The sequence below is a fragment of the Armigeres subalbatus genome, chromosome 2, assembly GCF_024139115.2.
Source record: "Armigeres subalbatus isolate Guangzhou_Male chromosome 2, GZ_Asu_2, whole genome shotgun sequence".
Lineage (NCBI taxonomy): Eukaryota > Metazoa > Arthropoda > Insecta > Diptera > Culicidae > Armigeres > Armigeres subalbatus.
In genome coordinates this window covers 56,465,328-56,753,685 of record NC_085140.1, presented here as the reverse complement: position 1 = coordinate 56,753,685, position 288,358 = coordinate 56,465,328, and the positions used below count along the sequence as shown (strand labels likewise).

The window sequence follows — 288,358 nt, the reverse complement described above, 5'->3', positions numbered from 1 at the left end:
TGGTCAAAATACTGGAAGGCCAAAATGAAAATAGTTGACGACGAAAATTGCGAAATTTGCGACGAACCCGAAAACGGTTGCCACATTGTGTTGCACTGTAATAGATTTGGACGAACGCGAGCAAAATATTCCTTCGACTGTAAATTCCGCACATTAATAGAATTGTTTAATACTAGAAATTTGAATTATTTCACGGAAATTTGCGACTTTTTAGCAGAAATTGAAATGGACATCTAAACATAAAAAAAAATGTTTACTTTTTAACAAAAATATACACTCAGTAAAATTATGCTTTGATTCGATCTTGAATTAAGTGAATCCCAGTGGGTGGATGCTTGATGGTTTGGGATTAATTGGGGAACCCCAGCATCAGAGTCACCTAGTATCTGGACAATCAACTAACGCACCACCAAGAGAACCACAGGGCTTTATAGTCACCGTCACTTTGCCCTTTCCCCGAGCTGTCAGGAGGCAGCTCAAACAGAGACGAAGAAGAAGAAGAACATTAATGGCGCTTTGATGTTGCATGAAGAGAAGAAGCAGAAAGATGATACAGTGAACGTTCGCTAATTGGGTTTTTTCTAGTTGGGGCGCTTTTTAGTTGGGGGTTCGCTAATTGGGGCGAAACCCAATTAAAAAGCAGCTAAACGTCAGAATGTGATATCAAAAACGCGTTGACGTTTTGTTTGGCGGGATCGATATTTACTGGCGCGTGAAATTTTCCTTTGTTCAACGCAAAATTAAAAAATATTGATGTTTGTCAAAACGCCCCAATTAGCGAACGGCATTCGCTAGTTGGGGTGAGGTCGTGCCCCAATTAGCGAACGATCACTGTAATCGAAAAAATCTCCACGGGAAACCTGGGTGGTGCGAATAGAATCGATTTGGTTGTCAAACTGAAGCCAAACTTTTCTATTGTGCCGGAGCCAAACATTGATGATTGTGGTTATGTTCGTTTCAGATCCTATATTGAGAAGTATTGTTATTATTCGGGAAAAAAATAAAAACAAATTTAGTTTGAGTTTTATATTCTTTGTAACAAATATGTTTATATTATATTTCGAGTGGAAAATTATTAAGAATGCAATTAAAAAGCACTCGTTACGAAATTTCACGAGATTCAACAGCTGATTGGAGCAGGAAAGTATGTAAACCATCGTAAAGTCATGCAGAGTCTCGCGCATTTGTGCGCCCTCATGCAGCATGGAGAGAGAAAATCGAAGAGCGGGAAATGCTTGACAGCCAAGTAACTGCAAAATAATTTTGCTTATGGGATTGATTTCAAAATATCCCTCTACTCGCTTGAGAGCAGAAAAGCGACTCTATCCGCAGCACCCAGCGGGAAACCATACGAAGAAGTTTTTAAAACTCTTCTCAAAAATTCTAGACGCAATTTAATTAAAAACGGTAAGCAGTACGGGGTTGGACTTTTCTTATACTGTATATTAAGTGTAATATCACAAAATAAATTTTGAATAGAAATATTGTGTTGTGAAAACTCATATGTGAATATGTACGTTATGTGGAAGATATTGATTTGGAAAATGTATTGGAGGTAACCACTTTCCCTTCGATGGGACTCGAACCCATGATATCTCACATGGAAAATGCTGGATAAATGTTTTATGATTTATGAATTTATTCACCTATATGTTCACCTAAAAGATACTTTTTAAATAAGTTTCTTGAATGCGAAAAACTTTCGTCTAGTTATTTACAGAGTTCTCATGTTACGTTTTCAGTGCTTTCTCGCCCATGTTATAGAGGCAGATAAAATCCTTCTGCTTTTTATTCCTTCCCAGCAATAAATTCATTCAAATCCGTGATGGATCAAATGCTGGGTAAAGCGTACCCTCGAGCGTACCATTGGTACTTCGCGTACCTGAAGGATTAAAATAACCCCACCTCGCGGTCCTTAGCCTCTTACCCAGTAACTCCTATCCCTATCTTCTCATGGTGCTGGCCGGGATACGAGCAACCTTAGGGAAGATCGAGTAACCAACCCCGTTGGGAACTATGGTCGTATGCTGACATCAGAGTCTCTTAATTCTCATGTATACACGGATGAGACAGTGTGCCAGCTCACGTAGCATCGATTCAGTGCGACGAGAGAAGCTAGCGCGCGCATAAAATAACTGAGTGAGCGTGTCTCAATGTACGTCTCATGAGACTCATCTCATGCGCTAGGAATGCATAGCTGGCGTTACTTAGGCGACGATATTATTGAATGAAAATTTCCCGCCCAAGCTGTTTTACACACCTCCGCTGTTGTTTGCAAAGGTTTGCCATGGTAAGCAGCGCATGAGCTGATCGCATTGAGATGTCTCAATGCGACTCACCAACGGTAATATGAGGTACACAAGTTTTGTGAGACTCGCGTGCGCCAAATTTTTTTGTGCGCGTAGCAGTCGTTGCTCAATCTCATCCTTTTATGTACGCGTACATGATGTCTGGCTGACTTAGAAGAGGGTTTGCTCCTCTCCGGAGGTGCAAATCTTACTGAGCGTCTGTTCTCCATGTTAGGGGCGACTGATCATCGTCCGAGTGCCAGCAAGGGACTCTAAGTGAAACTGTGCACCATGGTCCACCGGGAATAAGGAGGAATGGTCCTCCGGAAATTTAGGAGGCTTGGTGTCAGGCCCTGCAAGCCAGCCTTTAAAAAACATACGCAACGAACAACCAACAAGAGAGTACGGACCGGAACCAGGAACTAATAACATAATGGATGATGCAACAGAATGTGCCACATGCCACATAATGAATGATCCAATGCCACATAATGAATGATCCCATATCAAAAAGCTAATAACATTCATAAATTAATATATTTTCTGTCAAATTTGCCGGTTCCGTCGCCGTTCCGTTGTATTGCGTTTGGGGCTTAAGTTTCCGAATGTATGTGACTAATGCGATGTATAAGTTTTTTCTTATACATGTCATTAAGCGCCTGCTTTGGCAAAAAAGTATTAGAAATATTAATAATAAACAACATTAAATTTTTTTACGTGTACAAAAAATTGAATCCACGCAGTTTAAAAGATCAACGATGGAACATGTAGAGTGAGACGTCTGTTTCTCTGTGTCAAAGTGTTTTCAAATTCAGATACACTACAAAAATTCCACACATTTTTATTGGCAAAAATCCATTAATTTAATTCATGATTCTAATTAGTGCACACATAACCACTCTCCACGCGAAGTACAAATATAATCTATAATCAAATAAAATGTATGTGTGGTCTCTAATATGCAGTTATTGAATTTATGTGTGGGTACAAATTGCATATACAGTATCCCCCCGCTTATCCGGACCTCGCTAATCCGACGACTCTTTAGTCCGGATCTCGCTATTTCGGAATTTTCCGGATTAAAAAGTATCAACACCCATTTAAACACATTATGCTGTCAGTTTTCAAATTTGTGCTGTGATTTTGTTTTGGTTCATTTGTATGGATTTGACAGTCGGATTAACGAGAGAAACCCCGATAGTCCGGCCATACATTTGTCGGATCAGCGGGGGTATACTGTATTTGGGTCGCCAAATTGCAAAAATTTATGTGTGCGACAAATATATTCAATATAAAGAATTTTTTCGGTGTATGATTACCTGTATGGTATTCCTAAAATTAGTTTTTTTCTGTGTACTTCCTTCTAACTGTGTAGTGCACTAACACCAACATAAATCACCATCAAACGGACCTTCAGAATTAATGACATTGCGAACTAAAGACAATGTTTCTATCTCGTTCTTGTTTGTGAACCTCTCTTTCTTGAAAATGCATTCCGCCATCAACAAACAAAACTGTCATTACGCTACACATACAACCAAACCAAAACTTCATGCGAAGGAAAAACGTCGATGATGAGGATGATTGATCGTGCTCGCGAAAAGAAAAGTATCCCGTTTATTGTTCGAGTTGTTTGCCCAAAATAGTGCGATTGAAAACAGTGCAAGCTTGGCAAATTTATCGCTAGAGGTACGTTTGGGATGTAGTGTTGGCGTAAAATGTGAAGTTTTATCAATTCGGTCGATATTTGGTATTGTATTTTGAAAATGAAAATTCTTTTCACCGTGGCGAAAAAAAAGAGCACAAAAGATATTGGAACGGACTGGCAATGATTCTTCTCAATAGATTGATTGCTCGAGTGGGCGGGGGGTGGCAGAACGGGCAGAACCCGAACGGGATCGATACTGTTTGTTGTTTTTCTGTTCCGTCGGTTTCTGGGTGGGATGCAGCAGTATGTGATTCTTATGAACAGGGGCAGATTATACAATTCGTCAGTAGCTGAGCTGGGTTTATTTTCCGTAATTTCACCCTGAGAATTTCACCAGCGGCTCACTGGACTGAACGCAATTTGAATCGGCGATTTTTGCGTAGTTTGGTAGTCGAATGTTTTCTGACAGGGGGCAGTATATCGATTATTATAATCTATAATAGGTAGCAAATAATATTCTTAATTTACGTAATGCAAACAGTACGTTGCGTATCTGTATATTATAATGTAGATTCCTTCAAATGATTATAACTTGATGAAGTGACAACAGATATTGATTAAAATCTTTAATGGATTTTACTTTAATTTTTGAAATGGTGAATATTGTTCTGGGACATTTTATTTATTGTTTTGTATGTAGTATAGTTAAGGAAGCATTATTAGGGCTGAAAATGTTTTTCTTAGTAGGTACAACATCAAATTATTATAATACTTTTTATCGAGTCAAGGAAAAGGAAAGTATGAACACGGAAAACCAGAAAACATGATTAAATAAAAGGTTTGATCCAAGGATGTTATCGATCATTTAGTAAAATGCGTTCAATACCTCATTCCAGAGGCTAAATTTCAAAATGTGTTGTTTGGTGGACTCCTAGTGCGAAGGTTTTGCTACAACTATGCCTAACAGGTCGATGTTTGAATTCAACTTATAACGGAGCTATAGCGCTAGTAGCAGTAACTTATACTAAATGATAACAAAATTTCAATCATTTAGTATAAGATACTGCTGCTGGAGCTATAGCTCCGTTATAAGTGAAAAACATACAACGAACTGTTAGGTAGAGGTGTAGATAAAACTTTGCACTCGAAGTCCACCATACACCACATATTGAAATTTAGCCTCTGGAATGAGTTATTGACAAGCTACTAAATGATCGATAACATCCTTGGTTTGATCTAATAGCCTATATAGGTATTCAGATAAACAAGCTTTACTGCTGCTAACCGCAAGTCGTGAACATGTGTCTGGGATTCCTTTGTACATTTACACCTTATAAAGCATATATCACGACAGTCAGGAGTTTGTAGGAGTGAAGTTTTCTGCCGTGCCAAGCATTGTTGTCCCATGTCGTTTTTTTTACGATGCCATTCTCAGTTATTTATCTATCAGACATCATGGCTAGGCTTGCCAGTAATCTTTTCTAGTTCTTATATCCATTGATGGTCACCAGGACAGCAAGAAGGCCAACAACTAAAAACAAAATTTGTACAAGTACAAAAAAGGTGCTTCTCAACAGCCATAAATTTTGGCCTATGTTAGAGGAAGTTCTGAACGCACTTGTGGATGTCGTGTACACCATAAGCTTACAATACCCCGGTCAGCACATCTGGGCTCGAGGCTCTAAAACTTTAGAAAATATTGTGTTTAACATTTATTTTAAAATTTTCAATAATTCAAAATTATTTCTCTTATTTTTTCCAATTTCAGATTTTATCAACAAAAATGTGAAACCTTCGTGGTTTATTCTTTAAGAACGTATTTTGAACAATATATAAAACTGAAAAAAATCTCATCTCAATGATCTTGCAGTTGGTTACTCAATTAGAGATATCAACTAGTCTAAACTTATAAAACATAAGATGGAAAATGTCTCTATTACTGGTTTTAACAATGAATCCTCAACAACGACAGTCGTATTTACAAGTTCTGAGCTAAATGCGAACCCAGCAAAAGCGGACGATAATCTCAGCATCAAATCATCTGACTCGGTCACAACTAGTGGCGAGTACGAAATCGTCCCTGAAGCGCCTTCTCCCTTGGATACCGTGGACGGCGCATGTCCAACGCTTCCTTCACCGATAATGAACATTGTCAGAACGAGCAGCCGCTCAAAGGCCACGTCCAAAACGGCCAAGCAGGAAGGGGAAGCGATTTGCGATGCTCCAAACCAGACCGCAACTGGCGCCGAATCTCTGTTGAATCTAAGTGAATGTCTGGACGATGACGAGGAAGTGATGGTTGGGTTGGTGGCCCCGAAAAAACTGGATGCCATTTCACCGATACTGAACATAGAAGGCAACGGTAATGTAATGGATCTGGAGAAAAATATGGATGAGGTCATACACGAACTGGACGAGGAGCGGACGCTCAGTGCTAGTGATGGCGAACCGCAAGGCAGTGCGAACAAAAGTAAGGTTTGCTTCATTGGAGTGGTGGGATTGGATTGTGTTGTCTGCTTGATGCAATGCAAATATTGATGCTTGTTATTTGTTGTGTGGTACAGTTTTATCTATTTTGCCAGGCCTAATCTGCACAGCTGGTTTGATGAAGTGCATTTAAATGATGATCGTTTTTTGCCTTCTACGCATGTCTTGTTTTATATTCTGTCCAAAACTCAAGTAAAAGTATTCCACTTGAAGGCTAAATTGAAAACTTATCGAAACTGAGGAATACGACGTAATTGCGAGCTTCATTCTAATAATTTCTTCTATTAAGTTTCCAAAAATATATTTGTCGGTATTTTGGATGAAAATAACTTTATTTTTGAACAACATTTGGACAGTTTTGCCGAGCTCTAAACAGATAATCTGCAATTCTAATTTTGATTTTCTTCGGATGTGATTACATAAAAAAGCAACCTAATGGTTGTTTGGCATAATGGTCATTTGGCCTAATGTGATCAAAACGTTTATTAATTAATATTATTTCCTACCTGCCTGGTTACAGCATTGATACAACTAAGCCTAGCGTATACAGTAATATCCCCATTTTAATTTATTTCACAAATGACGCATTTCGCGGCAACTCATAAATGGAGTTGGCAGTACCCACTCAGATTTCAATTGAACTTTCTGGATATGTAAACTTTGTCATCAAAAGCCACTTTGCCTACTTTTTCTCACCGATTTTTTTTTCTAAATGGTATGATCGAAAAACGACGCATCCTACAAGAAAGTGTTGTGTCGGTGACTATTGCAAAATCAGTCAAACTTTCGAATAAAAATATTGGAAAAACCCTAATTGAGCCCGACAATGAAAAGAAATATTTAGAATTAATCGATTTGCAAAAAAAACACCTTCTTTGATATGGGCGGAATTTTGTCTCAAGATCACTACTGCAAAGGGTCGTGATCGTCATAAGACAGAGCGAAGGGCCTTTTTCTATCTCGGGCGAGCAAATAAAAGTATCGTGGGTTCTTTGTTCAATTTCGCATTAAAAGCAGTCATGAAAAGATGTTGTGCTTTGTTTTCAAATTAAAATTTCTAAAATAACGCCTGCATCTAAGGCATGAGAAGCAATGGTTAGAGCAGACTACAAGAAATCAGTAGTAAACACTGCATTGCTCATAGTTGTTTGTAGTACATATGTTCAAAATGTGTAGTGTAGCAAAGTCTCTTATTTTTTCAAACATGTACAACCTACAAGTGACGTTTACTACTCAAAGTGTTGTAAACTAGAACTTGCTTTTTTTTATTCGACCCATTTACTTACCAAAGCACACTCGCCGATCAATCCAGGTCTGATCATCTCAGACAAGGAGAAGTTTGGAGAAACTTCTGTCCATACTTACTGACTTACTTTAACTTATGGGTCATCCTGAGCCATGTCTAGCTTAACATGTCGCCAAGATGTATTTCACTCGACTTTTTTTTATTTCTATATGGAGGCCACATCGCCATTAATCTCTCTCCGCCTCTGCTGTCCAGCTGAGTTCCAGTTTCCATGCTTGTTCACAAATTTCGATTCCTCTCTAATGTAAGCTGTAGCCGACCCAGCCCTACTTTCGGTCCTGATTTTGAATTGCTATCGGCCTCGACTGACGGAACTGAGCTGGGACACGTGACTCGCCGATTTTTAGATAACGCCAAAATCGTTCCGAAAAAAATCCGCTTGTTCATAATCTTTGAAGAACTCTCTCAAAAGATGAAAATGATCCATAGCTTTGAAAAAATGTATCAATCAAATCATACAATTGAAAATGTGTTGAACATTTATGGATCGTTTATCCAATCTATGGGCAAAAAAACGTTTTGCCATCTTCAAAGGAATTTCTGGAGAATTCCCAAAGCAATACCTAGAGAAATCTAAGAATTTATTCGGGAAATCAATTAGGGGTTGTATTGTAATTTTTTTTTTGAGATTTTCCTGGAAAAATCTTCAGGAATGTATTGAAAAACACTAATTTACTAAGCAGAAGAGCCAACTTCAGAAAATTATGGGGGGTGGGGTTTTGGCAAAACTTTTCTTCAAAATAATGCAAAAATAAAAACATGAATAATTCAAAGGGCAATAGTCTATGAATCATATTCCATCAAGTAAAAAACGAAAACAAACATTTTTTCATTTGTTTATTACAGGTAAGCTTCGATATAACGTACATATCGATTTCAAAGTTGTACGTTATATCGAAGCATGAGTAACCATCCTTATTTTACACTACTTAAGGACATAGTTGGAAGAGTACCACGATGGCAGTCAATATGGCACCGAACCTCCCACGGGTCAACCCCACACCTCCCGCACTCCTCTCCCACCAACATTCGAATGCATCGAACAAAAGTTTAATATTCAAATTACTAACCTGTTCACAGCATATTTATTCACTTACCGTGATAATGAACATGTTTATCCAAAGTGTCTTATGCATTTCAGCTCGAATAATATCATAAATCAGCACTTTCGTGCCGATTTATTAGCCGTTCGCGATTTCGTGGGTTCATCACTGCACTTCACTTCTTCTTAAAGGGCACTGAAAAAATCAAGTTTTTATCCACTTCTCCTCACATGAGCAGCTCGAAATGTTGATGGAATGCAAATTAAACATCACTTTTCGAAATCAATCACTTGTTTAATCCGAAAACTTAATATAAACTGCTATTTTTGCCCGAAAAAAATGATTAAAAACTGATCGCGAAGCGAATGTAAACAACGGCACCGGCAGCAGCAAACTAATAACTAGGGTGGTTCAAAAAATAATTTTGCTCCGCCACGCTCAGTCGATTATGATTTATAATTTGGGTGTCATCCGATGGTTTGGGTTGGTTTGAATAGAGGCTTACCGTGCTCAGGTCGTTTCAGGTTTGTATGACAGTTGATATGGCGAGGTTGAATTTTACATTATTCTGATTGTGGCGCTCCGTCATTGGGCGCTGGCGAGGGGGGAGACCATATGAATGGATGAAATATTCAAGAACTTTAACTCTGTAGACAATGCATATTGAATGGTCGTTCCAATAGTTAGAAGTCGATTTCAATCGAGGTTGCGTGTCTTTAGCATGATAATTAGGCTTCGCAGAAGTCATCAGTGTGGCATCAGAAACGTGTGCTTCAACTAAATAGACAAAATTTGTCTGTGATATCTATTGCACCAGGGGCAGATACTTCATACAAAAAGTGTGACATGGGGGCGAGCGGGGTATTAAATGCTATTTTTTGCGTTACGTAATCAATAGATCTCTCCTGCGGTGCGATTTTCGTTCAGTGAAGTCTTTAGAATGTTGCTTTCAGCTATGTGGGTTCTCTTTTCGCCAGCGTTTGGAGGGGAGGCGCTGTAGCCAGTGTAACGAAAGGTTTTGTTTCCCATACTAGTTTTCATACAAACTTGAATCGGCTTCTGCTCAACCTGTTTTTGTTCAATTCGGTTTTTGGAGGACAGTCGGAGCATGGGACGGAATCGATTGAGCGTGTTGGAGCTGGGTCGTTTTTTGAACCACCCTACTAATATTCTGTGTTTTTTTATAAATATATATATATGGTCTCACGAAAAACAAAGCAATGAAAAGGTATTTGGTTTGTTTTGTGATTTTTTTAGCAGTAAGCACGAATTGGTGCCGAATTTCTTTGTTTAGCGATGAGATGAATATATGTTCAGTGAGATGGAAAATGGAACAGTTCCCCTACGCTAATATTATTCTGAAAAAAATCTGATATCACGCTAATTTTGATCAATTTTATTCGAAATTTCCGATGAAATTTCTAGAGAAGTTCGTGATAATACTTTAATACTTTCTCAAGGGTATTTTTAACAGAATATTTAAAAGAATTTTTGATGGAATTTTCAACGAAAAAGTCAAAGATTTATTAAAAAGAATTTGTCAAGAAATTCTAAATGATATTTCCAAACTATTTCCCAAAGGAATGCCTAAAAAATCTAAAGAATGCTCTGAAGGATTTCCCGCTGGTATCACCGAAAAACATTCTAAAGGAATTTCCTTAGAAATGTTTAAATAAATTCTGGAAATTTTGAAGAAAATTCCAGAGGAATTTCCAAAGAAATTTCTTAAAAAGTTGCTAAAAAAACTGAGGAATATCCTAAGTAATTTCCTGCAGAAAGATCTGAAAGATTTGCTGGAGAAAGTTCTAAATGAATTTCTGGAGTACTTTTTAAAAAATCCTGATTTTTTTTATTTTTATTAAAGTCTTTTTTTTTAAATTTAGAATTCAAGTTCAACGCTGAAAGAATTTCTGAAGAAATTTCTTAAGGTATTTGTGAAAGAATCTCCAAAAGGATTTCCGGTGGAATTTCTGAAGGAACTCTTGAATTAATTTCTAAAAAAAAATAAAAAAAAATTCTAAAGAGACTTTCTAAGAAATTCCTACGCGAATTTTCAAAACCTTAATAATTTTCCGAAGGAATTCGTAAAGGAATAACAGAACAAAGCCAAAGGAATATCCAAAAGAAATTTCCGGATTTCTGGAGAAATATTTCAGAAGTTGTTTCCGGAGGAATTTTCAAAGAAATTCCTGGAGGAAATTCTTAATGAAATCTTGCAATGCTATTTTGCAATGCAATGCAATTTCCTTCCTCTTCTTCCACCCTTCCTTCTGTGGTCGACGACCCCAACAAACAATGACAAACTACAAATAAGCATCTAGGTTGAATTATTGTTTATTTGTGATATTCGTAGCTGAATAAAATGGATGCTGAATAATTCGATAGACAGATTTCATTTCAGCATTTGATCCAACTAATATTCGACTTGGCTTATTTATTTGTTTACTACCTTTATTTGAAGTCGAACTAACGTTTTCGTTTTATCACACTTCAGCACATCAAGGAAGTTCAACAATGTGCTGAACTAATGATTTTTAAAGTTCTCTGTTCGACTATGATGTGATGCTCTAAAAGGGTGGTCGAATTGAGTTTGAATAGTAAGTTAATAAGCAAGCATTGGACATCCTTCTTAACCTTTGTCCTTCTTAACCATTGGATTTCACATTTATCTGATCTGAGGACAGTGCAGTGGAAGAAAACATTATGATTTTTCTGTTTGAGAGAAAATGTAGGTTGTAGAACTGGAAAATTTGATTTTTAGGAAAATAATGATTTATTTTCAAGACATGCTTTTTATATTCGTGATTTATAAACCTGGGCCCTCCTTAGCCGTGCGGTAAGACGGCTACAAAGCAAGACCATGCTGAGGGTGGCTGGGTTCGATTCCCGATGCCGGTCTAGGCAATTTTCGGATTGGAAATTGTCTCGACTTCCCTGGGCATAAAAGTATCATCGTGGTAGCCTCATGATATACGAATGCAAAAATGGTAACTTGGCTTAGAAACCTCGCAGTTAATAACTGTGGAAGTGCTTAATGAACACTAAGCTGCGAGGCGGCTCTGTTCCAGTGTGGGGATGTAATTCCAATAAGAAGAAGAAGAAGATTTATAAAGCTGTTGTAGATTATAATGAATAAAATTGCTGAAGCATGAGAAGTATAAAGAAAAAGAAGAAAATTCATGCATTCATGCGGAACGCATTGACCGGTATGGAACCTATTTGTAGCGTCTGGGTGTAGTTATGAAGTTGTTTACATTTATTAAAAGTCGGACAAACTTCTTGAATAATGTCGGAAAATTGTTGAATCTTTAATGTGTGGAATCCCAATATTATCGCATGAATGTTGATCTTTATCTTTATTGAATGGTATCTTAATTGCACTAATTTCAGCATTTGACAATCATATCACATTTGGAGCACTTCAGTGCGCCTCTAACGATTCACAGTGGATCGGCTGCATTCTTGCATAAACTTTGTATTGGTTCTGATGATAAGTCTTAACATCATAGGAAACCAGAAATCAGCCAAGAAAAAACGTAGGATTAAAAAAAAAATAGATTGATCATAAAATGAAATAATAATATTGAACATATTAGATTCAGTTATTAAAAAGATTGTTTTTAAATTTTTTGTTTGAGAAATTGTTTAGACTAGCCAAGGTAGAAGTTTACTGTACTATTGGATAAAAAAATATTAAAATTGAAAATCTGAGATAGAAGAGAGACAGAAGAAAAAAGTAGAGATTGAGATATAAAAGAGAAAAAGAGATTGATAAAAGGAGAAAGCAGATATTGATAGATAGAGGAAGGACATAGGATTTGTAATGCAATACTCAACAATTCTTTTGTAGTTTTATACATACTGTATCTAACAATGACTAAAACACCAATAAGACAAAGTTATATAAGACCTTTATGTTGAAACATAACAGACAGACAACCGACAACAACACAATGACAATAACAGATCTAAAATATAGAAGACAAGTAGTGTTTTACATTAATTATACAACTCACAATAATAGAAATGACTCAATAAATAATCAACGCCTAACGTACATACAAACAATACTGACATATTCAAATTTACATTTTGACTAGACTTTGTCCTATGTGACTGACTTGACTAACCAAACCACATTCCTGAAAGTTTTCAAGAGGATTATGTTAGCTGATTCCCACTGTCCGGTGTTCATTTGGTCAAAGTAGACTAGTTCTTCCGGCATAATCACTTGTCAATTTTCACAAACCCACCCCGATCATAGCAATCCAAAGGGGAAAAAAATAAAATAAAATAAGTTCATAAATAGCATTGCGGACGAATTTTAGTTTATTGTTTTGACATTATTTTAAATATTTTCCCAGTGTGCGACGGTTATGACTGGACGAACAATGGTTGGAATAAAACTTGTACAGTTATTAACAAACTGTAGTTTGACAGATTGACTTATTGAATAAGAGGCCAATGGATCAATCAATAAGCAAAAACTGCCGCTATGAAACAAACAGATCGAGCCACCGTAGACATGTTCTGTCAAAACAACACGAATAGAAATATGCGTGCACAGTGTCGCCGTTGTTTCGATGCGGTGAGTGCAAAATGAGTTACCTTGATTGATCCATTATGATTCATATTCAGCAATAAGATGATTTATGCAGGGGGGTAATATGCGGTGCATCGCGCCTCCTCTGCATGTAGTATGAAGCAAATGTAAATAAACAATCCCACAATTTTTTCGTTAGTCAGCACTAGTGTAGGTTAACCAATATCCTACAAGATTCCAGTTCGAAAAATGTTACACTTGCCAAGCGGGGTGGCCCAGGGTGACCCGCCTTTCCCAAGCGGCGAGGCCCGGATAATACATCTTAGGTATAGATAGTAGAATCTATAGATGAGCGAAAGCATGGCTGAGTCGATTTTTTTGCCCGTGCACACGCGCATATGACGTCACAGCCCTTAACGTTTCCATTGAAATCGTGACGTCATGCTCGTTTGGAGACACGTTTGACAGTTCGTTTGGAGACAGAGGATTTATCTTCGCTCATCTATATATTCCACTATCTATAATCTTAGGTAGACTTGATTTGTTCGTGGATGACAGGCTTACTCCCCCCCCTGGATTTATGTTATGCATTGAGTGAGCCATGTCTAACAACTCAGCAGCAGTTCGAGACACCTCTGCTAAACTAGCAGGAAAAATCGAGCAGGAAAAAAGCTCTTTCAGTGCGCCACCTGTGCCTGAATGCATGAACTATGAGCAGGTAAAAATATTTTTCCTGCTAACTTCACATTTTGAGCTTTTTTCCTGCTAACTTCACAATATTGAGCTTTTTCCCGGCTGATTTCACAGGTCGAGCTTTTTTCCTGCTGAGTTCGAATTCGTGCATTACGTAGTGATGTTTTTATTTTAAAATGTTTTTAATTAAATAATTGAATATTTGTTTTCAAATATAATAAATGGAATAACTTCTAGAATGGTGAGTCAAGATTAAAAAATAATTGTTTTATTGATGCCGGCAATTTTCAATGGGTTTAGGTGGGTTAGGTACAATTACATATCATAATCATACAGCAATACATAACGATTTTTGGAAATCTAAAATTAAAATTAGACATGTTGAGTAATAGTAAAATAAGATAGGTAATGCTAAATTTCAGATTTGTCTAACTAAGAAAATTTTTCAATTATGCTAACTAATACTAATATGAAATCAATTTCAAAGTTTTCCTGAAACAATTTATCAAATATTGAGTGAATATTTTGGAAACGCTGATATTGCTTTTGGAATTGGTAATTGGTGCTTTATAAAAAACGATAGCCTGCTAGTATAAGACTTTTATTCAGTACAATGTTGGTACTAAAATTAGAAGCATGGTTATTTCAAAATGTCTTGAAAATAGCTAGGGTACCTACTGATGAACTTAGATATAAGATGTTCTGCTGGAAAGTAGTATGCTGAAGTCTTGAAGCAAGTCCGTATGAGTAGTTGTGATACATAATATGAAAACAATGTTGTAAAATGCTCTTTTTAGCAAAGAAGAATGAAGAATTAAAACATGATGAGTTGATGCTTATTAGGAGAAACTTTTTAAACGCGTCAACGTTTTTATCCTGTTCGTATACCTTTTGATCAATGTTGAAAAACGCTGTTCTTAGTAAAAAGATGAATGAAGAATTAAGACATAATGAGTTGATGCTTATTAAGTGGACGTTTTCAAACGCGTCAACGTTTTTATTCTGACCTTTTAAGCAATTTTGTAAAATGCTGTTTTTAATAAAGATGAATGATGAAATGAGACATGAGTTTTCGCTTTTTAGGTGGAGCTTTTAGAACGCGTCAACGTTTTTTGCGGCTCGTAGATTTGTTGAGCATTTCTGCAAAATATTGTTTTGGGTAAAGATGAATGAAGAATTAAGACTAGATGATTTGATACTTATTAGGTGCAACTTCTTAAACGCATTAAGGTTTTTATCCTGCTCGTAAAAACCTTTTGAGTAATTTTGAAAAAAAAATGTTTTTGGTAAAGATAAATGAACAATCGAAACATGACGTGTTGTTGCTTATTAGGTGGAACTTTTTAAACGCGTCAACGTGTTTATCCTGCTATTGGATAATGTTGAAAAAAGGTGTTTTTAGTAAAAACATGAATGAAGAATTGAGACATAATGAGTTGATGCATATTAGATGGAATTTTTTAAATGCGTCAACGTTTTTATCCTGCTCCTATTGAGCAACTTTGTAAAATGCTGTTTTTAGTAAAAATAAATGAAGAAAAAAGACATGACGAGTTGTTGCTTTTTAGGTGGAGCTTTTAGAACGCGTCAAGGTTTTTTCCGGCTCGTAGATCTGTTGAGCAGTTCTGCAAAATATTGTTTTGGGTAGATGAATGAAGAATTAAAACATGATGAGTTGATGCTTATTACGCGGAACTTTTTAAACACGTCAACGTTTTTATCCTGGTCGTATACTGCCGTGAATCGCATAATTGTCCCATATGAATAGGAAACCCAGCAAAGATGGGACAGATATGCGATTCACGGCAGTATACCTTTTGAGCAATGTTGAAAAACGCTTTTTTTAGAAAAAAGATGAATGAAGAATTGAGACATAATGAGTTGATGCTTATTAAGTTGAAGTTTTCAAACGCGTCAACGTTTTTATTCTGACCTTTTAAGCAATTTTGTAAAATGCTGTTTTTAATAAAGATGAATGATGAAATGAGACATGACGAGTTTTCGCTTTTTAGGTGGAGCTTTTAGAACTCGTCAACGTTTTTTGCGGCTCGTAGATTTGTTGAGCATTTCTGCAAAATATTGTTTTGGGTAAAGATGAATGAAGAATTAAGACAAGATGATTTGATACTTATTAGATGCAACTTCTTAAACGCATAAAGGTTTTTATCCTGTAAGACCTTTCGAGTAATTTTGAAAATTTTTGTTTTTGGTGAAGATAAATAAACAATCGAAACATGACGTGTAGTTGCTTATTAGGTGGAACTTTTTAAACGCGTCAACGTTTTTATCCTGCTCCTATTGAGCAATTTTGTAAAATGCTGTTTTTAGTAAAGATAAATGAAGAAATAAGACATGACGAGTTGTTGCTTTTTAGGTGGAGCTTTTAGAACGCGTCAAGGTTTTTTCCGGCTCGTAGATCTGTTGAGCAGTTCTGCAAAATATTGTTTTGGGTAGATGAATGAAGAATTAAAACATGATGAGTTGATGCTTATTACGCGGAACTTTTTAAACGCGTCAACGTTTTTATCCTGCTCGTAGACAATGTTGAAAAAATCTGTTTTTAGTAAAAACATGAATGAAGAATTGAGACATAATGAGTTGATGATTATTAAGTGGAAGTTTTCAAACGCGTCAACGTTTTTTTCTGACCTTTCAAACAATTTTGAAAAATGCTGTTTTTAATAAAGATGAATGATGAAATTAGACATGACGAGTTTTCGCTTTTTAGGTGGAGCTTTTAGAACTCGTCAACGTTTTTTGCGGCTCGTAGATTTGTTGAGCATTTCTGCAAAATATTGTTTTGGGTAAAGATGAATGAAGAATTAAGACAAGATGATTTGATACTTATTAGATGCAACTTCTTAAACGCATAAAGGTTTTTATGCTGTGAGACCTTTCGAGTAATTTTGAAATTTTTTGTTTTGGTGAAGATAAATAAACAATCGAAACATGACGTGTAGTTGCTTATTAGGTGGAACTTTTTAAACGCGTCAACGTTTTTACCCTGCTCCTATTGAGCAATTTTGTAAAATGCTGTTTTAGTAAAGATAAATGAAGAAATAAGACATGACGAGTTGTTGCTTTTAGGTGGAGCTTTTAGAACGCGTCAAGATTTTTCTGGCTCGTAGATCTGTTGAGCAGTTCTGCAAAATATCGTTTTGGGTAGATGAATGAAGAATTAAAACATGATGAGTTGATGCTTATTACGCGGAACTTTTTAAACGCGTCAACGTTTTTATCCTGCTCGTATACCTTTTGAGCAATGTTGAAAAAAGCTGTTTTTAGTAAAAACATGAATGAAGAATTGAGACATAATGAGTTGATGCTTATTAAGTGGAAGTTTTCAAATGCGTCAACGTTTTTATTCTGACCTTTCAAGCAAGTTTGAAAAATGCTGTTTTTATTAAAGATGAATGATGAAATTAGACATGACGAGTTTTCGCTTATTAGGTGGAGCGTCAACGTTTTTATTCTGCTCATAGACCTTTAGAGCAGTTTTGAGAACTTTTGTTTTTGCTAAAGATGAATGAAGAATTGAGACATGATGATGGCCGTGGATGGCCGACAGGGTATCCGTGTTCCCGTAAATTGATATTCTTATAACTTCAACAATTTTCAACCGATTTGGATAATTTTGACAGTTTTGGAAACAGAAACTCATATACTTTTTGCCAATTGTCAAGGTTTACAGCTGATGTCCATGGATATACAAGAAATCTTTGAAGTAAGGCTAAAGAGTCTACAGGCGTAACAAAAGGCCATTCAACCAATTTCAAATACAGTCGCGATTCGCTGGTTGGGCCACGACCTCGGCCCAACTAACGAATTCGTTTTTTTTTAGTTGGGTCAACTGACAGCCATTTGAACACGTGTATTTCGACTTGAACATCACAAATGATGTTCAGTGACGCTCAATCCCGTTTTCCGTGTTTACATTGAATTTTGACGTTCGGTTGCTTTTTAGTTGGGAAGTGGCCCAACCAGCGGAGGCCCAACTAAAAAGTGACCCAATTATTAAGATCCCAACCAGCGAATTCCGACTGTATGCTACAAGCTCTTTGCACTTCTTAGAATTGAAGGTGTTCGCAGTATATGCTTCGCGTAATGCAAAAAATCCCTGAAGAGGAATTCCTGGAGGAATTTCCGGAGGAATTCCTGGAGGAATTTCCGGACGAATTCCTGGAGGAATTTCCGGACGAATTCCTGGAGGAATTTCCGGAGGAATTCCTGGAGGAATTTCCGGAGGAATTTCCGGAGGAATTCCTGGAGGAATTTCCGGAGGAATTTCCGGAGGAATTCCTGGAGGAATTTCCGGAGGAATCCCTGGGGGAATTTCCGGAGGAATTCCTGTGGGAATTTCCGGAGGAATTCCTGGAAGAATTTCTGGAGGAATTCCTGGAGGAACTTCCGGAGGAATTCCTGGAGGAACTTCCGGAGGAATTCCTGGAGGAACTTCCGGAGGAATTCCTGGAGGAACTTCCGGAGGAATTCCTGGAGGAACTTCCGGAGGAATTCCTGGAGGAACTTCTGGAGGAACTTCCGGAGGAATTCCTAGAGGAACTTCAGGAGGAACTTCCGGAGGAATTCCTGGAGGAGCTTCCGGAGGAATTCCTGGAGAAATTCCTGGAGGAACTTCCGGAGGAATTCCTGGAGGAATTCCTGGAGGAACTTCCGGAGGAATTCCTGGAAGAACTTCCGGAGGAATTCCTAGAAGAACTTCCGGAGGAATTGCTGGGGGAGCTTCCGGAGGAATTCCTGGGGGAGCTTCCGGAGGAATTCCTGGAGGAACTTCCGGAGGAATTCCTGGAGGAACTTCCGGAGGAATTCCTGGAGGAACTTCCGGAGGAATTCCTGGAGGAACTTCCGGAGGAATACCTGGAGGAACTTCCGGAGGAATTCCTGGAAGAACTTCCGGAGGAATTTCTTGAGGAACTTCCGGAAGAATTCCTGGAGAAACTCCCGGAGGAATTCCTGGAGAAACTTCCGGAGGAATTCCTGGAGGAACTTCCGGAGGAATACCTGGAAGAACTTCCGGAGGAATTCCTGGAGGAACTCCCGGAGGAATTTCTGGAGGAACTTCCGTAGGAATTCCTGGCGGAACTTTCGTAGGAATTCCTGGAGGAACTCCCGGAGGAATTTCTGGAGTAACTGTCGGAGGAATTGGTGAAAGAACTTCTGAAGGAATTCCTGGAGGATCTTCAAAAGGAATTCCTGGAGTATCTTCCGAAGGAATTCCTGGAGGATCTTCCGAAGGTATTCCTAGAGGAGAAATCCTACGGCGATACACCGCATCCACCGGTCGCCAACGGTGTGACGCTACCACAGAATTCCTGGAAGAACTTTCGGAGGAATTCCTGGAGGAACTTCCAGAATAATTCCTGGAGGAACTTCCAGAGGAATTCCTGGAGGAACTTCCAGAAGAATTCCTGGAGGAACTTCCGGGGAAATTCCTGGAGGAACTTTCGGAGGAATTGATGGAAGAACTTCCGAAGGAATTCCTGGAGGATCTTCCGAAGGTATTCCTAGAGGAACTTCCGGAGAAATTCTCGGTGGAACTTCCAAAGGAATTCTTGGTGAATCTTCCGAAGAAATTCTCGGTGGAACTTCCGGAGCAATACCTATGGGAACTTCCGGAGAAATTTCTACGGCGATACACCGCATCCACCGGTCGCCAACGGTGTTACGCTACCACAGAATTCCTGGAAGAACTTTCGGAGGAATTCCTGGAGGAACTTCCGGAGGAATTCCTGGAGGAACTTCCGGAGGAATTCATGGAGAATCTTCCGGAGGAACTTCCGGAGGAATTCCTAGAGGACAGGGTTTCAATCCAAATGAGAATGAGCAAATCTCTCACTTATCATGTCTGTATATACTCTCGATAGGTGGCATACCGCGAGAGACGTTTTTCGGTAGCTGTTGCGATAATGAACTGATTCGGGGTGCTACAACTTATGATTCATATGTTTTTTTTTCAAGAAACCCCAATTTCGGGGGGCACCGGTTCTGATGATGCATTTCAACTTGTTCTACACATCTGTGCGAAAATATATGGTCCCCAACTTGAAATGAGCGAGAACAAAGCGTTTTATCTAACCCCATCGGTGGGGGCCGTCTATGCGAATAAGTTTTTTTTTTCAACTTGTATACAAGAGGTTTTTGCCTCTCTTTTATCGTTGTTCGTTATCTTTCGAGAGCGATTTCTGCTAGAGGAACTTCCGGAGGAATACCTGGGGGAACTTCCGGAGAAATTTCTACGGCGATACACCGCCAACGGTGTGACGCCACCACCACTGGCTATTTTTTTATCACGCCGCCGCCGATTAAATTTCATTCGGCGCACAGGTCTACCCCGGAACCGGTGCTGGCGCACAGGTCTACCCCGGAACTGGCCAGAAGTAAAATCAAGATCTAAAAAATGTTATCCTACATTTTTGTCATGGTGAATCATGAAGTTTGATATGTCGCATGCTGTTTTTCCCAAAAACCGGATTCAAGTCTTCCACAGGGTCTTCGGGATTGGTTCCAGGTGTCCCGGGATGTTTGGATCAACTGGATCTAAAGGATCAAAATTGATAGTAGAAATCTAAATCTAATTTCAAAACAACTTTCACCAAAAAATGCCGATGATTGATATGCCTCATGATATATTTCGAAGCAATCTGATATATGTCCCCAGTTAGAGCCCCGGAACCGGTTCCAGTGTGGCCATCGTGCTTCCAAATTCGTTCAGAAGCATCGCAAACAAATTTTCTTCACGATACGGGTATAGAAAGACGATATTGGTACGAATAACAAACAAAAAAGTCAAAAATGTCCAAAATGGCCTCCCGACAGACCCCACTGGAATTCCGTATAAATCCGGAATCGTTGCACCGATATATCCAATCGATTGACCCTCTAAAACTATGATATTTTTCGGTTCATGTCTGAAAATTTCAAACAAATCGGTCAAAAATTGAATGAATTAGAGCAAAAACATCCCCAAAATTTTGATGCACAAAAGAGGTTGGGGATGCAAAGGTTAAGAAGCAACAACTCATTGAGTTTTGGGACTGCATTCAACTTCACTAAACCCAGAGTTCTCGAGATCAACCAAAAAACTACCAGCAGGAAAAATATACTCGTTGGCGCAATCATCAAGTTTCACTTAAGAAGCAACAACTCATTGAAGTTTGGTTCTGCATTCAACTTCACAAGTTCTCGAAATCAATCAAAAAACTACCAGCACGAAAAATATACTCGTTGGCGCAATCATCATGTTTCACTTTAGAAGCAACAACTCATTGAAATTTGGTTCTGCATTCAACTTCACTGGGCTGCGAAATGGTGAGTTGACATCCGGGAAGGGGCGCCTAACATAGCTCTGGTCCTCACAAGTTCCAATACTCACGCTTCCACGGGTCCACTATAGGATTTCGGGCGGTCATTAATCGAAAATGTCATGTCTTCCGAATTATTTTAAAATATTTTCTCTCCATTGTCAATACTCTAATTAAGAGAAATTCTGAATTTGAAGTCTCTAGGTGCACTAGTTCCAAAAGATATAAGGTGGCAAAGTCAGAAATGGGTAAAAAGTTAGCAAATTTTCTGAAAAATATTTTATTTTCAACTATTTATTGAAATATTTTTTAAATGTTTTTCTTCAATGTTAATACATCATTACAAAGGTTATTGTATAAGCTTTTAAATGGTGTGCAAAAACTAATGGTTACACTGTGAAAAAAATTGAAAAATGCGGAAGCAATATTTTTTCAAAAACGACGCTATTTTCAACTTTGATAGTGAAGAACTTTTTTCCTCAGGAATCCCCAGGTTCTTTTATGATACACATCAAGGACAAAGCTTCGACTAAAATGTCCCGAAAGAATTTCTTGCCAGTATTTGCAATTAACATAGTTAAGTCACTCTGATTTTTTTTCATTTGTTTTTTACCGTGTTTTGCCTCTCTCGTACTCCAAGGTTAATGCTCATTCCAAAAACGAATGTTTGATAGAAGGCCCGGAGACCCCTAGTGGTATATATCAACTAACTCAGCGCGAAGAATTGAGGTGATGTCTGTATGTGTGTGCATGCGCGTCTGTATGTATGTGCGCAAAAGAACGCAATCGCCATTTAGACACTTATTTGTGTCCGATTTTCTCGCAACAAGTTTCATTCGACGGGAAATCTAGTCCCATCGTTTCCTATTGAAAATGGGTCAGACTGAACTATGCGCTCAAAGGGTATGGTCAAAATACATTTATTGGTAATAACTTCGACTTTATTTATAACCATTTGAGCTCATTTAATTAACTTTTCAAAGGAGTAAATGAATAAAACCCCCAATGCAATGCAGCACAACGGTAACGGAAGGATTTAACAGTTCGCTCATATATTTCCTGTCAAATTTTACTGTTTCCGTCGCCATTCCGCTGAAATGCGTTTGGGGCTTGAGTGGTTTGAGTCATTCTCTAAACCTAATTTTCTGAGCTATTCATTAGCTACTGATGGAGAACTAAATATGAGATTTCATAATATGTAAATATTTATAAATCTCCTGGAATCAATAATTCCCGACATGTTTATTGCAAAAGTAAAGACGAACAATATCTTAGTTAGAACGGAGCGTATGAAATTCCTGCTAGTGTTCATGAATGTCTGGCTAATGGTAGGGAAATATTTATTCACTCATCTACACTTTGAGGTTCACTGGCTGAACAACCAGCGGAAAGTCAATATAAACAGTTGAAGAAATTTAGAACTCATAATGCAAGAAAATGATCAAGAGAGGCAAATGTTGACATTTTCCTTCGTGCCTTACATGAATCAGATCCATTTTAAGCTCGATTTGGATAACGAGGAGACGTTGGAAAAAATTTTCACTTAGTTATTCTTATGCCATGCGTAATTTTGTAATATTTGAAGATTTTCAAAAGTTCTTTATCTTCTAATACTTTAGATGAATTTATCTCATCTTCCATCGTTGATGGAATTGAAGAAAATATCATTGAAGACTTAAACCTTGACACAGAAAAGAATGATGCTGTATATAACTTGTAGAAATCATGAAAACAAATCAAAAGTAATTCAAATAGTGTTGTTATTTAAATTAAAAGAATTTTGCTTTTCGGAAGAATGGAGCATTCTTACATTCCACAATGAATGTCCACATTTTTGAGAATATATTAATCTCATTTTTGAATAACTTGTACACGTAAAAATGTCATGGGATTGCGATTTCTAATTTGCTAATACCCTTTTTCAAAAGGTATTTTCAATTCTGATTATTTGATTAACATTGAATGCTTTATGATCCTTCAGATCCTAGTACTTTTTCAAACAAATTGTTCTAAATACAAATTGTGAGGCATGAAAGTGAGAACAAAAAATATCACGGAATGTCATGAAATTAATGTCATTTAACATGATCGCCGCCATAATGTCCATAAATTGCTGAACTTAGTTTTGTACAGCCCCTTCCTTCTCCTTAAGAAAACGCACGAAATTTCAACTTCCCAAATAGGTTTGCTTTGTCACGTTAATCGAACCTATGAAAAAATAATTACGTAATTCATAGACGATCCCCAAAGGGGGTTGGAAATTGTATATTCATGCTATTTCGACCATACACAGCTAAAACTAAGTGGAAAATCACTTTAAAAGTCCAATTTTATTTTTGACCGCTCGCTTGTATGGGGATCCCCCATAGTGGGGTCTGCCGATGACAATAGACCGCCAATTAAGGGTTGCGTACTTAGCTGGTAGTGCAGCCTGGGCACTGTTGTCCTTCTGACATCAGCTAGAGTGAGAGGGTGCGTATTATGGGGTCTGCCTAGGATGTGGTGGGGTTCGACAGTGGGCTCTGTTGAACTTCTATAAAAAGCTGCATGTGTCCCCAAGCAGGCCCTATCAAAGCGACCGTGTGCCGCTCAAAGCGCACTAGCCTAGTCCTGGTGTTGGGTGGGACTTTAAACAAATTTGACCCGACTGATCGAGCGTCTATCCACCAAGGAGGTGCGGCTCCAACAGCGTCTGTTCTGGCATCCAGCGGCTGAGTATGAAATGCTATTACCCGGTAGCTATACCTAAGATGGCAGCCCCATCCCGGTGGATAGGGAACCTTGGGCCAACAACCTACTGTTCCCGAAACATCAATTTGTTCGAGAATCCGATAATGAAAGAATACGGACTGATTTTACGGCGACGACTCTTAGCGCGAAACAACGGACACGAATAGGAACATGGAACGTTTTAACCCTAGCCCAGCAGGGTTAATTGGCACAACTTGCCAATGAGGCACGCCGCATGAAGCTTGAGATCCTGGGACTGAGAGAAGTCCGTTGGCCAAACTTTGGAGAACACAGAACGCCGTCGGGACAAGTTCTGGTATACTCTGGTTTACGAGGTGAACACGCTCCCCGGCATCACGGAGCTGGCTTCCTACTAAGCGGGCACCAGGCACACTCTGCGCTTATGAAGTGGGAACCTATAAGTGAAAGGATAATCGTTGCCAGATTTAGAACACGGATCCGAGACCTTACTATAATTCAAAGTTATGCGCCAACCGATACTGCCGATTTGCAAGACAAAGAGAACTTCTACAGTCAACTCAATGCCGACGTAGATAGAGTTCCGAAGGGTGATATCAAGATCTGTTTGGGCGACTTCAATGCGAAGATCTGATCTGACAACTCGAACCATCGCATCATGGGACGCCATTGTCTTGGAGAGATAAGCGAAAACGGTGAACTGTTCGCAGAATTCTTTGGTAATAACGACATGGTGATCGGTGGATCGCTCTTCCCAAATCGACCAGTTTACAAGGTCACGTGGGTCTCCCGTGACGGCTTTACAGAAAATCAAATCGACCACATCTGCATCAGCCGAAAATGGAAACGGAGCCTTCTTGATGTACGGAATAAACGTAGTGCCGATATCGCGTCTGATCATCACCTCCTCATCGGCGAAATACGCCTGCGCATTGCGCGGATTCGTCGGCAGGAGGAAAGAGTTGGACGACGATTCAACACACGCCGACTGGAAGATGCCACGGTGAAACGGTCCTTCGTTGAAGAACTGGAGACGCGTGCTGCAGATATTCCGGAAGGTGGCAGCGTGGAAGACCAATGGACCGCCATCAAGAATGCCTTCATCGCCACCAGCGAGAACAATCTGGGTGAACTACGCACCCAGAGAAAACAATGGATCACCGATGAGACCTGGAGGAAGATAGAGGAGCGAAGAGAAGCCAAAGCCGCGATAGAGCGATCGAAAACCAGAGGAGCAAAGTCTTAGCCCGTCAACGATACACGGCTCTTGAGAAGGAAGTAAAACGCTCATGTCGACGGGACAAGCGAGCGTGGGCAGACTCTCTGGCCGACGAAGGAGAGAGAGCCGCCGCAACCGGGGACATTCGCCTCCTCTACGATATCTCACGACGCTTAAGCGGGGCGAAGATGAATGCAACGATGCCTGTGAAAGACGCGAATGATCAGTTATTGACCGACCCAACTGACCAGCTGAAACGCTGGTTCGAGCACTTCGAACAACTTTTCAAGTGCCAACCAGGCCATCACCACCTCGGCATGATCTGCCTAGGATCCGACGTATAACACGTGTCAATACCGAAGCTCCATCACTGCTAGAGATTCAAACAGCCATCCAAAGCATGAAATCGAATAAAGCCCCAGGGGTCGACCGCATATCAGCCGAGATGCTCAAAGCTGACCCCATGACATCCGCTCAACTACTGCATCGTTTATTTCGTAATATCTGGGACACCGCAACTTTCCCGGTCGACTGGATGCAAGGTATCTTAGTGAACTGGCCATATGCGATAACTGGCGGGGCATTATGTTGCTGTGTACCGTTCTCAAAGTTCTGTGCAAAATTATCCTATCCCGGATTCAGGAGAAGATCGATGCGACTCTCCGGCGGCAGCAAGCCGGATTCCGTGCCGGAAGATCCTGTGTGGACCATATTGTCACGCTCCGCATCATTTTGGAGCAGGTCAACGAATTCCAAGAGTCCCTTTACTTGGTATTCATCGACTATGAAAAAGCTTTCGACAGTCTCAATCACGAGAATATGGGGCGCCCTGAGACGCAAGGGGTTCCTGAGAAAATCATCGGCCTCATCGAAGCACAGTACGAGGCCTTTTCGTGTAGAGTGCTGCACAATGGGGTCCTGTCCGACCCTATCCGGGTCGTAGCTGGTGTGAGGCAAGGATGTATTCTATCACCGTTACTGTTCCTCATCGTAATCGACGAAATTCTGGTAGGTGCGATTGATCGTGAACCAAACCGCGGCCTGTTATGGCAGCCTATAACCATGGAGCACCTAAACGACTTCGAATTGGCTGATGACGTTACACTCCTCGCGCAACGGCGATTTGATATGCAGAGTAAACACAACGACCTTACCGAGCGCTCCTCCTCGGCAGGTTTAGTCATCAACGTCAACAAAACCAAATCGTTGGATGTAAACACGGTGACTCCTTCCAGTTTCACAGTAGCCGGGCAACCAGTGGAGAATGTTGAAAGCTTCCAATATCTTGGTAGCCAAATGGCGTCAGACGGCGGTACCAAGATCGACATAGGCGCACGGATCAAGAAAGCAAGGGCTGCCTTTGTGAGTTTAAGAAATATCTGGAAAACAGGCAGATAAGTGAACGCACCAAAATACGAATTTTCAACTCTAACGTGAAATCTGTGCTGTTATACGCTAGCGAAACATGGTGTGTATCAGTGGAGAACACTCAACGGCTGCAGGTGTTCATTAACAGATGCCTGCGGTATATAATTCGGGCCTGGTGGCCTCACAACTGGATCTCAAACAACGAGCTCCATCGTCGTTGTCACCAGAGGCCGATAGCAACAGAAATTCGGGATCGGAAGTGGGGCTGGGTCGGCCACACTCTACGTAGGGCGGAAACGAAATCTGTAAGCAAGCATTAGACTGGAACCCAGCGGGACATCGCAGCAGAGGCAGACCCAGAGGCTCATGGCGGCGAAGCCTCAATAAAGAAATAAAAGATATCGGCCGAAATCTAACCTGGCAACAGGTTAAAGCGATAGCCGGGCATCGCTCAGGATGGAGATCTTTCAAGTCGGTCCTTTGCACCACCGGAGGTGTACAGGATCCATAAGTAAAATTCAACTTCACTTAACCCAGAATTCTCGAAATCAATCAAAAAACTACCAGCAGGAAAAATATACTCGTTTGCGCAATCATCATGTTTCACTTTAGAAGCGACAACTAACTGAGGTTTGGTTCTGTATTCATCTTCACTAAACCCAGAGTTCTCGAAATCAATCAAAAAATTACCAGCAGGAAAAATATACTCGTTGGCGCAATCATCAAGTTTCACTTAAGAAGCGACAACTCATTGAAGTTTGGGACTGAATTCAACTTCACTAAACCCAGAGTTCTCGAAATCAATCAAAAAATTACCAGCAGGAAAAATATACTCGTTGGCGCAATCATCAAGTTTCACTTAAGAAGCAACAACTCATTGAAGTTTGGTCCTGCATTCAACTTCATTTAACCCAGAATTCTCGAAATCAATCAAAAAACTACCAGCAGGAAAAATATACTCGTTGGCGCAATCATCAAGTTTCACTTTAGAAGCAACAACTAATTGAGGTTTGGTTCTGCATTCAACTTCACTAAACCCAGAGTTCTCGAAATCAATCAAAAAACTACCAGCAGGAAAAATATACTCGTTGGCGCAATCATCATGTTTCACTTTAGAAGCAACAACTCATTGAAATTTGGTTCTGCATTCAACTTCACTTAACCCAGAATTCTCGAAATCAATCAAAAAACTACCAGCAGGAAAAATATACTCGTTGGCGCAATCATCAAGTTTCACTTTAGAAGCAACAACTAACTGAGGTTTGGTTCTGCATTCAACTTCACTAAACCCAGAGTTCTCGAAATCAATCAAAAAACTACCAGCAGGAAAAATATACTCGTTGGCGCAATCATCAAGTTTCACTTTAGAAGCAACAACTAACTGAGGTTTGGTTCTGCATTCAACTTCACTAAACCCAGAGTTCTCGAAATCAATCAAAAAACTACCAGCAGGAAAAATATACTCGTTGGCGCAATCATCATGTTTCACTTTAGAAGCAACAACTCATTGAAATTTGGTTCTGCATTCAACTTCACTAAACCCAGAGTTCTCGAAATCAATCAAAAAACTACCAGCAGGAAAAATATACTCGTTGGCGCAATCATCAAGTTTCACTTAAGAAGCAACAACTCATTGAAGTTTGGTTCTGCATTCAACTTCACTAAACCCAGAGTTCTCGAAATCAATCAAAAAACTACCAGCAGGAAAAATATACTCGTTGGCGCAATCATCAAATTTCACTTTAGAAGCAACAACTAACTGAGGTTTGGTTCTGCATTCAACTTCACTAAACCCAGAGTTCTCGAAATCAATAAAAAAAAACTACCAGCAGGAAAAATATACTCGTTGGCGCAATCATCAAGTTTCACTTAAGAAGCAACAACTCATTGAAGTTTGGTTCTGCATTCAACTTCACTAAACCCAGAGTTCTCGAAATCAATCAAAAAACTACCAGCAGGAAAAATATACTCGTTGGCGCAATCATCAAGTTTCACTTAAGAAGCAACAACTCATTGAAGTTTGGTTCTGCATTCAACTTCACTAAACCCAGAGTTCTCGAAATCAATCAAAAAACTACCAGCAGGAAAAATATACTCGTTGTCGCAAACATCAAGTTTCACTTAAGAAGCAACAACTCATTGAAGTTTGGTTCTGCATTCAACTTCACTAAACCCAGAGTTCTCGAAATCAATCAAAAAACTACCAGCAGGAAAAATATACTCGTTGGCGCAATCATCAAGTTTCACTTAAGAAGCAACAACTCATTGAAGTTTGGTTCTGCATTCAACTTCACTTAACCCAGAATTCTCGAAATCAATCAAAAAACTACCAGCAGGAAAAATATACTCGTTGGCGCAATCATCAAGTTTCACTTTAGAAGCAACAACTAACTGAGGTTTGGTTCTGCATTCAACTTCACTTAACCCAGAATTCTCGAAATCAATCAAAAAACTACCAGCAGGAAAAATATACTCGTTGGCGCAATCATCATGTTTCACTTTAGAAGCAACAACTCATTGAAATTTGGTTCTGCATTCAACTTCACTTAACCCAGAATTCTCGAAATCAATCAAAAAACTACCAGCAGGAAAAATATACTCGTTGGCGCAATCATCATGTTTCACTTTAGAAGCAACAACTCATTGAGGTTTGGTTCTGCATTCAACCTCACTTAACCCAGGGTTCTCGAAATCAATCAAAAAACTACCAGCAGGAAAAATATACTCGTTGGCGCAATCATCATGTTTCACTTTAGAAGCAACAACTCATTGAAATTTGGTTCTGCATTCAACTTCACTAAACCCAGAGTTCTCGAAATCAATCAAAAAACTACCAGCAGGAAAAATATACTCGTTGGCGCAATCATCAAGTTTCACTTTAAAAGCAACAACTAACTGAGGTTTGGTTCTGCATTCAACTTCACTAAACCCAGAGTTCTCGAAATCAATCAAAAAACTACCAGCAGGAAAAATATACTCGTTGGCGCAATCATCAAGTTTCACTTAAGAAGCAACAACTCATTGAAGTTTGGTTCTGCATTCAACTTCACTTAACCCAGAGTTCTCGAAATCAATCGAAAAACTACCAGCAGGAAAAATATACTCGTTGGCGCAATCATCAAGTTTCACTTAAGAAGCAACAACTCATTGAAGTTTGGTTCTGCATTCAACTTCACTTAACTCAGAATTCTCGAAATCAATCAAAAAACTACCAGCAGGAAAAATATACTCGTTGGCGCAATCATCAAGTTTCACTTTAGAAGCAACAACTAACTGAGGTTTGGTTCTGCATTCAACTTCACTAAACCCAGAGTTCTCGAAATCGATCAAAAAACTACAAGCAGGAAAAATATACTCGTTGGCGCAATCATCATGTTTCACTTTAGAAGGAACTATTCATTGAAGTTTGGTTCTGCATTCAACTTCACTAAACCCAGAGTTCTCGAAATCAATCAAAAAACTACCAGCAGGAAAAATATACTTGTTGGCGCAAATCATCAGTTTCACTTAAGAAAGCAAACAACTCATTGAAGTTTGGTTCTGCATTCAACTTCACTTAACCATGAATTCTCGAAATCAACAAAAAACTACCAGCAGGAAAAATATACTCGTTGGCGCAATCATCAAATTTCACTTTAGAAGCAACAACTAACTGAGGTTGGGTTCTGCATTCAACTTCACTAAACCCAGAGTTCTCAAAATCAATAAAAAAAACTACCAGCAGGAAAAATATACTCGTTGGCGCAATCATCATGTTTCACTTTAGAAGCAACAACTCATTGAAATTTGGTTCTGCATTCAACTTCACTAAACCCAGAGATCTGGAAATCAATCAAAAAACTACCAGCAGGAAAAATATACTCGTTGGCGCAATCATCAAGTTTCACTTAAGAAGCAACAACTCATTGAAGTTTGGTTCTGCATTCAACTTCACAAGTTTTCGAAATCAATAAAAAAACTACCAGCAGGAAAAATATACTCGTTGGCGCAATCATCAAGTTTCACTTAAGAAGCAACAACTTATTGAGGATTGGTTCTGCATTCAACTTCACTTAACCCAGAATTCTCGAAATCAATCAAAAAACTACCAGCAGGAAAAATATACTCGTTGGCGCAATCATCATGTTTCACTTTAGAAGCAACAACTCATTGAAATTTGGTTCTGCATTCAACTTCACTTAACCCAGAATTCTCGAAATCAATCAAAAAACTACCAGCAGGAAAAATATACTCGTTGGCGCAATCATCAAGTTAAGTAGATACAGTTATCGTGAAGTTATTAATAAATATGAATTTATTCATAAATATGTACATTTATTACATTTGTTATAAAAAAAGTACTCAGTCCAGTGAGTTTAAATCGTTGATTAGAACGCAATGATATGAACGTATTAACAAGTTAGTAGCATAGCCTACATATTTAATTTATCACTATTGTCAATTTTGTTTTATAAAATTCTCTTAAATTTATTGGATATTGCTTAATTTGATTTCAATATTTCAATGCATGACTGTGATCTCAGCAGGAAAAATTTGAATTTTGTGAACCCAGCAGGAAAAAAATTAAGCTTCCGAAAGCTCTCGAGCTTCAAATGTCACATATAGATGGCGCCACCATGGAAGTCGAAAAATTTTACCCACTCGATTTTTTTTCCTGCTCGTTTAACACCAGCGTTCGAGACCCGATTTAGGAAAATTTTAAAATGGTTATATGAAAATAGCAATTGCTTCAACATTACGTTCGTTGGAGATCTTGATGATGTTTTCAATGCGTTATTATTTTCGAAGAATTCACATGTAGCTGAATTAAGGCTTAGTAAAATGCTTATCAAAGGTTTTAAGAATCAGTTAATAAACAACTTTATCAATATGAGATGCTGTAGTTGTATAACTTTGCCAAAGCTTGAACAGATGTTGCGATAAGAAATAGTACAGACATAATTCAACACAGCGCTGAATTGAATTCTTACACTGATGTTAGTTCAACTAGTCAATGTTTGTTGGGCATTTTCTTCGTATGAAAACTATGCGCTTACCTTCGATCACAGCCAACTTCGCTCAAGTATATACCTATTCTGCCGCTAACCGCAAGTCAGACTTATCTGGATATGGCGTCCATATACAGATAAGTCTGACTTGCAGTTAGCGGCAGTATTGGGGTGTAATGAAAATCAAGGCTCTTATTTCTTTTTCTGGTGATTTGGTCTTTTACAAATTGATTTTTTTTAAATCCATGATTTTCTGAGTGATTCTGCTTTTTACAACGGTCTGGTCCAATGTACATTCCAGGAAACAACAAGTTGTCGAATTCCATGGGGCACCCCCCCCCCCCTCGTTGTGTCTTTGGGAGAGAAAATCAATCTCTCCAAATTTCAGCTCAATCGCTTGTTGCGTAAACTGGCGCACTTGATGTTTGTTTGTACGTTCTACGCATAATTGTCCCATGTTACCTTTGATGAAAAATCTCAAACTCAAGTCAATTTGTCCCACTGAAAAAATGAAGTTGTTGCTTGATGATAATAGAGACTGAAAACCGTTTGAATAAGTAGTGATGCGTGTCCTGGAAAAGTGCTGCCTACGCTCATAACATCCCAAAAATGTTTGTTAAATTTTAAGATCCAATCGATTCTGAAACTAGTAGGACAAATTGACTCGAGTTTGGTTTTTTTCATCAAAGAAAACATGGGACAATTATGCGTAGAACGGCAGTATATACTCATTCGATCTGGAAATTGGTTCTGATTGCTCGATTGAGCTCTGAATTGCAAATGCGCCAGCTTATGCAACCAGCGATTGAGCTGAAATTTTGAGAGTTTGATATTCTCACTCAAAGTCACATTTCTGGGGGTGCCCCGTGGAATTCGACAACATTTTTTCTCCCCGTACTAATCTGGGCCAGTCTAATGTACATAATGAAAATTTGGTGATTAGATCTTCTAAATGATTCTGCTTCTTCATAGCAAGAACTTTACCGGCATTTTCGTATTCTAATTTGGTGCGGTCTTGTACTAACAAAACTAGCAATTTGCATATTGCAGCCCCTATAAAATCTGTCGCTCCAGCGTACATCAGTGGCAGCAACAGAGCCTTGGTCCCACAATTGTCTTTGCAAGGCTTGAAAGCTCGTACAGCTCCGACAATTGTCAACAACACCCAGCTAGGAGACAGCACACCCAACGTACAGTCACCGGAAAACCGTGTCGGACAGTCGGTGTTCTACGATTGTCTAGATGCCAGCCCCATGGTGGAGAAGAGAATGACATCGGAAACTGACGAAGATCTGTCCGATATCGATCAGGAGTGCACCATTTTTAGCGGGGTAACCTATTTGGGCGCTACCCGAATCAATGCTCCCAAGTCGGAGAAGGAAATTTTGCAGAAGGTCGCAGAAATGAACGCCAGCTCGAGTCTATCGCCACTCGGAATGAAAGTGTCCGTCAGCATACCGACCCGATCGGAGGGATTGGTTGTGTAAGTAGTTAGAAGAAAATAAAAGCTGAGTATAACGATGCTCATACTCTCATCGTCATCCACAGACTCTACGATGGTGAGACGAACACTGTTGTAGCGACTTACGAGGTTCAGCGGATTCTGTTTTTTGCTCGTGGTCCGGTTAAGACGGCCAACCAGGCGTGCTTTGCGTTCACCTGGTCCCACGGAGAATCGCAGGAAACTGCCACGCACCAGTGCCATGTCTTCAGATGTAACATCCCGGAAGCGGTCACCCAAGTTAGCGGTTGGTAGTTTGGTTGAACTGTATTTTCAATTTATTTCATGCTGTTGTTGCTTCAAACGCTTTTGGCATTCTCAACTAGGTTTGCATTGAATACAAATTATCTTTCTCATTTATTTAAACAGCTTGCTTCGCAAAAGCTTTCCAGCGCGTGCTACCGCCAAGTATTCCGGCCAGTTTGACGACTTCATTGGCGGACAGTACCGCTAACGTCATGTTGTCCTCCATTACGGCAGATAGCGCTGGCAATCCTATCCAGTCGGCCATGTATGAGTTTAGCATTTCACTGGAGATCAAAGAAAAGGACAAAAATAGCTACACGACTGTACCACGGGATGCGAAGTCAAGCTTCCGGCTACGGTGCAACACCGATAAGGAAGTCTGCATAGTCGTGAAGCAAATTCCTTCAGATCAGTATCCTCCCTTGTATATTGAGCGCTGCTTTGGAGTTCTTTTAAGTCCTGGAAAGATTGTACGGCAAGCCGATATGCAGCTATTGGATATGGTAAATTTCAAAATAGTATTTTTTGTGGTTGAATAAACAACGATTACCATCTTCTAGGTTACAATGGGTTACATCAACACAGATGCAGTCGCAGTGCCACCGGCAGCGAACCCGATGACCGCATCGATAACATCATTAGCAGCCGCAGTAAATTACTCTCAGTTACCGTACCAGATCCGTGCAGAGTGGAAGGCCAACGATAAGGCATTTGAACAACTCAATACGGAGACGCAAAAAAAGTCCCTGACCGTTGCGGTCGATCTAGTCATTAAGGGTATCCAGGAACCCGTACGGTTCGTAATCGAAACGTCCGTTATGATTCTGTCGCAAAGCGAACTAAGGATCATGCATAATCTCTTCACCAACAAACGGCTTCTTGTAATGCATTATTATTTGACGTTGAGAGAAAGCGGCGAAGGCAATTGGAAGGTGGAATCTATCGATCATTCAGATGAAATCGTCGAACCAACGCCTCCGGCGTCGCTGTCGTTGAATTTGAATTTCAAAACATGGACGTTCAAAACGTCCGCCAGTGTGCAATCGATGGAGTTCGACGACTCCAGTCCGGATTACAGCTCGGATGGCGATGAACCGCTCCTGAGCGGAACGGGTGAAGTTTCCAAGGAATGTTCCACGGCACTGCTGGAAGATTGGAACGAAATCTTGATCGAATGGGACCGTGACAACTTAGATAGACGGCCGAAAAATCTAGCGAACTTGGTTCGCAGCGGTATACCGGACATACTGCGTGGGACAATTTGGCAAAAGCTGGCCAATGTGGAAAACAAAGTCGATATGGCCGATTCCTATCGTATATTGATTACCAAAGAAACGAGCTGCGAAAATGTGATTCAGCGGGACATCAATAGGACATTTCCGGCACATAGGTACTTTAAGGATACCGGTGGAATGGGGCAGGACAGTCTGTATAAAGTGTCAAAAGCGTATGCGGTATACGATACGGAGGTTGGCTACTGCCAAGGACTGAGCTACATAGCGGCCAGCTTGTTGCTTCATGTGAGTATGACTTTTTTTCTCGTTCCATTCTTTTATAAGACTCCCAAACTGATGTATAACTCGAGTTTCGACTTTTGGAATAGTTTTTTTTCTAATTCCCTCTTAATATTACGTTATATATTAAACGAATGGGGCGGTAAGACGGCGCGGCCACAAAGCAAGACCATGCTGAGGGTGGCTGGACTCGATTCCCGGTGCCGGTCTAGCCAATTTTCGGATTGGAAATTGACTCGATTTCCCTGGGCATCGTGTTAACCTCATGATATACGCATGCAAAAATGGTAATTTGGCTTAGAAACCTCGCAGTGAATAACTGTGTAAGTGCTTAATGAACACTAAGCTGTGAGGCGGCTCTGTCCCAGTGTGGGTATGTAATGCCAATAAGAAGATGAAGATTAAACGTTAATGAATGACATCGAATAGTATTATGTTGCAGTTTTTAAATACGAGCTGTAGGGTTAGGCGGGGCAAATGAGGTAAGATGAGTTAGGGCATCGTATACATTAAGTGGAGATTATGACTTTCTAGGAGAAATAATTTGGTTCTAGTAGTCACTCAATTTGATCATAAAATTTTATTTTGGTGGAGCATAAGGTAAAATATTTTTCAGCATTGTTTCTTATGCGAAACACACTTTCTTTAAAACGTGTAATCTCGTCGAACAATCTAAAATTTTAACATTTTTAGTAATATAGTGAAAGTAATAAAGTATTATAAGTAATGTAGGCAATGTTGTACTAACTGCATTGAAATAGATAAATTTGATCGAAAATTAGACATTCTAACACGAACTTACAAATGGGGCAAGATGGGGCACATAATTCGTATTCAAAACATATTTTTCATTGCTGATGTAATCATTTGAGGTTACTTTTGAGCATAATGATGTTATATTTGTTAATTAAAAATGCATATTTTTGTCTTTAAAAAGCAATACTCGGACGGTTTGTTTTCATAAGAAATTACAGACATTTTTAAATGTAGTGCCATTTCCTAATCCGAGGCTTTAAAATCCTTTTTTATTCAATAAGGTACCCCGAGGCAAGTGGGACCTAAAAAACGTTAGTTTAGCAAAATTGTTAATGCATACTTAGAAAACAGGGCACTTCCGGACATTCACCAAGGATACATCATTATTTGCTTCCATTGGTGAAGTGTAGACGTGTTAAAGCCATTTATTCAGTTACAAAAAATATTGGTAGTGACAGAAATAAATTTAGCTGTGGGACCCACTTACCCCTTAAAACGGGGCAAGTGGGACCTATTCTGCTCTATATTGCCGAACGAAACTAATTTGAAGAATGTAGATATAATGTTCATGTCATTCCTGAGTCGTAGTGTTGCAGATCAAGGATGGAGGTTTATTGCTTGTTAGACTTTTGTTTTTGCAACAAGAAAGGGATTACAATTAGCAGATATAAAAACAAGACAACAGCCGGTTTACTGTTTAATTGCGGCTGTTGCCTGGCTTTCCATTAGCTTCCTTTCTTACCAAATGTGTTAGATGGGAAGGATAAGCACATCTTTGTTCACTTTCCGAATGAATGTTTCTCTGTATAGAACACAAATTATTAAATAAATTAGAACTTCAAAAGGTAAGTTTTTATTCAGGCGATGTGCAGTGTTGTAAATTTAGAACGAAATGGCCAATTCATGTGTTGAGCACTTTATTTATCTGAAAACCTGTAAATCTGATACGAAGTTAGAAAATAACAAAACAGAAGACCAAACCTGTTGATCTATTGTAGAATAAATAGTTTATTTATAGGTTAACATCGAAACCAACGATATCATCTGCATTTGATTCAGTCCATATGATATATGAGTGTCGATGTTATTTTTCACTAGACAACAATCTAAAAACAGGTAAAATGTCTCAATCGAAAATGTTGTTCAAATATGTCCCACTTTCCCCATGTATGTTAAAACTTAAAGGCAAGTGATAATTGCAGATTTTGTCTTAAATCAAAACTTTTAAATAATTTACAATGTCACAAAATTATTTAATTGCTCAAAATATTCACTTTCTACATCAATGATGAATTTAGAAACGAATATTTCGTTGGAAATCAATCAAATTAAAATAAAGGGAATAGCTTTTCGCGGTAGTTTAAAGTCATGATTAAGCAATACCATTAGTATGGTTCCGCAAATGGTTTTGATTTCAAATATTTTTGTGTCAGGTGAATTCGTTGATAGTTCTGCTTCATCTTTCTAGAACATTGTTACCATTAAAAACGTTCACCGATTAATTGGCAGCCAAAGTACCCACTTACCCCGTATTTTCACTTGCCCCGGGGTACCTTAACATGATTGACATTAAACTCATCTATCTGTGTGTAATTTATTATTGTGAATAAAAACAATAATAATTGCAGAATTTAAAGGTGACCCATCTTGCCCCGCTGTTTGACCCATCTTGCCCCGGCATTTTTGATTGACAGTAGACTTCTACTTTAATGACTCAAAATGAAATAAAAAGTAGAATTTTTGTTATTTCATACCGCTGGCTTACAGATTATGAGCTATTCTTATAGATCCACGTTGAAAGATACATTGAAATGTTTCTATTTTGAGGCATTGAGGATTCGCCTTAGGTGACCCATCTTGCCCCATCCTACCATACTATCTATAGCGGCGATAGCGGCAAAGCAGAACGTAGAGTTTAATTATAATGAACGGGAAGTAGATGCAGCAAGATTTTCCATGGAAGCCGAAAAGTAGCCGAAGCTGCGTGTTAATGATGCGTTTTACAATAGCCCTACAAAGAGCGTTCAATACAAGATGAAGATAGTCACCGGAAGAGACGAGCCAGCCGGCTGAAATTCTTTTTCATAAAGAAATAAAAATACCTAGTATTCGGAGAGGAGAAAGTTTCTCGTCCTGTCTTGGTCCAGAAAATTCTCATTCGGTTACCAATAGTAACGCTTTGTTACTTTTTGTTACTTTGTTACTTTGTCAAGCAGTTTGACCAACATTGACTCCACCTCTCGTTTATTCCAACATCCATCAAGTTTCATTAACAGCGACACGAACAATCAATTTATTCGACCAACAATATCACACACGAACGACCGAAGCGCCAACTTGAGCACCAACCATTAACAAATATATGGGGGTTTGTGCAACTTTACTACAAATGCTCAAACATGTTCGGCGAACCTTGACTCCACCCCCGACAACTCAATCCAAAATCAAAGCGTTTTAATTTTGTCCAACCGAGCCGCCATCTGTCAAATGGTTGTTCGAATAACTTCACACACGTTCCAACAAAGCAGCAACCGAAGCGTTTTCATGGGGGTGGTGCCAATGTTCGTTAAACTGCTTGACTGGTGTGTACGTTGCATAATACACCTTCGCTGCGCGACTATCCCCCGTGATGAATTTACGAAACAACCAAAACCCTCGTCGGTTGCCGGATTCGCAGCCTATGCGGTGGCGTATTGGGGTGCGCGCTTTACTGTCACGGCTGCCTGATGACGATTGACAACATGTTCTTCTCGGAGTCATTCCTTCAACGTTACACGGATAAATGGCAACTGAACAATGTAACGATCATTAGATAAACATGACATGGACTAAACAGACACAATGGACTCACGACGAGATGGACCAGCAACGATCGTGAATTCAAATGGTAAGGCACGGTAATGTCTGCAAGTTGAACAAGGCTAATACGGACTGAATTAATGAAGCCGAGTATGAAATGCGACGGACGACGGAATGGAGGAGAAAAGCTTCCCTGGGAAGCTTACCAGACTGATTAAAGCAACGGTGGGTGGTGTGCAAAACTGTGTGAAGATTTCGGGCGAACGCGAACGTTCGAATCGCGCCGGGGACTAATACAAGGTGATGGACTTTCGTGCCTGTTGTTCAACATTGCGCTAGAAGGTGTCATGCGGAGAGCCGGGTGTAACAGCCGGGGTACGATTTTCAACAGATCCAGTCAATTTATTTGTTTCGCGGATGACATGGACATTATCGGCCAAACATTTGCAAAGGTGGCAAACTGTACACCCGTCTGAAACGTGAAGCAACAAAAGTTGGACTGGTGGTGAATGCATCGAAAACAAAGTACATGCTTGTGGGCGGAACCGAGCGTGACAGGGCCCGCCTGGGAAGCAGTTTACGATAGACGGGGATATTCAAGGTGGTTGAGGAATTCGTCTACCTTGGATCCTTGATAACGGCTGATAACAATGTTAGTCGTGAAATACGAAGGCTGTGGAAGTCGGGCCTACTGTGGGCTCCAGAAGAATATGCGGTCAAAAAAGATTCGCCACCGCACCAAATGTGTCATGTACAAGACGCTTATAAGACCGGTTGTCCTCTACGGACATGGAACATGGACAATGCTCGAGGAGGACTTGCAAGCACTCGGAGTATTCGAGAGACGGGAGCTTAGGACCATCTTTGATGGTGTGCAAGAAGACGGTGGGCGGCGGCGAAGAATGAACCACAAGCTCGCCCAGCTCTACGGCGAACCCAGTATCCAGAAGGTAGCTAAAGCCGGAAGTGTACGATGGGCAGGACATGTTGCAAGAATGCCGGACAACAACCCTGCAAGGATGGTGTTCGCTTCCAATCCGGCAGGTACCAGACGGCGTGGAGCACAGCGAGCAAGGTGGGCAGACCAGAGGCAAAACGACTTGGCGAACGTGGGGCGCATTCGAGGATGGAGAGTTGCGGCCTCGAACCGTGTATTGTGGCGTCAAATTGTTGATTCTGTGTTATCTGTTTAGATGTTAACTAAATAAATGAAAATAAATGAAATGCGATGATAGACGATTTGCGATCGCGGGTTGACACTTGTCTGTCTGGATGCTGGATGAAAATATACTCTTCTTGGCGATATTTCGTTTATTACCTGTTGATTTTGACAAACGACCAGCGATTGAAGAGGAAACTTCGGTAAGGCCACACACTGCCTCGGCTTCCGGATCCAGCGGGATCGACGTAGTGGCAAGCATTCATTGAGATTGATAGTTTGACATTTTGGTATGACGAATGCGAATACAGTAGTAGCTCCAGCGGATGAATAAAAAAAAGTAGTAAGCCAATTTTCAATGAACTCTGGGAGACCGCACTAGTAAGCTGTCAAGCGTATCGTCCTAAATGTATGGAACGGCAATCCAGAAAGTGGGATACACACGGAAGTAGAATAGAGAACTGACCGAATACAGCAATAACGATTGGGAAACCGAACCCGTAGTTTTTATTTCGATAGACTCTCCAAATCGCGTGTAACGGATCAAACAGTAATATTATATTTATTTGAATTTTATTTTCCAGATGCCTGAGGAGGAGGCTTTTTGCGTCCTGGTAGCTTTGATGTACAACTACGGGCTCCGAGACATGTATAAAATGGGCTTCGAGTCACTACATCTGCGTCTTTATCAGTTGAATCGATTAATGAAAGACCATCTGCCGGATTTGTACGAGCACTTTCTTAACACAGGCGTTGAAACGCATATGTTTGCCCAGCAATGGTTCCTGAGCCTGTTCACGGCACGCTTTCCGTTGTATTTTGCGTTCTCCATTTTGGATGCGTTCTTTCTGGATGGGGTTCCAGTGCTATTCCAGGTTGCATTAACGTTGCTCTCGGTGTGCAAGAAAGATCTCCTGGAACTAGATTTCGAAGGAATATTGAAGTACTTCCGCGTAACACTACCCAAGAAATGCCGAAGCGAGAATCAAGCCAAAAAGTTGATGAAGCTCGCGTTTGACTGCAAGGTGAAGAAGTTGAAGAAATACGAACTGGAGTACCTCGCCAAGAAGGAGGAAAATGAGCGCAAAGAACGAGAGATGAAGCAGTACGAACAACGCTTCCACGAGGAGAGGGCCAAGCTGCAGCTGGAGATTGTAACGCTGAATGAGAAATTGGAGGCCCAGGCAAAGGTGGACAAGAAGAACAATGGAATTATTGGTGACTATAAGCAGATTATCCAACGGCAAGAGCACGAGAACAATGAACTTCATCAAATGTTGGAGGATTTGACGGTAAGTGACTTTATAATCACGTCAGGCGATGAACAACTAGGTACAATGAAACACGTTCGTATTTCAGAAAACCGTATCTGGCTGTTCAAAGTGTTCGTCCAATATTCCGAAGTCATCACCATTGCATAAATCGTACGGTAAGAACTTGCAGCACGCCAACAACGAGAATAACAATGATCAAACCGTGCAGCAGACGGAAAGTAATCTCGGTCCGTTGGATCCGTTGCTGATAGCGAAACAACGGATATTAGAACTGGAGCAAGAGCTGGCCCAAACGAAGCTGGCCCAAGTGGAAGCGGAATGTAAAAATCAGGTTAGTTGTTTTGCGAGTTAAGAACTTTTGAGTTATTGCGAGATAAGGTTTTTTGTGTTTAATTAAATTGCAACCAGTATCCTGTACCACATATGTTATAATGTTAACCGGCGGGGACTCGCACTGCTGTAAAAAGTATAACACGCTCGAAAAAAGCACGCTTGTTAAATTCAATACGAGCGAGACTGCGTGCCACGACCATGCGAGCTCCAGAAGTTTAAGGTTAAATGAAAGGTTGTTGACATATGATTCACAAAAGGCTAGAATCATAAAATTCCATCGAGTCATGCAAATATCTAAATTAGGAACTTAACATCTTTGATCATTTGTTTGATGTATCATATGAATCCAAAAAGTACACCAATTTCAAAATTGAGTTCTATCAAGACCATGCAAGTCCTAATGTTTGTATCATTTATATGTAAATCATTCTTCTAGGATCTTCATCATCAACTAACCGCCACTTTGACAGAGCTTCAAACCAATCGCAGCAGTTGGCAGCCATGGTTTTCGAAAACATTGAACTCCATTCAGGAGAAAGTAGTAACAAAGCGTGATGTCAACGCTCCCATGCCTACATTTCAGTCTTACACTGATTCAAGTGTGAGTATTCCCGCTATTTTTCCATTGATAGGAACATTTTAATCGAACTTGTGTTTCACTGAAACAGGTAAAACACCGTGAACATTCCCATACCCTGCCGACGCAAACACAGCTACGAAACAAAATGAACCAACGCCATAGCCTAGGTTTTGAAGCGGCATGTGGCGACGATCTCGTTCGTCCGGTTAATACCGGAAGCAGCAGCGGCGGTGGTGATAGCAGAGGATCAGGTAATAAAGAGCACCACATATTAAGGGATTCTGCACAAAGGTGTAACAGCCTTAAGTAAATTTAAAAACATAAAAATCCAGCCAGCAGGTAGTCGAGGACCAGACACTGCATCACTCTCACAAAAGTTATTATTCTCCACTGAAGAAAACCATATTTAAAAACACCCATGACTATTTTAAAAGCAACCAAAATATACCCATAGTCAGCAGAGCAGAACGTTGGAGAAAAGCATGATATATAGGCAATTTATTAGCCTGTTCAAAGTGATATCCGAATTTTTCACAGACCTTTTTTTGGTGCTTGATTATACCTGCGGTTTATGCTTAACTTAAACACGCGATGCTTAGCGACATAAGATCAACCTTAATCAATAGGTTTTTTTCCGTACTGTGTTATTATTCTCTATAGGTACCTATCTTAGATTTTACTCACATTTATTTGGTTATCTCTCTGTTCCCAAAAGAACAGAATACCTGTGTTATTGGATAAATTGACCTGGAAATAGCAATTTTTTGTATTGCATGGGCTTAGAATCGATCATTTATATTCTTTAAAATTCGAGCCAGTTTGCGACAAAAGCAAAGAGAAAGTCATGCTTCATTACAAAAAAAAACAATGCATTTTTCACACCAATCAACTACTGTAACAGACGATTAATACATTTTTATTAGAAACACTAGATCAAGAATTCATAAATCAAGTACCGTTTGGACTTATTACATAAGCCATATTAAATATTTAATAACCGGTAATCATTTTGTTTTCTATCCTTGTCACTGCAATATGAATGCATCCCAGCCTTTCAACTTATGTAGAATGAATCAAAAATAGTAGTAAAATCGTGAGTCCGCCTTGCTCGGGCGATGTTGTAATGATCGCATTAGCTGTTGCGGTTCCAACAGAATTGTAATTGCCCGGAGTTATCTTTGTTTGTCATATAACCCTACCAATGTATGCAGAACTTATCGAAAAACAGCTGAAATATAAATTATGGTCAAAATTCGATTCTCAATACTTTTAATTCATAGGGTAGTTTGCTTGTGAAAGAAATGTCCTTGAATATTAATTTACTTGTGTCACAAAATGGCGCACAAATTAAGCGTCACATCTGTAGTAGTGCAGAAATTTATTACTTGTAACACGATGTTAAATTTTAATAAATTTAAAACAAAATAACGTCATTAGATTACTATTTGAAACCAAATAGGGTCACAAGATTCTACTCCACTTCCCTCCACGGCCTTACTGTTGAAGTCAAAATACGTATCTGTTAAAGGTTAAAGGTAAAATAAAGTGGTAGAATTAAATGAAATTGTACAAACTCGTCTCGTCTCATGGCAAGAAAACTCAAAATCTCAAAACTTATGGACGATTCAAATCAAGCGTGAGTTGAAACGCATCAAATCAGTACCTGTGAAGTGTACAAAAAATGTGTGTGTGAACAAAAAATTGCCCCCAAATTGGTTTTAAACTCATTTCGGACCAAAATGATTTTTTGGAAAATGTGTGAAACGAAACGATTTGGCATGAAAAACTCATCATGCATTCCTTTTAGTTTGAAAACGAGGTTGCTCGCTCAGGAGCACTCTATGATTGAGATTTGTGATTGATTTTACCAACACTGATGACAAGATCGGGTAACCAACGCCAGTGGGAATTTTGGTCGTATGGTGCAAATCTGATCGAACGTCTTTCCTCCAAGGAGGTGCAGCTCTCAGCAGCAACTGGCCCATTTAGGGGCTGCTGATCTTCGAACGAGTGCCAGCGAGGGTCTAGGGTCCTCCGGGAGTACAAGGGGGTATGGTGTCAGGCTCTACAAGCCAGCTTAAAAAAACTAAGCAATGAAAAGTTAGCATTATATTCACATTATTATTACGATGAATGATTAATAATAAGGGGTGTTTCAAATATGACGTCCACTACATTTTGGGATTTCTAGAACCCCCCCACCTCCACTCTCTGTCACGCTTTTTTGTATTGAAATTCTCACGTCCGAATGTGTGAGTGGCGATAAAAGGAAAACAAACACTTCTAGATGGTGCAACTCAGCATAGATTGGGTAAAATTGAGTATATTTCCATATATTTTTTGGCTCTTTTGAAATCATTGTGATGGCCTGATCATTTTTGAGGTTATGAGCAGAAGGAAAACAAACATGTTTTTACACATGACGAATTGCACATTAGTGTGCGAGCGCTAAACGTCACTCATCTCTATACCTAGTACATGTAGTGTCACAACATCTTAGACCCCCTCCCCCCTAAAACCTGTGACATCATTTTGTACGACCCCTAATGTAAAGAGCTATACAACTTAGAGGGCGAATATAACTCTTTGCGCGCGCAATGCTTTAGCTGCTACATTCGTCGAACCGAGGAGAACATCAAGGACAATCCAAACACTTTTTGGTCATTTGTTAGAAGTCGGAAGCAGATGAATGGAATTTCTCAGCGTGTCTGCTTACAATGGAGTTACAGCTGAAACGTCACTCGATTTGGCAAATTTGTTCTCGTCCTTCTTTCGGAGCGTGTTAAGTCAAAACTGATAACCTCCGTCTGAAGCGTATTTAGACACTTTCCCGCGATATGACTTCAACGTTACGCTAAATGGGACTGGGTCGGCCACACTCAACGTAGGGGCGGAAACGAAATCTGTAAACAACCATTAGACTGGAACCTAGTGAGACATCGCAGCAGAGGCAGATACAGAGGCTCATGGCGGCGAAGCCTCAATAAAGAAATAAAGGAAGTCGACCGAAATCTAACCTGGCAACAGGTTAAAGCGATAGCTTGACATCGCTCAGGATAGAGATCTTTCAAGTCGGCCCTTTGCACCACCGAAGGTGTACAGGATCCATAAGTAAGTTACGCTATTCAGTTTTTAACAGATGATGGGCTGAGAAAGCTTCAACAGGTGGACAATTCTAAAAGCATCGGACCTGATCGACTTTCACCGTTTTTTACTCTAAACTGTGCTGCCTAGCTGAGCGGTTCCAGCATGGAAATCATGCTCTACAATCTTTCAATGTAGCATTCACAATGTGGAAAACTATCGAAGTATATCAATCCTAAATTGCCTTTCAAAAGTTTTCGAGAGCCTGGTCTACGACGCGCTTTACCCGAAGATACATCATATTATTGCTGAACATCAACATGGCTTTGTGAAAAAAGATCTACTACGACCAATCTCCTGACATTCCTTTGGTCAATCCCTCGAGAATCGGGAGCAAGACGACGCCATCTATATTGACTTCACTAAATCGTTTGATCGAGTGCCGCATTTATTGACCGTTGATAAATTGGACAGAATGGGCCTTCCCACCTGCTCGGACTCTTTCGCTATCTCTTCCGGCGTTCCACAAGGAAGTCACTTAGGTCCACTCATATTTGTGCTTTTTGTGAATGATCTCTGCACCACAATTAAATCCCCGAAAGCGATGTTCGCTGATGACTTGAAATTCTTTCGAGTGGTGTCATCTTTGGTAGAATGCTGTGCCCTCCAAGCTGACATCGACGCATTGGTAAAATGGTGCACGCTAAATTTAATGGAAATCAACGTCAAAAAATGCAATGTAATATCGTTCAGTAGATCGAGAAGTCCATCTGTCTTCGATTATAATATGTCTGCCGCCAGTATCACAAGAGTCAGCACCGTCAAGGACCTTGGCGTCCAGCTAGATTCCAGGCTCAACTTCAATTTGGCACATAACTACACCAACCGCTAAAGCGTATGCAACACTTGGATTTATAAAACGAAACGCTCAAGAGTTTGAAGATATATACTGCTTGAAAACTCTCTACTGTGCCCTGGTCCGCAGTACACTGGAATACCCTGTCCTCGTGTGGGCTCCATATCATGTAGTGCAGAGTAATCGGATCGAGCGAATTCAACAAAATTTCATTCGATTTGCGCTTCGTCGACTACCGTTCAATGACCCCGTCTGCCTTCCCCAATATGAGCATCGCTATGGATTAATTCATTTGTCATCTCTGGCCAGAAGGAAAATCCTTCTTCAACTGTTGTTGGTGTTCGATATCCTGTCCCACAACATTGACTGTCCGGCGCTGCTGAGTAATGTCAACATCAACGTTCCTGCGAGATAAACCCGCCATACAGATTTTCTACATCTTCCAGCTCACCGTACCGTTTTTGGACAGAATAACCTGTTTGATATTTGTTGTCGACGTTTTAATGAAGTGTATGTTTATTCTGATTATAATATGACCAAGTGTGTGTTTAGAAGTAGTATAATTAGCTAGTAGTATCTGTCTGTACGATTAGTTCAAATACAAATAAATAAATAAGTAAATAAATTAATTAATTAATAATTTGAGGAGATTTACAACAATTATGATTAATAGGATATAAATCTTTGGATATATATCGACTTGGGGCGGTTTTGCCAGCTTTATTAGGAATAAGATCATCTCCAGGATTAAGAGTCGCCTAACCATTAAATGCCTTTCAAAAATAATCAAAATAGTTTCTGACTGAATCAGAGATAATTCAAAACAACGGATATGGTTTGGTCTTTGCTCGTCTTGCCCCGAGGGGGTGGCCATATCATTCATTTTTTAAAGATTGTGCTAACGTAAGAATATACATAAAACGCGACGTGATACTGGACACAACACTTATGATTCTTACAAACGAAAAAAGGTTGGGGCCCATATCTTCAAACATCTGCACCCCAACGAAAAAAAATGGCAGCCTGATGGTTGATAGACGAAATGAGGAAGTATCCGGTTATCCACGGTTTAATCGTCAAAAATTCCGTAGAGCCTGTGGACAAACTTAAGAATGTCAAGATGCGACGAGGAGAAATAATGGTTTCGTTTGATGTAACTGCACTGTTTCCAAATGTACCCGTGGCTGAAGCTATTATAAGTATGCGCAGGCACCTAGAGAGAAAACGAGCACCCCCCAATTACATCGCCGCTTACCTAACTGTGGCAGAAGTATGTATGAAGCAAAATTTCTTCATATTCAGGGTTAAGTTTTACAAACAAACGTTTGGTCTCAGCATGGGCAGCAAACTATCACCACTTTTGGCGGATGTGTTCTTGAGTGATTTTGAAGTAGATCTCACAAAAGAAAAACTCTCCGCTCGAATCTGGAGGCGTTACGTGGACGACGTCTTTGCGATAATTAAAGAGCGCTACTTCTCACAAACACTTGATCTGCTAAACTCTAAACATGAAACAATAAAGTTTACGGTTGAGAAGGAACAGAACAACACCCTCCTTTTCTTGGATCTTCTGATCACCAGAAAAGAGAACAACACGCTGAAGTTTGGTATCTATCGTAAACCAACGTCCACCGATCGATACATTATATCAGAATCTAACCATTTTGGTGCCCAAAAGCAAGCTGCCTTTCGTTCGATGGCGCACCGATTATTCAATATTCCAATGGAGGAGATGGAGTTCGAAGCGGAAAAAATGAAGATCCATGAAGCAGTGAAATTGAACGGTTATGATGAAAATTTTGTTCGAAAAATTCTTAGAAAACATGAAAGAAAAAAACACCGTCAAAACGCTACTACACTGCAACCGGAGAAGGAGAAGGTTCGAAGGATAAGCCTATAAACGCCGTTCAGCATATCCTCAAGGAACATGGATTTCAAGCAGTCTATAAAAGTGGGAATACCCTAAAATATTGTTTATGTGCTTTGAAAGATAAAATTTCGAAAGAAGATATTGCGCTTTTTGCACTTTATAAGAGTTTTGCGAGATTTTTTTCTCACAGTCATCTTTTTCTCACACTCAATACACTCATAAAAGTTTGATTTTCCGTGTATAATATTTGTGTGTGAGTGCTCAATCTGAAAACAAATAGACGTCAAATCATGGCGGGAATCGATTTAGTGTACACGCTTACATGTGACTAACGAGTAATGGGTTATAATTGGGTAAATTTCAGCAACAAAAATCGATCAACCCGAAATGAGAGTGAGTGTGAGAAAAAGAAGCGGGCAAATCACAATCTACACATAACTCTTCAAATTGGTGAAATCGGCAATATGTCAGGCATTTATAAAATTCCCTGTAAAAATTGCCCTGCAGTGTACATTGGCCAAACGCGCCGGAAATTCAAGGTCCGCCTAAGGGAGCATAGAAATGCAGCGGAGAATGGCCGTTTCCACGACTCGAGTGTGGCAGCGCACACTGTCGAACTTGACCACACTATAGATTGGGAGCAGGCAAAGTTAAAAAAGTGCGTAAGGAAGTATTCCCAATTAAACGCTTAGGAATCTCTATACATTGCCAGTACCGAACAGCAGCTAATGAATGAAGATGAAGCCCCAATATCATCTTCCCTCTTCCACTTGACGAAACAAAAAATAATGTGAAGCTATTTATTTTCGACGTGTACTGTGCCAAGTACAAAAATGTAATCGTTCCTCTTTGTAACTAGTTGGACCACGTCCTGTAGATGGGCAGCATCGAGCCCCAAACCGGTCGACAAAAAGGTAATTTAAAAAAAATCCTTGTTTTGTTTGTAAGAACCAGAAGTGTTGTATCCAGTCTCGCGTCGCGTTTTATGTATGGCGGCCATATCGCCCCATATGGTAAATATCTTCTTCTTCTTCTTCTATGGCTCCACATTTCAACTGGAACTTCGCCTGCGATGGGCCCGGAAAAGCTGGCCACTTGTCTTCACAGACTGATAGTTAAAATCTGGATTGGATGGTAGGATTTGAAGGAAGGGGTCATATGCCCCATCTACAAGCTAGAATGTAACAACTTTCATCCTTAATGCCCTTTACAAAATTATATTCCAGGACATCAACATGTCATCGTGAGTGAATGAGTTCGTGGGATGTTATCAAGCCGGCTTCGTAGATAATAATGTTTGTCGTGAAATACGAAGGCGCATCATCAGTGGAAGTCGGGCCTACTACGGGCTCCAGAAGAAACTACGGTCAAAAAGCTTCAGCATCAAATGTGTCATGAACAAAACGTCCATAAGACGGTAGTACTCTCCCGAGCAACAAAAATGTCATAGAAGAGATATTGTGACTAATGTGCGACCGTATCTAGTCATATTTGAGTAGCTGTAACCAAATATACCAAAATTGTGCGGCTCGGGCTACGGACATGAGATTTTGGCCATGCTCGAGGAGGACTTGCAAGAATTCAGGGTATTCGAGAGATGCGTGTTTAGTTTATGAGTAAGGACTACAGTAGCCGTTCGATAACTGCAAAATGTTTACTTTTCAGTTAACGAATGCCGTTCGATAACTGCAACGCAATCTAGACGTCAAACGGTTGACAATCAACGTTAGATGCAATGTGCAGCGCAATGCAGCTGTCATTGAGTTTGACATCAGTTTGAAATTTAGCGGTCCGATAACTGCAAAAATGTTGCAACTATCGAATTGCAGTTAAAAAGCATTGCAGTTAAATGACTTGCAGTTATCGAACGTCTACTGTATCTTTGGCAAGAGAACCGCGTGCGGCGGTGAAGGATAAACCACCCAAGTAACATTTTAAGTTTTATAACGCTCTTGAAGAGCATAATTTACACTACAAGAGTAACATAAAACCAGTATAAAACCAAAATGTTACTAGGGCAGATTGTGGCAAAAGTCGGAAGGATACAATGGGTAGGTCATGTTGTAAGAATGCCGGGCAGCAAGATGGGGTGTGAAGATGGTGTTCGCTTCTGATCCGGCAGGTACAAGAAGGTGGAGAGTGCAGCGAGAATGGGAGATGCGCTTCGAACCGTGTTTTGTGGCATCAAATTCAGTGTTATCTTTTCTGCCTTCTTTTATGTGATGAACTTATTTAGTATAAGAAATCACAATAATAAAGAAACAAAAAAAATCTGCCTACTCTATGTCATGGGCTGTTCTTTGAGGCATTTTATGCCTAACGTCGTTATGCCTAGGGATCCTACATTCAGAGATATGCGAAAGTGGTCATCTTGAGAACTGCTAAAATCTGAGCCAAATGAACAATGGAAAAGATTTTTCTAAAAGTTTGATCGAATTTTTGGTTTTTCTTTCGCAACTAGAAGTAGTCTAGTTTATGCATTGTATTTTGTTCTTCCCTAGCAGCACACAAATTCCACATAGGTTACTGCAACTCATATGGGACCAGATTTAGTCACAATCAATCTGCTGCAACCAGTTTTGTCTGACTTGTGCTGCTCGGGTTTTGTACTGCACTTTTATTTGAGTGATAATGCACGGTTGAATGATGGACAGCATAATCGAAAAGTGTCATCAATTGCAAAGTCATGTACAAGCTATAACATTTAATGCTGCGGTAAGTGCTGGCAGCGTTTGTTTTTCGAACAGCGTTGCTAAATTGCCTGGAAAAGTATTCGTTCATCTCTTAATATAGGATCCCTAGTTATGCCTAACTGTTTAGATATAAACCAAATAAATAAAATTTAATGACTGAGTTTTTCTATGTTCCCTGATTGGACTGTTTTGCTTTTATGCCAATACTTAACATAAACACATATCCACTTTGATAAGAAAATTATTTTGAGCTTTTTAGTGGACTTAGACTTAGTCGAGTCAAGTACGAGACACTGAAGACGGCCTTACATTTGAGGTCGAAATACGTATCTGTCAAGATACAATTAAGTGGTGGAATTCAATGGGATTGTACTAACTCGTCTTATGACAAGTGACATATCCACTATTCTAGCCTCTGAGCAGTGGAAAGAAAGAGAAGATTTTACACCGTAGAAAGTGGTCCACAGTATTTTCTTCTGATTGTAGTCTAAAGGTAAGTATTGTGATCTTGGTATTTTTTAATAAAGTTGTAACCAAGATGAATACACCACTAGGTGTTCCAATCTGCCAAATTCACGATTCAGCCATCTTGGATTTCAGTATGGGAGAGCCAGCCGGTTTGTTTTCGTTTTGCACTGAAAATGAATTTTTCACCCCCGCCTTCTTCTCTTCCACAAACTTGGCAGATTGGAGCACCTAGTACTGTATTCATCTTGGTTGTAACCGTTTGAGTTTTTTCTGCAACATCGTGGGAGTTTAGCCCCACTCTCGCTTGTGTGAGACCACTCGTTTATTAATTTGCCTGACTTTATTGAGATGATTTTTCAGAGGAATTTTTTTACCGATTGCTGGCTAGTAGTGGCTACCTGTTCAAAATTACATCCCAAGTCTATGGAAAACTAAACTCTATCACTTTATTAGTCCTTGTTACCCCTTGCACTCGCTCGCTAAGTTCCAAACGTTATTATTATCCGAGCATTGCAAGGAAATTTTCGCTGTTTGTACATAATGCAAACACTATCGCATAACATAACATAATGCAAACACTATCGCATAATATAACATAATGCAAACACTAAACTAGTTTCAGCAGCTGCGGAAAGTAAATTTAGTCTCTAATAAACTATTTAGTGTTAATTTAGTCTTCAATAGCCTATTCAGTGAATTTAGTCCTTACTTCTCTACTGATTTGAATATGTGATTGAAATCTTAAATTATTTTTATATTCTTCTGTTAGATTGCATTTTATTTCATTTCTCTCGCTCTTCTCTCGATGCCAACAAATTCAAGCAGGCTTTCAAAACTGCATAAGCTTATCAAACTTTTAGAGTGCTTTGAGAATAGGTCGTATGTGCAAAAGAGAGACTCTTTTTGCTTAGGCTAAAATAGGTCAACGTTCAGGAACACCAAATTCTACGAAATAGAAAATGTCAAGAAGTTCCAGACCTTCACATTGCGTTAAAAAGTTAATACTACAATTTGAAACTGCTGTTCGGGTGATATTGACCCGAACACGTCAGGAAGGTTAAAGCAACCTAAATATTGAATAACGAAAATAATGTCGTCATTCGCAATCTGTAATTCCTTAATGCAAGCTAGACTGGTGTGTATTTTCAATTCATTTCTTTTTTCACCTAATATTTTGTCAAATTTATGCGTCAGTTCACCCCACTGTGTCTCGAGTTACAATAATATTTTGCTAAAAATAGCACCATTCAAAGTCCCGTTTGTTCCTCCTCGCTTCCGGTTCAACACAATAGAGAAGGTGCATTTTCCCGTTGCTCATTGTTCCATTCATGTACAGGATGACATCGGCTCGGTGCCTCTGCAAATGTGGTGGTGCACGAGAGATACGCTACGGTGTTGCGAGCGGAGCGACGCCTCTTCGGCTTTGGGACTGTGTGCGTCCAAGTACTATATCGTCATTCGCAATCGTAATTCGTAATCGTAGTAAAAATTCGTCATCGCTCTGCTGCGACGGAGAAACACTTGGCGAAATAATTTCATTGATTAGACGATGGTTATACTTGGTTCGCGTTGTGCGCGTTTACTTGTTCCTCCTCGATCAGTGGAAAATTTCATTTCAATCAATTGCTGCTGGCTGCCAAAAGGAAATATTTATTGCCCGTAAATAGGAAGAGTGCGATCGGTCGGCCCTAGGGTTTGATTGTGGCAAAGCGTTTTGGATTACTGGTGGTGCGGTCATAAACAAAGGTGAAACTGGTGCGATGTGCGTTTTTGGCTATTGATATGCTTATTTGATGATGGTTCAAAAGTTGTAGAAAAGCAAGTGCATTCAGAAAGACGGCGTTTCTTCCAAAGCAAACACGCGGTTTCTGTATTATCCATTGTGGTTAGATAGATAGGAAAAAGGTTAACAAGTCCGCGGCATAGTTCTATTCAACAGACACAATACAGCAGAAAGAGTGCTTGATTATTACAAAAATACAAGAATTCGCAATGATACGTAATAAAATCTAAACAAACTGCGCTTCAATGTTAATCTGATTAATCACCAAAAGGACGTTATCGTGATGTAGTAATGGTGAATATTTAACTGGTGAATATTATTGATTTTGAATTCTATTTCGAAGAATAATAAACTGAATAAAAAACAATTAGCGATTTAAGGAGAACTTTGATAATACATTTATCTTATCATTTCTTTGACTGATTTTTAATCTGGGCCAGAATTTAGTACCAACCCCACCGCAATTCGTTTTAACGTCTTCGGAGAGTGTGATGTCGTCTAGATGATCGGTGGTAGAATAATAATAAAGAGATTGTAAAACATGTGGTGTCATTGCAAAAGATTCCAACATTATTCGCTTTTGTAAATTTAGTGTATCAAATCCCACAAACTATCGGTCTGATTTTAACGTATATACTAAGTCAAGATGAAAACTGGTTTCCTTTTTGAATAAGCCGCTAAAAACCAGCTGAAATTTGGAAAGGTCGACATCCAAAATTAGATTTAACGGAATGGGAAAAAGTTAACTTCGTTTGTTGTTTTTTTTTTTCTGAATTTCAAGTCAGTTTAATTTTTGTGAAGATACCTATATAAATTAGTTTTTGTTATACTAGACACACTGTGTACGAAAATTCCCGAATGCGTAAGCTCGCTTGTATGGGTTCACCGTGCAATGTGATCGATGTATCGCTCTCTTTTTTTGCCATGTACTTTTCTAAACACACAGCTACAATGCTGCCCTACTCCCGCTTCCTTTTTCTTTTCACGAGCACTGTGGGTGCTTGTGTGCGTGTGTTTGCGCGATCACTCCGCAAGCAGACGAGCGACGTCGGCTGGCTGACAGAAGACAGAACGTTTTTGACAAACAACGCAGGAAGAACGAAAACAGGACGACGAATTTCACCACAAACAAACCGCGCCATTATTAAAAACAGGACGTTTTTGTGCTTTTTCGTTTAGTTATCCCTATTTGGATTGAAATTGTTGTTACAATTTGAGTTAGGAGCAGTAGTATTACAGGTGTGCACTAACGGCATTTATTTTGATATCAATCTGCAGGATATTCCCGTGAGAGGTGTTTATGTGCAAAATAGCCGAGAAAAAATTTATCAGTAAAACTTGTTTTCATTGGCTGCTGGAAAACCCCGCAGAGCTCCTAGTGTTGTGTGAATTCCGGGTATTTTCCCTTTGTCGCAAGGGTCGCAAGTGCTTCGAAGCAGGTATTGCCGAAGGAATGTGAAACTGCGAAGCGATTAATGGAAGTTAAGTGTTGAGTTATTTTTTTGGTTCTACATTTTGAAACGCATATACGTCGTGCAGATTCACGAAAACAAGTGTGAAAGCGAAATCAGTGGACGGAAAGAATAAAGTGGCAAGAAATAGAAATAAAATACGCCTTCAGGAATCAATTGAGGCAAGAAATACGGAATAAATCCTGCGTACGGACGGAAGCAAATAGAACAACACAAAAACCTACGCCAAAATGGCTGGTGTATTCGATTTGGAGCTGCACGATGAGGACAATATTCGTGACTCAGACGATGATGTGATCGAGGTCGATGATGTAAGTACTAACACTTTGGGTGGCATATCTCTCGAAAAACATTAAGAATTGGTTCATCGTTTCGGGTGCTAGCTATTAAATAAATTAAATAATTTTACCTACCAGCTTTTTACACTTCAAGCTTGGTTTTGCATCGCCATTGATAATGCAGAAAAACAATAACTTCCATGTTGTGCGTTGCATAGTGTTGCCTCTTGTTCTGCGAAACCTGCTTGAAATGGAAACAAATTACAAAAGACGTGTCAAATAGACTTGAACTAGATTTGACATAATAATTTGCTATACCGAACAAGAAATTTTCTATTTTGATAAATCGTAGAAAACCTTACAATAATAGAACAAAACAAGCTAGTATTCCCCACGTATTTTTTCATGTTTGGTGAGGTGCCCTCAGTGAAGGTAACATGATTGCAAAATGGAGATGTTTCATTCATGCTCAAAGTCTCGATTCATATTTGCTACAATCGTAATTTGGTCTTCTAGCTCAAAATGACTTGAATTTTTTTATCAATGATAGAAATATATTGTTTACGATTACTCAATTCAATGTTTACGACTATGCTCAATTCAGCTGGAAATAATTATAATAACATATTTTCAAATATAAACAACATTCTAATTTTTGACGTATCGTATAGGACTACGTCTGTGTTTTCTATATTGAGGTACATTTTGCGATTGCAAAAATCGAAGAGCTTCACTAAAATATGGTAGACTTTGCACGTTAATACCTCAGCCGGTTTTCGACAAATTTTCTTTTTTCTTGGTCATTGTGACTTCTTTAATGTGACTACATATGTCGCTATGTCGTAAAACCAATCTATTTATTGTATTTATCGATTAGGTAGTTTTGGAAACATTAAATTTTGGCAACAACACCATTCGATATTGGCAAAACAGTTATTTCTCGGGTACTTATTCAAAAGGACGTAAATGATTTTGTACGATGATTAAAAATTTCCACCTAAGTGATAGCACTTCCATGCAAACCATCACCACAGCTAGATAGGGCGAGGCTTCGACTACCAGTTCGTGGTGTTGGTTTGCGTGAAAGTATCATCAGATTGGACACATCGACGTATGAATCTTTGTCACATACGTCAAAGAGTCACATACGTCCTTTCCAATAAGTACCCGATATTTGTTGAATTTTAATTCAATCGCGTAAATCTCATCCGTGTAAAAAAATGTTTAGATTACAAAAACATTGTTACAAAAAAATTCTTAAAAAATCGCGTGAAAAATATTTTTTAAGAAAAACGCCTAAATTTAAAAATTAGTAACTGTCACAGCGTGTCCACTGTATCATAATAAATGAAGAAAAGTGATATATGAGAAAATAAAAACCATTTCAAGCATAATTTTTCATAACGACGTATGTAACAAATATGAGGATTCGAGAAATCCTTTGCTGAAAGTTGGCAAAACTTTTTCTAAAACTGTTTTAAAACTAAATCTTTTTTCAATACTTTTTTCCACTGGCATGCATCATTACAAGACACGTAATAAGCGTGCTTCACAGTAAAGCTCAGTTCATTCAAATTCATTGTGAAAAACGATAAAATTATACATACACCGGTATGCTACACGTACGTCGGTGTACATTGGTCGGTTTTCCATAGTGCACGATTGACGCAACTGCAGTTTTGTTTTGTTTTGATTTTTTTTGTTACATAGGTCGCTCTTAGTTCCCATATGTTAAAGCGACGTATGTAACAGTGAGACTTCAAAAATAGAAATTTTTACATACGTCGATTCGCAAAAAGATTAAATTAAAGAATTTCAAGATCTGAAATCAGTAAAATCGATGCGTATTATATAAAGCCGCGTGTGATTGTCACGTTGTATTAAAAACCCCGTTTTGTTTACTTTTGTTACATACGTCGTTATGAAAAATTATGCTTGATTTGATTTGAGCAATATTCGATTTTGGCAACGAAAACATTCCGAACGTGTTGCCAAAATCGAATGATTGTGTATATTCAAGTTCAAAGCGAAATTCATTTTGATGTTTGATAGAGTACGTCTTTATTGACGAAATTTTCAGCCCAAGGCTGGTTCATCTCGATTTCCATAATATAGAAATTATGAAATTTCTAATTTTACATTCAACAGCTTCTCTGTTTGTGGTAGGCTTGGTTGCTGAAGTTTCTTTTCTAGTTCTATCTGTAGATAGCAGAATCTATAGATGAACGAAAGCATAGTTGAATTTTTTTTTGACCGTGTACCAAGCGCATATGACATCACATCCCTTAATATTTCATTGAAATCGTAACGCCATGATAGTTTGGAGAAAGCTCATCTATAGATACCACTATCTATAGTTCTATCCATTATTTTTTCAACTGCCAGTAACCAACGTAAGGAAAATAAAATATTTTTTTTTTAATAAGCGTTAGTGATGCCTTTTTAATGATTTATAAAAAATATGTATTTTGCCCGTAACTTTTGAACTTATGATCGGATTTAACCAATATTCAATATAAAACAATGGGAAAGGATTCTCTGTCGAATGCAAATTTTGTGAGCAAATCGGTTAAGGATAAGTGCCTAAAAAATAGTGTTTTTTTTGGCACTCACCTACCCTACACTATCTAAAATCCGTTTTTGGAGTGAATATATTTTCCTTGGTTCTATGACACTAACCCGAATGTCACTGCCCCGAATGTCACTACCCCGAATGCCAGTACCCCAAAAGTTCGCTATCCCGAATTTTCCACTACCCCGAATGACCACAACCGCGAATACCCCACTACCCAGAAAGGCCATTACCCAGAAAATCATATAAATATATCACGCAATAATTTTAATTATTACTTTGGGATATGCAAACAATTATCCTAATATTTGAGCGGGGAGCGCTCAGGATAATGCGAATGCCAAAGACCTTGCCAGAGACGGTGCTTATATAGAGTCCAGCGGAAAGAATGAAAGCAAATCTGGTTTCACGACCTTCACGAGAAATGTGTGAAGACATGATGTGACTTTCAGTATAAGCAATTATATCTTTTACTTTAATACGTGTTCTGTATATGGAACGGATATAAATATCTTCAGCATAACAAATAATGTTAATGCGCTAAATACAATACACGCACTTACCCGGGACACGGCGAGAGAGTAAATTACTTTTTTCTTTCAAATTATGCACTTGCCCGGAATAATATGGGAGAGTAAATGCCACCTTCTTGTAAAGCGTGCTTGCTCAGAATAATCCGAGGGATTGAATGCCTCCTAAAAGCACGCATCTGCCCGGAAAAACGAGGGAGAATGAATGACACCTTCTTTGAAAGCACGCGCTTGCCTGGAATAATGCGAAAGAATGATTTTCTCCTTCTTTTGAAGCACGCATCTGTCCGGAATAAGGCGGGAGAGTAAATGACACCCTTTAAAACACGTACTAGCCCAGAATAAAGAGGCCGGCACATATGATACGTTTGCGTTGCGTTTGGCGCATTTCTCATGGGGAAAGTGTCAAACGAAACGCAAACGAATTCTATGTGCGGGCCTCTCAATGCGAAACAGTGAAAGCCTCCTCCATTTAAAGCACGCATTTACCCAAACTAATGCGAAAGACTAAATGACTCCTTCTTTTAAAGCATCCGCTTCTCCGGAACACCACAGCACCATTCAACACTTCGAAGGGACTGCATGTTGACTCACCATAAAAACCATACGATTATGAAGTTTTGTACTAGAGTTTTCTGTTACTTGATTGCACCATCACCGGGAAAAATTGTGAATTGTCAAAACGTTGAACGATGCTAAATTAAATAAGAAGACATACTCAACTTATCTGCAACTTAATTTAAACAAACAAATAAATTTTGTAAGACGCATTGAAGCTACATGGTAAAAAATATGCAACATGATGATCTTGTTTCGTGTTTGCAACATAAAGTGCAGTATTCTTTGGTTATTTGTTTCCAAATGTAAAACACGTACTGCATTGCAATGTTAATGAAACATTGAACACAACTCGAACGTTTTTGACATCTTGATGTAACTTTTTCGTGCTTTGATGTTTTTTCAATGCCTTTAATGAAACTGAATAGAAACAAGGTGCTTTTTGGAAGATGTTGCGTGTGCTACTTGGGTTCGGGGTAACGGGTTACTCGGGGCAATAGCCTTTCGGGGTACTGGCGTTTGGGTTAGTGGCATTCGGGGCAGTGTCATAGAATCATTTTCCTTACATCTCGTGTACAAGAAAGTCATAACCAGCCTTTCCAGTACAATTTTTTTTGCGTTGAAAATTAATCTCATAGAGTAATTTGCACTATTTAGATAGGATCTTTTTAATTCTAAATGAACTTTTGTTTCGAGGAAATTAGTACTAAATATGCTAAAATACTTATTAATTACATATCGAAACTTGTGTCTCGTCTTATAGTCCTTTTCAAGAAATAAATATGTTTGGTCCTCCAATATTTTATTTTTTAAAATATTTTTTGTGTGGCTCACTCTCATCATGACACCCACTTTGATTAGTACTATACAATTTATCAAAATATATGAATACATTATCCTCCAAAATGCTTTACGCCTACGAAGTGGAATTATAAACACTTCAGAAGAAAGGGTCAAAACACATTTATCCTTAGATTTTATTTTAAATTTTGTCCACATTTTACAGCTGTTTAACAACGTGTACAGTACGAAAATATTTCCAAATGTATAGGTTACCCGTGGTTCCGGCGGTAAATTTTATTTGTTGTCTCCCGGTGCATATCGACCTGAACACAACTAATCTAACATTCTAGTAGAACTAGTGGTATATAGTTTCATTGATGTTTTCGGTCATTCGGGTGGGATAATTTGGTAGAAAAAAAAAGCAATGGGTAATGTTTTCACATAACCGCGAGTAGACGTAGGACTTGTATAAACGTAACGTATTTACTTTTAACTTTTGGATCTATGGAGTTTGATTATAGTTATAGGTATGCTGGGTAGAATTATTAATTTATTTACACCCGGTCTTTTTTTACACGGGTGGGTTTTAGTTTATTGCGAGCTTTAGCGTTGATGAAAAGGTGTCAGGCCGTTTGGCCGAACGGGTCGTTTAGTGGTATATATCTGCTTTTTTATATCTGCTTTTGTAAACAATGATTCAAACGACGATTTGACGAATCTGATAGCTCTCCCACGCAAACCAACGCCATCAACAGGTAGAGGAAACCTTCTGCTACCTATTGGTAGTGTTGGTTTGCGTGGGAGAGCCTTCAGATTTATCAAATCGTCGTTTGAATCTTTGTTTACAAAAGCAGATAAGTCGTTTTGAAAATTTTGTCTTGATTTATTCTTCTTCATCTACCACCGCTGCCATCGCTGCCTTAGCCATCATCGGCCGTGAACTACGAGCGATGCGATGGGCGATCGCATCTATCCCAACCGATACCACTGCATCCGACCATCATCAAGCACAGATTGACAAAAAATTGTGCCCTCTTCTTTCATGCATATTCGCAGACTCACCGGCAGCTCTCCCGCTGGCAACTGCATGCTGTGTAGGTAAACACAGCGAACGAACGAACGAAATGAAAAATGGGCGAGCAAAAAGCACGTCAGTACGCGCTGCTGTCACAAATTGTCATGACTTGCGCACGGCAGGCACTGCTTCTTTTATACACAAAAAAAACTTGCGGTGGACTCGAAGGCCCGTGCCTCACAGGATTCTGACGTCCGTGTTAGGAATGCACGGGATTAATAACAGATGAAATTTTTGATGGCTTCGAGAAGAATTAAATTTTTCAATAACTTATAGTTAATAATCTTAAGTTTCAATGAAATTGGCAAATTGCTGGAGATTATCCGAGTCGATTGATATATAAATCTTCAAAATCAATCGAAAAATGAAGGCGCTTGTTACGTTCGAAATCTTCCCTTTCAGCGTAACGCTCTTGATTTCTAAAAATCTAAATGACACCCAGTATAGTAAAGAAAGACGTAAGTCCTACGTCAAAACTCATTCCAGAGACTGAATTGAAAAAAGTGTTGTGTGGTGAACTACTAGTGCCAAGGTTCTTCTACTACTCTGGCCTATTACACTGAATTCTGTTGTTACACGTTTTTGCCTTTCTCGTACAACAAAGTTGTACCGAAAGGCTATATGATTGCTTTAAAAAAGAACTTTTGATAGAAGGCCCGGAGACCCATAGTGTTATATACCGATCAACTCAGCTCGACGAACTGAGGTGATGCCTGTATGTGTGTATGTATGTGTGTGTGTATGTGTGTATGTGTACAAATTTTGTAGACACACTTTTTGGAACTTAGCATTATCCGATTTACTCGCAACAAGTTGCATTCGACGGGGAATGCGGTCCCATTGTTTGCTATTGAAAATTGGCTCGATCGGACATTGCATTTTGGAATTATTGAAAAATCATTGTTTTTTCCCAAGGGTCCCACTTGGAAAAAAATCAAAACCAAAAAACAAATTTTTTTTCCCGAAAATGATGGCGATGCATTTTAACTAATGCAAAAACATTCAAAATGATCGAAAAAATGTGATCTATTCTCCTAAAGAGCTTTTTTGACCTTTCTAATGTGATTCTTTCAATATATTTTATAATGCACGAGAACGGCATCATCACTACTAGGTGGATTAATCTGTTTTTTTTTACACAATTTTAATTTACACGATTTTCTTAAAATTGCCCGATTTTTGATTTGCACGATTTTCACAAAGTTACGCGATTTTTAGAAAGTATAATATATTTTTTGTGCCTTATCAGATTGTAAAAAAAGAGAGGTACAAAGTATAGAATACGTTCATGGCATATTTCCATGGTCATCCAAGAAATCCCTGAAATCAGGCCTTAAGGTCTACACACGTAAAAATATGCCTATTGACCAGTTTAAAATATGCAACATGCCCTTTGTGGTACACATAATAAAATGCGTTTATGACATGGGGGTATGATCATCCAAGAATTCCCTGATGTCAGGCCTTGAGGTCTACTCACGTAACCAGAGATCTATTGACCAGTTTCAAATGTGGAATATGCGCTTTGTGGTACACTGAATAAAATGCGTTCATGACACGTGGGTATGGTCATCCAAGAGTTCCCCGAAAGTCTACACACGTAATCAGAGATCTATTGGCCAGTTTTAAATGTGGAACATGCCTTTTGTGGTACATAGAATAAATTGCGTTCATGTATACTGTGGGTATGGCCATCCAAGAATTCCCCGAAATCAGGCCTTAAGGTCTACACACGTAATCAGAGATCTATTGGCCAATTTTAAATGTAAGACATGCCCTTTGTGGTATACAGATTAGAATGCGTTCATGCCCTATTGCTATGGTCATCCAAGAATTTTCAGAAGTCAGGCATTTTTGTCTTCACGCGTAACCAGAGATCTATTGACTAGTTTTAAATATGGAACATGTCCTTTGTGGTACAACGAATAGAATGCGTTCATGAGATGTAGATATCCAATAATTTTCAAGTCAGGCCTTAAGGACACTCCTCATGGAGTCCAACTTTGGAAGTACTCGAGTTTTCAGGGGCACACCACACCAGCAAAACACAACTGTCATTTTTAATATTTCACGCATGCTGCAAAGCTGAAATATTAAAAATTGCTTCTTTATTGAGTGGAGTGCCCCTGAAAACGCGAGCACTTCCAAATTTGGACTCCATGAGGAGTGTCCTCTTCACGCGTAATCGGAGATCTATTGGCCAGTTTCAAATATGCAACATGCTCTTTATAGTACACATAATAGAATGCGTTCATGACGTGAGGGTATGGTCATCCAAGAGTTCAGGCCTTTATGTCTATAGCATATTGATTGATGACTAAGAACATCTGTAGCGAGCACATTCTATTCTATAATCCACAATGGGCATTTATTATATTCAAAACGGTCCGAATGATCTTTGGTAATGTGTAGACCCTAAGGCTTTAGTTCAGGGATTTCTCGGATGACTAAGAGCATCTGTTGTGAACAAATTTTATTCAATGTTCCACAAAGGGCATGTACCAAACGGTTCGAATGAACTTTGGTTAGGCGTTTAGACCCAAAGGCCTTACTTCAGGGATGACTAATAACATCTTTTGTGAACACATTCTATGCTATGTTCCACAAAGGGCATGTATCATATTCAAAACAGTCCGCATAGCCTTTGGTAATGTAAATAGACCTTAACGTAAGGTTATGTAAATAGACCTTAATAAATCATATGTACCACCATAATTGACAGAAGACCCTGTGCATCATATTTTCTTCCTGTGCATCCCTGTGCATCATAACTTTTCAAAAATATGCATTTTTTACAAGATTTCTCGAAAATACGCCAATTTTTACACAATTTCCCGAAAATACATGATTTTATTTTTGCTCGGACGCATCAATCGTGTAAAAAAAAGAATTCAGTGTAGTTCGTTGTTTGCATTCCACTAATAACGGAGTTATAATGCTAGTTGCACTAACTTCAACTAAATTATTGGAATTTGGTTATCATTTAGTATACATTACTGCAGTTAGCGCTTTAACTCCGTTATTAGAGGATCTAAAACAACGAATACAGTCGACTCTCTACATCTCGATGTTCTATATCTCGATATCTCTCCCTATGTCGATGATTTCCTCGGTCCCTTCAATTTACATACATTTTGGCTTTCTACATCTCGATAACCTCCCTATCTCAATATCTCTCTATCTCGATGTGTTCTGATAATATTTTGTTCAGGATTCACTCTCCTTATGTCGATGTGTTCAAATTTTTAGGCTACTAGACCATCTTTGGACAATAACAAACACATCAACAATGAGAAAAGACATTTGTTTTGTTGTCGTTTTTCATAGCAACGGGCTTTTTTGGATCTAGTACCCACTTCAATTTTCCTTCCATTCCTCGATCTCTCCCTATCTCGATGGTCCCATCAATATCGAGATGTGGAGAGGCGACTGTATTAGGCAGAGTAGTAGAAACGCCATTACAACGCCATTCAAGTCCACCATACAACACATTTTGCAATTAGCCTCTGGAATTAATTTTTGACAAATTACTAAACGATCGAACCCGAATCACTAAATAATCTAAAACACGCTTGCATACTCAACACTTACATGTTGATGGATTGTAGTCTGTATATTCATGAAATGAGAGGAAGAAGTGTAATCTGTTTTTAAATCCCTTAAAAGTAATTCGACTTTGCTAAAACGTGCTGGAAAAAAATGATGTGTTAGCTAAATACTGTCCATTCGTTTGAATGATAACTTATCAAGTGCTTTCTCGATTCTTCATGTTACTACGCTATTATCACTATTTTCTTGTTTTCCATTTTTTATTCTTCCAGTTATAGAGCGCCATTGTAATCAGTGGTGTACTGTAGTGGCCTTAGCATGTCAGCTAATCGAATGTTGACACACCCCATGAACCAAGAGTCCTTGAATCCTCTCGAATGATTTCCTATATTAAACTTGACCTTCTGACTGGTTATTTGTTTTTCTATTTTTAAACTTTAGTATGTTTCCAGAAATAGAAGTGTATAATGCCTCGGGCATTTATGTCTGCATCCAGGAAAAATATTGTAATGATATGCTGGGATACAGAAAAATGTAATCATCATGGGTATTCATATACTCTATATGAGCACACTGCATTACAAATCCGATGAATGATGGGGGCATCCAAACCGACCACGCCGTCGCCAACAAGTTTTTGATGCTTCTTCACTAGACTGAATAATGACTAATATGATTGCATTTTCTCGTCGCTGTTGTCCTTGGTCGCTGGCTGCCATGAAATGTTTTTTTCTCCCTATTTTCTCCCATATCCAAATAATGACAGTCGAGTCAGCTACCGCCCCCGATCGGCTCGGACGAATCACCCGAGGATTTTTTTTGGCACAAAATTGAAAACGGTTGAGTGATGCCGAGCACACCAGACTATATACAAGGGAAACTTCAACTGAGTAATAGTCTAGACCACCGATGATTCAAAGGAGCAAAATGCAATTTTTAGAAATTCATATAGAGTGGTACCAGTCGCCATTACATTGGCATGTCGCATCGTGGTAGCACTCCATCAGTATCCATGGTTGGTGCGTGATTCGAAACGGAAATTTTCATCATTTTTCAAGAGTACTGTTAGCGAATGGTTGTCGCCATTCGTAAGCAAGGGACGGCTTTGGCGTCGACAATGGTCAAAGAATAATAAACAGACTAGCATTCAGAGTTGCGTAGTCAAATTCAAAATTACATTTTATGATGTGTGTTTACGGCCAGATGGTGGAGAAATTGAGATGGAAGAAAATGTTATTTTCGAGATAGAAAATTCGTTGGATTTTGAACTACATATTCAACACTTCTTAGAATCTCTGTAAATAAAACTTGATTAGACTATTCGAAATACTGAACTTTCTTTAGGAACTCGCATATTTTGACTACATTTTAATTATTTTGGAATCGCTTTAGTGATAAGATTTTTATTGACTTCTTCGAACAACGAGCTTGTTCAAAACTTCAGAGTTTTCCGGATTTGAATAATTGTTTTAGAATTTAAATCTGAATCGTTACTAAATCTCTCGAATTTCAAAAACGATACTTGAGCTTATTTGTGTCTCACTGTAGTCTTTGTGACTGTTAACATTGATATTCCAAGATTTGCTTGTATTCTTGAGGAAGAAGAATACGTAATTATTAAATAATTAAATGTAGTCATATCACTTCATACAATTGTGTTTTCAAAAATTGCAAGGACATTCTCGCGAACCCCTGGTAAAATAAGGTAATTTTCTATTAACGATTCTAAGCTATTTTCAAATGTTTCAAATATATTTACCATTCAGACATTGTAGTTTCTCGATTTTTCAAGCGTTGTTATCTAAAGATATGCCGATATGCGTATATCTGATGTCCTCATAAATATTTTTGTGAGGTAAGAATTTTCAAACTATAGGTCGTACCCAACCAAGTACATGAGAATACATATGATATCGTTGAAAAAGATCAAGAAATGTTGAGACGCAGGGTGTAAGACCATTTTGTGCGTGTGTATAAACATCCGTGCTGTTATTTAATGAATTCTAGAATTTGCATCCTATTTTAAAACGCTATTAAATATTTCCTTTCGTTAATTGTATTTGAAAGCCTCCAAATATTTTCCCTTGATTGAGCATTTCGCGATCCAACGAAAGTATGAATGAAATCATCCAATAATACAAACATGAAACAACACTCGTACACACCGCAGGATCATCGGTCAACAATCCCGCCGCGCTCTGTGTCTGTAGAGTGTAGACAGCCGATCCACCAACCACATCCAGTCGAGTCAACGACCGCGTGGCCAAACACCCCTCGATTTTTTTTTGTATTTTCTGGAGTAACTACATTCAACCAGAATGCACGGGTAAGATGATGGTTCCGTGGTAGAGCAGTTACAACCGCCGCTCGGAGGTGGCCCAGGCAGGATGGATTGACTGGATAGACTCTCAGTTGCGGTTGAAAAATATGAAATTGAAGAGAAACAAACGATTTCAACCAACCGACACCGACAGACAACGCTCGTACGTTCGTTAGTCACACTCCTTCCCATCCCTACTAAGTAGACTGCATTATATTGGGAAAAGTCAGAATGGGCAGAGATTGCTCCGGTATCGTGTGTGATATCGCGCACGATATGTGTCTATGTTAGATGATAGGGGCTAACTCGACACCTTTCTTGTGGAATAAAGGTGTGCTCTGCAAAATTTAAAATGATGATATCGAAGAGCTGGAGAACATCGGGCGGTCGGTGTTCCTTCCAGCGTAACGATTCTTCTGGTTTGTTATTGTTTCTTTCGTCACCGCCGTCCGGTTAGTGACCGGAGCCGTACGCAGCCAACGAACAAACGCCAGGCAGGTGGTGTCAAGGAACTCTCCTTCATAACAACTTGCACGCACATTTCGCCGTATCATACGCCTTCGTGACTGGTTGGTGCTGGTTGGGCGTCATCATCAGTTCTTTCTGGTTTTGTTGTTTCCCGGATGACTGGTTCTTGGGCCGACTTCTGGTATTTAATACCGATCTCTCATCATCTGCTTGCCTCGTTCAGACAGATCGGGAGGCCGTTCGGTCAGTGCCTCTCATCATCGGTTTGCTTCACCTTTTAAGGCTTAATCTTAATGTCCATTCATTTGTTGTTATTGTTGCGAATTTCGTATTCCTACGCCGTTCTTGATGATGACGGTGAGGCGACGATGAGTGCTCTTACTTTCGATATGAATGTTTCCGTTCGGTCGTTGAATTGGTACCAACGTGTGTTTTGTGTTGCGTTCGTAATATCAGGAGCTCTCGTTCGATATTGGTACACGCAAAACACGCAAGCGGCGATGTGTTTTCAAGCGTTGTAGAATTTCTACTTGGAAATAAGAAGTAGAATGGGGATCATTGCCCTCATTGCCAAATGATTACAGGTGTGTGAGCTGACGGCGACAAGGTACGATGACCGAGTCAGGTTATTGGCTGTATTTGTAACGATTTCCACGGAACGAATACAAACGGCCGCACGTGAAATTGAGATCATGTAATGTTATGTTTCAAAGTTGTATGGTCGAATCAATATTGTAGCTTTTATTTGTGATCCTCGATTTTTCAAGGGCTCTGCAAACTTTTATAGTGTTTAAAGCAAAATAGTAATGGACAGTTAAAGTCCGATCTTTTGTCTGCGCGCAGTTCAATTTAGACGCTCTATCTATTAAAAAGCCAAATTGGTTTTAATTGACTGTGATAAGTTCGATGTTTGTATTAGATCGGTAAAATCAACTCGCAAATATCGGTCGCACATTATTACATAGTTGCTGCGTTAACGGTTTTTGGAAAATATCAGAGTCAGAAGGACAAAGGTCGCACCTGCAGTTGTAGAACTTCAGTGTTCTAATAATCAACATTCCATTTGAGCTAATTTTTTTTTCTGATTATGTTCTTATTATTTATATTGTTTATTGAATATATGTATTTCGTTTTAATTGGATTGAACACAGCGTTGAAATCGAATTTATTTTATCAATTTACTTAAATTAATATTTTTTAATAATACATTTTAGTGAAAAAATGTAATAGATCATTATAGTGTTCTTCATTATAGAGCTAAGCTTTCAATTGCAAATAATTCTAGGGTTAATTGTTCCAATATGTATCTCAATACAATGGAATCGCTTTTTACGCGGATAGATTTTATCAATTTCTTGGTCTCATCAACTTCCACAGTCTTTTGAATACCCCTGATTTTTATTCGTTTTTTTGTCGATGTTTTCGTGGGGCGAACCCAAAGTTTTAATCAATCCAAAGGCCAAAAATTACAAAAAACAAATCGTGTAAAAAGCGATCCCAGTGTATTAGACAATTCATGTATTTCATTACAAATATATTATCTGTTATGAATATATATGGTGAGACCTCAGATAGTCTAATTGGCAAAGGCATTGCATTACTAAGCCTGGGGTGGAGTGGGTTCGGTTCCAGGTATCACAAATTAATACAAATTATACAATTATACAAATTAACATGTTTTCAGAAGTCAAAAACTATCACAAAAATACTTAATTAATTGAATGAAGGTTAGCCTAAAAGTTGATATGAATAATAATTTATATTACTTTCTGAGCAGGGGGAAATATCTCATATCTTTACATTAAATTACCTCTTCAACAAATTTAGATCTACGAATTGAATGCACAATATAAGCAGCCCCTTGAAACGGCTGTCTTCTGCATACAATGCGATTGGTGCCAAACTTGGTGTTCGTCTGTTAGTTGTGGCCTCAAGCCCTGAACACAGTGACGCACGCGATTATTTCGCTCGCGGGCAGGTTTAATTCAAATTATTAATTATACGTTTTTCTTTGTTTTTACTTGATTCAATTATATAATGCAATGTAATAACGCTATTGAATTATCTGCCTTAGAATTCAAATTTCAATGCTTAGAATAATCGCTTTGTAAATAAGGTTTTATAATCGCACAAATAAACAATTTTATGCAAAGTTAAAAAAAAAAATCTTGACAAAGCATTTCCTGGAACACACAGGACATTATCCGACAGAATGAACTTTCCTCTATCAGATCAGAAAATTAGTTTTGGAGAAAAGCGCTTGCATTCTACGGAATCCATAAAACAATGTTTGTTTACAAAAAAAGTTACGCCTAAATCGCAAATCAGTCCCAAATTATTTCTAGAACTGATTCGTACATTTCAGATAGGGTAAACAACTTGATTTGGACCCTCCTTGCGATATTTTCACGATTTCAGAACTTAAATCAATGCCGCTGCTAATATCCTTACTGATTTCAAGTAAACAAGATTGTTCTGCATTTGTTTGACTAGTTTCCTGCGCCAAAATAACGATATTTAGATGAAATTATACTTAAATCAACTTGTTCAAACAGGCAAACTGAAAATCTCAGAAAGCACATAATAAGTTCGAGTCTTTATTTGTGAATTCAAAACGAAGAATTCATCTCATTTAAGCATGCTAATCGGAGGATAATACTTTGCTTTGGCTTAATATATTTTCAGCGATTTATCAACAACCGGTGCCCATTTTGAATTTCTATTTCATAAATAAGACTTCAATCTATGAAATGGTGTGATCTCTGTTTGTGTCAAACGTGTTATTTCATAGATATGAGCAGATGTTTCACAATGGTCGGGCTCCATACTAAGGGACGGTCAAAACTACCAAAACATGATTTCGCAGATTGTATACTTTTTTTGATCTTATTAAAAATTCAAAGGTGCAGTCCAATCGGGCTGTACGCAAAGGTGATGTTGAACTACGTAGCTGTATGTAATGTGCAGGTTTTCGACTTTTATGTTTGATGAGACCAAAGCACGCGTTTTTCAAGCCCAGGGTGAATCTGTTTTCGTGGTTTATCCTGTGTTCCTGAGATTGAGTGAGCATTACCCTGTATAGAATTTTTTGAATCAACATTTGAAAAGGATGATAAAACTAAAATTTTCAAATAATCGAAGATGGACAACACTCTCGAGCGATCACATATCCAAATTATCAATTGGTAAAAACTCGTCGAGAGTAAGAATCGTTCAATAATTGTATCTCGATTCGAAGCATTGTTAAATACTACTTTTGAATTTATTTTCCTACATAACACCAAAACACAATGCCAAACATCCGATTGATCTTCATTATTAACATTAAATTGGTACGGGAACTGTCCCGGTCTCCATCTCATCCATTGAACATATATTCATCTCATCGCGAAACAATGAAATACAGCACAAATTTTGTCGCTTCTTTTTGTTAACATGCGTGCTCACTGTTGAAAAAAGCACAAAAATAAGCAAATCCATTGCTTTGTTTTTGATAGTATGAATATTAGAATTTCTGTATGAAAGAAGTCAGAGATGACGCGACAAAGAAGTTTGACAGTTTATTTATAATAATAATCATTCCTTCACGTAAGTTGCGTCGGACACCTAGGAATCAGCAAAAACGAACCGAAGAAAGTTTTCCAGAACGCATCCACTGCAGCAGCGAAGAAGATTCCGAGCCCCTCTACTGGCATCAATAGACGTACGCGAGAAGCTGCCATCAAACGCCTCCAAGCTTTTGAGAGAAAACGCGCGTGTTAGTTAACAGAAACGAACTGCACCAGCTAAAAGTCCTGTAAGTTGCATTAATCTGTCGTCTATGCTGGCTTGAGATCTCCAGTTACCCTTGCGAACAAAGGCGAAGTATCCGGAGATGGCGAGATCGATTCTCGATCCGGTCTAGGATATTTTCGAGTAGGAAACAATCTTGACACCCTGGGCATAAAGTATTATCAATTCAGTCGAAAACCGAATTATAGCCGCTAACAAAATTGGATTCTTCTCATAATCCATACGTTAAACATAACTTAGGAAGTGGTGCGCTGTTTTCATTTGGTGATGCGCTATACAGCACACCATTTCCCAAATTAGGTTTAACGTATGGATTGTGAGAAAAATCCAACTTCGTTAGCGGCTATAATTCGGTTTTCTGCTGAATTAATAATTCATCCATTGTATTTGGCACACAAGATACATACTAATGTAATGGCGGGCATATAAAACTTTCAATTAATAAATAAAATAAATGTTAATAGGTTACTAAGTTAAAAAGTAGGCCAGGGTTCCAGGTTTCAGTTGGAATGTAGTGCTATGGAAGAAGAAGATTGCGATGTACTTACGAGAATGACGGATTCACCGAAACCGATTGCTAAACTCTTAGCAAGTTGTCAATAGTAAATAATCAAACATAAATATTGCAACACACTAGAGTCGCTTTTCATGCGGAGGATATGGGCCGCGTAAAACCCTAAATATGTCTAAATCAACCGTGTAAATCCCGTAATTCGAGTGTAAAAGAACGCATAAAAAGCGATTCGTGTATAAAACCGCGTAAAAAACGACTTGGGTGTACAGCGGATATGAAGCGTTGTACCTCTAAACCATTTTTTAGAATTTTTGGCTGTTCTACAGAAATGCTCCAGTTGTAAAAATCTTTCAGGCTTGAGCACCATCACTTTTCGAACATAGTGTTATTTTGGGACACCCTAATGCGTACTCGTGCCCACCAGTTCCTCCGTATAATGTTCACCTTATTGAACGTATATAAATTAATGGAATACTAGTTTCGAAAACACAATTATTTTCAAAAAAATAACCAGAAAATGATCTAACCTCATCCGTTGTTGTTTATTCAAATCGAGTACAATTTAACATGACAATAGTTGGCCAGAGTACCTGTCAAACTGATGCAGTGTTGCTAGTTTATCTTTTGTTATAACTTCCAAAAATAAATAGTTTAAACTAGAGGCCTTGATAAGAGAAACGCGGATTGGCATGTGCCGCCAATCGAACCGTCAAAAAACAGCAGCCAATCGAGCAAGAGACCTGTCAAGCAGCCAAAACATCGGCTCAAATACTGAAAACGGCTAAATTCGATTTAATACCATTTATGAATAAACAAATTTTGAAAGCATTTTTCTTGTTATCAATAATATATGCAAATCAATGACAGATTATGAAATGCAATTGCTTCGTTTATTGTATTCTATTGTGATATGTTGTGAACACATTGCAAAGCGGTATGTAAAATTTTACTTGGAAAAATCATTTCTTCCTTGTCATGTGTTGTTCTTTATTGAAGATGATTGGTTGCAGTGTTGGCAGAGTTACATTTTCTATCCGCGTTTCTCTTATCAAGGCCTCTAGTTTAAACTACGACAATGATCTGAATAGGGAGATTCTGAGTCAGCCAAGGATTGGAAAAAATGAATACAGTTAAATCCAGATTTTAACATCCCCTGGTGAATTTTGGGGTGATAAAATAGGGAATGTGACAAAATCGGATTTTTTTAATTTTCGATTTTTAATTTTTTTTTGTCCAATATGAAGCAGTTAAAAAGGCAAAAGACGTAAACGGTAACCTTAATTTTATGTCGAAAAGGCTTAAAAATCCTTGACAAATACTTAAAAATTATTCATAATATTGTGTCGCCAGCACTAAATTGAATTCCGACTTCTGATGTTTTACTTCCGAACCTACTTCCGACATCATGAACGTCGAAACAAAATTTTATCGACTTCAAAACTTCAATTTGGTGCCAGCAACGTTGTCAGCGACAAAGCAAGCTCGATTTTGTGACAGATAAAACCGTGAAGTGCTGCATTCTTATTTTTTCCGTGTGAATCTCGTCGGAAGTGGGCCTTGCTGCCAGTTCTACAGCGTCTTACAAACAGTTTTGGTCTAAATGCACAATAAACCGCAGGCGGTGAAAGTTATTTCATAGATAGCATTGTTGTTTGCGGTATTATTCACGTGAATAAAAAGAACGATTGAAATTTTCAAAAAAATTTGGGATGACGAAATCGGGTCGAAAACGTGATAAAATCGGGGGTAGACAAATCGGAGAATGTATTACAAAATGTGTTTAATCTGGAACATCCTTAATTATGCAAAGATCTGAAAATCTGCAAAATCAATCTCAACGATGTATTTGAGCTTATTACTTTTAAAGGGAGGTTCCGGTAATTGTTGACCCAAATGTGGGATTTTTTGTTACAGATCTGATAAGTCTTGGATTTCATTTTTGACGTAGGGCTACGTCTGTGTTTTCTATACCGAGATACACTTTACGATTGCGAAAAGCGTCGCTAAAATATGATACACTTTGAATGTTAATGTCTTAGCCGTTTCTCGGTGGACTTTGAATTTTTTTTTGCCATTCGATCAATGAATTGTCAACGCTCCTATAGAGCCTTCTAAAAATATTGATTTTAATCATTATTATCCACAAAAAGTTTAGAAACAGGTTAACAGGTCCCAAGCACAGATATAAAAAAGTGGTTAAAATTGTCAGTTCGGACAAGATTTCGCGCAGAGCGGACATAGCAGCGTTTCCATGAAGGCGACGGTAGCGGTCACGACCGAATATCATCAGTATTGGTGGCGGCAAGAAAAAGTTTTGCCGAGGCGAATTTTCTTCAAAGTACAAAACATAACTGCTTGGTGATGGTAAAGAATTGCCGTCGGTAGCAGAATAACATGTGATTACAAATACGATCCATTACGAACAGTTACGTAGTTCAAAGTCACCTTTGCGTACTACTTGACTGGGCAGCTGTTTTAAGTTTTTCCCTATTATTATTTCGTTATTCAAACGGGTTTTGATTTTCTTCTGTTCTAGTAATGTACTAAATCTCTAAAATGTTTGTATAAATCGACTGTTGCTCGGACCCTCCCTCATTCCGTTTACTTGTGTAACGTACTTTGTTGATGGCTTCTTAGGCTGCTGATGTAAAAAGTAATACGACGAGATGTGGTTCCTACTTTAGCAATACTGTGAGGGAAAGCTACTCCACTACATGAACTACATTTTGGAAAGTTAAAAATGTTCTTCCAAATAGATGCAACATTGCAACATGTTGTCCCTCCTATCTCTTACGTAGCGGAATTCTAAACTGCTCATCAATATTGAAAAATATGAGTGAACATCTTATAATATAGCTTACACTTTACGGAAAAATATATTTATTAGGGCGATGATGGAAAGTTTCAACTGAATGTTCGTCATTCTTTGTCATATAAGTTCTGTATCATATATAAAAAAAAATCTGCTTTTAACATTTTTGTTCAATAAACAGCAGAAGAAATCGAAATGTTCCACATTGTATACCGCATCTGTCAATTGAAACCATGTTACGCAGACAAGAAGAAAATGTATACGAGGCGTCAATCTGTCGGACATATCGCGTTCATTGCTGTTAACTAGCAGTACACACATTGGAGAAGTGCTTGCCACACGAACTCTGTATCCCCAGTAAGCTTCAGCTAACTTTCCTCTGCTTACTTTCCGGATGCAATGATACAAGGAAAGACACTCTTGTAAGTCTCAGCTAGCGGTAGCTAATGCACAGACAAGCAGACACAAAAACTAAGATATCATATGTCCTATGTTCTATGAAATCAAGTTTTGTGAACGCTGTCGACCGAAGATAATAGCGAAGAGTCAAGGAACTCGATGCATGCTTTCCTGCTTATGTTTGAATGGCCTAATGAAAATTTGTTTATCTGTGAGTAAAGCATAGACATCCTTTTGGTAGATGTTTTATAAAGCTAAACTATATGCCGGCAAGTATGTAGTGAGGGAAAATGCTCCAACATCGTTGTCGGGAAGTATTTTATTTCGGATTCCATGCCGTGAATCGTTGGACCCATCTCTACAGGATGAGTGAGTTCAGGGAATATCCCAACGAGGCGTCTTTTCAAGTAGAAGGCATTTTCGCCAAGTTTATCCATTGGTGTTGAATACAAAGCACAGTATAACTGACGAATGTCTGAAGTTCGCTCGAAGATTTCCGGAAGCGTGTAAACTTAGCCATGCTTATCCTGTGACGATTTCATTACAGACGAAATTTTGCTTCACCGCATATCGATCCGCTTTTTCCTTTCACAAATTTAGAAAATGTCATTTTCAACAAGAGCGATTACAGCCGACGTCACCGTGTCCGGACGTGGAAGGATATGCGAGCCTGCCAGACACTTGTCGCCTCCCACTCATCGTCGAAGACTGTTAACCGTCCGACCGGTTGTTGAATGCGATGATGATGGTGACGAAAATTTGCTCCTTCTGCATCACGTATTCATCCCACGCTTACCGGCGGCCCACCGATTCGATTTGGCTGGTGCTGTTCGGATTTAACATCCTATTTTGCATGAACGAAAAATATTTCAGTGGCACCCCGGTGAAATTCAACCCGGTTAATCCGACGAACAATAATGGCGTCTAGTTTGTGCCACTGTGGTGTATTTGGTGGTCAAAATATCAGGCTCATTGAGGTGAAATACATATTTGACGTTGTACAAAAGTTTGCATCATGATATTTTGATGTTTCTAATGAAATATTAGGCCAACAAGTCACGTCAATATGTGAAGTTTAAATTTGTCCCACGTTGGTATCAAAACGGCCCATAGTCAACTATGTTACGGTGCTCATGAATGGTGGAGATGCACAAAGATAAATGTTTGGATTTCGCATCTATCTGTAGGCAGAAACAGTAGCATCGGATGAAAAAGAAGTGGGGGTTTTCTATTTATAGGCAATAATGTGAACGAATGTCTATTTTTGTCATCGTCTCCGTGGGCTGCTTCATCGTTCATTATGCAATAATAATTGGATTCGATAGTAAATTAAGGTTCATTCTCAATTTTATCGAAGCATATTTTTCATTAACGTACAGGAAGCTGTAGAATAAAATTTATCAAAACCATCTGTTCGTGTTGACTGATCGCAATCATTTATTTTATGTCCCATGCTATGAAGTTCGAAGCATTGGTCTTCGGCATAAAAAGTAGCCGAGTCCGATGATAGAATAATCCAATTCAGGCCCCGCGCGCTAGCACAAATAGATTTGAATAGCGACACACATATCACGTGGTTGACCTACATTCATTAAAATGCTTCCAACAACAATGGTACCTACAAGGGTTCACATTCGCGTGGCCAGTACTATTCCATTCATGAATTCCTCTGAAGTAAAAAAAACGCGGCATCATTAATAAGTTGTCGACAAACACGACGGCGATGGTGGGTTGGTGGAACCTTCCGTACATGGAGTGCGCTGCATTACCACCCCGATGACGGCGAGCTGCAATCTGTTGGGAAAGTGTTGGTTATTTCCTTCCTGGGGCGATAAAAAAAAGTATTTTGTACTGCAGTTAAGGTGCCCACAACACGCCAAATATCAATCATAGAGCTACTGCTTAAGATAATAAAATTAAAAGTAAGTTTAATGAGAGACACATTTTGATCTGTCGTACTTGTTCGAGTTAGAGGAAACTCAAAAAACCTCTAATCACTTTAGTGAAAAATGTGCTTTTCTCGTGTATATTAAAAATGCAATGAAATGCATAAAGATGAAATAGTTTTAGTTTTTTTCGAGAAGCCTTTTTTATGGTACCGTGGGGTGTTTAGACATCTTAGAACTATTACATGAGAACAAAACAATAACTATAACTTACTGAAGAAGATAATACAAGCAAACATAAATAATGTGCTTCTAGTGGATAAAGTATCCTTTTAAAGAAACACAGGGTTTACAACAAATACTATAATAATTCAAACTATAAATTATAGCTCTGGCTGTAAATTATACTTAACGATGACGGTAAACATACGATAATTATATAACATAATAATAAAGGAATTGGTGTAACATTTATATTATAAGTTGGGGTATTCGGGTTTTGAGGAAACATTTGATTTTTGCTTTGAAAAAGGAACGATTCGTTTATATTTGAATATTTCTGGGAAATTTAAGACGTTTCTGATCAAAACTGGACAGAGCACGAGGTATTGAAAAATTGATTTGTCGTATATTATGCAAACGTGACATTTCATTTAGAATCATATTGTGGATACTTGCTGGGTTATGCAATAGGGAGCGGGACCATTTAGGTAGCACCCCCTATTCCCGTCAGCAACGTTAATAAACTCGACCACGTTCCAACCAAATGGACTGTTTGTACAACACTAGATATCGACAGAAACTAACCATGTACTAAAAAACAAGTAATTCGGTTGTAATGTGCTCGAGTAATAAACGTTGCCGACGGGAATAGTGGGTGCTGCCCAAATGGTTCTCTTCCCTATATTGAGCATAAAGAGTAAGGTTTGCTCTTTACACATCCTTTGAATTAGCAATATTTTGTGCGTGAAATCTGTGTACATTCGAGCTGATGAAAAAAGAGGAGGCTCTCATACAACGATTTAGTAGTGTCTGGATTTTTTTTAGCTTGGGTTTGGCAGAGCCTCCTCAAACAATAACCAATTTTTTTAATGTTCAGTGAGAGCAAATTATCACAAAAATAGTCATTAGAATTCGTATTTCATATATTTTTCATATTTCATTCATATTTTTAATCGGGCTGATATATGGATAAAACAATGCCTTATCATCTGCGAATAATCTTGGTGTCCCAATCAGTCTTACTTGATTTATGTCATTAACTGTTTTTGTACATCATCCCCGTATCTTATTGTATTCAGATATTATACTTTGAACACATGTGTTCATATCCTGAGCGGGTCCGATACCACCAATATAACGTTTGAATTCCATTTCCAATTTTTCGATATTTGTTACTTTTTTGATAATTCTACACTATACGTTCCAAACGGCATTTTTTATTCTGATAGTATGATTGTTTAAACGATGTGCATCAGATATTTAGCACATAACATGGTCCAAAATATTTTGTCTAGCTGGTCTCATGACCGTAGTGCTTTATCTCGTATTTTTCCAACTTGTGGATTCACGCACGGCATACATATGTTATGGGCTTTGGGACAGTTCGTCGAATGAAATGTAGTCGAAACGACATTTAGTCGAAAGGACATTTATCCGAATGTTGAAAGCGAATTTCTGTCGGTAATAGTTAATTTAGTAAAATATATAATTTATTAAAAGATTTCTGGATCAAATTGAATATGATCTGATTAGAGGAATTTAGTGGACGTGAGGAAGTTCAATCAGCAACTAAAGAAACGAATTCAAAAGCTAAAGATGATTTTTTACCTGAGAAAAAAGGAAACTTTTCGATACTCTGGTGGATTATAAAAAAAAAATGAAAACCTACAAAAATAGCAAAAAAAACTGATGGTAAAATACCCCATATTCTATTTTTCGGCATAGGCTGGAAAATCAATGTAATCAATGTTATTTTGCCAATACTTCACCGTAGTCGGCTGTGGAACATTTCGTTGATTGACATTTCTCGCTTAACTTTTCAAAAGGACCTAAGTAACATTTTTTCATGAATTAATTTGAATAGCGCAATCAACAGAAAAACATGAAAGCTTTTGATTGCAGTACTCAAATTAATTCATGAAAAAAATGTTACTTAGGTCCTTTTCAAAAGTTAAGCGAGATTTAGTCGAATGACATTTCGTCGAAAGAACGGTTAGTTGAAGGGGCATTTAGTCGAACGTAAATGGTTTTCTTATTCTTTTCATTGATACTGTTTCTCCCACTCAATATTTATACAATAATATACAATAATGAAATGCATTTCCAATCACAATTCGTTAATGATAAACCGCAAATTAAATTTAGACCAAATGGTCCTATGACCTAATGCCTATTTGACGCAAAGTCTTTCCGACCAAGTGTCATTTGACGAAACACCATTCGAATAAATATCTTTTGACCAGGAGGTATAGATTCATTTTACTTGGTTCTCCAAAGTCAATATCCTGTCGGGAATATTCACCGTTTTCCTATTATTTATTCTTTTTATGAACCCATCATTCTTTGGACAATCTTGTTGCAATAATTATGTGACTTTTTGGAATACCGCAATAAATCATTTTGACGTAAACTACGTCTGGGGTCGTTCAAAAATGACGTCCACAGTTTGAGGGGGGGGGGTGTCAAGATTTTGTGACAGTGCGTACACTCGGTATACAAAAAAGCGTGACAGAGGGGGGAAGGGGGGGATCTAAAATCTCAAAAAGTAGTGGACGTCATATTTGAATCACCAAAGGGGAAGACTCGGATACAGGGTGTAAAATGAAAATTTCAAAATTGGGGATTGTCACGAAATCATGTAAGATTTATAACATTAATAGGTGCTTTATCTTTCAATGAATTTTGGGGTGGCCCAGCTGCTAGACAGTAGGGTCCCTACTTCTTCGCAGAGTGGGAGATGCTGTTAAAGCTGGGTAGTTCATGTCGGTGGGATAGTTCCTTCTCTTCTGTATAGAGGTCAATAATTGGTTCAGTGTACTGTATTTGGTTTTACCTACTTTACGTCGAGCAGTCGTGTTTGGTATAAAACACATTTTTTTAAACATTATTATTGACTAAGGTTCCTTTTTTCAAATATCCAATCGACGGAACTTCATTCGACTAAATGTTACAAGATTATTATTCATTCGAAAATCCACTTTCGACCTAATGTCCTTTCGACCAAACATCATTCGACCAAATGAACGATGATTCTTCATGCTAAAATCTGATTTCGACTAAATGTCCATTCGACCAAATGTCCTACGTCTCTAGTGGACTAAAATCCATTTTCGACTAAATGTCCATTCGACGAAATGTCCTTTCGACCAAATGTCATTCGACTAACTGGCATACAACGGAATGTCTTTCGACGAAATGGTATAGATTCGTTATGATGTTATTGTTCTCGATCTTCTCGAAGACATAGTTTTCATGAAACTTCAAAGTGATTTGAAGATTTTTCAAAGTTCTAACATTGTTAAAAACTTGTAGGCCCGATGACACCCGGAACGTGTTCGTGTCAAAATAACGGTCATCATCCTTTCCGACAGAAAGTTTGACAAGGTCATTATGAATGAGGTACAAGATGTACAAAATAATAAATTAGCTATTTTTTAATTTAATATAATGTTCTCTAATATATCCTAAAAGAGTCATATTGGAGAGACTTACTTTTGTTGAGTACAACACTCGGATTTAGACTTAGATTTGCCTGGATTTCTTGAGCAGCAGTTGTGCTCATTACATTTATAAAGCAAAAAAAAAAAAGTTGTGCTCATAGACAGCGATAAAAAAATTATTTTCCTGTCAGACAGCTGTGTAGATAAGTCCTCATTCGTATTCGTTTTGATCAGGCGAAGATTTCACAACATGTTTAGGCCTAAAGGCCGTTAATCATAATTTAAATTAGCCATTATCATTTCATACGAGGTTCTTTGTAAATTGTACAATTCCCCAAATTGAGAATTTCGCCGAAAACTTAAAATAACATTTCCTCGTAAAAAGCATTTCCCCGGAAGCAACAAGTTCTCGACATTTGTCCGAATATAAGATGTTGTCCAAAAGTGTTTCTCAGAAAATAACATTTAACAAATAACGAAAACATTGCTCGAAATGGCCACAAAATAAGAGATCAACTTTTTACTGTGACTAACATGCTACAACTACTTGCTTGTATGGGAATTGTTCCATAAGGGGATATTGCATTTGGAGAATTAGTTATCGAAAAATTGTAATTCCTTAGCGCATTTTATGCCTAACTTCCGTTATGGCTACCGTCTATTATGCCATAGAGTAGAGTGGGGCAAGAGTACGCACTTAGTTTTCAATCGATCATGTGGCCCTTATGAAGCAAACTTCTGCATATCAAATCAGTGTCGATGATTCATATACTCTTCCTTTATGTTACCCAGTGGAAAAAATATTGAAATTATTGAGATTCGTTTTAGTAGAACCCTTATTGCAAGACAAGTGAAAACGCACTCTTACCCCACCGGTGGGGTAAAAGTGCGCATCGGGTGGGGTAAGAGTACGCATTTATCCAATCATGTGCTTTAAGTATATATTAACACAAATAAGAGCTAATAACATTTAATTGATGTTTAATAAGCATATATTAGGGAATGTTTAAATATTACGTAACTCTTAAAGGGGGAGGGGGTCCTAAAAATGTGCACTTTCATACGAAAAACCATTGTTTTTTTTTATATATCCAAAAAACTACAGAGGTAAAAATATATATCAGGTGTCGCGTGGCGTATACAAAGGCATTTTCCTTAAAGAAAGTCCACCAATCACGTAACGTAAAATTTGGCTATTTCATCACCCCTCCCCCTACCTTACACTGTTTGTATGAATCCCCTAAAATTATATGGATCTCCACACATCTCGCAACCCCTCCTAGCTAAACGTTGCGTAATTTATGAATGTTTCTTTTGATTCAATGAAATTATCATTTAGATGAAATTGTGTTTTCGTACTATGTTTAGGTGTACAGCAAGTCCTAATACAATTTCATTATTTCGCTTTAGTGCTTTGTTCGCTAAGTCCTTTCTAACACAAAACTTGTGATAATTTCGAATTCTGTCCCTTTTTTCTTAGTTGTGGATCTTCACGCTTTGGAAGAAGTCTTTTTTCAGCCGGAGATACGGGTTTGACATCATAACTTGAAGATTCATATGCGTACTCTTGCCCCACCGGTTCCTGCGTACTTTTACCCCACAGTCCCAAAAACTATTCAAGTAATGGTTTTGACTTCTTGGAAAACCAACCGGATTGGTGTTCTGTACCATAAAGTACTCTATACAATAGGTTATCGAAATGGTATAATGTTCACCTGATTGAACGTATATATGGTAATGAAATACTAGTTGCGGAAACACAATTATTTTTAGCAAAATGACCAAAAAGTTATCTAACTCCATATCTCCCTTGTTGTTTATTCAAATCGTTTACAATTACACATGATAATAGTTGGCCAGAATACCTGTCAAACTGATGCAGTGATGCTAGTTTATCTTTTTTATTACTTCAAAAAATCGAAAACGTACTCTTACCCCACGCGCTCTCTTGCCCCACTCTACTCTACTTATGTCCGACGTTATGGCTACGTTCCCGGCTCAGTCGTCCGATTTTCGCCTCCATCATTTACCGTCCTTCATCTGCACCACACTATAGATGGTATGCAACACACTCGAAAACTCCATGTGCGCGTTTGTCCTTCAGAAGCATTGTCCAGGTCTTGTGTCCGTTTGGTACACCTAATGAGTCAGCAAACAGTTAGTTTGGTTCAGCGCCGAATTCTATTCAATCGAGTTGTTTTGCGGAGTCCAAAATATGTACGATGACCTGGTACGGAGATACATCCGATTACTTCCCTTATCAGTCTGATGTTGGCTTCCTCCAAGTATCGATGACGTTAGCGAAGCCAATAAGCTGGACGGACTTCGTGAAAATTGTACCACTCGTGTTCATCCCTGCCTTCACATTACCTTTCACAAATCAATGTTTAATGACACGAAAGACCATAACCTTGTCGTAATCCTCATTATTGCCATAGATGTTCTCGATCGTGTTCTCGATTGTGTCATATGCGGCTTTGAAATCGATTAATAGATATTGTGAGGGCATGGGTTGTATTAGCGACATTTCTGCAGTATCTGGCGTACGGCAAACACCTTTTCCGTGGTAGAGCATTCGGCCATGAATCCCACTTGGTACGGCCCTACTTTTCCAGAAATGGTGTTAACGAGTAGTACTCATCGAGCTCTTTAACACAAAAATCAAAAACATACATGTTGTAATTTGGCGGTTACGACACTTTCTCAGATTACGGTAGCATAGGCCCATAAAGATAGTATCCTGGGTTTTCTTGAAATGAGCTTCATAATATGTAATGATTTAAACTGTAAGTTGAAATATTTTGATAACTGCTGGGTGAATGGTTCTGAACTTTGGCCCGTTTTGGCCTTTTGATTAAGTTTCAGAAGCTTTCACTAAATGGTCGGGGTTTAACCAAATCGCACCAATCGCCATAAAAAAATACCCATTTTTCTGGCCAAGATTTCGTTTAACATATTTAATGGTTCGCAAATCATATCGGATATTCCTCAACCCCATAACTGAGGATATCTCACAACAAATGTACGTGTGAATTGATGAGAAATGGTTTCCGTTTTTCTTGTACAAACGAAATACCACAAGTCAGTCAAAAAGCCGCTTGGTAATCCACCAAGTAATCTTCAAACTTTTAGGTGTTTAATATTCATCAAAATCTAACGCAATATTATTGTTCAAAATACGTTTTCATTAGTTTTATAATTCATTATAAACTAATAATAAGGCTGACTCTTGTGAATGACGATTAACTCAATACCAACTTTTTAAAGCGGCTCTGTTTTTGTGGGCGGGGATGCCAACGTCGATTTGATGAGTCTGATAGTACTTTGACGTGGACCAGAGTTATCAATACGTAGTAGAATGCTCCTGTTACCAGTTGATGATGTTGGTCTGCGTTGGATTCGTCCGATCGACGTTTGAGTTTTGCCTGCAGAAGCGGATGGGTCGTTTAGAGAAATTGGTATTGACCTAATAAAATTTTAAAACGATCTTTCTCAGCTTCTTTCGTTCGATGGGAATTGGGAATATGATTCAAACGCTATTAATGGGAAAATGGAAATTAAAAAAAAAACTACTCCGGCACAAAATCTAACTACTGCAAACGATGTTCAAGTTTTTTTTATTCTTTATTAACGTAATTTTTATGATTGTATAAGTTCATCACTGACGATATTCAAGTGGTAATCATAGGCTAGTCCATTGTCGGTCTGTATCCTAGTAGGGGGAACGTAGGGACGGGCTCAGTCTTGCCAAATAACTTCAGTCACACTGATCCAACGTATTGAAAACTTTGCCATTTTTTTTCATAGTCAACACAATATAAGCCATTGTTCAACCTGTTAGTGGGGATTGGGCTAGGAAATATGTGGAGTCAGCAATATTGGAATCTCCTAAGTAGGACGATCGGCAACTATCGCAATTTCTTCATATATTGCATCACATTTGGATCCGATCTGTTTGATGCAAAGTCATTGGGGCGTAATGGGTTGAGGGAGTGAGATTCGATTATCTTTTCACGAAAAGAAATCCGATAATTTAGTTTTTGCTGTACAATACACATTCAAATAAGTGAGAGAAAACGTTTTTCGTTGATGGTTTTTGAAGCCATCGACTAGTCGGGGAGGATTTCACAAGAAATAGTTCAATTAACTCAGAAAAGCGTCTTTCTTAGTTGATTAGTTCTCTTACGAACGAGTTGTTCTCATTTTTCACATTCGATCCTATAGCTGAATTTGATATCGAAAAGATTCTAATAAATTCTCAAAACAAAAATGAATTTGTATCAAGCTTTTTGTTACATATGAGCAGGGTTTGCAGAAATCGTACTCAATAGATAACGAACAACGATAAAAGACAGATAAAAACTGTTCCGAATCACACAACAAGCCATGATAATAAATTTATAATACTTGTATACAAATGCGAAAAAATAGATTCGGATAGGCTGCCCACAGAGAAGTGATGATTCTCGCTCATGTTGTATTAGGGACCGCACATCACTTTTAGAAATTAAAAAAAACGATAATTCCCACTTTCACAGATTCTTAAGTATTCTTCAGACTTTCAGAAATACTTTTGAACTTCCAGAAATCCTTAAGTCACGAAATCCTCACGGGCTCTCAAGCAGCCGTTTCTAGGAATTCTTTCCAAACGTACTGGAAATGTAATGGACTTGCAGTTGTTACTATCTAGTTGTTCTGGCACCTAAATTATACATTTATGTAATTCTCGTAGTGTATTGAAAGTAACCAGCTAACATATTTAAAGCCACTTCCAAAGTAATAGTAGGCACGAAATAGATTACCGTCTTCATCTCTTTTGGTTCACCAAATAAATTGCATCCTATGGTTTCTCAAAGCGCAAATAACCCGTGTGAACCCGGAACCAGAAAGCAAAAGATGAAAATCGTACGCTCCGGGGGGAATTAGAAATTCCAAAACGTCTGATGGCTGCCCTCTTTCTCTTACAGTCGCGCGCGCGAGACACCACGCCATGAACATTAAAAAGTGAATGTGAAGTTGCGTCTGCATTCCATCCTCGTCATCAGCAAACAGCACTACCTACCTATTACTATCACCGTCAATGCGTCCGAACGTGACTGGCCTTGGCTCTCGACGAATTTGCAAAACCTGAAGGCAAAGTGTTTCAAAGCTCCTCCAGGGTTACAATACCTAACGGTCGCATTTCAGCGAACGTGATGTGCTGCCCGCCCTGCAGCGAGAGTACATTTCCAAGGTTTTCATAACGGCAGTTATAAGCCGCTTGTTGTTGGGCATCGCAAATCGTGGAACCTCCAACAATTGCCGTCTTCGTTGTTTGCCACGAACAGGAATGCTTTGGGGCCGCGCCATACCGACCGACCTAATCGCAAACCGGTTTCGGCTAGGCCAGCCTCCACTTTCATTCATCAAAGTCGAGGAGACCGTTCGTCCAGTTAGGGTTTTTGTTTGGTTATGTCTATTATTTTGTCTGGCGTTAGCAGGGTCTGACCTGCTGTGTTCAACACAGTTTTACAGCAATGTTGGCGTATTCAGACAAGCGAAATAATTTAGACCTACTGTATCAATAGTTGAAATATGCATTGAAAAGGTCGGTTTTTATTTGGTCTAATCAGCCACTTGAAACAAAAATACAAGAATGTGGCGATAAATGTGTGTTCAGATCAGAAATGTCAATCGTCTTTCGTTCGCTACATTGTCCGCTAATGTGTACAGGAATTGTAGAAACGAAAAGGTTGCGATGTGCCGCAGTACATTGCACATGCGTTCTCTTCGTGAACCAGATGACGGATTACTGCAGAAAGATGTTTTTACCCACCGAGGTTTGCTTACAAACCAAAAATACACAAAAACGACCAAAACAAAACCATCGCCAGCAGCGCAGCGTTGGCAATTCGACCCAGTTTAATCGAATTTCGCGTTTTGATGCCAGTCAGTGGTAGCCGCCGCTAACCGGCTTACTTTCTTTTCCTTTGCTGCGTGCGTCACCACAATGATAGCCCCGGTGGTATTGCCGGTAGACCTACGGCTGTGTAGTCAGAGTGCCCCTCGGTGTGGATTTATGAGGAACCGAATTTACGTAAAAAGCAACTTTTGATCGCGTTTTATCGCATGTTCTTCTATCTAGCTGGCTGGCTTTGGTAGGGCTCAGAAAACCATGAAGTAAGCACAAGCGTTGCGCAGCTACTATTTAAGGTTTCGTTTGGTTTGATTTTTAAAAGGCTAGTGGAATAACATGTCAGGCAAAAATGTTTCTGTTGAAAAGTAGTGAAATGTTGTTTATTTTTATATCGTTACATTGCATTTCTTCGCCTTCTGTAGTCCGAAAGGTACTTTAGAGCTTTGATCTATTGGATTTATGAGAAAAATTTTAATCCACTCTTATGTTTCGAAATAATGTTTTATCCAGAATATTATAGCTACCATGGATAGGTTTTACGGAAGGATCCGGAAGATAAGACTTTGTCCTCATCTGCCGAGGATAAAGGTAATATTGCATTCCATTTTATCTGCAACAATTATGGTGAGGTAATTTTTGTGAACTTTTCGAATTGCGATAATTTGTATATTTCTGAAGTAAAACCCAAATCATGTCAACAAATGACTATGTTTATGTCTAAACATTTATGACTGATACTTTTTTAACCAAAAAGATTATCGAAAACCGACTACTTTTCTAAATACGGTAGGCGGTAGGCGATCTTTGCCCTATTGTATTGCAGTTTGGGACAAATGCTTGTTGCTAGTTGACTTTGTCCCAACATTCACAAGAAGATAAAGTTGTTGTCATTGGCAATGTTTTAGTTTTACATCCACTGATGTAAACTATAAGGAACAAAGATATCCGTCGATTTTGCAGATTTTTTGTACCCTTGAAAGCGTGATGTAGTGTTTGGAATTGGATTTTACAGCGATGCAAATCTTTAGCCCTAAAAACAAACCTTGATCATTAGTACTCCGATAGATCATTCACAATTCATTTATCCTAAGAAAAAAAAAGAACAAAATTAGGTTAAGTTTAGTTTAAGTAGAAAACATTGTAATTCCTACATGGTTTAATTCAACCAGAGGAAATATCGTAACTGCCAGAGGCAATTGAAATGTATTAATAATATCTAAAAGCGTAACATAGCAAATAAGGATGATAGTGTTAAGAAAACACGGAACACCTAGTCTAAGAGATAAATGCATGTATTAGATAATTAGCAAATAAAATTAGTTAAAAAAAAAAAAAAAAAAAAAAAAAAGAACAAATGAATAAAACAATTATGCAATATACTAAACTTTCATTCTTTTTCTCTTTTTCAGGTATGTATACTCAAATCTATGTTCAGATGTCTCCAGTTAGCCTAGCAAAGGCTTAGGATTGTCAATCCGGAAATGGCAAATTCAATTCTTTTGAACATTTGGTAGAAAGCCAGTATAATTATTTAAAAGGAAGGTAATACACATTTCTGACGTTGTCTCGTCATCGTTGGTAATTTCGAAGCCATTAACAATATTATCGTTCACTTGTCATAAGACAAGTTTGTACAATCCCATTGAATTCCACCACCTAATTGTATCTTGACAGATACGTATTTCGACCTCAACAGTAAGGCCGTCTTCAGTGTCTCGTACTTGACTCGACTCGACTGTGATACGTATCTGTCAAGATACAATTAGGTGGTGGAATCCAATGGGATTGTACAAACTCGTCTTATGACAAGTGAAGACATTCCACTAAAAAGCTCAAAATAATTTTCTTAATATTATCGTTGATATCGTGTATCGGTATCGAAGAAATCAAACAAAACAAATTTACATAGTATTAGTAGATGTTATTTCATTAGCTTGACGGTTTGTTGGCTTATTAGTTTATTGTTATTCGGGTCGTCATATGTGTGACTATTGGAGTCAGTTGAATATTGTTTTCGCTAGTTTTTCTTGCGACATTCACACTAAGTGACCAGCCCGCTTAAGTCTGTCCTGTTCTATACGATTAATAATATTTACTTCTACATACTCCTCCACACACTGTCCAGCCGAGACGAGTTTTGATGGTAATGGGGTCGTTCGGGTTGCCTTCGCGACATTTGAGGGAAAGGCTGAGATGCTGGTTCTTTAGTCCGATGAGAATGCGTGGTCGAATATTGTGATACGATACGGGAATGCAATGAACACAACTCTTCTATGTCCTTCGTCTGATACGGAAGAAGTTCGTTCACCGTGCGTGCACCGCGGACTGTGAAGGTTTTGGCTCCACTATGCTTTCCAGCAATCCCCAACTAGATGATCTTTGACATTGTCTCTCGTCGCTGTGTACCACCGGTCCAGAGAAGGCAAAGTGATCGAACTTATCCACCCAGCTCGAGCTCGTCAACCAACTATTCATCCAGCAGCTTAAGATTCGAACTATCATCCAGGAATGTGTAGGTACGGATTGACTCACGCGACGACAAAGTCCAAACTTCCGTAGTCCCGGGAGAAGTCCAGAAAGCGCTTGCACTTGTCGACCGCCTGACATGCTTACTTGCAGCCAATGCATTCATCGTTGGCACTGCGATTCTTCCAGCTAGATGGTTTGGTCGCCGGGGGTCCGAGGATCGAGGAAGCATTTCCGGAATGAGCATTGACGAAGGCATTTCCCTTCTTCCTTTCGACCCGAATGGTCTTTTCATTCGTGATTTCCGGAATTATTACGGTGCTTGCTGCCTCAGCGAGAGAATACATCCAGGTACTGAACGCTGCTAGGTTGTGGATTTTCTCAATGAGCGTGTGGACGATGGTTTCAGGCTGTCCGAACATCAACTTTAGTGTCTTCACAATCCCTGGCACGTTCGAGGGATGTACCAAACAGCTTTTCATCGCTTCGAATGCTCGTCCTTTAAGACTTTTCTGAAGTCGAAAGATATTCTCATCATTGCTGAAGCCGCACGTGGCTGTCGTCTTATTGAAGGTTGCCACGAAGAATGGCCAATCCTCAGGATTGCCGGAGAACTGGGGCAAATCCTTAGCACAATGGCTTGCCGCGCCGCTAGCTGTTTCTTAGTTAGCGGAAAGAAGTATATTTTACGTTCCGTCAGACGGCCGACGTACGGTGGGCCTTCGCGTCGAATCTCCTCGAGTACGCTACGACCATCGATGAGTACTCTAGAGCGATGATTGGAAAATTGGTCAGCGACGAGATGGAGGGATTCTTGGGCCACCGAACCTTGATCTTCCGGTTGCGAATGGTGACTTGATTGCGCTTGAGAGAGCCATCTTCTCACGACATCCGATTCACTGTTTGTATGAAACCGGTCCTCGCTTGCCATCGCTTCCAGCAGCCTGTATTTCTCCTCCAAGTACACTCGTTCTTGTTCCACCTTCTTCGCGTTTAGGATCCGCTCTTCTTATAGCTTCTGCAGCTTCAGCTTAACAAGCGATTGCAAGGATCTACTGGATGCTTGACTGGATACATGGGATACTACAGACTTCGCCTTTCCAATGCTTATCGATAGATTCTTGTCGGTTTCCGTTGGTAGTGCCTGGTTACTACCCTTGGCCGACGGATCCTTGCCTGCTTTCGACGGATTCTGGTCAATTCCCTCTGCCTGCAGTCCGCTGGATTTTTTCAGCTCCTTCTGGTCCGTTGGGCGTTGCTCAGATGTTTTCAATTTTTCTTTCCGTTCGCTTCTGGCTTGACCCCTGATCACGCCTTACAAGCTTTCGACGTTTTCGGGGTTACTAGATCACCTGGCTTTTGATGGGTTGGAAGGTTGAGTTTGTCACTATCGTGTCCAGCTGCCTGTTTCTTCTTAACACCACCGGTAGGAACGCCACAATCGCTTCGATTTATTGACTCTTCAGGAACTAGCATTGATTTTGTACAAGCTTCGCAGCTTCAAGGCTCGTCCTCGATGGCTTGGATAACTCCCACGCAAGTGAAGTGAAACCATTTCAGACACCTATCACACCTCACCATACTATCCGTGTCCTCCGTACGACGAAAGGGGGGGAGTTGAAAATCGCAATTTTTTGCGTGACTATTTTATGGATCTTCCCTTAGCTATCAAATTAGAAAAACGGTGAAAAATCGATCTTCCAGACTTGCCCCATTTTGAGATAACGCGACTAAGAATATAATGCTTTGCAGCATGTTATGAAAGCTATTGAGGAAGTTGAAGGAGATTTTGTCTGCGAAAACATTAATACAGAATAGTTATTCGGGCATATATAGCAATATTGAACATCTTTTTCGCCTTCCTCTTCTACTAAGCACGTAAAGCACATAGAACCACTACAAAATCGAACATTTGGTAGAATGCCCGATATTTATAATAATTTTTCCGAAAAGTCATTATATTAAGCCCTTTTTAAAAGTTAGTATCAGAAGCAGGGTTTCGACTTTTCAAAGTTAATATCAGAATCAGGGTTTCGACTTTTCATTTCAATGAGACCAAAGCACAGTGTTTTATTTCGTCATTTTCACGATCGAAATACAAAAACTCGAAAAGTGTTGATTTTGGATATAGGGTTTGTTCACAGAAGTTTCAAGATGTTTAGGAGCGCATCTTTCGATAAAAACAGTTTGATGATTAATCCCCCTAAAAGTTAGTTGAGAAAATTATTTTTCCACCAGAATGAGATAGACACGTAGTGTCTTCCGCAAAGTTGTAGCAAATGTTAATACGAGCAACTTTGCTGAACATCCCGAGTTTCTGTCTCTTATATATAACAAACTTAAGACGTTTTATGTAAAACCCCATAAAAATCTAATTTTTCATTCTAACTTTTTCCGATGAGTTTTCCCATTTCCGTCTCTTCTACAAAGTTGTTACACAAGCAAAATTTCATGTTTTTGTTGAACATTGTAACATTCCATCTCACATACAACAAAAGTTATCTTTAAATTATACAAATTCTTAGAGGTATTTCCACTTGTGATTACTCCCTTAATTGCAAAAAGTCGCAAATTTCTTCACAATATGCTGAAAATCGCTTATTTCATTTTTCTACTGACATTGAAAACTTTTGTCGACAAGAGTCTTCTCGAATGCTGTGATAAAAACTTGTAAACCTATGGAAAATCATAATTTTTGAATAACTTTTGTTTTATAAGAGATGGAAAGTTACAATGTTCAGCAAAAACATGAAATTTTGCTGGTTTGACTTTGTAGAAGAGATGGAAAATGTAAAAAATAATTAGAGTTAGTTTAAGTTAAGAGAATGATTTTAAGAGGATTTCCACATAAACCATGTTAAGTTTGTTATATCAAAAACATTTGCTACAACTTTGCGGAAGACACTACGTGTCTATCTCATTCTGGTGGAAAAATAATTTTCTTAACTAACTTTTAGGGGGATTAATCATCAAACTGTTTTTATCGAAAGATGCGCTCCTAAATATCTTGAAACTTCTGTGAACAAACCCTATATCCAAAATCAACACTTTTCGAGTTTTTGTATTTCGATCGTGAAAATTACGAAATAAAACACTGTGCAAAGCAAGCGTTTTTCGGGCCAAGGGAAAATCTTGTTTCGTTGTTTATGTTGAGGATCATCTTTCACCCATCAATCTTTTCTCTAGAATTAGCATTGGAAGATAAACAAAAATCGTGCCTATTAGATGAAAATCCTTTTTCGTTTCATTACTTTAACCTCTCACTCACTTTTCGCGAGAATTATCGCAGAACAATTACAAAATTGTATGGCCGCGTCGGGATTCGAACCCAGAATAGTAGTAATAATACCTGTGGGATGAGCTCACTCTAGCCACACCACCACGCTATCTGTATGAAGGCATTAAGTTATTTGTTCCACATAAGCTACTACAATTTGCATTTATGATGCCACGAAAAGACTCGAATATGAAAGAAAAAGAGCAAACCAACGTTTAGCGGCAATCGAAGTGAGCGAAAAATTGTTATCACTCTCCAGGCTGTTTTTCTTTCCCGAAAAGCGATTTCTCCCCGAAAACTTTTGTGAGGGAAAATCATGTGCTCCTGAGATTGAATGAGCATTACGAACCCTGATCAGAAGCATTACCTCAGCCCCACTTTCTCTACTCGCAACCATGTACTTTGTCTTGGTAGTGTTCAAAGTTAAGTCTCTCTTCGTCGTCCACGTTCACGTAAATGAAAAAAAAAATCCAATGGAAATTCCGAGGGAATTCTTTTGATAATTCCGAATATACTCTTGAAAAAAATTCGAAGAATTTTTCGAGGAAATGTAGAAGAATTTCCCGTGGAAATTTTGAAGAATTTACCCTTGCAAATTTCGGAGAGTTGCCCGTCAATATTCCGGAAAATTTACTTGGGAAATATCGAAGATTTTCCATGCTTGCATAGGTTGATTTAGTTGACAATGACAATGTCACATTGAAGAGCTATGGATAGCTGCTCCATATCGTCATGGGCCAGAATAAAAAAAAACCTGATTAATCCACCTCGTGGTAATGGAGCCGGGCAATCAGTGGAGAATGTTGCATCAATATTCGATCAATCTTGGTGAGTAGACCTGCTTTGAATATGTTATGTGTGTCTTGTGTTGACGTTGAATGAAATCTGTGTATGGAAGCTGTTCTTGGGTATCCAAGAAACTCTAGAAATGAAGACCTTCAGATATACACGCATATTGACAAACTGTGTATATTAAGGTACACCGGGGCAAGTGGGACCTAAAAAAACGCTAGTTCAGCGAAATTGTTAACGCATACTTAGAAATCAGGTTGTTTCAGAACATTAACCAGGGATACATCATTATACGCTTCCGTTGTTGAAGTGTAGACGTGTTGGAAGCCATTTATTCAATTACAAAAAAATATTGGTAGTGAAAGAAATAAATTCACCTGTAGGACCCACTTACCCCTTCAAATGGGGCAAGTGAGACCTATTCTGCTTTATACTATCAAATGAAACTAATTAAAGGAATTTATAATGCTAATATTATTTCTGAGTCGTAGTATTTTCAGATCATGGATGGAGGTTGGTTGTTCGTCGGACTTGTGTAGCAACAAGAAAGGGATTATAATGTTATAATGAAAACAAGACAACAGCCGACTCACTGTTTAATTGTCTCATGTCTTGCATTCTATTAGCTTACTTTTGTACCAAATGCTTAAAGTGGAAAGGATAAGTAAATCTTTATTCACCATTCGAATTAATATTTCCCTGTTGAGAACACGAATTATTACATAAATCAAGATACTTCAAAAGAAAAGTTTTCATTCAGGCAATGCGCAGTGTTCTAAATTTGCAATAAAACGATATTGCCAATTTATATGTTGAGTACTTTGTGTATCTGAAAATCTGTAAATCTGATTCAAAGTTTAAAAATAACAAAACACGAAACTAAACCTGCTGACCTACTGCAGAATATATTAATTATTTGCACTGTAAACGGAAATATATCGTATAGTTATAACCATTGCTCTTTTTCATTCGGGAGATAATTTTAAGAATGTAAAATAAACATCTGTTAATGAACTGTAAAATACTTTTTAACAACGAAACCAATGATATCAAACCACATCTGATTCAGATCCATATGATACATGCATGGCAAAGTTATTTTTCACTAGACAAATATCTAAAAGCTGTTAAAATTGTTCTATCGAAAATGTTGTTCAAATATGTCCCACTTGCCCCATGTATGTTAAAACTTAAAGGCAAGTGAAAACTGCAAGTTTTGGCTTTAATTAAAAAATTTGAATCATTTTTGATGTCACACAATTATTAATTTGCTCAAACTATTCGCCTTCCACATCAATGAAATAGTTAGGAACGACTATTCTGTTGGAGATCCATTGAATCAAAATAAAAGTAATAGCTTTTCTCGGGAGTTTTAAGTCATGATCAAACAATAGCATTAGCATGGTGCCTCGAATGGTTTTAATTCCAAATATTTTTGTGTCAGGTGGATTCGTTGATAGTCCTGCTTCATCTTTCTAGAACATTGTTACCATTAAAAACGTTCATCGATTCATCGGCAGCCATAGTACCCACTAACCCCGTATTTTCACTTGCCCCGGGGTACCTTATTGTTTTTATAATGTTATTTGCCCTTTGTGGTACGTGCAGCTACTTTTGTGTGACTCACTTACTTGCTCACTGACTTACTCCAGGGATTTCTTGGATAACTACGAAATTATGCTGTGGACGTATTCTATTCTTTGTACTACAGAGAGCATCAACTTTATTTGAAATCAACGAGCTGATCTTTGGTTACGCGTGCAGATCGAAAAGCCTTACTCCAAAGATTTTTTGGATGACAATGAACAAATGCTGTGAACACATTATGTTCTTTGTACAACAGAGAGTCTGTACCATATTTGAAACCAGAAAACTAATAGTTTTTTACGCCTTTCTCCAGGGATGTCTTGGATGAATACGAACTTATGCTGTGGATGCATTCTATTCTTTATACTACAACAGAGAGCATCTATTATATTTGAAACCGACGAACTGATCTTTGGTCACGCGTGTAGATCGAAAGGCCTCACTCCAAGAATTTCTTGGATGACTAAAAACGTATGCAGTAAACACATTTTGTTCGTTGTACATACTACAGAGAGCAATCTACTACTATGTAAGACCGGCAAACTGATTTTTAATTACGCGTGTAGTGAACGCATTAAATACGAATTTTTTAACTCTAACGTGAAATCTGTGCTGTTATACGCTAGCGAAACATAGTGTGTATCAGTGGAGAACACTCAACGGCTGCAGGTGTTCATCAAGAGATGCTTGCGGTATATAGTTCGGGCCTGGTGGCCTCACAACTGGATCTTAAACAACGAGCACCATCGTCGTTGTCACCAGAGACCGATAGCAACAGAAATTTGGATTCGGAAGTGGGGCTGGGTCGGCCACACCTTACGTAGGGGCAGAAACGAAATCTGTAAACAAGCATTAGACTGGAACCCAGTGGGACATCGCAGCAGAGGCAGACCCTGAGGCTCGTGGCGGCGAAGCCTCGATAAAAAATAAAAGAAGTCGACCGAAATCTAAGCTGGCAACAGGTTAAAGCGATAGCTAGTCATCGTTCAAGACGGAGATCTTTCATTTCGGCCCTTTGCACCACCGGAGATGTACAAGACCCATAAGTAAAGCAAAATAGTATTTTGGCCCTAAATTTTGAGCCTGTAGTTTGATTTTCAATAGGAAACGATGGGACACGATTCTGCGTCGAATGCATCTTGTTGTGCGTAAATTTGTTATGCGTAAAGCCTGAAAAGTTAGTGCAGTTTTTTTTGTGCACACACACACACACAGACATCACATTAATTTGTGAGATTAGTCGATTGGTATATAACAATATGGGTCTATTTTTTCTATAAAAACTTTGTTTTCGGAGCGAACGTATAGCCTTTACGTTGCTTGATAGTTGCTTGCAATTTCGAGATAAGGTATAAGCCTCTTACTGCTTGGATGCATTTTTGCGTCGTGGAAATTTACAGCCGACGAATCACGAACTCACTTGTTAACAACAAAACGACAAAACTTATTTGTATTAATATCGGTACTACAAATCCCGTTACCACTTATTACTATCGTCACATCACTGTCTTCGTTACCTTCACTTGCAGTGCAGATGCACGCCCATATATTTGCATGAACAATGTACGCGACGATAGTGTATGGGCTCCAATAAGCCTGTTGCGTAAAGAGTTCTGTTGGTCAAACCCTGGGAGTTATGAATGTTTTCGAGTCGACGTCATAGCACTAGAAGTCAAATATGCCAATTACTATAATGAAAAATCTCGGTAAAATATTTATGAAGACGAGACATGAAAAATATATTCGACGACCCACATATCACTGTGCGAACTTCCGTTCTTCTGTCTTCACACCGACCGAGCGACCCAGCAGCGCACCGGCAGTGACCTTAATTGGAAAACTATCATTTGCGGTTGTTGTGCATATGTTTATGCATATTAGCCGCATCGTTTTGCTTACACAACTGCTGCTGCACACAACGAATTTGGAATGGTACTAGACTATTCGCCGGGTATAGATATAGCGATGTGAGATACTGAAGACCTTCTTACAGTTGAGGTCGGTACTTTTGTCCTTTTGAACAATTGAACGAGTATTGACAATTCACAAGGAATACTACAACCGTTGATAATGAGGTCAGCTGCTTAAACTTAGGCTATGTTGACATGAGTTTATCACCTAACCAGCAGAGGAAAACAGATTTTAATACAGTTCTGTTTAAAAACCTTGCAAAATCTGTAAAAAAAATTTGGCTTATACAAATTTTTGTTGAAGGAACGACTGTTTATTGTTATTTCAACATAAACTTTGACACCAACCCCGTGTCGAAACGTTGGATAAATAAATATCTTGTTTCAATTTTTAACTTGAAACAAATGTCAAAGATTTTCGTTTTAAAATTTTACAATTCTGCATGAGTTCAACGCAGTATCTTCATAAAAGCTCTTTTTTGTATTAGTACCTTACAGAGTCTGCATATGCCAAGATTTTATACATAGTTGAAGGATTTGTTTTTTTGGGGTGTACTTCTTCTTCTTCTTCTTATTGGCATTACATCCCCACACAGAAATGCACGAGAAATGCGCCATAACTGGCCATGTGACTTTAAAAAAAAGTACTTTATAATGCAATAATAAATGTGATCGATCTTCCCCATTGTGACTAAGATTAGCATACGGAATGGCATTTAGTGTAACAAAAACAAAAATATCTTAACAGCGTTTGACTTTATTTGTACACATATGCATTCACACATGAGGTCATCATCAACATTCAATGATAGGATTGATATTTTTGAAAACTCTGCCTTCCGCACCTCCTTTTAAAAATGCGTTATTAGAGCTTTACGGGTATATTTTGGTGTACGAGACAGGTAAAAACGTATCAAATGCTTCAAATGATTGGAATAAAATGATATGCTGAGAGCTCATATTTACATTAATATCGCCATAATATTATGGCTGCCCAATTCAACACAGTTCCCACTCCTGTCGCGCTCACTTTTGACAGAAATAACCGACGAAGGAGACGAGAATATGCGACTTCGTTTGAGACACTAGCAAACACGCAAGACTCGTAACTAGATACTTTATTGTGTTGAGTTCAGAGAATAAGAGTCTGCCAGTTGGATAGAAAAAAAAGGTCCCCCTATTCCTAACCCCAATTCACACAAATTCATCAACGGTCTACATTTCGAAAAGTAGGTCAATGACGCAAGGCGAAGTGTGAGTGTGTTTGCGCGCTTGGCACAGAACGCTCCGGTATGGTGGCAGTACAAAACGGAAAAGATGTTAACTCATGCTCCCGGTGCCCTGCTGCTCGCCGCTACTACTATCTACTTTTAGACGTTACTATTCGTCAGCCCGGCCTCCTAAAGTCGGTCTCTATTTGGGGGGGTTGTCTGTGCTTGCGTCTCCCACTCACCGAACGTTAGATGTTTGAGTAATTTCTGGGTATTTGATTATACTGTATATAGTGATTTGAAGGCGAATGGATCCAATGGAAAGGATAAGATATGAAAACTTTTGATTTGTCAGATAAAGAAACATCTTTTAATTCTTTTAGTAAATGTATTTCTGGTATATGTAATTGAATACTTCAAACAAAAAATCAAAAGGCTTTGCTAGGAATCGATGATAACCAAAAATTTCGAAGAACGAGGCATGAAAAAAATGTATGATGACGAATATCTGAAACCATTGAAAGTTCAACAAGTGCCATATTAGCGCCATATTAGTGGAACTCATCGTTCCGGTCTACATATCTAACCTACTCCACCAATTTCCGTTTCACCATCGCGCATCTACGTCGTGACTGGGTAATGGTAAATGTACATAGAAACATACATTTTCCATCTACCATCCAGCAAAGTGCTAAGAAATATTACGTGTCAAGCACACGAGCCCACGCGCTACTAGCGGCGACCGCAGCGTCGTCGTCGGTCGATGTCGATGGCGTAGACAACGAGGGCACACATCGATGTGTGTCGATACTTCTAGTGCCCTAGATTCGAAGCGCAAAGTGCACCCCGGCAGCCAGCCGCTGAATGATGATGCACTACTGGCACCGTTTCGTCGTCACGACATTATCTACCTACAGCGCCAGCGAGCAAACCGACCGAATATGAATGAAGATCTTCGCTCAACCGGCTCGCGGTTGCTGCACCTCACTCAGTCCACACCACCGGTCTCAACTCAAGGTTGTATGATTCTCTAAGGTTGTATGTGCGGCCCGGCAGCGGCTTTACCTACAAAACACGAAGATCTAATCAAGGTGTTGATCTGTTGGTGGTGTTGGCTCTCTATCTAGTCTTCCTACTGCGGGGCTGGTAGTGTACAACTTTTCAGGAACTATTTAGTGATTTTAAAAAAGGCAACATATAGATTCTTGTACAATATCATAACAAAACTTAAAAATCTACTCGAATATTGAAATTTTAGCCTGTTTTCCGTCATTGCAAAAAACAGCTTGTTTCCAAACTCGATTATCCGTAACTCGTTGTAATATGTATCCAAACGAATAACTCGTGCTAAAAAGAGAACAGAACTATTTCTAATATTGATCTGAGAATGTAATCAATGCTGTGAAACATTTATCCCCTCCCGTTATCCGGAAGCTCTAGAATATCATGGCATGAAATTTGTCTTAGAACAGTGAGATTTTTCTGATAGAGGAGGAGATGATTACGTCAGTTCAGCGAAGAATAGAAATCAACCGTGGGGCCGGCTTCAAGGAAGTTAAGGATCGACTCATTCGAATCTTCTTTACGGTGCAACATTACCACCTTTGGCGCTTTGGCGTTACGCGTTTGACCAGACATAGCGTAAATAACAGATGGCGATAGGGTAAAACGTCCTATCGTTGTGGTATGTCCTAATATTGTGGTAGTGCCACAATAGTCCATTCTGGATATAATCACCACTAAAACACCTTTTTATCTACAATGTTGTGGAAACTCATATGGAAAATGTATTGGAGGTAACCACTTTCCCTTCGATGGGACTCGAACCCATGACCCTACAGTACGCTAGACTGGTGCTTTAACCAACTAAGCTACGAAGGACCTCCGTCGGCCTTCGCAACCTAGCGGCTACTGAACGAGCTCGAGATTCCCAAATTGAACGCATAGTCAAATCACTCGCAATTCATTTCTCAAGCCAACACTTCCACATGTGTATACTGCCCATGATCGCATATTTGTAACATATGCATTTTTGTCGATTTTGAGATAAGCTCATGAATCATCTCCAAATTGCTAGTTCTTCCAGCTGACCAGGTGAAACAAGAAAGTTTGTTCCAAAAAACTACCAGGTTGTTTTGTAACATTAAACAAAGTGACCGCATAACCGTAACACTGGAAAACTTTATTGCCGGTACGCCATACGCTTTGTACAATTTTTTTTTCGAAAATAGATGGTATTCAAATACCAAGTAATGGATATGTTTCTACCGAAAATTTCAACTGGATAAAGTGTTTATGCAATTTTTGGGAATTTTCAGAAAATCATTGATTCGCATGCGTTACGCCAATGTAAGCAATGAACGAGAAATGTCAATACAGGAAGCATCTGTGTAGCTTGCATCGACAGAGAAATGTCATCGTCGATTAGATGGACCGACGATTCCAAACTGTCGTTTCAAATTCGATGTTCAATAATGGCATTAAAGCAAGGATGTTATCGATCATTTAGAAATCTGCGTTCGATCATTTAGTAGTTTGTCAATAACTCATTCCAGAAGCTGAATTTCAAAATATGTTCTAGGGTGGACTTCTAGTGCAAAGGTTTTTCTACAACTCTGCCTAATGGTTCGTTGTTTGAATTCCACTAGTAACGGAGTTATAGCTATAGTTTCAGCAACTTTGACTAAATGATAACGAAATTCCAATCATTTAGTTCAATCTACTGTAACTAGCGCTATAACTCTATTAATAGTTGAATTCTAACAACGAACCATTACCCATAGTTGTAGAAAAGCCTTCGTATAAGAAGTCCACCATAAAACATATTTTGAAATTCAGCTTCTGGAATGAGTTATTGACAAATTACTAAATGATCGAACGCAAATTACTAAATGATCGATAACATCCTTGCATTAAAAATATTGGTTCTTTGAGAAAGTTGACCCCAAATTAATCAAAGAAAAGCCTGAGACAGTTAAATCATTGACAGCAAATGTTAATTTGAAAAAAAAAATAATTTGAAATAATTATAAGGAATTATGCTATTTTGGTTCATATTGCAAGACTCAACTATTTTTTAAATGTCTTTCCTTTTGTGAATTAGTTTTTCACTAACCGTATAATGGCAGAGATTGATTTTCTGGCAAGATTCTTTGATTTTATTTCTGTTTGTTATTGTAAGTGAAATCGTTTTTTCAGGGCCACTATTTTATACGAAAGAAAGTTGATCCAAGATTTTCTTTAAAGTGCAAAATTAATCGTTTGGCGATGACAGAAAGTTGCCCTTCGGTAGCAGAATTACAAGCGCGTGTCGGAGGGAGATGATGCAATAAATTTGCTTGAATGGATGGAATCACTAACAGCAACCAAACTACCACGCCAAACGCCGATGTCACAGAAACAGTCCATTTGTGCAAATCAACCCTTTCTGTTCAAACATTTCTGTGCAAATCAACCTGAACTATTCTGCTGGTCCTAATGAGAAGAACCAATTTTTCCATCAATGCGCCTTTCTTATTACTAACGGCAACCAAAAGCTTGCCGGAACCTTGCGTTGGAATTTCGGCCACACGATGACTTTTCCACAGACAGACAGACATAACACATTGAGCATTCACTCATCAAATTCATCGTCTTGAATGACACTAGCGACATCTGTTGATTTAATTTAGTTGGGCAAATCACGAATCAGATAGCGGTAGTGAGCAAACGTCAAACTCGAGCAAATCCGATGCGCACGCCACGTGTGATCGATTGGCCAACTAATAATTATTTGAATCGACCAGTAAATCAGTGAACGATGGAAATTTGACATATAACATTTTTACTTCTGACTTACGTGATTTACCACCAGGGTATCAAAAATCTTTGTTTGCAGATGACACGGGCCTTTCCGCCAAAGGGCGAAGCCTTCGTGTCATTTGTAGTAGATTGCAAAAAAGTTTGGATATTTTCTCCACTCCCCGAATGCTTCCAAAACTCAGCTTATAATTTTATCACATAAGCCGAGAGCTTCTTATTTGAAACCTTCTAGCAGACATATTGTCACTATGAATGGGGTTCCAATTAATTGGTTTAGCGAAGCTAGACCAATTGCTAGATCAAAATTAACCTTTAAAAATCACATTGAAGGTCTTCAAGCCAAATGTAACAAATATATTAAGTGTCTATATCCACTTAATCCGTCCAGAAACCACGTGGTCATATATGGGGGGAGGGGGGGTTTGGAAAATGACCACGATAAGCCACATGGGGGGAGGGGGGGTGTTGCTCTCGAACCACGTGGTTTTTTTACACGAAAAACTTTTAGTGCATAACAATAGCGGTGTAAAAAATACAAATCATTAAAATTCAATGATTTAATCATTAAAATTTAATGATTTAAGCATTAACAGGGTTGTGTTGAATCATTCTCACACGATAATGATTGGAGTTATCATTTGATAACATCTCAGGTGTGAAAAGTAGGCGAGTTTTGCTTGGCGATAACTTTTCTAATTTTGGAATCAATTGATAATAAACACAAAATTATCAATTAAATTTAAACCTTTCCAATACAAATTTAATGTCAACAATGAAGGTCATTCTGATGCTTGGCATTTTGTTTTATTGTTATGTAGAGAAATAAGTTCAAAAATTAACGGTAAGTGTTAAAATCGAGACAAAATTATCGAACGATTCTCACTCACTAGCTAGTTTTTATCAATTGATAATTTGGATTTGTGATCGCATGAGAGTGTTGCTCATCCTCGATTATTTGAAAATTTGATTTTTCCCATGCCTGATCATTAAAATAAATGATTTAATCATTAAACGAAAAGCGCGTCTAAGGGCGATGCCCACGTAGCGTCTTTTCAACTCAGCGTTAAAAAGACGTAGGTGTGCATCGTGAAAAATCGATAACGCAGCGTCGGTCGCAACGCCGATGCATATCTGCATTATTTGACCATCTTTGCCTAAGATCCTATATCCATACAAAAACAAACGAAGAAACAGTCTCAATTCCCCAAAAAAAAATTTGGAAGGGAAAAATGGAAAAATATTTTTTAAAAAATCCGCCGCTGATGGTTTTTGGCATCACGCCGCCGACACTTTTGCATCAGCTGCAGCTACAATTTTGAAAAATGTTCATGTTTTTACAGTAATCCAAGAAAAAATCTTAAGAAGAAAAATTTAAAAGAATTTCTTGTGGATATTCAGGAAAAATCAAGTAAAGAAATTTCCTGTAAAAACTTTGACATTACTTCATACAATCCTGATAAAGTGCTAGCATTCAGAATTTTTTTTGAACAATTCTCTCTGAAAAATTTTGCTTGGAAATTTTGCTACAAATTGATAATGAAAAAAAAAACAATACATCTCCAGTGTAATTTCCGAAAAAAATTCCTTAAAACTCCGAAAAAAATTCTGTCTGAAAATTCAAAACAGTCCCGTGGGAAATACATATAATTTTCGGTGGAAAAACATTCTAATGAATTCCTTCGACAAGTTCTTCCGAATCTTCACCAGAAATTCTTCTTCATTTCCAAAAGAAGTTTTTCGAACATTTTAAGGAGTGCACTTCAAAATGTTCAGTCTCCAGTTAGCCGGCGTAGGCGTAGGCGTAGGCGTAGGATTGCCAATCCGGAGATGACGAGTTCGATTCTCGTTCCTGTCTAGGATGTTTTCGGGTGGGAAACATTCTCGACACCCTAGGTATAGTGTATTCATCGTACTTGCTACACAAGATATATAATCGTGCAATGGCTGGCATATAAAAGCTTTCAATTTATAACTGAGGAAATGCTAATAGAATATACTAAGTTGAAAAGCAGACCAACTTCCAGTTGGAATATGGAGCCAATGCCACATGAAACACTTTTTTGAAATGGAATTTTGAAATGAAATTTTTTCGGAATACTTTTTTACGCTCTTTGTGAATTTTATCACATTTTTTTTTTTAATTTTCCAAGTATTTTTTATTCGAGGCATTATTTAGAATTTCCACGGAAGAGTCTATGGATTATCTACAAAAAATTCTTTGGATTTTCAAAGAATAAATCTTTAGAATTCTCAAGGTTCATGTTTTTTGAATTTGAGCCAGAAATCATTCGGGATGTCATTTTGATTTCTTTGTAGGTTCAGCTAAACATTGCTTTAAATCTTTACCATGCAAAGATGCACAGGAAATGATTTAGAAAGTTAAGAAATTTTCACATCAGAAAATCTTTAAAATTTTGATTTATATTTTTAAGGAATTCCCACTGGAAATGCTTCAAAAGTACAACCTTTACAAGTACTAAAAATGTACTATTTTTTCGTTGTTTCCACCTGTAAAAACATCGGAATTTCCTCGGGAAACTCATTATTGGTGTTTCAGATGAACTTTTTTCGATTTTCTACTGGAAAATCTTAGAAATTTCCATCGGAAATATTTTGGCATATTCCGAATAATTTCTTTTAGAAATAAAAAAACTGCTGAAAATTTCTAATTTGGAAAACGAAAAAAATTCCATTGGAAATTTAGAAGATTTTCTTTTGAGGATTCATTAAAGTTGCCCAGGATTTAGAAAAAAATCTGTAAAAAAGTAAACTGGATTTTTTTTCTAATTTATACTGGAAATTCTTGGGAATTTGATGTTTATTGGAATTTTTATCGTAAATATGCAGTTCGGATCTTTCTACGGATTTTTCTAGTTCTTCAAAATTTCTACCGAACATTTTTCGGAACTCTTCCACAGAATTTCGGAAAAAAATGTCGTTGAAGTTCTAAAGATTTTCCGGGGAGACTCCGAAGAATTTCTTATCAATATTCCGAAGGGTTTCCCTTGCAACTCCAGAATAATTATTCTTGAAAATTAAGAAGATCTTGGAATTTAAAATTGATCCAAGCAATAAATGTAGGCAATAATTAAGAAGCCTAGTTTTTATGATATTGAATAATTAGAATAATTGATCGAAAAAAATAATAATGCACCTAAATGTTCTAAATGCACAAAATTCTAGTAGTGCGCATGAAAAAGGTTATGACATAGAGAAGCTTGCATTAAAAAAATCAACATGAAATTCTAAATAAAATGCTTTTTAAATTCATAAAAGGGTCTTAGAACTAAGGAGAGTCCTGCGATATGAAAAAAAGTGGCAGTGTTCCAGAAAAAAACACTCCACAGATGGGTGGTCAGATATTTTAAATGGCTCATCCTGAACGTTAAGCCAGTGATTAATATTCAGGAATACGAGATGCTCAAGGTACTTCAAAATGCTCTCAAGTTCAGCCCACGAATCTACCAGATCAATCAAGACATTTGCAATGTTCTCATCATCGGTATATACCCAATCCGATGAAATAAGCATATGATCCTAATTTCCATTAACATGAGATCCAAGAGACAAGGTACCCAAAATTATCTTGAGTCAACATCAAGTTGCACAATGACTATGAGGTTTGTTCGCAAACTGTTTTTGTAGGGCCTTAGAAGCACTGGGTTCACGGACTTGAATGATTAAGTAGTTCAAACATTACGACTTCCAGGACGTTTTGTATAACCCCAAAAGTCTGTAGTAGCTTGTATAAATAATAATTGAAGTCATATCAACCCAATGGACCTACTGGGATATTATATCATACATCATTCATAAGTTGGTTAATTGGATAAATCGAATGATCCGAACTCCAAAATAATAATTGGTCTATAATACATTCATTCCTCTATGAGTCGCTTATGAAAGGACCATTGACTGAAGCATATTCGTGATGTGGAATAGAAGTTTCTTGGAAAATTATTCCAAAGAACCTTCAGAGTGACCGAGAAAATATTTTTAGTATGGCATCATTGGCTTCCACGAGTCGATATCAAAATAAAATTTCAATGAAGAATTAGAAATTTTGAGAGATGAGCCAGCTCTGGATTGAAAATATCTTTAGTAGAGAAAAAATAAAAATTTTCCATAATGAAATAGGAAATGGCCAAGAAAGAACAATAATACACACTACAATAATAAATTAGCACTAGTAAAAGCAAAAATTGCAATTATGAAATAAAAATTTTCCATAAAGAAATCAAAATTTTCAACGAAAAAATACGAAATTTTCATGAACAAATCAATATTAGCAATGAACAATTGAAAAAAAAAAAATTTTATAATTATTTATTTCTAATATTAATGATTCTGAAAACAATACTGAAATTTCTACAGGAATGCTACTCAAAAGAAACAACAGTAGGAGGTTTTATTTGCATCTCTAAGATTACATATTAACTTTGTGATTTTTTTGTAGGAGTTCAGTTCAGATGCTTCGCTGAGGTTAATATCTTAAGAATTTCCAGTACCTCCAGAGCTATGGAAGGTCCCAAATACTCTAAGGAATCTATAGGGATATTCCGTGATGAACTTTATAGTTATTTAAAAAAAAACTAAAGAAAAAAAAAATTAGAAATATATGGATATTTTGGAAAATTTCTAAACCATTATTAGTTTTTCTCGAAATTTTTATAAGATATTCGCGAGTCCACATTTTTTTGTATCCTCCTGATGCATTGAAGGTGTGCGAGTTCTAGATATCCTAATACCTGATACACATTACAACATGATAACATCATCAAAATTTCCGAATTCCTGAAAATTTATAATTTCCATGCTGGGTTTAGTTTGATTTTGAATCAATTGAAATTGTCCATCTTCAAAATTGATCGGATTAACCATATGTTTTAGTTACATAAGGTTTTTTTAAATTTTTGTACTTGAAAAAAAACACGTGGTCATAGGGGGGGAGGGGGGGTCTGTCAAATGAACACGATAAGCCACATGGGGGTAGGGGGGGGTTCGAAAATCTTCAAAAATATGACCACGTGGTTTCTGGATGGCCCCTAAACAGAAAATCAAAACTTTGTCTTAAGAACAAACTTTTGATTTACAAACAAATTTTTAGACCAGCCATGTTGTATGTTGTGCCAATATGGACTAGTTGCTGCAATACCAGAAAGAAGGCACTTCAGAGGATTCAAAATAAAATTTTAGAAATGATTCTGAAGTTGCCTCCGTGGTATAGTACCAATGAACTTCGTAGAATTTCTAATATTGAGACATAGCAACAAATGTCCAACAAAATAATTTCCAATTTTAGACAAAAATCGTTGCAATCTTCTATTGGAACGATTAGCTCCTTGTACCCTTAGTATAAATTAGGTTAAGTTTAGTTGAAAACATTATAATTCCTACATGGTTTAATTCAACCAGAGGAAAAATCCTAACTGCCCGAGGCAATTGAAATGTATTAATGATAACTAAAAGCGTAACATAGCAAATAAGGAGGATAGTGTTAAGAAAACACGGAACACCTAGTCTAAGAGATGAATGCATGTATAAGATAATTAGCAAATAAAATTAGTAAAAAAAATGGAAATTTGACGAGCGTTATGTCTGTTTGTCTATGACTTTTCGCTAAGACGCTGCCATCGTTTCTCGAAATTTTATTTAAAATGAGGATTAGATCCAACCCCGCAAGTTGCTTGATTTTGAAGTCTGTGCTTGCGATGCACGTACGTGATTGGTTGGTTTACCTGTTTCTAATTTTTTTATCAATTATCGATAATAAATAGTTTTAAAATCAGTATTTTCAGATTAATACAAAGATACATTGACTCTTCCTTATCTAATGATCCAAATAAATTGGAAATCCATCGAGAAACGGCTGAATTATTAACGTTCAAAGTCTATCATATTTTCGTGACGGTCTCCGATTTTCGCAATCGTAAAGTGTACCCCAATATGGAAAAGACAGACGTAGTCCTATGTCAAAATGGGATAAGATTTGTTTGCTAATGCCTAGTTGAATGAAACGGTGCATGGATAAGTAGTGAAACGATGCGGGCTTACAACCTTAAAAAATACCAAGGAAGACAGAACGCCTCGGATTGCCGTCCTTACACCTGTAAGACCCCCTGGAAGACCCATGAATTTAAATGCGACGATACATACTACCCTCCTCGATAATTCTGGCGGCATCGTCGGCGAGGTCATATACTCAGATTCTCTGCAAATGTCTTCTATTATATTTGTTTTGCAAATTCATAAAGTTTGATGTGCCTTAATCTGGTTCAGAGCCACTTAAAATGTGACCGCTTCCCAGGAAGCATCAAGGAACCTTTGGAAGTGGTCAATGTGTCCAGATGCTCTGCAAATGTCTTTTATTGTATTTTATTGACTTTCATTGTATTGGTGTAAACCACTCAAAAAGTGACCACTTTCCTTGATACACCAAGTTCCCAGGAAACTTCCGGAAGTGTCCAATGTGCTAAGATGGTCTGCAAATGTTTATTGTATTTGTGTTGCAAAATCATGATGTTTGATGTGTCGCAAGCTGGGTTTCAGAACCATTCAAAAAGTGACCTCTTCTCTGATAGAACCAGGTTCCTGGAACAGCTGTAACTAGATTTTTGAGGTCCGAACGTTCAATTTTCATTTCCAATATTTCAAAATAATGAATAAAAACAATTGCGTCATTATTGGGAGCAGCTACTGCTAGTTATTGACGATTAATTTTAAATTGTGTATCATTCATACTATAGCCTTCTATTGAATAAGGTGAGTTGTGGAAAAGTACTAAACTACAAACATTTAACTCTTCGAAGGTATACCAGAAAAAGCACGAAAGAACAAAAAATTGCTAATTTTTAATACTTTTTTATAAATGTGTAGAATTTTGAAAATTAACTTTAAATCACATTTGAACATGCATTGAAGTTTATATTTTTCGTCGACATCAAAAGTTTTTCGAAATCTAAACAATTGGAAATTACAAAAAATAATCTCCCGTCTAAAGGCGACTTGGGCGTTAGAGGGTTATTTTACGGAGTTGCGTGGTAGTGTATGCTCTACTGTTCAGAGAAACTGCTGCAGATGTCCGGGAAGCTGTCAGAAATAATCAAGTTTGTCCCGGTGACCCCCATGCTAACTCCACGGCCTGAAACCAACCCATCCACAAACCTATGCTCGTGGTTTCAAAACTCTCCATGCAGAAGCTAGGCCACCGACCTTCTAGTGCAACTGAGTTGTTCCTTCTGCGAAAGTGTTGATCTATGGAGCTATTTACACCCGATTCTTTTTTTACACGGGGGATGCGTTCCGTGTAAAAAAGTTTTCAGTTCAAAATTTGAAAATCCGTGTTAAAAAAGTTTTATGATTTCTCGACGAATCATGCAAAATGGAGCAACTTTGAAAAAATTTGAATGGGATTTTTTTTACACGGCCGTGTCAAAAAAACCCGTGTAAACAGAATCGGGTGTATAGTGATTTGTGGCTGTAGTGGAGTGCGCCAGCTCCATGCCAGTAGACCAGTTTGGGGAAGACCAACGCCGGCCTTCGTACGCAGGATCCGATACCCTTGATCAAGGAGAGGGATCCTACGGATATGGACGCGGCTAAATAAATAGATTCGCGGCAGATAGCCGTCTGCATACGGTGGGGGAATGACAAAAGCCTGTCTCGGCACATACTGTCTCGACCGGTGTGGAGAGGAACCACACAGAAAAGGCTCTGATGGTCTGGTCAAAGATCGACAACAGAGTATCAATAAGGTTACGGTGGGATAAGCAAATGAGTTCCAGGTCACAGAGCAGGGAACTATTAAGTCCGAGCGGTCTGTTGGTGGCCTTGTTCTAGATAGCCCCACTAAAGTTTTTGACCTTGACTCCGTAAAACTGCGGCATGACGGCAGCAAGCGAAACACTTGCCGTTGTTGCAGGAAGCGAAGCGTAACTGGTAAGAAAGACCTAGGGGTACACCTGCTTCCTCCTGGTAAGCCCTCAAAGCATGATTTTCAATAAGCACTTGGAAGGAGTGCCCTGTGAGAAAATTCCGGACGAAAGCCAGGATGCTGCCAAAAAATCTCCACTCACACGGAGGGTTTTTCTTCTCACTTTTATCACACGACGCGTTTGCCTCCCGTAGGTGGTCAAATATTCACACGACGGAGTGTCTTCCGCTGGTGATCGAACGAATTACGTCGTGTGGTAGAAGAGAGAAGAAATGTCCCCGAGTGGCCGGCTACTGGTTTGTGTGATAGAAGTACCAACCAGCGGCATCTAGGAGAGCCTGTATAAAGTGGGGTCGGGTAGTGTTGACATATGTATATGACTCCCAGTCGGCGGCATCGTGGCCTCCGGGTGATGTTCGGAGGAGATACATGATGACCAGTATTTAGAAGTTGTTGCTACCAAACAAATCGGAAGAAACTTCCCACTTAAAAACGAGGAGAATGGATTAACTAACGGTGGTCTCGTCGATGGCGGTTATAAAATGGTCGTTTTAAAAAGTTGGCGAACCATTAATTGAGAGGCATCAGGTCTGTCTTCTCTAACGATTTCGATACAGCAGTGTCTCGGGGTCCGATCTAGAACCGTTCTAGAGACGATTCAAATATGACGTCCACTACTTTTTGAGATTTCTAGCCCCCCCTCCCTTCTCTGTCACACTTTTTTGTATACCTAGTATATGTACTGTCATAAAATCTTAGCCCCCCCTAAAACCTGCGACATCATTTTTGAACGACCCCTAGACTGGATGGTGCTCGTTCGTATGCCCCAAAAGGAGGATAAGGGAAGGGGAATCGTAGATAATGTTACTCATATTTGTTTTGATGGCTCAGACGTTTACTACGCTGACTGAGAAGCTATCTTGGAGGCGAACTATGAAAACTGGGAGGTATTCGTTAAACTGCAGTACGTCAACTATTGGTAGGGGTGTTCGATCCGCACTTGTGGGCAGCAGGGACTATGTCAAAGGGCTTGACGATCCCTCCCCAGGCCATCTGCGAGTTGTGCGGCTTGCCTAGGATGTGGTGGGGTTTGACAGTGGGCCCTGTTAAACCTCTATAAAAAGCTGCATGTATCCGCAAGTATGCCTCACCAAAGCGACCGTGTGACGCTCAAAGCGCACAAGCCCAAGTCCTGGTGTTAGGTGGGACGCTAAACAGCCCTGACACGACGGCCCTCCGACGAGACAGGAGGTTTGCGCAGGCCCAATAAGCCGCCTGGAAAACCAATCATTACGAACAATATAAGAGATAATGCGACTCGATATAATCGGCAAGGACCTAGGCGACGAATACAGGATCACGATTGGAAGCTTGGAACATGGAATTGCAAGTCGCTAGGTTTCGCAGGTTGCGACAGGATGATCTACGATGAATTACATCCCCGCAACTTCGACGTCGTGGCGCTGCAGGAGATTTGCTGGACAGGACAGAAAGTGTGGAAAAGCGGGCATCGAGCGGCTACCTTCTACCAAAGCTGTGGCACCACCAACGAGCTGGGAACCTGCTTCATAGTGCTTGGTAAGATGCGCCAACGCGTGATTGAGTGGCAGCCAATCAACGCAAGGATGTGCAAGCTGAGGATTGAAGCCCGTTTCTTACATCTATAGCATCATCAACGTGCACTGCCCACACGAAGGGAGACCCGACGACGAGAAAGAAGCGTTCTACGCACAGCTGGAGCAGACATACGATGGATGCCCACTGCGGGACGTCAAAATCGTCATCGGTGACATGAACGCACAGGTAGGAAGGGAGGAAATGTATAGACCGGTCATCGGACCGGATAGTCTGCACACCGTATCGAATGACAACGGCCAACGATGCATAAACTTCGCAGCCTCCCGCGGAATGGTAGTCCGAAGCACCTTCTTTCCCGCAAAAATATCCACAAGGCCACATGGAGATCACCTAACCAAGAAACGGAAAACCAAATCGACCACGTTCTAATCGACGGTAAATTCTTCTCCGACATCACGAACGTCCGCACTTACCGCAGTGCGAATATTGAATCCGACCACTACCTCGTTGCAGTATGCCTGCGCTCAAAACTCTCGACTCGACGGTGTACAACACGCGTCGAAGTCGGACGCCGCGGCTTAACATTGGGCGGCTACAAGACGCTAGACTAGCACAAGAATACGCGCAGCAGCTGGAAGTGGCACTCCCAACGGAAGAGCAGCTAGGCGCAGCGTCTCTTGAAGATGGCTGGAGAGATATTCGATCCGCCATTGGTAGCACCGCAACCGCTGCACTTGGCACGGTGCCCCGGATCAGAGAAACGACTGGTATGACGGCGAATGTGAGCAGTTAGTGGAAGAGAAGAATGCAGCATGAGCGAGATTGCTGCAACACCGCACGAGGGCGAACGAGGCACGATATAAACAGGCGCGGAACAGACAAAACTCGATTTTCCGGAGGAAAAAGCGCCAGCAGGAAGATCGAGACCGTGAAGAGACGGAGCAACTGTACCGCGCTAATAACACACGAAAGTTCTATGAGAAGATAAACCGTTCACGTAAGGGCCACGTGCCACAGCCTGATATGTGTAAGGACATAAACGGGAACCATCTTACGAACGAGCGTGAGGTGATCCAGAGGTGGCGGCAGCACTACGAAGAACACCTGAATGGCGATGTAGAAGACGAAGATGGCGGTATGGGAATGGACCTGGGAGAACGCGCGCAGGACATAATCTTACCGGCTCCGAATCTCCAGGAAATCCAGGAGGAGATCGGCCGGCTGAAGAACAACAAAGCCCCTGGGGTTGACCAACTACCAGGAGCTAAAGCTAGCTAAACACGGTGGTGAGGCACTGGCTAGAGCGCTGCACTGGGTCATTACCAAGATTTGGGAGGAGGAAGTTTTGCCGCAGGAGTGGATGGAAGGTGTCGTGTGTCCCATCTACAAAAGGGCGATAAGCTGGATTGTGAAACTTCTCTCTCTTTTACGTCAATAAGATTTGACATTCATTCAGGGTCGTATTTCCAATTAGAATGTAATCCCTTCCCAATACTCACTCTGAGGAACTCACTGATCCGCAGGAATTCAACGGAAAACGAAACGTGTACCCGTGTTGAAAACCCGGGTAAAAGAAACTATGAATTAAAGCTTTTCCTAATAGTGGTCTCAAAAGCCGTCTGAAGAAAAATAATTTCTGACCGATCTAAGAAGGAAGAGGCCTGGTGGCTTCTTCTTTTCGAGCCCGGGGAACGGAAACAATGCAGGTGAAAAGTTTAACACTTAATGGATGCGCTCGAATAAATAATTTTGCCTACCACAGTTTAAACCGTCTAAGACGAATTAAGTACTGTCCATTTAATTCCACCAGTTAATTTTCGTTATCTTTGCAGATACGTATTTCGACCACAACTGTGTGGTCGTCTTCAGTGTCTTGTACTTGACTCGACTCGACGCGAGTCAAGTACAAGACACTGAAGACGACCACACAGTTGTGGTCGAAATACGTATCTGCAAAGATAACGAAAATTAACTGGTGGAATTAAATGGACAGTACTTAATTCGTCTTAGACGGTTTAATACATTCCACTAAACGAGCATAATATATTTTTCTACCACAGTTTTACAAATGAACATAATATTGGTTTTATTAACCTATCGGGCCCTAAGGACGTCACTATTACTAGGGTATACTTGCGGTGGCGATATCGTGGTGGTGGTGGCGGCGGTCGTGTTGATGGCGGCGACCTTGTAGTGAAGGTGGCGGCGTTCGTGTTGATGGCGGCGACCTTGTAGTGAAGGCGGCGGCGTTCGTGGCGGCGACCTTGTAGTAAAGGCGATGGAGTTCGTGGTGGCTACCTTGTACGGAAGGTGGCGGCCTTCGTTATGGTGGCGGCGTTCGAGTACCGACGGCGGCGGCGTTCCTATTGGTGACGACGATCGTGTTGGTGACGGCTACCTTGCATTGAAGGCGGCGGTGTTCTTGTTGGTGACGGCTGCCTTGCACTGAAGGCGGCGTTCGTGGCGGATGGCGGCGTTCCAGTGCCGAAGGCGGCGTTCTAGTGCTGAGGCGGCGTTCGTAGCTGAAGGCGGCGTTCGTAGCTGAAGGCGACGTTCGGCGTTATTTGGTGTGTCCGGCGGATTGTCGCCAGGGAGAACGATGAACTTTCTTCCAAAATCCCCGATTTACGATGGCGGATGATCGAAGGCGACCCCGGATGGATTAATACCAAGCAAAATGGCGTCAGATATTCTCCTCCACCTTCGAGGAAGCTTGATGATTCTGTCGTCCTGCCTTTTCTATCGACCCTAGACGAGGTTTAGGATTATGCAGGTGCGCGTATTCCGGACGACGAACTATCCCTCGAGCTTCCTGTGGGGGGAAACGGAATGGTTCCCGAAAGAACCCCAAAAGAAGAAAAAAGGCCCGATGTCGGACCTGCCACATCGATTAATTACCCTGTTGTGACGTCCTTTTATTCTTTCTTTACACGTTTTATTTCTATTTGTTCTATTTACCTTTTTCTTTGGGTATATCTAGTTATTTAACGATTTTTCCGTTTTTTCGTTGGCACACACTGTTGTACGTACTAATTGGAGAACAATAGGAACACATTTTTATTTCTAACAAAAGAGCTATTATAATAATTTTTGCACACTAACCGGACTAACTTTTCGTAGTTAGCACTGACCGTACTATTAGTTATAGTTATTTTTATAGCTTTCGAATATTATCTATAACGAGACACAAATTAATTATTAAAATTTTCACTAAATTGGCTATTCGATTTCCAATCAAAAATTTTAAATTATTAGACACGTCGCGCACTGCTTCCTTGAAAGGTCGAACAGAAAAGAATTTTCTCCTTCTTCGGCTGAGATATATATATATATTTTTTAAGGAAAAGATCGAGGGCAGACATCTTGAAAACCGATGTTTGACATTTACAACTCACCTCCTATACCTTAATTCATATTCTCTTGAATGTATGCTCGGTAGCGTTACATGGGTATCACAAAATTGTGATAGGGGCAAGCGTTTGTTTTTGTTGTAGTTCAAACCGCTGACAACAAATATCCAATGCGAATGGATTGAGAAAGAGAACGTGAGAGCCTCACAGAACCGTGAGAGCCGCCGCTCACTTTACAATCTAATTGGTACACGCATAAAAAATACTATTTATGTTTTGTGGTGGAGCCAACAAAAGGAATGATTGTAACGATCGGTTACAATTGTAGCAACTACCGCGCAATCACATTGCTGAACGCCGCCTACAAGGTACTCTCCCAAATTTTATGCCGCCGACTAGCACCAACTGCAAGGGAGTTCGTGGGGCAGTACCAGGCGGGTTTTATGGGCGAACGCTCCACCACGGACCAGGTGTTCGCCATTCGCCAAGTACTGCAGAAATGCCGCGAATACAACGTGCCCACACATCATCTATTCATCGACTTCAAAGCCGCATATGATACAATCGATCGGGACCAGCTATGGCAGCTAATGCACGAACACGGTTTTCCGGATAAACTGACACGGTTGATCAAAGCGACGATGGATCGGGTGATGTGCGTAGTTCGAGTTTCAGGGGCATTCTCGAGTCCCTTCGAAACCCGCAGAGGGTTACGGCAAGGCGATGGTCTTTCGTGTCTGCTATTCAACATAGCTTTGGAAGGGGTAATACGAAGAGCAGGGATTAACACGAGTGGTACAATTTTCAATAAGTCCGTCCAGCTATTTGGCTTCGCCGACGACATAGATATTATGGCTTTGAGAAGATGGAGGATACCTACATCAGACTGAAGAGGGAAGCTAAGCGGATCGGACTAGTCATCAACACGTCTATGACGAAGTACATGATAGGAAGAGGTTCAAGAGAAGACAATGTTAGCCACCCACCGCGAGTTTGCATCGGTGGTGACGATTGACGAAATCGAGGTGGTAGAAGAATTTGTGTACTTGGGCTCACTGGTGACTGCCGAAAATGACACCAGCAGAGAAATCGTACATACTTTGGACTCCGCCAGACGCTCCGATCGAATAGAGTTCGCCGCCGTATCAAACTGACAATCTACAAAACGCTCATTAGACCGGTAGTCCTCTAGCACAGGCCACTTCGGCCTTAGTCTGAATAAATAATAATAATCGATCCGCACTCTTCAAACGGTATCGAAAAATTCAAGAGATTAGTATAGGCAAAAAACTATTTGGCTGAGGAATACATGAGATAAGTCAAATGGCAATGAATCTGCCCCGCAAACAAATATCTCGTATTTCCATGAAAAATCAAGTTTCAAATCCTGATTCACGTAATTGTCAATAATTTTTATTAAATAAAAAATCCTTGCGGTAACTATTGTGAACTTGCAAGAAAGAGGGGTAATCTCGGTATGGAGTTTTAATAAAATTGTATGTACTATCATCCTTTCTATCATATTCATTGTAAGGGTATGTATGATTCCGATATCAATTCTGTGAGTAAACTGTTGTTAGAGTCTTGTACCCAGTATTGCTTGCACTGCTCGATCGCAGATGAACTTTTGGGAAAACATTATTTGCTATCAGCCCTGCACTGCAGCTGCCGTTCGTCTTTTCTCTCGTCTATCTGCTAACAGCAGCACCTAGCATGATAGACGATAGAGGGATTTTGCGGTGCTCCAGTTTGAATTTATATAACGAAAGCTGTGCTAGTTTTTTGCCGGTTGCAAAACATCTTTCCTCCGATCCGTGGGCATCTTTTGTATGATAAGAAAATTATTTTGAGCTTTTTAGTGGAATGTTTTCACCTGTCATAAGACGAGTTTAAACAATCATTTGATTCCACCATAATTGTATCCTGGTACGTATTTCGACCTCAACAATGACGTCTTCAGTGTCTTGTGCACAAGACTCGACTAAGTCAGGTCAAGTACTGTTGAGGTCGAAATACATGTCTGTTCAGAGACCTGAATTCAATTGGTGAATTCAATGGGATTGTTTAAATGTCTTTCAAGTGATCTTTAATATGTTTTGTATTTTTTTCTCTACCGGTGGACTCGGACCTAATGCTAGAACGGCGTTTTACGCGATGATTTGAAATTCCTACCGGTTGCATCGTTGACATTGTGGTAGCTCGCCACCGCCGTCGTCGTAGGAGATGATTGCAGCAACATGTGCGATAGACTTATGGCAGGGGCCTTGGAATGCTGTTGCCAAACAGGTTCAGCTGCCGCTGCATTTTCTTGACGGACAGGTTACGACGACCTACTAGTGAACTAGTGAACTAGTTTCGATGCATCGAGGAATTCCTTGCACCCATATGTGGAGCAAACGTGTAACGTATCGTAACACGGTAATTTACCTTTCATCGTTGGATGGAACTGTGCGTGGGGCTGGTTATCTAGAGCGCGACGGGTTTTCGGTTTCAATCAAGTCCGATTGGTCTGAAGTATCAATTAAGAAAATGGATTACCAGGGATTGAACCGGCAATTAACTGTTTATTTTTCCTTTGTATCTTTTTTTAGTCGAGATAAAGCAATCCGGATCGTTAAGCAAGTAGAGGAATTGTACTGTATACTGGTGAAAATCATTTTGAACAATTTTAACTAATTATGCAGCTACAATGATAAGTTCAAACGGGATTCCTTGTCGGAATTCCACTGCAACAATCAACATCAAACTTTTCCTGTTTGCCCTCAACATCCTGTCGCGTGTAAGGCTTCCGTTTACCGTTGCAGTCCACTGCTATGCAATTATGCAAAAATGTGCATATACCCAGTAAAAGTTGATGTTTACGTCACATTAGTGCTGCAAGTTTGTTTTATAAACCACGTAATACCACCACGGGCGTCAGCGGATGGAGAGGTCCACCAGAACGTGCTCGCTCGTGTCGATTATTGACGGTTGGATTCGAAAGAGAGCGAACCTTATCAGAGCCATTGTAAACTCACGCCACTGTGCCACCAATACCAATATTGGTGTTTGGATTCAAAACAAATCATATTGTGTTACTGTTCCGGTTGGTCTATTTATCATTTCGTGATACTTTTAGCAGTAAGCACGCTTGATAGCACCGAAGGATTTGGTACTTTACTCTTTTTTACTTTAATGTGAGATTAATATATGAGCGTTAGATAGGAAATGGAACAGTTTGCCTATAAATACTTTTAATTGTCAGTGATGTCAGTCGCCAGAGATCAACTCCACAACAAAAATCAAAATCGTGCTTTGACCTTGTATGGTTACTGCTCCTAGATGTCATACCATGTATCCAAATGAATAACAATTGGAAACAAAGAATTGGAGCGCAACTAGTTTTGTTTCTTATTTTCTGATTTTTCGAGCAATGATCACGCTGGATAATAGCTTTGGATAGGTTTTATTTTGTTCACACAAAGCAAGTCAATGATAAAAAAAAATTGGATAGTGTCCACCCCTTTGCGCATGTTTCTTTCAACAAGTACAAAAAGACAGGCTCTTACAAAAAGGTTGCCAAAAATGTCAAAAACATTTTTTTTAATTGCGTTTATATCCAGTTTATTATTATGTATTATACAAAGGATACAAAGCATACAATTCTTTATCGCTAGAAACTTCTATACAAATTCTAGGCAAATAAAATTAGAGAACCATGCTGCCTACGCTTGCAAATTTGTAACAATCGGCAAAAGCACATATTAGAGTAATGGAGTCTTAAAGTGTGTAGCTTGTTTTTGTCTGGAAATCGACTATCTGCACCGCGTGGCACTTCTGTTTCTGTTTTTGATAAATTTATTTATTATTATGGTTTATCGCTGCCCTTGCCGCGTAAGCACCCTGTGTGTCTGAGTGCGGTTGGTACTTGCGCGGATGTAATTTACACGTGCGGAAGCAATCTACACGCGCTGTCTATTTGTTTGGAGTTTATTTGCGGGACGCGTACCCCTGCCTGGCTGCCACCATATTGCGCCGACAGCGAGCCGCGATAGTTGAATGAATTTGTAAGCACGTACCCGTACAATGGATTTATATTAAAAAATAATATGGAGAGATTGAGTAATGCGATATGGGCGATATTGTGGGATTATTGCATGCGACGCGAAATGTATAAACAGGTGTTCAATAGCCGTTGTTGTTCCTAAAACTGAATATCATGCAATAATTTGGACTGCAACACATGCTTCAGCTGAAATTTAATAAAGGTCATTTAATTTCTGGTTCAAACACTCAAAGGAGGAAATTCGAATTATCCTTATTTTATTTTTCTTTATGTCTTTTATTTTCTTTGTATTGATTTTGTTAGTCTTAATTTCGTTTAGCATTCGATTCCAGCACTGTGTAATGAAATTACACACAAAATAGTGTATTAACTTCACCGACCATGCTTTCTGTTGTTATCAGGGTTCGTACTTTTCGTTTTGGTGAGATGAAATCAAGCGATTTTCGGGTCGAAGAAGAATCTTTTTTCGTAGTCTGTGCGAGATGACATCAAGCAATTTTCGGGTCGAAGGAGAATCTTTTTTCGTAGTCTGTGGCGAGGAACATTTTTTTTCGCTACTTTTTTCTCTAGACCATCTAGATAAACAAAAATCGTTCCTACTTGATGAAATTCCTTTTTACGAAATCGCGATCATCGTTTTTACGCCTCAATTTTCGTTGTACATTTATAAAAAAATATGACCACAACGGGATTAGAACTCAGTTTCGGACACTGGGTTGCGTTCATTCTAGCCATACCACCACATCGACTGCACTAGATTATATGTTCCATACACTCTTGTTGGGATTGCTGAAGGCACGAAAATGATGAAAGAAGTTAGAAAACGAGTAAATCAACTTTTCGCGGCACTGACAGTGAGGAAAAAATAATTATCTCTCATCAAGCGATTTCTCGGTAAAAATCTGCGTGAGTGAGCATCCTTTGCTCGTAAGAATGAGTGAGCATTACGATCCCGATCATTTTCAAACAAGTGTTATTTGTTAGAAATTCCCAAATGCGCTTGTGTTAGGAACAGCGCATAAAATATTCACCTTCATTAAGTAAGTTCGGTCCGAATTTTAACAAACGTTTCATGATTATTCAAACATGGAAATACTTACTCACTTTTCTTCTTCAAAGACTCACTCAAATGATTAGTACTAAGAGTGTTTACTGCATTCAAAGAAAAACTTAATTAGTCTTGATAGTGCCGTGGACCCCCAGTAATATGACCGTTTTTAATCTGAACACTTTTTTAATTTGAATCCGTTCAAATCTCAAATTAAAAATGGTTCAAACGTCATTTAGCACGTAGAATCGAGAAAAAAATGGAACATCATGAAACGGAACGCAGAATAAAAAAAAACAGCAAAGACAGCAGTCAGAAACCAGTTTTTCTGATGCAAATAGAGTAAATTGAAAAATCTCAATTGAACGTCGAGATCAGTTCAACCAATGTGGGTAATTATTTAAATCATCAAAAATGTATTCAGTTTTACATCATTTTATTGGTTCACGATATCTAAATAAATACTTACTTACGGATATTCATTCGTAAATCGATTGTGCACAGCCGAATATGAGTATGTTACGAAGTGAGGTGACAATGAAGACCGATGGGCTCCGCAAAAAAACAATTGATTATTTAAAGCTCTGGTAAAGAATTCCTGGATGTTTATGAATTCTTGGAAATCTTAAATCTTAAGTCTTCTCTTAAGATTTTCGTAACAACTGGTCACAACAAGTTGCATTTAGCCGAAAATTTGGGCGAAAAAGAGGTTTGGTAGAACAGATCATTCCACCGAAAATGGCGTTTGATTGAAAATCACTTCTGACCAAACGGGAAATATATCTTTTCGTCGAACAGGTTCGGCCAAACGTCTCATACGGCTTAACAGTTCATTCGATCAAAAGTTACCCTCGGCCGAACATATCATATATACATATCACGAACATATCATTTGGTCGAAAAAGTTTTTGCTCAACAATGTAATTTGACTGAACAGGTCCTACAGTCGAAAATGTTTTACCGAATAGGTAACTTGGCCATACAGCTCATTCGGTCGAAAGGGTCACGAAGCCATACCGTTGAAAATGTTATTTGGTCGAACAAATTATACCCGGAGAAGGCCATTTGGCCAAAAAGACCAGCTGGCCGAACGGTTTTTCATAGCCGGAAATATCGTTTGCGCAAACTAGTAGTTTGGCCAAAAAAAATATAATCTTGCTTGACCATACATTAAGAGATCTTTTACGAGATCTTTCAGGGGTGCTCAGGACACATAAGTGAGTGATACATTTTAGAGCAAATAGGCCGTACAGTTATTTTGTAGTTATTTGGGGTTATGCTTTCAGTCTTCTTATGCTTAAAAACGGGTTTTACGTTTTTATCCGACGTTTCGGTTACATAGGGTAAATCACTACTTGGGATTATGGACCCGATTCCCGGCTCACTGCACAGAAAACTAATGATTTATATTGTTTGAAAGCCCCAAGTTTTATGCCGCTCCAGGAATGGTTTTCAAGAGTAATTTATACGACCAAACAATAAAACAGAATAAAACACGGCCACCTTCTGATGACCCCTATAAGAGCAAGATATTTCCAAGTGGCCCTCTCCAGATAGCCACTATAAACCTATTATAAGAGCATTTAGAAACCCTTTTAAACCACCCGCAAAAAAGGGAATTTGGCTGCGGCAGCTGTCAAAATGTTGCTTTGAAAAAAGAGAAAGAAAACCTTGCAGAAAAATAATTAATTGGTTTGGTGGTAAAAATTATGATGATGACAACAAAATATTTTTTTTTTTCAGGTTATTTTTTCGATTCAGTACCATTGAAAAGAAGTGCGCGTCCAATTTTATGGTCAAAGCTGGTGAAAAAATAAGGTTGAAAACCACGCGCCGGCAGTATAACGTAGTTAAGGAATATAAATCGAAAATATTCATTACGCAACATCTACACCCAACCGGCAGATGTTAGATTTTCTAACAATTCTGTATAAGAATCTACCAAAACCTGTATAAGAACTGGTCATATGCGAAATTGTTAGATTCTTATACAAGTATTGTATAAGAATCTAACAATTTTGTAAGCTTTTCTAACAATTTTTGTTTGAGAGCTTACATTTTTTGCATAAGAATCTAACAATTTCGCATATGCCCAGTTCTTATACATGTTTTGGTAGATTCTTATACAGAATTGTTAGAAAATCTAACAACCGCCGGTTGGGTGTAGGATGTTCACTAAATCATTTAGTACTTTTGCCCAAATTATTAACAAATAAAATAATTTATCAGAAAAAGTATGATACGCGGTGAAAATGTCGTTAAATCATGAATTTCAGTGATATATCTTGGCTGTGCATATGCACAGCACATGTTTCGAAATGGACAAATTGATGTGAAATTTGCGAAAAAGAATCCACGTGTCTTGGAGGGACTCGAACCCTCAACCTCCTACTCTCTAGATAGGCGTGATAACCCCTACACAACAAGACCACTTAAAGGTCACGTTTGCGGAAAAGCCATCAGAATCCGAGTACCAACCTTCACCGCGGTTAGCTCTTTTTTGCAAATTGAATATCTTTCGGATGCTTGATTTGTCCAATCTCCACATGTGCTGATGGCTTTTCCGCAAACGTGGCCTTTAAGTTTTCTTGTTGTGTAGGGGTTATCACGCCTATCTAGAGAGTAGGAGGTTGAGGGTTCGAGTCCCTCCAAGACACGTGGATTCGTTTTTCGCAAATTTCATATCAATTTGTCCATTTCGAAACATGTGCTGTGCATAACAGCCAAGATATTCAACAAAAAAATGGAAGCTTTTTTCAAGCGTTGAAAATTGGATTTATTACGCTCTTCATAACAATCATAGATCTGTTCATACGGTCAATAGGCATTTGACGTTTGAAGCTTTTTTCAGTAGATTTATGAGAGGTTTGTTGATAGCAATAAGACCGCCAATAAAACTGAGCAGTTAACTTGGTGATTGCTGGTATAAGTATACAATAAGAATTAGATAAATCCAGGAAGCATAGAAATTGTTAGTTGGGAGCCGTAGCTTTATGATTGATAATAAAAAGAAAGTCTCTCATTTATCTCACACAATACTCAATATTCTTCAGCCATTTATTTTACTCCTAATCGATCCAATTATAGAAAATAAAAATGTTGATTTCAAACTTTCGCTCTTCAATCTTTTCTATTTGTTCGTATCACTAGAACTTATATAAACATATTAGAAATCATTTAAAAATGTATCCTCAAACCGAACAAAAAATCACCTCGGCCCAAGAACTTCTAGCCGTACAATGCTGCCAAAAAGCCAGTATAATTCTCCATCGTCAATAGGAAAACTATCTATTATCTCGATTTAAAAAAGTAACAAAAATATTTTTTCAAGTATTTGGAAAAAGTTTGGATGAGTGAATATATCTTACGTCGCAGTTTCTACCGTCCCGAGAGAGAGAATGAAGGTAAGATGTTGAGAGATTAAGTAAAATATTGCGTATGCCGAAGAGACTTGAGGTATGCCGGAAAAGCCATCCATGTGATAGAAATGAGTGCTGCACCATGTTAAATTTAAGCAAATAAAAGCTTTTTCAAACGGCATTTAGCAAGAATAGCTATTTTTTAAGCAGAGGCGAACCCCATTGCAGTATTACACGGCCCACAAAATTCAGGAGAAGTTGCTACTTGTCATAAATATCAATTAAATAATGCAGTCGTGCGCATGTTAGGCCGGGAATGGAGTGAAAAACTCTATATTGTACGTTTATCAAGGAGTTGACTAATTCGGACTATGTTAACTTAGTTAACGGGACATAGCCGATCCCTCCTAGAAAGTTATTTTGTAGAAAAAAATATATTAGCCGATTGGGTCCAGGCCAGATGAAAACAAACACATTGTAGAACAAATTATGCCAACATCACTGTTCATTTTAAAGTAACTCTTCATATCTCATATTTGGTCGAACGCCGTTTCTTCTAATAGTTGGTAAACGAGAAGCAAGAGGTGAGGTGTTCCGATGTCCCGCCTGGTTCCCGTCTAATGCTTGTTTACAGATTTCGTTTCCGCCCCTACGTACGGTGTGGCCGACACAGCCCCACTTTCGATCCCGAATTCCTGTTGTTATTGGCCTCGACGACGACGACGATGGAACTTGAGATCCAGTTATTTGGCCACCAAGCACGAATCATGTACCGCAGGCATCTGTTGATGGACACCTGCAGCCGTTGAATGTTCTCCACTGATACACGCCATGTTTCGTTAGAGTAGAAAATTCGGATTTCCAAATATTTCTTAAAACCGCAAAGGTCGTACAGTTATTTTGTAGTTATTTGAGGTTATGCTTTCAGTCTTCTTATGCTCAAAAACGGATTTTACGTTTTTATCCGACGTATCGGTTACATATAGTAATAGTGTACGTTTATCAAGCGGTTAACTAAGTCGGACTATGTTAACTTAGTTAACGGGATTGCCAGGTTAGATTTCGGTCAACTCCTTTTATTTTTTATTGAAGCTGCGCCGCCATGAGCCTCTGGGTCTGCCTCTGTTCTGATGATTTCGTTTCCGCTCCTACGTTAGGTGTGGCCGACCCACTTCCAATCCCGAATTTGTGATGCTATCGGTCTCTGGTGACAACGACGATGGAGCTCGTTGTTTGAGATCCAGTTTTATTATTGATGATGATGATGATGATGATAGTCCCGCCACATACCCCTACAAAGGTTTGAGCTAGACGATTTATCTTTAAGATAATTAATTGAATGATAATATAATAACAATTTAATGAGATTTGCAAAAAACGAAAGAATCGAAGGCATCTGTTGATGAACATCTACAGCCGTTGAGTGTTCTCCACTGATGCACACCATGTTTGCTAGCGTTTATCAACACAGTTTCACGTTAGAGTTGAAAATTCGGATTTTGGTGCGTTCATTTATCTACCTGTTTTCCGCAATTTGCGTCGTTTGTCGTCGCAAAGGCAGCCCTTGGTTTCTTGATCGGTGCGCCTATGTCGATCTTGTCATGGTACCGCTGTCCGATGCCATTTGGCTTTTTGTATTTTTGAATCTTCCAACATTCTACACTTATTGCCCGTCTACTGTGAAACTGGAAGGGGTCGCTGTGTTTACATCCAAAGATTTGGTTTTGTTGACGTTGATGACTGAACCTGCTGAAGAGGAGTGCTCGGCAAGGTCGTTAAGCTTACTCTGCATATCAAAGCGCCGTTCAGCGAGTAGAGCAACGTCCTCAGCCAATTTGAAGTCGCTTAGGTGCTCCATACTCTTGCGGGCAGCAGGGACTATGTCCAAGGGCTTGACGATCCCTCCCCAGGCCATCTGCGAGTTGTGGGGCTTGCCTAGGATGTGGTGGGGTTTGACAGTGGGCCCTGTTAAACCTCTATAAAAAGCTGCATGTATCCGCAAGTAGGCTCTACCAAAGCGACCGTGTGCCGCTCAAAGCGCACAAGCCCAAGTCCTGGTGTTAGGTGGGACGCTAAACAGCCCTGACACGAAGGCCCTCCGACGAGACAGGAGGTTTGCGCAGGCCCAATAAGCCGCCTAGAAAACCAATCATTACGAACAATATAAGAGATAATGCGACTCGATATAATCGGCAAAGACCTAGGCGACGAATACAGGATCACGATTGGAAGCTCATCGAGCGGCTACCTTCTACCAAAGCTGTGGCACCACCAACGAGCTGGGAACCGGCTTCATAGTGCTGGGTAAGATGCGCCAACGCGTGATTGGGTGGCAGCCAATCAACGCAAGAATGTCCAAGCTGAGAATAAAAAGCCGTTTCTTCAACTATAGCATCATCAACGTGTCTAGCTCACACGAAGAGAGACCGAACGACGAGTAAAAAGCATTCTACACACAGCTAGAGCAGATATACGACGGATACCCGCTGCGGGATGTTATCATCGGCGACATTGGCAACATGAACGCTCAGGTAGGAAGGGAAGAAATCAATAGACCGGTCATCGGACCGGATAGTCTGCATACCGTATCGAATGATAATGGCCAATGATGCATAAACTTTGCAGCCTCCCGCGGAATGGTAGACCAAAGCACCTTCTTTCCCCGCAAAAATATCCACAAGGCCACATGGAGATCACCTAACCAAGAAACGGAAAACCAAATCGACCACGTTCTAATCGACGGTAAATTCTTCTCCGACATCACGAACGTCCGCACTTACCGCAGTGCGAATATTGAATCCGACCACTACCTCGTTGCAGTATGCCTGCGCTCAAAACTCTCTACGGTGTACAACACGCGTCGAAGTCGGACGCCGCGGCTTAACATTGGGCGGCTACAAGACGGTAGACTAGCCCAAGAATACGCGCAGCAGCTGGAAGTGGCACTTCCAACGGAAGAGCAGCTAGGCGCAGCATCTCTTGAAGATGGCTGGAGAGATATTCGATCCGCCATTGGTAGCACCGCAACCGCTGCACTTGGCACGGTGCCCCCGGATCAGAGAAACGACTGGTATGACGGCGAATGTGAGCAGTTAGTGGAAGAGAAGAATGCAGCATGGGCGAGATTGCTGCAACACCACACGAGGGCGAACGAGGCACGATATAAACAGGCGCGGAACAGACAAAACTCGATTTTCCGGAGGAAAAGGCGCCAGCAGGAAGATCGAGACCGTGAAGAAACGGAGCAACTGTACCGCGCTAATAACACACGAAAGTTCTATGAGAAGTTAAACCGTTCACGTAAGGGCCACGTGCCACAGCCCGATATGTGTAAGGACATAAACGGGAACCTTCTTACGAACGAGCGTGAGGTGATCCAAAGGTGGCGGCAGCACTACGAAGAACACCTGAATGGCGATGTGGCAGACGAAGATGGCGGTATGGTGATGTACCTGGGAGAACGCGCGCAGGACTTAATTCTACCGGCTCCGGATCTCCAGGAAATCCAGGAGGAGATTGGCCGGCTCAAGAACAACAAAGCCCCTGTGGTTGACCAACTACCAGGAGAGCTATTTAAACACGGTGGTGAGGCACTGGCTAAAGCGCTGCACTGGGTCATTACCAAGATTTGGGAGGAGGAAGTTTTGCCGCAGGAGTGGATGGAAGGTGTCGTGTGTCCCATCTACAAAAAGGGCGATAAGCTGGATTGTAGCAACTACCGCGCAATCACAATGCTGAACGCCGCCTACAAGGTACTCTCCCAAATTTTATGCCGTCGACTAGCACCAACTGCAAGGGAGTTCGTGGGGCAGTACCAGGCGGGTTTTATGGGCGAACGCTCCACCACGGACCAGGTGTTTGCCATTCGCCAAGTACTGCAGAAATGCCGCGAATACAACGTGCCCAAACATCATCTATTCATCGACTTCAAAGCCGCATATGATACAATCGATCGGGACCAGCTATGGCAGCTAATGCACGAACACGGTTTTCCGGATAAACTGACACGGTTGATCAAAGCGACGATGGATCGGGTGATGTGCGTAGTTCGAGTTTCAGGGGCATTCTCGAATCCCTTCGAAACCCGCAGAGGGTTACGGCAAGGTGATGGTCTTTCGTGTCTGCTATTCAACATCGCTTTGGAAGGGGTAATACGAAGAGCAGGGATTAACATGAGTGGTACAATTTTCAATAAGTCCGTCCAGCTATTTGGTTTCGCCGACGACATAGATATTATGGCACGTAACTTTGAGAAGATGGAGGAAGCCTACATCAGACTGAAGAGGGAAGCTAAGCGGATCGGACTAGTCATCAACACGTCGAAGACGAAGTACATGATAGGAAGAGGTTCAAGAGAAGACAATGTGAGCCACCCACCGCGAGTTTGCATCGGTGGTGACGAAATCGAGGTGGTAGAAGAATTTGTGTACTTGGGCTCACTGGTGACTGCCGAAAATGACACCAGCAGAGACATTCGGAGACGCATAGTGGCTGGAAATCGTACGTACTTTGGACTCCGCAAGACGCTCCGATCGAATAGAGATCGACATCGTACTAAACTGACTATATACAAAACGCTTATTAGACCGGTAGTCCTCTACGGACACGAGACCTGGACGATGCTCATGGAGGATCAACTTGCACTTGGAGTTTTCGAAAGGAAAGTGCTGCGTACCATCTATGGTGGGGTGCAGATGGCGGACGGTACGTGGAGGAGGCGAATGAACCACGAATTGCATCAGCTGTTGGGAGAACCATCCATCGTTCACACCGCGAAAATCGGACGACTGCGATGGGCTGGGCACGTAGCCAGAATGTCGGACAGTAACCCGGTGAAAATGGTTCTCGACAACGATCCGACGGGCACAAGAAGGCGAGGTGCGCAGCGGGCAAGGTGGATCGATCAGGTGGAAGATGACTTGCGGACCCTCCGTAGACTGCGTGGTTGGCGACGTGTAGCCATGGACCGAGCCGAAGGAGAAGATTTATATACCGCACAGGCCACTTCGGCCTTAGTCTGAATAAATAAATAAATAAATAGGTGCTCCATGGTTATAGGCTAGGAGCCCACGGTTTGGTTCACGGTCAATCGCACATACCAGAATCTCGTCGATTACGATGAGGAACAGTAGCGACGATAGAACACATCCACACCAGCTACGACCCGTATAGAGGACATTGTGCAGCACTTTACACAAGAAGACCTCGTACTTTGCTTCGATGAGGCCGATGGTTTTCTCAGAAACCCCCTTGCGTCTCAGGGCACCCCACATATCCTCGTGACCGAGGCGGTCGAATGCTTCTTCATAGTCAATGAATGCCAAGTTAAGGGACTCTTGGAATTCGTTGAGCCATATCACCTAGAAAATTCTTCACTGAAAAAAAAGAAAAAAATTTCTAGAAAAAAATCTACATGATATTTGCACTGAACAACAACTTGTTTGACGTTCAACGCGTTTTCGAATGTTCTGACGAAAATGTTCAAGAGACACCTGTTATTATAAGCATTAATAATGACAGCTGTTCTTCATTAATCAACATATTTCACTATTCGTTACGAGACCTACCGCACACCATCCCAAAAAAACTTCAACCAAACATGGTAATACTATTCTCCCGAAACCACTACAGGTTTCACTTTCACAGAAACACCTTTCTCCCTCATTGCAATCATGCACCTTTCTACAGAAAACACAACAACAATACTCATCATGGGCGTAAGATTCTCATCCGGTTCACCATCATCGCATCGGCCCATATCATAACCGTATTCGGTAAAGAAAAGTTTGAAACCACCGAAAACCAGTCGGGTTGGGTGTGGTACGGCGATAGCTTGAGGATATGCTTTCCAATGGAGTGATCTGAACATGACCTACCTGACAATTTTTTTGCTTATGCATTTCACTTTTCCACCCGGTGATCGGTTAGCGATCGTTCGATTTTCGTTTTTTTTGCTTTCGCTCCAAAATGAAAAGAAGGTCGTTCGATGAATTTTTTAGTCGGTTATGTATGTAATTGCATTTTGATGCCTTTTCAGGCGATTCCACAGTGAAAGTGTTTTTACTCAATTTCCTTTCGTCGTGTGCAGTCGATATAAAATCCTTTATTGATTTAACCAGTTGTTATGTTTCATTTCTCGTATTGTTAGTCAAACATCAACTCCAACTGTGTTCGGCTTACTTTTAACTGAGTTAACGTTTGAAAAGATTCTGTCGACCTCAACTAAAATGCAAAACTGTAAAATAAACATGAAAAGCCACTATCGTAATTCCCGAGGTTAGAAGACAAGAACCGATCACTTCCAATGCGACAATGTTTACAAAACAAATCACTAACGTTTACTTTCTGAACCATTCCAATCCAACCTACTGTGAGAAAAACCATCGCGATAAAATATGCGCAAGCAAGCACTGTGCAACCCTTGAAGGCCGCACCGGGTTTCCGTTATCTTGGCCCCTACGGCCGGCAGTGCCGATGCCGATGGGAACTATGTTTTAAGGTCGAACTGCACTTTCTTCGTTGCAACGTGCACTGTACACATTGTGCATCAGCAGCAGTACCGCACTTACATAGGGTGACGAGGAAATCTTACAAGTTCATTCTTTATGCAGCGGCGAATGCATTCCTACTTTTCCTTTGTCATTGGAGCTGGTGGAGTCGATGCCTGGCGGCGGTGGTCTCTGTATATATAATGCACTTTAGTTTCTCAGCCCTTTGTTTTGATCGCAGAATAGTTTGTATTTTATGCGACGCAAACTAGGGTTGTAAAACCGGTTTTGTCGATAATAACAACGAGTGTAGTTAACTAAAACTAGAACTTTTAGCGTTAGTTTAAACTCATGCCGACTGACTATAGTCCATCTATTTTACTTTTTACTTTATTATTTCTTCCTACATTAAACTAATTCATACATGTATATTTGTTATTTTTATACATTTCTACCATGAAACATATGTTTCACTTAATTTAGTCCCGTTGTGATAATATCCCATAATAAAGCAATGCATTTATTTTTCAATTTATTCTCGGTTACCTGCAAAATGCAGCTTCCAACATCTATACTTACATCACTGCTGACGGGGTTTCATCGGAGAGCAGAATGTGCAGCTAGAGAAGTATCATTTTTGTAGCATCTAATAGACCTAGAGTATACCTAGTCCAATGTAGCTCAACCATACAGAACTAACCAGTGACAGAGTCTCACTTTATTTATCATCAGACTAAGGCCGAAGTGGCCTGTGCGGTATATAAGAGTCTTCTCCATTCGGCTCGGTCCATGGCTACACGTCGCCAACCACGCAGTCTACGGAGGGTCCGCAAGTCATCTTCCACCTGATCGATCCACCTTGCCCGCTGCGCACCTCGCCTTCTTGTGCCCATCGGATCGTTGTCGAGAACCATTTTCACCGGGTTACTGTCCGACATTCTGGCTACGTGCCCGGCCCATCGCAGTCGTCCGATTTTCGCGGTGTGAACGATGGATGGTTCTCCCAACAGCTGATGCAATTCGTGGTTCATTCGCCTCCTCCACGTACCGTCCGCCATCTGCACCCCACCATAGATGGTACTCAGCACTTTCCTTTCGAAAACTCCAAGTGCGCGTTGGTCCTCCACGAGCATCGTCCAGGTCTCGTGTCCGTAGAGGACTACCGGTCTAATTAGCGTTTTGTAGATTGTCAGTTTGGTACGGCGGCGAACTCTATTCGATCGGAGCGTCTTGCGGAGTCAAAGTACGTACGATTTCCAGCCACTATGCGACTCCGGATTTCTCTACTGGTGTCATTTTCGGCAGTCACCAGTGAGCCCAAGTACACAAATTCTTCTACCACCTCGATTTCGTCACCACCGATGCAAACTCGCGGTGGGTGGCTCCCATTGTCTTCTCTTGAACCTCTTCCTATCATGTACTTCGTCTTCGACGTGTTGATGGCTAGTCCGATCCGCTTAGCTTCCCTCTTCAGTCTGATGTAGGCTTCCTCCATCTTCTCAAAGTTACGTGCCATAATATCTATGTCGTCGGCGAAACCAAATAGCTGGACGGACTTATTGAAAATTGTACCACTCGTGTTAATCCCTGCTCTTCGTATTACCCCTTCCAAAGCGATGTTGAATAGCAAACACGAAAGACCATCACCTTGCCGTAACCCTCTGCGGGTTTCGAAGGGACTCGAGAATGCCCCTGAAACTCGAACTACGCACATCACCCGATCCATCGTCGCTTTGATCAACCGTGTCAGTTTATCCGGAAAACCGTGTTCGTGCATTAGCTGCCATAGCTGGTCCCGATCGATTGTATCATATGCGGCTTTGAAGTCGATGAATAGATGATGTGTGGGCACGTTGTATTCGCGGCATTTCTGCAGTACTTGGCGAATGGCGAACACCTGGTCCGTGGTGGAGCGTTCGCCCATAAAACCCGCCTGGTACTGCCCCACGAACTCCCTTGCAGTTGGTGCTAGTCGACGGCATAAAATTTGGGAGAGTACCTTGTAGGCGGCGTTCAGCAATGTGATTGCGCGGTAGTTGCTACAATCCAGCTTATCGCCCTTTTTGTAGATGGGACACACGACACCTTCCATCCACTCCTGCGGCAAAACTTCCTCCTCCCAAATCTTGGTAATGACCCAGTGCAGCGCTCTAGCCAGTGCCTCACCACCGTGTTTAAATAGCTCTCCTGGTAGTTGGTCAACCCCAGGGGCTTTGTTGTTCTTCAGCCGGCCAATCTCCTCCTGGATTTCCTGGAGATCCGGAGCCGGTAGAATTATGTCCTGCGCGCGTTCTCCCAGGTCCACCACCATACCGCCATCTTCGTCTGCCACATCGCCATTCAGGTGTTCTTCGTAGTGCTGCCGCCACCTTTGGATCACCTCACGCTCGTTCCTAAGAAGGTTCCCGTTTATGTCCTTACACATAACAGGCTGTGGCACGTGGCCCTTACGTGAACGGTTTAACTTCTCATAGAACTTTCGTGTGTTATTAGCGCGGTACAGTTGCTCCGTTTCTTCACGGTCTCGATCTTCCTGCTGGCGCTTTTTCCTCCGGAAAATCAAGTTTTGTCTGTTCCGCGCCTGTTTATATCGTGCCTCGTTCGCCCTCGTGCGGTGTTGCAGCAATCTCGCCCATGCTGCATTCTTCTCTTCCACTAACTGCTCACATTCGCCGTCATACCAGTCGTTTCTCTGATCCGCGGCACCGTGCCAAGTGCAGCGGTTGCGGTGCTACCAATGGCGGATCGAATATCTCTCCAGCCATCTTCAAGAGACGCTGCGCCTAGCTGCTCTTCCGTTGGAAGTGCCACTTCCAGCTCCTGCGCGTATTCTTGGGCTAGTCTACCATCTTGTAGCCGCCCAATGTTAAGCCGCGGCGTCCGACTTCGACGCGTGTTGTACACCGTCGAGAGTTTTGAGCGCAGGCATACTGCAACGAGGTAGTGGTCGGATTCAATATTCGCACTGCGGTAAGTGCGGACGTTCGTGATGTCGGAGAAGAATTTACCGTCGATTAGAACGTGGTCGATTTGGTTTTCCGTTTCTTGGTTAGGTGATCTCCATGTGGCCTTGTGGATATTTTTGCGGGGGAAGAAGGTGCTTCGGACTACCATTCCACGATAGGCTGCGAAGTTTATGCATCGTTGGCCGTTGTCATTCGATACGGTATGCAGACTATCCGGTCCGATGACCGGTCTATACATTTCCTCCCTTCCTACCTGTGCGTTCATGTCACCGATGACGATTTTGACGTCCCGCAGTGGGCATTCATCGTATGTTTGCTCCAGCTGTGCGTAGAACGCTTCTTTCTCGTCGTCGGGTCTCCCTTCGTGTGGGCAGTGCACGTTGATGATGCTATAGTTGAAGAAACGGCCTTTAATCCTCAGCTTGCACATCCTTGCGTTGATTGGCTGCCACCCAATCACGCGTTGGCGCATCTTACCCAGCACTATGAAGCCAATTCCCAGCTCGTTGGTGGTGCCACAGCTTTGGTAGAAGGTAGCCGCTCGATGCCCGCTTTTCCACACTTTCTGTCCTGTCCAGCAAATCTCCTGCAGCGCCACGACGTCGAAGTTGCGGGGAGTCTCACTTACTTACATATAATTAAGAGTCCAACGCTTTACAGGATGTGCAAAGGGCCAGTTTGAAATATCTCCATTCTGGGCGACTGTCAGCTAAACAGAATCTGATAGGGTTTAGTGTATACAAAGTGAAGTATATGCTACAGTAGAAATTAATTGTACAAGAAAGATGAACATCATTTTTTGATTGAAATATGAAATGAAATGTCTCGTTTACATATAAAACCATTTGTACTGTATGTTTTATATCGAAAAAAATATGTATGTCATTTGGTTTAACATTTTTTTTCGCATAAGTGAGAAATAGAACTTTCCAAAGTTCAAAATTAGCCGTAAGGTCTGCCTCTGATATTATGACCTGTTGAGCTTCAATCCATTCGTGCCCACTCTTAGGCATGGCGCAACCAATCCAGCTTCACTTTCGCTCCGTTTGACTTTTGTCCGCAACGACGATGAATACTGGAGATTCGGTTCATTCCTAAACAGATTGTTTCAATTGTTTTATACCGTCGTCATCGGCGTGACATCGGATAAAACAATGTTTCAACAACTCAAAATATCTCAAAAACATTCGCATCGTACATACTTTTGTTATTTTTATTTTTAATAAAATAAGTACAATGGACTAGGTAGACTCATTGATTTACATAATTATACATATTTATACCTCAAGTTATAATATCTGTTTTCTATTTTTATTTCAGGTATGTATAATCCTTTGAGCCCCATTTCGTAAGTAAGTAAGTAGATGCAATGGAAATTTTACCAAATCTCTTCAGATGGTGTACGCAGTTCTATATAGACATTCATATCTTTATACAAAAATGTTTCTTGTATGCAGCATGCAGTATGGAGTTGCCAAGTTGCAGTATGGAGTTGTCAAGGCAAACTGATCCCTTTTGAATTGAACGGATATTTTTCACAGTAGTAACAACTGACGTATTTTCGGCCGCTCTAATAAAAGCGGGAAGATCAGACAGCAAATTAGAACTGAACATCTATCACATTATCATTCCAATTAACGATGATACTACAAAAGTTAACAAAGCATAAGATACGGAAACTTGCAGTAGCTATGGAGAATGGCAATGAACGAAAATAAAATCGTGCCATTATCGTCATAAATCTGATTATTAAGTTAAACTGCATAATTTCAACTCTCCCAATGTATGACCTTGTCGGAGAATCAGATTTTCGAGACTCATGACATGGTGTTATATTCCGTCAAACACCAGGCGCCACTTCCCCACAGCAGCGGCGCTACTACACGTTTTGTGTATCAGCTGTCGAATCATTGCCGGCATTATAATGTGACTTGATGACGACGGCAAAAACGCGACAAACAAGAGCTGTTGATAAAAATGATTAGAAGTGGCATAATAAAACTCAAATCGAACAAAGCGCCCGATCGCTATCGCTAATGAATTCAATGCCAATGGCCGTATATTTAACAACTGTATGAAAATACCCCGCTCCATTGGATGCGCGTTGCACACTGGCCGGTGTGTTTCATTGTTCGCAGAAGAGCGGAAAGGGTTATTTTCGTTCAAAATAGAACTCGACCGGTAGAACCAAACAAATTCTGCGTCATCCATTCGCAGTTTGGTTGGGCAAACATGCCGCAAATAATCTTCAAGGAGGCGACTGTTTCGGAGAAACTGTCGCCGCGGTTGCTGACGGCGACGCTGATGACGACGAGTGTTTATCTGCAATGTTAAAAGAAGATAAAAACATGTTGTCGCCGAATGATTATCTCATATGTGCTATAGACTGACCTAGGTCCGGTAGTGTGAAGTTTCCAGAATTACAGGTTGGGAACTTGGAAGTGACGAACTGATATTTCTAGAGACCTCCAATTCTTATTTCTATAACACCACGGTGTACTTTTTGTTTGTACTTCGGAAATGTTTAATATGCTGACAGTCAATTTGTAAGTAATATGTTAAAAGCAAAGCGAAGCTAAACGGATTGGACTAGTCATCAACACAAAGTATATGATAGGAAGAGGCTCAAGATAGGTCAATGTGAGCCACCCACCACCAGTTTCTATCGGTGGTGACGAAATCGAGGTGGCTGAAGAATTCGTGTACTTGGGCTTACTGGTGACCGCCGATAACGATACCAGCAGAGAAATTCGGAGACGCATAGTGGCTGGAAATCGTACGTACTTTGGACTCCGCAAGACGCTTCGATCGAATAGAGTTCGCCGCCGTACCAAACTGACTATCTACAAAACGCTTATAAGACCGGTAGTTCTCTACGGACACGAGACCTGGACGATGCTCGTGGAGGACCAACGCGCACTGGGAGTTTTGAAAGGAAAGTGTTGCGTACCATCTATGGTGGGTTGCAGATGGCGGACGGTACGTGGAGGAGGCGAATGAACCACGAGTTGCATCAGCTTTTGGGAGAACCATCCATCGTTCACACCGCGAAAATCGGAAGACTGCGGTGGGCCGGGCACGTAGCCAGAATGTCGGACAGTAATCCGGTGAAAATGGTTCTCGACAACGATCCGACGGGAACAAGAAGGCGAGGTGCACAGCGGGCAAGGTGGATCGATCAGGTGGAGGACGACTTGCGGACCCTCCGCAGACTGCGTGGTTGGCGAAGTGCAGCCATGAACCGAGCTGAATGGAGAAGTCTTTTATGTACAGCACAGGCCACTCCGGCCTTAGTCTGATGATAAATAAATAAATGTTAGAAGTGGTGAACTTAAACTCTAATTAAAAAATCACTCTAATAAAGTCAAAAGAAATGTTAATATTGGCCTTTAATACCATTAAGCGATTATTAAAATTCAGTAGGTGTTACGAGCGCACAACCCCAAGTCCTGGTGTTAGGTGGGACGCTAAACAGCCCTGACACGACGGCCCTCCGACGAGACAGGAGGTTTGCGCAGGCCCAATAAGCCGCCTGGAAAACCAATAATTACGAACAATATAAGAGATAATGCGACTCGATATAATCGGCAAAGACCTAGGCGACGAATAAAGGATCACGATTGGAAGCTTGGAACATGGAACTGCAAATCGCTAGGTTTCACAGGTTGCGACAGGATGATCTACGATGAACTACATCCCCGCAACTGGACTCTTCAAGCGGTCTCAGTCTGTTGAACAGAATACGGGACATAATTTTGTACGAATTAAGGAATGTTATTCCTCGGTAATTGGCGCACTCTAGTCTGTGCCCTTTCTCAAAAAGAGGGTAAATGAGGCCGTCCAACCAGCTAGCAGGCATATCCTCCTCTTCCCATATTTTCGACATAATATGGTGCATGTGCATTAGGGTGGCTCAAATTAGTATGGGAAAAACTTTTTTCAAGTTTTTTAATGGGCCGCCCTCTTATTCGGTTCTATTTGATGCCCTGATGCTCTGGACAAAATTTCAGCCAAATCGGTCAACGTTTGGGCGGTGCTAAACTCGTTGGAAGTTTATATGGAAAAAAGTATACAGTAACATCCAAAAACAGTGAATTGCTTTCCATTAGTGTAAAATGTCGGCATAATTTGAACTAAGGGCTGAAGTTTTGGATCAAAAACAAAAGGGTTCCCACAATAGAACCTCTTCCCCTAATAATTTAAAAAATTAAGCTAGAAGCGGTTCTCAACCTGGGGTACATGTACCCCTGGGGGTACCTTCGCTGGCCCTAGGGGGTACCTCGGACCAAAATGCGTAATGGCGGATGTGTAAAAATTTCAATAAAAACTTTCTGAATTTTTTTATTTTAAGACTTTGTATTGTACATAATATGCATGGCGTTCAGTAAATCAAAGACTTTTGAATCCTGCTTTACCCAAACAGCACAGTGTATGAAGAACTGTGGGACAAAAAATCAAAGGCACAAAACGTCGAATGAACAAATTTTAAAAATCTTCAATGCAATCTACCTGATCGAGACAAAATGTTGAATAATATGTTAAGAATATATTTCTGAACTAAAATCAAGAATCTAAAGACGAAAGCCTCCATTTGAGAGACATGAAGGCTTTTTTTTCTGGAAAGCACAGTAGCTTCGTTGCAAGAGGTTTGGAAGACTTCTTTTAAGAGACTTGGAAGCCTTTTTTTAAAAGGCTTGGGAGACTCCTTTCAGGAGCCTTGGAAGCCTCCTTTCACGAGGCTTAGGAGCCTCTCCTTTCACAAGCTTGGGATCCTCCTTTCAAGAGGCTCGGAAGCCTCTTTTCAAAAGGCTCGGAACCTTTTTCCAAGGTGCTCGTAAGTCTTCTTGCAAGAGGCTCGGAAGCCTCTTTACAAAAGCCTTGGAACGGAAGCCTCCTTGCAAGAAGCTCGGAAGCCTAATTTCAAGAGGTTCGAAAGCCTCCTTTCAAGAAGCTCTGAAGTCTCTTTTCAAGAGGCTCGCAAGCCTCCTTTTAAGAGACTCAGAATTCTTCTTTCTAGAGGCTTGGAGGTCTCCTTTCAAGCGGTTCGGAAGCCTCCTTTTAAGAGGCTCGTAAACCTAGGATTTCAAGAGGCCTGAGAGCCTCCTTTCAATAGACTTGGGTGCCTCATTTAAAAATGCTCAGAACCTGGGGCTCGCAAGCCTACTTTCAAGATGCTCGGAAGTTTCACTTCAAGAGGCTTAAAATTCTTCTTTCAAGAGGCTCGCAAGCCTCCTTTCAAAAATCTCGGAAGCCTACTTTAAAGAAGCTCGGAAGCCTCCTTTCAAGAGGCTCTTTTTAATAGGCTTGGAAGTATCCCCTCAAGAGTCTTTGAAGCCTCTTTTTAAAGATGCTCAGAAGCCTCCTTTTAAGAGACTCGGAAGCCATCTTTTAAGAGGCTCGGAAGTCAGCTTTCAAGGCTCGGAGAGTTCCTTTCAACAGGCTCGGGAAACTTTTTTGACAAGGTTCGGAAGCCTTGTTTCAAGAAGCACGGAAGCCTTAAAAGGCTTGGAAGCGTTCTTTCAAAAAGCTCGGAAGCCTCCATTCAAGAGGCTCTCTTTAAGAGTCTTGGGAGTCTCTTCACAAGAGACTTGGAAGCCTCTTTTAAAGCTGCTCAGACGCCACCTTTTAAGAGGCCTGAAAGTCTTCTTTCAAGAGGCTCGAATGTCTGCTTTCAAGCTGCTCGGAGAGTTCTTTTCAAGAGACTCGAAAACCTTCTTTCAAGAGGCTTAGAAGCCTTGTTCCAAGAAGCTCGGAAACCTCATTTCAGGAGGCTCGAAAGCCTACTTTCAAAAGGTTTGGAAGCCTTCTTTCAAGAGTTTCGGAATTATTCTTTCGTGTGGTTTGAAAACCTCCTTTTAAGAAGCTGAGAAGCGTCGTTTGAACATGCTCAGAAGCCTCCTTTTATGCGGCTCGAAAAGCTCCAAATTGCTCAACGTATTGTAGGAAGCTTGATATATAAACGTAGTTTGAATTAAAAAGTTTCATGAAATAACAAACATTTTAGACATTTTTTTTGGAAAACCATATATCCCGTTAGTTTTTAGATCCGTTTTGCATATATCTTGAGAGTTACGTTTATTTTTATTTACAAAAAATATATAGGGGGTACCTCAATAAATGAAAAAAGCTCGAAGGGGTACCACTAAAGAAAAAGGTTGAGAAACGCTGAGCTAGAGCACTGTTTCTGCCACAAATCACCACTCGATGATTTAGACAAAAGAAAAATTAAAGACACCTTTCGTTGTGTCCACTCTGATTGTGATTCTTCAAAGAAATGTATTCGATGTCTATGTGTAGTACCACAATATACAAACGATATAGCGTCAAATGGGGTAACTTGCAGCACATTGACTTGATCTTATTCAGATACCTTTTTTCAAGGTTGTACGTTTTTTTTCAATGTAACATCAAGGCTATCAAACTTTAGTATATATGATAAGGAAGTTATGGCGTTCAGAATAGAATATATTTCCGTAACGTTTCGAAGCTAACTTTGACTTAAATCCCGAACAGACTAATATTCCTCTTCACATGGAGATTTATCTGATACAATTCGATATTATTGCATAAATATGCGAATTTCCTCGGCAGGTGGACAGATTAAGAGCATTAAAATTGTCCAACAAGCACTAGTAACACTGGTTTTCGGAATTTGTATCAAAGTGTTCGAAATTTGAGACAAAATTTGGCAGTCAAATCATTCAGTATTGATAGTTATAATCAATAAAATATTAATATCAAGTCCCCCTGTCATAAGACGAGTTTAAACAATCCCATTGAATTCCACCACTTAATTGTATCTAGACAGATACGTATTTCGACCTCAACAGTAAGGCCGTCTTCAGTGTCTCGTACTTGACTCGACTTCGAGTCGACAAGTCGAGTCAAGTACGAGACACTGAAGACGGCCTTACTGTTGAGGTCGAAATACGTATCTGTCTAGATACAATTAAGTGGTGGAATTCAATGGGATTGTTTAAACTCGTCTTATGACAGGTGAAAACATTCCACTAAAAAGCTCAAAATAATTTTCTTATTAATATCAAGTGTTTATATGAAAGTTATATTCTTTCGCAACCCGATGAGAACAATTGATCTATTAAAATATTTTTATTCATGTGCCATAAAGACTTCCGAAGTGAAAAATGTGCTCAAGTGTTCGAAATATGAATCAAAACGATACATACTTAAAAGGCTCTTCGTTGATTTCGACCTGAGAGAGAGAAGCCAGCTCGATGACAGATCGTTTATTTACCATGTCTTCTTCTTGTTCTATTGTGTGGAAACCGTGGAAACACAACATATCAAGGTGACATTCCATTACGTCGTAACCAAAATTTGCCACTTCATTGAAAGCATGTGTAAATTAACTGTTTTTAATGGTTGTGCACTTCATATCACGGAATAAAATATATTCTCCATATAACTGGATCATGCAGATTGATAGTTACTGGTTCAATTTACTGAAATCAATATCAAAGAAAGTTGCGAACATAAACCGTCAAATAGATAATTTCGGTTACGACTATTTGAAGTTGCATTGGTGTATTTACTTTTTCCGGTTCGCAGTGACTGGATCGCGGTGACATTAGGATGATGATAAACAAAGCGAGCTGTCTTCTCTCTCTCAGATTTCGACCATTTGCATCAGGTTATATTGGATTATCATTGGACTCGTTTTTTTATTTAAAAAGAACACTTTACGCGTTGCGCAATGCAATTGCAGGCCTGGTAGCGAGTCACTTTTTAGTGACTTGGTCACTATTTTGAGGCTAGTCACTAAAAAGTCTCTATTTGCATCCAAAAGTCACTAAAGTCACTATTTTTCGGAAAATGGTCACTAAAGTCACTATTTTTGCACCGCCTATTGGAAAAAGATCAAAATAAAAATCATTTGTACCTACTTTTATTATCAACCAAATCAAATGTAAATCTGGTAGCAATGTATAAATTTGAAGTATTATGCTAAAAGTGTACACCCTCGGGAATAATTATAAAGCATTTGCATTTCATACAAAATGGTCATGTTTGAGGATCACTATCTCGAGTTCTAGCGATCAGATTGAGGACATTTTTGGTATCCCAAATTATGATTGTTTTTTGTATGCATGTTAGGCACGTTTTAGTTGGAAATAATTATAAAGTCACCTCCTCTATATGAAACTCCATACAAGTGAAGAGGCCTTTTATAATGATTTCCAACTATATTTTACAACTAAATACATTACAGAACGTACCTTTTCAATAAACATGCATACATAAAACAGCCAATAATTAAAAATTTAGGTTATTTTAGGCTGGGCCGCCATAAATGTCTTCAATTGAATCGCTAGAATTCAAGACTTTGATCCACAAACGTGACCATTTTGTATGAAAATCAGCGAAGGTTTTATAATGATTTCCGGGGGTGTATTGTGAAGATCGCCAGGTTACTTTTGATTCAGGTCAACTATGGTCTTGCTCTTCACGAATGGAATTTGTTAAAATACGAATTTCAGACCTAGAGTACAGAGTCCAGAATGGAGTAGGGTAGAATTCAGTTTTTTTTATTAAAAAACTGCTATGTCTCTATGTCAGAGAAAATAATGAGCGATAATATGACTTAAAGTTCTTTAAAATTGTTTATGATGGTTGTCAAAAGTAATTCTGGCACAGGCCAGGCTAGACAGTGTTTTGACCGTAAGTAAAAACAGGTTTTGAAAAAATCGAGTTGCGGACCAAGCACAAAAGGTCGCGCAGTGCGTTGATTCATAGACAAAAATTAAATATTGAAAATTCGTATTCTAACATATTCTGCACATAAAAGTATTTGTATATAGTCCCTGTTTTATGAACGTATTTTGGAAGCATAGAGAACAGTCACATGTGTCACGATATGCTTAAAGCTTATATGAGTGGTTAGGCATAAGTCAATCATAAATTTCCCTCAAATAACAAGGTCCATAAAAACGTTCCTACGGATTTTTTACTGCACGAATACACAACTCGTAAATCAAATATCTAATATTAAGCAAAAAATATTGCATTGCAAACAAAAAAAATTAGGTCTAACTTGTATGCGAGAAACAGAAATGTTAAATTCGTTAATATTAATATCGATAAACATTCTTAAACTTAAAGTAATTTGGAGTTCAGAAAAAAGTTCCAACGAGTTTCACCCTAAAACATCAACAGAATCGTTGTTTTCGGTATGAAATCATGTGCATTGCAGCTGCAACTATCCGCAACTTTGTGAGTTTCAAGCAGTTGAAGTTACATTAAATTAACTTCCCGTTAAGAATTCTTACAGAGACCGAGTTACTTTTCACACGAGGTTCATTCAAACACCCATAAACAACAATCGAAAGGATTGGCCGACCTACCTAAGCAAAGACTGTTTTGATGTCTTAGCAAACATTATTACCACAATGCTGTAATTGCTTTAAAATCGTTGCTGAAATTATAAACTTGTAACTCACTACCTGTTTCTGTGACGGCTGATATATACTTTATAACCAACGAATACCTTCCCCAATATCAAATAAAGTGCTTTTTTTTTAATTTTTGTCTTTTCTTGATTTCTGATAGCATTCTTCATAAGGATTAAGGATAAATATGAGTATCGCTACATAGTTTTTAGTCTACGAATTACACCGTAACAATGCTAATGCAACTTGTTGCTCACTATCTGGTTATAAACTTTATACAAAAGTCACTATTTGGTCACTTTTCCTGAAACTAAAAGTCACTATTTGGTCACTTTTTTTAGTCATCGTTGGTCACTAAGTCACTATTTTGAATGGCATTCATCGCTACCAGGCCTGCAATTGCAATTCTTGAAGCGCAACATTGATGAAGTTGACTTACAAGGAAAATCATTTTCTTAGCCACAGATCTAGCATAGATATTCACAAAGTACCATGCGTCTCCATTATCGAACGACGACAATTTAGGGAGTTTACAGTAGAGGACACCACGAAGTCAATCCTCATGAATATTCATTGCCGAAAGCTGCGACTGACAACACTGTATACCACAACAACCGTACCAGCGCAATGCTCAATTTATTGTGCCCCAAAAAGTGATAAAATCGCTGACCTCGACAGTACTCATGCACCGTTCTGTTCGCAATGATTTATCAGCGAAAATTATTTCACCCGAGAAGTAACTGAACCGCGCCCCCTATGCGTCCTTTGTGTCAAACAGCAGCAGCGTTGAATAACCTTCGTTTGGGGCATAACAACGATAAAAAGTTTGAAGAACTCAACCTACAGCGACAAGACATGCATGGCAGCAGCGGTAGAGTCTCAACAGAACCCCACTGCCCAGCAAAGAAGCACAAACACTCCAACGTCGAATTCGGGCATTAGTCGAAATCATTCGCAGTACATATTGCATTGATAGAAGGAAACGCGGACAGAAATCGCCGTCACACCCGGTCGTCGACGTCTTCGTCTTCGTCAAAATATTTGGTTTGCACTACCTTGAACCCGCAATTTGGTGGTTCCTCTGGGCGCAGCGAATGGGGAAGGTTGGTACGCGCGGGTCTGGTTGTTCCGTTCCGTTTTGTGTGTTGGCCAGTTTTTTTTCGTCTTACGAATGCGTGAATGTAGCGATACGGGTGTTGGTATTGTTAGCTGTGACCGGAGATATTCGCATTTTCGGCAATTGATGACGGCAATGATGATGATAATGATGGCTCGAAAGCTCTTACGCTCACTACCATACAACATCGTGAGCGGAAATTGATGAGAATTTTTATGTGCAGAAAAGGCGAATGGGAAATGCCGGCTTCTGAAGAAGACAGAAGGCTTGTTGAGTTTGATGTTGCAGGGTGAGGTGGTAAGACGATATGTCTGGAAGCGTTTTTTTCTGGTTGACTGTTGTTAAAAGTGTATGGATCAAGATTTCAAGAACTGTAGCGCAGACAAATGTACCTGGAAAAACGTTTAATGTGACTTCAGTTCAGTAATAAAAATCATCTCAAATATTTAATCCTTGTTCATGTTTTTGCCAGAAAATCAGTTGCATGTCTATCCAAGGACCAAAAACATGACGAATCTTCGTTATGTGCTTCAAGAAACAAGATCTGCCTCTTTATAGAAAACTATCATAATATTGTTCAAATCTAATGATCCTATAAGGTTTTCTATTCCTGATATTTGATGTGAAACCATTTTCTGTTCTGATTCAATACATAACGCAGTAAACCTATCTGGATAACCATAGTGAAACTGCTGGCATGGCGTCAACTCGAGATGTCTAAATGCAATTTCTTTGCCCCCGTGTCTCTCGAGACCACGGCCAAAATCTATAGCTCGCTCGCAGTCGCCGTCTGTGGCGCTTTCCACGATTTTGTCATTTTCGTCGACGCCGCCGCCATCGTCTTTATATCGTTGTTGAACAGATCAAAAATAGCACACCGTGTGGACGCGGAAATTACTTCACAATTGGTGGTAAACTATTTTTGGGACCACATTCCACGGATGTTTCATTGTTATTCATCAGAGACGTCTCGCCGGTTGTAAAATATCGAGAAGGGTGGAATCTAGCCGGGATGCACAGTGGGTGACAACCAGACAAAATCGCACATTATTCCTTTTTTATATTCGTACCTACCTACAGGTGTGTCAATAAGTTTTCTCCAAAACAGTTAATTTTTATGTCAATCAATTCAACACAACGAACTGAAGTGCAGTTTGTATCTTTGTTTTGTTGTAGGCTGCTTAAATATCGAACAATAATCCGGAGAGAATGCTCCTCGTAAGTGTTCCGAATGACACTGGTGCTGATTTGCGTGCTCTTCGTGTGTGGCTACGATCGGCTTCCACAAAACAGATCTTGTAAAATTAAATCAAGGTTATTCATACAACACTTCTAAAATAATTGCACCACAATACAATTCTATGCATTTCAATGTATTGTATTTATAGACATTGAATGTAGGATCCACTTATTCTTTTCTTTCGTAATCTTTTGTCCACACATTTTTTGTACTTTTCCCATGAAATCGCAAAACACGTGTCGACTGAGATACACATCAAGAAGTAACATATAAATATGTAGTGTGAATGTGACTGTCTTTTTTAACACCTTATCAATATTTTGATTTTATCCTATTTAAGCCCAGAAACACACCGCTATGCGAAACAGCGCGATTACTACAACACTTAAAACTAATTGACAATCGAGAAACGCTTTCTCTTTTAGTGCAGGGGAGAACTATATCTCGCTACATTTTCTTCAAAGAACATTGTGTGAAGTCTTGTTATGGGGGTCATCGACGCTGGGAATTATGGAATAATTAAGACGTATGCGCTTCTCAAGTACGTGCGTGACTTCCCGCTTGAGTTGATCTTTCGTCCGACACCCGTGCATACGGTGGGGTACTGCATGGGTTGAACATACCGACAGGCAATTCTTCGGAAAATCAGTCAGCACGGGGTAGTGACTCCTGCGCCTGCCATACCAGCTAGACTCCGAACTCCGAAGAACCTAGAATCATTGACAGGGGCAGATTAAAGTGGATAAGAATAATTTGTGGCAGTTTCGTTGCCTGGAGGGAGAATCAACCGAGTCATTGAACTCCGAGGCCCTTCCGCACGAGTATTTACTTATGTGTCTGATCTGTCTGCAGTAAGTTGCAGCTGTTCCTCCTTCTGGTGGCGGTATTGGTTGCTTGCATTTCCCTGTCTGTTCCTCGTGGAATGCATTTCGCTCGAGTGAGTCTGAGTACGGAGGAGCGGTTGTTTTGTTTTTGTTTTCGATGCCATATCGCGTTCTGCTTACCTACCGGGGTGTGAGGTTGACGAACGTTGGAAAGTGCAACAGTTGTGGCTGTCCTTTTACGCACATGATCTTGACATCATATTTATTGTTATGAATGTGTGTTCGCCCTCCGTCGGTCGATGTTCCGTGTTTTTTTTTCGCGTTGTTGTTGTTGTTTTTGATGTGCACCAAGACGGGACGCCAAGAGGTTACATGGAAAGATATTGTCTTTAACTTTTACGACTTATTTCCATTCACCGCATTCCCGTGAACCCCGTGAAGCGCATCTGGGACTGGGACTGGAATTGCTCTGTTGGGTTCATGGACTTAGGTATTTGATACTGAGTGTCATTGAACTTTACGAGTCTTGATTTGAAAAAGAAAGGTGTTAATAGCATAAAACCAGCGAATTTAGAATGACAATTATATTTACAGTTTGTTTAGTGGAATGTCTTCACTTGTCATAAAACTATACACCCAATATTTTTTTTACACGGTTGGTATTCTTTCCCGGTTAACCTGATTTTTCACAGCTTTTTGAATACCACCTGAATTTTCTTTGATTTTGATTTTTTTTCTCATAGTTTCATTGACGCTGAAGGTCGTAAACAACAAAAACCCACTCGTGTAAAAAAAAAACCCAGATTAATCCACCTAGCGTTGGTGGTGCCTTTCTCGCATTTAGTTAAGACACCAACCTTATATGGGGTTTATATGGTCCGATGTACCATTTTCTTCATAACTTTTAAACGCAATGACCGATCGTTATAAAATTCAATAGTGATCAACAAGCCTTTGTCCCCTGCCGAATGAAATTTGTTGCGAGAAAATCGGTTAAGGATTACTATACGAAAAGTTGTCTAATGTTTTTTATAGCTTTTGTGCACACACATACACACATACATACACACGGACAGACAGACATGTGCTCAGCTCGTCGTGCTGAGTCGATTGATATTTAATACTATGGGTCTCAGAGGCTTCTATAAAAAGTTCGTTTTCGGAGTGAAATGATAGCCTTTCGGCACAACTTAGTTGTACGAGAAAGGCAAAAAGAACTGGGTGTATCGTAAATTCTTGGATAAACCAAACAGAATACAATAAAAAACATATTTTCTTTGATTATTATTTGAGAAATTAAAATTATATATAAAATGTATGTTATTTATAGTGAGTCAAAGCCCAAAAAACAAATCTTACAATTATTGTATAAAATCTTGGCTTATACTATTGTTTTAATTAAAAAAAATTAAGCTTTTTATACAGATTACAAAAATAATACAAAATTGTAAGACTTCAATACGAAATTGTATATGGCAAAACATCTTATGCAGATCTCCTGTTTTCCAGCGATTCTAGACCAATTAGGGTTCCGAAATGTCAGTCCAACCAAATTCCTTTGAACAGATTCAATCCAATCCCTTCTGTGAATTGAGGCAGAGATGATCAGCAGGGTTGTTACGACTACGCGTATTTCGCGATTTTCGCGGATTTGATGCTTATTTACATAACGATTTTAAGGTTTCGCGCGGATTTAGTTTCAGATGAAAAATCAATAAATGAAATTCTAATTATAATGTTGTCTATAATTTAAATCTTTCTAAATGTGGCTTTATTTTTATAGCAAAATGTTGTTGAAAATACTGTGTCCCATCCCTGGAAGTTTGATCAGCAAAGAGTGACACTAATCTTCTTAGCAATATCATTCCCAACGTCACCTTTTCATATACCCCTTGAATGTGGAACGAATGGTACGGCTGTTCCCGTTTCTTCCTTTTGTGAAATCAAAACTTTTCGTTGATCACGTTATTCATTACTAAATAATCTGATTTCCGGGAAGTTATGAATTACTTCCAAATTTCAAGCCTGCATAGTAGGCCTGCCCGTTTTCATATTTGTATCATATTTATTTGTGTCATATTTCATATTAATGCTGACAAGAAAATGCTCGGAAACACAACGGACATTTCCAGGATGCTTTTCAATACTGGCTGTGCATGCGCTAAGACAAGACAAGAAAAGATAGCAAAATGTTGTTCAGAATAAAATTTACGAAAAAACGATTCAATAATCTATGCTTACAAAATTTTTCGGACATTTTCAAGCCCGAATTGAATGGCATTCATTACTCTCTTGACCATTTATTGAACAAGTCAAGACAAAAATTTTCAAAACGACTTATCTGCTTTTGTAAATAAAGATTCAAACGACGATTTGACGAATCTGATAGCTCTCCCACGCAAACCAATACCATGAATAGGTAGGTGAAGGATTCCGTTTGTCTTGAAGTGTTATGGATTTTGTCTTGAAGTGCTATGGAGGAAGACGCCGCTTGTCTTGTTATCGTTTTGACTCATGCAAAACATGTTTATTGATTCACTTCAACACCTATTTTATCTCGTTAATGTTTTCGTTATTCGAGATAGTTGTCAGTTTCTGATTGATTATCAATTTTACAACAGATCAAGCGGCATGATAAATCACATAATTTTTCAAAAGTTTCCTCGTCAGGAATTAGTTATTTCTCTTATAGTATCGAAGGTTTTATATTGCTTCCATGGCATTCATCTAGAGCGAACCAGGGTCTATACAACAATTGAAGCCCCAAAATGTTCCATGTTTTGGTGCAGAGGCGTAATCATTAAAAAATGATTTTCCATGGATATTTGCGGGAAAAAAATCCACATGAGTTTTGTGAAGAATTTTCGTGATGCTCCCGGAAGGTTTTCCGTAGGAATTGCAAAATGCAGGATGAATGCAGGAATTTTTATAAACGAAAATCCGCAGTAATTCCGCCGTGAATTGCAAAAAATATTTCCGGAAAGTTTTTTGCAGGAATCAACTCGATAATGTCCGCAGGATTTTTCGAATCGATTTCCGGAAAAGAATATCAAATGAATTTGCGCATGAATGGGGGGCTTTCGCAAGAATTCTCGGAGAATTTATTGCACGAACGACGTCTGTTTTCATCTTAAAAACGTATGTACAGATTCCTGGTTTTATGAGAAACTAGTCGACCCGGCAGACGTTGTCCTGCATAGTAGGCGAAAATGCGCGTTGTGAACTTCCCATGCGAAATTTCCATACGCATCTTAATTTTAGTTTTTCACGATTTACTCCATCTGACCTGTGATTTTCGCATGAGGAAATATCATATAAACCCGTCGGAAACTGTAACGAATGTTTCTGCTGAAGAAATGAAAAAAATCCATCGAGCCGTTTTCGTGTTATGCGGATACGAACACAGACCATTTCATTTTTATATATAAGATGTACTCTGCCGTTATACGCATAACTGTCCCATGTATATAGGGAATCCCAGCAAACATGGGACAAATATGCGTATGACGGCAGTACTGCTGTTGAAAATATTGAGATCGGAGCTTCAATAACATCGGTAACATCACACGAGATATTTTTGTGATGGTGTAACTTTCGCTCATTTATGTGTGTTCGCATTTCTCCAAAAATTGTCTTTCGTGTCAGAAATTCTGTGCGGATTGATTTTTTGTCGCGCGAAAATGACGTGGATTTGATTTTAGTCGGCGCGGATTTAGCGCGGAAATTATTTCGGGATTCCCGTATTAACCCTAGATCAGAAAAACATAAATCCAAGCTGCTTGTTAACTCGCGAAATCATATCTTCACAGTGAGACCTAAATGTCAGTTCCTTGTCCATTATGATATCGAGATATTTGACTTCAGTATTCGCTGAAGTATTTCGCCAGACAAAGAGTTGTCGAATGTCATTGGACGCCGCAGAGCTCTTACGTTTGCTCCAGCATTCAAAAGAGTCCAATGCGGCGTGCAATTCCAAGCAATCCTCTCTACTTGTAACGACTATGTGAATTTTGCAATACTTGCCAAGCTTCCCAGGGCACGTCAACTGGTTAACAAGCTGTTTGAGATAAAATTAATAGACGCGAACGACCAATACTTCACTTCCATGACTCCGATTGGTTACCACTTCATTGTCCAGTTGTAACTTCCTTGATGCCCTAATGCAATGCACCTTCCCACAGTGTTGGGAAATGAGTGAGCATGGTTCGTTCCATCCTCACTCACTCACTCATATGAGTTGAACCAGTTCTACTCACGCGTGAGTACTCACAGGTATGGTGAGCACTCACGCGTGAGTAAACTCACGCCTGAGTGAGTAAAACTACTCATTCGATTTTTTTGGTGAGTAAGTGAGGAAATAGGTGTATTTAAAAATATACTGTAAGGTTAGCAATAATTGAAAATGCGAATTGAAGATCATGAAATATACGTGTACATGTTTGTGTTCAGGTGCGTGCTTGAGTTTAGTTGCGTGTTTATGGTTTGGGTGCGTGTTTGTGTTGAGTTGCGTGTTTGTATTTTGGTGCGTGTTTGTGTTTTGGGTGCGTGTTTCTATTTAGGCGCGTGTTTGTATTTAGATGCGTGTTTGTGTTTATATGCGTGTTCATGTTTTGGGTGCGTGTTTGTGTTTAGTTGCGTGTTTGTATTTAGGTGCGTGTTTGTGTTTAGTTGTGTGTTTATGTTTTGGGTGCGTGTTTGTGTTTTGGGTGCGTGTTTGTGCTTAGGTGCGTGTTTGTGTTTAGGTGCGTGTTTGTATTTTGGTGCGTGTTTGTGTTTTGGGTGCGTGTTTCTATTTAGGCGCGTGTTTGTATTTAGATGCGTGTTTGTGTTTATATGCGTGTTCATGTTTTGGGTGCGTGTTTGTGTTTAGTTGCGTGTTTGTATTTAGGTGCGTGTTTGTATTGTGGTGCGTGTTTGTATTTAGGTGCGTGCTTGTCTTTAGTTGTGTGTTTGTATTCAGGTGCGTGTTTGTGTTCAGGTGCGTGCTTGTGTTTAGTTTCGTGTTTGTATCTTGGTGCGTGTTTGTGTTTATGTTTTGGGTGTGTGTTTGAGTTGTATGTTCATGTTTTGGGTGCGTGTTTGTGTTTTGGGTGCGTGTTTGTGTTTAGTTGCGTGTTTGTATTTAGGTGCGTGTTTGTGTTTAGTTGCGTGTTCATGTTTTGGGTGCGTGTTTGTGTTCAGTTGCGTGTTTATGTTTAGTTGCGTGTTTATATTTTGGTGCGTGTTTGTGTTTAGTTGTGTGTTTATGTTTGGGTGCGTGTTTGTGTTTAGTTGCGTGTTTGTGTTTAGTTGCGTGTTTGTATTTAGGTGCGTGTTTGTGTTTAGTTGCGTGTTCATGTTTTGGGTGCGTGTTTGTGTTCAGTTGCGTGTTTATGTTCAGTTGCGTGTTTGTGTTTAGTTGTGTGTTTATGTTTGGATGCGTATTTGTGTTTCGTTGCGTGTTTGTGTTTAGTTGCGTGTTTGTATTTAGGTGCGTGTTTGTGTTTAGTTGCGTGTTCATGTTTTGGGTGCGTGTTTGTGTTCAGTTGCGTGTTTATATTTAGGTTCGTGTTTGCGTTTAGTTGTGTGTTTATGTTTTGGGTGCGTGTTTGTGTTTTGGGTGCGTGTTTGTGTTCAGTTGCGTGTTTATGTTTAGTTGCGTGTTTATATTTTGGTGCGTGTTTGTGTTTAGTTGTGTGTTCATGTTTGGGTGCGTGTTTGTATTTTGGTGGGTGTTTGTGTTTGGGGTGCTTAGACTACGAATATAAAAATAGCTAGAAGGGACATGCATTATAGTCAAAGCTTTCAATATTATTTATACCACCATACGATCAATATTTCTGTACCACCATACGTGGTTCGATCATTTAGTTCAAGCACAGACAAACAGACATAACACTCGACAAATTTCCATCGTTCACTGATTTACTGGTTAATTCAAATAATCATTAGTTGGCCAATCGATCACTCGTGGCGTGTGCATCGAATTTACTCTATTTTGACGTTCGCTCACTATCTTAACCCAGCTAGCTGAAGTTAGTGTCGAAGATGTCGTTAGTGTTTGAACGACGATGAATTTGATGAATGAATGTTCAATGCATTATGTACACAATGCAATGCATGCTCAAGTTTTACTATTTTTTTCAGAAGCCGAGTTTTAAAATGTGATTGTATAGCCAATTGTTTTTACTCCAAAATGTTGTATATTAAGTATTTTATTAAATAAATATTCATTATAAATGTTATGTTATACATATGTTACGTATTATAAATGTTATGTTATATAAATATTCATTATGATTGTTACGGAGACCTTGAAATATTTCCCACGCCGGCCAAAACCAGATCCGCGTCATTTACGCAGCCTGAACTTGAATCCACACGAACCAGAACTAATTTAGTGTCAAATACACGTGAGATCTCATTTTTTATCACTAAAATTGGGACTATTTTCACTTGAAGTGCGTTATATTAAAAACGATTTCTAATACCATCAGATATGTATAGTAGATTAACAATATAGTTCACTTCGTGAATCTCTCCACATTACGCAACGGACAGCATCTTGCGTCTCAAAAGCGATAGTCAAGGGGTGCAATAATTGAAAAATTACACAAATTTAACAGTTGTCAACTATTTGAATTACATTTTTTTCCAAACTCAGAAATCAAAACACGATTTCTAGCATATTAGGATTACCACTCCTTGAATTCGTTCCTTTTACCCAAATTAGTAACAAAGAATTTTTGAGATTTTTTCAGCAGTGCTTAAAACGACACAAATTAACCCAAAATTGTTCGATTTGCAAATGTTATTAATATAAGAGCATATTATTAATAACGGACCAACTACCTTATTTCGACATGGTCTATTGCATTTCACATCATACTTTGAGACACCCCTGGGAATGTCTCTTTACTACGTTGCTTACCTTTTGTGACACCGTAGCGCCATAATGGACTATATTGGTAATTTAGTATTCTTGATACCATTCTAATTTGCTGCTCTATGCACACTTGTACCAATATGAAGTGAATGAATCTGAACAAATCGCCATTAGTATAACAACCCTTTGCGTTGAAGATATGGTGACTTATGGCATGTTCTTGGCATGTTCTTTATATTATTGTTATAATACACATAAACATAAACGCGCACACACAAACACACGCACACACAAACACACGCAAACTCAAACCTACGCACAAACAAGCACACGCGCACACGCATATGCACAAAAACACACACGCGCAAACAACCATCATCTATATTCGTCAATTGGTATTAACCACAATTCTCGGGGCCTTCTATTAAAAATCGTGTTTGAAGTGAATATATCGCTGTACGAAAAAGGCATGTATAAACATTGATTTCAAACGTAAATTATATCTCAACATTAACTTCAACACATTTATTCTCAATTATTTTAGATCCATAATTTTATTTATATAATTTTCACTCGAAACTAAAGCCGCGCCATATGCCCAAAATCCGCGTAGTCGTAACAATCCTGCACTACATACTTTCGAAATTTATTATTATGCAATTAATTAACATGTTGATAGTAATTCCCAATATATCAGCAATTTCTTATTCGTATAATTTGACAAATTCTTTAGTTTTTTTCATAAATTCATACCACAAATTTTTACGTACTTCTTGACAACTACCAGAATTGGCCAAAACTTGACATCTACATTGTGGAAGAAACAAAAACTAATCTTATTGGATTACTCATATGAGCAAAAATTCCTCACTCGTGAGTGAGCAAAACCACGTTTGCTTACTTGTGAGTACTCACAGGTCGTGAGTAACTCACGCGTGAGTACTCACGGAAAAAATGAGAAATGAGTGAGGAATTTTTACTCATATGAGTGAGTTTCTCAACACTGCCCTCCCAACCCCTTCTCATATATTTACTGTCAAATCAGTAATATTGTAAGGGAAATTTAGGCATGTGTAGAGAATATATGAAATAGTGATCTGGCAGATAATCCTGGAAAGCTACTGTGCTCCAATACTTGGCTGAAACATTTATTTCATCGTAAAGCATGTACAACATCCGCATAAAACACTCGCATACCGCAAGGCAAAACAAACGCTGCATTATTATAATGAATAACGAAAAAATCAATGGTCCTAAATTACTCCCCTACGGAACTCCAAAAGCAATGCGAAAGGAATCTGAATACTACAAACCAATTCGCACTTTCATACACCGGCCGGATAGGTATTATTTAAACCAGTACACAGTCCAGGCGACACTCCGAGCGTTCAAAAGTTAACCTAAAGTCTGTACATATACACCACGTCAACTTGTTTACCTGTATCCATTAAATATTAAATTTTCTTTGGAATTATTGGAAGAATTTATTATAAATTCCAAATATGCACATTCAGTTGAGATCATTTCATACCGGACTGCTATCCTAGTCCTCTTCCAATGTAACGATCATAAAATATAGATAATTTTCTTTTTAACTTTATTATGATAATTTCTGTGTAACTTCCTCCAACCGAAGAAACCCGGGAACCTGAAAATCGATTTCCAATAGACACCTTGGCAAATTAATTAGTGCACGTTTGATCGTGTTTCGTTTGGCTCGCAGCTCTTTGGCGAGATATAGGAACTTTGCTTCGGCTGGCAGAAATTTTTTGGGGAATATTTTATTATTTTGTCTCAGCCGAATTTTAGAGATTCATCACCGCCAGATCCTCTTTACTCGAGAACTTCAAATTCCGCCGGACTTATCCAGCCCCCCATCTTCATCAGACTTTTCTCTGCAGCCAAGCTGTCATTTGCCCTCACCAGGAGGTGTGGCTACCCGATGTTCAAAAACCTTCATCTTCCCATCAAAGCCCTATTCCCTGATTTGGCCAACCGAGCCTGGTCGGACTTCCAATCGAGTGGCGGCTCAGCTACGTCATCCCAATACTAGGGCTGTTACAACAGTCGCGGATTTCGCGGGTTTGCTCTTTCAGTCGTGAAAATCGCGTTTTTTTAACGTTGTCGCGAAAATCGCGTATTTATATTTACACTCTCTCGAAAATTCAAAAATTGAAAATTTTAATGATTTTTATATGAGTGGAGGAGTACGCAATACTTTAGGATCCGAACACATTATATCCTAATAATGTTTTAGTTATCGTATGGTTGATATCCACACGATACTTGGTAGACCTTGATCAACAAGACCTTCAAAATTAATCATATTGTAATTGTGGATTGCTAGGATGCCGAATTGTGCTAAGAAGCTAGTTTTTGTTTCCAATATTTTAGGGAGTGGCTCCCATGACTGTTGTTACGAATATCGTGGATTATTATTACTCTATAGTGACTCCCTCCTTAGCCGTGCGGTAAGATGCGTGGCTACAAAGCAAGATCATGCTGAGGGTGGCTGGGCTCGATTCCCTGTGCCGGCCTAGGCATTTTTCGGTTTGAAGTTGTCTCGACTTCCCTGCATAAAAGTATCATTGTGTTAGCTTGATGATATACGAATGCAGAAATGGTAACTTGGCTTAGAAACCTCGCAGTTAATAACTGTGGAAGTGCTTAATGAACTCTAAGCTGCGAGGCGGCAATGTCCCAGTGGGGGATGTAATGCCAAAAAAGAAGATGGTGACTCTTAGTACTCTAGGCTGCTTATTCCAACTATCTGCCATTTAGTCCTTTGTACTGTTATACCTCTATTGTCCTTTCCCGCCAAACCTTGTATCTCGTTGTATAGTCTCAGTCAATTCTTTGACTCATTTGAAGTGAAAGAACCCATTTGTTTCTAATTCGAAAACAACAACTGAAAAAATACTACACGTGTAAACCGGCCTGAAGGATTCGGCTTATGTTGGTTTAAAATCAATCAAATGTTAGGCCAAGTTAAAAAAAACAGCACTTGTTAGAATTTAAAAAATAATTAGAGGCGTCAGCAAATATGAGTTCTTTGTTGAAATACATTTTTTTTATGGTGCTTAAAGAACTTCCTAATTTTTAATGGTAGTCTTATATGTCTAATCAAAAGTACATTGCTCTAAATATAAGGCTGAGGCTTGGAGAGTGTAATCTTTGCAAAATGTCACATGTCATTAGAAGAACATTTTGCTTCCCACGTCTCCAACTATTTTAAAAGCAATGTTAGACAAAGCTATAGGACCATTGAAGCGTTATAAGTTCGTTACATCTCATAATTTGATATCATGCTTCTGAAAAAGGTTTCGAGAAATTAGACAAATGAATGCCAATAACATTTTACAACACTGCTCGTGCTTGAGCACATTACAGAAATTGAGACTCAGGGTTTTGGTTGCAAATCCGGCGATCCACTGCTCGCAATAGATGGGTGGTCAATAGACTATGCAAGAATACGCACTAATACGAACTATGCAGTGATGATAACTCCTTTCTTTATTTCGTGGACAGCACACCATATATTGACAATTTGTTAATCAATCCGCAGACTTTACAGTCATTTCTACTCTACATATATTTATCAGAAAGTTCTTTCAAGCAGAAAGTTCAAGCTGTTATGGGTAGATTCTATGAGCTATCTGGAGAATCAGTTTGGCAAAATCGAGTTCTTAAAAGTTCCTCTGAGTTTTTAAACAGTCAACGCATTTTAAGTTATTGATCTTCAATATTATCATTAACCAAATTGTGATTTACGTGTGACTCAACGCCATCTGAACAACCTATTGGAACCTCGTATCGATGTCAGCTTGAGTGTGTAGAATCCAAATTGACGGCTTCCTACTTTGGTTTCACCATGAGCTCGGAGTCACCAACTATTCTTATCACACTAGATTCAAATTCATGCTATTGCAGCCCTCGAAACCCTTCAATTGACTTATAAATTGATTTATAAACCAAAAAATATTTTTTTCATTACCATTCAAAACATTATGCGGCATAATTTATTTAATTTTTTCTATTGATCAAAGTGGCGATAGATTAAAAACAACAGTATTGAAATGTGTTTGTCGCGATTTTGTTTCTGTAGTCGCGGATTTCGCGGACTGGAATTTGTTCATTTTGTAACAGCCCTTCAATACCGAAGGACAGGGTCTCCTCTCGGGATGCCTCACTAACCTCCTGCGTCTCCAAGGTTGCCGAGAAACTTGACGCCGACGGAAGATTCAGCTTCCAACAGCATGCCTTCCGCCCTGGGTGCGGAACCGGGAACTACTTCGTCGATCTAGGACTTAGGAGACGTCCTATATCACGGCTTTGAGGAGGGTAAACCCGCTTATTTGATATTCCTTGACATCGCGAAGGCGTTCAAGGCGCAGGAGGATCACCCCATCCCCAATCGTAAAATTGTTAAAGTACTCGGCGTCTCCATCGACCGTCTTTCTGGCTCATTTCCGTTGCGTTAAAAGTGGTTGAAGTCAACTGCCGTACTAGGGTCAACATGATCAAGACACTTTTACAACTTTACCGGATCAGCAATACAGGTATTCGCGTCCATGTTGGAAAAGCTATTGTAGACAGTCAGCTTCTGTCTTGAGTTCATTTGCATTACAAACCGCAATCTGCTCAAAGTCCTGTCCCCGACATTCAACCGCTATATTCCAATCGCCACCGGTAATCGCTTCTACTCACACATTTTCTCACTTGGACACCGTGTACTAGCTGCTATATGCCTCAAGGCTGCTTCCTTCATCGCTTCTACTGTCGGGAATCACATGATACCGGATCCTACGCGTGATGGCTGGGTTCGCTCTTGCCACACCCGATTTTCGCATTACTTTGGTAGTAGTTCAATCCGAACTGTTTACGAAACATCAGGGGTGTTGAATTACTTCGAAAATATGATTTGGCGATGTCCGAAGATTGACGTTCCCCATTTAGCTAAGGAAATCCCCCCTTGGCTGATGATATCGTCAACCTATCAGCTCTCGTCTGTTTCCTCAAAGACGGACGGCTGTATCAGTATATTGAGTCGCCATTTTGATCCTTAACCCGGTTGAAAGTCCCACCTTTGGAGGCGAACGGGCTTGCCATGGGGTACAGGGGTTTAAACCAACACCTCCCAGTAATCGAACAGAAATTGACTACAGTTCTTCGAATCTTTCAATCTGAGGGGGAGGCTTGAACCTCTTTTTTTTTTTTGGGATTTGACGATATGTAATGAAATAAAATAAAATTACTTTCGTAAAAAAATGCATACATCTATATCGAAGGACAGATCAAAATTTCACTATGGGTGGAATAATCTGGATTTAAAAAAAAATTAATATTCAACCAAACATTGCGCTTTGAGCAAGATAGTTGAAGGATAGGTCTCACCCAAATTGGCGTTTCTTTTACCTCCAGAGTTCAGTCGTTAAGAATATAATCCCATCCATTAGATCGCAGTTCTTAAAAAAATAGAATTCAAATAAAATATCGTTTCTAACTAACACAACACCCTGCCCAAGACAATCGTGAAGAGGTGACATCCATCTCTAGAAGCAACCTGTACTAGAAAAAAAGTCATGATCATCAGTGATTATTCCGAGGTTTATTGCTGAACAGTGAATGCCAGAAAATATTTAAAACATAGCATTTTTTTAAGCTTATATCTCAGGAAAATGTCTTACGTAATTATTAAACCGCCATTCTGAAGTTATAATTATGAACATTTATATCTTTAGAAATCCATAAAACAATGCTTGTTTACAAAATCATGTACGCCCCAATCGTAAAGTGATTTTGAATTATTAGGGGTATTCACGTAGCGCTTTGTATTCAGTGTATTTTTTGTATACGTGGTATATTTAGCCAAATATTTACGAGCTGGTATTTCTTTCAAAGGAAATCAGACTTACGCGACTGTATTCCGATACACTTCGATTTTGATGTGTATTCGTTTACACCTATTAATAATGCCATGTTCAAGGATATTGATATAAAATTTTTCAAAAAAAAAAATACACAGTGAAATCTAGCTCTAAATAATCAAGGTTCGGCAAGTTCCTATGTGCGTACTGGTTTAGGTTGTACATGACATTTGAACAAGGCTGCTTTTCTCATTCTTTTATGCTACGTTTTAACAGGTCAAGTGAATTAAACAACTTAGTTGAATTCAATTGACTTGCCTAAAGTTGAACACATTCAACTTTCTGTTTGTTCAAGTGAATTGAATGAAGGTGCGTTCAATTCGCGTTTAATTCAAGCCACTTGCTTAATTCACGTGTCTTGTCTAAACTTAGCATTACGGATAGCGCTAAATAATAGTCTAAATATATGTCGTTTGCACATATGCATCAGTGCGCCCCTTGCATCTAGAAGTATTTTAAAAACATCCATCTTTCATTCTCAAATAAGCTGCAACAAATCGTCCCAGACCATTTGAACAATATGCAATTATTTTCTCTTTTCGCTATACTTTGACATAAGAAAATATAGAACAGATAATTTTGTCCATTTACACATCAATATACAGAGTAGGTACACTGCGTGGAGCATTCACATGAAAGCCAGCCTACATGAATACCCCTATTATCTTTTTATATACAATTCTATGTTCTTCAAAGTACACACCAACCAGAATAATTTTGAGAACCCCTATCAGGTGCTGATTAGATTCGAGAAGTGAATAAACCTATCAAGGTTTTCAATATTTTAGCAACGCTGTGTTATCACCATTATCGGCTGGATGCCGCATCCCAACGAACGCCGGCAGGTCAATTATACACTGTCAGTATACTGCCGTGATTTGGTAAAGTGACGTATACGCCAAATTACAATCTAGAAAGTTTTCAGTACTCCCCTTTAACACCATTATTGTAAAATGGCGTATATGTCACTTCCTCGGACTACGGCAGTATAAATTCGACATAGTTGTTTTATGAGGGCCGAAGTCGCAAATGTAAACAAATCGAGTTTATGACATAGATCGAACCTCCTGGAAATGTACTATATGTAGCATATTAAAAATAGTACAAAATGTTGTTTTTTTGCTGTAAAAACAGAAAAATACAAAAGGGCTATATTACATTTCCGTTAGAATTTTTTTTTTTGGTGCGATTGCGCCCCGTTCTCTCCATGGCAGCAAAGGGGCTAAACTGTGCTTCATTTTTGCATTATGACACTTCGCTCTTGCACCAAAAACACATGTGAGCAAAAGGGCTAAACGGTACTTTGAAAACACAACGGGGCGATGCAAACAGGCGATATTGACAAATAGGTTGACAGCCGGGCGTGAAATTTGGGCGAAAAGGATGTTGTCAAAACATTATGGCGCATTTCTGAAGGGCGCAAGTGTACACTGTTAGAAAAAAAGGACGACTAGTTCTTTAATCATATTTTCAAATCCAAATCAATGCAAAGTAAATTTTATTTATATGGGGCTTCAATAATTAGATGTGGATGTATTTCATGCAAACTATTAACATTTAAAATAACATCTAATTTTTGAACTACAATTGAAAACATGTCATGGAACATTCTAACCCATTTTTCTCCATTCGAGCTCATTGCGACATTGGCCCTTATGAAACAACACTGTGTCGAATTGTCAGTCATTCAGCACATATTTGCCACCTTAAGCCTAGATGCCCAAATTGATGATATAGAATTCAGTGGACGTTGCTCGTCAATTATCAGGGCATCAATGTGAGAATTTATTACTGTCCAAAATTTAGTCCTATCAGTATTTTCATTAGCTTTCCGGTATCGGTTTAAATAATACAGCATAGATAGAGAAAATTTCGAGGTCAGTCAAATTTCTTAAAGGTGATCACAAAGAAGAGAAAATGTCTTACCTCAGCTGTTGTGTAAAAGCTGTATGTACCCGGAATTGTCAGTTCTATTTCACAGTTAATGATACTAGGGAAACTGCTCCTTGAATTCATACCATGCACTCAAATCAATAAATTCGAAAATAAATAATTGGAGCGTAAATTGTTTTGTTTCTCGAAAAAAAGCGAAAGATTGTCAAAAAAATCAACGATTAGCGGATAAGGTTTGCTTGGTTCTAACATGAGCTAAAAATATAAATAAATTGAAAAGTGGTTCTCTTTCTTATCGATTATCACTCAGATTCTCTTTCTTATCTTAAATTCCATACTAATTACGTCATGTTGAATGCTATCTAAACATTTTCTATTCGCCTCATGCAAACGCGGGATATTTCTCGTGGACGTAAACGATTCGACCTCCCTGGAAATTCAAATATATGGGAAACATAAATAAGAAAACAAAAACTCCAATGTAAACAAATGGACCTCGCTAGTTGCGATATACCTAGACGAGACACCCAGCTAAACGTTCGACGACGACGACGACGTAACCTTGGCGATGGTCGGTCAGCCATCAGTGTCAGTGGGGCAGCCGTTTAGACTTTGTTTAGCTGCTGTCCCCAGCTCAATACCTTCGTCCCAGGGTGGATGTCAACTGTTGTATGAATATTAGTTGGTGCACACTCGAGCAAACGAACTCATATTGTTCACTAGGGAAATATGGTAAAATGGTAAAAAATAATATAATTTGGAAACAATAACCAATATGCTATAAATCTTGTCATAGAACGGGTAATTACTCTACACTTTTTATACCCATGTGATCAAATCAGTTGCAACGTATTGTAGCATTTTTGGAACTGAGGGTCTCCATTGATATTGTTTTACATATGTTCCACGAGAAAATGGTATTCCTGGCCAATTCCGTTTAACCTTAACCCATTAACGCTCTGACTCACACTTTCCATAATATATAAATGTACATTATAAATTATATTGCATGCTCTCTTGACTTCGTTTCGCAGGGCTTTTATTGTCGTACCTATGTATTAATATGAGATTCTTGCAATACTTTCATATTTTCTTAGGAAGCTTTTTGTGCAGTTTATTTCATTGCTTTGTTTTTGATTAGATGAACAAAGGAGTTATCAGATTTAATCCAAGACCAGTAACCCTATAACATTTCTATGGAAGAATTGAAGATTTCCACAAGTTTTCAGTTTCAAAAGTGCACGTCATATCACATCTAGTGCCGAACGTTAACATACCAACAACGATGCAATTTGCAATCTTAAACTGCAACGCAAATACCGTAACGAATGTTCATGACCATTCTTGAATGGATGAATGAATGACTGAGTCACCCATCCTGGTGGAGCATTTCATGCACGGAAAGCGTGATACGTCATCGAGCTTGAGGTATTTCGTAATCAGGAGAAATATAGAAACACCTACGCAAAAGTGCATCGTCGTTGGATTCGCTACTAATTTCATTTGTTGCACAGTTCCGCTAATTGTTTTTCGTCATATGTAGGCAACATCATAGGGAAATAGTAGTCGAAAAAAATACTTAAAAAATCGTTTAATGCTCGAATTATGCTCAAACAATTTTATTCAATGAAATCCGTAGTTGATCGCAGAACGGTGTTGTACGCAGTAGTTGCAGCAGCATTGTTGCATCAATACAAAAGGTAGATGTCGAAGGTCGATGGCTTCCGGGGATGAACCAAAACAGAGACAAAATACACCCACATTTCCTAGTATAGTTTATTTTCGCTAACGTTTGCTAGTCAAAACATGCAACACAAAAGGACGGTTCATTGTCTATCTGTCCATTAAGGGGAGAATGGTGCAAAATCCCTCGTGTAGCAAAATGACCCATCACATAGAATCATTCGTGAGATTAATTATTCTACATTTCTGAGCGGTTATTTCCAATACTATTCAGTATTAGTTATTCATTATCGAGCTGCAATAAAAGAATGAAAACATCTCTTTATTTTCATTGGAAATTAAAGATTAGTGTTTCTTTTACCTCACTCGTCCGATTCTCACAATATACTAAGATAAACAAACAACCATGCGTTCACCATTTATGTATCATGCAATTGAGTAATTTTGCAACAATCATTTTTTTAATATGTTCAATACGTTAGGAAGTCACAAAACCTAGGTAATCGTTGTGCTATTTGTAGCTTTATAAATTTTGCATCTGCTCGTTGAAATAGATCTGTACTTACTTTGGTTTATATTTGTTCGAAACAAATATACAAGGGTGCATACTGAGCCATCGTCCCCAATTCTGATTGCACAAAAACAATGAGTCAACGGTTTTAATTGGTGCAGCATTTGAGTGGACGATCTACTTACATACACATAGATATCTATGTGCGAGAGAAATATGACAATAATGCTGTGTCAGCTGTTTTTGTTTGCTATCGTGCAATACAGTTTCAACAGTTAACCCATTTCAATGCATTTTCGGGATATATTGGCTTACACTACCCGGGTAGAAGAAAATAGCAAAAGAATACACTCAATATTTTTTTTCCACTGTTTGTATTCTGTAATTTCCCGGTTAACCTGATTTTTCACAGCTTTTTAAATACCACCTGAATTTTCTTTGATTTTTTGTGAATTTTTTCATGGGGTTAACTCATAGTTTCATCAACGCTAAAGGTCGTAATCAACGAAAACACACCCGTGTAAAAAAAGAACTGGGTGTAACAATTTTTACCATTAAAAATAAATATCAAATTTAGTTATTATTTATATGTTGAAAATGCAAATGATAAATGAATAACAAACTTTGTTATCATTGCATAATGTGTTCTTCATTTCTTGTTCTGCTCTTCCTTACAATAACATTTAAATAACAAATTTTACTATTATATCAAAATTTGTTGTTGGATGTTATTTTATGTTATTCATGAATAATAGAAATACCAAAAACTCGACTTGGCTTAGAAACCTCGCAGTTAATAACTGTGGAAGTGCTTAATGATCACTAATCTGCGAGGCGGCAATGTCTCAATGGGGGATGCAATGTCAATAACAAGAAGAAGAAAGGACAGCAACACGGAAACGTAGGCAAGAAATTGGATAATTTTTTATTGACGCTTGGTAAGATTTAGCAGAATTTCTAGGAAATATGGAGGATACATCAAATTTTGCTCTTATTTTCTCATTATTTATCTTCCCAGAAAAATCTTATTCTACACCCTCTACTACCGTCCTACCATAAATCAGTAGCCTTGCCAGCAAAGGCGTAGGATTGCCAATCCGGAGATGCGAGTTCGATTCTCGGTCCGGTCTAGGATGTTTTCGGGTGGGAAACATTCTTGACTCACTGGGCATAGTGTATCCATTGTACTTGCCACACAAGATACATACTCATGCAATGGCGGGCATAGAAAAGCTTTCAATTGATAACTGGGGAAATGCTAATAGAGTATAGGCCAAGTTCCAGTTGGAATGTAGATCCATGGAGAAGAAGAAGAAGAAGAAGAAGAAGAAGAACCATAAATCATACGCTGCATATCTCTCTACTATCCAACTACGCCTTAAGTCGGGGTTTTAGCGTTCATTTATTTTGACGTAGGACTTACGTCTTTCTTTACTATACTGGGTGTCATTTAAATTGGGTCCTAAAGCCCTACCTTGTTTATGGTTGCAAACGATAGTGCATCGGTCAAAAATACTTCAACCGATGTTATAAAAATTCTGGTAAAAGCCTACATCAGTGAAAATAATATTTTTTCGTTTGAGACAATTTAAGGCAAATTTTGGGCTGTGCAACATTTCAGAACGAATGAACCATCAGCCCATATATTAACTGTCAAAGGTTGAGTCAACTGCCCTGCGGTGTTTTGCGAGTGCGTTTGAATCATCTATCCCACCTATTTTTTTTAAAATTCAAACTAAACAATGTTTCTTTTGACCCCAGCAGCGAGAGCAACAAAAATGGTGTTAACGAGTAGTATTAATCGAGCTCTTTAACAGAAAAATGGAAAACTTGTAGGTTGTAAATTGGCGCATACGTCACTTTTTCAGATTACGGCAGGATAGGACTTGAACCCATGACCGCAATACGCTAGACGAGTGCTTTGTCGCTAAGCATTTTTACAAACGCTTCTCCTGTAATGACTCTTCATTCCAACTGAAACTTGGCAAACTTTTTCAATAGTGTTCTCTTCGTATTCCCACAGCCTGCCATTGCACGAATGTGCACAAAAACATTGGATTTTTTACTGGTTTAATAAAAGTGTTGTAAGGCAAATGGTCTTCAAGACCGTTCTTAGTTGGATAAATCTTGTGCAGCAACTACAATAATGGTTGCATTATGCCGCCCTGGTAGTCGAAAACATCATAGATCATACCATGAATCGAACTCACCATTTTGCGAGGATTGGCACTTTAACAAACGCTTTTCAATAGAAGCTAATTGAATGGGCTTTGTTGTTCGGGATTAGTAGTTGATTTTTTGCCGCTAAAATTCAAATACTGAACTTTTTGTAGGGCCACGCTTTCTGTCGATACTTGTACGATGCATGCTGATGATTTTGGATTTCTTCACATAATTTTCAAAATTTTCATAAATTTGAAATCTTTTTCTTTTTTTCTTTCTATCGGAGCACAAAACGAATAAAATATAAAATACCTTTCATGACCTTTTAAAGATTTAAATCGTGACAATTAAAACTCCAACTCATTTTTTACATGGATGATCGCCAAATCAATTTAAATCGACTAAAGTCTTCTAATTTAATTGAAGAGAAGGGGTAACGAATAAAGTTCAGTGTCATGGCTATGACACGTTAAATAATTTATGAGGGATTCTTATCTTACGGCTTTTGCCACAAAATGCCAATCAAAAAACCTTCATGTTTTACGGTTGTCGTCTGAAGGCCACCGGTGCACTCATTTACACTAATGGAAATCGTCTGATTTCCTTGAAGGTCGTTTTTTCGAATTGTTAAATCGTACCGTTGTAGAGAGTGTAATGATAAGAAAAAATGGTCAAACAAAAATATGCGAAAATCGGTCACTTTTTGGGATTAAAAAATCCAATAATGTTTCTTTTTCTAGATCTTTTTTTTTCTTCTTCTGTTCGCGGCTGACTGGCTCTCATCATGCCGCTGGTTTAAGGGCTAGTGACTTAGACTATATGCCCTTTTTATAGATCGATTCATACAGAATAGTGAAAAATAATTATTCAAGCTTCAAGTTTTGCGCAGCCTCCTTGGTTACTTACCTTGCCACAGAATGCCAGTTTGCCTTCACGGTATATATATACAGAAAATACCGTTTGTATGCCGTAAGGACACTGAGCTCCGAGTTTATTAAAAGCAGTAAGGACCAATTTCTTTACCTCCGCTTAGCCCCTAAGCGGTGATTACCCATACGCCTAAACTTGGTTTAAGACCTAAGCAAAGGTGAAGAAATTGGCCCCAAGTAGGTACAGGTTCCTTATTCATAAGGATTGCACTATTTTTAAGAATTTTCCCACTTACCTGCGATATACAATGTCTATAAATCTTCATTCTACAAGAAGACAAAATTCTTCACCCATCATGTGATTTTTTAAGTATTTTGTAATAAGATTGGTCCAATTTATTCTGTTAAATAAATAATTGAATATTTTCAACAACTTGGCGTGCGACTAGTTCGGAGTTTCACGTAGCGCGAAGATAATTTCTCAACTGAAGAGCAAATGTTAAAATTAAAATATCGTTAAAATAAGGGGAACATGGGGTTGGCCAATTTTTGATCGTAACAGGTGTTACGATGTGTTACATTATTTCTTGTTTTTTTCAGAGACGAGCCAGCCAAAGGCTGCAGGTCTCTTAAATAAAGATATAAAAAATAAATATTTCTTTTTCCAAGGTTTATCATAATCATTCGTGTTTTTAAGAATTGACAACGCAGATATCCTTGAAACTGAAAACGGTATTCAACTTTAAAACTACTACTACACCCAGGTTTTTTTTACACGGTTTGGTTTTAGTCGTTTAAGACCTTCAGCGTCAATGAAACAATGAGTTAACCCCACGAAAAAAATCACAAAAAGTCAAAGAAAATTCAGGTGGTATTTATAAAGATGTGAAGGTTCGGGTTAACCGAGAAATTAATGAATTCCAACCGTGTAAAAAAAAATCTGGGTGTACTACAAAGTGAATTTCTAAGCGTAATAATCATCAAATTCAAAGCAGAAAGTTTCCATCTATCACCTAGATACCGAAATTGTTGATGTTAAAAATTTAAAGAAATGTAAAATCGTTCAATATGGTAAAAAATTGAGGTGGCCATTGATGCCGTCAAGATGGCAAGCATGTTGATCTGGTTTCACTCGACATCGACAAACCATTGGTCCTCTGTAACTTCCAGGAATTGGGCATTATCGGTAACATGCTTGCCTTTATCAAAAACTTTCTCACCGGAATGGCTTTCCAGGTGCTGATCGGCGGTAGCGTTACCGATGAATTCGTCGAAGCAGTGAATTACCCCAACCCGAGTAGGCGCGACGACCTCGATAACAGCAGTTGGTATGAACTTGGTGGGCGCAAGAGGTGTAATACCAAAAAAGTAACACTAAAAATGAATATATTTTAATATCATACAAATAGCAACCTGTTACGCGTTTGGTATTGTAATAACATTGTATGTTATGCATGAATTATTTTGTATATAAATTTTTGCATCATTTCATGGTATTTTACCTCTTCTGCACTCCAAATTCATACGAATAATGTCAGGTATCAGTAGCGAAATTGGGTATTTAGTGACCCTCTTCCTCATCACCATGCCGGTAGTAATGTATACTTGTTTGTTTACGTCAACGACATTCTCCTTGTTGTCGTCGGTAGGACACCCGGATGGACCGGGATAAAGACACAGGTTGCGATAAGTGCTCTCAATCGATGGGCCCCATCCGTAGGCCTCACAATGAACGCCGGCAAAAGTGTCCGGGGAAAAATCTGTAGCGGCCTCCACCAACTAGCGAGGCCATCAATAAAACTCGGGCTTGAGGCCATACCCAACAGGAAGATCGTTCGAGTGCTTGGAGTGGACATCGACCGGAAGCTCACTTTCATGTCGCACTTCCGATTAGTGCAGATGACCCGCAACCTGCAAGACGCGCATCAATCTGATCAAAATCCTTGCAAAGAAGCACCGAACCAACAACAGATCCACCAGACTGAGGATAGGCCAAGCCACAATTGACAGCCGTCCGCTCTATGACCTCAAGCTACCCAGCCCCGCTCAGGGGCGACTCGTCCATACGTTCTACCTGTTCATGGAACAGGTAACCATTTTTAGGTCAGAAGTAAGAAATTAATGTCTTGGCAATTAATTATAAAATATAAATAATTTACTCAGTAAATTTTTTAAACAAAGCTTCACGTAATATTTCCAATGATTTTAACATCTAAACATCTAAAAAACAAAATATTTCGTAGGCAGATCAAGTTAACGCAACATGCTTGGCGTACAGTCAAAATGCAGCTAAATGTGTGTTTCTCTGAAAAACCACACCCCATCACATAGAAAGCTTTTGCCAGTCGTACGATCTATAATTTAGAACTAACAGCAGCGCTGCCAGAAGTCAAATTTAAAGTTTTGCGTCATGACAAATGATTTGAAATAATTTCCTCCTTGGTATGCTCACTCGTTCTCCTCGCGCAGAGAACCAGCGTGAGCGTTGCCAGCTTTCTCCGTTTTCTCACATCATCCTCTTTCGCATGCGAAGCAAGCACGTTTAGGTGCAAGTTCTGCTATGCGCGCAGGAGTCAAACCCTTTCGACGCTAGAGATGGTCGGGTTTCACATTTTGTAAGCCCGAACCCGATTTAGAAATTCTTTTCAAACCCGGACCCGACCCGAACCCGGAATGAAAAATCTTATCAAACCCGAACCCGACCCGTACCCGACAATTTTTGCAGTCTTACACCCGAGCTGGACCCGAACTAATTTTTTGGCGGAAAATTCAAACAAGATATTTTATATTTCTCTTTACACCCAAAAGGATATAGGCCCAAACAACGAACAAGCCTTAAAATTACCAGAAACGAATAAAAAAATATTCAATACTTTATTTTTCATACTCGTACCCGACCCAGACCCGACATTTTATCATCTCACAAACCCGTACCCGACCCGAACCCGACATTGTTCTAATTTTCCTAACCCGAACCCGACCCGAACCCGTCGGGTTCGGGTTCGGGTCGGGTTTCGGGTTTGAAAACCCGAAACCCGACCATCTCTACGACGCGCTGCGAGAACAATCAACGACGCGACGCACCTTCGGTTAGACTCGATCGTAGTGTCGGGCTGTGCTTTGCCGAAAGGCGCACCGCGCACGCTTTCGCCGATGATTAGAAACAGTTTGTTTTTCTTTTTTCTCGTGATGAATATGCAATGCATCAAGAACAATATTAAATTAATGTTTGCGTTTTCAAAAGAGACATTAAATAATGCTTTTTTACGAATACTCAAAATCAATCAACGTAGAGAAAAAGGTATAGTTTGCACTAAATTTGAAAAATTAAATAACTGGAAAACATTTCTGCTTCTAAATGTGACTCATTGGTCGTCACAATCTGGTGTCGCATCAAACAATAATTGTATAATTATATCAGGGTGGCCACCGAACCGGGAAAAACGGGAAAAGCGGGAAAAAGACGGGAAATTGAAGTCACCGGGAAAAAAAGCGGGAAAACCGGGAATTCAGGACATGTACCGGGAAAAAATAAATTTTCGTCAAGTTACATTCAAAACTCTTCAAAGTTTTTAATGAAGTTGGGATAGCAAAAAGATTAACTCTTTAATAATAATTACTCAGTCGCATTCCATCTGAATTATATGATTTAAGCACATGGTGTGTGAAAGGTACAGAAAATAGGGTAGATCTTTCCCCAAATCCAGTTTATGTTGTCACTAGATCATTTTGATATCAATTTAGAGTGACATATGGGGAAAGACGGCTTTGGCAGGTTTTGTTCTATTATTGGCAGGGGGTTTTTGTCGACCAAATTTTATGAAATTTGGCCACAATATTCTTTGATATGCAAAGAATGTTCAGGCCAAATTTGAGCCTAGTCAGTCATAAAAACCCCCCTGCCAATAATAGAACAAAACTTGCCAAAGCCGTTATTCCCCCTATATCAAAAGTTGTTTAAAATTATATTTAGAAATTCTACAAATCATTGAAAAACGGTATTTTTTTTTTTTAAACTTCGTGGCTTCGCTTGTAATACTTCGAAGAGTAGAATATCTTTATTTTAGTTGTTTTCCACAACCAACCTAATGTAATAAAAGTTTATGATGGTGAAAGATATACTCTAAGTTTCATTTTGACTTGTTACATATGATCCAATACTTTGAAAATTCAAAATGGTGAAACTTTCAAACTTTTAAATAATAAATTCAATATTTTATTTTAATGGATAGAATACTGAAAAAAAGAAAATAATATCCTAGAAATCTAACATATAAAATTGAATCAATTACTAATCGTATGTTCCGATTGCTCGAAAGGTGCTTAATTTTTTTTTTTAGAAAACAAAATAATTATGTAGATCACAAACAAGTCTTCGAGTGAAACCTGTGTTCAAATAAGTTGTTTCATAATTTTGTGATTTTTCTAGAAAATCAGTGCCAATAACTTCGATGAGGTTATACACTGCTTTACTTCTTCATTTCTAAGTTCTAAGTTAAAAACATCGATTTAATTTTATTTATTTTATAAGAGTGAATTATGTCTTTGTTGCGATTGCGGAAGGTGCCGATAGACCCGATTCTTTCAGCAGACACAATGAGACACATATTTGCCTGAGGGTCAGCTACAAAGCTTTAAAATAAAGATTTAGGTATTATACAAACAAATAAATATACATTCTCTGCAATGCATGCACCTCCTCATTATCGCAATTCATTTCTTATTCTGTCTAGATAATGCACGCTATCATAATACTTAGGATTGCTCCAGTTACAAATGATTTTATCTTTTAAATAATGTTTAAATTGACACGCATTGTACGCAAATTGATTATGCGCAACAGTATTTGCTCACATAATTTTGCGATTATTTGATAATTTGCCACATCAGTTATCCAGAAATATATATTTTTAATAGTCTGAATAAGATCAAACCGAGAGCTGAACATTAAAAATACTTCGACTATACTTTAAGATACCGTCGTTTGTTTTGACTCCGGGCTACTTTGGAATTTTGATTTTCTAAAAAAAATAATCGAAAAAAATTTTGAAACGAAAAGTTGCCATCTAAATAGGTATCATGATTTCAAATTTCATTGCTTTCTGTGAACATTATGCTCTAAGAAGACAGAACCACACTAGACTAGCTTGAAATGTCCATTGGATCTGTCAGAATTTCAATTAAGAAAAAAAAAGTGCGAAAGTTTTGCAACTAAGAAAAAAACCAATTGTAATTAGGTGCTAATATGGTATTAGTACATTGATCAAGTGCCAGTTGACAAAAACTACATATAAACCAAGCACACAATTCAGTGTGACTGTTGATCAAAGCATTTCGTATAACACATTGTTGATAATTTAATGAATTTATTTCAAAGGTTCGTTATAAATCTTATCAGTTGCTTCGATATAAAACTGACCCCCGGTTTGGTCAGAAAATAAAAACCGGGAAAATTTGACAAAATTTATCGGGAAAAGCGGGAAAAAACCGGGAATTTGAAAATCGAATTTCAGTGGCCACCCTGTTATATACTATAATTATTATACTAATAATGGTTAACCCTTTATAAGGCAGTGGCAACTATATTGCCACCAACAAATAATATGTTTTTCTATTTATTAACAAGAGATCTACTTATTATTTCACATGTAGTGACTTTATTTGCTTCCTAGTAACACCCCAGATGAATTTGAGCCATAAAAAAATTGAAATGTCAATTTGAGAACAGTTTTTTTACGAACATATCGTAAGTTTCGAGTGGAAGAAGGATTTTCAGTTATAATTCGTTAAAAAAACGACAAAGATATATTTTTTCCCGTTGGTATCAATTATTTTGAATCTCCTGTGTTAGATTACTACGTGATTAGCGTGAAAAAAGCTTTGCCTTTCTGTATATTTGGTTTTTGGATTTTTGACGAAATTGTATTTTTTTCCCAAGGGTCCCCCCTTGGGAGAAAAAACGTGAAAATTTTTTTTTCACTTATAATGCGTTTTCTGACTAGGACTCTTCACCAAAAAATGTAACGTACCTTGATTTGACTAATTCTACGTAAAACCAAATTTTTAAAAATCTTTTTATATGTTTGTTGTTGCCTGTTTTCCCGCTTGCCGGGCAGTGGCAACTATATTGCCACCAATGTTGTCCCGCTTCGCGGGCAGTGGCAACTATATTGCCACCAATGTTTTACCGCTTCGCGGGCAGTGGCAACTATATTGCCACCAATTTTTCAATGTTTCTGAACTGTTTAATGTATAACAAACATACATTTGAGTTTAATACCATGTCAACATTGTGTCCTATTGTTGTTTTTTGTTAATTTATTGTTTAGATTCGTCTGCCTTATAAAGGGTTAATAACATTTCTTTCATAGCAACAAAATATGTGAGAGTTTAAATATTAGCGGCGATGGGACCCGTGTACCCTGAATGGTGGAATGAGCCGATATGAAAGATCTCTATTCTGAGCAATATCCAGTTATTGCCCAACTGTTACCAAGTTAGATTTTAAACGATTTCCGAGTCTAAAATTTTAAGTGCATCTAAATTTAAAACATTTTTTGTAACGAAAGAGAAAAATAAGTCATTTATTGTTTTTTTAAATCTTTTTTTATTTAAATTGTTTTTGCCTTTCGCGTTTACTATACTAAGTATACGTAAAGGCTATGGGATCACTCCGAAACCGAGCTTTTGATAGAAGGCTCGGAGACCCATAGTGTTATATACCAATCGACTCAGCTCGAAGAATTGAAGTGATGTCTGTATGTGTGTATGTATGTGTGTGTATGTGTACAAAAAATGTGAGACAAACTTTTTTGTACTTAGCATTATCCAATTTTCTCGCTACAAGTTGCATTCGACGCATCGGACATTGCGTTCCAGAGTTATTAAGAAAACATTGATTTTTTCTCCATTTTTCTCAAAGGTCCCCTTTTGGAAAAAAAATGCGAAATCAATTTTTTTTTAAACTGCTGCAATTCATTAAAATGAACTCCAATAAATGTTAATTGATGGAAATAACTGAATCTATCTCCCTAAAGTGCAATTTTGACCTTTCCCATGTGCTTTTCTTCTTACATTTTACAATACACGAGAAAGGCACCATCACCGCTAGGTGGATTATTCTGTTTTTTTTTTTTCTAATATTCGGTTAAGTTGTACAAAAAAAAGGTTGTAATATTAGATTAAATGCCCAAATTTCATTCGAAACCACTCAGCTTGATAAATTTTTTTTTATCAGCATGGTAGAACAGGTGTAGCAAAAGTCCACGAGACGCCCCTGGCCCCGCTTATCGAATTCTCGTCAGCGTCCTGTCGTCTGTTTTCAACAGATACGTCCGTTTAACTCCCGGTATCCTCCCGTCTACCCCTACGGAGGCGGCCTGCGTGGAAGGCCGGCATCATTCCTTTGCGACATCGGGTCCTTGCGGCTATCTGCCGCAAGACTGGCTGATGCCTTCATCGACAAAACCACCGTTCAGACGAGGCGACAACACGAACGAATTGAGAAGGTCGGTTCAAAAGCTTATCTAAACTCGCTTCTGGAACCATGATATCCGTTACACCGATGGTTCTGTGTTCGGCCGAGGTGTTGGCTTTGGAGTTTTCGGTCCAAACAGCCTGGCCCGCCAATGCAGCATATTTTCGCCTGACGCTGCCACACAACCAGCATGTAAGCCTATCGGATTTACGTGCCTTCGCAGTTCTCCAGAGTAAGACCCCCAAACACCGCTGGATCCAGATAATACTTTCAGGCAAGGCGTCACGTTCACCTGGATCCCTGGCCGCTGTGGCATCAGGGGGGACATCGAAGCCAACACGCACTAGCCTATGTTGGACACGAAGGTCAACTCTATTATTGTTCCGTCTCGCTGGCTGACGTGAAAAAGTGGACCTACCAGAAGATTAACCGCCTTGAGGAAGGCTTCATCGGGCCTTAGAGCGATCAATCTACCAAAAGTATGAGATAATTGGGCCCTAAAGCGCTACATCGTTTATAATTAATTGCAAACGATAGTGCATAGGTCAAGAATACATGAACCGATGTTATATAAATTCTCATAATAGTCTAAGTCAGTAAAAATGATATTTTTGTGTTTGAGACTTTTTAAGACAACGGCTTAAGAGCTGAGCAATGCCTGTTTCTGGAAAGGCAACATATCAGAACGAATGAACTATCAGGCCCATTTATAAATTATCGTCAACTGTTGATTTAAGTGCCCTGCGGTGTTTTGCTAGTGCATTTAAATCATGTAGCCAACCAGATAGGTACCTTCCTGTTTCCTGAAGGACGCAGGATTATTTTACGAAATCTAGTTCCTTCATCTTAGGCTCCCCAAAACACTTTGTTTCGGGGATAGGTCCCTCTGTTATAGGCGAATTTAAGTACCCTCCCGGTTCCCTTCGTATTAGCGTTGAACTTTGTTATTAATTATCCCTTGTAACATTTTGGTTTTATGCTGGTTTTATAACACTCTTGAAGAGTAAATTATGGTCTTCAAGAGCGTTATAAAACTTAAAATGTTACTTGGGTATGGATGAATCTAGGAAATGGATATATAAATAAGATTCTACTGATAGAAAATTTGTGATTTGACCCCATCGATTTGCAGTTGTAGACATAAACAATGAGTTTTCGTTTTAATGAGACTACGAACTAGAAGCTATATATGGAAAAGGTTTTGAAAAACACATTCTACTTAGAACACAAAGGCCCTGTGAAGTTTTGGCCACACGCGAACAAAAAGCGTTCCCGGATTCGTGAACCAGCTAATATGCACCGTAATTTAAAGCGTGAATTCTGGAACACCATAACGTTCCAGAATATGTGACTGTTGTTCCCGAAATATAGTAATTCAAGAAAATCGTTAATCCACCCAATTGCTTTTTATAATTACCTAATTTATTTTGTAAATTTTCCCTCCTTCAGTTTTTATTTGTCACAACTTTTTTATATCATCGGATTTTTACAAAAAAAAATCGATGGAAAAAAAGAGATTCTCAAAAACGAACCACTAGAAACACTGGAAGACAACAAAACAGTGCGTCCAGATAATAAGTGAATCGAGCTTTAGAAAAACTAACAGCAAAATAGTTGCAAAAGAATACATCCGATGTTATTTAAATTCTGGTAATAGAATAGTGATATTCTTGCGTTTACAATAGTTTAAGACATGTTTGGGCTGTGCAACCCTTTTTGCTGGAAATGCAACATTTCAAAACGAATGAACCATCAATCCAAAACGTTAGACTCATAATATAAATTGTTGGAGTGAAGTGCCCGTGCTAGTGCTAGTGCTAGTGCGTTTGAAACAATATTATAAAAGTCGTAAACTTATTACGTAAGCATTTCTTTTTTTTTGTTTTTTTTTGTTTTTGCGATTCCCTCTATCTAATATGTGAAAGTTCCAATGATTTTTTTATTTATCCCGAGCAGCACAAGCCTGACAAAAATGGTTGCAACAACTTGATTGTGACCAAATCTGATCACATATGAAGTTGAAGTAACCCATGTGGAACATTTGTGCTGCTAGGGATATGATGCGTTAGAAAATGATAGAACCACCTCCTTCCCCCCTAAAGGTCTTAAGTAACATATGTACGGCCCCATAGCAATGATTCTTGTACGTCAAACAAGACCGAAAATGTCTGAGAAGCATTTTCTATTTAGGGTTTCTTACCCCATTCCCGGCCTAACTTGCATACGACTGAATTATTTAATTGATATTTATGACAAGAAGCAAATTTTCCTGAATTTTGTGGGCTGTATAATACTGCATTGAGGTTCACTTCTGATTAAAAAATAGCTATCCGTGCTAAATATCGTTCAAAAAAGCTTTTATTTGATTTTAATTAACGAGGTGCAGCACTCATTTCAGTCATAGCGATTTAATTTCCGGCCCACTTCCAAACCAGTTCCAGCCCAAGCAAAATTTCGCTCAATCTCTCAACTTATTACTCTCTTTCTCTCTCGGGACGGTAGAAAATGCGATGTAAACAAAAATATGCACGTTCCACGACAACAAGATGCCAGATGGTATTATTCATAATCATTTTTATTTGGTTGAAAAGATATATTTACTCATCCAAATTTCTTCCGAATACTTAAAAACAATATTTTTTTTACCTTTTGAAATCGAGAGAATTATAAATAACATGATAGCGTCAACGTATTAGACAGTTTTCCTATTAACAATGAAGGATCATTTTCATACTCTTGGCGTTTTGGCAGCACGGTGCGGCAAGAAGTTCTTGGGCCGAGGTGATTTTTGTTCGGTTTGAGGATCCTTTTTTAAAATGTATTCCAATGTGTTTAAATAAGTTCTAGTGAAACGAAAAATTAGGAAGAATTGAAGCGCGTGTGTTTAGAATTATGGTGTGGTGATTGACAGCTTCAAGCAATGTTTCTATCGAGCACTGTGTCGATTTTCAGGTAGGTGTTTATTTGATGATACCGTTTTGTAAAAGTGGAAAGAATCACTTCGGCTCAGTGGTGTGGCATCGGAGAGCGAAATTTTGAAATATACATTTTTGTTTTCTACAATTGGATCAATTAGGAGTAAAACAAGTGGTTGAAAAATATTAAGTATTGTGAAAAATAAATGGGAGACTTTTTAAAAATTATCAATCATGAACCTACGGCTTTCAAACAGTATAAATCATTAGTTTTCTGTGCAGTGAGCCGGGAACCGGGTCCATAGGCCCAGGTAGTGATTTACCCTATTATTAAATTTTCATTTTTTTTTAAAGTTGGACAACGTCTTACCCGAAGGTACTAGGTGTCAAATCAGAAACTAAGATTGGGTACCGTCACGAAATCATGTAAGATTTTGAACGTTAATATAGCCTTTATCTTTTTGATTGATTTTTGAGATTCATATATCAATCGACTCCGCAACTCTCCAGCAATTTGTCAATATAATTAAAACTTTTGACTATTTTTTGAGTAGCAACTACGAATTGTACGGTCATAAAGCTCAAGCTCAAGCTCAAGCTTAATAATTAAAACTTTTGACTATTTACGATAAACTATTAAAAATTTCAATTCTTGACTTACCCAGTAAAAATATCAGAACCAACCAATCCCATTCACGCATTCCTAACACGGACATCAGAATGATATAAGACATCAGAATGATAAGCGCACAGAACGATGGCGTTGGTCATAGCATCGAAGGCGGTGGTTTCCGCATCTATAGTGGTTAAGCGGCAAACTATCGAAATTTCCCTGCATGGTTCTGGATCTGGTTTTGTCGCATGATCAATAAATTGGTTCTTTTCAGGACCACCATTTGTTGTTGTGTGAATAATTTTGGTCAAAGTGCAAATTGACCGCTTTGCGACGCAAAGCTACGCACGTCCGTAGCAGAATCACGAGAGAGAGGCGCGTTGGAGAGAGATGCTACAAATATTTATTCGCATGGATAGCATCAGTGGCAGCCAAGTCAAATTTTCTCAAGATATTTATTTGGTTTTGTTGCAGTTTGTGATTGGGTAGGTATTGAAAATATATCGATTCTAAGGATCACAATTTTGTGGAAGCGAAGGTTTAGCCAAGACGAATTTTGTTTAAAGTGCAAATTATAATCGCTTGGCGACAGCAGAATGTTGCCGTTGGTAGTAAAATCACGAGCGCGTGTCTGAAGGAGAAGCTGCAAAAATGTATTCGCATGGATGGAAATAAAACCTGTGATTCGAGTGATGATGGCAATAATTCTTTTTACTGGAATAGGTTCTTTTCAATCAATTCGAACAATGAATAATAAAAATCAAGTCGGTAATATACCTTACGTTGTCCAACGTCTACCTTGCGGTCGTATCTTGTACACAACCCTACTGATTTTTTGCATTTCTGAGTTGAAATAAAAAACAATATAACGCGTTCAGGGTGACTAGCTTTATCGTTCCCAGAAATAAAATTGAAAATCGATTCTTCATTTTAGGGAAAATCAATAAGAAGTTGAAATATTTTCCACTCAAAAATTACAATTGTTTCATCAATAAATCGAAATTGTTTCAATTATATTCAATAAACAATATTACAGCCATGCCAAGTACACCTACAGCGCATTTTCCAAAAATAGAAACTCATTTCAGCGCGTCCCTAGTCTTCAGTGTCTAGCCTGCTCTTCTGGTGGTAGCATGTAGTCATCCTGCCCTTCGCAACAAATACGAAATGCGACTACAGACCAAGCCACCCACCGCCACAGGGAGAAGCTTCTCCCGAGCAACCGACGAACAAGCATACCCAGATAACTAATTGCATTTCCTTCCCTTTTTTTCTTCTACTCTATCAGGTCGATCTGGAACCAGAGCTGCACATCAACAGCAACCTCGATGCGGAAGGTTCGGAAACCATCCCCCTGTCAGAGGAAATCGTCAACCCGGGCCGGATGAAGCTCGGTCCCCAGGATTTCGAGCTGAAAAAGGTGCTCGGCAAGGGCGGCTACGGAAAAGTCTTCCAAGTAAGTGGGTTGACTGATGTTGGAGAGTTGATGAGATTGGCAGGGTTTCTAATTCATTACGGTGTGCGCGCGGTGCAAACTGCAAACTGCTGGGGCTGTAGTACCATGCACACCTGTGTGGCATTCAAGGACACACGAGCCAGAAAATGCAGTAAATTTCATGCCACGTGCGCACATAACGCCTGTAGAGATGGATTGCTAGGAAATATCGTTGTTATTGGTGAGACGAAAACCAAGTTTGTTGAAGAATAGATGTTGGAACTTTTCTGGTACCACAGAATTACCACAATATTCATCTTAACTAATACCACCTAATACCGAGGTGTAATTTCGTTTAATCTATTTTTATTGAGTCTATTGTGGCACCCTGTTGGTGGCGATAATGATAGATAGTGGATATTTGCGTTGCGTATTTGCTAATGATAATGGCAAAAATGATAGAGTACTGAGGGCTACAATTTAAAAACAAACGCTCTAAACGTACGGTGATAATTTCGATTCCTATTTCGCGTGTATATGCGATTATGAAATCCATGCAGATTCCGTTTTGACAGAACATAGCAACCTGCATCTTCATTTTCCAACATAGCATTGCACCTGATTCAATTGTTGGAGTAACTACACAAATCCATTTCGTACAATTCCGTCCAAGAAAACACAAAACACAACTTTAGAGCAATGTAGCACTATTTTTTCCATTCTTCCACTACAACCGTTATAAGAAAAGGTTCTATTTAACTTGCAATTCAAATATTGTCGAAAGTGTGTGTAAATATGTAGTTTCTTAAATAAAAATATGTAAGATAGTTATTTTTTATTGTAGCAATTACCATGTTGGTGAAACAGATTGTTTACAATTAAAACAAAGGCTAAACTTGTTTTGAAACTTTTTCCATAGCTCATCACCATTGCTATAACACAATTTGTATAACGTTTGACGAATGCGTTTATACTTTTTCGATGTAAACTATCATAATCTTTTTTGTGAACATCAGTAAAACGCAACGCAATAAACAATACAGAGTTCAACGGATTTTGTTATATTTCTTTGTCTTGAAATTGTTTGTACTCTTTTTTTAAATTCTGCATGACTATCTATCTAACGTCAATCAAGAAAAAATCAAACTAGTGGTTGAAATCGAATAGACCCTGTATTGTAAAACCTTAAGTCTTGTCCCATACTATGCATCCGTTTGTATGCGTTTAGTATATGTCATGCAGTTAGCTGCATTAGCGGAATAGATTTCAGAACAACGCCCGCCGGCCGGGGAGTTTATTGATGTTGAATAAATATTAAAAAGTGATAATTATGGTCAACACGCGCGGCCGGCCGAGCTTTGTGTCAGGTTGTGCCGGTTCTGCTTCGTAGAAAGGATTAGCAATAGACTGACTCGAGCGTTTCGCATGCTATGCTCTCGCACTGCACCCAGCCACGTTTGCTCTCCCAACGGGGCTCTGCTGGTGCATTTCAAGTATATTCTAGTGTGGTACCGGAACGGAATAGTCGTTTTCGTCTTAAAATCGAGACGACGCTGACGATACTTTTACGACTAACAGGAAATTGAATAAATTGGCCCCCTGGTGAGTGCGAAAGTGCAGCCTTCGAGCCAACGTTCCTTTTTAATGTTCGTTCGTGAATAGATTGTTTTCCTGAATTAGAGTAATAAAATCACCATAAACAAATGTAGACAACGTGCGAAAAATTTCTCAGTTGTAAATGATTTATTTAAATAAACAATATGTAATGACTTATTTTTATAAGATGCTTGGATGTTTGCTCCAATGTCAATTGATGTGATAGAAAGATTAAAAAAAAAGAGTTGCTGCATCCAATATCATTTTATACTTATACTTTAATCATAGATAATTGCAGTTAGTCAACTGGTGACTACAGTTTGTTGAATGTTAAAACAAATCAAGATTATGTAGACACGATAAGGGAACCTACCCCGGGGCTCGTTGCTTGATAAATTTCTTTTAATACGTTGAATTCATTTTCATGGTTTATTTGCATTTACACAGGATTTTGTTTTTACGATTTTTTTCGCTCGTATTTTGATCGTGTGACTTCAATTTACCACCAAACTCTTCGAAATATGTTTCAAAAATTCAGAATAAATCAAAGAAAAATCACATGATAATTAATGTGCGTTAAACATTGGATAAGTGGCAAATTGAGAAAATGTAAATCGTGTAAAAACAGAATCCAGTGTATTGCAAAATACCTATTTTGTGATTTTTACAATACCAGTGATCTCGAAATACACGCAATTAGTGTTTATATATGGGGAACAAGGATCTCCCAGCCACAGGTGCAGAGTTTTTAGAGATTGATTGAAGAGTCCATCATCATGGAAGTATACATGCAGGTCGGGTGGAGACGCATGGTGCATTGGTGCATCAACTTTTAAATTTGGAACAACTTTTTGTGCAAATTTAATAACTTACTCGATATTGAAGGGACCATCAAGTTAGGGAGGTATCGAGACAGGGAACAAATTTATATTTTTTCCCCAAAATATCAAATACTATTCATTGCATGTAGAAATACGGTTTAAAATCAAGGGAAAGGGTCATTTGGCTGAATAGTTAAAATTGAAGTAAAATGTTCGAATTGAGCATTTAAAAGTGAGAACTGAGAAGTGAGGAATGAGATATTTGAAGTGAGCACAGAAGTGAAAAGCGATAGTTGCGAAATTAGAAGTAGGAAGTGAATTCTGAGGAAAATACAAGTAAAAGGTGAGAAGTGAGGAATGATAATTGGTATGTAAGAAGCGAAATGTTGAGAAGTGAGAATTAAGTGATGCGACATAAGACAGAAAGAAGAAGGAAGAAGTAAAGAAAAAATAAGACAAAAAAGGAAGAAGTAAGAAGGAAAAGGAACACAGGAATAAGGAAAAAGGAAAAAGGAATAAGGAAGAACGAAGGATGAAATCGGAAAGTAGAAGGATGAGAGAAGAAAGTAGAAGGATGAGGGAAGAAAGTAGAAAAAAATACGAAAATAATGAAGGAAGGAAGTAGAATAAAAGAAGAATAAAAAAAAAGGAAGAAGAAAATAGGTAAAGAAAGAAAAAAAAGGAAAAAGGGAGCATGAAGAGGAATGAAGTAAATTGGAATGAATAAGGATTGATTTCTCAATTTCAATGACTAGTCACATTCATATTCTCACTTCTCACTCCTGTTCTCACTTCTCATTTCTCACACCTCACTCTCCTCTTCTCTCTTTCACTTTTCATTTCTCACTTCTCGGGTTAAATTTCTCATTTCTTAGTTTTTTCTCACGTTTCTGTTTGCATTTCTCTTTCTCACTGCTCAATTCTCAGATTCCTGCTTCTCACTTCTTAATTTTTACTTCTCACTTTTTTTAAGCAAGAATGAAGCAAAAAGAAATGGTAAAGGGAAAGGAAAAAGAAAGATAGTAGAAGGAAGAGGGAATGTGGAAAGAAAAATTACACTTAGCATTTTTCATTTTTCAATTCTCGCTTCTTACTTTCTACTTCTTTTTTCTCACCCACTTCTCATTTCTCATTCCTCACTTTCTTCTTCTCCCTTTCACTTTTCTTTTCTCAATTCTCGCTTTTAATTTTTCATTTCTCAATTTTCACTTTTCACTTTTTATTTCTCTCTTCTAACTGCTCACTTCTCAATTCTCAATTCCCACTTTTCACTTCTTAATTTTTACCTCTAATTTCTTTCTAAGGAAGTAGGACGGAGAAAGAATGAAGCAAGCGAAAGAATGTAGAAGGAAGTGAAAAGAAAGTTTAAGAAATAAGGGTAAGGGTAAAGGAAAATGAAAAGAAAGGAAGTAGAAGAAAGAGGGAATTAGGAATAAAAAAAGCTTACTTAGCACTTCTCACTTTTCAAGAATTACTTTTTACATCCCACTTCTTACTTTTCACTTTGCATTCATATTTTGTCAAATTTACACTGAACTGGAGTTTTCACCAGAAATTTTCACTGACTGCTTAGGCAGTAGTGTGATCCGGCTGCCAGGGACGGATTGAGTGAAAATTCGCTAGGCCTGGCAGGAGTGCGGGGGCAGATACCTCTGTGGCACTTCAGAATTAGGGCACACGGAAGTCCCGCTATGACTGGCAGGAGTGTCGGCTCGGGGGGTTGATGCTTCTGCGGCAAATCTGATCTGAGACTTCCGTGTACCCTAATTCTGAGGTGCCACAGAGGTATCTGCCCCCGCACTCCTGCCAGGCCTAGCGAAATTTCACTCAATCCGTCACTGGCAGCCGGATCACACTACTGCCTAAGCAGTCAATAGGAGACATGAAAGGTCTGCCTCGTAGCTGAGGTAGGAGCGGCATAGGAGCCACCAAGGTTCGCCTTCGGCTTGGTAGACAAGTGGTGCCATCCTGTTGCAGGACGGGGTGAACACCATACTGAATGAGGACTGTCTATGTTGTGAGATGTCGGCATGGGGTATCCTGCAGAGTACCTGTAAGACACTTGCAATCATTCGTGCAGCATAAGCAGGTGAGTGTTGGGGCACATGTGGTGCCAGTGTGTCTTGTGCACATGTGGTGCATGGGGAGTGCTAGGATAGTTGAGGCCCATACGTGCACTTGTGTACGTCATGTAGGGGGCGCAATGCCCAATAGTCATCCCCCGAAGTATTGCCTAATTGCGGACCGGGGGAATGACTGGAGAGGAAGGAGTTGGTTTTAGTGGGTCAGGAGTGGTGATCCCATCCCCACACTACCTGTGTTCGCCTCCCCAGGTGTCTGGTTGCAGATTTCCATTACCTACGTTGAAAAAAAAAAGCTTTGAAAAGCTCAACTCGTTCGGTTAGCATCATCGATATTTCCATAGCGAGGATGCTAACCAATCAAGCAAACAATATTTATATTATAGCAAAGTCATGTAACAAATTAAATCGGTTAAGAATTAAGGTTAGGGCAGGAATTAAGTGGCTGTAGGAAATACAAATTCCATCAGCAGTTGCGGCATTATAGTCGAAAGCTAAACATACCCAATCATGGTACCTATCCAAAATCTTGGAAAGGAAAATCTGAGCAACTCTACGCAAGTCAGTCGTCAGTTATGCACTTGTATACAAGTTCGATAAATTTGTTCTCATGGCTTGTAATGATTCGGAACAGTTTTTGCCTTTCTTTTATCGCTTTTTTTTTTTTTTTTTGCTAATTATCTAATACATGCATTCATCTCTTAGACTAGGTGTTCCGTGTTTTCTTAACACTATCATCCTTATTTGCTATCCCGAGTAGAAGAAAATATCTAAATAATATCAAATGTTGATAAGATAGCAAAATGAGATATGGACATGATTGATATAAGAGATAAAAGATCAGACGACAATATCAATATTTTGCACTAAAATATCATGAGGAGATCATATTATGCTATTTGTAATAAGTGATCAATATCATGTGCCATTGATTTGTTCTTATCCATAGCATATCTTGATATTTAAATGATATTTCGATGCAAATTTTTGATATTGTTGCCTGTTCTTTTATCTCTTATATCAATCAAATCCATATCATGTTTTGTTATTTTGTTCATGCCTTCTGCCCGGGATGTTACGCTTTTAGTTATTATTAATACATTTCAATTGCCTCTGGCAGTTAGAATTTTTCCTCTGGTTGAATTGAACCATGTAGGAATTACAATGTTTTCAACTTAAACTAAACTTAACCTATTTTATACTAAGGGTACAAGGAGTTAATCGTTGCAATAGAAGATTGCAACGATTTTTGTCTAATATTGGAAATTATTTTGTTGGACATTTGTTGCAATGTCTCAATATTAGAAATTCTATGAAGTTCATTGGTACTATACCACGGAGGCAACTTCAGAATCATTTTCAAAATTTTATTTTGAATCCTCTGGAGTGCCTTCTTTCTGGTATTGCAGCAACTAGTCCATATTGGCACAGCATACAACATGGCAGGTCTAAAAATTTGTTTGTAAATCAAAAGTTTGTTCTTAAGACAAAGTTTTGATTTTCTGTTATAAGTGGATATATGCACTTAATATATTTGCTACATTTGGCTTGAATGCCTTCAATGTTGTTTTTAAAAATTATTTTTTGATCTAGTAGAAGTCCTAAATATTTAGCTTCGCTACCAATTAATTGGAACCCAATTAATTGGAATCTACGAATGGGACATTATGTCTGCTAGAAGGTTTCAAATAAGAAGCTCTCGGCTTATGTGGGGAAATTATAAGCTAAGATTTGGGAACATTCGGCGAAATTTTCCATTTTCGCAAGTAAGGGGAGAAAATATCCAAACTTTTTTGCAATCTACTACAAATGACACGAAGGCTTCGCCCTTTGGCTGAAAGGCCCGTGTCATCAGCAAACAAAGATTTTTGGTTGTAAATCAGGTAAGTCAGAAGTAAAAATGTTATACAATGTGGACCCCGCTGCCTTGGGGAACACCAGCCCTTATAGGTAATCTATCAGATTTAGTATTCTGATAGTTTACCTGTAGCGAGCGATCTGATAAATAATTTTGGATCAGTTTAATGATGTACAGAGGAAAATTAAAATTCATCAATTTTACAACCAAACCTTCATGCCAAACACTGTCAAATGCTTTCTCTATATCAAGAAGAGCAACTCCAGTCGAATATCCTTCAGATTTGTTGAGCCGAATTAAGTTCGTAACTCTTAATAACTGATGAGTGGTTGAATGCCCATGGCGAAAACCAAATTGCTCATCAGCAAAAATAGAATTGTCATTAATATGAACCATCATTCTATTTAAAATAATCTTTTCAAACAGACGAGCGGCAAAATTTGTTTGTGAATTGTGGTGGGTATGAATTGCTCGACCGGTAACCGGTTTCGAAATTTGAGCGTTTGAAAAATTTCTACCCGTCGAATCTGGGATCCGATTGGAATTTCCCGTCATCAATTTTGCACGGGAATTCAAAACTTTTTTGCGTGAAGGGCATTCCCAGAAATTGGATTTAGGATTGCCCCCACAGTTTGCGCACTTAAATTTATTGGAATCTTCTCTCACAGGACATGCGTCCTTGGCGTGAGAGGTTCCACCACAAATCATGCATTTAGCATCCATGTGACAATGTTTGGTTCCATGACGCCACTTTTGGCACTTACGGCACTGGGTAGGGTTTTGGAAATTTCCCCCAGGCCTGCGGAAATGTTCCCATGTAACACGGACATGAGACATAATACAGGCCTTTTCCAAACTTTTCATATTATTTAGTTCACTTTTGTTAAAATGAACTAAATAAAATTCTTGAGAAATGCCCCTCTGGGAAGTACCAGAATGGGATTTCTTTTTCATCTTAATTACTTGGACTGGTGAAAATCCAAGTAATTGAGAAATTTCAATTTTAATCTTATCCAGTGATTTGTCATCACTGGGGAGACCTTTCAAGACGACTTTGAACAATCGCTCAGTTTTGTCGTCGTATGTGAAGAATTTATGGCGCTTCTCAGTTAAATAGTGAAGAAGACGTTTGCGATCGTCAAAGGATCCCGGCAAAACGCGGCAGTCACCCTTCCTAGCAATCTGAAATGAAGCCTTGATCCCCTGAAGGTTACTCAAAATCTCATTCCGGAAACCAGAAAACTCGGCAACAGATACCACAATTGGCGGAATCCTTTGCTTTTCGCATGAATCGAATCACCTGGGCTAGAGGTATATTCGATTTGCTCAATTTCATCACTAATCAAATCGAACTGATTGCTCAGTTCGATTGGAGAAGAATTATTTCCGATATTAGAGTTAGAAGGAATATCTGAATTTTCCAGCTTCCTTCTATTTTTCCGCGCTTGGGCAGGACGGTCTTGAAACCTTGTTTCTTTGAAGGAAGTGGAGAATTCAGAGACTCCCCTTCCTCTTGTTTTTGTTAATACTCATTGCTGAGCGTGGAGACGTGACCTTCTAAGAGGTTTTTCCCAGAACGGTGTCCCTGCAGGATTACCACCGCTTGTCGGAATTTTACTTCCGCAAACGGGTCCAACGTAAAACGAAGGCACGGGTCCTTGCAAAGATCGTAACGGGATCAGTGGGTACAAATAGCGCTAAGAAGCACCGTTGAAATTAAAATAGCTTCGGGTAGTATTAAAACTTCCTTCCGCAAAGAGAGAAAGAACCGCACAGCACGAAAGCACGATGCGGTCTGATTTCATTATCGCTGTTCGTTATCTACTGAGAGCGATTTCTGCAAACCAACGCTACAACGGACCAGGTGTTCACCGTACAGATATTGCAGAAAGAAATGTCGCGACTCGCGAATACAACGTGCCCACACATCTTCTTTTCATAGACTTCAAAGCCGCATATGATACGATCGATCGAGACCAGGTAACGGATTTCCGATAAACTGACACGGTTGATCAAATGGAAGATGGATTTTTTGAGTACCTTTTGAACAGCAGAGGGTTACGGCAACGTGATGGTCTGTCGTGCCTGTTTTTCAACAAGGTTTCGGAGGGGAAATTTACGAAGGTCAGGAATTGCCACGAGTGCACAATTGCGAAAGTTGTTTTTAACGCTTTTATTCAATAGTACACTGCTTTTTACGCGGATCTTAGGATTTACGCGTTTTTTATACGCCGAGTCTGGAATTTACACGGTGTTCGGAATTTACTCGGATTTTTCGAAAAAGTCGTTTTTACGCGGTTTATTAAAAAAGGTCGGGAGACTCGAGAAAAACGTAAAACATCAATGTTCGATGAAGTAATTTTTCACGCGTTTTTTTATGTACGTTGTTTATTTGTGCGCGTTTTTTTGTATTCACGCGGTACGTATCCCTTGCGTAAAAACTGACTCCACTGTTCTTCTGTTATGCGATTTAGCGTAATGTTGTCTTTCAGACATTTTATCAATAAGATAAAGCGGTTCTTTGGAGGTATTCAGCTTAATTATCGATCCTTCGATGTTTTCTACTTTACAAATACAAGGTTTGTGTTCTCACAAAAGTTGTAGCAAACCTTCTCCTGAAAAAACGAGGACGCCAAGTCCGTAATTCCATTACTTTTCAAAATGTATTACTTTTTATGCCAACAAGTTTTAAAAATGTTCACCATATAAGCATTAGAGTGGGGCACAGTTGTATGGAAAAACGCAAACTTCGTCCGATCAAGTGAGATCAAGGTTTTTCTGAATCGTTTTGGGACCCCAATCAACTGTGCAAAATATAGGCTCGATTGGTCGCAACCTCGCATGCCGCATCGCGTTTCAAATTTACATGGAGATTAGTATGGGAAAACGTTTTTTTTACATTTTTGCTCTTAGCGGCTTCAATTTATCGTCAATCACGTGACTCAAAACGTTAGCATATAGTCTGGAAGATGCCGAAAGACTTTACCGAAGAAGGTACGTAGCTGGAAGGTCTACAAAAAATGTTATTACGTTTCGAAAATTTATTGTTCAAACCATATGCAAGAAATCAATGTTTTTGCCAGCACTACCGGACAACCTATGATTCAAGACAAAATTTTCAAAACGACTTATCTGCTTTTGTAAACAAAGATTCAAACGACGATTTGACGAATCTGATAGCTCTCCCACGCAAACTAACACCATCAATAGGTAGCTGAAGGTTTCCGCTACCTGTTGATGGTGTTGGCTTGCGTTGGAGAGCTATCAGATTCGTCAAATCGTCGTTTGAGTCTTTGTTTACAAAAGCAGATAAGTCGTTTTGAAAATTTTGTCTTGGATTGTCCGAGGGCAAAACCCATCTTCCTTCTTGTCGGATTTTTTTCTTTGTGAAATTATTCCAGATAGCTCCCATTATCTCTAAAGCCCTACCCGATCAAGAATGCATAACAAAATTATAACAAGGGGAGTTATTTATTTCAGAAAAATAATGTAACAAAATGTGTTATAAAATTGGCTGGTTAGTTGTTAAAATAACAAAAATTATATCAAAATTCCCTCTAGCCGTAACATAATTATATCAGGGGTGGTTATCTTCATTTCAACATTATAACAACCGTTGAAATGATTATGAGGTACAAAAATTTACTTTCATGGTAATTGCCTACATCACGTATAAAAATGTGGTACGCTACAACGCCGGATTTCCATCCATAATGTAGGAAAATAATTTTGTACTAGCTATTATCATCGAACATTGATTCAAGTTATACTGGAGGTGATTACCTCCACTTTTTTCCAATATCAAAAAATGTAGGCAATTATTTCGTGTAAATATACATAACTAATGTTGTTATAATTTTGATATGAAATAAAACTGGCCGAAGACATATTTTTATCGAATTATCTAATTATAACACACGTTGTTTTAAATAACAACCATTGATAGAATTGAGTTATAATTTTGTTATGTATTCCTGATCGGGTATTAGATCAATTATTTTGAAATAACATTCAGTTAAAATATTAGTCTACGTAGTACGGCAGTGCTGGCAGAATAAACGATTTTAGCATATGGTTTGTACACTCAATGTTCGAAGCGTTATAACTTTTTTCGTGGACGTTCCAGCAACGTGCCTTCTTCAGCAAAGTTTTTCGGCATCCTTTGGGTTATACTTTAACGCAATGTGCCACTTGGTTAACAATGAACTGAAACCTCTAGTAGTAGAAATGCAAAAATATACGTTCTCCCATACTAATTTCCATACAAACTTCAAGCGCGATGCGGAAAGCGAGGAAGCAACCAATCGGTCGCAAATTCTGCACAGTTGTTCAGGACCCAGAGTGGCTTCGAAAAACCATTGATTTGAAAAAATGACCATGACGCCCCACTCTAATAAGCATACAGGCATATGGAGACGCAAGGTACATTGTTTTATCAACTTGTGACTACATTTTTTGTGCCTTTAGCTTCTATCAAACTTAACGTTCCCACATAACCGCGCAGTGACCACAAGTAAGTTGTTTTTGAGCAATTTTTTTAAAGCACCAACAGTAGATAATTACACTGTCAGGGTTGTTACGGAGATCCTGAAATATTTCCGCGCCGAATCCGCGCCGACCAAAAATCAAATGCGCGTATTTCCGCGCGACATGAAATCCATTCCTCGCCAAATCCGCGCGACTCAGAACTAAATTCTAAGCAAATACAATATTCTTATTCAATTCATACATTCCAACTGGAACTTGGCCTGCTTCTTAACTTAGTATTCTATTAGCATTTCCTCTACATACTAAGTAACTCGCAGTTAGTATTACAACCACTTTATATGGCCCAACCACTTTATATGGCCCACTACAAGTATTGCAGCTAAGTGAACAAAACTAAACAGCCAAAACTATTTCAATAAGCATTACTTTTAAAATTAGGTAATGGCTTTGGCATGTTTTGTTCGGTTATGGTTAGTTGATTTTTTGTCGATTGAACCAAGATTTTTTTATGTACAGGTTATCCGACTTCGTCAGTAGATGGGAATAACCAGCGCGGAAGGGGGAACATACATTTTCAGTGCAAAACGTAAACAAACGAGCATAAATTCCATACAATAATCCAAGATGGCGAGTTGGGGATATTGACAAGTCGGATAACCTGTATACATAAAAAAAAATCTTGGATTGAACTTTATAAAGTTACATTGATACATTGATGTACAATAAAATGTTCAGGTCAGATTTGATCATAATTGATTATAGATAAACTTGGCAAATAATTAAAAAAAAAATCTGCCAACACCGTAATTTCTTCTGAATTTCTTCTTTGTTATTGATCACAAGACAAACTTGCGTAGAGATTAAGAGATTAGACAATGCAGCTCCGGTTTTCGGTCCGGCATTCGTATTAAGAAACAAATAATACAAAATATAACATGGTTGTAACATTTTTAAACCGTGCTGGAATTTCAGCCAAAATTTCATAGAATATTTGCGAAAACTCCTCCGAGAATTTCTGCAGAAATTCATTATTCGTGTGCAGATTCATCCCAGCAATTGCTGTGGTTAATCCTCCGGGAATTCTCACGGAAATAAAATACCCCCCTTTTGCTCTTTGATCTGCTGCAGAAGTCGCTCAACAATTGTACAAAAGCTTCCCTGGGAAATTATTCGGAAATTCGTTTAGGAATTTTGACGTAAGTTCAAGTAAATTCTTCAAAAGCAACCTACGGAAAATCTTCAAAGCCTACTTGCGAAAATCTCTTCACGAATTCCTGCGGAAATCGCTCTAGAACTTTCTGCAGAAATTGAAGAAAATTCGCAGACATTCCTCGATTTTGGTTCGTCAGAGAGCATCTTTTGGATGGCCAGAGTCTCGTGGTACACGGTACAGAGAAACAGAAGTAATGAAGACTTCATCAAGCTTAATATGGACACAAAATTACACTTGTTTAAAGATTCTAAATACAGTGCCTAAATACACTAAATTTATGGAAAGATATATGTTCGCTTCAAAAACAAACTTTATATGGAAGCACTGGCACTTATCCTTAATCGTTTTGATCGTAGCAAATTGAATTCGACGGAGTTTTTTTCCCATTTTCTCCTATTGGAAATTGGACGGATCAGACTACGGGCTCTAATATTATGGCCTAAATACTTTATATGCAAAAACGCCTATAAACAATCACTTTTTTCTGACACTTATCTTAAACCGATCCGCTTGCAACAAGTTGCGGTTGATGGGGATTCTGACAATTAATTTAATTGCATGTAAATAAGGAGTCTCATTTGCCTATCAGTGACATTTTTTACCAGTGTCAATTGCATCTACACCTTCAAAGTGGATTTCAAGGTTTATATTTTGGACTATGTACCTGGGTACTGCGGATAGAGCCGCTTTTCTGCTCTCCAGCGAGTAGAGGGATAGTTTGAAATAACTTCCATGAGCAAAATTATTTCGCAGTTACTTACCTGTGAAACATTTCCCATTTTTTGAATTTCTCTTTCCATGCTGCATGAGGGCGATCAAATGCGCGAGACTCAACATGCCTTTATGATGGTTTACTTACATTCCTACTAAAAACAGCTGTTTAATATCTTGAAATTTCGTAACAAGTGCTTTTCAAATTCAATAGCATTTTTAGTAATTTTCCACTCGAAATATAATGTGAAAATATTTGTAACAAAGAATACAAAACTCAAACTAAGATTATTTTTATATTTTTCACAAATGATAACAATGCTTATCAATATTCATTGGCGTAACTACCTCGGATGCCTAGGGGGGGCTATAGCCCCTTTATATTTTTTCTCTTTTTGAAAATTCTCGAACATTTTAACATCTCATCAAGTTATCAGCGGTAATGTGACAAATGCAGTCCAACCACGTAAGGCAATTGCGGATCAATCACACTCATTCATATTATTCTCTTTTCTCAAGCACGTGCACGTGTGCACGTGTGAGCAACAACTCACAGTCTGTGTTTAATTGCGCTCGACTAGCGTCAGGCAGTGGATATATTTGCATACTTCATAAATATTCTATCTATCTCAAATGAAAAAAAAAATAGTGCAAATTTACATGGATTCCGCCGAGAATCTTCCAAGAATTCTGATGAGAATCCTTTAGTGATCCTGAATGTTCCAGAATGTTCCAGGGACTCCGACGGGAATCTCTAGATATTTCGACATGAATCCTTCAAGAATACCGATGGGAGCCTCCAGGGATCATGAAGGGAATCTACCAGAGATTTCGGAGGGAATGTTTCAGTAATTCCAACGTAAAAATTTCAAGGACTCCAACGAGAATGTACCAGGGATCCTTCACCCTCCAGGAATTTCGACGGGAATATTTCAGGAATTTGAAGGGGAATATTCCAGGGATTTCGTCGAAAACCCTCCAGGAATTCCAATATGATGGTTCCAGGTATTTCATGAGCAATGTTCCAGGGATGAAGACGCATATCGTCGAAGGATTCCGAAGCAATCCGTCGAAGGACTTCGAAGCAAATCGTCGAGCGACTCCGAATTAATCCTTCAGTTATTTCGAAAAGAATCCTCCAGTGATCCCGAAGGGAATCCCTCAAGGATGTTGACGCAAATCGTTGAGGGATTCCGATGCAAATCATCAAAGGATTTCGAAGCAAATCGTCGAATGGTTAAACAAAAATTCATTAAGGGACTCGGAACAAAATCTATGAGAAATTCTGAAGCAAACCGTCGATGTATTCCGAAACGAAACGTCGAATGATTCTGAAGGAATTCTTCGCGGGATTCCGAAGCTAATCGTCAGCCGGATTCCAACGCAGATCATTTGAAAAACGCCGAGAGACTCCGAATTAAATCTTCAAAGGATTACGAAGCAAATCGCCGAAGGATTCTGATTTGTCAAGGAATTCCTAAACCAATCTTAAAACGAATCTGCAGATATTCCGGAGCGAGAGATTCTAAAGCAAATCCTCCATGGATTTTTCACAGATTCCCAAGGGTATTGCTTAACAATACTGGAAAGAATCCAGTAGGAATTCTTCTGGATTACGATTGGAATACTTCGATGAATCCGAAAAGAATTCTTTAGAGATTGAAGTGAGAATTCTTCTCGGATTCTGATGAGAATCCTTCTCGGATGCTGATGGGAATCTTTCTCAGAATTCAGAAACAAGCTAATTTTTCTTCCACTCGACAGACGTTGTCCTGCATAGTAGGCGAAAATGCGCGTTGTGAACTACCCATGCGAAATTTCCATACGGTTCTTAATTTTAGTTTTTCACGATTTGTTCCACCTTATTCGCGATTTTTGCTTGAGAAAATATCATATAAACCCGTCGGAAGTGATAACGAACATACTTGCCGAAGAAATGAAGAAAATCCATCCAGCCGTTTTCGAGTTATGCGGATACGAACACAGACCATTTCATTTTTATATATAAGACTAGTTGACCCGGCAGACGTTGTCCTGCATAGTAGGCGGAAATGCGCGTTGTGAACTTCCCATGCAAAATTTCCATACGATTCTTAATTTTAGTTTTGCACGTTTTACTCCATCTTACCCGTGATTTTCGCATGGGGAAATATCATATAAACCCGTCGGAAACGATAACGAAAATATCTGCTGAAGGAATGAATAAAATCCATCCAGTCGTTTTCGAGTTATGCGGATACGAACACAGACCATTTCATTTTTATATATAAGACTAGTTGACCCGGCAGACGTTGTCCTGCATAGTAGGCGAGAATGTGCGTTCCGAACTGCCCATGCAAAGTTCGCATAGGAATCACAATTTTAGTTTTTCACGATTTGCTCAACTTTACTCGTAATTTTCGCATTAGGAAATATCATATAAACCCGTCGGAAACTATAACGAATGTTTCTGCTGAAGAAATGAAAAAAATCCATCCAGCCGTTTTCGAGTTATGCGGATACGAACACAGACCATTTCATTTTTATATATAAGACTAGTCGACCCGGCAGACGTTGTCCTGCATAGTAGGCGAAAATGCGCGTGCAAAATTGCCATACGAATCTTCATTTTAGTTTTTCACGATTTACGCAACTTTATAGTAATTTTCGCATGAGAAAATATCATATAAACCCGTCGGAAACTATGACGAATGTAACTGCTGAAGGAATGAAGAAAATCCATCCACCCGTTTCCGAGTTATGCGGATACGAACACAGACCATTTCATTTTTATTATATAGAAGAAGACTAGTTGACCCGGCAGACGTTGTCCTGCATAGTAGGCGAAAATGAACGTTGAGCACTGCCTATGTGAGATTCCCATACGAATCTTTATATCAGTATTTCATTATTTACTCAACCTAACTAATGATTTTAGACTGAGGAAATATCATATAAACCCGTCGGAAGCTATAACGAATGTAACTGCTGAAGGAATGAATAAAATCCATCCAGCCATTTTCGAGTTATGCGGATACGAACACAGACCATTTCATTTTTATTATATAGATATGATAGATTGAATATGAGAGATAACTCTATAGCTATATGTTGAAAACTGATATCACTGCTAACTAACTTATCAAATCCTAGGGGGGGCTAATTTTTTTCTAGGGAGGGCTAAGCCCCCTAGCCCCCCCTTATTTACGCCAATGTCAATATTAGATATGAAACGAACATAACCATAATCTTCAATATTTGGCTCCGGCATAAATAGAAAGTTTTGGCTTCAGATTGACATCCAAATCGATTCTATTCGTACCACCCAGCTATGTACGTATGTTAAAACAGGATCGTATTTTCGGGTCTCGAAACTCTAAAACATTCTTGGTACATACTATCAAAACCGGGTTTTTGCAAGTCTCAATTTCACACTAAACTTTTTCAAGAGTTTGCGGGGACTTTTCTGAAAAGCTTTTATTATTGGCAGTCAATTTCTAACTGAACAACGGAATGAAGAACTGGACACCGTAACCAGACGTCACGGTAATGATGATTGGAAAATCTAACTGAGCATATTCTTGATTATATTGTTTCAATTGAATGCTTCCTATCAATGTAAATTCATCATTAAATTGAAATAATTCTTGCTGTCTGCACCATTGGTAATCTTCTTTAAACAGTAATTCATTTAAGAACTGCTAACTTACGTTCCCGATATTTAATTTCTCTGCCTGCCGTTAAGTATCAGTAGGGGTGATCGGGGCAATATGGGCCACCTAAGGAAATCGTTCCGAAAAGCGCCGAAAAGCTCAAAAAACATCGTTTAAATGTAGTTGACTTATACTAGAGAATGTTACCTTTCATATTACGTCGATGAATGACGAAAAATGCGTTTGGAAATTGTTGGAATGCACTTTTGAAAATGTATTGATTTCAATGTGTGTTCCCGACTATACTGGGGCAATATGAGCCACCATTTGGGGCAGTATGGGCCACCCATCCAAAACCTTTATTTAGGCGAAAAAGTATCGTAATATGGAAGAATATGATATTCCTACAATAGTTGTGAGTATTCCATACCAAATAAAATTAAAAAACCGCACAACACCGGACTGAACCGATTTGTCACTCTTCACCGTTTGAACAGCCACATTTCATTGACCAATTGATCATTTTTTCTGTTTCAATCGCAGTAATGCGCTGTTGTAATTTTTCCGTAATGAATCTTACATATATGATAATATTCTTGTATTTGACTACTGAAATTTGAACTTGTTCGCATTTTAAGGCCTGATATCTTGCTCTGTGCAGGTATGCCCATATTGCCCCATAGAGACCGGTTTTGGGAAAAAAAAGTTTTATGATAAATTCAGATTTGTATCAATACAAACATGTGTGCACAATATTCAATTTTAATATATGTTTTGATTGTGGTGTGTTTTTGACCTGTATTTTAATCAGTTTTGTGTCAAAACCTTATTTATAAACTTCAATTCTTATAATAATTTTGCCTATGCAGCGAAAATGTACATTTTCAAGTATATTTTCATGTTTGAATTAAATTTTAATGCGGTTTTCACGTTGATGCATATGTGGAGCATCCTCTTAAAGATCATATAACTTTTACATGATAAAACTAGTCAATAAGCTCAAAATGAGGGTGGCTCATATTGCCCCGTATGTTCATATTGCCCCTACTACCCCTATAATCCGCAAGCCTTGTGCTGAACGAACATAAATACCAACATATCCCGAGTAGACGAAAATAGCTCAATCATATCAAATGTTGATAAGATAGCAAAATGAGATATTAAGATGATTGATATAAGAGATAAAAGATCAGACGACAATATCAATATTTTGCACTAAAATATCATAAGGAGATCAAGTTATGCTATTTGTAAGAAGTGATCAATATCATGTGCCATTAGTTTGTTCTTATCCATAGCATATCTTGATATTTAAATGATATTTTGGTGCAACTTTTTGATATTGTTGCTTGTTTTTTGTCTTTTATATCAATCAAATCCATATCAAGTTTTGTTATTCTGTTCATGGCTTCTGCCCGGGATTCGATAACATTTTTTGGAAGTCTTCTTATAGATTTTCGCGGCACTGACAGTGAGGGAAAAATAGTAATCCCTCACCAGGCCTTTTTTCTTTCCCGTAAAATGATTTCTCGGCGAAAATATGCATGTGAGTAAGCATCTTCTGCTCATGAGTATAAGATGCCTGCCAGAGTAAACGCTTCAACGCGACGCCGCGCGAAAATTGCACACAAAGGAGACCCGCAAACAGTGAAGCCGAAAGTACCAAACGAACCGTCAAACGCGGTACCAAACGAGCAAAGTAAACAAACATTACCAATCGGTACTAAATGCAAGATAGGTATTGTTATCAACATTATAGAAATTATAAAAAAGTTTGAAAAGTTCAGTATTTGAAGATGTTTTCAGAGTTCTCATAGCAAATTTATATATGGTTTTGCCTTTCTCGTACAACAAAGTTGTACCAGAAGGCTATAATTTCACTCCAAAAGTGAGTATGCGTGTAGCCCAGAAATATTTTTTTTGTTAAACGCGTTTCATATAGAAGGGCTTCACAGATTCGAGTGCAACTGGTTTCATTCGACGGAGCAAATTTCCTAGTTGGACACTATTGTTTTTGTTTTTTAATAAATCAAGCAGTTTGAATTATATTTTTATTTTTTAATCAACAAAAACACAAATGCACATTGAATCATTAATAATTTTAGCCGTGGCGCAACCCACGGTAACCCACGGTGAGAATTTTTAAGCAACGTACTAGAATTGCACCAAATCTTTTTATCGCCGAAATGTAGGCAATAAGCACTGCATTTACAACATTAATTCGAATTCAACATATTGAATCGAGAAAGGCATCATCACCACCGGTGGATAAATTTGGGTTTTTAATCATATTTATTGTTGAATATAAGGAAATGGTGCTAAAGAAGAGAAATATGTAGTTGGAGCAAACGAAATAACTGCTCACACTGAGAGTCACTTCAAGTTCTCACAAATTTTTATGTTGCCGATTGCACAGATTTTTTTGTCTGCTGGCCGTGAAGCCAGAATTGCTTTCATTCTCTCCGCGTGTCTCTATATAATACCATCGTCTCTGGTCAAATCGTATGGGCGCTTCGCTTTGCACTTCGCATCTACTCTGGCCGCACCCTAAGTGAGCATTACGATCGCTGGTAGCAGTCATTAAAAAAACTCTCCCAGTTTCCTGGACATACTTGATACTTGATGGGCTACAGCCAGGAATCAATATTCGAGCAACGCCTAACAATATACTCTTTGTCATCAACGGAGTTTGTTACTGACAAACGCACCTAGCGACAAACCTTTATCAGAACCCGAACACAATATGACAAGAATCATTTGCCTTGCATGCTCTGATATCTCCGAAAATACGCTGGTAATTTTGTAATCATTGTTCGATTCTCGAATATTTTCATAATAGCTGAAACTTTGATAACATAAAACCGAAATTTTCACTAGAAATAATGCATAATAACGGGATGAAAAGTTAGCAACAAGATTGTCTTCTTTTTTGTTGCTGACAAAAATTTTCGGATCTTTGTCATTATTATCTCCGACAAAAACAAAGCTTTGTCGTTGGTTCTCTTTTGTCGCTTGTTTCGCAGGCGCATTCGAAAAAAAAATGATTCCCTGGCTACAGCCCTTCGATGAACCTACGCCGAATGAAGTTTCCTTCTCCACTGGACTCGATCCTGGGCCAATCGCTTCCAGTCGCCCTGAACATTGAGCGCCCTCAGGTCCTCTTCAACTGCAAAAATCCATCGTATACGCGGCCTTCCACGAAGCCTGCGGCCTCTTCCGGGTTCTCTACTAAATATTATCTTCCCTTGGCGTTCTTCCGGCATACGAACAACGTGACCAGCCCACCGTAGTCTGCCGTGTTGTATAAGCTTAATAATATCCAGCCCTTTATACACCTGGTACAACTCGTGATTCATGCGACGCCGCCAGATACCGTTCTCCTATTTACCGCCGAGTATTGTCCGCAGCACCTTACGCTCAAACACTCCAAGAGCTCTCCGATCAGCCTCCTTTAACGTCCATGTCTCATGGCCGTATAAAGCCACCGAAAGAATCAGAGTAGTATACAGCGCGAGTTTCGTTTTCGTTTGCAGACTACGGGACTTAAGCTGGTTACGAAGTCCGTAATAAGCCCTATTCGTAGCTGCGATACGCCTTTTCACCTCGCGGGTATCATCATTATCGCACGTCACTAGAGATCCAAGGTACACTAATCCTTCTACAATTTCAAATTTTTCACCATCCAGCACCACTCCACTACCACCACCACTAATGAACCCACGTTGATTGCCAGCGATCATGTACTTTGTTTTGCTGGTATTGATCGTAAGTCCAATCCTCGCTGCCTCCCTCTTAAAAGGTACAAAAGGCTCTTCCACGGCACGGCGATCAATGCCGATTATATCGATATCGTGCGCAAATCCCAGGAGCATATGCGATTTTGTGATAATGGTACCGCTTCTTTGCACACCAGCTCTCCTAATCGCTCCCTCGAGCGCTATATTGAACAGTAGATTCGACATTCATGGACATACTGTTCAAAAAATTCAGTCTCAGTACATCAGATTTGCTGGATGGTAATGCGTCATCCGTTTTTCTACACGCAATTCCACGCATCAAAAGCAGAAAATGGTTGGAAGTAAAGTTGTAACAGCTAAATACGGCAATCTCATCTCCTCATCACTTGCTTCCCATACTGTCAGATTGACAAGCCTGTTCACGTTTTCTTATATCAGAGATCATCTAAACTACGTGTTATCTTTCCCCAACAGATTTGTAAGGTTCATCTTGAATAATCAATCAGAAACTGACAAATATCTCGGAATTACAAAGAAATTGACAAGGTGAAAATGGGTGTCCATGTCCTTCAATAGGCATGTTTTGAGAGTATAATACATGCCGTTCAATAAGGGCTTGGACATATCCGAAGAATAATGTTAAAAGCCTTCAAACGTAAGCTTTGTTCTCAGCAACATTTGCTAATAAAAATAAAATCCCATCAAGAAAGACATAAAACTAATTTACAAACAAACATCCTTAGATCTAGCAATTTATTATTAAGTTTACGTCTAAAACTAAATCCGCGCCAAAAATAAATCCGTGAAAATCACGAAATTTGCGTAGTTGTAACAACCCTGCACTGTACTACGTCATTGTTACAAAATGCTACTATGTAGTACTTTTTTATCGCGATGTGTAAAACTACCGTTCGTGTGTGATTTATGGTTCTACTCATATCTTCTTTACGACAAATTCCAACATCTTTGAAATTGGAAATGTATAAGCCGTGTATTGCTTATATATACTGACGAAAGAACGTTTAAAAAATATGAAGATGAATCGTATAATAGACTAGCTTCAATGATTGATAAAAATATTTTGTATTGGTTTCTGTAGCACCAATCAAAAAAATTCTATTATTCTGCCCAAGTTTTCGTTTAGCAGATTTAATTGAATTGTAGGTATGAAATAACATAACATGATTTCAGTTTTCCTTTTACTAACAAAATATCACTAATCAGCTAAAAACCCGCTTGGTGCGGTTTGACTGAACCCCGACAATATATGACTGAAGAACAGCCTTCCTTGGTTCTACAAAGTCCTATAGGATTTATTTCGAGCTTAGAGACGCATTTTATCGTTTTCAAATCTGATCTATTTATGTATTTCTCTAGTCTTACTTCCGTTCAAAAGAACATGTTTCACACCACGTTAATTTTTACATCTGAAGTCAAGTCAAGTACGAAACACAGTAGATGACTTTACTTTTGAGATCGAAGTATTTGTCTGTAACGGTACAAAGTACTGTATGTAGTACTAACTCATTTTATGGCAAGTGAAAACATTCCACTAAACAAATTTTAAAACAGTTTTCTATTTAATAAATAACTAGAAATGCTGATAACTGCAATAAGTTAAAAGTTCCATTAAGGAACAAAGCGCCATGTAAGTTGGAGAGAAATGTTGGGATTCGTTTATAATTGGCGTCTCATCCCTAGATATTTTGAATCACCACTCTCAATGATTAAACGCACGAGGAAATGACCTACTTGTGCACTCGTAAATCTTTTCAATAATATTACATATACAATATTAAACATCTATATGTAGTTGGTTTATTGCATACCACCTACACTCTATGGTAGCAATTAAATTGATTAGGATAGGCATTGGTGTCCATCTCTGCACAACTTCGTTTTATTCTAGCAAAACTTATCTCATGCAGAATCGTTAAAATGCCCATACGATTACTGACCGATGAACAAACGGCGTGAAGGAATGTATCAGCTTAGTGCATATTTTATTAATTGCTGTGGGATTTATGACCCACAGCGCGGACGTGAAATCTACCGCACCGACTCCCGTGCGACTGTTTTGTCAATTCAACGCATATTAAACTTGCTTTTTTTTTTCAATTAGCTTGTTTGTAAGTGGGGAACTGTGATTAACGAATTGTCCAGGCCCAGCTATTTGTAAAGCATGTGAACAGGGGTTCGGAATATTGATAACTGTAATGACCATCTATCGATTATGGGTTATCAGGCTGATAACAGTTATTAACACATTGTTCGGAAGTTGATAGACAAAGTTAATAATCAGGTGCTTAGCTAATATTACGATGATATTGTACAGTCAACTTAGAGTGGTTCAAATTTTGTCTTGTTAGCTACACATTGCATGCTTAAATAAAATTATTATGTAAACCTTCCTCCTGAAATAATTTTTGATCTTATTTGCCAATTGAATGTTTTGCTAAAAAAATTGTGAAAATGTTAGAAACTTTTTAGAAAGGAATTCTCCTAGACTCCTAGTAGATTGCATCTACTGACTGATGTATCTCTTTATACTTTTTAATAATAATGATACAGAACGGCTTGCTCTATGCAATGCACTATAATAGTCGCGATGATTCTCATCAGGTACAAAAACAATTATGTCCTTGGTGTTGCGTATAACATTTGAAATTATTTAAAAGAAATTACATGAGATTAGTAATTTTTAAGTAAGTAATAAATTTTAACACTTGTATAACTTTCTTCCCTTTTCTCGATTTCCTCCCATAGGTTCGAAAAACTACCGGTGCCGACTCAAACTCCTACTTCGCCATGAAAGTGCTGAAAAAAGCGTCCATAGTTAGGAATCAAAAAGACACAGCCCACACACGTGCGGAACGGAATATCCTGGAAGCAGTGCGGGTTCGTATAAATCGTAGTTCGCCCATTCGACCAGTGGATAACATTTTTTTCTTCTTCCTCATTGCAGCATCCATTTATAGTAGAATTAGTGTACGCCTTCCAGACAGGTGGAAAATTGTATTTAATTCTAGAGTATTTGAGCGGGGGCGAGCTATTTATGCATTTAGAGCGGGAAGGAATATTTTTAGAGGACACAACTTGGTAGGTGGTTTGTGGTCAATGGTTATGACTCGGTGGAAGCTCATCTTTCTATTCGGCTTTTCATTTCAGCTTTTACCTTTGTGAAATCATCCTCGCACTAGAGCATTTGCACAATCTGGGCATCATCTACCGAGATCTGAAACCGGAAAATGTACTGCTAGATGCCCAAGGTCACGTCAAGCTGACAGATTTTGGCCTTTGCAAGGAACACATACAGGAGGGAATCGTGACGCACACTTTCTGTGGTACTATTGAGTATATGTGAGTGTCATCAACAATCTAATTATCCAAATCATGAATGCTAACTAATTGTTCGTTGTCATGTTTTATTTAGGGCTCCAGAAATTCTAACGAGAAGTGGTCACGGCAAAGCTGTCGACTGGTGGTCACTGGGTGCGTTAATGTTCGACATGTTAACGGGCATGGTAAGTTCTACCTAAAGATTCAAATTACATTTTTTTTAATTTGTTGTTTCCATTTTAGCCTCCCTTCACAGCAGATAACCGCAAAAACACGATAGACGCCATCCTGAAAGGAAAGCTAAACATCCCCGCATACCTGGCGGCAGATTCCAGAGATCTCATCCGCCGGCTCATGAAGCGACAAGTGTCGCAACGACTCGGAAGCGGATCGTCAGACGGACAAGCGGTGCGATCGCACTCATTCTTCAAAAATGTGAATTGGGATGACGTTCTAGCGCGACGTTTGGATCCACCAATCAAGCCGGTCTTGGTAAGGAGTTCGTAGTTCCGAAGATAATATCGATTGAATTATTTTTTTTAAATATATTTCCAACTCTAGCGAAGTGAAGACGACGTCTCGCAGTTCGACACAAAGTTTACTAAACAGATACCCGTCGACTCGCCGGACGATTCGACGCTAAGTGAAAGTGCCAATTTAATATTTCAAGTAAGTATTGGAGCAGCTTCATGTTTTTGTTTTCCTCATTCTAATCTTACACATCTTGTAAACAGGGATTCACCTACGTCGCCCCCTCAGTTCTAGAAGAAATGCAACAGCCACGAGTAGTGACGGCGCGCTCGCCCCGACGAATGCCGCGACAACACCATAGCAGCCACCATCACCATCATCACAGTAGTCATCACCACCAAAGCGGGCACGGACACCATCGGTTTGGCGGCACGATAGAGAACGGTGCCATTACTTTGGCGGACGAACAGATGCTCAGTATGCCTCGGTCGCAGGCGATGGCATCGAATCATCATCAGTCCCAGCAGCACCCGCATCATATAGTGTTTCAGCAGCAGCAACAGCCACATCAACAACAGTCACAACCTCAGCAGCAACCGCCACAGCAGTCAGCGTCGAGAAGTACGCAGTTCGTGGCGGGACCGAACGCTCGACATACGCCGGCACATCTGCAGCCGTTCGCACCACGGCCTTCCCCTCAGGATGAAATGATGGAGGTGTATGCGGAGCTGCCGATTTCATAGTGAGTATTCCTTGTCCTTGCTGTAACAGGTGCAACTAACATCTACCTGTAATGTCGTTGCATTGCCAATCCAGAAAACGCGCTTGGTTTTCTGTTCAGTCTAGAATCCTTCTTACCGTTTAAGAAAAAGAGGAAACCTCGTTTGAGAATTGTCTATCCTCAACCTTACTTTTCAGAGTGACCCTTTTCAAGCTTTCACACAATAAAATATAGCCCATTAGTAAGCTTTTGGCATATTCATTTTATTCAACTTCAATACGATAACCGTATGCTCACACCACACACCACTCATTAGGTTCTGTACAACATCTGCCTGCAGCTTCTTCTGTACGGGAATCCACTTTTTCTTTTTGTCCTTCTCAGATTTGACCTTCTTGGGATGCTTCATAATAGTATCAGTATTTTTCGATGGGCATTAAATTTCGGAGCAGTGGGGAGGGGGAGGTTCACGTCCTTGGGTACGATCTAATGAGCTTCCTACCAGTAAAGGACAACATTTGTGAAAGGAAAACGGAAAACATTTCATATCAATTCATACGTGCATTTGTTGTAGGATATCCTAATTCCTAAGTAATGGGACTGAGGGATATCCGATACGATTTGTGATCAATTAAATCTGATAAACGATACCTTTGGCAGAAAAATGGGTATTTTATTGTTGGCGCTTGGTGCGATTTGGTTGAACTCCGACCATTTGAATAGTGGCACGAAGGTAGATCGTAGGGCCATCGTGTTTCAACAGAGGAAGCAGACGTTTCTCTAGAACTCTTTGCGGTAAATGTCTTCGTTTACAGTATCGGTAGTCACGTAAACTGCACTACGTTTGCCACTTGAGCATATCGTTTATTGGTTTCATATTATCATATTATTGGTTTCTAGAAACCTGTCGGAAGACGGAACCGACAAAACATCCGACGAGGTATTTCGGACTCGTAAAAGTGAGATAAACTTTTTTTCATGGCTTGTCATGATTTTAAGAGATTTTTGACTCTCTTTTATATTCCTAAGCCGAGGAAATTTCCGCTTTGATCCAGATTTTTAAATCTGCTGCAGGTACTTCAGGATTCGTTGGAGTTTTCGATATGCCGTTTGCTGCCAGTATATCCGCGCTTCGTTTCCTCTGATACCGCAGTGACTTGGGACCCATACGCATGTGGTTTTGTTGTTCGAAAACATTCTGATAGCTTACACTAGAGGGTGTCGGTTCTTTGGATTCTAGAGGGCCTTCAGTACACTGGCTGATTCGGTTATAATTGCTTTGTTGTTGAAGTTCCTAACGTCTGAAAGGATGGCTGTTGCTTCGGCCGACAAGATTGAAGTAGGTTTAGGAAGACCTTCGCATGTGCTTGAATTGGGTCCGTAGACTCCAAAGCCAACTTCACTTGCAGATTTCGAGCCGTCTGTGCAGATAAGCTCAAAGCCGTTCAGTTTTGTCTTTATGAGATCATTGAGGCGCGGAACGAAAGTGTGGCTGTTCATGTTTTCTTTGGTTGGAGTGTTCAAAACCCATAGGACCCTGGGTGGAGAGTAGTCCCACGCTTCGTGTCCAACCCAGTGGACTGTGGACACTGGGGGAGGGTCTTGTGAGCAATCTGTTGGAGGAACTTGATATCCTCCTTGAGGAGGAACACTCCCTCATCATCTCCGCTCGCCTTCTCTAGGAAGCTGGCGGCCTTTGACCATACTGCTATTGCGAAAACGTGTCGGAAAGGCAGAATTCCATTTTCGACGCATGCGGATGCTGCGGGTGTTCGAGGTAGAAAGGCCAACAGACAGTGGGTGCAACGGTTGAAGGTTGGTGCGAGTTTGTTTATTCCGCTGTCGGAATTTCTACATAGTAGTTCAACACCGTAGAGTAGTTTGCTGCAGACGATTGCTTGTGTGACCGCAATCCCACGTCACGATTGTTTTGTGTGTTTGCTTGTGATGATTCGTAACAGATTGAAACGACTTACGCATTGTTTTTTAATCCGATCGCAATGAGACTGAAAACTCAGGTGCCGTTCTAAGTATACTCAGAGGATGCGAACAGTAGCCGCGAAAGGAATTTCTTCTCCGCGGATATTATGAGGATTCTTTTTAGCGCGGTGCTTTCCTGAACACAACTGGCTCTTAGATGACGATAGCTCGAACCCGATCGATACTGCCCAAGCACTGCCTCGATGGCTCTTTGAAGTTTCTTGCGGATCAAAGCAGGTTTGTGTCCTGCTATAAGAATAACGGTGTCATCCGCAAATACAAAATAAAGACGCCTTCTGGTAAGGATTCGTACACTCCGTTCAAAGAAATAGTGTTACCGCTGTGTTGCCACCGATACCCCAGCTGGCCAGTTTTCTGAGCCCCTCTGGAGTCCAAGTACGAGTGTACGCCTTCGAAAGGTCCAACGTGGCCAAGTCCACGTGGAGGCCTTTTTCGAGGGCGTCGTCTAGAACTTGACCGATAGTGGCGAAATATGTACTTGCTCCGCAACCTTGACGAAGTGTTCTTTGACCATTTATTCCATAACTTTGCTGCAGCAGCTGGTCAGGGAGATTATGTTTTTTAGGGATAGGGAGAACTAGACTGTGTCGCCATTCAACGGGAAAAGTTTTGTCTGCCCAAATTCTGTTGAAGTTTTTTAGCAAGACCCCTTTTTGTCGATGGGTGGCAGGTGACGAAGAAAAGGATACCCGATTTCATTGGGCCCCGCTGATTTACATCTTCCACTGCTTAGCGCAAAAGATAATTCAGCAGGAGAAAATGGTTCGTCTAATCGATCACCGGGATGGTCATTCGGAGGGCGAATGGATTCAAGCCGAGTAAAATCGGGATTGTAACCGCTGCGAGCACTTAGTTTGGCGAAAAAAACCGCCGAGGATGTTCGCAACTATCTTCGGGTATCTTGTGATTCCATTGTCTGTGCTAATCGCGATACCGCTGGTGTTGCGTTTCCCTTGCAAGGCGTTTATGCTTTTCCACAGTTCAAAGTTGAACTGTCGCTGCTTATGCCGCTCAGGAAATTGTCCCAAGACTTGCGCTTTGCGGAACGGATTGTATCCCTGCAAGCATTGCGATTTGAGCGGTAATCCGCAGCTACTGCTTCAGCGTATGGGTGGTTCTTTGGAGTTCGCTTCATTTTTCTGAGGGCCTTTCTCCTTAATTTGACACCGGCTTTGGTTTTCAGTGTCGACCACCGTAACGCTCGACGTCCGGCGTTTGGGCTTGTTTTCGGAACAGCTTCAGAGGCTGCAGCAAGGATTGTGTTCACTAAATCTTCGAGTGACGTATCGTCTTCTATGGAGCTGATCTCAATTATGTTTAGAAACAATGGCCAGTCGTATTTACATCGAGGGCGTCTAGTTGTTGTTTGGGCAATGCAGTTGCAATAGATTGATGATCTCTATTCGAAGGGTCATCCGCAGTCGACCACTGAAGCCGAATTTATTTGCGGCCCCTATTTTACGACGTCGTTTAAATAGTACACGAAGGTTTGCCTTTTCCGATGCCCTGAGAATTACAGAGCCCTTGTCGTTGTTCTTCCGCGAACCCCAGCTGATATGGTGCGCATTGAAGTCTCCCAGGATTAGATAAAGTGGGGGGAGTTGATACAGGAGTTTTCACAGCCGCTCCTCAAGTGTATTGCACTCCGTGGTTGGTACATAAATGCTGACGAAGGGAAAGGAGATTACACTTTGGCTGCTACTGCGATCAGATCGGAGGGAGGGATGACATCAACGTACCTAGTTAATTTATGGATTCCAATCGCTGCAGATTGATAAATGTTTGCTCCGCCTTTTAGAATCCAATCGTATTGGCCTTGTAACATGTTGCTTATCGTTTTGTTATTTGCTCTGTTAACCTCCTGGATGGCGATTGTGACTGGTGAGGAATCCGATATCAGTAATTCCAGATCTGCAAGATTATTATTGCCAACGGACGCCAGAGGTTGTCCATCAGTTCCAATACACCAAAGTCTTTCGCACTGATGGTGCTCCGACTTTTCGAAGTACCTATTATCCTGTTTCTTGGTTCCGTCGATGTACTGATGGGGTAGTATGAAGTTATCACGCGTCCCATTTTTTTTTCTCCACATGGTATGGCCATTGCTCCCTCGCGAACCATTCCGATTGAGTTTGCCAACGGACGCCGGAAGTTGTCCACCAGTTCCGGTTCTCCGCAGTCTTCCGCACTGGTGGTGCCCCGACTGCCAGAGGCCTTATCCCGTTTGCCCGCATTCTTGGTTTCGTCGATGTCCTGATGTGGTAGTATGAAGTTATCACGCGTCCCACTTTTCTCTCCACATGATATTACCATTGCTCCCTTGCATACCATTCTTAAGGAGTTTGCCAACGGACGCCAGAGGTTGTCCACCAGTTCCGGTCCACCAAAGTCTTCCGCACTGATGGTACTCCGACTGCCCAAGGCCTGATCCTTTCTGCTCGCCATATAAGTTCCGTTGATGTCCTGAGGGGGGATACTGATGTAATCACACGACACATAAGATTCGATACGTTCTGGCACGGACATCGAGTAAGTTTTCACGGTGGAAACGTACTCTAACTCAGCTTTGCATGTTTTGCTTGAGCCGGTGTATTGTTTTCGTGGTAAGGGCGTTTTTTCGGTAGAGGAGCCATTTGTATTATTGATGGACAATAGCATAATCTAGAAATGTCGTGTTCTATGAACTATGGTTTGTTGCAAAGTTCTTCTTCAAGTGCGAGAACATCTTCCGTATCGGAAATATACATCGATTGTTCGTTACCTTAGTTCGTTTGGCGCAAAGGACGGGCTTTGGTTTATCTGCATCTTTTTTTATCTTTCGGTGTGGGGAGAACTGCAGGCGTGGCGAAAGGTGTTTCCTTGTCTTTTTTGGCATTGGAAGCAGATGTGGTGGGTGTCTTCTTGGCTGGATCTATCTGGTTGTTGTACTCTTGAGTACTAGGGGCTACGTGGGAAGGCTGAATTTTGGTGGTTTGTTGTCGTTGAAACCTGGGTTTGTTTTGATCGACGTGGGTTAGAGCGTTCTTGTTAGCCGCACGTAAAACTTGGATTTCGGGTTCTTTCCAATTTACAGTCTCTTTAAAAAACGCAACTCTACCGACGAGCTTCTCTATAGTACCATGCTTACGGACAAGATCCAACCTCTAGTCTTTCACTAAGGCTTTTTCCAGAGGTTGTATTCTCTCATACTTCTGTTGTATTTCGCTTTGCATGCTGGTAATCATTTTTTCGAGACGGTGGATTTCGGTATTGTTGTTGAAATTATTACCAGCACAAACTTTATCCTCAAGTTTTTTTTTTATGTTGGCATCTTTTTCAACTATTTGTCCAGACAAGGCTTCTAGCTTCGCTGATAAGTCGGAGATGGTTTTTTCTTTGCTTTGGGAGGCATTGCCTGCAAAAGAGTGCTTGCCAGTACTTGCTTCGAAAACTCTCCTTGCATCAGGGTATGATAAACCTCTATCCACTCGGATGTGTTGTATTACATCCTCGTTTTGATACACCGGGCATTTGCGGCTGCTAACAGAATGGTCGTTTGACTTACACCGGGCACAGTATGCAGGGTTTTGGCATCGTACATCCTGCGCAGGGCCGGATTTATGGGGGGCCGTGGCCCCGGGCCCCCACAAATCTTATTACCAAAACCAACCTTTTTTGTACATTGTGGGGCCCCCACATACCGTCGGACCCGGGGCCCCTTTCCGGCTAAATCCGGCCCTGATCCTGCGTAATGTCATGTATCTGGTCGCAGTTGCCAAATGTTGGGTTCTGCTTCTGACACCTTTGTCTTGTGTGGACGAATCGGTAACACTGATAGCAGGCCATGGGTGCTGGGTAGTATGGTCTGGTTCGAATACGCTGGTAATCGATGTCGATGTGGCAATGTCAGTATAATATCCTGCTTCGCTAATGGAAAACGCAACCGTAGATTTGAATGGAAACCGTTTATGCAGTTGCGCAGATGAACTTTTTTTCCTCGTTTGTCGGGTGAAGATCACTGCGTCCAGATTTTAGGACTATTGTGATATACCCTTTTACTGTGAAATACGCAAGTTATCTCAGTAACATGTTTGTCACTGAGATACCTTGGTATCGACTGAACTCAAGACCATCTATTATTGATGAATAGAGATCCTGAGTTACAGTATGTGACTCCCCCATTCTGGCGAGACTAGCTTTATGAAGCCAACCACGTCCTTGGGGGATAAGATCCATATGTCAGCAGGCCCAGGGCAGGTCAAAGGGCTTGCTGAGAACTTTGAACCTACGTTGGGTGAGTGCACTGCAATAGCAGAGGATGTGTTCTGATGTTTCTCTCTCCTCGTCACAGAAGCGGCAATTTGAGGCTTGGATTGCTCCGATCTTTTGTAGATGGTATCTGCAGGGGCAGTGTCCAGTTATTAGACCGGTGTAGATGTTGAGATCCCTTTGTTGAGACCTAATAGTTGTTGGGTTTTCTTGGGTTAATCGTTACGAGCCTTTTGGATTGGCTCGTATGGGGAAGTGCATTCCAGTTTGATGTGATTTGACTGACCATATATTTGTTCAGTTCCATTTTACAGAGCAGTCTGAGATCCCGCAGAAGGGCTCAGGGCCAATGAACCTTTCATTAGATCCATTCCTGGCTAGCTCATCAGCAATCTCGTTTCCCTCTAGACCCGTATGTCCTGGGATCCAATATAGGTAGACTCGATTGCGTATGGATAAGTTTTTCAAAGCCAGAATGCATTCCCACACTAGCTTTGAGTTACAAGTGTAGTTATTAAGCGACTTAAGTGCCGCTTGGCTGTCAGAGAAAATACATATTTTTGCAAATCTATACTTTCTCCTCAGGCATAATAACACGCATTCTAATATTGCATATATTTCCGCCTGAAATACTCTGGGCCACTGTCCTAAGTGGACAGAAATTTTTGTTGTAGGGCCATAGATTCCGGATCCTGTCAGATTATTCATTTTCGAACCATCTGTGAAGAAATTTATAGAGCCTGTTGGAACGTTGGTCCACCTCCTTCCCACTCCTGGCGGGAAGGAATGAACACATCGTAAGGTAAGTCATAATTGACTACCGTTTCCATCCAGTCACTACAAATTCCTATTGCGGGATTTATGGCAAATTCATTTAATATGCTGAGGTGACCCGTAAGGTCTCCCGACAGCAGTGTTTTTGTTCTCTTTAACCTTAGAGCACTTTTTCCGCTTCCAGCTTTATGAATTGATCTAACCGGGGCAGGTGAAGCATTGCGTCTAGGGCCAAAGTGGGTGTACTACGAACTGCACCAGTGATGGCTATGCAAGCGGTGCGTTGGATTTTGTTGAGCTTAGCCCTTGCAGCAGCCTCATTAGTTTTAGGCCACCAGACAAGGGAAGCGTAAGTTGTCCTGGGACGGACAATGGTTTTATATATCCACATGATCATACTTGGTTTTAGGCCCCATCTTTTACCAAGGGTTTTGAACAAACCCAAAGTGTATTGAGACCTTTCTGCACAACTGATTGGAGATGAGAGTTCCAATTAAGCTTTGCGTCGAGTATGACACCTAGATATTTTACTTCACTTGAATAAACTAATTGTGTTTGATTCAAGAAAAGGGTTTCAGTTGTACCTTTCTCCGTTTGGTGAAAGGGATAATGGAAGTTTTTGTAGGATTTATGCCTAGTTGATACTTTTGACACCAGGAAAAGTGTGATTTAGGGCAGATTGCATTCTTTCCACGATAACACTTTCGAATTTGCCTCGTACAATAATGACAACGTCATCAGCATATCCAACCACTTCGAAGCCTCTTCTCTCTAAGCTGTCTAGAAGCTCATCCACCACCAGTGACCACAACAAAGGAGAAAGCACTCCGCCTTGCGGACACCCCCTTGTTGCTTTAACAGTGATGTATGAACCGCTAAGCTCAGAGGAGATTTTCCGATTAGCTAGCATAGCATGTACCCAGGTAACAATGCATGGGTCGAATTTTCTCCTCAACATTGCTGACCCTATAGACGAATAAGAAGCGTTATCGAATGCGCCCTCAATATCAAGAAATGCTACAAGAGCAATTTCTTTTGCATTAAGTGTTTTTTCGATTTTTTTAACTACCGTATGTAGTGCCGAGATCGTAGATTTTCCACTTTGATAAGCGAATTGGTTTTTTGACAAAGGCATTGCTTTCATAAATTTGTGATTTATGTACTCGCATAGTACCTTTTCCATAATTTTGAGCATTACAGAGGATAAACTTATCGGCCTGAATGCTTTGGGGTTGGTTTTATCTCTCTTGCCTGCCTTCGGAATGAAGACAGCCCGGATTTGACGCCAATCGTTAGGTATGTGCCCCAAAATCAGACTCGCCTTAAAAATCTCAACCAAGGGTGGAACCAGTGTTTTCTCCTCTTTTGGATCAACGCTGGAAATATTCCATCCATGCCAGGAGACTTAAATGGCTCGAAAGATCTCACAGCCCTCTCAACCCTGGCCCGAGTGAAAGCTTCCTTTGCAACCTTTATTGCGTCTTTTTTAGACCCAGAAACCCATGATTGGATCTCTTGTGGATCTGAGACAGCAATTCCAGTGCCTTGGTCGCCGATGCTCGACTCAGGGATTGAATCAGGGAAGTGGATCTTTAACAATTCGCTCAGTGTATCGCTAGGCTCTCCTGGGGCCCTCCTTAGCCGTGCGGTAAGATGCGCGGCTACAAAGCAAGACCATGCTGAGGGTGGCTGGGTTCGATTCCCGGTGCCGGTCTAGACAATTTTCGGATTGGAAATTGTCTCGACTTCCCTGGGCATAAAAGTATCATCGTGTTAGCCTCATGATATACGAATGCAGAAATGGTAACCTTGGCTTAGAAACCTCGCAGTTAATAACTGTGGAAGTGCTTAATGAATACTAAGCTGCGAGGCGGCAATGTCCCAGTGGGGGATGTAATGCCAACGAAGAAGAAGAAGATCGCTAGGCTCTACAGTGAGCGAACCATCCGTCTTTCGGAGGCTACCCACACCATTGGAGTGGTCTTTTGAAAGAGTTTTTTGGAGTCTGGCCACTACGGGTGTATTCTCTATGCTTTCACACATTAGAATCCACGATTTCCGTTTGGCTGACCTTATTTCTTTGTTGTAGTTCGTCAGGGCCTTTCTGTATAGGCTCCAATCGCCGGTTCGCTTAGCACGATTGAACTCCCTACGCGCAGTTTTCCTAAGCTTCTCAAGAGTTTTATTCCACCATGGAACGTCTCTACTCGAACTAGTTGATTTAGTTGGACAGCTCTCTTGGTAGGCGTTAAGGATTTTGTTTTAATGGATTTGGACGCATCTTCCAATTGTGTTATGGACTTGATGTGACTTTCTATGATGTACTCTTCGGATCGTAGGATAGCTGAGTAGGATTCCCAATCAGTTTTCTTAGGATCTTTAAACGTTTTTTCCATCGTTAGACCCCTTCCCATTCGAAGATGATGTGTTTATGGTCTGACATTGATATTTCTTCAGAAACATGCCAGTTTTTTATTTTATCAGAGATAGACCGACTACATAGAGTCAAGTCCAAAACTTCCTGACGAATGGAGTTTTCAAACGTGGGCTTGTCACCAACATTACAAATGTCAATGTTCTTGGAAGAGAGAAACTGTAACAGGTACTCACCTCTGGTGTTTATATTGGTACTTCCCCATACGGTGTGATGTGCATTTGCGTCGCACCCTATGACGAAGGGGATGTTGTGTCGGTGGCTGTAGGCTACGAGCGCAGCTATTTCTGGAGGAGGGATTTCGTCCACGTCACCTGGGAAGTATGCCGAGACCACCAAGATCTCTCTACTCCCTCTGGCGGAAGGTACCTCCATCCTGACCGCTACGATGTCCCTCTTTATGCATTCTGAAATTGGAAAGTATTTACAGTTGTTATGTAATAAAATAGCCGCTCTAGGAGAAAGCTGGCTGTCATCATATACCAACTTACATGAGTGTTGTGGAATACCTTGTATTCTGGATTTATTGACCCATGGCTCTTGAATGAGGGCCACGGTTAAATTCTCTTTGGTGAACCTCCGACAGAGCACACCCGTGGCGCTCTCAGCATGGTGGAGGTTCACTTGCAGAACTTTAGTCGCCATTTCCGGGGTTCCTGCTTTTTCCGGACGACGACTGTCCGGCTTTGGATGTTGCGGATCATCAGGATGTCGTTTGGTATTACAGTCTGGGTTTTCTCTCTTCCCTGTAGCAACCTGGCCGCCAGTTTCGCCTCTGTGGTCAAACTGTCGCTTTTGCACCCCCTTTGCCCTGTTTAGATACCTTTGGTTTGGTACCACTAGAGCAGGGGGTCGCATGTAAGCTTCGAGCTTTTCCTTTAGAGGCGGACAGACTAGCCTTTATGGTGCTTTTGGGGTGAGATTTACTAACCTCGCCCGAACCGGAGGCTTCCACAGATTTCTCTTGGGTCGGCCTTCCAGTTAGCCGAACCTCGCCCGAACAGGAGGCCTCCTCAGATTGCTCTTGGGTCGGCCTTCCAGTCGGATTGGCGGTAGCGGCAGTCGGTTGATCTGTAATCTTCCTTAGTTGGATTTCACCAAATCGGTAGATGAACTTACGTGGAATATTGAAGAAACGACTGATGTGGGAGTTATTTAATTGCGATGGCGACGTTCGGTGGCGTTCTATTGCCTCTTTCACCAATCACAAAAGCCGATTTCCCTGGAAAACGCCGAAACGTACCTACTCGATTCCAACCAAAAACAAATGGGATAATATGCACTACCAAAAGGATTATCACGGTTATAGCGCTTTTCTGACTGTATTTACACCTAACTATTAGATTTCTCGACGCGAAAAATAAAAGCTAGTTGTCTTTTACAGCAGCGGTTCTCAACTGACCCCTCTTTTATCGTTGTTCAACATCTATTTGGAGCGATTTCTGCAAAACCTGATTGCAATATAATGTGTAGTAGTAACCGGGTAGTAACCAACAGTAATTTCCTTTTTTTATTTCTCTCGTTGTAGGCCTAGAATGGAATATAACAATTTTAGAAGATTTATAATATAATTGAAGAAAAGGTGAAACACTAATAGTCTAATTACCCCCACACATACCCCTTGTCCCTCGGATGAAGAAACAACCCAGAAGCAAGCAGAAACAATAAAGGCGTAAAGGAACCCGAACAGCAGTAGAAGAGAGCATAATAGTGTAGAAGTAAGTTGATGGTAATGAGTTGGCGAAGCAGAGAAAATGCCACGGTAACATAACTGAACCATTAGTTAGAACGAATGCTAATTGAAACACCGGAACAGCACCATATTTCGAACAGTTGAGGATTTTTTTCGATAGGATGTTTTTTTTTTACAATTCAGTTGTTTTAGTTAATTCAGATGTATCAGTTGATTAATTTTCAAATTAGGCAATTCTTTTTCTAACCTAACGATCTAATATATAAAGCGTCGCAAACATTTTAGTTGAAATGCAGGAAAATCTAACTTATGATATTTGAAAGATACAATTTGAATGATAGGGGCATACATATTTTTTGAACCATCTATCCTTAATAATAGAATGAAGTAAGTAACTCATTTCAACGTTATGTTGGTTAGCTCTAGGTAATTATATTTTGAGTTAAGCTCTCTCTGTTTTAGAGAAAATGACGAAATACTTATTTACCAGTTTTTTTTTTGTTTTGATCCATTTACACTGTTTTTCATTCAAATAATTTCTAGCGAGTTCCAATTAAGCGTTCTACTGACTGTAGCGACGAGTAAGTAAGTACTATTTGTGCTGCAAGATTATCAGTTGTATATTATTTCGTTCAGATGCTTAATCATACATGCCGTTGTTCAAGTAATTACATGAAATTTGACAAAATAAAACAGGCATGAAACGAGCGATAACAGAATTTTCCCGTGTCACAACTCAACCCATATTAATCCAACATTGTTGAAAATTTGGTGCATTGACGGTAATCACGTTGAGATCAGAGAGTACATATTTAAGAAGCATGATCAAGATGACTAGGCAATATTTAAATGCGATTGACCATTATTGAATGAAGACGTAAGTTAAATCATAGGAAACAGGAAAATGTGGTCATTGTGCTCCAGAATATATAAAAAGTGAAACAAACGTGTGAAAGAGAAAGCGTGAGTAACCGAATGAATATGGGTGTGTAAGTTGTGAAACACTGTTCAAATTTTCGAGTGGATTTGTTTTTTCTTCAACTTTTCAACGTCGTTTCTCACTATTCGTACACCTCACTGGCTGGACTTTATTAATATCTGTGGATAGGATAGACGTCTTTTGGACTCAAACTGTATTACGCCTACATCTTGACTATTTCGAATTGTTAAAAGCGTGAATTATGTTTTGAATTGCATCATTTGTTCTGAAAAATCATCATAAAGATACTAAAAATTAATGTTCGGGTATTCTCAGAAGGTATTAGACAATTATTGGCCACAAAAAAAATCATTGCGAAGGTGCCGAGCAAGTGCATTTTATCATTCAGCAATTAACTGACAAATAGATGGCAGCACTTGCTTAGCACTGGTTTTTGCTGGAATGAATAATATTAAATTGAGGGAATGAATTTAAAACAAAAATGTATAAAGTTTAGGACTGTTAAAACAAATTTTCTAATAAGTACGGTACAGAGGAAAGATGTGTTTTGAATTATGAGCGCTGAACGACAGGAGATTAAAAACACAAAAACGCGTTTGCAACAAAATGAGAACCATAACATCAGCAAAATACAACAATTTTGATTTTTGAAAGTGGTTCAAGGGGCGTGTACGGTTTTTTCTTTGTGTTGAAGTGACTAAAACAGTTTTGTTTTATTGCCCATCATTCAATTCGATCTATCCAAAAATCACCCAAGCGAGTATGTTTTCGTTCACACACTTTTTCAAACGAAAATTGAATTGGATACTCGTTTACGCCAGCAAAATCAAATGGGAAACAATTTTGTTTTTCGTCCGTAAACCAGACCACGGATGAATACTTTCACAACAGTTTTGTCCAGATTTGTTCATTCAATTCTCGCGGAACTCCAAATTGGAACGCACGGAAAAGCAATAGACAGCTTTCAAGCGGTAAAGTCAATATAAAAGTGTCAATGTCCTGTTTCATCAACAGTGTACAAGATAAGTTGCTTGAATGTAAACTTTAAGTCGAAACAACGCAAGATCTTCGACGTGCTTTGCGCGTCGGAGTGTCGTGTCTAGCAGCTACGTCCGTTTTTGTTTACTACGCAGTTCAATTGAGCGAGTCTGCATTACATTGTTTGCTGTTTTTTTGGGATATTAACCCCGAAGATTATTCATGATCGCAGCAAGCCATGCGCGCGGATGGTTGCATTTAAATTTGCTGTCACGTTTTTGTTCGTTTCCGCAAGAAATAAATTCGGCTGATGTATATTTTTTGCATATGTACCAGAAGCAAAAAGTTTAAGTTTACATTTACTCAAGTGTATTCTTATTAGAGCGCGCGAAATCGTTTGTGTAGTTTGTATACGCGGATGTGTTTGGTGAAAATATGTTTGAATGTGTAATAATACCAGGAAAATATGGATCATTAACGAATTGCTCGGATTAGCGCTGGAAGAGTAGTGATTTTTTCGTGGAGACTAGTTGTGGTTTTTTCTACCTCAGTTCATTTACACGGAATTTGATCAATTTGGTGAGATTGTTTCAATTTGTTTTTATATGATTCCAAAACTAAATACGCGCTGGATTTAAAAATCCGGAAGTTTGTTTATGGATCCATTATCTAATTGATAATGGTAGCATAAACAGGCGGGGCTTATTGCAAGTGAAAGTAACCTCGGACTGGACGTGAGTTACCAGGCAGTCTGAAATGGGTTACTGGAGCTGCAGTAGAGCTAACACCTTCTAACTCCCGGGCTAAAGCTGACTTTATTAAAGACAGCTTTCTTCCATAATACCACTGCCGAACAGTGGGGGTTAGATTGAAGATACACACACATACACACATTAACCCCGAAGATTATTCATCCCTAATTGTAGGCAATTCAGTTACGAGAACCTGCTCAGATAGGGATTAAATAACGAGCACAGGAACAACGTTACCCAGTTACCTTGTAGAATCCAAGTCCGTGAATCACTATCAGCTTTCATAACGGGAAGGTTCTCCTGATATTCGTACGCTACGTGATGTTCGGAGCCCAATCGAATGCAAAATCCTATTCCAAGTCGCTCGCTCATGGGTCGCCAATCGCCAGTCTCCCTATACACCGGCCGTAAGCGCATCTTCCTTGATTGCACACAGCCATGGCTTCTGCTAAACATCACTTTTGCTGGTCTCTCTTCCGGTATACGCACTACATGTCCAGCACACTGTAATCTGCCGTATTTTATCAGGCTTCCTATGTCCGCATTTTTGTATACTAAGGACTGTTCAGTTTATAAAGAGGACACATTGTATTGTCGGTCTTTTTAAACCATCAATCTTTTTAGAAATCTGTTTTGTTTCGTTGAATATATTAGCTGACCTTCTAGACATGAAATCCAATTATCAACAAAACAATTTTAACTTAGAAATTTACGATATTTATAACAATCTCAATTTATTGGATTTTCAACAGCTAAAACCGTTTATATTCAGTTTTCGGACTGCCACAGGCTCTAATGTTTCTGGACATCGACAAATCAATGACGGTGTATTTCTTTCTGATCTTCTTGATGATTTTGTTGATATCCCGATTCAGATTATTTATTACAAATGTCAATTTTGCTTATAAAAATGTGTTGGTAAACTTATGTTTACGCGAAATTCGAGAAGCTTTGACAATAGGCGCCATTTTGTTGGACTTAAACTGTTTTATCTCTTTTCAAAAATTACAGTTGATTGACAGTGTATTATAATATACGATAATACAAATTCAATCAAAATTGATCATTCTGTCTATTTTATATCGTCATATGAAAGTGTCCTCTCAATAAATTGAACAGTCCTTACTCGTCAATGCGTCTGCGTCATTCACTACTTTCTACCATGCTGCCATAATTAAATAGTCATTAATACACGCAGTATTTTGCACTCCAAGAATTCGAAAGTCTGCATCTGTTTCTATCAACGATGTGTACAGAGCTACTTCTTTCCGTTTCTGTAAGCTACGAGGCTTTAGCTAGTTATGCAAACCTCTGCTATCTACACCAATAATGTCGATGTCATCCTCAAAACCAAGGAGCATGTAAGACTTGTTGATGATAGATTGATTTATTTGCACACAAAATCTTCGAATTGCACTTTCCAGAGCTATGAGAGCGCACTACCCTGTTTAAATCCATCTAATGTCACGATATTATGACGCCCGATTTAGACCCAGTCAGCATCACACGAATCAGTTTGATTAGATTTTCCGGAAAGCCATTATATGCCACAGTTGGATTCGTTTCATTGAGTCGTACGCTGTCTCAAATCCACAAACAGATGAAGAGTGGTATTCCCGGAATTTAAAAAGGATTTGTCGCAGGGCCCTCCTTAGCTTAGCGGTTAGACGCGCGGCTTCAAAGCAAGACCATGTTGAGAGTGGCTGGGTTCGATTCCCGGTGCCAGTCTAGGCAATTTTTGTATTGGAAATTGTCTCGATTACCTTGGGCATAAAAGTATCATCGTGTTAGCCTCATGATATACGAATGCAAAAATGGTACCATGGCTTAGAAACCTCGTAGGTAATAACTGTGGAAGTGCTGAATGAACACTAAGCTGCGAGGCGGCAATGTCCCAGTGGCGGATGTAATGCTAATACGAAGAAACATCTGTCCGTTGATGATAGTCCTTCTCGAACCCCGCTCTGATATTCGTAGCGAAAGGTCTCCGCAAACGGGCGCAGTCTGCTAAACAGAGTAAGAGGTAAAATAGTAGAGACAATCGTGCGTATTCTTGAGGATATATGAGGCCATCAAGCCAAATCGCATGAGCTTGATGGCATCAAAGCATTTCTTCTTCTTCCCTAATCATTTCAATCACTTGGCAGATTTTTCCATTCAGCCGGTCACTCCTAACTTTTAGAAGCTTGGTCGGATTTATGACAGTCGCTGGTGCGGTTTTCTTGCGCATGCTGTTGATCGTCTTGTAGAACTTCCGCGAGTCGTTTCTGGAAAAGCTTCCCTCTGCCGCCGAGAGAACTTTTCGTTATACCCCCATTTCTTACGATGGTGGAGTTTTTTCTTTGTCACCTGCCTTTCCCAGGTAGTACATTCCAATCAAACTTGATTGCAGCAACTTGATTGGAGATCAAATTCAGTCACATATAAGTTGCTGAAACCGACTCGAATCATCTGTACTATGGGTAGTTTTTTATATCGTTCTCTGTTTTGGTGTGTAGCGGCTACGAGCATGCGACTCCAGGTCTGGTTTTTCTTATCTGTCATTCTTTGGCACTCCACATCAAACCAGCCTTTCCGGTGATTTCCTTGTGTGGTGTCAATTATCTCTGTGGCTGTTGTATAATTTTATGTACTTCTTGCCACAATGCGTTCAAATTTTCTCCAGTTGGGTGTGGGGTGTTGGATTCGTTCGTCGAGTTTATGAGCAAATTACTCCGCAACGCCTTTGTCCGACGATCGCTGTATGATCGCATAGTTTTTTCACGCCTAGAACCGCTGATATGCTGGACAGCCTTGCGGGAATCTTACATACCGTGCTGTGCCCTTATTCCGTTCACCTAAGACAATGCGCTATGTCTAAAAGCTCTAAAAAATAGCCGTTTAGTATTTTGAAGCTGCAATTTCGCTACAAAGTGTCATTTGCTATATACAATTGAAAATAAAATATGTTGGGATGCATTCATAGACTTAGGCTCCACTAGTGAAAAAAATATTGACAAATTATGTGGTCCTAATTCCAATCATCTGAAATGGCATTGTTCCTAATTCCGTTCATTCGTGTTCCTAATTCCAATCACCCGAAAAACATTTGATTTCTTGAAGATGCTAATACCAGGCATAATTTTTCTCACAAATCCATCTTTTCATTTATTATAATATTGCAAATAAAAAGCTTAAAATGTAATTTCCTTCCAAATTTGAAATACAATGAATGATATTTCCTTAGTAGGTTCAACATGAACATTGATGCTAGCTGCCCAGTTGCATCAGGTACCACAGAGAAGGCCAGATACTATTTCTTATCGGAGTTTTACACCTTATCCTCAACGTAATTTTGACTAGAGCCTGGATACTAGGCCTTTAATTCTGACCTGAACCTTCCAAAACAATGTCTCTGTTTGTTTGGAATTGTTCGTACCACTGTTTCGTTGAAATTGAATATTCTTTAAAGTTCCGGTTCTTTATAGTACCGGATAACCCTACTTCTACGAAGTATTCACGAATTTCGGTAAACATAACCTTATTTGCAGCTCAGAGATGGCAGTGTTTTTTTTAATAGCCAAGAAATTTCCGGATAAAGCTTTTAAACAAGAACGCCACAATTATGGATTGTGCTGTTTAAAACTGTCCGTATTCTCCGGAAACCCTTTCTTAACATTGTCCAGCATTCACTTTATAAATCATCATTAAATCATTAACTGAAAAAACTGTATTATCCTGGCACGAGTTGAAAAAGGTCTCATAACCTGTCGTTAACGGAATTCCTTTCGGTCTGCCTGCTTGCGGGATAGAATTTCAAATGTTCACCATTCACCACTCATATGGCTTCATGTACGATGTACCTTTTCTTGCTCATAGATAAGATTTTCAAACATAGAACTTTCGGAATCCATCCTCCAAACCCAATGAACGAAATAAGGAACGAGTAGATTTAGATGTACCCTTATTCCGGTCAACATATTTTTCACTTTTCAGCATTTTCTATCGGGAAAAAACAGGCAACAATTTGGTAATACGCTATAATGTTACCTGTTTTGTCTTGTTATGCTGCTGTGTTTGAAATCCAGGACAAATTTTCACTTAAAAATGCTCAAATGTTATGACAGACGTTCTTAGCAAGTGGGTTAATGAAAACAGTCAAAATGGCGCTCGTAGTGACGACCAACAAATTTTGTTTAAATTTTCACTATTAATCGCTAAAAATGACGCTGGTTTTCATTTCATTTCATGCATACATAACCATAGAAAAGTATAAGGATATTTTTCTGCTGTTTGTAGACAATCTCTTTATTATTTATCATTTTGTCTTGCGTGAACGGAATTAGTCGCTGATTGGAATAAGGGCACAGCACGGTACCAGCAGAAAGTGGTCAGCGTCAATATTTGGGCCTCGGGAAGTTCTCATATCAATGGCAGAAATGATCGATTTGAGAACTCGTATCGCCATTTGGGTGCTCCAGGTGTGCCTTTGAATATTTTACAGGTGCAAAATAGCTGCTACAGAAAGCCATTATTTTTTTTCTACGTATGTATTTATGGATATTGGTTGAATTCAGAACCAAACATATGGCTGAAAAGCTTTTGGAGTCAAGTCATGTCTTGTTTAGCACGGACTCGTGGCTTTGTTTCAGAAACCACCTTATATGTCTTTTGACCAACCAACGTCAAGGGCCCTATTAGCAGGGAATGTAATTCTCACTCATTCTCATGAGCAGAGAATGCTCACTCATGCAGATTTTCTCCGAGAAATCTTTTTTTCGGGAAAGAAAAAGGGTCTGTTGAGAGATAACCATTTTTCCCTCACTACTAGCGCATCGAAAAGTTGATTTGCTCGTTTTTTTCCTTCATTCATCCTTTTCGTGTCATCCATCTTTATGGAACAAACAACCCAAGTTCCATATGCAGTCGATGTGGTGGTTTGGCTATAGTGGCCGCATCCCATCACCATTTTTGTTAATGTTTTAGGTTAGAATCCCGTTGCAGTCAAAAAAATGGTATTTAGGCGTAACAATTATCAAACGTAAAAAGAAATTCATCAAGTAGGGAAGATTTTCGTTTATTTGCCAGGTTCGTTCTATAAAAAGAAGAGGAATAAAGGAAAGATTTTTTCCTCTATATTTCTGTGAATTTTGAAATGAATAATTCAGTGCTTCCTTTGTCATTGTACGCTAGTGCTAAATGAGCAACTGGCAGGGGAGGGGGCTGAAACCAGCGACCCTTAAAATCAACCTAGGGACCTTCCACAAATTAATGGAATAAAATATAAGTCCATAAAATATAAGTCCATAAAAAATAAGCATAGCAAATTAAATCTATATAAATAAAAAAATACATTAAAATTTGTTGAAAGGTAAAAGCTGGACAAGAAGCGGGACTAAGACATAGATCTCGGTTGTCTTCCACGGTGGGGAGTCCCCATCAACAAACTTCGGCCGGGTGGTTATCTGAGACTGATTAATTATCCAGGAATTCAATGGTTTAAATGCGCTCTTCGAAGTTTATTCACTACAATGTGATAGAAAAGCCAAACTTGGCGCATAACATCAATCCATAAAACCGTTAGCGAAGACGGTAGGTGGGACTTACACCCGTGTGGCCCAAGCTGAATGTAGATCTGGTATTACTGCCCTCTATCTTTGAGGAAATAGATGAGGGCTGATAGGCTTGCGGTATCGATAGCCAAAGCATCTCGTATGTTCTGGCTGACGATTGTGGGTGAAGTGGATAAAATGAAGGTTCCCCCAAACACACGCGACGAGACAATCGCGACGCGATTCTATCGCTTGGCGACTGCGATTCTGTCGCCGTTGGTATGGAAGCGTGAATGGAACATTGCCTGCAGCGACCCAACGATAGAATCGCGGCGACTAGCTGTCGCCGTCGCGGCGATGAAATCGCTTAGGTTTGGGGGAGCCTTCATTTTATCCACTGAGTGAAACTGAGTGAAACGGAACTGAAAACGTTTATCTCATGTCTTGTGGAGTTGGTAGTTAGGTTCTGCAGCATGACGTCACGAATGAATTCGATCCTCGTCGAATGAACTTTTTTGACAGTTCAGTAGTACTTTCCACTGACTCCGACAAGGGTAGAGTTCGTGATTGGTTGGCTGCCCCTGAGTCCAACAAAAAGTACTACTAAGCTGTCATCAGATTGAGGTTACGTACAGACGCTGCAGAACATAATAAGGTTTTGCTCATTTAATTTTGTTTTCACCGTTTGCACTGTGTAGTCCCCAGGGCATTAAAAATAGCATTCAGCAGAAAGAGATAGCGCTAAGAGAAAAATTGAAAACAGGATTTTCCTCACATAAAGAATGTTGATCGTAGTAGCCTGTGATGTAGCGCACGATGTTTCAACAATTTCTATTGTCGGGCCGCCACCAAACCGCAAGAATGCCATTTTTTACCATTAATATATGAATTACTGAATAGCAAAACCTGATAATGGTTTGTTTGCGATAGTTGCTAAAAAGCAAAAATAATAACAGACACTGTTCGAGCAAATAGCTCATAAAAAACTCATTTTGCCATTCACCTATATTCTTGTTTAAGTACGAACGCGCTTTCGATCGAAAGTTGAAGCGCGCATTCTCGTTTACGCCAGCAAAATCAAATGGAGAAACGCGAGAAACGGTTCGAACGAATCACATTCGTTCGAAAGTATCGTTCGTCCGTAAACAAGAATAAGGGTGATTATAATAACAAACAAACATCAAAATATTTGCAAAAAAAGAAAATACCAAATCATTTATTATTGATACGCTGAATTTTGGAATACTATTTTTTTAATTTCTCGCCTTTTATTTAGCAGGTTTCGTGGAGTGTTATTCCCTTCCTTAATTCCATTCTTAATTTCGATTTAATTTTTTTCAAAGCCCATCCTTTTTCTTGTTCAAATTAAATTCCCCACTGAGACATTTCCGCCTCGCAGCTTAGTGTTATTTTAGTGTTTCTAACCCAAGTTAGGTACCATTTTTTTGTATTCGTGTACTGCCGTTCTACGCATGCTTGTACCAAATTAAAAAAACGACAAATGAGAAAATGGCATTTGAAATTGAATCCTAATTTTCATTGCTGGCGTATAACCTGAATGAAATATAAGATTATTACATTACAGAACCATTCAGAAGACTTAATTTCATTGAAATCATTCTTATTTTTCACCCACAAATAGAGTTTGCGTCCACGATCATGAAAATAGTTTGGCGGGACAGTTATGCCGAGAAATAGAGCACTTGTTTTGTGGTTTCTACGCATATCAGCCCCGTTCAGTGCATGATTTCATGAATGACTACTGCGATTGACATATGTCTCCACATGCTTTTTCTATGGAAGTGAACCATCCACGTGGTTGAAGTGATTATGTCGCTCATAATGAGTAATGTACAAATTTCCCTCTATCAATCAGGGGAACAGGCTAAGATTAAAAGATTTAAACAGAAAATGCTATTTCAATGTGTGTTGCTCCATAAAATAACAGGAATTCGCCATAATGATGAATTTAATCACCGCGAGACAATTATGCGTAGAAATTAAGCAATGGGACAAATAGACTTGATGTTGTTTTCAAAGATTTTCCGAACAAAGTTCGAAATCTGTTAGAGCTTTCTAAAAGTATACATCAAAATAGACTGCTCTGTGGCGAAAAGTCAAAATCCACAAAAACTAACATGGGACAACTATGCGTAGAAGGGCAGTGTTGTAGGAAGTGGAGAAAATTTCCGACCGAAAAATGGCATCATCGAGAATTGAACTGAACCCAGCCACTATCAGCATGGTCTTGCTTCGTAGCCGCGCGTCTTTCCGGCTAAAAGGCCCAATTCTTAATTTAAATATATAATATCCTAATTAAATATTTCTAGAAGTGGTAGAGATGCCACGAGCATCCCATCAGACATGAATTCAACTGTCGTTTTGAAATCAATTATTGGGTTTTAGAAGCTTTCGAACTTGCTTTCGAACATATCCGATGCGTTCGGAACACTTCCTTATTTGATTTTGCTGGCGTAAACGAAAATGTGCATAAACTTTCGTTCGAAAGTGCATTCGAACGCAAACCATGAGTGATTATCGGAATGCATTAGAATGTGCTCGTACTTTTTCGCTTCCAGGTGACCAGAGCCGGCATGCCGGCTCTAATCGTCACGAAGGAATAGTAAACCGTACACATTGTGCCCACACCACGGAACAATGCGAAAAATTACCTTTTACCGTACAATGATCGGCTGCGATGAAATCCTCGCTGTGGATAAAAACACAATACTACTATTAATACTACTACTACTATTACTATGTACTAAAAGAAAATACTGTTACGCCGCTAAACGTTTAGTTCCTCAAACGTAGAAGTATAGAAAGGTGGAATAGAATTAAAAGATTGGCGCCCGTATGTATAGCGCGTCGATTGGAACTAATTAATCCAATGCAACTAAGCAAAATTGCAGATGAAAGTGTTAGGATAAATCAAATAAAAAAAAGTATATGGAGGCGCGCATCTGGCGATTTCGTTGTCTGTTGTTCCGAACTACGCATGAAAATGAATAATTAGAAATAAATCAAGTTCAAGGAGAAAGACAAGAGATCAGAGATCATCACCTATTAAAAAGGCACTGGGTGGATTTTTTCGTTTCCGTTAATTAGAAGGAAAGAGCAACGCGCGAGCAGGGAAAATCAGATTTTGTCACTTTAATACAACATCGTTATTAACTGACACAGTGTACAACCAGCAGCAGTAAAGCCCTCGAGGTGGAAAAAAATACGTTGTGGTTTGATTAAACAGCAATAGAGAATGGAATACACTGGAACGTATGTATTAGTTAGGATGATGCGTGACAATGGAAATGTATGAACCTTCTTTAGCCAAATATCCCTCCAAAAACATTGAAAGTAATAGTTATTTTAATCACAAGCACTTACACAGTTCGATTATGGCGATGGGACAGTAGAGAAACGTGTTAGGGAAATGAATGAAGCTGAAACAGAGACGGGGAAATTTAAATTTATTATATTTTCAATAGCGCAAAATGTTTCAAAATTTCTTTAAGTTTTGTCCACATGTATCGCACAGTGATCTACAATTGATTGATGTCAATTTATTGAAAATCATACAAAATGTTGGATTCAATAAATTCTACAATTCGGGAGTAGGGGCAGAATTGGATGTCGAATATGTTAAGAAGTTATACGATACATATAAAAGAGAGATGATCCGTTTATTAATCGTTGCTGGCCAACCACTTTGATACAAATAGAATCGGAATAGCAGCCTCCACCGTCAAGTTATGATAACGCGGAATCTGCTCAACATCAGTCAAACCGAACCCTGGAGCTTGAATCTAAATCATGTCATATGGTATCGAATACACGACGGATCTTCCAAATATCTGCACTTATTTTTTCTTTATTGTGTGAATTAGCTGCAAAATGTTTTCCGGAAAGGGTGTCTTAGACATGGCTATCGCATTCACGGAAGACAGCGCTACTCACTTCTGATTGTAACACATGTTTTTAACTGTGGACAAAATTTCGTGGAATTTAGATACCGTTCTGTCTATTTGGTTAATCCCGAAACACAATAGAAGATGATTGAAAAATGACCAATACTTTTATTTCGCCTCACAAAGGTAACCATATTGTAATCAATTGATTGTATGATAGCAAATCAAACATTAACGCAAAAGTAACTTAATTTTTAAAAGGACCTCCTTAGCAACAGAAACAAATATAAAACAGTCTAATTTGTTTTAAGAAGTTTCAACTTTGTCTTAAGCTATTTTAGATAAATTATTAAAAGAATAACAAACAACCAATCGTAACCGAAAAACTGAAACTGAACACATCCACAACAACAAAATGCAATAGTTTCTGGATTTTTTCAATGACCAATAATTTGACTGATTTTAGGGTAACTGTGCAAATAAAACAAATATAGGCGTAAGAGAACACCCTCCCCAATCCTGAATTGCGGTGACCAGTCCGCTTGCAAAACCGAAAATTCATGCAAACAATAGAAAAATTTTCTGTACCATAGACCTGATTAAACCATAAGCCATTTAAATGTAAACACTTAGATAAACGGATACCAACCAACCAGCCCAACTATATAGATAAAGCAAACAGCTCATTAAACAGTTCGTTAGTTGGGTCGTGTGAGATGATTAAAGTTTACCGGGCACAATCCTGCAGTAAACCATGGATTCTGCTTTTTTTTATCATGAATGAAACTTAATTATTATTTTCCCCGCGGTAGCTCAATTTTTCCCCTTCGTAAGCCTTCTAAGTTCATTTCTCAAACCATAAAAACTGATTTTGTGTGTAAAAAGAGTGACTCGAGATGCGAAGCGTTGATATAGGATTGTATTTTTTAATTTCTTTTGCATAATCAATTTACCATGTGTTTTTTTTTATTTTTAATAAAGATAAACAAGAAGAAAAGCTTTTCTATTATTATACTTAAGCATTAGGAGGAAAGAAAAAAGCAAGCAAGAAAAATAAATTGACTAGTTTCTAGCGAAAATCAGAAAAAATAATCAAACTGAGGAAAGAAGAAAAACAATTGTAACGTTGGAGAAAAACTGGACTACGAAAAAGATAATGTAAATGCGCTTGATTTAAACTTTGATTCGTGGTTATTACTTTATTATTATGATGACATCCTCACAATAGTACACTGGTTGAACACTACATCATTCAAAAGACGAAAGAAATTCCCCTCTCGCTCAAAAAACATTTTACCCTCAAATTATTCTTAGGCGTCGATGATGCAGCTGCTATCGGTCGCATATGCTCCTGAGCTTTGCGAACGACATCGACCTCTTTGGAATCGATCGCAAAGCAGTAGTGGAGGCTTTTGTCCTACTGATAGGATAGGATAGGCTTAAACATTAACTCCTTTAAGACAAAGTATATCGTTGCAGTTAGAGATAGAGGGAGGCCTAGTGGTGTTGGTGCTGAGGTAGTGCTTGATGGGGACGTGTTTGAAGTTGTTGAAGAATTGGTTTACCTTGGAACGCTTGTGACATGTGATAAGGCGTGAAGTGAAAAGGCGTATTGCTGCTGCGAATAGGGCCTTTTACGGATTACGTAACCAGCTTAGGTCCCGCAACATGCAGACGGAAACGAAATTTGCTCTATACCTTTTTATTTTCTTATTTTTATTTTTCATTGGCATTACATCCCTCACTGGGATATTGCCGCCTCGCGGTTTAGTGTTCATTAAGCACTTCCACAGTTATTTACCGCGAGGTTTCTAAGCCAAATTACCATTTCTGCTTTCGTATATCATGAGGCTAACCCAGGAAAGCCACATTATGCCCAGGAAAGTCGAGATAATATCCAATCCGAAAATTGTCTGGACTGGCACCGGGAATCGAACCCATCCACCCTCAGCATGGTCTTGCTTTGTAGCCGCGTATCTTACTGCACGGCTAAGGAGGGCCCCATGCTCTATACAAAACTCTGATTCTTCCAGTGGCCATTTAAAAACATGAAGCATGGACGTTAAAAGACGCGGACCGGAGAGCTTTCGGGGTTTTCGAGCGAAAAGTGTTGCGTGCAATACTCGGAGAGAAACTGTGTGTGGCGCAGACGTATGTATCAAGAGCTGTATCAAGTATACAAAGAAGAAAATATTGTGAATTATATAAAATACGACAGTGGGCTTCAGTGGGCTGCTCACTTAGTGCTAATGTCGGAAGAAAGAACAGCCAAAACAATATTTAACAGATAACAAGATAGAGGCCGGCGACTTCGTGGAAGGCCACGAACACACTGGCTCGTGGTCTTCCACTTCCATGGAACATCGCCCAAACCAGTGGCGCCGGGAGTGGGTGGGACAAGTAGGACATGTCCTACGCATGAACATCTGCATTCTACATTCCAACTGGAACTTGTCCTGCTTTTCAACTTAGTATTCTATTAGCATTTCCTCCGTTGTTAATTAAAAGCTTTCTATGTCCGCCATTGCATGAGTATGTATTTTGTGTGGCAAGTACAATGGATACACTATGCCCAGGGTGTCGAGAAAGTTTCCATCCCGAAAACTTCATAAGACCAGACCGAGAATCGAACTCGCCATCTCCGGATTGGCAATCCTACGCCTTTGCTCGCAAAGATATTGGAGACCCCATACCATCTTCTTCTTCTTATTGGCATTACATCCCCACACTGGGACAGAGCCGTCTCGCAGCTTAGTGTTCATTAAGCACTTCCACAGTTATGAACTGCGAGGTTTCCAAGCCAGGTTACCATTTTCGCATTCGTATATCATGAGGCTAGCACGATGATACTTTTATGCCCAGGGAAGTCGAGACAATTTCCAATCCGAAAATTGCCTAGACCGGCACCGGGAATCGAACCCAGCCACCCTCAGCATGGTCTTGCTTTGTAGCCGCGCGTCTTACCACACGGTTAAGGAGGACCCCATGGATAACTAAAAGATCTAATGCTATCAATACTGTTTCAATTTCTAGTTCTGGAAAAATATCATTAAAACGTTTCAAAGTGAATCAGAGGTTTGAAAGCTTGTCAGAGGTTAAAATGACAATCTTGGAAGGTGCCGGGATTGTAAAGGAGAAAACTCTATTACGGAAGAGTATTTGCAGAATTCTTTCCTTCCAAAAAGTACTCAATGATGTTTTAAGATTTTCCAAGAAGTCTTGAAGTTTCTAATAGTGTATGTCTTTGTAGTAGTCTTTGTCAGATTTTCCAAGAAGTCTTGAAGTTTCTAATAGTGTCTGCTCTTCCACAAAATTGTTGAAAGTTTTCTGGAAGTACGTAAATAGTTTGCTAGTTCAGACAAGGAGGCTCAGTTTTTTTTTGAAATTTCATAAGAATGGACAGACTTACAGGTGCATTAATCAAAAGTTGAATATCTAAACTTAAGATATAGCTTAGCTTAACTTAGCTAAGACTGACTGCTAATGTCAATGGTTGTTTCTCCGTGACTAGTCAAAACCGTCAAAACTTGTGAAAATTGCGCTACGATCCAGATGAATAAATGTTGGTATTTACTACCTACAGCTTTAGTCAGTTGGGAAAGGAGAGGAATAATATCGTGTAGTTATTGTTACTACTGAAGACCAAGAAAACCTCTGCATTCCCACAATACCACGGAAAGGAAATTTCGTTAACTCGGTAAGGTAGATGAACAGAAGTATAGATCGGTGATTAAGTGAATGAGATGTAGTCTATGCCACATTATGTAATGTAGTCTTTGCCTGACCTCCTGTCTATAAGGCAGAAGCGATAGTAACTAGACGGCCGAGCTCGTATCCAAAACTTGAGAAACTAAACAAGGATATGAGGTAACAATCGCAGACATATAAAGCAGTTTATGATGATGGTAGCACATCCGGATGTCAGGTAGCAAACCTATGAGAAAAAGAATTCTGAAATTTTCTAAGAGTTTATTTGAATGTGTATGAATCACAAATATACCTACGATTGCATGAAATCTTAGAAGATAGAAAGAAAAAATCAAAAGGTTATATACAAGATACGGCCGACCGACGTAAACTACGTAAAACAGATTATAAGATAATTCATTTGATTGCCTGTCACTGGTTTGAGCATGAGCTTAGAGTGATTCAAATTTTGACTTTTTCGCTCCCCTATGCTTGAACGATAACATTTGCTATTTTAATGAACCTCCTAAATTTTTAACTGAATTGGTTGTAATTTGACTGAGCACGAGCAGTTTGATACTTGTATGGAAATTACTATAGAAATACCCTTATGTGTAAGATTTTGTGAGGCGGCCATTAACTATTTAAATCACTCCTATTCTTTGTTTACGGACGAACGAAACTTTCGAACGAATGCAGTTTGTTCGAATCGTTTCCCTATTTGACTCTGCTGACGTAAACGAGAATGCGCATCAGCTTTCGTTCGAGAGCGCATTCGTACGTAAACAAGAATAAGGGTAAATATAGCCAACCCGAAGACTTCATAGAATATTTCCTAATATGAAAGACAGTTATTGTTCCGAAGCGATCGGATTGTTGCTCATTGTTGATATTTATGTAATTTTTTTACGTGGTAGATTGATTTTCCTACAATTCAGTATTTCAACAGTTAACTTTGGAGATCTAGATCTCGATTGCGTGTGAACCAATTTTGCTGAAAATTTGACCAGAGCTCAGAAATAACTTGAATTTTACCATATCTAAGTTTCCACCATATTGATTCATAGGATAGACAATTATTGCGGTAATACCAACACGATTTTTTTCTGAAATAAATATATTTTCAAATATCTTGAAAACTACAACTCTTATTGAACAGGAATACACAGCAAACTTTTGTAAAGCCATCATACGCGTTTTTGCTGGATAAGTCATTAGTTTACAACCTATAGAATTCAAGACATTTGAAAGATAAATTTTTGTCGAAAAATATTACTGCAATAATGTTTTACCCTATGAATCAATATGGTCGAAGCTCAGGTGTGGTAAAATTCAAGTTATATCTGAGCTCTGGTCAAATTTTCAGCAAAATTGGTTCACATGCAATCGAGATCTAGATCTCCAAAGTTGACCATTTAGTATGAAAAACGGCGAGTGGGCTTTTTCCCTAGCCAAGGTCACGGGGGTTGACGGTACTGAAGATAATATTCATCTGTGTATCATATCACATTTGGAGCATTTCAGTGTGCCTCTAACGATTCACAGTGGATTGGCTGCTTCGCAGACTGAGCCCCTGATCGTATATTCCGGCATACTTATCAGGTATAGCTCTTCACATGGAGGATCCGCTAGGGGACTCATTAGCACTCTTCAATGGGTCGGGAAATTAATCAATTTCTCGTCAACTGGAAGTAGCGAAGCCAACGCGTGGCCATAGGTAGGATAGGATAGGTTGTAATATAGATTAAAATTGAGAAGTCTACTTTGTATTTTAGAGACATTCAATTTTCAGAATGTTTTCAATTGGGAGTGGAGACTATTTAGACTTATCAGGATTCATATCAGGTTGGAAAATTCAAAATAGTAATGTCGGTGCATTATGCAATTAAATGAATAGAAAATAGCTTAACGATAGGAATCTGAATTTATGTTTCTCCATAACAATGAATATTTCTTGCATAAACATTGTATTGGTTCTGATGATAAGTCTTAACATCATAGGAAACCAGAAATCAGCCAAGAAAAAACGTAGGATTAAAAAAAATAGATTGAAAAAAAAATGAAATGAAATAATAATATTGAACATTTTAGATTCAGTTATTAAACAGATTGTTTTTAAAATTTTTGTTTGAGAAATTGTTTAGACTAGCAAAGGTAGAAGTTTACTGTACTATTGGATAGAAAAATATTGAATTGAAAATCTGAGATAGAATAGAGACAGAAGAAAGAAAGTAGAGATTGAGATATAAAGAGAATAAGAGATTGAGAAAAGGAGAAAGCAGATATTGATAGATAGAGGAAGGACATAGGATTTGTAATGCAATACTCAACAATTCTTTTGTAGTTTTATACATACTGTATCTAACAATGACTAAAACACCAATAAGCGAAAGTTATATAAGACCTTTATGTTGAAACATAACAGACCGACAACCACACAATGACAATAACAGATCTAAAATATAGAAGACAAGTAGTGTTATACATTAATTCTACAACTCACAATAATAGAAATGACTCAATAAATAATTAACGCCTAACGTACATACAAACAATTCTGACATATTCAAATTTACATTTTGACTAGACTTTGCCCTATGTGACCGACTTGACTGAGAAAACCACATTCCTGAAAGTTTTCAAGAGGATTATGTTAGCTGATTCCCACAGTCCGGTGTTCATTTGGTCAAAGTAGACTAGTTCTTCCGGCATAATCACTTGTCAATTTTAACAAACCCACCCCAATCATAGCAATCCAAAGAAGCAAAAAAAAAAACGGCGAGTGGGCTTTTATTATGCCGGTCACTGTATATTCAAATTTCTAGGCTACTCGACAAACTTGGGGCAATAACAAACACATAAACACAAGAAATGACATTTGGTTTTTTACCGTTTTTCATAGCAACGAGCTTTTTTCCATCTACTACCCATTTCAATTTTCCTTCCATTTCTCGATCTCTCCTTATCTCGATGGTCCCTTCAATATCGAGATGTGGAAAGGCGACTGTAATTAACTTTTTGAAATTCCTGATCATAATAATAATCTGGTTTTCAGTTCCCCATTGAGTCATAAAACGGCCTACTTTTCTATAGCAACGAAATGGGTGCTTTAATGAAAAACTAACATCAGAACAGTAGTTACACGACAACATTTTGAATTAGCTTGGGTAAGCGTTCAAATAATGTATCCTCTGCGTCGCGTAATAAAAGATACAGTTTGATGGACATGACATCAAAAATTTCCAAAAGCAAGTACATCTATCGCTTCACGGTGAACGTGAACGGCGAGTCTTGAGACTGTTCTGCCGTTCTAAATCATGTTCGATCGCATACCAATTCTTTGGGATCGTACACTAATTACGTAAGCACTTATGGGGGGAGGGGGGTCTGCCATTTTCTTACGCTCCATACAAATAAAAAAATATTTTTGTGGGAAAAATCTTACATGGGGGGAGGGGGAGTTGAATTTTTTTTTGAAAAATTGCTTACGTAATTAGTGTACGGCCCGTTTTATTACTTATGTTACTGATTTCGAACAAATTTGACGTAACTCATGGTATGAAAATAATTGGATGCGACAATTTAAAATTTTACATGATTTCATGACGGTCCTCAGTTTTGAAATTTTGTACAAATTGTATCTCACCCTTCCCCTTAGACGCAGTTTACGTCACAATTGGCTTTACAATAGTGCTGTCCAATGAGCAGCTCGAAGTAGCTCGAATAACTTCGAGCTGCTCATTGGACAGCATTAATGTTAGTCTAGAATTCTCGCTTAACTTTTCAAAAGGACCTAAGTAACATTTTTTTCATGAATTAATTTGTTATTAAAATTATGCTGTCATGTTTTTCTGTTGATTGCGCTATTCAAATTAATTCATGAAAAAAATGTTACTTAGGTCCTTTTGAAAAGTTAAGCGAGAATTGTCTTTAAACATAAACCTGTTTATGCATTTAAAGGGATTACAATGAAAATTGGACATTATGTCCAAGAATTATTAGCAAGGGCGTTGCTTACACGAACATGTCCAGCACCTAAAGCACTTTTTCATAAACATTACTCTTTTGCTTCGACCGCGGTCATGGCTTTGGTTCTTTTGTTCTAGTTTTTGTGCGAATCACCGCACAAAAGTAGAGCGCAAGAACCAACCGCACCAGATGGCGGCCGTAATGAAACTCTGAAATTTTACTGGGTTTGTGAAGAATTGGAATTTTCAATGTTTTTACGTTAATAATCAATAGTTCCAATGGGCATAAAAAAATGCTGGAGAGTTTCCGATTCGATTGATAATAAAATCTTGAAAATCCATCGAAAGATAAAGGAGCTATTAGCGTTTGAAATCTATCCTAATTTCGTGACGGTCTCGAATTTGGAAATTTTCATTTGTCACCCTGTATCCGAGTCTTCCCCTTAGACGTAGTTTACGTCAAAAGGCTGTAATTCAGAGTACCATTATTCTTGAGGATTGTATGTCATACCCCAGAAACCCATTGCCCAGAAAGAGATTCCCCAGAAATTAATTCCCCTGAATGCACTACTCCCCAGAAAACCATTCCCCAGAATACCACAATCCCCAGAAAGACATTCCCCAGAATGCCCCCATCCCCCGAAAGACATTCCCCAGAATGTCCTAATCCCCAGAATACCATACCCCAGAATGCACCATTTCCTAGATTTGACTAAATACCACACAAAAAGTTCGTATTAATACTAAATATGAACGGGGCTACCCCAAATGGCATAATGCCATTTGGCATAATGCCGTATGGCATAAGTCCGTTTGGCATAATGCCATTTGGCATAAAGACTATTTGACATAACGGCCGTTTGGCAAGGAAAACAGTCTTAACAGATTTTACGGCATTTGGCATAACGACCATTTGGCATACAAATTAAAAGAATCATAAAAACTTGACAGAAGCTAATACCGGGTAAATTTAAATTGAACTTTTTCAAATGAAGAAATGATGTGCTAATTTGCCTTATTCGTGATAAATTGTGATTTTTTTAAGTTTTTTTTCAAATGCGTATTTTGAATGATCTACTCATAAGATTTCTTCCAACCAAATGCGTGCATATGCTTTCTCGTTATAAGGAGAAATCGTGAGCATTAAAAGATGGAATCATCAGGCCATTTATTTTATTCCGTTCGTATGCGTAGAAAAGAAATCATATACGTTTCGACTTTTGGGATCTTTTATGCGTACTTTAAAAAAAATGAGTCATTTACTCTTCGACCTTTTTTCCTGGCAAATCCATACTTTTGAAAAAGTAGTTATCTACTCGTTTGCCTTTTTCCGGGCAAACGCATACTTTTAAAGAAGGATTCATCTACTTTTTCGTCTTATTCCAGGATACATACTTCTTAAAATGGAAATCATATTATTCTTACGACCCATAGCATTTCATACTCTTTTCAACAATTATGCCAAATGGTCATTATGCCAAACGGCTTTATGCCAAACGGGCTTCCCCCAATATGAACAATGAGTGTAATGAATTAGATGCTCCTTCGTATTATATGTGAGCCCTAACAAACAAATCAAATGGGCTCCATTCCGGGCAAATGCGTGCTTTAAAATAAGGCAGCATATGTCGTTTTGCCTTATTCCGGGCAAATGCGTACTTCAATATAAGTATTTTTGCATATAAATATAGTATCTAGTATTTTTAATTTATAGAAATGACAGCGAAAAACATAGTTTTTTAGACTGATATCTTTTTCTGGGGAACGGGTCATTGTGGAGATTTCTTTTCGGGGAAATGGTGGATTCTGGGGAATACACTTCTGGAGAATTGGTCGTTCTTTGAAATACCATTCTGGGGAACTGATTCTGGGGATGGGTATTCTGGGCATTGACATACAACCATTCTTGAGATTTTTAAAAACCCGTAAACAGTATTAAACACTTTTAAATAATCTTGAACGATCATAAGCTTGATTGACTTAATAGTTTATAGGGAGTTTATAACTTATTTGAGGATGTCCGAAAAAAACGTCTTGAAATCTGAGGGGATTTCCGGAAAGTCGCTCTGAAATTCCATATAAGTATTCTACACTCTAAAAAATCATCACGTCATATTCACGTGAAAAATCACGTAACTGATCTGTCTTGAACAAACGACGATTGTTACGTGACGTTAGTAATGTTCACCTGAAATTCACGTAACTTGTACTAAAAATCATGGTGAATATGTTTGTATGTACTCGTAAACAATTTAAGTGAGATTGTGTTCGTGTGATTGCAGCTTCGGTATTTGCGGAAAAACAGCATTGTAAACAATCTTCACGTCAGATTTACCTGAAAACAAATATGGTTCTCATTCACCATACTTTTCACGTGAGATTGACTTGACACTCACGTACGAATGAATGACACATAACCTAAACATATTTAGGTTTCGCAGAAGTAAGCGATATTTCAGGTGCAACTAGGCGGGGATTTTGAAAAAAAATCACCAACGGAAGTCGGATGAAATTTATAAGATTCGTATTGATATGGAAGAAGACGAAGCTACATGAAGATAGAAATTACAGTTTTTCGATAGCGTTAATTTGAAATGTTTTTCCAGATTTCAGCTCCCAAGGGTGGACTACTTTTTGAATTATTTTACAGCGGAAATAGCAGCAATTTCCAAGAAAGAAACTAGTTTCATCATTTCTCAACAAATTTGATAAATTTTATTCGATATTCGTCAGTAACTTTGATTTGTTCCCCAACAGTGTTTTTGCGATAACTTCGAAGCGCAATGGCCGAATGACAGCATTCTCTGTCTAATGATAAAAACATCGTTCTGCATCAAATGATTTTCAACTCATCAACATGCGAAGAGGTCTCCGTTTTACGACTGCGGGCGTCACTAACTTATTTTGCATTCATTAAAATAAACATTTTTGCAATATATTTCAAACCATGGAGTGGTTGCCTGATTTCATGTAGCTTTCACTAAAAGTTAACGTAAGAATTCACGTAAGGTTCACCTGATCAAACACGTACCTACTTTCAAACTTCACGTCATTGGTACTGGAAAATCCAGTCAGATTCACCGGATAAATCACGTAACTCAACGAAGCTAAACTTTGTTCAGGTTACATGTCATTCAGGTCACTCTTACGTGAAAAGTATGGTGGATGAGAACCACATTTGTTGTCAGGTAAATATGACGTGAAGATTTTTCAGAGTGTACGGATTTGAAAATCCAGTTTTTGTTCTACCCACGTCTGGGAACGTGGTCGCACCTCTGCCCAAGACCGACGATTATGGAGCTCTACAATACGCAAGACATAGGTGTATCGACGCTGTAGCCAACCAGGTAGATACTTTTCACGTGAGAGTGACTTGACACTCGAATAAGAATGAATGACACATAACCTAAACATGATTAGGCCTCGCAGAAAATAAGCAATATTTCCGGTGTAACCAGGCGGAGATTTTCCGAACCTGCATGTTCCCTCTTTGGAAAAATATCAATGGGAGTCGGATGAAATTTATAAGATTCGTATAAAAGTGATATGGAAAAAGATGAAGCCTAGACATACAGTTCTTCGGTAGCATTTAGTATAAAATTTCTTTTTCAGATTGCATCTACCAAGGGTGGGCTACTTTTTGATTGATTTAAAAGCGGAAATAGCTAATAGAGAATTCGAAATGAGAACAAGAGGTTTAGTACGAGAAATAAGAGAGCGTTACAATTCTATATATTACCTACTCGATGCCTAGCTTGTTACTTGATGTATCGTTATGGAAATCGATTAAGGGTGAGCAGGAGGAGGAAGCACAAACGTTGCCCATGGTAACCCAGTAGCAGCGTGCTCTGTTTCTCAGTTGTTTATATCGATTAGGTAGGCAGTCAAGCCAAGCCAAACATTCAACGAGTCAGAGAAAACTGCTATAATTTTTTCGTGATGTCCCATCGTCGATGTGATGAGATTAGCAATCAAAATCTGGTCATTTTTGGACCAGGCCGACCCAAGTATACGCCACGTGATTGGGATTTGAACAATCGTACGAAGAACGCGTTTTCCCTCAACCAGCAAACGCTAGCCGAACGAATCGTATGGTAAGTGACCAGCAGTTGTACATGATAAGGTTCCAAAGTAGGGTAATCAAAATCTGTCATAATGTTAGGTTGCAACCAAATACGATTAATCAGACGTTATCATCTGTTTTATGACATAGTAATTGGTTTTTCAGCCACGTTATGACTTACATATATTGCATTACTTATCTCTAGAATATTGATTGAATTTTATAACGTAAGGATGGATTGACCTAGAATTCCATTTATTCTGCAAACAGTGAAAGTGAGCGACTGATTGACGAAACAAAATTCACCACCGAGCTGAACAAAAATGAGTCGGACTTTCGGTTGAAGGAACGTATCGAAGATATCCGTTTCCGTCTGGATGAGCTGAAGAAGCAGAAGAAAGACGCCCACATCGAAGAGGAGGCTCTTAAAGTGTACAAGCAGCGTACGCTGGATGCGATCAATACTTTGCGGGAGATTGCCGTACCAATATGCCAAAAGTGTTTCATCATGCGAGAGATGCGCCAGGGGGTGGATCTGGTCCTGGACGATGTCGATAGGGAACTGCGCAGGGAGCTGAGTGTGATAAATGGGGCCATCGAGTTGTTACATAAGCTGATGGAGCAAGGAATTGAACAGTTGCGCCAATTGAGGGCAGCCATCTACTTGTTAGATAGAGATTTGTCCAATAAGGAGAAATCGATACAGATTGATGAGAAAAATGTCGAACTGCGACATAATCAAATGGGCATGAAAGTATATGACGGATTGGTTCCATTGGATCCTTAGTAAGTTTGCTCACAGCGTTTTTACTGTCAAATATTCTTAGCCTTGATTTTGTTTCCAGTAATAATACCGATCCGGAGTGGATCGAGGTCACCAACACCAATATCGAGAATACCGCTAAGGAAATCAACTCGGCTCAAACGTTGCGGTCTTATATCGATCAGGTGCTTAAACAAGCCGCCGAAGACATCCGTCACCAGGTGGGTCGTACAAATGCGGCCTATTGTAAACGAATCGCTGAGGTTCGCTACACTAAAACAAAACTGGAGAACGTCCACAAAGAAACCGTCCACCAGGTCAACGAGCTTACGCGCACAGTGACAAAGTTGGAGAAAGAGATTGCCGAAAAGGAGGGATATGTAGCGCTCGCCCAGGTCCGAATGGCAAACCGAGCCCACAGGCCCGGCATAGAGCTCTGCAAAGATAACGTCTACAATAGTTTGAAAAAGGAGTTGGCTGCATTGCGAGAAACAGTGGCCAAGTTGGATCAGATGTTGGTACAGTCGAGATCAACACTCAGATATCTGTTGAACACACAAGTGATGCAGGAAGAGGAAATCAATTTGAAGACTAATTCTTTGAAAATTGACGAAGTAGACTGCATGACTCTGCGGGAGAGTCTGAACTTTCAAAATTTTTAGGTGTTGCATGTTGCGTTTTGGACGGATCTTGGACAGGAATTGTATTTGTGAATATTAGAAATAAATCGAATCGTATTTGATTAATTGTAGAAAATCAATCCGAAATTATTAGAATCAGGGATTTCTTTCGTGTCTTAAAATTTGATCAATTTTTGCGACTAACTTTACTTGTTTTAATGGATTTATTTATCTATTGGAGTTTTGAATGAAAGTCAGTAGTGTAGACCTTTAAATACATAATAATAAAACGACTTTCAATAGTTCTTCTCTGTTGAGTAAATTTCCTTTGTAAGATTATCATTTTTTCATTATCCAAAATTATGTTGCAATTAGGAAAAAATCAATTTCATTAGAATCCCTAGATTACACTAAATTGAATTACATGAACTATCACTTAGAGAACGGACATAAAAGCTTAATACCGGTCACAGCTACAGGAACAAAATGGAGAAGGTTTTCTAGAATTTAAACTGAAAACACTGCACATAATTGGATGGTATCTCGTAAAAAGTGAGATAAGATAAATGTATTGTAACATCATTGTTCCTGTGATGACGGAACACAATCTTGCACAATTTTATTGAGGATTGAGAAAAATTCACAATTTCATATATCTTCTTCGTTCAAGACATGAGAAACTCTACCACCCTACTACTTGGGTGTAAAACATTATACATATTTCAAACAGAAACAAAAAATCTTAAAAACAGCTGTCTATAAATAAAGGGGATTGGCATTGGAAATTAAGCAAGAGGACTAACCTTTTACGTGGACAAATACAACCGATGGTAATCGTTGGCGCCAAACGCGCAGTTGCACTTGGGGCACTTGCGCTGCCGGGTTTCGTAGCGGGTTCGCAAACAATCGTAGCAGAACACGTGGAAACACTTGGACAGCACGGCATCCTTCCGCTTGACCTTGCAAGACGGGCAGGTGAGCGTTTCCTTGTACTCGCGGATCTCTTCCAGCATAACCTCGTCGATAGTCGTGCCGGACATTTCGATCTTCTTCATGCGTTCCGCCTTTCGCTTGAACTGGGCCAGCTCCTCCTGCAGCCGTTTGGTTTTGTAGGCTTCCGCTTCCAGAGAGCTCGTCTTTTCGGCCACCACCTGCTGGGCTTCCTTCATTTGGGCGTGATACTTTTCGAGATGCAGCTTCAAATCGGCAGCCGATTGGGCGGATTCGATCGCCTTTCGTTTGTGCATTTCCATCGCTTGCTGGCGAGCGACCAGTTCCTTCTCAATAGTGGTTACCGTGTTCTGCAGGATTCGTTCTTTTTCCTCGAGCTTGCGCAGCACAACATGCATCGCTTCGATCTGGCTGTCGCGGGTCGTCACCTGGCAAATATAAATGGTTTAGAAGAATAATGATTGAAAATGGATCTTATAGAAAGGACATTAGCAATAAGGATTAACATGATTTTTTCCCGTGTCGAATGCAACTTGGTGTGAACAAATCGGAACAGAATGATATATGCTTGGCGATACCAATAACGCCGACTGGAAATATTTGATGGAGTTGCTGCTTCACGCAGAGAAAATCTACCTTTTTGAACTAAAAAATAAAATTATTGAAATATTTTTTAAACCCAAATATTTTATTTTTAAAATCAAAACAGAAATATATTTAATTCAAAAATTTTCATTTTTGTTTCTACTGCAATCCAGTGTAACTAGTTTGTGGAGTAAATATTTGAAAAAAATACAAATATAATTATTGTGATTTTATTTATATATATAAAAATAAAATAATTGATAATCACAAGAAATTTTATATAACATTGAAAATAAATTTTTGATTATAATATTTTTTTTTTTTTAATTTAAGAAAAATATTGTTGAAAGCAAAAATTTTTCTTTTTGAATTAAAAATATTTTTTGTACAAACAAAAAAATATATTGTAAATTCAACAATTTTTATTTTGTTTGCTGTTTTGGAACATTGTAGAAACAACAATATTTTTCGTCTAATCAAATCTGATTTTTTGTTGAATTCAACAAATAAAATTATTAGCCGGGGAACAATAATTATTTTTGTTGTTTTTATACATAATATCATTGAGTTTAAAAAACATTTCTCTGCGTGTTATCTAAGGGATTTGTTCGGCGTTGTTTATGAGAATATTCCAGCAAATCCGACATCCACTTGGAAAGCATAGGATGTGAAAGCAAGGGCTCCAATTGAGATTGGCCCGTCTGAGAAGGATGGTCACTCTGAAAGTTGACCGGGAGAAGGTCTTACGTTGGAGTACGTGGAAGACGAGTGGAAGCGTCGTGAGGAAACACAGCGCGAAGAAAAAGTTTTTCGACTGTGGAGACTTCTATCTAGGGTGGTCGGTATTGGCCATTTTTGTCAAATACCGGTATTCGGTATTTGATGGAGTCAATACCGGTAATACCGGTAGAATACCGGTTTTTGTGAAAATTTCAGGTAGTAAAAGAAAAACTTTCGATTTGGACTTTTGAATGAAAAACAATGTTTGTTGACAAACTTCAAATGTTAAGATCATTGCTTGTTGAGCTGGGCAAAGCGAAACTTAAGTAGACATTACATACTGAGCGACTTATCTCCCAATCCGCATTGGATTTTGTTAGCATTGTTGCCAACTACTGAGAATGCCCTCTCTGGTTCAACCTAAGTAGGACGAATGGTTCCAAGTCCGTCGAAAATCAGTGTCAAATACTTGCCCTTAATCCCTTCGGATTCATAGTAGGAGAATTCCCTACGGATTGTATGCAAGGATCCTGGCGTCAACGTATTTTTTTGTCTTTATTATCGAGACTTTCAGCCCGAGGTTGGATCGTCTCGATCAACGTATTTGCCACCAGCAACGCAAGTGTTTGTATCTGCTACAGTCTCTTCACAAGTTGTTCTTTAACCGATAAACCAGAAAAATATCCATACATGCATCTTCTTCGTATCGATCGTCAGGTATGGACGGTATGGTAGTTATCTCAGTTTCGACGATCGCATCAGGAATGATTAGACGCTTCAAAATCCCATACGCTTGCTTAATCAAAGTATCTCTGGATGCCTCGAAGAAAATGCCAAAATCGTTTCTGATTAATTGCGTCACTGCAGAATTATTCAAAAAAGCAAAAAGATCGGCGTATTTGGATCGTCTCTCTTGGATTTATTCCTTAAAAGCATCGAAATAGTGGCGAAAATTTCTGTGGCTTGATTTGATAATAGTTCCAACGTAAATTGGAACGCCACGTCGGCTTCATATTGAGTGCAGAACTCACAGAGCAGTAGTTCCACAACAGCTCGAACAGGTTCTAGGGCTTGAAGTATTTCAGTGCCTTGGCGTCAGCCACTAATTCAAATTCTTTTCCGAATTCAGAACGGACATATTTTTGCAGAAAATCTTTTTTCACAGGTGATCTCCGGAAAAGAACTACTTCTTCTTCTTCTTCTTCTTCTGGAGCTATCTTTGACAGCTCTTTTTAAAGGGCAGAGTTACTGTGACTATAAAGCCCTGTTGCTTTTTTGCGAGAGGTGTACAGCAGATGACCAGATGCTTTTGGTTTTCCGCACAAGTACAAGGCTCCCCCGTTCAATTCCACAACAACCGGCCCTCGCATCGAGGCCAGCGGATTTATTCTACAGTAAATGAGCAATTTAAATATCCATATTGATTTCTTTTAAAAACTTACAAACATCTATCAAGGTATCAATGTTTTTGCTATTAAACAGATCAATTAGATTTCGAAACCTGCAGTCGAACGAATATTTTGAACGAACTATTCCAAATCTCACACAATGCAACACAACATGCTCTCCATTTTCAGGTTCGTCACAGATTTCACATAATTCGTTATCTACTAATTTCATTTTTGCTCTCCAATACTTAGACCAATCGTGCCCTGTTATTAATCTATTCAATAGCCTTACGTTCTGATTACTCAAGCCTTTATCAAAATACCATGCCTCTTTATTAACTGTTTTTGAAATTGATAAAATTGTTTCCCTTTCTCAATAGCATATTCTCGGTACCACTCGTTCGTATTTCTTTCAATTGACTTGTTTTTGAATAAGCCAAAAGCGTCTGAAAGTAATATGCAATTAGGTATTGTTAAGGTACCAGAAATAGCAGTTCTTGCTAAACTATCCGCTGTTTCATTGCCTGTGATATTAGTGTGACTAGGAATCCATTGCAATGATACATTCCATTTTACTGCCTTGGCTATTATTTGATTGACTAGTTGGGGTGTCTTACTAGAGTACTGTCCAGAGTTTATTATTAAACAGGATGATTTTGAATCTGTATATATAACTGCGAAACTGATTTTCTCCTGGTCTATTATAGAGAGTGCTTGGTCTATGGCTATTAGTTCTGCTGTTGTAATGCATGTTTCTAGTTCTAACTTATATGAATACCTACTATTGTTATATGCAACAAAAATGCCTATTCCACAAGATTTATCTATTTTGGATGCGTCTGTAAATACTTTGGGTCTATTTTTATATTTTCCATTAAAGAGACATAGAACGGCCTGTTTAAGTCTTACTGGATTAGTGTTACTCTTTGACGAATCTATTGTTTCTAATTGTGTACAGACATTTATCTTTGGTAAACTGATATCAATACAAGTTAATGGTGAAATAGATTCAAATATATGTTTTTCTTTAACAAAAAGTGACTCTAGGTATGTTAGTTTATCAAAATCGACATTATTATCTAAGGTTATTAGCTGTTTAGCAATTAAATTTTGGGAATTGACAGCTCTTGCTATTTCTCTACAAGTAATTAGCTCGTGTCTATGATCTAAAGTTTGTGTAGCGGCAACTGCAACCAGAGAATTAAGAGGGGTAGTTTTGGTACAACCGGTTATTCTGCGCAAACATTGATTATTTATCGTACTCAGCATTTTTCTGTTGGTTTTGCCAGCGTTGTTAAATATGGAAGCTCCATATTCGATGACACTACGGAAAATTGCATTATAAATTGCAACCATTGTTTGAGGATGAGCACCTTGTTTCATCCCACTGATAACTTTAATCATATTTAACCTGTCTATTATTTTCAATTTTGTGTTTTAATGTGTATTCCGAAGCTCATATATCTGTCTAAAGTAATTCCAAGATAAGGTGCGATTTAACAGTTTCTATTTCTGTATTGTTGTATTTTAAATGAAGAATGTTGTTACTATTTTGGAAAAGTATTGCTTTAGTTTTATGTGCATTTACACTGAAATTTAATTCGCCTAACTTTTGAAAAACTGTATCTATTACTTGTTGTGCTTTATTGTTTAATATTTCTAGGTTTTTTGCTTTTATTACTGCCGCGAAGTCGTCTGCGTATTGGACTAGTACAACATCATTTTCTAAAACATTATGTAAGGAAGCCGTGTATAAATTAAATAAGGTTGGTGACAGTACGTCACCTTGTGGTAGCCTATTAGAAACGAATCTTTCGATTACATGGTTCTTTAAATTAAATGCAATTTTCCTATTTCTCAAAAAGCTTACAATCCATGACGAAATCTCACCGGGTATACCAAAGTTGATAAGGATGTTTTCAAGTATATCTGTTTTCACCGCATTAAATGCATTGGATAAATCTATGAATACTACCGCAGTTAAGAAATTATCTCTTTTATTTTGTTTGATTGTGTTAACAAGAAAGTTTGAGCATGTAATGGTTGACATGTTTTTTCGAAAGCCAAATGATGTGTCTGGGATTATTTGTTTGTTATCTAGAACTTTTTGTAATTTAGTTAAAACAGCTGAATTGATAATTTTTGTTAAAACAGGTACTAAAGAAATCGGTCTTTTGCCTTCTATGTTTGACTGATCTTTACCGGGTTTTGGAATAGCTACAATTTTAATGGTTTTTAAAGTCATTGTTGGATTAATTTCTTCTACGAAAGATTTAAAACTTTCGTTTTTGGCATTCTTTTTGAGTCTGTTAAATTTAGCCTGTGCTTTTTTGCAGATAATTAAGTTTTCCGTCGTGGATCTTCTATTGAATTTTGAACGAGCTTCGTTTTTTTCTTCCCATGCCTGAGACAACTCTTTCGACCACCAGTGTTTCGGTTTGTATCTGTTATTAATTTTATTTTTTTCATAAATGTCTGCTACTATTTTTTGGAAATATTCTATGCTATTGCAGTTTTCTAAGTTTAAATTTTTTATTTCTTCATTTATTTTTTTGTGATTGAATATGATTTTACTGCTTTCTACTTTATTGTGATTGTAATTTGTTTCTATTATTAAATGGTGACTTCCAATTCCATATGTAAGAGTTTTCCATTCTAAATCAGAAAATAAGTTCGGAGTGCAAAGAGTGAGGTCTATTGCTGTAGATTTCCTATTGACTTGTATTGGTATAAAAGTTTTAGAATTGTCGTTCAGAAGAATTAAATTACTATCATTAATTAAATCCATAACAACTGATCCTTTCGTGTCGGTGAAATCGTTGCCCCAGGTATGATGATGAGCGTTAAAGTCTCCTGCAATTATTGTCCTACAATTTCGTGTTACTAAACTGAAAATTTTAGATAAATCTGACTCTAGCTCTGATTTCAAAATTGAAGGTGCAATGTACAGTGCGATCAAAATTACATCTAATGAGTAAACTTTAATAGCTACAGCTTGGGTAGCATTTGATAGTGCTGGTATATCAATTATTGTGTATCCAATATCTTGCTTAAGATAGATTGCACATCCACCGTACCCATCAAGTCTAGACTTTAAGAACTTGTTGTACCGAGAAATATCGTACTTACTCGTTTGTTCTAGTGATTCATTAGACTAAGTTTCAGATAAAAAGGCTGCTGAATAGTCTCCCACCGTTAAAACTCTCTGTAACTCATCCTTATTTTTTGAGATACTCTGTATGTTACACTGCATAAACCTGTAATTAGCCATTTTTAAAAACAAAAATTGAAATACATTAAGTCATTCGAATACAGTTGTCAAGTGGTAACTGATCTGTTTATGCTATGATACTATCTAGATTTAGAAATTTCTTAGAACATTCTTTAATTTTTTCCTGTAGTTCCTCCGTGACCCCGGTGCATTGAAGCAAAGCCGTGTAGAAGTTCGCGAGTTCGCCCCGGACGTTGCGATTAGCTGTTTCCAGTGCGTCAGCATTTGCTTTCTTGATGATGTGGTCCCATTTTTCCTTTTCGCTCACGGCGATAGGATTGTTCAGACCAGCTCCTTGTGATGTTGAATCCGCATTGCGATCTCTGATGTGCTGCTGTCGTTCATTGTCGAGTTTCATTTTTTTTGCTGCTACAGTCGATTCGTTAGCCGCTTTCTTGAGACTACCTGACGTTGCTTCATCCTGTTTGTTGTTGACGTTGTAGTTCCTCTGCTGGGATTGCTGGTTATTTCGGATGGAGTATTTTCCAGCGGTCATTTTCGCGAACGTGTTTGGTAGCGTTGGAAATTCTGAAATGTTAGCCAAGACATCGTACTTATTTTGCATTTCGATCGGAGCCACCAGCTCTCTAGCTTCCACGTATGTTAAGTTCTTCTTGACATAATTGTTTTGATGCTTATCTCCTCTGCCGCGCCGGGCATTTCGAATCCGTTGTTCGGTGATCCGATTTTCGACAATGTAAGCACTTCACCTCATTCACACACTGCTCTTCACTATCCTCGTGTATGCGCGAACATGTTCCACACCGCTTCCTTGATCTGCAGCTTTCCTCTCGGTGTCCAAAGCGATGACAATTATCGCAGAAAACAAACTTTCGAACGTATGGTTGAACTTTTACTGACGTTCCAAACACCTTCATTTTTTCCGGCAAATTGCTAGCTCTGAAAGTTACACTCACTCGATTTGAGGCAACCTTTCTCCCTTTCTCTCTGTCCCATCTGTTTAGCCTGTACAGATTCACAATTGGAAAAGCGCACTCATAATCCTGTTGGATGTCCTCCATTTCGATATCCGTCGGTATTACACCAATCACTCCTGTGATACAGACGAGGTGTCGGGGAACATATGCCTTGTAGCCTTTTTCCGGAAGTGTAGCTTCGCCGACCAAAAGATTTGCTTTTGACCCATGAGTTAAAAAAAACACAATAATTTTGTTTCGTCCGAGATACTTTAACTCCGTGATCTGGTTTCGGTACTTTTCGATTTTTCGCAACATTGATCCTACAGAAAATTTGTTGATGCGTTGCGTACTGTCGATTATTTCGATGAACACGCGGTACGGTGCTGCATCCCTAGACGTGTACAGACATGATTCACGTGGTTCTTCTTCCGCCATTTTGTTTCCGCCATTTCCGTTCATGCTTCTTTTATCTCTGTCTTTGTCCGGAGGCAAACCGCCTCCTCCACCTCCTTCCGCCATTTTCCCGTACGAAAAACGCTTTCTGGTTCCTTCTTTCACAACTTTAATTTCACAAATTCACGAATTCGGAAAACTTTTTAGAATTCACTCGGTCAGAAAAAACTGTTTCACAATCCGAAAAAAACTAGTAATTTTAGCGCTCGCACAACCGATCCGTACGCGATGGCGTTCACTACTCGAATGAAAAGAATTACTAAAGCACGGACCTTTTTTACAATTTCATACATTGCGGGAAAATTCTCGACGATATCAACAATGTTCATTGAAGAAACAGTCATTCGCAGTTTGACAGATAGCTATGAAATTTTTGTTGTAGCGTAAACGTCGTCAATGATGCTTACTTGGGCAAAGTTACTCATGCGCGCATTTAATTGTTGAATTTTTGCTCGATGAGTCTTTACTGCTTGCAACCGAATATTTGCCCCATCTATGCTGGATTTCCTGTTTATATGGGACAGATATGCGATTACAGGCAGTTGAGCTGATATAAGTAGGTGAAAATTATTCGATATTTTTTATACTGACAGCAGAATTTGAAATGCCGAAAATACCGGTATTTTCTGTCTATAATACCGGTATTTTCGGTACCCAAAATTAGCCGGTAATACCGGTATTACCGGTTTCGGTGCTACCGGTTAGATTACCCTACTTCTATCTCATTGTTTCCTATTGAAAATTAGCCGGATCGGACTATGGGCTCGGAAGTTATGGCTAAAATACTATTTTATATAATAAACGAGAAAGCCACCATCACCGCTAGGTGAATTAATCAGGATTTTTATTTTTTTTTGTTCCTTTCTTTATTTGGTAGGCACTCTGTGTTTCTTAACCGCTACTGTGCCGTGATCTACTGTGGTATTCTGCTGTACAGAATACACACAGAATCTATTGACATAATCGTTGAAAAGATGTTGTACACTGTTTGCCCTTTGGCAGAACGACCATTCCCAACTAACAATTTTAGTGCTATAAGCTTTATCTTCTAGCCTTTGGCTGTATAATATTCGAATAAAAGCAGTCAATGCTGAAGAGAAGAAAAGCAATGACCGATCTGAAATGTTGTCTAACCGAAAAAAATGGATCTAGTAACGAATATCTTTATGAAGTAGATCTATAACTATTACTCAAATATCTATTAGCTAGTCAGTTTGTGCGAATATATTTCATGTTTTATCGTTTATGCAGCTTCCATATAGCCATAAAACAGCTTTGTCTGAATTAGCAACCCAGCTTATCGGTTAAGAGCTCATGTATGCAATTGTGTTGCTTGTTAGCAACATCTTTAATTACAATGAGTAGCATTCACATTCAAAACAATTTCTCGCATGTTATAGCTCTAACAATATAACGTAATGGCGCTATGAATGAAGTAACGAAGCTTTTACGCAATTTCTATATCTTAGAAGTTGCACATCGTTTGAATAAACCTTATACTACTTCTTTTAATAGATTATTGGTATGGAACGTCAAAACCGCAATGTTAACATTTGATTTTCGTTGCAGGACCCGTGTAGCCGGTAGCAGGTTGCCGTGAAGACGCGTGAATACAAAGCAAGACCATGCTGAGGGTGGCTGGGTTCGATTCCCGGTGCCGGTCTAGGAAATTTTCGGATTGGAAATTGTCTCGACTTCCCTGGGCATAAAAGTATCACCGTGTTAGCCTCATGATATACAAATGCAAAAATGGTAACCTGGCCTAGAAACCTCGCAGTTAATAACTGTGGAAGTGCTTAATGCCCACTAAGCTGTAAGGCGGCTCTGTCCCAGTGTGGGGATGTAATGCCAATGAGAAGAAGAAAAAGAAGAAGGTTTCTGTTGACAGTTACGATTAGCAGCATATGCTATTGAATGCAGGTCGAGAAAATGTTGCCTAAAAAATAATAAGTTCAGCGATAGATGATGCATAAAAGTTAGCCAACACAACATGCTGATAGATGTTTGAATAATAGTTGAAATAATGCTGAAAGTATATTTTTTAGGCTTGCTAAATGCAGGACGTAGAACGCTTTCTAACGTTCATATAGCACGAAACTAAAAATAGCGTTAGTAAAACACCCTAAGGGGTATGCGAAGAAGCACATCCATAATTTTCTTTGTTATTTACATACGTCAAAGTGACCTCTTTTCAAGATGCGCGGAAACCAGTTCCAAGAAGCTCGGAAGCCTTTTTTCAAAAGGATCAGCGGCTCGGAATTATTTTTCTCATAAGGCTTGGAAGCCTACTTTCAAGAGGCACAAAGGCGTCCTTTCAAGATGCTCAGAAGCCTCCTTTTGAGCGGCTCGCTTGAAAGCCTCCGTTCAAATGGCTTGGAAGCCTCTTTTATAAAGGCCTACTTTCAAAAGTCTCGGAAGGCTCCTTTCAAGAGGCTCGGAAGCTTTCGTTCAAGTGGCTCAGAAGCCTCTTTTACAAAGGCGCGCTAGCCTACTTTCAAGAGGCTTGGAAGGCTCGTTTCAAAAGTCTCGGAAGGCTCCTTTCAAGAGGCTTGAAAGCTTTTTTTTCAAGAAGCTCGGAATTCTACTTTCAAAAAGCTTGGATGCGTACTTTTGAGATGCTCAGCAGCCTCCGAAAGCTTCCCTTCGAGAGGCCCGGAATTCTTCTTTCGAAAGAAGAGATGCTCGGAAGCCTCACTTCGAGAGACTTGGAAGCCTTTTTTTGAGAGGCTCGGGAGCTTCCTTTCAAGAGGCACAAAATTATTTTTCCAAGAGACTTGGAACCGTACTTTTAAGATGCTCAGAAGCCTCCTTTTGAGTGGCTCAAAAGCTGTTTTCAAAAGGCTCTGAAGAAATCCTTCAAGATGCTTGGAAACCTCCCTTTACGAGGCTCTGAAGCCCCCTATCAAGGACTCGCAAGCCGCGTTTCAAATGGCTAGGAGTCTCCCTTCAAGAGGCTTGGAAGCCACTCTTCTCTTGAGGAGTGGCTGAGATGGAAAGGGATGGAAGCCTCCTTTCCAGATGCTCGATAGCGTCCTTTCAAGGAGCTCGTAAGTCTCCTTTCAAGAGGGTTGGAAGCTTCCATTTAAGAAGCACGAAATTCTTATGTCAAGGTCAAGAGTAGGGTGGCTCAAAAAACACTTTTTCAAATTTTTTGATGGGCCGCCCTTTTATTCGGTTCTATTCACGGGGATGACAAGCTACGCCATCTTTGTCACATCTTTTCTCAATCACCAATACGAGTGCACTGCGAATGCAACATAAATATTTGCGAGGGTGAAAATGATATAAAACGAACAAAGGCATAGACAGTATCTTGGGCAACTAGCATTCTAAATAATTTTTTTTTTTTTTTTTTTCGAGAGTTGACCAGTTGTAGTCTTAATAGACTGGTATCTCGGCTGGGCTCTCCATGTGATACACAATACTAGCAGACGACTCAAGCTATGTTGCTCACTAGGTCACTGCGGCCTGGGTTTGTATTGTGATCATACTGATACATTATTCTTTCTATCTACAGTCTGTCAATTATAAACCGAACAAATAATGGAAGCTCAACATGTACATAGATGCTTTCTGAATAAGTAGTTAACATGTAAATTTAATTATTAGTTACTTGGAGCCGACATTCAATACCTTATAGTAGTCTATGTTGTGGTACTGTTCCCATTTCCAAGTAACAATTTCGAATAAAGATGTAACGATATCATTCTGGTAGGGTAGTTTCAAAATAGATTAATTTAAGTACTATTGTAATAAATGGACACATTAAAGAGCTTCCCTTATTTTAACACGGTTGAGTATCGGATGTTTGTCAATACGTCGTCGAGTTAATTGTATCCTATCAGTCACAGTAATGTCATATGTTAAAGTTTCAGTAGTCTAATAGTGATCATTATACAAAATTTCTGTCCAGTTGTTCCGTAATTGCTTTTTTTTGGTCAAGTTCTATTCCCTTTAGTTTTCTAATATTCAAACCTTTATTATTTATTAAAATAATGAGGTCTAAAATTCAGTTATTCAGATTCAGGGTATACAATATTCAATATAATAGTGGATGAACGCATCATATGGTCTATCCTCATTTCCGTAAGTGGTCAAGTTATTAGTTTTGTAGCAATAATAGTGGTACTAGTTATTCTCTATCTTGTGAGTGCAATGGTCTCAATTAACTATTCTAAACAGAACTCTGTCTCTTGTCTTTCTGTCCACCGATGGTCATGTATTTATTTTCGTTTTTTATTATTTATTTGATATCATTAAATTTCAGTCATTTATTTTACTATCGGTCATTTATTTTATTATAAGGTAAAGGTCAGCGAATTTGTCTTAATACGAGAAACACTAAGTCATGTCCCCTATATATCCGCTAATTTTTCTAACTAACCTAATAGAAGGAAGAGAGAAACAGTTTTTTTGCGTTGATCCATGCAGCTAGAGAGACTAAAATAAAAAGATTATCGAGAAGATATAATAGATACATTCACTATCTCCAATGCCAAATTAGTAAATCTACAAATTCTACTTTTCACTACTAAAATTCTACTTCAGCTATATACGGGTACAAAATGAATTATTGTTAGCTACTACTACAAGTATAAATAGATGTATGCTATTTGGATAAGCGTTTGTTTCAGGGTCTTGTTAGTATTAGAGTTATGTTAGTTAGACCCCTACTGAGCCCTGCCGGCACCTCCAAATTAACCAATAGGCAGTTGTTGTTAGATCGTGCGACACTAACCATTAGTTAACTTGGAGGCATGGTACCTCAAGTGTTTGGTATAACTGTTGACCTTATTTAAGTAAGATGTGATAAAAGTTTCTACGGAGCTTATTTTCAAACCATTACCATTAAAATAACGATATTCTTGTGAAGGAGATATAAAAAATGGAAAAATATCTTAATTTTTAATTTAGTGTTGAACTTAACCTTTGTTTGAAAAAAGCACTCTATTAAACAACAAAAATAAAAATAAAATAAAAATCTTTTTAAGACACTTGAAATATCAACGTCAAGCCCCTTATCCATGGACAGGGAACTAGCATTCTAAATAATTGAGCAAATAAGTTGAACATTCTTAAGTTTGAAGCATGGAATCAAGTGTTAAATTGTTTTTATTGATAATTCGTTAATTTTTTCTTTATTTTCTCATGATTGTATCATGTTGCATTATTCAGTGGTATGGGCGTTTTGCATTATATTCTCCTGTAAAAACGTAAACATTCAAAATTCACGCACATACTATTGCAAAATAAATCAGTATTGGGGTAATTTGACACTGGGGGATAAATTTATCACCCAAAAAAAGAACGAACAGGCAAACCTGTCAAAATCCATAGTAAAAAAATTGGATGTCGCTCCTCTGGTTCTATTTGATGCCCTGATGCTCTGGACAAAATTTCAGCCAAATCGATCAACGTTTAAGTGCTAAACTCGTTGGAAGTTTATATGGAAAATGTATGCAGAAACATCCAAAACAGTGATTTGCAGTTGGATTTGCACAATTTACGATCAAGAACCATGATACTCATTCAGTTCTTGTAAAATGAAATACAGAACGTTATGCTGAAAACCGCGAGAAGATTAGAGTTTATTACGCAAAGATATTAGCATTTTACTGGAGTGTTGTAGGGGTGAATTTATTTCTTTTCAAAGGTAAAAGAAACGAAATTTGCTCAAACCCCACTGCAGAGAAATGTTAATAACTTAGCCGGGCAAACTAGAATCTTCTCGCGGTTTTCTGCATAACATTCTGTATTAAATTCTTCAAGATCTGAATGAGTATCATAGTTCTTCATCGTAAGTTGTGTAGTCCAGCTGAAATTTACTGTTTTTGGATGTTTCTGCATACATTTTTCCATATAAACTTCCAACGAGTTTAGCACCGCCCAAACGTTGACCGATTTGGCTGAAATTTTGTCCAGAGCATCAGGGCATCAAAATGAACCGAATAAGAGGGCGGCCCATCAAAAAAATTGAACAAAGTTTTTCCCATACTAATTTGAGCCACCCTAGTCAAGAGGCTTGGAACCGTACTTTCAAGAATTCTCTTTTAAAGTGGCTCTGAAGCTTCTCTTCTAGATGTTCAAATGCCTTCCTTCGAGAGGATTGGAATCCTCCTATCAAAAGGCTCCCTTTCGAGGGCTCGAAAGCCTCCTTTCGAGAGGCTCGGAAGCTACCCTTGAAGAGGCTCGGAATTCTTCTTTTAGGAGACTTGGAAGCATACTTACAAAAAGCTCAGAATTTTCCTTTTAAGTGGCTCTAAAGCCGCTCTGCAACAGTCTCGGAAGCCTGGCATTAATAGACCTGGAAGCCTCTCTTCAAGAGATTCGGAAGCAAATAGCAAGACTAATAGCAAAAAAAAGTACTGTAGGAAGCTTGATGTATAAATTTACTTAAAATTGGAATTTTTCATGGAATAATGCATATTTCAGGCAACTTCATGGATAGCAATATATCCCGTAGTTTTCAGGTCCGTTTTTTATATATCTTAATAAGATAAGATAATCTTATCTACGCTTATTTTTCACTCGCAGCAAAAAAAATTGGGGTACCTCAATTAATGTAAAAATTCGAAGGGGTACCTTTCAAGAAAATGGTTGAGAACCGCTGCCCTATACGAATGGACCACACTAGTTCATTGAATTCCAAAAAAATCGATTCTCCTAACCTAACTAAATCAATAAAATTGCAACGCACCTGATCCTCCAGCACTTGCTTTTCCTCACGGAGCAATTTATGCATCTGGTTGGCCTTAATTCGATCAGACATCAGCTTAAAGTTGGCATCGTCCTTTTCGCGCAGCTGCTGTATTAACCTCGAGTTCTGCTCCTGCATATCCTCGAACGCTTGCCCAGTAACTTCCATCTCGTTTAGTAACGCTTCCTCTTCCTAAAAGTACAAAAAGACAACCGTTATTAAACTGACCTTACGCGAAAATGTTAGCCGATAATACTACATGCGATCCAACGAACGGTCGGTAACCGCTACTCCATGCACTGTCTGGTTGCTTCTGGTTTTGAACCTGTTTCTGAAGCTCGTACTTCTGCTCCTCAAGTTGCTTTATCTTTCTTAGTGCTTCTTCATCGGCCAACTTCTTTCGATCTTCTCGTTTGCTTTCCTGAACCTTCTTTAATTGATTCTTCAAATCTTCTATTTCGGCGCACTTCTTTTTCTCAGATGCCATTAACTGTACTTTGTCTCGCTGCTCCTTCGAGACCCCCTTATACATATCTAGTAGCAGTTTCATTTCCTTTTGATCGTTCAGAGCTTTCTTCAATTGGTTTCTCAAATCGCGAACCAAGTCCGACTCAGCACTTTTGGCGCGTTCTTTGCTATCTCCCTTCGGCGTACCGGGAGCTTCCGATTTGATCGGTTTTCCATCTGGACCGATCTCTTCCTTTTTCACACCATTTGGATCGCAACCGTCCCCTTCTTCACCGGATTCGCTTTTGATTATTCCTGAAGTAGGATCATTTGGATCCTCCTCCTTCACCAAACCTTGACCGTCACATGATCCAGGTTCTTCCTTTACTCCGGCAGCTGCTAACGATTGTTCGTTTTCCTTCTTCACTTCCGCTTGTTGTTGCTCCTGGAGCGTCGTCAACTTGGCTGTCGTTTCTTCCAGTTCCTTCCTTAGTTTTACGTTGTCAGCCGAAACTTCTTTGTACTTCTTCTTATAGCGTTGGACTTCTCCCTTCAACTGACCGTTGTGGTTCTGCAGGGAAGTTATGAGATGACGCATTTCACGATTGATGGGGGCCGTTTGTTCATTTGCAGCCATGTTCTGTTCGAACTCAATCCTCAACATTTCATACTCCTTGCGGATCTGCGACAGGACATCTTCCATCTGAATCATATCGCTACGTACACGTTTTTGAGCGATTAGCTCCTCGCTTTCCATCATCTCGATCTGTCTCAAATGCTGATTCTTGCTCGTCTGCAGTTGATTCCGGCTCTCGTCCAGCAGGGTTTTGATCTGCATCGATTCGTTGTACAGTACGGAGAATTGCGACTGCAAACATTTGTACTCGGTCGTTTCGACGATTACCGATTCCGGCAACTGACGGATGTCCATCTTGAGCTTTTCCACTTCTTTCAGTGCTTCGCGGTGCTGTACGTGTAGTTTGTCCAATTCCTGCAGACGGTTGTTGGCTAATTCTTTGTACTCCTCCAACTCTTTCTGCAGGTCTTCTAAATGTTGTGCCGCAACGCTGGTCATCGATCCGCCTGTGAATATTTTATCATATCAAACAATTACTTTTTTTTGGAAAAAAAAACCTACCTTTGGCCGAACTGGTCGACGAAGTAGAATGTTTATTCTCGTCCTTGCTGGAGATATCGCCGTGCAATTGGTGGTACGCCTTCAGCTTCTCAATGGCCTCAGCCAGATGGTTTTCTAGCTTATCGTTTCGGCAGCGTACCTTTTCCAACTCGTACTGCAGATCATCGATTTGGTTTTTCAACTCAGCCGATTCCGTTTCCTTACCGTTAAGCATGTCCTGAATTTCGCTCATTTTTAGCGAAATGGTATGAAACTTCTCATGCAGTAGAGTGTTCTGTGTCTGCAGATTACGATTCTCCACCATGACTTCCGTGTAGCTCTGGCGCAGCGTTTCGTCCATGTCCGGTACGTTTGCATCGGGATCGTCCGATTCTCCATGCATCGCGCGAGTAATTTTCTCATTACGCTGCATGAGACGGTCGAACACCTGAACGATCTTGGCTACGGCTCGCTTGGAAACTTGAACTCGATTTGCCAGTTTGTCGTCCAGTTCCTCCTTGTCCCAAGTGGACAATTGCATCAAGAAAGATGTGGTCACCTCGTTTTCGTCTATAAAAGATTACGGTAATGATAGTGTTTATTTATAACTATCCTATGCTAATTAAACAGGAACATACTTTAGTATTTATTTTAGAAGATGATTTCTTATGCGTTAATTACCGCCATGTTGATTGTAGTAGATAGTAGATTGTAGTAAATACATCAGACTTGAAAACTTGTTCAGAAACAATTATATTGTGAATAACGTCATATAAATCGATAAAAGGCATACGTTTACAATCCAGTTCGTGAATGTCATTCACTAATTATGACTCTTTTGAAATGACGAAGCTCATATCAGACTAACCAGCTTAGGAAAGGGCTCAAGTTTGTATCAGTGGTGAATGAAGTATTAAGAAGCTCGACAACTTGTCACGTAAATCCGACGGGATAACATTCGCTGTCGTATGAAATTGGCAATCTGAAAAACGCTTTTAGACCGATGGTCTTCCTAGGACACATGTCCAAGACAAATACTCATGGACAGTGGCGTAGCCAGAAAATTTGTATGGGGGGGGGAAGGGTGGCGGGTTTCCGAACATTTTTTCTTCGGAATTTTGTCTCTGTGGGGGGATTTTATGTCCAAAACCACCCCCGTGGCTACGCCACTGTCATGGAGAAAAAATGCATTTGAAAGAAACCTGATGCGTATCAACTGAGGTCGGATGTGGTAGGATGCCAGTTAAAACTGGTATATGGAAGAGGCGCGTGAACCATGAAGTGTATCAACTGCTATCAAAAATAGAATGCTCCTCCTCACAGAACACGATGGTGAATACATGGCCAACACATGAATAAAATGGCCTTCAGGATTGGAACTTCCTAAGAATATCTAAGAATATTCAGATTACTTAGGCGCAAAATTCTTGAACTAGTTTTTTGACGGATATATCTTCTTTTCTCCATGGCCCTTTATTCCTACTGAAACTTGGCCTGCTCTCCAACTTAGTATTCTAGTAGCATCTTGTATCTAGTATGTATCTTGTGTGACAAGTACAAAGAATACACTATGTCCAGGGAGTCGAGAATGTTTCCAACTCGAAAACACCCTAGACCCGCCATCTCCGGATTCGCAATCCTATGCCTTGCTCGCAAGGCTAATTGGATACCCCTAAACGACTGCTAGATATCAACTAAGATGCAAATCAGCCAGAATTTTACAAACTATCTATAGACCTACAATCCGTATGTACAACGACGCAAATCAATCACACAGCGGCTTCTTTAGCTTATTTAAAATACCGTCGACAGCTATCCAAGCAATAGCGTAAACAAGTTATACCGGGGAATAATTTTTAACAATTGATTATGAACCAAAATGCCCAATTGACCTAAAATTAAATTTAATTCTTTGTGCAAGTAAGCTCTTTAAATAATAACTGTGGCAATGCCTTTTAAACAATAAGTTAAAGAGCAATTTAGTTTCAGTAAAAACATAGATCCATCGAAAAAAGTTTACGTCAAAAGAATGTTTAATTATTCAATGCCTTTATTTTAATTCAACGAAGGGTAAAAATACTTTTCAATTCGATACTCACTCTTATTCTCCGACTCATCGGCTGTCTCCGCGTCGAAACGCTGCAGCAGCACACGAATGTCCTCGTTCAGTTGGTTCCAGTATCGATTTACCACGTTCAGCACGGCATCATCCTGCGTCTGGCGCTTCTCGAGCTGTTCGATGCGCTGACGGAGTTCCGCCTCGCAACGGACCCGCTGCTCGATGCGCTGGGCCAGCTTCTTGTTCTGGAACTGCAACACTTTGATGTCCATCTCTTCCAGCGTTGAGATGGGTCCGATCAGGTGCGGTTCGAAGTGAACCTTTTTTATCGGAGGAGGTGCTCCGCCACCACTGCCGGGAGTGGTTCCACTCCCGGCAGCATCTTCCGCTGCCCGTTTCGACATTTTTCCCAGTAAACGATTTTTTTTGCTTACGTATCGTTTGCTTGATCAAGAACTAGAATAAAATCCTGGTGGTTCAAGGTAGAAACACCCAAAAAACGACCAAAGATAATTTTGATTATCGATTTTTCAAAGCTTTTGAATTTGAAGTCTCCATTACGAGGAGAGGAACATTAGCGCAACTAATGTCAAAAAGAAGACAAAAAATTGATATTTTGTTCGGATGATTATTCCCGCAAAACCAAGTCCATTATGAGCTAATTTTACGTGAACGAGTTACTTACCTTTTCGGCGACATAAATACTGTGTTTCGTAAGAATTTGAACTAACTTTTGATAATTTTTAAGCTAAAATTTGTGACACTCCTTTCACTTCACACCATCCCGACACATCAACAAAGCTGCTAATGAAGAAAGTTGATGGTTCGCGGGGCTTCATGGTGACTGGCAACACTGATATCAGAAAAATCTAGCGGTATACCCCAGTGAAAAAGATTTGGATGTTGAATCACTTGCAGCTGTCATCGGGCACGCACGCCGTCCACATATCACGTAACGCAAAATTTGGACACGAATTTATTCCGTGTATAAAAAAGATATTAAATTATTTTAGTTGCAAGATAAAGATTGTCGCTGTCCGGGAAGAAGCTGCCGAGGATAGAGTGCTAGATGTCAATGAAGGAAAAATACGTACGATTTGACAGTTCGGTACTCAACATGTTAGAGTCCTATAAGAAGAGTAACGTCATGTGCCACGTTTGACAGGTCTCCTGCTCGTTTGGAACGCGCATTTGTATGGAACTGACAGACGATTCTGTTCCAATTCTGACACTTGACGACACTGTTATTATAGTCACTGTAAATATGTTTCAAACAGCAGAACAAAGGGAGCCGAAGCGACAATCTTTACCTTGTAATCAAAATATCCCGCTCGGAAATTTGTTCTAGACATCTCCGCGATATCTCTGAGACAAAAAGTTGAGTCTCCTAGATATTTTTCTCCGATGTCTAGAACCTGTCACACCTCAAATCCGCCTCAAATGCAACAACCGTTTGCACCGGTGTCTACCTCAAATTTTAGACGAGTAAGTTTTAGAGTATCTAAAAGACATGGGTATCACAGTTCTCCTAGATTTTTACTAGAAATTATGGAGATATGTATACCTCGATTCTTCTTCTTATTTTTTTCTAATGTTTACATTATATTTCGAATTAAAAAATTGGGGTTATATACAAGACACGACCGCTCGACGTAAACTACGTAAAACCAAATATAGTACACTTAACCAACTATTCCGCTCTATATAGAAGAGAAGGAGGGGCCCTCCTTAGCCGTGCGGTAAGACGCGCGGCTACAAAGCAAGACCATGCTGAGGGTGGCTGGGTTCGATTCCCGGTGCCGGTCTAGGCAATTTTCGGATTGGAAATTGTCTCGACTTCCCCGGGGCATAAAAGTATAATCGTGCTAGCCTCATGATATACGAATGCAAAAATGGTAACCTGGCTGAGAAACCTCGCAGTTAACAACTGTGGAAGTGCTTAATGAACACTAAGCTGCGAGGCGGCTCTGTCCCAGTGTGGGGATGTAATGCCAATGAGAAGAAGAAGATATAAGAGAAGGAACTATCCCACGACAATACAACCCAGCTTTAGCAGCATCTCCCACTCTATGAAGAAGAAGGGACTCCACTGTCTAGCGGCTGGCTGGGCCACCCCATTCATACAACACAGTTCAATAGGGTATTATCTAAAAGTAGGCAATTACCAAGGATTGGAACGCGCTGTATAAGGGATGCGTGATGCACGAAAGAACTAAAATTTTCAATAGTTTAGCGTTGATAATCAATAGTTTCAATACTACTGGCAAATTGGTGGAAAGTTTACAAATCGATTGATATATAAATCATTAAAATCCATTGAAAGATAAAGGACCTATTAATGTTACAAATCTTACATGATTTCGTGACGGTCTCCAGTTTTGAAATTCTCATTTGACACCCTGTATCAGAGTCTTCGCCTTAGACGAGTTTACGTCAAAAACAAAAAAAAAACTATATAGGGTATCTGTTCCTATATCAATAACAATAAGGCAATGCGCATATGAAATGCATTGATTTCTCACCCAATAATCAAGAAACATGAGAATAATTATGCTCGGCTCATGTAATTTTTAATTGAAAACAATTTGTAAACTTCAAAAATGAAATTTTCATCACATTATAGAAGTATTTAGCTAAGAAACATCATCACCGCCATGCACCTATTTCAATAACATTTAAAAACAGTTAATCCTATGCCTGTACCTATATCAATAATACTGTTTCCAACATAAAATACGCACACTATTACTTGTGTGTATACGTAACGATATGATTGCAGTGATGCCGAATTCTTCAATGTTTTGTATCTGAGTTGGAATATAATTACAAAATTGCTGTTTTTGTTGCAGCTTTCCATCTTATCAGTTCAATTTTGTGTTTCTCATAATTTATCTTTTCGATATAATTTATTTTACAAACATAAGAGTTGAATTTCACAGTAAAAGTTCTTTCAAGCGCTTTGAAATAAAAATCTAAGTCGGCAACCCTTGAGAGTACTGCAAGCCATGTAAACAGTTTGGAATACGGACAAGGATAATTTAGACGTTGATCGAAATAAACCTATATCAAACTATAGGAAATCGCGTTGGTTTTTAAAATATCATTATATTCATAGTTAAAATGTGATGTGCTTTAAGTGCTGTGAAGTGAATTTTGTGGGAAAAGAATTGTTTTAGCTTGAAATTGAGTGGAAAACAACGGCGTGAAAACAGATGAATCTGCTAGTAGCAATCGAGCAGTGCATCAAACCATCAGTTCAGAGGTAGGAAAATGAAAATAAAAGTGCTTCATAATTTTATCTTTTAATAATTTGATTATTGCGAATTAAAACATTACATAAACAAAATTTTGAATAATATTCCAAACATTCAAGAATGTGTTCCACCTATTATTGTGTACATACGATGTGAGCAATTGTAAATAAATTGATTTTTTATTTGGTTTATCGAGGGTTGAGATTAATATACGGGCTGTTATTAATATGGGAACAGATACCCTACTTCAATTTTCCTTTACTTTTATTAATATATACCGAGATTTTTAATGCGCACCCGCAATCGCAATTTTTAATGCGCACCCAATTACATACGATGCGAGATACGATGGCCAATCAAAGTGGTCATCCGGCGTTGTTTGATGATGTATAAAATATTCCCAAGTGTAGTGGGCCGGAATGGCATACGGAGTAACGTCATCGCAATTGCAGGTATCATCGCCGATTGTCGGAGAACGTCTCGTCCCAATGAAATCGACGTGTGGTGCGCTTTCCAATGACCGCTTGGGTCACGATCATCCCGGGATGTTTCCATCTACGTGTATCCAGGGATTTCCCCTTCGGTTTTGGGGTCGTCTCAGATGGTAATTATCGCCGGATGTCACAAACCGGATTTCCGCCGGGATGTCCAAATGCGGACTATTAGTGTTGCCTTTTCTGCAAATTAGGATGAAAAAGGTTAAAACTAAAGTTTCTGGAACACCTGGAGCAGACTCTTTTGGAATTCTCTCGGATTAATAAAATAATTCTCTAGGAATTCTAAATAGTTTCGCCGACACCACTTACACTGCCATTGCCGCCTCCGCCGAAATACACAGTCGATTCCGTCAAATCCCGCAATTCTTTTCAACAGTTTCTACTAAATAAACTGGTTACCACGCGAGATAATTTCTCAGCAGCTTTTTTTCGATTTGAATTGGGGAGTAGAAAAATGGCGTCTGCAAAAGGCGCGAGACAATCTACTAAACAGCTAAACCGATTCAACAGTGAGTATGTAGAGGTAAACAAATACACTCGCAAAAATCGAGGGGAATTATATACATTTGGTTTGGGTCCAAACTTATTTTGAAACTCACTCCAAATAATCTAAACGTTGATTCCACCTGAATTTTCAGGTACATTTTACGTGCACACGTAGCTGCAAATGCTTCAGAAAATTCAGGTGAAACTTACGTGTCCGGTGAATTCTATCCAAAACTCAGGTAGAACTTACCTGATTTTCACGTAGAATGAAATTTCTATCGGAAAATCAGGTAAAAGTTACGTGAATTTCAGGTGGAAAAAATCTACGTATATTTTCAGGTGGAAAGAACGTGCAGATTTTTTTGGGTGCTTGGCTAAGGTGGTTTGCGTCCTATTCAGGTAGATTCCTGTTCGCTTTTAGACATCCTTCCATGCGGGATCTTTTGTGTGATAAGCCACCCGAATAAAAAATACAGTAGAATAACAATACAATTTATTGTAACACTACTATTAATAACATTCAATTGGCAATAAATTATATTGTAAATGAAACCATACACCCAAAAAAATCTGCACGTTGTTTCCACCTGAAAAAGTACGTAGATTTTTTTCCACCTGAAATTCACGTAACTTTTACCTGATTTTTTGATAGAATTCTCATTCTACGTGAAAATCAGGTAAGTTCTACCTGAGTTTTGGATAGAATTCACCGGACACGTAAGTTTCACCTGAATTTTCTGAAGCATTTGCAGCTACGTGTGCACGTAAAATGTACCTGAAAATTCAGGTGGAAACAACGTTTAGATTATTTGGAGTGTAGAAATCCATTAGAATACATTGTTATGAGCATGAGCAGCATGAGCATGAACATGAGCATGATTGACCGCCCACGGTTGCTACTCCGTTATTGCCAGGTCAGCTGTAATTACACAGAGAACCAACAGATGATATTTGGGACTAACATCATCCTCAATGTGTAAAAACTGGTAACCAAAAAATAAGGCAATACCGACGCCGGCCGTGTCCGAATGCAGGTCAATTGAGGAATGGGTAGGAAAATGTTGACGTGATACTCGCTTTGATGGAAGCCGACGAGTCATCTGCACTTCCACGAGAAATCACTGGGATTTTGGATATAGGGGGTAGGAATTGTAGTAGGGTTCGTTTTGGTAAACGGTTGCCGTGTGTAACGTGTAGTGATTATGAACGTACAGAGCAGAACGAAACAACGCAGATCTCGAGATCATTTTTCAAACTCATTAGAATACATTGTTATGAACTATTTACTCAAATGTAAATGAAGTTTTCGCCGAGGTTTTCGCAATAGAATGTACGGGTTGTTAAGTAGGGTAAAGTGCCCAATAGTGGACCCCCAACCAATAGTGGACCCTTCAGCCATGTTTGCATAATTACAGCACAATGTAAGCATTTTGCTATGAAATTCCATCGGGAGAACCTATCTTACACTCCTATGATTTGACTACATGCATTGGAAATGCTATGGAAAGTAAAATTAGATGATTTTTTACAATTCTATAAAAAATAAACACGAGAGTGTCCATTATAGGAATATTTTGGGGGGTCCATAATAGGAAAGAAGAACGTCCCGAAACGGAACATAAAAATCAAATGAAGTGTCGACTATAGGGAAGCAATTTCCTATTATGGACCCCCAGGGGGTCTACTATAGGGCGAATTCAGTCAGACTTTAGAATGTTAATTTCAACGAATAACGTCGAGTATTTGAGCGTTTTATGTATGTATCGTAAAGAGGAGATGCAGAGCTTGATATTAGATATCACTCAAAATTAATATTTTGAAAATTTCCACTCCTTATGCCAGGAAGAGCAAAATTTCGCTACTAGGGGGTCCACTATTGGGCATTCTACCCTATCGTAACTATATACAAAATCTGAGATTTTTCCATACATTTTTTTCGTCACACAATAGAGTGTATTGTTAATATATTGTTGAAATATCCAAACAAAACTGCTCAAAATACAATGGATTGTGTTGTATTTGTATAGTAACACAATACGATTTTTGATTTCTCAGTTGTGACAGCTTTACTGTTCAACAATGCAATTTAAAAGGAAAAAATGCATATTTGGCGCTATGAGGCAAACATTGTTATATAGTTTATATGCAATTTCCAAAGTTATCAGTGTATAAATCTTATGTATGAAAACGTTTCAAGATCAATTGCAAGTATTGTTACATTAGAGAAATATGTTGATGTATTGCATCCTCATTGTTGAAACAATCTTTGCAACCACCAAGAAACAATGTATCCTTTTGTGTATCGTACATTGTATGGTAATTCAATTGGGTTGTTTAGCAAAGAAAAATATGAGGTTTTTTATAGTTTAACATAAAGAGCATGCTTTTCTGATCTCCAACATATTTTTATTTTGTTTGTAAACCTTTTATTTACATTTTTATACAGCAAACAATAAGCCATTTCAATCGATAGAATGACACAAACATTCATAGAATGACAGTTGGCCATGCAGCATAAGAACAAATTTTTAGTCCCATATAAATTTAAAATGCAAATTAAAAATAGTTCCGGGGCTCTAAAAAATCTGAAAATTGGGGGTAGGCTCAGTTTTTTATGCAGATTCAGAATATGTAAAAACATATATACCCCTAAACAACCCAACTGTTTACACCATTGAACCAAAAGTACATTTTTATCCGGGCATTTTCCACTGTTATACTAATAACACACTGGTGGTATAAGTACCATCGTACACAAATCTTGAAATGAGTAAAGTACCGATTATTGTCTTTATTAAAGATAGTCTTGGAATAATTTTCTTGTCCTCTTGTACCATGGTACAAGCAGGAACTAATAACCGGGACGTGATTGTCCCGAAGAACCGATTAAAAATTCATGCAACCCATGAAGAGCTGACGAGACCAGCACCGCTAGAGGCGCTAGTGTATTTTACTCACATTAGGATAAATTTATTTGAAAGTGTTTCGTTCTGTGTAGACTTTTTGTTGTGAGTTTTGTTTATGTTTATGTTTACGTTTTCATTATAAATTTTCAACCAATGTTTGTTGTTTTTTTTGCATTCCGGCCAACCTAAATTTTTTAAATTAAGAAATCGCTCATAAATATTGCGACTGGAGCGGCTCTCTTTATACAAAGTGAAATAGACGAATAGATATAAAAACTAATCCATAATCGTTGGAAGCATCCGCGATGTCAAGTGTACTGCGGTGAACGAAGCACCAGCAACAACGGTCGTTTCAGCGACCGATAACGGGTTCGTATCTCCCGAGCTGCAGCAGAAGCTGGATTATGAGCGCAGGACCAAGCACTTTTCGCCAATGTAAGTCCTCAAAAAACATCAATTGGATTTTTCTTTACATATTCCGAACATATGCTATATTTTTTTTAGAATAATTAAGTATATAAATATCTTATTTTCAGCAATTAACTGAACTTTTTCCCGTCTCTGAACCGCTATCAACCGCAGCTAATGAGAGTGTCGATGGTGATGGCAATGGTTGTCAACGGAGCAGCGATTTCAGTACGAAGCTCGGTACGAAGTACGTTCGATTCACTACCGGTTGGACCTACAGCTAAAAGTAATCCGCTGTCCAAATGAAGCGGGGCTCCAGGTTTGATTTTTATGACCTGCGAAAGCTTGTTGAGAACATGCACGTTCGGACACCTATTAGCTATTGTCTGTTCCTGGATGCGTATGATCTTCCAGTTGACGAGTCTCTGAGGTCCGCTCTTACGGATCCCAAACGACACGAGCGGCCAAAAATCTCGGAGAAACCACTTGCGGCGAACTTTTAAAAGAAGAGTCATTTCCAGACGATTACCAACTAGAAGCCAGTTCACTATGTCAGGATATTCCCGAAAAAAAATGTTTAGATCTAAAACCGATCAGTATTTTGCTGTATCATTGAGAGCCCCGTAAAGACTGATAAAGACAAAGTGTCCAAAGCCTTTTTTTTCAAAATCTATCTCACCAAAGTATTATTATTATTTAATCAGACTAAGGCCGAAGTGGCCTGTGCGGTATATAAGAGTCTTCTCCATTCGGCTCGGTCCATGGCTACACGTCGCCAACCACGCAGTCTACGGAGGGTCCGCAAGTCATCTTCCACCTGATCGATCCACCTTGCCCGCTGCGCACCTCGCCTTCTTGTGCCCGTCGGATCGTTCTCGAGAACCATTTTCACCGGGTTACTGTCCGACATTCTGGCTACGTGCCCGGCCCACCGCAGTCGTCCGATTTTCGCGGTGTGAACGATGGATGGTTCTCCCAAAAGCTGATGCAATTCGTGGTTCATTCGCCTCCTCCACGTACCGTCCGCCATCTGCACCCCACCATAGATGGTACGCAGCACTTTCCTTTCGAAAACTCCAAGTGCGCGTTGGTCCTCCACGAGCATCGTCCAGGTCTCGTGTCCGTAGAGGACTACCGGTCTAATTAGCGTTTTGTAGATTGTCAGTTTGGTACGGCGGCGAACTCTATTCGATCGGAGCGTCTTGCGGAGTCCAAAGTACGTACGATTTCTCACCAAAGTATATCTTCCTCAAAAACATCTTCGTGTAATTTCTTCCAGCCACCTTGGAAATTCATTCAAAATCAAGACAAACACACCTGCACCGTCGGCTTCTTAGGTATTTTCTCGTTCCTTTAGGGATTTCGATGAGAGTCCTTTAGGGACTCCTGGGAATTCTTGAATGATTCCTACGAAAATGTTTAGGGATTCCGATGGGAATCCGATAAGAACCCTTTACGTTCTGATGGTAATCGTTAAATGATTCCAATGAGAATCTTTCGAAGACTTAGGTGATAATCCTTAGAGATCCCGATGGGAATCCTTTCGGGATTCCGACGGGAAATCTCCGAAAGAGAGATCGGAATCGATGGCAATCCTTTAATGATTCCAACCGGTATCTTCTTAAATTCCAACGCGAATCCCTTAGGGATTGGGACGGGAATACTTTAACACGTACGTCCCACACCCCCATTTTACGACAAAATTCAAAACCACGCAGCTCAGCCAATTACTAACGGATTTTCAAGCAATCTTCTGGAATCGATCACAAAATTCCTATAGTTTTGGGAACCGAGGTGCAATGGCCATGGTTCCGGATATATTCCGGGGAGTACTGGGGTTACCTCCCTCCAGGAAAAAATGGTCACTGGCAGATCGGCTTCGAAATCCATCGTGCGACATGTCACTTCATGATTTTGCAAAACAAGTACACTGGAGCACATTTTGGCGATTTTCGATCGAATTGGCCACCTTCGGGTACTTCCAGGGCCTGGTTCCCTTGGGGAAGTGGCCAATATCCGTTCAATCTTGAAACCCATCTTGCGACATGTCAAACTTCATGATTTTGCAAAACAAGTACACTGGAGTACATTTCGGCGACTTTCGATCGAATTGGCCACGATCCGGGTACTTCCAGGGCCTGGTTCCCTTGGGGAAGTGGCCAATATCCGTTCAATCTTGGAACCCATCTTGCGACATGTCAAACTTCATGATTTTGCAGAACAAGTACACTGGAGTACATTTCGGCGACTTTCGATCGAATTGGCCACGATCCGGGTACTTCCAGGGCCTGGTTCCCTTGGGGAAGTGGCCAATATCCGTTCAATCTTGTAACCCATCTTGCGACATGTTAAACTTCTTGATTTTGCAGAACAAGTACACTGGAGTACATTTCGGCGACTTTCGATCGAATTGGTCACCCGCCGGGTACTTCCAGGGCTTCGTTCCCTTGGGCAAGTGGCCAATATCCGTTCAATCTTGGAACCCATCTTGCGACAGGAATTCCTCCGGAAGTTCCTCCAGGAAGTTCTCTGGAAGTTCCTCCAGGAATTCCTACGGAAGTTCCTCCAGGAATTCCTCCGGAAGTTCCTCCAGGAATTCCTCCGGAAGTTCCTCTAGGAATTCCTCCGGAAGTTCCTCCAGGAATTCCTCTGGAAGTTCCTCCGAAAGTTCCTCCGAAGTTCCTCCAGGAATTCCTTCGGAAGTTCCTCCAGGAATTCCTTCGGAAGTTCCTCCAGGAATTCCTCCGGAAGTTCCTCCAGGAATTCCTCCGGAAGTTCCTCCAGGAATTCCTCCGGAAGTTCCTCCAGGAATTCCTCCGGAAGTTCCTCCAGGAATTCCTCCGGAAGTTCCTCCAGGAATTCCTCCGGAAGTTCCTCCAGGAATTCCTCCGGAAGTTCCTCCAGGAATTCCTCCGGAAGTTCCTCCAGGAATTCCTCCGGAAGTTCCTCCAGGAATTCCTCCGGAAGTTCCTCCAGGAATTCCTCCGGAAGTTCCTCCAGGAATTCCTCCGGAAGTTCCTCCAGGAATTCCTCCGGAAGTTCCTCCAGGAATTCCTCCGGAAGTTCCTCCAGGAATTCCTCCGGAAGTTCCTCCAGGAATTCCTCCGGAAGTTCCTCCAGGAATTCCTCCGGAAGTTCCTCCAGGAGTTCCTTTGGAAGTTCCTCCAGGAGTTCCTTTGGAAGTTCCTCCAGGAGTTCCTCAGGAAGTTTCTCCAGGAGTTCCTCAGGAAGTTCCTCCAGGAGTTCCTCAGGAAGTTCCTCCAGTAATTCCTTCGGAAGTTTCTCCAATTATTCATCTGGAAGTTCCTATAGTAATTCCTCCGGAAGTTTCTCCAGTAATTCCTCCGCAAGTTCCTCCAGTAATTCCTCCGGAAGTTTCTCCAGTGATTCCTCTGGAAGTTCCTCCAGTAATTTCTCCGGCAGTTCCTACAGTTATTCCTCCGGAAGTTCCCCCAGTAATTCCTCCGGAAGTTCCTCCAGTACTTCCTCCAGAAGTTTTTCTAGTAATTCTTCCGGAAGTTCTTCCAGTAATTCCTCCGGAAGTTCTTCCAGTAATTCCTCCGGAAGTTCCTCCGGAAATTCCTACCGGAATTCTTTTGGAAGTTCCTCCAGGAATTCATGCCGAAGTTCCTCCGGGAATTCGTTTAGAAGTTCCTTCAGGATTTATCCCCCGGAAATTCCTAACGGAATTCTTCCGGAAGTTCCTCCAGGAATTCCTGCCGAAGTTCCTCCAGGAATTCGTACCGAAGTTCCTCCGGGAATTCGTCCAGAAGCTCCTTCAGGATTTATTCAGTAAGTTCCACCAGGAATTCCCCCGGAAGTTCCTCCAGAAATTCCCGGAATTCTAGGTGGCCAATTCCAATTTCCGGAGGAATTCCTGGAGGAACTTCCGGAAGATTTCATGGAGAAACTTCCGGAGGAATTCTTGGAGAAACTTCCGGAAGAATTCCTGGAGGAACTTCCAGATGAAGGAGGAATTCCTGAAGGAACTTCCAGACGAAATCCGAGAGGAGTTTCTGGAGGAACTTTCCAGAGACCCTTACGGTAGAATATCTGGAGGAATGTCCAAAGAAATTTCTTGACGATCTTTCAACTTCTGGAAAAATTCCTTCCAGAAACTTCTGGAAAAATTCCTTGACAAACTTCTAAAGAGAAATTTTGGCGCTTGAAACTGGTTCACGTCGCCAAGCCGCCACCACTGGCTGAAAATGATCTATCACGCCACCGCCGGTAAAATTTGAATCAGCGCACAGGTCTACCTGGAAGTACCCGGAGGGTGGTCAATCCGATCGAAAATCGCCGATATGTACTCCAGTGTACTTGTTTTGCAAAATCATGAAGTTTGACATGTCGCAAGATGGATTTCGAAGCCGATCTGCCAGTGACCACTTTTTCCTGGAGGGAGGTAACCCCAGTACTCCCCGGAATATATCCGGAACCATGGCCATTGCAAAAAAATTGAAGGAATTTTGTGATCGATTCCAGAAGGTTGCTTGAAAATCCGTTATGGAACGTACACACGGTCAAGCAGTTTGACCAACATTGACTCCACCTCTCGTTTATTCAAACATCCATCAAGTTTTATCGACAGCGACACGAACAATCAATTTATTCGACCAACAATATCACACACGAACGATCGAAGCGCCAACTTGAGCACCAACCATCAACAAATATATGGGGGTTTGTGCAACTTCACTACAAACGCTCAAACATGTTCGGCGAACCTTGACTTCCCCGACATCTTAAACCAAAATCAAACCGTTTTAATTTTTTCCAACCGAGCCGCCAACTGTCAAATTGTTGTTCGAACAACTTCACACACGTTCAAACAAAGCGGCAACCGAAGCGTTTTCTTGGGGGTGGAGTCAATGTTCGTCGAACTGCTTGACTGGTGTGTACGTTGCATTACAGCTTGTTTCTCCGATGTACCATTCGGTAATTCTGCAACAGCAGCATCAGCATCTTTAACGGTTGAACATGCAGCATCAGTAGCAGTACCAGTGACGGTCGAACAACTAGCAACAACAGCAGCAGCAGCGATGACGAACGATGATCCATCAGCAGCAGCAACAGCAGCAGCAGCGGTATTAGCTTAGCTGAGCTGCGTGGTTTTGAATTTCAAGTTTTGTCGTAAAATGGGGGTTGGGGACGTACGTGTTAAATATTGTTGTGGGATAGTGACGGGGACCCTTTGGAGACTCTAACGGGAATCCTTTGGGGATTCCAATTGAATAGAATAGTAGAATAATCAATGGTTGATCGCAAAAGACAAATCTTAATTCGTACCTTTGTTACTATTTTGTCCCACATACCAGCTTTTAAATTACAATCTTAGCAATTATTCGATGATTTAAGAACATAAAACTTGATGAGGTCAGTGGCCTTGTTGTGCGATATTGGGCAAATAGAATGAAGTTCAATACAATCCACATCTAATCAAAATCCAATCCAGAACTAATCCAAATCAAATCGGAACCCCATTTAAATCCAAATTTAATTCATATCCAAATCTAGTTCAAATCCATATACGTGAGACGGACTTAGTTTTTAATCGACCATGTAGCCCTTATGAAGCAAGTTTCTGCATATTATATCAATGTCGACGATTCGTATACTCTTCCTATATGTTACTTACGGTCGTCTGGGAGATACCAAAAATTTTAACATCTTTCGAAACTTCATACGAGTCGCAGAATAGACACAATATGTATTTAAGTGCTGAACCAGTAAACGATGTTTACTCAATTTGGTACTGTACGGAACATGACGCATGAACATGAACATGACTGTTGAATGTCATTGTGCCCCGAGGGAAAAAAATGTTTAGGTGGTCTCTTTGCTTATACGACATTAAAGTCTAAAACATGTTTTTTTTTCTGTTTTTATTTCTAATCTCTGTTTTGTTCTGTTGTGTACCACGAAGTTCTTATCAAACGGGAGATGCTCTCTGACGAACTATAATCTTAGTATTACAATAGGCCACACCGTTTAATTACGCCATTTATGATAATGAATATGATAAAGAGTAACTAGATGTCAATCCACATACATTCAATTTTCTTTCTTATATTTGACACAATAATCATATAATAAATTCCGTAATCTAAATAGGCTTCCAACATAAAATATAATTAAGAATGACGACAATAATGTTAATTATGATATTTACTATTTGTTTAGAGATTTTCTCATCGTTTATTTCATTTTATTACATTCATTAATTTCATGTATTTTAACGATCTAAACATTTAATAATTGAAACAGTTGACGAACCATGTCATCAAAGATGTGGCCTACGTTTTCTAATTTGAGTTGATCTAGGTGAATATTACCAGAAGGCCGCTGTAGCGTGAATAATTATAACACTCCCGGCCGATCGTTAAGTTCTCCTCTATGCAGCGGTATACACATAATCGATTTCCTGCAAGACGTCCTGGATATCTTGTAGCTCACTTACTTTTATGAGATCAGAGCAGAAAAAAGAAATCTGAAAAAAACAGAATGGTTACGATTGATGAAAAATTAATAAATAAATATATAAATTTTTGTCTTAAACTAAAACCTGGGTGATGTTAACTTAATTTTAAATGGGCGTCTGCTTTACGACAATGTCCAGGAAATATCTGAAACTTTCCCGTCGAAATCCCTGGAAGATTTACTTCGGAATTCCTGAAGAAATACCGACGCAATCTCTGTAGACCGAGCTAAAGAATAACGATGGAAATGAGAATCCTTCAGGATTTCCGACTTAATTCTTTCAGACATTCTGACAGGATTCCTACATTGACAGGAATCCAACGGGAATCCATCAAGGATTCTTATGGAAATCGTTCAAGGATTCATATGGAAATCCTTCAGAGATAACGACAAAAATTCCTCAGGGATTCCTTCAAAGATTCTCTCGGAGTTACTTTAGGGCTTTCATCGGAATTTCTACGAGTATTACATCGGAAATTCTTTAGAGATTTCAAAGCGAATACTTTTGAGATACCGATGCGAATCCTTAAGCGATTCCGAAGGTAATCCTTTATATTCCGACAGGATTTCTTCAGAGGGTAATTTTTCTGGGATTATGATTTCTGTCGCAACTTCTTGAGGAGTCCTGGAGGAAATCTTTCAGAGATTTCAATGGAAATTCTTCAGTGATTCAGACGGGATTTTTTTATGCTTAACGGTAACTCTTCAATGATTCCGACGGGAACACAAAAAAACGACGGAAATTTTTAAGAGATTCCGACGGGAATCCTCAAAAGATTCCGACCAGAAATTCTAAAGAGATTTTGACAGAGATTTTGAAAAGATTTCAACGGGAATCCTTCAGAGATTCTGAAGGGAATGATTTCCAAGTATTTTCTAGTATTTTGGAGGAAACAGTTCAGGGATTCTGACGGGAATTTTCCAGGGATTCCGACGCAAATCTTTCGGGGATTCCGACGGAAATCCTTGTGCAATTCAGAAGCGAATCCTTTTTGAATTCTCTCAGGGATTCCGTCGGAAATCTCTCAGCGATTCCGAAGAAAATCCTTCATATCCTGACGGGATTCTGACAAAAAATCCTAAGAAATTCTGACGGTATTTCTTTAACGATTCTTACGGTATTTCTTCAACGATTCCGACGGGAATCCTCCTAGGATTCCGACGAGAGACTTTCAGAGATTCAGACGGGAATCCTCCAGAGATTTAGACAGGCATCCTTCAGGGATTCCGACGGGAATTCTTCAGAGATTCCGATGCATCCCATGGGAATTGTTCAGAGGTTCATGGACTTCGACAGGGATCCTTCAGGGATTTTGACGATAATTCTTTAGAGATTCGAAGCGATTGCTTTTAGGATTCTTAAAGAAAATCCTTCCTGAATTCCGAAGCTAGTCTCATGGACTCCGTTGAAATATGGAGGATCCACTTCGGAATAGCTGAAGGATCCCCATCAGAAATACTTGAGGATTCCCTTCGGAATCTCTTAAAGGGCCATCCACAAAGTACGTTACGCTTTAAGGCGGTGCGGGAGTTACGAGCAGCGTGACGATTCATACGAAAATGTTATAGGTTCTCTGGAACTTGAGGATTCCCGTCGGAATCTTTGGAGCATTCCCGTCAGAATCTCTGAAGGATCATCGTCAGGATTTTAGAAGAATTCTCGTCGAAATCATTGTAGAAATCCCGTTGGAGTATGAAGGATTCTCTTCGGAATCGTCGCGTCGATATCGATATCAAGTATTCCGAATAAAATCTTTCAGGGCGGGAGTTCATCAGGAATTCCTACGGAAATCCTACAAAGTTTACGACGGGAATCCTTCTGAATTTCGAAGAAGACCCGCCAGAATCTCAAGTATTCCTGTTGTGACATCAAAAGGATTTCCATCGGAGTATCAGAAGGATTTGCTTCGTAATCGCTGAATTATTTACGGACTCCCGTCGGGACCCCACCGACTATAAAAATCTCCTTGCGGAATCATTGAAAGATTCCCGTTGCATCCTTTTGGATTCCCGTTGGAATTTCCTGAGAATTCCGATCGGAGTCTCTGAAGGATTCCCGTTGAAATCCCTGTAGGATCCCTGTCCAAATCTATGAAGGATTCCTTTCGAAGTCCCTGAAGAATTCCCGTTAAATCCCTGAAGGATTCCCGAAGGAATCCCTGCAGGATGCACCTCGGAATCTCTGAAGGATTCCCGTCGGAGTCCCTAAAGGATGCCCGTCCGAATCTCTGAAGGATTCTCTGAATATTCCCATCGGAATCACTGAAGGATGCCTGTCAAAATCTCTGGAGAATTCCCGTCTGAATTTCTGAAAGTTTCCTGTCGGAATCTCAGGAAGATTCCCGTTGATATCCCAGAAGATTGGAGTTTGGAGTTTCTGAAGGATTCCCGTTGGAATCTCTGAAGAATTCCCTTCGGAATCCTTGAAAATTTTCCTTCGTAATCCCTAAAGGATTCTCGTCGGAGTTTCTAAAGGATTCTCTTCGAATTTCGAAGGAATCCCGACAAGAATCTTTTAGGAACTCCGACAGGAATCCTTTATGGATTCCGACAGGCATGCTTCAGAGATTCCGCCGAAAATCCTGCTGGAAATCCTACGGGAATCCTCCAGAAATTCTGACGAAAATCTTTGAGTTATTCCGACGGGCATCCTTCAGGGGTTCCGACGGGAATTCTTCAAGGAATCCGACGGGCATCCGTCAGGGATTCCAACAAGAATCCTCCAGGGATTTCGAACTTCGAACACACAGATAGGGGCCCTCCTTAGCCATGCGGTAAGACGCGCGGCTACAAAGCAAGACCATATGCTGAGGGTGGCTGGGTTCGATTCCCGTTGCCGGTCTAGGCAATTTTCGGATTGGAAATTGTCTCGACTTCCCTGGGCATAAAAGTATCATCGTACTAGCCTCATGGCATACGAATGCAAAAATGGTAGCCTGGCTTAGACAGCTCGCAGTTAACAACTGTGGAAGTGCTTAATGAACACTAAGCTGCGAGGCGGCTCTGTCCCAGTGTGGGGATGTAATGCCAATAAGAAGAAGAAGAAGATTCCCGTCGGAATCCCAGACAGAATTCCCGTCGGAATCCTAGACAGGATTCTCGTTGGAATCCCAGAAGGATGCCCGTCGGAATCCCAGAAGGATTCCCGTCGGAATCCCAGAAGAATTCCCGTCGAAATCCCAGAAGGATACCCGTTGGAATCTCTGAAGAATCCCTGTCCACATTTATGGAGGATTCCTTTCGAAGTCCCTGAAGGATTCCTGTCGGAGTCCCTGAAGGATGCCCGTCCGAATCTCTGAAGGATTAAAATCCCTGGAAAATTCTCATCGAAATCGATAATGGATCCCTGTTGAAATCTCTGAAGGATCTCTGTCGAAGTCTCTGAAAGATTCACGTCGGAATCTCTGAAGAATTCCCATCGGAATCTCTGGAGAATTTCCGCCGGAATCCCTGAAGGACGCCTGTCGAAATCTCTGAATGATTCCCGTCGGCATCTCTGAATGATTCCCGTCGGCATCTCTGAAAGATTCCCGTCGGAATCCCAGAGAGATTCCCGTTGGAATGCCAGAAGGATTATCGTTGGAAATTCTGAAGATTTCCCGTCGGAATCTCTGATGGATTTCCTGTCCGAATCTCTGATGGATTCCTGTCGAAATCTCTGATGGATTCCTGTCGAAATCCCATAAAGGTTTCCGTCGAAATCTCATAAGGATTTCCGTCGGAATCCCATATGGAGTCCCAGAAGGATTCACGTCGGAATGCCTGACTCATTCCCGTCGGAATCTCAGAAGGATTTCCATCAGATTAAAGATTTCCGTCGAAATTCCAGAAAGATTCCCATCGGAAGGATTCCAGTCGGCCCGGAAAAATTCCCGTCGAAGTCCCTTAAAATGTTATGTCGAAATACCTGAAAGAACCCTGTTAAAATCCCCGAATTAGTCCCGTCAAAATCCATGAAGTATTCTTATCTGAATCACTAAAGGATTCATGTCGGAATCAATGAAGAATTACCGTCGGAATACCTGAATTATTTTCGTCAGAGTCCTATTGTAACCTCTGAGTGATTCTCCTCGGAAATCATCGGATCGTCGGAATCTCTACTGGTTTCCCCTAGTAAATCATTAATTTTTTTTATCGGAAACGCTGAAGTATAGACGTCTGAATCCACGGAGGATTCCCGTCGGAAACCCTAAAAGATTGCTATTGAAGTAATAATATCAGAATCCCTGAAGGATAGACGTCGCAATCCCTGAAGTATTCATATCGGAATCCTTCCAATATTCTTGCCTAGATTCCCTCTACAATCCCTAAAACGATTCTTATCGGTGTTATTGTAGGATTCCCGTTGGAATTCCTGTAGCATTCTCTTCGAAATCCTCGAAATATCCCATAATCGCAGTCCATTAAAGCTTCTTTCTAAAAAAAACTCGGTTTCCGCCAGTGTTAACTTTAGTTTTTAACTAAAAATCTTACTGACTTACGGTATATTCTTTTTACCTACCTCACTCCCAAATACGATATCTATTATTGCAGTTCCTTAGCAGAAACTGTCAGGAGGAAATGATCGATGAATCTACCAAGTCTATTACCTCTCCTTCCATAATTTCCCTTGGAAGGAACAACATAATCGGATCCACAAACTGCCGTGTTTTGTTGGAGGTGGCACCAACCGACCGACCTACAATTTTGTTTCTGCCCACTGTGCTGTTCATAATAGCGAAATATCTGTATCACGGAATTTCAGGCCTGCAGATGTCAAGCTAATCAGGTTGAATTCCTGAAGAAAATACAAATAAATATTGCGTGAGAATTATATTCGGCAATGCTGTTAAAACCGAGATTTCGAACAGTCACTCATTAGGATACTTACTTATCCATCTTCCTTGGAGGAACAGCAGTCGGGTTCCGAACTATACTTGAGACTTACATACTTCCTTATTATAATGCAAGCTCACACAACACCGTATTTAAAAAGTTATTCAAGAATATCGCAAATGGAAATACAAAACCGGGGAAGAAAAACAAAACATGATGGTCGAGAAAAACAAAAACAAATTCATTTGTCAATTATGCACGGTGAAAAATATATACTCAAAAGTTGACAGATTATAGCGTGTGACTTGGTGTCTTTTCATGTGTATACCTAGAACTCTACACACCGATGGAGACTTCAAGCGCAACACGAAAAAAATCCTAGTGTCTCGTCCCGGTTATTAGTTCCTGGTACAAGTACCACAGGTGTGTCCTTAGTATTACAGTTACAAAATGTATAATTGGGTCCTGAAGCCCTACCTCGTTTATGGTTGCAAACGGTAGTGCATCGGTCAAGAAAACTTGAACCGGTATTATAAAACATCTGGTAAAAGTCTAAATCCGATTCTACACACTTTATTTTTTTTACCGGGATCTCAGCAAAATGTTGAACTTTTACCGAGATTCGCACAGCCGTGCCCCAGCAAACATGTTTTTTGCCGAGATTTCTGTCAAAATTGCTGAAAATCAGCTAACAAACGTCATTTTTGCTGAAATATCAGTTTTTTATTTTGCTGACGCACGGCTGTGCGGATTTTTGCCGAGCTGCAGAAATAAAAACTAAGTGTGTAAATCAGTAAAAATAATATTTTTATGTTTAATACATTTTGAGGCAAATATTGGCCTGTGCAACATTTCAGAACGAATCAACCATCAGCCCAAAACGTCAGGCCCATATATTAACTGTCAAAGGTTGAGTCGAGTGCCCTGCGGTGTTTTGCTAGTGCGTTTGAATCCTTACGACAAACAAGAACGAAAATGTCGAGGAAGCATTTTTCAACTATTTTCAAATTTCAACTTAAACAATGTTCCTTTCAATTTTTGAGTCAAAAGAAAAACTGACGCGTTCAGGATGATTAACTTCATCGTTCCCTGAAATAAAATCGAATATCGGTTCTTCATTTTAGGACCCAATTGACCTTTCCCGTCAAAATTGTATCTCGTTTTATTGTCTTAGTCGATTCTTTCGGATTCTTTGGCTTATTTAAGGTCAACATTCACAAAGACCTTTTTTTTGAAGCCTCTAACCGAGCCTCTATTTTAAAAATCGAAAAAGTGCTATTTTTTAAACGATTGGCCCGATTTTGAACGAAAATCGGGTGAATTTTTCAGGCCGGTTCACACGTGCAGCACTTTAACAGTTTTTGTTTTTGATTTTAAAAATTATTAGAGGCTTAAAAAAATATGTTTTTTTTTGGGAAAGTTGACCTTACATGAGCCAAAGAATCGATTGAGCGAATAAACTTTTTTGACGGGAAAGGTCAATTCAAATATTTATTTATTATATTGTCGATTTCACCAATTTAAAGAGTTATGTGTAGATTGTGATTTTTCCAAGGATTTTTCCATTTTTCCGATTCTTTTTCATACACCCACTTTCATTTCAGGTTGATCGATTTTTGTTATTTACTGAAATCTACCTAATTACCACTCATTACTCGCATGATGATGATGATGATGATGATACTACCATCTATTGTAGAAAGGCACCTGCCGATAGCACTGGCCATATCTGACAAACGATTGTGATTTTTCCAAGGATTTTTCCGATTCTTTTTCATACACCCACTTTCATTTCAGGTTGATCGATTTTTGTTATTTACTGAAATCTACCTAATTACCACTCATTACTCGCATGATGATGATGATGATGATGATACTACCATCTATTATTGTAGCAAGGCACCTGCCGATAGCACTGGCCATATCTGACAAACGATTTGATCATGATTATACTATTGTTTGTATTTCATCAAACTCCTGTATGAAGGGCCAAAAATGGGTGGGGTTTAAAATAGAGGTCCTAAAAAATATGGGTCCTTCGGGAAAGTCGACCTTAAATAAGCCAAAGAATCGACTGAGACAATAAAATTTTTGACCGGAAGGGTCAATTCAGCCATGATAAAGAATCTTGATGTCAAAGCACTCAAATTTTGAACTTAAGTTTATTAATCTTCGGGGCAATCCAAAGTAAACACAGCGTGCGATGAAAAAATATTTTAGTTACAAGAAAAAAATTGTCGCTGTCGTCGCTGTCCGGAACATCTTTTGCTGGCCAGGATGGGAAAACTGTCAAAACGCACACAAACGTATCAATTGTGTTTGGCCCATTATTGTTATTCCTTTACATGAGTCGCGTCGCATCGCTCTTCGCGTACTCTTGCTTGCCCCTTATTTTCATTCATATGATATCACGTCAAATACCTCGTAAATGTTCGTAATCTGAATAGGCTATCAGTGAGATTTTTAAAACTGTTTCTTTATCGTGAAACATGGTACGTGATATTAATAATTTGGAAACATTTTTGGTCGGTTTTAATTCTGTTTATGCACACAGTGCGTCACGCAGTCGTTGCAGTCGTTGCTCTCTTGACGTACATTGTCGGCTGTCATTTTTCGCTGTTTTCGCGGGCTTCGTGGTCGCTTCGGCACTATACAGTTCGAAGGCGACCGAAAGCCCTCGCGTCCCCGCTGTCAGTTATTCGGCTGCAGTCGTTTTCCAGAAACCGTTGAGAAAAGTGCATTTTTGAAGGAAGCGCTTTGTCGGGAGTACAGGCGCGCGTGGTCAAATCTTCTGTGGACTGTTTTTTTTTTCATTATTTCAGTTTTTGGGACAATTAAATTTGTGAAAAATGTACAATTGTATTTATCAAGTGCGTAATCTTATCTGATCTATTATTTTGGTGTCGTGAATTAAAAATTGTGTTGAAGAATAGTGTTTTACGACGGGAAAATAGCTTTTCGGATGTCGAAAAAGGAGTAAAAAGAAGCATTAGGTACTCAAGCACCCACCGAGGAGGGCGAAAAAGCAGAAGACTTCTTAGTTCTGATAAAGTCGTAAGTCGTATAGCAGTGAACAGTTTATGGACTGATTGCAATTTTTACATGGTCTGTCCCTGGGATCTGTCCTAAAGAAAATGTCTTGACGAAGCAAAAGAAGGAAAACTAGGTTTTATCCGTGAAAAAGTTTGCACCCGAAAGGTTTTCCTCCGCTGGGTAGTGGCCAACTCGGCACGGCACGGGGGCGTATGGTATGATGAATATTGATTGAATTAATTACAAATTGAATGGAAGGAAAAGTTTTTGGAAGAGAACGTGCAGTTTTGTCGTAAACCAACCAACCTGTGGCAATTCATAGTATTTGGAAAAAGTGGATAGTGTTGTGCAAGAAGAAGAAATTGATGTTAGTGGTGGCGTTACAATTTTTGGATGAGGCGAAACGAAAAAAAAAACTTGGAATAGTCAGCTGCGTACAGTTTCTCAAGCAGAGGAAATAACAAACGATAATAACGAAAACAACAATCATTTCATGAGCCATTGGTAAGTATTTTAATAACATTTATATATACATTTGGGTCGCTTTTTACGCGGTTTTTTTTTTCACTAGGTCGTTTTTCACGCGACTTTTTTTACGCGGACACGTTTTATATGCGGTTTTTGGGACTTTCGCGGTTTTCGGGATTTGTGCGGTTTATTTTTACGCGGTACGTATCCCACGCGTAAAAACCGACCCCATTATGTCTTGTCTTGTCTTGTCTTGTCTTAGCACATGCACAGCCAGTATTGAAAAGCATCCTGGAAATGTCGGTTGTATTCCCAAGCATTTTCTTGTCTGCATTAATATTTGCAGCATATCATAAATATGACACAAGTATTAAAACGGCCAGGCCCACCGTGCAGGCTTGAATTTGGGAGATAATCCATAACTCCTCGGCAATCAGATTATTTAGTAATAAATAACATGATTAACGAAGAGTTTTGAATCTACGAAAGGAAGAAACGGGGACAGCCGTACCAACCGTTTCACATTCAGGGGGAAAGATGATTGACGAATCGTTGGGAGTGACTTGCTAAGAAGATTAATGTACACTCCATGGGTCCTCGACGTCTTGGGATGGGACACAGTTTTTAGTCTAGTGCCCTGGCTTATACATTGATGGGCAAAAGTATTAGTATGAATTCATATAGATTACTATGAAAACATGACAAGGCTTATATGTCCATCAGTGTACATATCAGCCTAGGTTCAAGCGCCATTACTCGCCCTCTGGAATGAGAAAGAAAAGAAACAAAAGCGATGAAAACGATCTAAAACCCATAAGACGTTAAAAATATAAAACTTTTACTTACAACATATGTTTTGTGCCTGGAACCATTATCTCGATAATCATCGTCGTAACAAAATTTACTTTTAACACACATTTGCATTGATATAACTTATGGGAGATGGAGGGCAATATGCCTGAGCTTAGCAATTTATGTTATTTTGACAGTTAAATAAATGAAATTATCACAGAATATCTGTGACACAAACACCGAACAATACTGCTGATTTCGATTTCGTTGAATTTTATCGAAAATCATTGAAACCTGTAAAATGATTCCAGTGTGTATCTAGCTAATACCATCTTCATATTGTAGAAAATCTCAATCATATTGACCATAATCACATTCTTCATAATTTTCAAATATTCTTTTATTTTTTCTCGGGAAAATATTATAAACTTCGAATAAAAATAGACGAATTGGATTTTTTTACAAAAATTTCCTGTAAAAGATTTTCTAAAATTCAGAAACAGTTAAACAAAGCGGGTTTTTTGAATTATTTAAAACAATATTCTGAAACTGATTTTTCACTGAAGTTTCATTTCAAATCATGCAAAAATTGTGAGTTTTAAATTACACTCTCTTTCGTGATTTGATTCTACAAATTTAGAACGGCCATATTTATGACTCAATTCAAATCTCGCCACACAATGTGAATCATTTCTGATATTCTGTAAAAAATGTAATAGGGGTAATGACGGCTTTGTCAGGTTTTGTTCTATTATTGTCAGGGGTCTTTTTTATTACTGATTATGCTCAAATTTGGCCCAAACATTCTTTGCATATCAAAGAATATTGTAGCTAAATTTTATAAATTTCGGTCGAAAAAAAACCCCCTGCCAATAATAGAACAAAACCTGCCAAAGCCGTCTGTTACCCTACATAGGTATTTCTTGAAGTTGTAATAATATGGAATTTATAATGTAGACTCTAACAAATCGGCGTTAGACATTATAGATCAACGATGCTCGCCAAAATGTCGGTGGCGGCGCAATCCGCTACATGACTTATACAGTCATAATGCTCATGCTCATTCAAATCAATAGACAATATTGTGTCAGCTTAAACTCTACATCTTCGTTGAAAAATTGCACGATGTTTGTATGTTCTACTTACGTCATTGTAGTATCAATTGTGTTTACATACCGCTCTTCAACATCTTATCATGGGCGGAGCCCTACTTATCCTATAAGCTCAACCAGAGAACCTCGGCGAGTATCTTCTCCACAGGGATTGCGTTCTTCCTTGCGACTCTTCTCGTCTTGGCTGGATACCCTTGGTTGATCGTGGGGTCCTTATCCGACCGCTACACCTTCGAAAAATGTAGTTCTACCGTTTTGAATCCGAGTTGTTGACAGCAGAGAAAAACACGAACATCCGCCTTCATTTTCGATTATATTGACATTCAAGTTCCTCATCCGTACGACTTGCACATCCAGGAGGAGCAATGCCACAATAGGGATCGATACGAATTAGATACGAACCGATTCGCCTTGATCATCCATTTGTAACGCTGTGTTCGTGGAATCCTTTCGGGTATGTATAGCTTGAGGAGGAATAACGACCAATATAGATTTCAATCTTGAATGGTAACTTAACCGAAAATCTGAACTTTTCTTTAACTTTGTTTAATTTTTATTAAAAATGACGGACCGTGAAAATGTACGTTTATTCGCGGTCACAGCATGCTACCATCCTACGCGTAAAAACAGACCCCATTACATTACAAAGTAAAGGCAGGCCTGGTAGCGGGTCACTTTTAAGTGACTTGGTCACTTTTTTCGGGCTAGTCACTAAAAAGTCTCTTTTTTCGACCTCAAGTCACTAAAGTCACTTTTTCTCGCAAAAAGTCACTATTTTCAACTATTTTGAAACTATTGACTAAGATTTTTTTATAAAGCTTTATGTATCCATCGGAAGATGCTTTGTGCATGGTGGAAATGAAATTACGGATCTTGGAAAAATGATCACTCTGAAACATCGCCAGCCATTTAACTCGCTGCTCTTATTGGCATTTCACCAGTAGCTAATTGAAGGTGTTTACTTCACAATTTATAAATTGGTATACAGTTATGCAAGCAAGAGACCTGTCGGTTTCGATTTTTTTAAACTCAAACTTTATGCAGTAGGGGAAGGTGGGGAGACTTGATTCCTTGGGAGACTTGATTCTCCCCTGTTGCCAAGAACTAAACTACCCATGATCGCATGTTTGTAACACTCGCATTTTTGTTCATTTTGTAAAAAGTCTGTGAATCGTTCACAAAGCTCAATTTAATGGATCTAATCCCACAACAGTAAAATAGGCTTTACTGTCTTGCTTATCTGTGGTAAGCTGGAAATGATTGAGTTTGTGGGGAGGATTGACAAACGATTTACAAAATCAACCAAAATACATATGTCACAAATATGCGATCATCACGGGTAAAAATCCGTTCCCGGAAATGAGAAAGTAATTCATGATTCCATGAATCCGTCGTGTTTTCATGCTATGAAAATACACCATGAATATAAATCATGATTTCATGATATATTTTCGGGTAACGCAACCAATGCGTTACAATTTGGTTGTTTAAATCGACAGAATAAAAAAAGTTCAACAGGGAATTTGAACTCGAGTACACTGAGCGAGAGTCCGGCGTCCTACCTCTCAGTCGTTCTTACTTCTTGGGAATGAAGTGTTTGAAATATAACCGGTTATGCATACTGTCGACTGATGAGGATTGCCTAGTACCATGAATAATGTTCCTTAAATCATGAATTATAATCATGGTTTCATGAACTGACCTGATTCATGATTTCATGATTTTTAGTGGCGAGTTATTTTTTAATTGACAACCTTATTTACTCTATTATTTACTGTGTTTTGTTCCTCCTAAAGATGTTTTTAGTGGCCACGCAAAATTTGAACAACTTCTCCCAATAATGACCAAATGCTATCATTTTTTCACAGCACAAATCCATAAATATGCTAAATGATCTTCACTGAAAAAAATTTCATCATTCCACCACAATTCCAGGATATTTGGATTTTGACTTGTTGCCTCAATTCTAGGAGACTTTATGCCTCATTTGGCATCCATATAAAAATTTGCCTAAAAATTCAAGAAAATTTATATTTATTGAGTAGATATCATAGAAAGGCGATCAAGTCTCCCCAATCTTGAAGATTGCATGCGTTGTCGAATTCCATAGCAAAAATCGTTCATGAATACGCACAGCAAGTCGGAAAATCTGCATATTTTGGAGTAAAAATATTTAAAAGTTTAGAGAGCATGGTCCTCATTACAAGCAAGAGGTCGAGCGTTCAATCCCAGGCTCGTTGTACATGAATCTTCATATTTTTTGTATCTTTTTCTACCAAAACGATCCTACTGTTGTTCCTGTCTCACTAAAAATTCCAAAAACATCCGTGAAACCTATGATAAATCGTAGAATTCTCTGCATCTTTCTTAAGTATGTGTTCAGCTAATCCAATGATCGTAATTTTCACTCATTCTCACGAGAAGAGAATGCTCATTCAAGCAGATTTTCGCCGAGAAATAATTTTTAGGAAAAAAAAAACAGGTTTGTCCTTATCACGGAATCCAAATTTCGAAGTACTGTCATTCTTATAATTTTACGCCTGCTGCGACGCAGCCAATCTGAAATTATAAAAATGACAGTTGTGCGTTGCTTCCATATCGAGTGGTGTGCCCTTGAAAACGCGAGTACTTTCAAATTTTGATTTCGTGAGGAGTGTCCTTAAGAGTGATAACCATATTTCGCTCACTTCCACTGGCGTAAAATTTGATTTGCTTGACGACTACTCATAGTTTTGAGTTGTCTTGCTTTTTACTGATTTTGATTAAATTTTCCGTAGGGTTAAAAGAGAGGGCAATAATTTTACTTAGTCTCTAAGAGTAAAATCAGGAGTGATTCAGTTTCATTCCAAATTTTCGACCACTATTCTAGTTTGAATCTGGAGCCAAATAGAACAAACTCGCCGGTTTCCCCAGCAGTGTTCTATTAATGTTTTTCAAATTTTCAATTAAATGAAATCATCATGTTGGCGCCAATAAAGGCGCCGTAATTGCAAAGTGGATTGATCCGTAGATAAAATGACGCATTCATACACCAAAACGATTGGAAAATATTTGAATCTCGTGATTCAATCGTGGTTCAAATCTGCAGAAAATAGAACGGAGCGTTATACCAGTTTTATTTTTTTGACATTTGACTGGTATAAAAATGAATCTAGAACAGCTGCTGGGAAAATTAATGTTTCAGATTCATATTCAAACTGACAGCCCCGAACGATTTGAATCACTGCTGATTTTACTCTAAGTAGATTATACGATTTTCTTTTCTCTTCTGAGTTCGTTCTAAGAGAAAAGAGTGGTGAGTGAAAGATGTTTTCCGCCACAAATTACGAAAAAAATATTCTCCTTCGACCCAAAAACGCTTGATTTCGTCTCATCGAACTTGCAATTGAAATTGGAAGTCACTATTTGGTCACTTTTTCTGCAACTAAAAGTCACTATTTTGAGTGGCTTCGGTCGCTACCAGCCCTGTAAAGGAGATTTTTTTTTCTGATAAACATTCGACCTAAACATTCATTATTTTTTGGCCTCATCAGTACATCATGGAGAAATATTTCAAATTGATGTCCCACGTTTTGCCTTTCTCGTACAACAAAGTTGTACCGGAAGGCTATATAGGCAATCCAAAAACGAATTTTTGATAGGAGGTCCGGAGACCCATAGTGATATACCAATCGACTCAGCTCGACGAACTGAGGTGATGTCTGTATTAAAAAATTGGTCATATTGGACTACGGGATTAGAAGTTATTTTCAAAATACTATTTGTGTCCAAAACACGCTAAAAATAATCATTTCTATTTTTTAATATTTTTTTCCCGAGAAATGGATCAACACCGCTAGGTGGTTTTAATCAGCGTTTTTTTCCGTGCACTTTGTTCTCATAGAGAATGGGCTAGAAGAACCGGATGAATGCTGTCATCAGAGAAAAAGTATAATCACTAAAATTTACCACGGCAAGGTATAGCCAACGGAATTCAACATAATTTTAAAAATTACAAGCTGATTTTTTTTTGAAAATGGTTTATTGCACGAGATTAGAAATTCAATTAAAAAATAGTACCTTTTCCAGGATCAATTCGGGGAAAACATTTATTATCATGAACAATGTTCAATGTAGATAATAAAAAGTCTAACCCGGTGTTCAAAATTATTTTCAAATACATATCATTTTGAAATTTTTAAAATTATTTGAAGAATTGCATCCCATATCTCGCTGTGGATTTTTTTTTCGTGATTCTACTTTTTTTTTTGACATTTCTCCTAGCGTATATAGGGCTGAAGGATCACAACAAAACCATTTTTTTTAGAATGGGTAGACCCATACTATCAATTGACTAAACTGCCGTCATACGCATAATTCTCCCATGTTTGCTAGGATTCCTATGTATATGGGATAGTTATGCGTAGAACGGCAGTAAACTGCCCATAAATCTATAACAGTCTCATTTTTTGGCTCATAGTAGTTGCAACAAGCAACAATCGACGGTAAATAGGAAAAGTAAAAGAAAGTAATGAAAAGTAATGGACAAGAAACCTTTATACCATTGAATTCTAAACAGCGAAACTTGATATTATTCCGATTCTTTGTGATGTTTTTCACTATTAAACGTGTAAAATTACCGAAAATATGCCAAACTATTTACCAAACAGTTCTACAGTTGAGTCACATGGTCGGGAATCAGCCAAACAGCACCAGCGGCTTTTTGACTGACTTGTAATATTTTGTTCGGAATCATTTCATATCATTTCATACGTACATTTGATGAATAATACTTTCAGTTATGCGGTTGGTGGGAAATTTGATACTATTTGCGATCAATTAAATCCACTAAATGAAAGCATGGGCAGAAAAATAGGTGATTTTTTGTTGGCGCTTGGTGTGTTTTCGCAGAACCCCGACCATATGAAACTTTACAGAAATCCTTTTCTTTCAAAAATTTAATATAATATAAGATTTTACATGAACCGTTCTAATAATCTTAATACCTTATGAGACTCACACAGTATCTTCATATACAGTGATAAAGTACCCACTTTCCGTTTTCATTTTCACATAAAACGTCAAACTTTGGAATCTAGATTTCGGTTGCTCGTTAAAATTTGAACAGAAGTCAAATGTAACTTGAATTTTTCATAGCAAAGTTTCGATCATATTGATTCACATGATAAAAAAGTATTGCGGTGAAACTATTTTTTTAACATAAATCGATTTTCAAATATCTCGAAAACTACAATTTGTAGGGCTAATGTTCTTATAGCAAACTGTTTTGTTTTGTCAAAATAAAAATACACAATTTCGATTAATATGTCTTCAGTTTACAATTCATAAAAATCAAGATATTTGAAAATCTGAAAAAAATCAGTTTTATCGCAATATTATTTTACCTTGAAAATGGTTGAAACTTTGAATCATAATGGAACTAAAACTATATGTATGAACTTTACCATCAAGATAATTTTTATCAAGTGATCAAGCTCGTAGTCTGAATAGGACATATAAAACAATATTCCTGCTAATCATACATGCAGCAATTTATTCTGTTCAATCCGGTGCATCATACTCCGCCAGAAGCATATTTTCTATTTCACTTTGATTTTCCCCGAAAACTGCATACTGCTCGTCAAAATATCCCAAAAACTCATCATCGTTTGCCAATATCCAATATTCTCGTACCAGATTGAAAGCCTTTAGAGATCGGCTCATAATCCATCGACTGAAGTATAAATCATACAGTGATGCACCGACCAACGCAAATGGCAACATCAATGGTCGATCGTCATCTTGAACCATTTCTATAATTTTCGCATTCTGCACTGCTGATATCCCGAAAAACACCATGAAATTTAGAAAGTCTCGCAACAGCACCCAGAAGTATTTCCGCTGGAAGAAATTCCACACCAGTGACCATTTGCTCCTGGAAAGAGAACAAAATCAAATGTCAATCGAATCCGCCCCGTTCCATCCAGTGCCGAGTACAATTTCACCAACAGATTTCGCTCGAAGGTCCACCGGTACTTGGACTGGCAAATTTCGCATGTCTGGCTGCGCTTATAGATGGTCCACATCCGGAGGCAGCGCTCGTGGATTTGGCCAACCGTTCCCTTGCAGTCACACACGTTCTCTAACAGCTGGTCGTCGCTCAGGCGACAGATGCGACAAAACTGAAGCGCATTATAGTCAGACTCGCTTTCGGACGTGAGCGATTCCGCACCGGAGCGGTTGTCATCCGAGGATGAGTTTTGGCTGCGCTGTATCAGTTGTGTTGGTTCGTGGTGTTAATTGATTGCGGTTTTTTTTTGTGTGTGGCTGAATTACTTACGGCCAATTGTGTCAGTTGACTTGATCGGCGCCTCTGGTTGTGAACCGACCAGAACAAACGTACGGCTTGTATACCGGAAAGAAGTCCGCTTTCACGTTGATTAGTCATATTTATACAATTTTGAATAATTTAGGGAAAACTACACAAAGAATTTAGAATTACATGGTCCGAAATTTGTTATACTGTCAAACAGATTGAAGTTTTAATACGCCTACTACAACAAATTTCATATTCTGACGTTGTTGTTTTATAAAGGCCGAAGTCGCAAACGTAAACAACTACTCCCTATTTTTCCTACTTAGATTTTTTTTTCAATGACTAGAATTCCTCCCAGTCAACTAAAACTTGGAACTGGTAGAGCTCTACACCTTAAGTCGCATGGAAGTAGAAAATATCACGACTATTTCCTATTCTCCTGATTTCAATGTAAATATTTAGTTTTGCGACTTTTGATTATGAAACAACATTGACGATTTGTCATTTTCTTGCATTGTTTTTAAATTTCAAACTACCTACATCATATTCATGATACATCATCTAGTTTATGAATTTAGAATGATTTCAACCAAATTTTCAATTCTCATTCTACATATAATCATTACTCCAACGAAAACAATGGCCTTCGTGCCGATATCCTAGGTGCCGATTACCATGCGACCAATGTCTGAACCATTCCGCCAACATTTTGTAATTCATTTGCTTGAAAAGTTTTTTTTTTTCCACATTATACCCGAAAGAAGAAAAGCCTAAGCTAATTCGTCAAGATTAGCCAATGCCCATGTGATTCGCAACAAATTTGGCCACCATCATGCGGTGGGTTCTCGCACGCGACAAGCGTCGGCTGTTGTAACCCACCAACCACGCGCAAGACTGGTGCTAATAGCCCGTTATTAAAACTATTTTGCCGAAACTGGTGCTGCAAGCGCACACAAAAGATGTAGGAAAGAAGATAAAAAATAATAAGATCCAAACAAACGTAGTAATAATCTTCCAGGTAGCTAATATAGGTAAGGTAGTTAACTATGGCGCGGCGAAGTTAGATGTAGGAGAATAGCAAAGTGTAATTGGAGCTCGCTATTAGCATTAACAAATCTATCATTTGGGTGTTTTTGGTCCCACTCGACATTTAGATCCTTTTGTTACACTCCATTGTAATGAGCGGAATATTCAATTACAGTCCCATCCCGATTTTGGCAACACCCGTTTTTGTCTACCCCCGATTTTGGCAACACCCGTTTTTGGCAACATTTTCTTCCCCTGTCATAAGACGAGTTTAAACAATCCCATTGAATTCCACCACTTAATTGTATCCTGACAGATACGTATTTCGACCTCAACAGTAAGGCCGTCTTCAGTGTCTTGTACTTGACTCGAGTACAAGACACTGAAGACGGCCTTACTGTTGAGGTCGAAATACGTATCTGTCAGGATACAATTAAGTGGTGGAATTCAATGGGATTGTTTAAACTCGTCTTATGACAGGTGAAAACATTCCACTAAAAAGCTCAAAATAATTTTCTTATCAACATTTTCTTCCCGATTTTGGCAACAACCTCGAAAATATTTTTTTTATTACTTGTTAGACCTAAAACCTTTTTATTAATATCTAATAGGATAAACAAAACCAAAAGTGAATATTATTAAGGTTTATATGCGTATTATGGGCTCTGTACGAATAGTGGGCACTTTCACTGAAATAATGAATCACCACTCGTATCACCGCTCATTGCAAACAATTTCTATTTAAACTTTTCTGCTCTTTCTATCCACGTTTTCCATGCCCGTATTCACACTACCCTACCAGCCCACCGTAGAATGTCGTATTTTTCGCATTCTCACTGATTTTGTCGTCGACAAGCTGACTAACACCGTTGTACATAGTACAACATCCATTAGGCGAAGCCCGCTGTTTACATCACAATGCAACCGATACTGCATGAGTGATCCAGGGGCAAGCAAACCCCAGTAGGTTTAATTGCTAGAGATTAGCAAATTCGATTTTCTAAATGCGCTATATAGCCATCAAGCCGTTATGCTCATTATGCGCCTCTTTTCTGATATCAGCCGAGAAACTGTCATTTTATCATTTAATCCGTCTTTTTGCTGCATTCCCGTACAGATTATAAGCAACAATTTATTTTAAAGAGTCTTATTGTTTAAAATTCATGCAAATTTGTCTAGCGATTAATATTAGAAAACAGTTGTGTCAATTGCATAACGAGTCTTTTGATTCCGGCATGTTTGCCAACAGGTTAACAGTAATGGTAAGAGTTTGGTAACATGTAAGGCGTGAGGCTCTCGAGCAGGCATTG

General features: G+C 39.2%; 7 protein-coding genes and 1 long non-coding RNA gene across 16 annotated transcripts in view; 4 read left to right on the top strand and 4 right to left on the bottom strand.

The window, feature by feature from the left end:
* The first annotated feature begins 3,824 nt into the window (after positions 1–3,824).
* Positions 3,825–43,037, top strand: LOC134208682 (rab GTPase-activating protein 1-like). Of its 2 annotated transcripts, none has more exons than XM_062684480.1 (10): positions 3,825–3,977; positions 5,705–6,406; positions 32,686–33,094; positions 33,160–33,359; positions 33,482–33,861; positions 33,919–34,878; positions 40,171–40,878; positions 40,946–41,191; positions 41,630–41,794; positions 41,862–43,037. In XM_062684480.1, exons 2-10 carry the CDS (start codon positions 5,857–5,859, stop codon positions 42,081–42,083), a joined length of 3,840 nt encoding a protein of 1,279 aa, XP_062540464.1. In that variant the 5' UTR covers positions 3,825–3,977; positions 5,705–5,856; the 3' UTR covers positions 42,084–43,037. The 2 variants fall into 2 exon arrangements, with proteins under 2 accessions (XP_062540464.1, XP_062540463.1); XM_062684479.1 differs by having other exon boundaries at positions 32,662–33,094.
* A 9,229-nt stretch (positions 43,038–52,266) lies between these two features.
* Positions 52,267–224,951, top strand: LOC134208681 (ribosomal protein S6 kinase beta-2). 4 transcript variants are annotated; one of them, XM_062684477.1, is made up of 12 exons: positions 52,267–52,403; positions 53,806–54,310; positions 128,498–128,566; positions 175,697–175,864; positions 198,747–198,878; positions 198,946–199,079; positions 199,149–199,340; positions 199,414–199,504; positions 199,563–199,811; positions 199,881–199,988; positions 200,054–200,532; positions 211,497–224,951. In XM_062684477.1, coding segments are annotated over exons 2-12 (1,704 nt in total). In that variant the 5' UTR covers positions 52,267–52,403; positions 53,806–54,229; the 3' UTR covers positions 211,498–224,951. The 4 variants fall into 4 exon arrangements, with proteins under 4 accessions (XP_062540461.1, XP_062540459.1, XP_062540462.1 ...); XM_062684475.1 differs by having other exon boundaries at positions 52,280–52,490; XM_062684478.1 differs by lacking the exon at positions 128,498–128,566 and having other exon boundaries at positions 52,281–52,490.
* Positions 224,952–235,247: 10,296 nt separating this feature from the next.
* Positions 235,248–237,049, top strand: LOC134208679 (tektin-1). Its single transcript, XM_062684471.1, has 3 exons — positions 235,248–235,516; positions 235,756–236,271; positions 236,331–237,049. Exons 1-3 carry the CDS (start codon positions 235,362–235,364, stop codon positions 236,908–236,910), a joined length of 1,251 nt encoding a protein of 416 aa, XP_062540455.1. The 5' UTR covers positions 235,248–235,361; the 3' UTR covers positions 236,911–237,049.
* Positions 237,050–237,073: 24 nt separating this feature from the next.
* Positions 237,074–256,318, bottom strand: LOC134208678 (E3 ubiquitin-protein ligase Bre1). Of its 2 annotated transcripts, none has more exons than XM_062684469.1 (6): positions 256,162–256,318; positions 255,517–255,945; positions 253,439–253,987; positions 252,110–253,383; positions 251,854–252,045; positions 237,074–238,247 (listed from the first exon to the last, which is right to left on the bottom strand). In XM_062684469.1, exons 2-6 carry the CDS (start codon positions 255,878–255,880, stop codon positions 237,675–237,677), a joined length of 2,952 nt encoding a protein of 983 aa, XP_062540453.1. In that variant the 5' UTR covers positions 255,881–255,945; positions 256,162–256,318; the 3' UTR covers positions 237,074–237,674. The 2 variants fall into 2 exon arrangements, with proteins under 2 accessions (XP_062540453.1, XP_062540454.1); XM_062684470.1 differs by having other exon boundaries at positions 252,113–253,383.
* Positions 243,851–245,222, bottom strand: LOC134214802 (uncharacterized). The gene is made up of 2 exons (XM_062694107.1): positions 244,972–245,222; positions 243,851–244,427 (listed from the first exon to the last, which is right to left on the bottom strand). Exons 1-2 carry the CDS (start codon positions 245,220–245,222, stop codon positions 243,851–243,853), a joined length of 828 nt encoding a protein of 275 aa, XP_062550091.1.
* A 12,591-nt stretch (positions 256,319–268,909) lies between the features above and the next one.
* LOC134214411 (uncharacterized) lies at positions 268,910–274,584 on the bottom strand. Its single transcript, XR_009979774.1, has 3 exons — positions 274,378–274,584; positions 274,009–274,284; positions 268,910–269,517 (listed from the first exon to the last, which is right to left on the bottom strand). It is a non-coding gene; the product is annotated as an uncharacterized LOC134214411 (long non-coding RNA).
* Positions 274,585–277,031: 2,447 nt separating this feature from the next.
* Positions 277,032–288,358, top strand: part of LOC134208680 (uncharacterized) — a 257,868-nt gene continuing 246,541 nt past the window's right edge. For all 3 annotated transcript variants that reach the window (XM_062684472.1, XM_062684473.1, XM_062684474.1), the window contains exon 1: positions 277,032–277,859. The gene's annotated coding sequence lies outside the window, so the exon portion shown is untranslated. The remainder of the gene's footprint in view (positions 277,860–288,358) is intronic.
* LOC134214410 (uncharacterized) lies at positions 285,208–286,264 on the bottom strand. Of its 2 annotated transcripts, none has more exons than XM_062693789.1 (3): positions 286,047–286,264; positions 285,704–285,975; positions 285,208–285,641 (listed from the first exon to the last, which is right to left on the bottom strand). In XM_062693789.1, exons 1-3 carry the CDS (start codon positions 286,152–286,154, stop codon positions 285,269–285,271), a joined length of 753 nt encoding a protein of 250 aa, XP_062549773.1. In that variant the 5' UTR covers positions 286,155–286,264; the 3' UTR covers positions 285,208–285,268. The 2 variants fall into 2 exon arrangements, with proteins under 2 accessions (XP_062549773.1, XP_062549774.1); XM_062693790.1 differs by having other exon boundaries at positions 285,716–285,975.

Coding starts and splice junctions, on each gene's coding strand:
- LOC134208682 (XM_062684479.1), top strand. CDS start 5,857: ATGGAAAATGTCTCTATTACTGGTTTTAACAATGAATCCTCAACAACG. Junction 6,407..32,661: donor GCAAGGCAGTGCGAACAAAA/GTAAGGTTTGCT, acceptor TGCATATTGCAG/CCCCTATAAAATCTGTCGCT. Junction 34,879..40,170: donor CGGCCAGCTTGTTGCTTCAT/GTGAGTATGACT, acceptor TTTATTTTCCAG/ATGCCTGAGGAGGAGGCTTT.
- LOC134208681 (XM_062684477.1), top strand. CDS start 54,230: ATGGCTGGTGTATTCGATTTGGAGCTGCACGATGAGGACAATATTCGT. Junction 175,865..198,746: donor GCTACGGAAAAGTCTTCCAA/GTAAGTGGGTTG, acceptor TTCCTCCCATAG/GTTCGAAAAACTACCGGTGC. Junction 199,505..199,562: donor TCGACATGTTAACGGGCATG/GTAAGTTCTACC, acceptor TTTCCATTTTAG/CCTCCCTTCACAGCAGATAA.
- LOC134208679 (XM_062684471.1), top strand. CDS start 235,362: ATGTCCCATCGTCGATGTGATGAGATTAGCAATCAAAATCTGGTCATT. Junction 235,517..235,755: donor CTAGCCGAACGAATCGTATG/GTAAGTGACCAG, acceptor TTCTGCAAACAG/TGAAAGTGAGCGACTGATTG. Junction 236,272..236,330: donor TTGGTTCCATTGGATCCTTA/GTAAGTTTGCTC, acceptor TTTTGTTTCCAG/TAATAATACCGATCCGGAGT.
- LOC134214802 (XM_062694107.1), bottom strand. CDS start 245,222: ATGGCGGAAGGAGGTGGAGGAGGCGGTTTGCCTCCGGACAAAGACAGA. Junction 244,428..244,971: donor AACCAGATCACGGAGTTAAA/GTATCTCGGACG, acceptor CCGGCGCGGCAG/AGGAGATAAGCATCAAAACA.
- LOC134208678 (XM_062684469.1), bottom strand. CDS start 255,880: ATGTCGAAACGGGCAGCGGAAGATGCTGCCGGGAGTGGAACCACTCCC. Junction 253,988..255,516: donor CGATGAGTCGGAGAATAAGA/GTGAGTATCGAA, acceptor AATCTTTTATAG/ACGAAAACGAGGTGACCACA. Junction 238,248..251,853: donor AGCAAGTGCTGGAGGATCAG/GTGCGTTGCAAT, acceptor TATATTTGCCAG/GTGACGACCCGCGACAGCCA.
- LOC134214410 (XM_062693789.1), bottom strand. CDS start 286,154: ATGACTAATCAACGTGAAAGCGGACTTCTTTCCGGTATACAAGCCGTA. Junction 285,976..286,046: donor GTCAACTGACACAATTGGCC/GTAAGTAATTCA, acceptor CAACTGATACAG/CGCAGCCAAAACTCATCCTC. Junction 285,642..285,703: donor CGAAATCTGTTGGTGAAATT/GTACTCGGCACT, acceptor TTCTCTTTCCAG/GAGCAAATGGTCACTGGTGT.